Genomic DNA, 268746 nt, shown 5'->3' with positions numbered 1-268746 from the left:
AAGGAAATAAAAAATTCCAAATGGGAATTGGGGACACCTGACCCCAGGCGTGACCCCCCCCCCCAAATCATCACTGGGACCACCCCAGTGTCCCCCATGAGGTCCCCAAGGACACCCAGTGCCCCCCAAGGAACAGCAGAGGGGAGACCCCACCTGCCAGGACCCCCCCAAAGGTAAGGGGGGCCCTAAGAGCCCCTACAGCCCCCCCAAATCCCCTATAGGGACCCCAAATCCCCTAGAGGACCCCCAAATCCCCTATAGGGCCCCATACCCTACAGCCCCCCCCAAATCCCCTACAGCCCCCCCCAAATCCCCTACAGCCCCCCCAAATCCCCTACAGCCCCCCCCAAATCCCCTAGAGGACCCCCAAATCCCTTATAGGGCCCCATATCCTACAGCCCCCCCAAATCCCCTACAGCCCCCCCCAAATCCCCTACAGGACCCCATCCCCTATAGCCCCCCCCAAATCCCCTATAGGGCCCCATCCCCTATAGCCCCCCCAAATCCCCAATAGGGCCCCATCCCCCACAGCTCCCCCAAATCCCCTAGAGGACCCCACCCCCTATAGCCCCCCCCAAATCCCCCATAGGGACCCCAAATCCCCTATAGGGACCCCCCAAATCCCCTATAGACCCCCCCAAATCCCCCATAGGGACCCCAAATCCCCTATAGACCCCCCCAAATCCCCTATAGGACCCCATCCCCTATAGCCCCCCAATCCCCTATATGTTCTCCTAGATGTTCCTGTATTTCACACAGCCCCCCCATTTCCTATGGGTTCACAGTTATGGGGATCTCCCATTTCCTATAGATTCAGTTATAGGGACCCTTCCACCCCCTACAGCCCCCCATATCCTATAGATTCAGTTATAGGGATCCCCCATTTCCTATGGGTTCACAGTTATGGGGACCCCTACTATCATCCCCTCATCCCCTACATCCTCCTCATTTCCTACAGATTCAGAGTTATAGGGAACCCCCATTTCCCATGGATTTACAGTTATAGGGATCCCCCATTTCCTACAGATTCACAGTTATAGGGAACCCCCATTTCCCATGGATTCACAGTTATAGGGATCCCCCATTTCCTACAGATTCACAGTTATAGAGACCCCCTATTTCCTATGGATTTACAGTTATAGGGACCCCCTATTTCCTACAGATTCACAGTTATAGGGATCCCCATTTCCTATGGATTCACAATTATAGGGACCCCCCCATTTCCTATGGATTCACAGTTATAGGGACCCCCCATCTCCTACAGATTCAGTTATAGAGACTCCCATTTCCTATGGATTCACAATTATAGAGACCCCATTTTCATGGATTCACAGTTATAGAGACCCCCATTTCCTACAGATTCACAATTATAGGGATCCCCCATTTTCTATAGATTCACAGTTATAGGGACCCCCCCCCATTTCCTACAGATTCACAGTTATAGGGACCCCCCATTTCCTATGGATTCACAGTTATAGAGACCCCCATTTCCTATGGATTCACAATTATAGGGACCCCCCATTTCCTACAGATTCACAATTATAGGGACCCCCCATTTCCTATGGATTCACAATTATAGGGACCCCCCTCATCCCCTAGAGCCCCTCCACATCCCCTATATGCTACATCCCCTACAGCCCCCCAGCCATAGCGCACCCCTTTTCCTATAACTCAACCTCCTTTTTTTCCATCCCCTCCGCCCCCGCCCGCCGGGAGAGCTCTGAGCTCTAAGGGACCCCCTCCCCAATAACCCCCCCGCTATGATGTGCTGCCATCCACAGCCCCCCGAACCCCCTGCCGCTCTCGGGGGGGTTCCCCAAACCCCCCCAGGCCCTTTCACCCCCATCTCCGCCTGGAACGCCCCCACCCCTTACAGGCCGCCCCTCCGCCCTCCTTCCAGCCCCGAGCACACCGAGGTCTGACCCCCCCCCCCCCCGCCTTCCCCGCCACTCACCGGTGCCCGGGGGGGTTTGGGGGTGCGGGCCCGGCCGGGGAGGGCGGGGGGCGTTGGGGGGGGGAGCCCCAGGGCCGCTCCCGCCCCGCCGAGCGCGCCGACAACAATGGGGCCGCGGCCGCAGTGCCGCCGCTTTTATAGCGGCCCGCGTCACGTGAGCTCCGCGCGAGGCACTATGGGAAAGCGAGTCCCCTGGGGGCGGAGGGCGGCGCTGGCGCGGGGTGTGATGGGAGATGTAGTCCGAAAATGAGGAATATGGAGGGAGATCGTGGAACACTGGGAATGGGGACAATGGGATGGGGACACTGGGATGGACACTGGGAATGGGGACACTGGGATGGGGACACTGGGAATGGGACACTGGGAATGGGGACACTGGGATGGGACACTGGGAATGGGGACACTGGGAATGGGGACACTGGGATGGGGCACTGGGATGGGGCACTGGGATGGACACTGGGAATGGGAACACTGGGATGGACACTGGGATGGGGCACTGGGATGGACACTGGGAATGGGGACACTGGGAATGGGGACACTGGGATGGACACTGGGAATGGGGACACTGGGATGGACACTGGAATGGGGCACTGGGATGGACACTGGGAATGGGGACACTGGGATGGACACTGGGAATGGGGACACTGCGGTGGGACACTGGGGTGGAACATAAAATGAGGACATTCCACTGGCCCAGCTGGATGTGACACGGGGAGGGGACACAGGTGATGTCCCAGGGCAGGTTTGGGCGGGGTGACAGTGACATCACCTTGGCAGTGCCATGGGGACCCTCAGGAGCAGCTGCAGAGCAGCCCCAGGTGCCACCCGAGGGTGTCACAGGGCACTGGGTGTCACCCAAGGTGTCACATGGCACTGGGATTCTGTGTGGGGTCCCCAGGGTGGGCACCCCGGGCTGGAGCCACCAGGGCTGGGACAGGGACCTCAGGGGACATGGGGTGGCACCAGCTGCCGTTTGTCCCCCCAGGGTGGGGTTTGTCCTGCCAAGGAGCTGGGGGACCCCAACAGCAGCCCTGCCATGGCCTTGGCCCCCCAGACTCGGTGTCCTTGTCCCCGTGTGTCCCTGTGTCCCCCTGTCCCTGCTGTCCTTGTCCTTGTGTGTCCCTGTCCGTGTTCCCACCACGCCCTTGTCCCCAGGGTGTCCATGGAGTGTCCCTGTCACAGGTGTGAGCCACTGGCCACACCCACCGACCGCACCCACTGACCACACCCACCGACCACACCCACCGACCACACCCACAGCCCCTCTGGAGATCCCACAGCCCCTCCTATCCCCAGAGCCCCTCCCCCCAATAGCCACCCAGGGGGCGGGGCCTCCCCCCACCCCACCCCCCTCTTTCCCCTCCCCCCCAGTTTTTGGAAGAAAGAGGCCGATTTCGGGCTGGTTAAAATCTCGCCATTCATTGGGTAGAAAAGGGGGTGGGGGGGAGGGCAGCCCCTCCCCCAGCCCCTCCCCCACCCACCCCGGGGGTTCCGGGGGTCCTGGGGGGGGAGGGGCCGAGACTTGGCACAAAAATCCTGGCGGCAGCGCGGTGGGGGGAGGGGCTGGACAATAGAAAACGGGGATGGGGAGGGGGACAATGGGAGGGGGGACCCAACGCCCGGGGGGACCCCGCCACCACCCCACCCCCAAAGTACAAAAGAGCTAAAAACACCGCGGGGGGAGGGGCGGGGCGGCTCCGGGGACCCCGTGGTGGCCCTGGGTGGTGGCACCGGGTGGTGGCCCATGGCAGTGGCCCTGGGGGTGGCACAGAGAGGGGCGGCCACGGTGACAATGACCCTGCAGCCGGCCCGTAGCGGCAGTGGTCACACCAGCGTCACACTGGGGACAGCCGGGGGTGGTGGCCCGCAGGAGATGTCCCGCTGGAACCAGTGGCCCTGGGGGTGCCCCAGCTGGCCCATGGAGCTGCGGCGGCTCTGGGGGACACACAGGGGTGGCCTCGAGGTGGCCCTGTCAGTGACGCCCATGGGGCGTCCCGCGTCACCTCTGTGTCACCTCTGTGTCACCGCCCCGGGGCTGGTGGCCACGCTTAGTCGCCGGCCATGCACTTGAAGCGGTTCTTGAAGAAGAAGAGGCGCTGCTTGAGGCGCAGGCTGTCGTCCCGCGCCGCCGGGTACCGGTACCGGTTGTACTGGCGCTCGCCCTCCGAGCGCCGCCACGGCAGCGCCAGCTTGGACGCGTGGTCCACGACCACGTCCTCGCACGAGCCCACGTGCAGCACCCCCAGCCCGTCTATGAAGAATTCTGGGGGGAGAGGGGCGCCCCAAAAACGGCTCAGAGGTGCCCTGGGGTCGCTCATCCTCACTAAGATCCCGTGGGCTTGCAGTGGGGGGGACTCCGGTATCCCCCCTTATCTCTGACCACTGAATTGGGGGACCCCAGCATCCCCCCCCTTATCTCTGACCCTTCAATTGTGGGGGCTCCTGGCATCCCCTCTATCTCTGACCATCTGAATTGGGGGGAACCCAATTCAGCAGCACCCCCAGGCGTCTATGAAGAATTCTGGGGGGGGGAGAGGCGCCCCAAAAACGGCTCAGAGGTGCCCAGGGGTCGCTCATCCTCACTGTGATCCCGTGGGCTCGCAGTGAGGGGGACTCCGGTATCCCCCCTTATCTCTGACCCTTCAATTGTGGGCGGATCCTGGCAACCCCCTTATCTCTGACCCCATTATGGGGGATCCCAGCATTCCCCCCTTATCTCTGACCCCCTGAATTGGGGGACCCTAGCATTCCCTCCTTATCTCTGACCACTGAATTGGGGGAGCTCAGCATGCCCCCCTTACCTCTGACCCCATTATGGGGGATCCCAGCATCCCTCCTTATCTCTGACCCCCTGAATTTTGGGGGACCTCAGCATCCCCCCCTTATCTCTGACCCTTCAATTGTGGGGGGATCCTGGCATCCCCTCTATCTCTGACCATCTGAATTGGGGGGAACCCAATTCAGCGGCACCCCCAGCCCGTCTATGAAGAATTCTGGGGGGAGAGGGGCGCCCCAAAAACGGCTCAGAGGTGCCCAGGGGTCGCTCATCCTCACTGTGATCCCGTGGGCTCGCAGTGAGGGGGACTCCGGTATCCCCCCTTATCTCTGACCCTTCAATTGTGGGGGGATCCTGGTATCCCCCTTATCTCTGACCCTTGAATTGGGGGTCCCCAGCATTCCCCCCTTATCTCTGACCCCTGAATTGGGGGACCCCAGCATTCCCCCCTTATCTCTGACCCCAATATGGGGGACCCCAGCATCCCCCTTATCCCGTCCCTGCCCCCCAGACTCCTCAAGTCCCCCAGGGGGACCTGGGGACCCCAAAGACTCTCACCCACCCCTTACCCCTGGGATCCCCCCACACCCGTGAGCACCTTAGGCACGCCCAGGACCCTCCCACATGTTCCAGCCCTCCCATCCCTGACCCCCAGACCCCTCAAGACCCCCAGGGGGACCTGTGGACCCCCAGGACTCTCATCCATCCCTCACCCCCACGATCCCTCCAGATGCCTCAAGACACTGGAAGCCCCAGGACCCTCCTCCTCTGGGACCCCCTTAGACTGACCCCCAGACCCCCCAGACCCCTCAGCACTCCAGGACCCTCCCATCCCATCCAGCCCTCCCTTCCCTGCCCCCCAGATCCCCCCAAGACCTCCAGGGGGACCTGCAGACCCCAAAAACTCAAACCCTTCAGGACCCTCCTCCGGGACCCCCCACGCGTCCCAGCCCCCTCCCCGAGCCCCCAGCCCCTCACCGAGATGAGCCACGCGGCGCAGGCGGGGGTCGAAGCCCACCTGGCGCACCTTGTCGGTGCGGGCCAGGAAGAAGTTGACCACCCCGTCGGTGACGACGCAGGCGGGGAACCCGGCGAGGCGGTGGTGGAAACCGGGCCGGGTCCGCAGGCAGTCGCCCCCCGCGCCCCCGCCCCGCACGCTCAGCCGCTGCCGGTACGTGGTGGTGTAACCCGTGATCTCCCGCACCGCGCCGCCCACCTGCGGGGGCAGCAGGGCGGTGGGGGGCGGCACGGGACCCCCGGGCCCCCGGCATCGCCCACCCGTGGGGAGGGATGGGATGGGGCTGCTGGTGTGGGGCTGTGCCAGCAGCTGGGCACCGGGACCCCCTGGATCCCCAACTCGGGACCCCCTGGACCCCCACATGGGCACTGGGACCCCCTGAACTCACACCTGAGCACCGGGACCCCCACCTGGGCACCGGGACCCCCTGGACCCCCACCTCGGGACCCCCTGGACCCCCACCCGGGCACCGGGACCCCCTGAACACCCACCTCGGGACCCCCTGGATCTCCACCCGGGCACCTGGACCCCCTGAATCCTGACCCAGGCACCGGCATCACCTGAACTCCCACCTGAGCACTGGGCCCCCCACCTGGGCATCGAGATCCCCTGGACCCCCACCCGGGCACCTTTCCCTGGACCCCCACGTGACCACTGGGACCCCATGAACGCCCCCCTGGGCACCGGGACCCCCTGAATCCCCTCCAGGGCATCGAGACCCTCTGAACCCCCCCATCCCCCCCATCGCCGGTCTGTGTCACCAGGACCCTCAGGACCCTGCACCGCCCACCCGGGCACAGGAGCTGCCGCGGGGGGGCTGCGCCGAGAGCGGCAACATCCCCAGGGAACCCCGGTGTCACCCCCTGCGACCCCCGGGACCCCCAGCACCGCCCACCGGGGGGACACTGCAGGGCACGGGGGGCACGGGGACAGGAGACACCGGGAGCGCCACGCTCAGAGCACGGGAACCAGGACCACCCCCAGACCACCTGGCTGTGCCCACAGCCCCCCACAGCCCCCCGAGCCCCCCCAGCCCCGCACCAGGTCCAGGCTGGTTCTCTCCAGCACATCCACCAGCTTCTCCAGCCGCGTGCGGGGTGTGAAGATGAAATCATCGTCCACCCACAGCACGTACTTGGTTGTCACCTGCGACACCGCCAGGTTCCTGCCGGCGAACCAGCCCTGCGGGGGCAGCGTGGGACCCTCGGGCAGCGCCCGACACCCCTCGGGTGCCTCCCCCTGACAGAGCCCCTGCCCCCCGTGCCCCCCGTCCCCGGGGTCCCGCAGCTCTTCCCTCGTGTTCCCCTTCTCTGGGATCCCACAGTTCTGACACACCCCCCGTGTCCCCCCATCGCCCCGAGACCTCAAGCGCTGCCAACCCCTCCCCCGAGCCCCCCGGGTCCCTGTCGCTTCGTCAGACCCTCACGTGTACCCTCTCTCGGGGGTCCCACTGCTCTGATAGAGTTCCCATGCCCCCCTTCCCCATTGTACCCCATCCCCAGGGACCCCCACCCATGGTCCCCATCCCCAGGGACCCCCACCCTGCCAACCCCCCTCCCTTGGGAACCACACCCTCATCAGAACCCCGGTGTCCCCTTCTCTGGGGTCCCACCACGCTGCCAGACCTCCATGTCCCCCGTTTTTGGGGACCAATCCCACAAGTCCCAGCCCCGCCATGTCACCTGTCAGGGGTCCCACAGCCCCGACACCCCCCGTGCTCCCCCCCAGGAGCCCCACCTTGCCGAAGGGCATGAGGTAGTGCTCCAGGTGGGGCCCGGAGAGGGGCTCGGGGCGCTGGCTGTCGTCGGCCACCACGATGGTGACAGAGGGGTAGAAGCGGCGGATGCTGGCGATCAGCCCGCGCAGTTTGTCATAGCGCAGGAACGTCTTGGTGGCCACTGTCACCAGCGCCGAGATGTTGTACCCTGGGGGTGGGGAGGGCACTGGGAACCTGCACTGGGAGTGCTGGGAGCGCTGGGAACTTGCACTGGGAATGCTGAGCAGCCATCCTTACTGGGAGCACTGCGAACTTGCATTGGGAGCACTGGGAGTGCTGGGCACCCATCCTTACTGGGAGCACTGGGAACCTGCATTGGGAGCACTGGGAGCACTGGGAACACTGGGAACACTGGGACAGTCACTGGGAGCATTGGGCACCCACATTGGGAGGATTGGGCTCCCACACTGGAAGGACTGGGACTCTGGCACTGGGAGCACTGGGACGACTGGGGTCACTGGTACTGCCAGAACCAGCTGTCTCCAGCACTGGGGGCACTGGGAGCACTGGGAGCACTGGGATTCTGCCATTGGGAGCACTGGGGCCACTGGGAGTCTGGCACTGGAGGTACTGGGGGCACTGGCAGTTTGGCATTGGGGGCACTGGGATCACTGCGATTCTGGCACTGGGGGTACTGGCAGTATGGCACTGGGGGCACTGGAATTCTGGCACTGGGGACACTGAGGGCACTGGCAGTTTGGCACTGGGGGCACTGGGGGCACTGGGATCCTGGCACTGGGATCACTGGGATTCTGGCACTGGGGACACTGGCAGTTTGGCACTGGAGGCACTGGGATCCTGGCACTGCGATTCTGGCACTGGGGGCACTGGGAGTCTGGCACTGGGAGCATTGGGGGAACTGGGAGCACTGGGGGCATTGGGATCACTGCGATTCCGGCACTGGGGGCAGGGCAGGTTTCGGCTGCAGGGCCCCGCGCTCACCCCCGTCCCCGCTGCTGTCGCTGTCGCTGTCGCTGTCGCCGTCGCTGGCCGTGCCCGGGCCGTACAGGCGCGGCGTGGGCGGGTGCCGGATGCGGATGGCGAAGGCGGCGGAGTGGCCGTCGGTGGAGAACTGCACTGCAGGGCGAGGAGGGGCTGGGGGCGCGGGGGGACACGGGGGGACACGGGGGGACACGGGGGGCGCGGGGACAGGCCGGAATTCCCGGGGGATGGGGGTCACTGGGGGACACGGGAACAATGGGGACAGTGGGGACACCACGAGTGTTCCTACGGGCATTAGGGATCCCGGGGGGGCTGGAGCTTCCATGGGTCAACCACGGTCCCGGGGGGCACCGGGGGTCCCAGAAACGCGGGGGTCCCGGGGGTTGCCGGGGGTTCCAGGGCTCAGGGGGTGCGGGGGGTCCCGGGGGTTGCCGGGGGTTCCAGGGCTCAGGGGATGCCGGGGGTCCCGGAATCAGCTCCCCCCGTACCCACCGATGTCGGCGGTGTCGGGGTGGAACTGGGTGTTGGTGTAGGTGACGAACTGCAGCTGCCGGTTCAGGTGGTCCAGGTGGGCGGCGGCCAAGGACAGGTGCGGCTGCCCCTCCCCCCGCAGCGCCACGCCCTCCACCTCGGCCGCCACCGCCAGCGTTCCCAGCGAGGCCGTCAGGTTCACCTGCGGGCGGCACGTCACGGGGGGCCCGGGGGGGGGCACGGCAGGGACCCCCCAAAACGGGGGGGCTGCACACGGGGGTGGGGGGAACGCGCCGAGCCCACCCCGGTCACTCCGCTGCCCCGCCCACCCCCACACGCCCCGCCCACAAACCGGACAGGTCTCGCCCATGCCCATCACGCCCCGCCCAGACCACTCGAACCACGCCCCTCGACCACGCCCCCCCTCCCCAGCCCCTCCCCCGTGCCCCGCCCTCGCCCTCACCTGGTACCTGTTCCTGGCCGGCGCCTGCAGGCTGAGCCCTGGGGGCCGCGACACGGGGGTGAGGCCCAGAGACCCCCAGAGGGACCCCCTGCCTCCCCCCCCTGCCCTTCCCCCCGGGGGTACCCCCTGCCCATACATCCCCCACCCCCAGGCGCCCCCCTCGATGCTGTGCCTCCCCCTGGTGCCCCCCACCCCCAGGTCTCCCCCATTCTGTGCCCCCCCCATGCCCCCCATATGTGTTCCACCCCGTGCCCCCCACCCCGTGCCCCCCGACCCCCCGCGCCCCCTCACCGGGCACCAGCACCGTCTGCAGCGGCCGCACCTCCACCCCCTGCGCCGGGTACTCCAGAGGGGAGTTGGCCGGGACGATGAGCAGGCGGTCGGCGGGGGTCTGCACCCTGCGGGGGGGGCACGGGGGGTTCAGCCGGGGGGGTCCCTGGGGCTGCTCAGTGCGGGGAACACACCCCGCACCCAGCACCCAGTGCCAAGCCTGGGGGTCCCACGCTGCCCCGGGGTACCCCAGGGGTCCCAAGCTGCTCCGAGGGTCCCACCCTACCCCGGGGGTCTCCCCGCGCTGATCCCGGGGGTCCCCCCGCTCTCACCGGTTGCGATAGTTGCGATACTCGCGCTCCCGCAGCCGCAGCTGCCGCTGCCGCTCCCCGGGAGCGAAGGCGCTGGCGAAGTCGAGCCCCCCCGGGCCGGGCCCGAAGAGCCGCCGCCGCAGCGGCAGCGCCAGCCCCGCCTCCGCCTCCGCCTCGCACGAGCACCCGTTCCTGGGCAGCAGCCTGTCGCGACAGGGCGGCTGTCACCGACAGCCCGCAGCTGCGCAGGGACAGGGGACCCGCGGGCGGCACCGCCCTGACACGCCCGTTCCTGCCTGACCCCGAGTGCCACCGCCCTGACACCTCCTGTCACTGCCTGTCCCCACCTGTCACCACCCTGGCACCGCCCTGACACCTCCTGTCCCTGCCTGTCCCCGAGTGCCACCGCCCTGACACCTCCTGTCCCCAAGTGTCACCACCCTGTCACCACCCTGACACCTCCTGTCACTGCCTGACCCCGAGTGTCACCACCCTGGCACCGCCCTGACATTCCTGTCACTGCCTGACCCCCCATGTCACAGCCCTGCCACCATCCTGTCACCTCCCAGGCACCACAGCCCTGAGCCCACCCTGGCATCACCTTTGTCACCCTCTATCCCAACACCCCAACCTGGGGTGCCCCCACTCCTGGCCGCCCCAACCTTTGGGAGCCACATTCCCACCCTGGGGACCCCCCAGCCCTGAGTGACCCCATTCCCGGGTACCCCCACCCTTGGGTGCCCCCACCCCTGGGTACCCCCACCCCCCGTGTCCCGTGTCCCGTCCTTACTCCATGATCTCCTCCTTGAGGCGGAATGGCACGTGCGGGTAGGCGCGGGCGGGGGGCGGCAGGGGGGGCGGCAGCCGCTCGGGGGGGGGGCGGCGCAGGTCCACGCTGGGGGGGCCCTTGGGCGCCCACAGGTGCAGGTAGAGCGCGGCCAGCGAGGCCGAGGCCACCAGCAGCAGGCACAGCGCCCGCTGCGCCCCCCGCATCCTGCCTGGGGGGGACACTGTCACCCGGGTGCCACCAGTGGCCCCCAGTGCCCCCCAGTGCCACCAGTGCCACCAGCAGCAGGCACAGCGCCCGCTGCGCCCCCCGCATCCTGCCTGGGGGGGGACACTGTCACCTGGGTGCCACCAGTGTCCCCCGGCACATCCCAATGCCCCCAGTGACTCCCAGTGCAACCCAGTGCAACCCAGTGGAACCCGGAGCCCCCAGTGACACCCAGTACAAATCAGTAACCACAGCGCCCCCCAGTGCCCGGCCAGGCCAATGGCAGCAGTGCCCAGGGGCTCCCAGTGGCTCCCAGTACAAACCAGAGTCCCCAGTGTCCACAACACCTCCCAGGGACACCCAGTACAAACCAGTAACCACAGAACAACCCGGGGACACCCAGTACAAACCAGTAACCACAGCACCTCCCAGTGACACCCAGTACAAACCAGTAACCACAGTACAACCCAGTGACACGCAGTGCAAAGCAGTGTCCACACCACCCAGGGACACCCAATACAAACCAGTAACCATAGAACCACCCAGGGACACCCAGTACAAACCAGTAACCACAGCAGAACCCAGGGACACCCAGTACAAACCAGTAACCACAGCACCTCCCAGTGACACGCAGTGCAAAGCAGTGCCCACAGCAGAACCCAGGGATACCCAGTGCAAACCAGTGTCTACAGCATCCCCCAGTGACAACCAGTACAAACCAGTAACCACAGAACCACCCAGGAATACCCAGTGCAAACCAGTGCCCACAGAACAACCCAGTGACACCCAGTACAAACCAGTGCCCACAGCACCTCCCAGTGCCTTCAGTGCAAACCAGTGCCCACATCAGAAGCCAGTGACACCCAGTACAAACCAGTGTCTACAGCATCCCCCAGTGACAACCAGTACAAACCAGTAACCACAGAACCACCCAGGAATACCCAGTGCAAACCAGTGCCCACAGAACAACCCAGTGACACCCAGTACAAACCAGTGCCCACAGCACCTCCCAGTGCCTTCAGTGCAAACCAGTGCCCACATCAGAAGCCAGTGACACCCAGTACAAACCAGTGCCCGCAGCACCTCCCAGTGCCCCCAGTACAAACCAGTAACCACAGAACCACCCAGGAATACCCAGTGCAAACCAGTGCCCACAGAACAACCCAGTGACACCCAGTACAAACCAGTGCCCACAGCACCTCCCAGTGCCCCCAGTGCAAACCAGTGCCGCCAGTGCAGTGCACCATCCCTTCATCCCTGCGCCGCCTCCCAGTGTTTCCCAGTTCAACCCAGTGCCCTGGTGCCCCCCCCTCCCCAGTTCCCACGTTCTGCTCGTGTGGCACCCCCTCCATCCCGCCCCCCCAGTGCTCCCAGTGCCCCCAGTGCCCTCACCTTGGGGTGGGCGCCTGTCCCAGCGAGGGGGGCTCAGCCCACGCTCATGGCTCTGCCCCCCACAGCAGCGGCCTGGGGACACGGGGACAGTGTCAGGGGCGGAGGGACCCCCCCCCCCCGATATCCTGCTGCCCCCCAATATCCTCCTGCCCCCCGATATCCTCCTGCCCCCCGATATCCTGCTGCCCCCCGTTATCCTGCTGCCCCCCGATATCCTGCCCCCCCGATATCCTGCTCCCCCCAATATCCTCCTGCCCCCCAATATCCTCCTGCCCCCCGATATCCTGCTGCCCCCCCCCGTTATCCTCCTGCCCCCCTTTATCCTCCTGCCCCCCGTTATCCTGCTGCCCCCCGGGCTCCCCCAGACCCCCGAGATGCGGCTGCAGCCGGGGGATGCCCCAGACCCCCCCCGAGGACTCCCCCTGAGGATGAGGGACTGAGGGGGACACGTCGGGAGGGGCTGGGAGTGTTTGGGGACACGAGGGGGGGCAGGGAAGGGCCTGGGAGATGTTGGGGGGAGGGCGGGAGGCCCGGGGGATGCGGAGGGATGGGGGCTGGGAGTGTCCGGGCGGGGGGGAGGGGGGGCAACGGGGAGGGGGGATGCGGGGGATGCTGGGGGGGGCCGGAGGGTTTCGGGGGGGCCCGGGGGGTGCCGCGGGATGCGGGGATTTGGGGGTGTCTGCGGGGAGAGACGGCGATGTCGCATCGGCGGGGCAGTGGCAGGTGCCATCCCTCATCGCGACACGCCGCGACAAGAGCGGCCTCGGCCCTACCTGGCTCCGCTGGCGGCTCCGGGCGCTCGGCGGCCGCAAGCGGCACCGGTACCGGCACCGGAGCGGGCGGCGAGGGCGCCCCCGGCGGCCCCGGTGCGGAACGGCACCGCCGCAGCCCCGGGAGGGGCGGGGCGAGGCTGCGGGGGGAGAGGCGGAGGGAAGGGGGCGCAAAAAGAGGGGAGGGGCGGGCTGGGACTGGGGGGGGGCGGGGATCAGCCCCCGCGGCGCGGCTGCCACAGGCCGCGCTTTGTGCCCACGCGTGGGGCGCACAAGGGCCCCATTGAGCGGGGGGGGCGCGGGGGGGTCGGTCTGGGCTCTGAGGGGCGGGGGCTGCGGAGCCGGGGGGTTTCAAGGGGGGGAATCGCGGTGTTGAAGGAGCGCTGAGGGGTCCGGGGGGGCTGAGGGGTCCCGGTGGGGCTGAGGGATCCCGGGGAACTGAGGGGTCCCGGAGAGGTCTGAGGGGTCCCGGGGGGGTGAATGAGGGGTCCCGGGGGGGCTGAGGGGTCCCGGAGGAGCTGAGGGGTCCCGGAGGACCTGAGGGGTCCCGGGAGGGACTGAGGGGTCCCGGGGGGGCTGTGAGGAGGTTTGGGCGGGGTCGGAGGGGTCGGGGCAGCAGGGTGGGAGCGGGCGGGATGCTGGCGACGGCCGCGCTCTCGGGGTCCCACGCTCGCCCCTCCCCCAGCAGCGGTGCCCGGTGCCCCCTCCCGGCTCCGGTAATCACGTGACCCCCCCGGGATGCTCTGAGCCCTGCGCCAATCAGCGCGCGCGGATCGCCTGCATCCCGCTCGGCCAATGGGGAATCTCCGTGCGTTACGTCATCGCGGCCGGCCGCGCCCCGCCTCCCCATTGGCTGCCGCCCGCGCGCGCTCCGGCCAATCGCCGCGGCCGCTGCCTCGCAACCGCCTCGCCCCCGCGGCCTCACGGCCGGAGGCGTCACCGCCTCCCGCCGACCAATCAGAGCCGCGCTCCTCGTTGACAGGCAGGCGTTCGGACCAATCGCAGCGCGAAGCGGCGCGGCCGGGGCGGGCGCGAGGAGGTGCGGGCGGAAGCGGAAGCGGCGGCGCGGGGCGAAGATGGCGGCGCGGCGGGGCCCGGGGCCGGTGGCGGTGCTGGCACTGCTGGCGCTGCTCGGCCCGGGGCGGCCCCTCCGCGGGGCCCGAGCCGCGCTCAACCTGCAGGAGCTCAGCGAGCTCAAGTACGGCCTCGAGATCCTGGCCGAGCCCGTGCTGGCCGGGCAGGTGCGCCGGGACACCGGGGACAACGGCTGGGGGGGGGGGCGGCAGCGACCTGGAGGCTCCACCGGGACTGCCGGGGGAGCGGCACCGGCTGCGGGTGGGGGATGCTCCCCCGGGGGCTGGGGGCACTGAGGACGGGGCTGTACCGGGCTCGGGGCACCGGGCTCGTTCCGGGGGTCCGTACGGGGGGAACGGGACTGACCCAGGGCTGGGGGTCCCGGGGGGTCCCGGGGCACACGGGGATGGGGGAGGAGCGGCCGGTCCGTACCTCCCTCGCCGAGCAGCTCCGCGGACACAGCCGGGGGTCCCCGGGGTGACAGTGACCCCTCGCCCCCCGGAGCTCGGGGGTCGCTCCAGATGTTGCCGGGGGGTCGCTCCAGATGTTGCCGGGGGCCGCTCCGGATGTGGGTGTGGATGTGGCGGTCCCGGACGGGATCGTCCTCTCGGTTCATGTTTCGGTTTCCCGAATTTGGGGGGGGGGGAGGGGAGGGGACACCCCGCGGGGGGTTTTGTCCCTGGGGCTCCCCTGGGACCCCCCAGCAGCCCGGGGGGGTTTGAGGGGTGTCCGGAGCCCCCCAGGGCTGGGGGAAGGGGCAGGGCCTGGGTGAGGCTGAGCGGGGAAACTGCGGTTCGGCCCGGGGGGGGGATGGGCTGCGGCGGCTGTACCTCCCACCGGGGGGGCTCTGGGGTCACTGGGGGGGCTTTGGGGTCACAGGGGGACTGGGGGAGGCTGTGGGGTCACTGGGGAGGCTGTGGGGTCACTGGGGGGGCTCTGGGGTCACTGGGAGGCTCTGGGGTCACAGGGGGACCCCAGGCTGCTGGAGGACACTGAGGGGGGGTGTCCCCAATGGGGTCAGACCCAAGTGTCCCGAGGGGTCTGGGGTGCCCTGGCAGGGTCTGGGAGGGGGATCTGTGGGGTCACAGGGTCTGGGGGGGGGTCACAGGGTCTGTGGCGGGGTCTCTGTGGGGTCACCGGGTGGCTGTGTGCTCCCGGGTGGGGGTCCCAGGGCAGTGACAGCCCCGTGCCCCCCCCAGCAGGCCGAGGACGTGGTGACAGTGGCCTCGCGGTTCAAGCAGCGCTACGAGTGCCGCCTGCCCCCCGCGGCCGTGGGGCCGCCCCCCGGCCCCGCCCCCCACCCCCGCCTCTACAACGGCTCGGGCGTGGCCGAGCTGCTGCGGCCCATGGGCAGCGCGCCCTGCCTGCTCAAGGTGGGACAGGGGACAGGGGGGACACGGGGGGGTGGCAGGGGACACCCCCAGCCTCACCCGGGGCTCCCCGCGCTCTCCCCAGACCAAGGACTGGTGGACGTACGAGTTCTGCTACGGGAGGCACATCCAGCAGTACCACCTGGAAGGTGACACTGGGGACAGGGGAGGTGACAGTGGCCCTGGTGACACCTCCCCAGCTCAATATCTGTGCCCTCTGTCCCCACAGAGTCTGAGATCAAGGGTGACATCCTCGTGCTGGGTTATTACCAGTCTGCCTTTGACTGGGATGATGAGACGGCCAAGGTCTGTGTGCTGTCCCCACCGTGGGGACAGCAGGTGGGTGGCAGGGACAGGGCTGTCCCCATGCCCACCCTGCTCCTCCCCTGTCCCTCCAGGCCTCCAAGCAGCACCAGCTGAGGCGCTACCACAGCCAGAGCTACGTGAACGGCTCCCGCTGCGACCTGACCGGGCGCGCCCGCGAGGCCGAGGTCAGGGTAAGGACTGGGGACACTGCAGGGGACAGGGACACTGCAGGGGATGGGGACACTGCAGGGGTGTGGGGACACTGCAGGGGTGTGGGGAGACTGCAGGGGACAGGGACAGTGTGGGACATGGGGACACTGCAGGAGACAGGGACACTGCAGGGGTATGGGGACACTGCAGGGGTATGGGGACACTGCAGGGGTATGGGGACACTGCAGGATGTGGGGTCACCGCAGGTTACAGGGGCACCTGGGGGAGAGCAGGGCACAGGGACATGGCAGGGCATGGGGACAAAACAGGACATGGGGATACTACAGGACATGGGGACACCGTGCAGAGCAAGACACGGGGACACTGCAGGACACAGGGACACTGCAGGACATGGGGACACTGCAGGACACGGGGACACGCGGCAGAGCAGCCATGGGGACACTGCAGGACACGGGGACACTGCAGGACATGGGGACACTGCAGGACATGGGGACACGTGGCAGAGCAGGACACAGGGACACAAGGCAGAGCAGCCATGGGGACACTGCAGGACATGGGGACACTGCAGGGCATGGGGACACGTGGCAGAGCAGGACAAGGGGACACGCGGCAGAGCAGCCATGGGGACACTACAGGACACAGGGACACGTGGCAGAGCAGCCATCCCCGCTGTCCCGCAGTTCCTGTGCGAGGAGGGCGCGGGCGATTACATCGCGCGCGTGGACGAGCCGCAGTCGTGCCGCTACGTGCTGACCGTGCACACCACGCGCATCTGCCACCACCCGTTCCTGCGGCCCGCGCCGGGGCTGGCGCCGCAGCCCATCCGCTGCCAGCCCGCGCTCTCACCCGCGCAGTACGTGCAGTACGTGCGGGCACAAGTCTGTGAGTACGGGGGGCATGAGTCTGTGGGTATGGGGGGCATGAGTCTGTGAGTATGGGGGGCACGAGTCTGTGAGTATGGGGGGCATGAGTCTGTGAGTATGGGGGCAAAAGTCTGTGAGTATGGGGGGGACAAGTCTGTGAGTACGGGAACGGCTGGCGTGTGCTGCAGGGTGGCATTGTCCCCTCCAGGCTGGCATTGTCCCCTGAAGGCTGGGGCTGTGCCCTGCAGGCTGGCGCTGTCCCCTTCAGGGTGGCATTGTCCCCTTCAGGGTGGCATTGTCCCCTCCAGGCTGGCATTGTCCCCTGAAGGCTGGGGCTGTGCCCTGCAGGCTGGGGAATTGTCCCCTGCAGGCTGGGGCTGTCCCATGCTGGCTGGCACCATCCCCTTAGCTGCCACTGTCCCCTTCAGGCTGCCATTATCCCCTGCTGGCTGGTGCTGTCCCCTGCTGGCTGGCATTGTCGCTTGCAGCCACTGTCCCCTTCAGGCTGCCATTGTCCCCTGCTGGCTGGTGCTGTCCCCTGCTGGCTGGCATTGTCCCGTGCAGCCACTGTCCCCTGCAGGCTGCCACTGTCCCCTGCTGGCTGCCATTGTCCCCTGCAGGCTGGTGCTGTCCCCTCCAGACTGCCACTGTCCCCTCTTATCTTGAGGCTGGCACTGTCTTCTCCCAGCTGGCCCTGTCCCCTCCATCCTGAGGCTGGCACTCTCCCTCCATCCTGGCACTGTTCTCTCCACCCTGCCCTTGTCCTCTCCATCCTGAGGCTGGCCCTGTCACCTTCCTGTGCCTGTCCCCTCTCTCCTGTGGCTGGCCCTGTCACCTTTGTCCTGGGGCTGGCACTGGGACTGGCACTGTTCCCTCTGTGCCAGGGCTGGCCTTATCCCCTCCAACTCAGGATTGCCATGGTCCCCTGCAGTGTGGAACTGAGCCTGTCCCCCCCCAGCTGTGCTGTCACTGTCCCCTGTGTCCCCAGCTGTGCTGTCACTGTCCCCTGTGTCCCCAGCTGTGCTGTCATGTCCCTGTCCCCTGTGTCCCCAGCTGACACCAAGAGGAAGGTGGAGGAGATCTCGGAGGAGCTGCGCACGCTGGACACGCGCCTGTGGAGTGACAGGGACAGTGACCCCCCCTCCCAGAGCCCTGAGGGCAGCCAGCAGGGTATGGCCCTGTCCCCAGCTCATGGTGACAGCACAACCTGTGTCCCCTCTCCTTCTGGCACCCCTGGCCTGGCCCCTTGTGGCAGCTGTGTCCCCTCCTGTGCCAGGGAACCAGGCAGACCCAGCCAAGGATGTGACAGCTGGGGACCAGGAGGTGACAGCCACAGCCAGTGACCAGAGGGATGGCACCAGGGTGAGTCCCAGTGGCCCTGGGGACATTTTGGGGGTCCTGGGGTCACTCTGGGGGGGTTTAGAGTCCTGCTCCATCCCCTGTTTCCTCCCTGCAGGAGCCGTCCCCGAGGGCAACTGGGGCTCGGGCAGCTGGTGAGTCCTGGAGTGTCCCCCCCATGCCACCTCCATGCCCACCCCGTGTCCCCCCATGTCCCCCCATGCCCCCCCTGCCACTCCCAGCCCCCTGTTCTGGGTTCTCTCCTAGATCCACGGAAGAAAATCCACTTCAAGGTGATCCGGAGCCCCGGGGACCTGCTGCAGTTCATCGAGGAGCTGAAGGAGAGCACCAGGAAGGTGGGGGCTCCCCTCCCTCATGCCCCTCCTCCATGCCCCTCGGGCCTCTCCGTGCCTCAGTTTCCCCCTGAGCCTCTCCCCACTGCCTCAGGCCAAGGAGAAGGCGAGTGAGGAGGAGGAGGCAGCAGCCAAAGCTCCCCCAGCCCCCCCCAGCCCTGCAGAGCCCCCCAGCCCCGAGAGCCTGCCTGGCCCCAAGGCCCCCCCTGCAGGGGAGGAGGAGGAGGAGGAGGAGGATGAGGAGGAAGAGGAGGAGGCAGGGCCACTGCTGGCAGGGCTGGAGCTGCTGCCACGGGAGCAGGTGGCGAGGCTGAAGGAGGAGGTGAAGAGCCAGATGGAGCAGGAGTTCGACAGCATCATCAGTGAGGTGGGACCCCTGGGGGGGCTGGGACCCCCCTGGCAGGGCTGGGCTGGGGTCCCCACAGTGGCACTGGGACCCCCCTGGCAGAGCTGGGACCCCCCTGGCAGGGCTGGGGTCCCCACAGTGGCACTGGGAACCCCCTGGCTGGGCTGGGGAGACCCTGGCAGGTTTGGGGTGCCCTGGCTGTGCTGGGGAGACCCGGTGGCTGAGAGAGTTGGGGACAGTCTGGGGACAACCTCTGTGGGCCAGCTGCTGTGGGTGGGTGCTGGCCAGTCCAGGGAAGCCCCTTTAACCCTTTATAACCCGTGCTGCAGGTGGAGGATGAGCTGGAGACCGAGGGGCTCAAGGGGGAGTTTGACCGGAGCCGCGCCAGCCGCACCCTGGCGTCCACCCTGACCCGGCTGATGGACAGGCTGGACAGGGCCGAGCCCCGCCGCGACCCCCCCGAGCCCCACCGCGACCCCCCCGAGCCCCGCCGCGACCCCCCCGAGCCCCGCCACGACCCCCCCGCTGCCGGGGGGCACAGGGGGGAGGAGGAGGAGGAGGAGGAGGAGGAGGGAGGAGCCGCGAGGAAGGGCGGCCGCCAGCTCCCCGGCGAGGGGCGGGCACGGGTGCGGATGGGCAAGGTCAGGAACCCGCCCCCGGAGCGGGAGCCCCCCCAGGGCAAGCAGGAGCCCCCCCGGGAGGATCAGGAGCCCCCCAGGGAGGATCAGGAGCCCCCCAGGGAGAAGCAGAGCCCCCCGCAGCTGCCGCAGGTGGAGAACGAGGTGCGGGCGCTGCTGGCCAAGGAGGGGCTGCGGGCTGAAGGTAGGGAGGGGTCCAGGCAGGGGGGGGGGCGCAGCGAGGGGGAAGCCCTCCCTGCCCCAAAAATCAACACCCCAAATTCTCCCCTCCCCAGGGAAAATCGAGATCAAGATCGTGACAGCGTCGTCGGGCGGTGAGGAGGAGGAGGCGGCGCAGTGGCTGTCGGAGGAAGATTCCCGGAGCCTGAAGGAGATTTTCCTCAGCATCCTGGTGAGGAGGGCGGGGGAGGGGCACGGAGGGGTGGGGGAGGGGCATCAAGGGGCGGGGGAGGGGTACAAAGGGGTGGAGGCACAACCGAGGTTCGGGAGGAGGGGAATTTGTGATTTTAGGGGAAAGCTGAGGTGGGGGAAACTGAGGCACGGCAGGGCTGAGGGATTGGGGGTGTCACTGATGGATGTGGGGGAAACTGAGGCACGGGGAGGCAGTGAGGTGAGGGGGGCCACAGGTGAGGGGGGCTGAGGTGAGGGGGGCACAGGTTAGGGAGGCTGAGGTGACAAGGGACAGTGAGGTGAGGGTGGCTCTGAGGTGAGGTGAGGGGACACAGGTGAGTGGGACACTGAGGTGAGGAGGGGACACTGAGGTGACAGTGGCCCTGAGGCAGGTGACAGTGGCACTGCTTGGCTCCCCCCAGGTGAGGAGGGGACAGTGAGGTGAGGAGGGGACAGTGAGGTGAGGAGGGGACAGTGAGGTGCCATGGCCCCGAGGCAGGTGGCAGTGACCCCGAGGCAGGTGACAGTGGCCCCGAGGCAGGTGACAGTGGCCCGAGGCAGTGCCATGGCCCCGAGGCAGGTGACAGTGGCCCGAGGCAGTGCCATGGCCCCGGGCAGGTGACAGTGGCCCGAGGCAGATGACAGTGGCCCCGAGGCAGGTGGCAGTGACCCTGAGGCAGGTGACAGTGGCCCAAGGCAGGTGCCATGGCCCCGGGCAGGTGACAGTGGCCCGAGGCAGTGCCATGGCCCCAGGCAGGTGACAGTGGCCCGAGGCAGTGCCATGGCCCCGGGCAGGTGACATGGCCCCGGGCAGGTGACAGTGGCCCAAGGCAGGTGCCATGGCCCCGGGCAGGTGACAGTGGCCCGAGGCAGTGCCATGGCCCCGCTTTGTCCCCAGGTGCAGGGCTCGGAGGAGGCGCAGAAGGAGCGCCGCCGGCAGCAGGCACTGGAGGACAATTATCGCTTCGTCTGGGGGGGTCGGGACGAGCCCCCCCTGCCCCCCGACTCTGAGGACCAAGACTTCTGATCCCCCAAATTGTCACCCCTCAAATGCTGAATGTCCCTCCCGAATTGTGGCTGTGTCCCTGCTGTGGGGGGGCCCTGCCCTCTTTGGGGGGAGTCGCTGTGTTCCCCCCCGGGGGGACCCTGCCCTGACATTGGGCAATTTGTGACATGGATGAACTGGGGGGGGGGGGGGGGGGGGTGGGGAGGGTGGGGAATGGCTGTGATTTAGGGGTTGGGGGGTTTGGGGGGGTGGGGGTGATTGGGTGGGGGGTCGTGTTGCCGTTGGAGCCATTCGTGCTCCCCCCGGGCTGGGGGGTTCACTCTCTCATAATGAGATGGAACGAAATCGTTCGGCCTCTTTGCCCCCTCCCCTTTTAATCAATAAACCGAGGTCACCCCGGGCTGTGTCTGTGTCCCCCCCTCCCCCCACGCTGTGTCCCCCCTGTCCCGGGGTCTACACACCCCGACCCCCCCACAAAAACTGTGGGAGGGGCGCGGTCAGAGCCGCGGCAGCCAATCAGAATCAGGGCGGGGCAGGGGCTCGGCCAATGGGAGCGCGGGGGGCGGGGAACGCGGAGTGCTCGGGACCCCCGAGGGGACGGGGACCACCGGGACCAGACCATCAGAGCCCCGGGGACCACCGGGACCGCCACAGCCCCGGGGACAGCGGTGACACCGGGACCGCCAGAGCCTCGGGGATAGCGGTGACACCGGGACCGCCACAGCCCCGGGGACAGCGGTGACACCGAGACCGCCACAGCCCAGGGGACAGCGGTGACACCGGGACCACCACAGCCCAGGGGACATCGGTGACACCGGGACCGCCAGAGCCCAGGGGACAGCGGTGACACCGGGACCGCCACAGCCCCGGGGATAGCGGTGACACTGGGACCGCCAGAGCCTCGGGGACACCGGAACCACCGGGAGCGCAACAGCCCCGGGGACAGCGGTGACACCGGGACCGCCACAGCCCAGGGGACAGCGGTGACACCGGGACCGCCAAAGCCTCGGGGATAGCGGTGACACCGGGACCGCCAAAGCCTCGGGGACACCGGGACCACCGGGAGCGCAACAGCCTTGGGGACAGCGGTGACACCGGGACCGGGACCACCAAAGCCTCGGGGACAGCGGTGACACCGGCACCGCCAGAGCCCCGCGGACAGCGGTGACACCGGTGCTCCGGACACCGACGGGACTCACAGGAGCCCGTGGAGCCACCGGGAGCCCCAGATCCGCTGGTACCCACCGGAACCCCCCAGACCAACCAGGGACCGACAGAGCCCGTGGGACTCCCGGACTGAACCGGGACCCCCAGCCTTGGTGAGGCCGCTGCCGGCGCCCCCCGCACCACAACCTCCCCCGCGGTGTGCTCCCCCTTCCCCACCCCCACTGCCCCCAACCCCCCCCACGGTGTACTCCCCCTTCCCCACCCCCACTGCCCCCGCCCACCGCAAGGGGCTGAGGATAATCCAGGGGTCCCGGGGAGCGGGGAAGTCACCCCTGTGCCCCCTTAACTAAAAACAGAGGTTCTACGTCCCCCCCCATGACCCCCCGGACACCCTTCGGGTCTGGGGGGCCCAGCCTGGGGTGCCATTGCTGTCCCGTGGGTGTCACCCTCTGTGTGTGTGTCACTCCCCGCTCCGTGACTCGTGTCCCGCACCGTCCATGGGCTGTACCGCAGCTGGTGGCAGCAGCCGAGGGGTGACAGGGGGGAGTCCCCGCTGACCCCCCCACACACACCAGGTGTCCCCATGCTGCTGCTGGGCCTGCAGAGCTCCTGGCTGCCCTTCCACGGGGGTGTCTTGGTGGGCTTCATCACCACCTTCCTCCTCCTCCACGTCCTCCTGCTGCCCCAGCCTGTGCCTGTCCCCAGCCGGGACCACCAGGTGGGCAATGCCCCCCCCGGGACCCCCTCATCCCTCGCGCTCTACGGCGTGGCCCCGTCGGACGCTGCAGGTGGGCACTGCTGCCATGGGGGGAGGGGGGGACACTGGGTGGGGACTGGGGGACTCTGCTGGGATGGGGCTGGCAGGAGAATGGAGGGAGCCTCACTCCCTCTGTCTGCTCCGTTTGCGGGGGACAGTGAGCACAGCCTGACGGGCAGCTGGGGACATCGGGGTCTCTCCTCCATTTATTGGGGGACAGTGACCACACCCCGATAGTGGCAGCGTGGGGACATCGGGGTCTCTGCTCCATTTATTGGGGGACAGTGACCACACCCCGATAGTGGCAGTGTGGGGACATCGGGGTCTCTGCTCCGCGCTCAGCGTGTCCCCTTCTCCCCCAGGCGAGGACGCGGGGGTGGCGCGGGCGCTGTTCCAGCGGGTGCGGGTGCTGTGCTGGGTGATGACCGCACCCCAAAACCTGGAGCCCAAGGCCCGGCACGTGCGGGACACTTGGGCACGGCACTGCAACGTGGCGCTGTTCGTGAGCTCCGAGCCCGCCCCCCACTTCCCGGCCGTGGGGCTGGGGGTGCCCGAGGGCCGGGAGCAGCTTTACCGAAAAACCACCCGCGCCCTGCAGTACGTGCAGCGGCACCACCGCGCCCACGCCGACTGGTTCCTCAAGGCCGACGACGACACCTTCGTGCTGCTGGACAACCTGCGCTGGCTGCTGGCCACGCACTCGCCACAGCGGCCCCTTTATTTCGGGAAGCGCTTCCGACCCTTCGCCCGCCAGGGCTACATGAGCGGCGGGGCGGGCTACGTGCTCAGCCGGGCAGCTCTGACACGCGTGGCCGCCGCCCTCGCCCGCGGCAGCTGCGCCCACGGCGGCCCCGAGGAGGACGTGGCGCTGGGACAGTGCCTGGAGCGCCTGGGGGTGGCGGTGGGGGATTCACGGGACACCTGGGGCCGGGAGACATTCCACCCCTTCCCGCCCGAGATCCACCTCACGCATCGCTTCGCACGGGACTTCTGGTACCAGCGCTACTGCTGGTACCCCGTGGTGGAGGTGGGTGACAGCCCGGGGCCACCAACCGAGGGGTCACTGTGCAGCCGGGGGAGGAGCAGCTGCTGGGGGGGTTGTGGACCCCCACAAGTGGCCAGAACCCCCCCATGTGCATCCTCAGCGCCCTGTGAATGACCACAGGTCTCCTTGGGTGTCACCTTGGGTGTCACCTTCTTCCACACAGCCATGGACCAGTTGTGTCCCCGCCGTGCGTGGCCGTGACCCCCCTCACATGTCCCTGGCCACCTCCCACGGCCGTGACCCCCTGGAGGTGCAGCCACGTGTCACCCCCGTGCCTGGCTGCCATGTCTTGCCAGCAGGGCCATGGCACCACCCCCAAATCCCCGTGAGGTGCCCAGCCAGGGCCAGGACGCTCCTACACTGAGTGGCTACTCACCCTCAGTGTGTGGCCACCGTGTCCCCCCTCATAGGTGGCCGCAGGTCCCCATGTGTGACCATGGTGGCTTCAGCTGTGATCCCACCCCCATGGCCCCCAGCGTGTGGCTGTGGTCCCTCTGCCCAAAATCCAGCCATGGTGACCCCTCCCTGTCACCAGGGTCCCCTCTCTGTCCCCGCGGTGTCTACCTGCCGTGCCCAGTGCCACCCCCCCGCGTGCCCCTCTGTCCCCGCAGGGTCCCCAGTGCTGCTCGGACCTGGCCGTGTCCTTCCACTACGTGCCGGGGGAGGAGATGTACACGCTGGAGTACCTGAGCCAGCGCCTGCGCCCCTACGGCTACAGACCCCGCTACCGGCCCCCCCTGGGCCCCCCCGCGCCCCCCAACGCCACCGGCACCCCCGCGCCCCCCAACGCCACCCTGAGCCACTTGGGCCCCCAAATACCCAAAGCCCCCAAGCCCAGCCCCTCCCCGGACCCCCCTGCGGTGAAGGTGGCCCCGAATTTGGGGGTTTCCTACAGTGGGGTACCCCCATAGCCCCACTCCTGCCCTGGGACCCCAAATGCCCTGAGCCCTCCCCGTGTCCTGCGCCCACCCCAACCCCCCTTCCCCGGTGGACCCGCGTGGCCCTAATTAGCGGCTGTTAATGAGCTTTGCAGGGGCTGGATGGCCCTGATCCGGGGGCGGGGCAGCGCGGAACGGGGGCGTCACGGCTTTGGGGGAACGTGGGGGGGGATGGGAGGGGTCTAAACAGGAGACGGAGCTGGGGGAGGGTCCCATGGAGGCGGCGCTCGTGGGGGGCTGTGGGTGATGGGGCACGGACAGGCTCCCTGTGGGGACGGTCCCCTCCTGTCCCCTCCTGTCCCCTCCTGTCCCCTCCTGTGTCTCAGCTGGCCCTGACCCCTGTGGCCCGGCTGGCCCCCATTTGTGGCCATGCTCCCCCTCAGGGTGTCCCCCCATGGTGACAATGCCCCCTCATGTCCCTGTTGTCCCTCCCGATCACATCGCGTTCCCCGCGTGGCCGTGACCCTGAGGCACCCCCACCCTCCACGAGCCCTGCCCCCCTGAGTCACGTCCCCCTCTGGTTCCCTGGAGCCCCCCAAGGCATCGCCCCAATTCCTGGGGGCGGTCACTGGCCACAGAGGGGCAATTTTGGGGGACGGTGCCCCCCGAGCTGGGAGGTGAAGGAGGCTCCGTATTTGCGGGTCCTTCCCGGGGGTGCACACGGGAGGTGGGGGCAGGGCACCCGCCCCTCATTCCTGCCCCGGGGACCCCAAATGCCCTGAGACTCCCCCACGCCCCCCGGGCGGACCCTCGTGGCCCTAATTAGCCGCTATTAATGAGCTTTGCTGGATATGGTGGCCTTGATCCGAGGGGGCAAAGCGGGGCTGAGGCTTGGGGGGGGCTGGGGGTCTCAGCAGGACACGGAGCTGGATGGGGGAGGGGTCTGTGGGTGGTGGGACCCCACGGTGGGGGAAGGGCCAGGGGGACAAGGGGACAGTGTCTGAGCTGGCTGGGGACACCTCTGGGGACGAGGAGGAGACAGTGAGGGCGGGGGGCTCGGGGCTGGGGACAGGGACAGACGGGAGGGGCGGTTTTGGTGCCCCCGTGTCCCTGACCCGCCTCTTGTCCTCCTCCGGACACCGGACATCGCTGTCCAGCGTTGTTGGCTCCACCCACTCACATAGGCCACGCCCACTCACAACACACCCAACTAAGCCCCGCCCACACAACCAACGATCCTTGCTCGCTAAGCCACGCCCATCTTATTTGCATATCAATCTCGCCTACCAATCAAACCTCGCCCTTTCCCAGCCTGTTTGATTGGACACGCCTTATTTACACACGACCTCATCGCTATCCGACCACGCTCAACTCATTAATATTCAAATCAAATCCTCCAAACCACACCCACTCCGGTGCTGCCCCGCCCCGCCGGTCAGTTCCGGTCAGTGCAGGGCAGGCGGTGACCGGCCGGGCACGGGGGGGGCAGCAGCACGTGCCCAGCACCCCCCGGTGTCCCCGGGTGTCCCCAAGTGCCCCCTAGTGCCCTCCAGCCGTGCACGAAGGCCGGACCCCCATCTCCTCCCCTGCCCTGTGACACCCCGCCTGTCACTCACTGTCACCCGCCCATGTCCTTGTGTGACCCATCCCCCCGTGCTGCCCCCACCCCGTGTGTCACCCCGTGTCACCCACCCCGTGTCCCCACCGCTCCGTGTTTGTGTCACTCACCCCGCCCTGCCCCTGCTCCCCATGCCACCCCCGTGTCCCCCGTGCCACCCCCGTGTCCCCCTGTGCTCTCCATGTCCCCCGTGTCCCCCGCGGGAAGAACGAACCGGGTCACAGCACCAGTGTCCGACATTGTCACGTACTTACAGTTACACCCGAGAGATGAAAACACTGTACACGGCCCGGACCCCCGGACCCCGCACCCCCCGCCCCGGGCCACCCCCGGCCCCCCCCGCCCCCTCCCCAGCCCCGCCCGGGGGTCCCTGGCTCAGCCCCGCCGGAGCGAGTCGGGGGCGTCACAGCTGGGGAGCCCCTACATTCATGGGGGGTCCCGGGAGGGGGACGCGGCGACCCCCCCAGGCCGGCGGGAGGGGGTCGGGGGTCCCGCCGGCGGTGCCCCCCCCCCAGGGGGGAGGGGCTGGCTCTATCCTATCGCTGAACAAAGCAATAAATTAACGGGGATCCCGAGGGGGGGCCGAGAAACGGGGGGCGAGGGGAGATCGGGCCACGGGGAGGGGAGGGGTCAGGGCACGGAAAAGGGGGGAGGGGGCGTACAAAAGGTTGTTGTAGAAAAGGAGGGGGGTCGGGGTCTGCTCTGCTCCTGCCACCGAGGCGGGGCTGTGCCAGGGCGGGGGGACACGGGGACGGGGACACGGCCGGGGGGGACACGGGGACTGAGTGGCGTGGAAGGGGGAGGGCGACTTGGGGAGAGGGGCGCGGGCGGGGAGGTGACATGGGGAGGGGGACACAGCACAGGGGAACTGGGGTAGGACACGGTGATGTGACAGGGGCAATGGAGAGGGGACAGAGTGACGTGGGCAGGGGTGACAGGGACAGGGTGAGGTGGGCAGGGTGACAGAATGACATGAGCAGGGGTGACAGGGACAGGGTGAGGTGGGCAGGGGTGACAGGGACAGGGGATGGCACGGGCAGGGGTGACAGGGACAGGGTGACATGAGCAGAGGTGACAGGGACAGGGGATGGCATTACCCTGCCCTCAGTACCCCGACCCCAGCCGTGCCCACCCCACGCTGGGGCACAAAACCCCGGGAGAGGGGACAGCCAGGGACACCCGGGTGGCAGTGGCATCGCCCTGGCACGGGAGAGGGGGGCAGGACCAGCGGAGACCCCGACACGGAAAGGATAATAAATAGAGCATCAAAAGTACAAACCGTGGGCGAGGGGTGACCCCGGGGCGGCACCGGGGGTGGCACCGGGGGTGACACCGGGGGTGACACCGGGCGCCCCGGGGCTCCGGGACCTCGCGGCTATACCAGGGCGGAGCGGGGCTCGCAGGGCCCCACGCTGGCGCAGCTGCTGCGGCGGCGGGGCCCGGGGGTCGGGGGGCCGCCGGGGGTGGGCGGCCCGGGGGTCGGGGGGCTGCCGGGGGTCGGGGGGCTGCCGGGCCCCTCCCCGGGGCAGCCGTGCTGCAGCAGGATGTCGGCGCACTCGCGGCTGCCGGCGCGGCGGGCGTAGAACAGCGCGGTGCGGCCGTGCCCGTCCCGCGCCCGCACATCGGCCCCGTACTGCGGGCACGGCCGCGTGTCACCGCCTGTCCCCCGGCCTGGGGACACCCCCCGGGCTGCCGGCGTGTCCCCCCCGCTGTGCTCCCCCCCACGGCCATCCAGTGTCCCCAAGCTCCTCCAGTGACCCCCCCATGTCCTCCAGCGCCCCCCAGTGCCTCCAATGTCCCCCCACGGCCATCCAGTGTCCCCAAGCTCCTCTAGTGTCCCCAGTGCCCCCCAGTGCCTCCAGTGTCCCCCCACAGCCATCCAGTGTCCCCAAGCTCCTCCAGTGCCCCCAGTGTCCCCCAGTGCCTCCAGTGTCCCCCCCATCCATCCAGTGTCCCCAGCTCCTCCAGTGCCCCCAGTGCCCCCCAGTGCCTCCAGTGTCCCCCCCAAGCTCCTCCAGTGACCCCCCCCATGTCCTCCAGTGCCCCCCAGTGCCTCCAGTGTCCCCCCACGGCCATCCAGTGTCCCCAAGCTCCTCCAGTGTCCCCCCATGTCCTCCAGTGCCCCCCAGTGCCTCCAATGTCCCCCCACGGCCATCCAGTGCCCACAAACTCCTCCAGTGTCCCCAGTGCCCCCCCATGTCCTCCAGTGTCCCCCCAGTGCCCCCCAGTGCCTTTGTTACTCCTCAGTGGCCTCTCAGTGTTCCCCCAGTGCCCCCCTCCATGTCCTCCAGGGACCTCCAGTGCCCCCCAGTTCCTCCAGTGTCCTCCAGTGCCCCCCATGTCCTCCAGTGTCCCCCAGTGCCCCCCCCCAGTGCCTCCAGTGTCCCCAAGCACCTCCAGTATCCCCCTAGTGTCCCCTCAGTGCCTCCAGTGTCCCCCTAGTACCCCCCCAGTGCCCCCCTAATGCCCCCCTAGTGCCCCCCAGTGCTCTCCCAAGTTCCCCAGTGTCCCCAGTGCCCCCCAGTGTCTTGGTTACTCCTCAGTGCCCCCCTCCATGTTCCCCAGTGTCCCCCAGTGCTCCTCCCACGGCCATCCCAGGATTCCAGACACTTTACACCCCCCATGGCCATGCCGTTGTCCCCCAGATCACACCACGCCCCCCGTGACGGTGTCATCTGTCCTCTGGCCACCCCACACCCCCCGTGGCAGCACCACATCCCCCAAAGCCACGTCACAACCCCCTGATCTTTCCCCGGCTGTGCCATGATCCCCAAGCCCTCTCTGGGCGCCCCATTAACACCCCACAGCCCCCAGAGCACCCCTTGACTACACTAGGACCCCCAAAGCCACCCCACGGTCCCCATGGCCATGTCACTTGCCTCCTGGCCACGCCAAGGTCCCCAAAACCACACCCCGTCCCCCCAAACCATCCCATTGTCCCCAAAACCACACCCCGCCCCCAAAACCATACCATATCTCCCAAATTCATACCACACCCCCCAAAACCATACAAGATCCCCATGACCACCCCACTGTCCCCATGACCACACCCCATCCCTCAAGACCATAGCACACCACCCATGACCATCCCATTGTCCCCAAGACCACACCCCATCCCCCAAAACCATACCACACACCTAAAACCATACCACAGCCCCCAAAACCACCCCATTGTCCCCAAAACGTCCCTCAAGACCATACCACACCCCCAAAACCACTCTATTGTCCCCATGACCACACCCCATCCCCCAAAACCATACCAGATCGCCTAAAACCACCCCATTGTCCCCAAAACCATACCACACCCTCCATGACCACCCCATTGTCCCCAAAACCATACCACACCCCCCAAAACCACCCCATGATCCCCATGACCACACCCCATCCCCCAAAACCATACCAGATCGCCTAAAACCACCCCATTGTCCCCAAAACCATACCACACCCTCCATGACCACCCCATTGTCCCCAAAACCATACCACACCCCCCAAAACCATACCACGCCCCCCAAAACCATCCCATGGTCCCCATGACCACACCCCATCCTCCAAAACCATACCACACCCCCCAAAACCATATAAGATCGCCTAAACCCACGACATTGTCCCCAAAATCATACCACACCACCCAAACCATACCACACCCCCCAAAACCACCCCATTGTCTCCATGACCACACCCCATCACCCACAACCTCCCCCCCCAAGACCCCTCTACCCGCTCCCCCGGGCACACAACACCCTCCACACCCCCCCTCTGCCCCACCTACCCACACCAGCAGCTGGGTGACCACCACCTGGGCGGTGTCGCAGGCCAGGTGCAGCGCCGTGCGCCGCTCCGAGTCGGCCATGGCCACGTTGAGCTGCTCCTTGTGGCTGTGCGCCAGCAGCAGCAGCACCGCGGGCAGGTCCTGCTCCCGCACCGCCCCCAGCAGCCGCTCGGCCAGCGGCGCCTCGGCCGCGGGCAGCGGAGCCAGGAACAGCCGCTGCTCGTACTTGGCACGGATCCACGACTCCCGCTCCTCCCTGGGCGCGGGGGACACGGGACACAGCGGTGAGAGGGTCGGTCTGAAGTTTCTCTGAGACCCCAGACCCACCACTCGCTCTGGAGCTGAGTTCTGGCTGACCCAGGTGATGCTGGCCCAGGGCTGTTTGTACCTGGTGCTTGCCCAGGGCTGTTTGTGCTGCTCTCAGCAGGTGCTGGTTACAGCTCCCTGTTCCTGCTCCTGTTCCTTGGAGCAATGATCTCCACATACAACAGCCCAGAAATCTCCCCAACTTTTGGCCACAGGCCACTCCCTTTGGAAAAGGACTATAAAAAGTGACTTTCCTAAAGAGACTCTGAGATCTCTTTCTCCCCAATGGATTGAAGATGTGCCCATTGTGGGACGACCACGAGGATGCTTCCCTTATGTTGGCGGCTACATCCCATCCTCTCTCTCTCTCTCCAATTTACTTAATTTTCTCTCTCTCTCTCCCCTTTTACTTTGTTTCCTTTACCTGTCTCTTTCTCTCTCTGTCTCTTCTATCACAAAACTGAATTGTTTCCACCCAATAAACTGCACTGCTGCTTTCTCCTGAACAAAACCTGAGTCTCTTGCTTTTTGTCTTTTGCACCCTGGGGTTGAACGAACCATCACGACTCCCACTGGGGGTGAGAGGATGGTGACACAGGGACAGCAGGGTGGCACCATGGGGACACAGATCCACAGTTCCTGCTCCTCCCTGAGCGTGGGGTGCTGCCACGATGGGAGGACACAGCTGGTGGTGTGGCAGGCGTCAGGAGTGTCACAGGGACAGGGACAACAGGGGGACACACGGGGGTGAGGGACAGGGCAATATGGGGGCACGGGGACGACTGTGACATTGCTGGATCACGGGGTCACAAGGGGCAGGGACACAGCAGCCATTGGGACACGAGGGGACATCAGAGCCTGCGGGATGGCACAGCATCAACACCTGGGGTGACAGCAGGGGACAGGGGGGGTGACGCACCGGGAGGACTCGTGGGTGGGCTTGCAGCGGCCGCGAGGGTTCTGCTCCCAGATGCTGTTGGCCGTGGCGTTGCCGATGGCCGTGAGCACCAGCGTCAGCTCCCGCGGCCAATCGTCCAGCGCCAGCGAGCGCACGCGCGACACGTGCGTGCCCAGGTTGCGGTGGATGCCCGAGCACTCGATGCAGATCAGGGCGCCCAGGTTCAGGCTGGCCCACGTGGGGTCTGGGGGGAGCAGGGAGGGTCGCTGGGGGGCTGTGGGACGCCTGGGGGGGCTGTGGAACCCCTGGGTGGGCTGTGGCACCCAGGGTAAGCCCGGTGTGGCTGTGATCTGTGGCACAGTGTGTGGCACCCACGGCACCACGTGGCCTGTGCTGTTCATTGGGTGGCCCGTGGCAGCGTGTGGCACATGGCAGGACATGGGTCAGGACATCCTGTGTCCCATGGCATCGTGTGGCACATGGTGACACGTGGCACAGGACATCGTGTGTCCCATGGCATTGTGTGACTCTGTGTCACCCATGGTATCACATGGCTTGTGTCATCCACTGTGTGTCCCATGGCTCCATGTGGTCTGTGCCCCCCGTGCCCCCATGCCCCTGTGACCCCCCATGTCCCCCGTGTCCCCCGTGCCCCCCGTGCCCCCTGCACCCCCCGTGCCCACCATGTCCCCCATACCGCCCGTGCCCCCCATACCCCCTGTGCCCCCCGCGCCCCCAGTGCCCCCCCTGCCCTCTGTGCACCCCCTGCCCCCCGTGCCCTCCATGTTCCCTATGCCCCCCGTGGCCCCTGCATCCCCCGTGCCCCCCGTGTCCCCCATGCCCTCCATGCCCTCCATGCCCTCCCGTGCCCCCTGTGCCCCCCGTGCCCCGGGACTCACTGGGCGCCCCGCAGTCCACGCAGAGCGAGTTGCCGCGGGCGTTGCGGATGGCCTGGATGGCCACGGCCTCACTCTGGCTGTCCATGCGCGCCTGCAGGGACACACGGGGGTGACAGGGCAGGGCGGGGGGTGGTGACACGGGGACCCTGCCACGCCCCCTGCCACGGCCCCACCTTGTTCTTGCTGCTCTCGCAGCACTGCAGGCTGGCCAGGATCTGGCTCTCGATGGCCTGCACCCACGCGTCGCGCTCCTCGAAGCTGCCCGCCTCGAAGTGCCACGTCTGCCCCGTGCTCGACACGATCAGAAACTCAAAGTTCTCCTCCTCTGCGGGACCAGAGACCCCCCAGGGGGGCGGTGGGATGGGGGGGTCCTGCACCCACAGGTGCCCCAGCACCCTCTCCGGCCCCCCCACATCCACCCCTGGCATCCAAATTCCGCCCAGTCCCCCTCCCCGGTGTCCCCACCCCTGCTGGGGTGCGTGCTAGCAGCAGGCAAGGGGGGCACAGCCACATGCACGGGAGGCACCGCTCACGCCACGTTACCTGTTTTATAAATATTTCTTAAACTACCAAAACTTTTTAATTTCCACATTTTGCGCTTGGCTGCGGAGGGTCCGGGCAGCAGGAGTGGAGAGAGGAAACGGGGACAGAGTCAGGGGGGCCCTGGGGACGGTGCAGAAGGTGGCAGGCAGTGGCAGAGCGAGAGGGGTGCGTGGGCAGCGGGGCTGAGCGTGGGCGGGGGGTGAGGGGCAGCATCACCCCAGATCCCCCCGAATTCTGGGGTGTCGTTGTTGAGAGGACGGTGGCCTTGTCCCCACGGCGCCATGGGTGACGGGGCTGGGGACACGTTGTGGTGGCACCCACCTTCTGCCTGCCCGCCCGAGCCCTCGGTCTTGGATGGTGTCGTCAGCTTCTTCCTCCTGTGCTTCTTCCTGTCCACCAGCGGGGACGGGGGAGGGTCCCTGCCCGCGCTGCCAGGGCTGGGCACGGCCTCGAAGGACAGCGGGGACTCTGCCAAGACACCGCACGTGGCACCGGGGCCACCAGGATCACCGGGCAGCTCACTGAGCCCACTGGGTCACCAAGTCCATCAGAACCACTCGGGTCAGAAAGGGCTCACTGGGACCACTGGGGTCACCAGGGTCACAAGTCCACCAGAGGCTCTGGGCACTCTGGGGTCATCAGCACTCGCCAGGGTGGCTGATCTCACTGGGATCACCAGGACTGACCATCAAGGCCACTAAATTCATTGGTCTAGCCAAAATCCCTGGGGCCAGCAGGGTCACCAGAGCCTCTTGGCTCACCAGAGTGACGGGGGTCACCATGGCCACCAGGCTCATTGGGGCTCCCAGATCCACATACTCAGCACAGCACAGCAGTTTCACTGTGGCCACCAGCACCACCAAAGGGCCACCTGGTCCCTGGGCTCACCAGGACCACCAGGGCCACCAAGGGTGCTCAGTGTGGCCATGGGAGGTGGCCTGGTGGCACTCACCTGAGGTGAGCTTGGCGCTGGAGGCGGAGGCGCAGCGCTGCAGGGACCCCTTGCCCACCACCTTCAGCCCCGGCTCGGGGGGCAGGCTCAGCCCCACCGAGGGCACACCGGCTGCAGGGGGGGAGGGGCAGCGTCACAGCGTGTCACCCGCGGTGTCCCCAGCCCCGGGGGCCCCTGGCACTCACCGGCAGGCTCGGGGTCCCGCAGCAGCCCGTTGATGCTGGCCGAGGGGCCGCAGGCGGAGATGGCGCGGGGCGGCCGCTTGCCCGGCACCTTGACCGTGGTGCGCAGCAGATCCATCTCCTTGCCGTGCGTGCTGTGGATGTAATCCTGGGGGGACAGCGGGGGTGACACCGGGCCCCCCACAGCTTGGGGACAGCAGGGGAATGGGGACACTCACGTTGATGCTGGGGTGGTAGAACAGGAGGCCGTTGCTGGACAGGGTGACGTATTTCTTCTTCCACTCCTTGTTCAGGGAGTTGCCGCTGCGCTTCAGCAGGAAGCTCTGGGGACAGGGAGCAGTGAGGGGACAGAGGGGACACCGGGACACAGCCGTGTCCTCCTGCCACCGCCACCACACACCTGCTTGATGGGGATGGCGCGGCCACTGCCGGCCACCTCGCCACGGCTGTCCAGGCTGCGCTTCTCAGAGTCACTGCCACGGCGTGTCTGAGGGACAGGGACAGGGACAGGGACAGACAGGGGCAGGGATGGGGACAGGGACAGGGACAGGAACAAGACAGGGGCAGGGACAGGGACAGACAGGGACAGGGACAGGGACAGGGACAGGGACAGGGACAGGGGACAGGGACAGGGACAGGGACAGGGGCAGGGACATCAGGGACAGGGACAGTCAGGGACAGGGACAGGGACAGGGAAAGAGACAGGACTCGTGACACAGCTGGGGACATTGGGGTGCCCACAGGTTCCCCCCTGTGGCCCCACAGTGGGTGCCCACGTGTCCCTCGGTGCCACCACCACCATGTCAGGGGACACTATGGCTGCCATGTGTCCCCACCACCCTGCTAGAGCCCCACACATCAGAAGCCCCATGGTGGGGACATCCTGCATGCCCCGCATGTCCCCCATCCCCACCCTAGATGCCCACATATCCCTCAGTGCCACCACCACCACTCCACGGGGACAACTGAGAAGCCACATGCCCCTCAACGCCACCACCCCGCCAAGGGGGACACCTCAAGTGCCCCAAGTCCCTTGCTGCCACCACCCTCTGACGATGCCATGCCGGATAACACCAGCAAGGTGACGCGCTGGTGACACCTCCCCTGTCCGGGCACTCACGGCGAAGAGGCTGGTGCGGCGCTTGGCCCCGCGGTGCAGCGAGCTGGGCGTGCCCAGCGGGGCCGGGGGCTCGCTGCGCAGCTCCCGGTGGCTCACGTTGGGCGTGGACGGCAGCGAGGACGAGTAGTCGCTGGTGTGGCCACCGTTGCTGGTCTGGGAGGGGACAGGGGGTCAGCCTGAGCTGTGGCCGGGGGGCTGGGGGAGGGCGCCGGGGGTTACCTGGCCGGGGTGGGCACCCCCCACCGGGGTGGAGGCGGCGGAGTGGCTCGGGGAGCTGGGGAGGGACTTGCAGGACGCCATCAGCTGCTGCTGCTTCTTGAGCGCCACGGCCTTGTGGGCCACTGCGGGGAGCCTGAGTCAGGAGGGGCGGACCCCCAGCCTGGCCTGGGCACCCACACCTGGATACGGCCCCAGCCCCATCCCACCTGGACACTGCCCTCACCCCACCTGGACACTGTCCCCATTCCACCTGGACACTGTCCCCATTCCACCTGGGCAAAATCTCCATCCCCATCCTACCTGGACACTCCCTCCATCCCACCGGGACACTGTCCCCATCCCACCTGAACACTGTCCCCATCCCACCTGAACACTGTCCCCACCCACCTGGATGTGGCCCCCATCCCACATGGGGTGGACACGGTCCCTGACCTGCCCAGCCATGGGTCTGGCACACCTGGCCACTGTCCCTTGCACTGCCCTTCCCACTGTCCCCATCCCACCTGGGCACAGTCCCTGTCTCGCCTAGACCTGTCCCTGCGCCTCTGGCCACCATTCTCCTCCACCCAGCTGTGACCCCACTGACCACCATCCCTGCCTGACCAGGTCACAGCCCCTCCCACCGCGCCCATCCCACCCTGGCCACTGTCCCCATCTCACCACGTCACCAACCCCCTCCCCACCCCCCAGGGCGGGGTCACCCACCCTCGGTGAAGACCCTGTCCACGTTGAGGCCGTAGGTGGCGCAGGTCTCGTAGTAGAGGCAGCGCCGCATGTCCCCGCAGAGCGCACGGGCGCGCGCGTCCTCCACCGCCCGCGGGCTGGCCGAGCTGATCTTATCTGGGGGAGTCCTGGGCTGAGCTGGGGGTGCCTCACCCTGCTCCCAGCCCCCCGGCTCCCCCCCGTGTCCCTGGCTCACCCTGGGTGCCCACCAGCGCCAGGGCCAGGTCGCCGGCGCCGCGCAGGTCGCTGAGCAGAGCGTGGAGCTGCGCCGCCTCCTCGAAGCTGCTCTCGCTCTCCAGGCTAAAGACCAAGATGACGGCGTCCGCCCAGCTGGCAAACTGGGGGGGGGGGCCACGGGGGGGGTCAGGGCTCGGCTGCGGCCAGCGTGGCCCCCCCGGGCCCCCGTCCCCTCGTACCTGCTCGTCCGGGGCGCCCGCCTCCTCCCGGATCAGCAGGAGGTGGCTCTGGCCATCCACGGTCACCTCGCGTTTGAACTGACCACCTGTGGGGGAGGGGAAGGGGAAGGGAGGGGGGACCCTGCAGGTGTGCTCTGCACACGTGGATGGGGTGTCCCATGGCTAGCATGGTGTGTGACCAGCACTTGGACCCCAAATGTCCCCCAGCCATCACCAGTACCATGACCTTGCCCATTCTTTGGCCATGTCCATCCCCTTCACCATCTCCACCATGTCCGTGCCCAGCATCCTGACCATGTCCATCCCATGCCCATGGTTGTGTCCATCCCATTCCCGTGTCCATCCCATTCCTGTGTCCATCCCATTCCCGTGTCCATCCCATTCCCATGTCCATCCCGTGTCCATCCCATGTCCGTGTCCATCCCATGTCCATCCCATGTCCCCCCTGGGGTCACTCACTCTCGGTGGGCTCCAGCCCCACGTAGGAGCCGGTGAGGAACCGATGGACGAGCGCCGACTTCCCGCTCTTGCTGCTGCCCAGGACCCCCTGGGAGGGCAGAGGGGAGGTCAGGATGGCTGAGGACACGGGGACACGGGGACAGGGGAACACGGGGACAGGGGGACATGGGGAAAGGGGGATATAGGGACACGGAGACACGGGGACATGGGGACAGGGAGACAGTGGGACATGGAGATATGGGGACATGGGGACAGGGGGGACATGGGGACAGGGGGATATAGGGACATGGGGACAGGGAGACATGGGGACAGGGGGACATGGGGGACATGGGGACATGGGGATATGGGGGCAGAAGGGCAGGGGGATGTGGATACACGGGGACACGGGGACACAGAGACATGGGGGCATGAGGACATAGGGACAGGGGGATATGGGAACACAGACACGGACATGGGGACATGGGGACACAGGGACATGGGGAAACGGGGACACAGGGACATGGGGACACAGGGACATTGTGGACACAGGGACATGGGGACACGAGGTCACGGGGACACAGGGACATTAGGACATTGGGACACGGAGACACAGGGACATTGGGGACACAGGGACACGGGGACACTGGGACACTGGGACATTGGGGACACTGGGAACACAGGGACACAGGGACACGGGGACACGGGGACACTAGGACACTGGGACACTGGGACATTGGGGACATTGGGAACACAGGGACACGGGGACACAGGGACACAGGGACACGGGGACACGGGGACACGGGGACACAGCACCCACCAGGCGGATCTCAGGGACAGAGCGGCTCAGAGTCCACTCCTGGCTGTTCACCAAGGCCTCTGCGGAGGGACACGGGTGAGACAGAGCCCGGGACCCCCCAGCACCCCCCAGCACCCCAATCCCCGGGGGGCTCCGCCCCACCCCCGGCGCAGCAGCAGCTCCCCGCGTGGGCGGCCACCAGCTGTCACCCAGCAACGGCAGCGGGCGCGGGGGCGGCGCCAGGACGCCGGGATGCCACGTGGCAGCGACGGGGACACGGCTGCACGAGGCGGCGTGTGCCAAGGCACGAGGACACGGAGGGCACGGGGACGGGGTGGGCACAGGGACATGGTGGGTACAGGGATATGGAGGGCTCGGGGACATGGTGGGCATGGGGACGTGGTGGGCATGGTGACACGGTGGGCATGGGGATGTGGTGGGCACAGGGATATGGAGGGCATGGGGATGGAGCATGGTGGGAGAAGGGCGTGGCACAGGATCGGAACCATGATGGGCACCAGGACACCCTGTGGCACAAGGGCCATGGCGTGAGGACACCAAGGACTCCAGGATATGCCAGCCCTGAAGGCACAGGTGGCACCAGAACGTGTGTGGCGCAGGGACACAGTGGGAGCCAGGCCACAGTGGGAGCCATCAGGAGTGCCACACATGAGGACACAGCATGGCACCAGGACATGATGGGCACGAGGACACAGAGTGACACAAACATGTGGGTTGAGGACACAGAGTGGCAGCAGGACACAATGGGCACGAGGACACAGCATGGCAGCAGGATGGGGGTGGCACGAGGACACCACGGAATCCAGCACGTGATGGACACGAGGACACGATGGCAGTGGTGCATGACAACCTCAGGCCTGAGGATGCAGCACAGTGTGAGCACCAGGTGTGGCACAGGGACACGATGGACACCAGGACACAGCGTGGCACAAGCTGAACAAGATGTGGCACAAGGACAGGATGTGACACAAGGACACAGCATGGCACAAGGACATGGTGTGGCACAGGGACACAGTGTGGCATGAGGATGTGGTGTGGCACAAGGATAGGACATGGCTCGAGGACAGGACATGACACGAGGACAGGACAGGACATGAGGACACGGCGCAGCACACGATGGGTGCGAGGCTGTGATGGCACCAGAACACAGCGAGCAGCAGCGTGTGGCACCGAGGGACATGGTGTGTGACACCCAGGGACATGGTGTGTGGCACTGAGGGACACGGTGTGTGGCACTGAGAGACACGGCATGTGGCACACAGGTACACAACTTGTGGCACACAGGCACACAGCATGTGGCACACAGGGACACGCCATATGGCACAGAGGGACACCGTGTGGCCCACAGTGACATGGTGTGGCACGCAGGTACACAACTTGTGGCACACAGGTACACAGCATGTGGCACCCAGGGACATGCCGTGTGGCACAGAGGGACACAGCATGTGGCACTGAGGGACACGGTGTGTGGCACTGAGGGACACAGTGTGTGGCACACAGTGACATGGTGTGGCACAGAGGGACACAGTGTGTGGCACACAGTGACATGGTGTGGCACACAGGTACACAACTTGTGGCACACAGGGATACAGTGTGTGGCACACTGTGACATGGTGTGGCACAGAGGGACACAACTTGTGGCACACTGTGACATGGTGTGGCACACAGGGACACAGCATGGCACAAGCACCTGGAGTGGCACAAGGACGTGCCCTGTGCCCCCACATCTCCTACCTGGCATCCCCTGGGCACTGGTGGCACCCCAAAGGGGGACCCTGAGGCAGGACACAGCCACAGGGTGCCCCCCTTCCTGTGCCTCAGTTTCTGCCACCCACACATAGCGGGGTCGGTGCCACGCGTGCCACCCGGGGGGAGGGTTAACGCTGTGCCTGTCACCCCTCACTGTCACCCAGCTGCCACCCCCGGGCCCTGCCGGCGCTGCCCACGCGCCCCGCGGTGCCAGGGTGCGGGCAGACAGACAGACAGACAGACAGAGGGACACCGGGGGGCAGCAGGACACGGGGGACCGGGCGGCTGCCGCACAGATGGGGGACAGGATGCAGGGGTGTGACGCACAGATGGAGGCGAGGACAGACGGACGGATGTCGGGACAGAACGACGGAGGTGGGAGTCGTGCCTGACTCCCGCGGAGCTCCCCCAACGGGGAAACCGAGGCACGGGATCCCCGCCACGGCCGCCAAATCAGACACCCCACACGGCCCGGGGGTCGCAGCCCCCCCTGTTCCCCAGCACCCCAAAAATCGCGGGGAGCAGATGGACCCTCCTGCCCCGCACGGGACCCGGGGGTCAGCGCGCCTCCTCCCCCCTCCAGGGAAACTGAGGCACAGCACCGCGGCCACAGTGTGCCCGGGTCACCGAGGGGCGCAGGGACACCGAGCCACGGCCGGGGCGACCCCCGGCTCCCCCCGGGCCCGTACTCACTGTGCGGGGTGCCCCTGGCCGGGTCGGCGCCGGGGGGAGACCAGGGGGGCGCGGGGTGGGTGGGGGTCGCCGCGGGGCTCTTGGTGAAGATGCCGCTGATGAACTTGAGCATCTTTCGGTCGCGGGTGGAGGCGCGACCCCCCTCGCGCCCCCGCTTCAGCCCCGTCTCGGGGGCGGGGGCGGGGACCAGAGCCCCCGGCCCCGGCTGCAGGTCGCTGTAGTCCAGGGTCTTGCTCTTGCCCTTGCTGGGGGACAGCCGGGCCCGGGGGGGCCCTTCGCTCTTGCCCCCCGCCTTGGGGCGCCCCTTCCCCTCTCCCTCGGGCCACGAGAGGCGGCTGCCGGCAGGTTTGGTGGGGGTCTTGCCCGCTCGGGGGTCGGGGGTCCCGCGGGTCCCCGCGCCGCTCCCCGTTTTGGGGGGTTTGGGACCGGCCAGGCGGAGGCGGCGGGCGCCGGCGGAGGGGTGCGGGGAGGCTGTGGGGGGGTCCAGGGGCGGCGGGGGGGCTCTGCTGCCTTCCGGGGGGCCCTCGGGGCCCCCCCAAGTGGCCTGGCTGAGCAGCGGGCGGCGGGGGGTCGCGGCGGGCTGGGGGATGTCCAGGGCGGCCAGACCCCGCTCCCCCGACCCCTCCAAGGTGCCCTTGGCCCCACGGGGGTCGGGTTTGGGGGGCAAGGCCGGGAGCGGGGGGGGCAACAGCGCCGGGTCGGGTTTGGGGGGCACGGCGGGGGGCGGGGGGGGCAGCAACGCCGGGTCGGGTTTGGGGGGCACCGCCGGGGGCGGGGGAGGGGGCAAGAGCGCCGGGTCCGGTTTGGGGGGCACCGCCGGGGGCGGCGGGGGGGGCAGCAGCGCCGGGTCGGGTTTGGGGGGCACGGCGGGGGGCTCGGCGGGCGAGCGGGGGCGGGGGGCGTCGGGGCCGGGGGGGCCGGGAGCGGCCGTACTTATCCGGAGCGCGTCCTGCCGCTGGAAGAGCCGCTCGGGCCGCCGGGCTCGGCCGGGCTCGGGGGTGCGGGGGGCAGCCGCGGCCCCCCCGGGGCCAGGGGCTCCATCGCCACCCCCCCCCGCCTCCTCCGCCTCCCCCGCGGCGCCCACCGACTCGAGCTTGACCAGCGTCAGCGAGATGAGGTAGGTGGTCCTGCGCTGGAGGCCGGTGGTCCTGCTCATGGGTGCGGGCAGGGCCCCCCCGGGGCGCCCCCCCGGCCCCCCCGGTTCCCCGCGCGGCGCCGCGGCCGCCGGTGCCGGTGATGCTCCGGTCCCACCCCCGGCCCTGCCTCCCCGAAGCCTTCGCCGCTCGCCCGCCCCCGGAGGGGTTGGAACCGCCGCCGCCCCCCCCACGAAATACAACCACCCCCCCCCGCCAGCCGCCGGCAGCGGGGCCGCCCCCCCGCCTCACCCCCACCCCCGGTTAGCGGCCGGGGGGCATCGTGGGGGGACCCCCGACCCTGCGCTGGGGGGGGAGGGAGGGGTGGAGGGAGGGGTCGGGAGCTTTGGGGGGTGGGGGAGGATCTGAGGGGTGTCAGGGCGGGAGGGGGGGGGGCGGTTTTTGGGATCTGGGGGTCCGGGGGGTGAGAGGCAATGGGGGATTCCAGGTGCGGGGGGGTCCGTGCGGGGGAAGATGGGGCGTGAGGGACACGGGGGTGTGGGAGCGGGGGCGGTGATGGGGAGGGGGCTGCGGGGAAGGGAGAAATGGAGGGAGGGGGGTTATGGGGAGAAGGGGGGTTATGGGGCGGGGGGGGTCATGCCCGGGACCCCCCGGGATCGGGGCTCACGGCAGCGCCCCGACGGGCTCGTCCTTGGCGGCTGCGGCGGCGGCGGCGCGGGGGGGGCCCGGGGCCCGGCGGGGGGGGCCCTGAGCGGCCGGGGGGGCCCGGGGCCCGGCGGGGGGGGCCCTGAGCGGCCGGGGGCGGCCGGGGCCGCCGCTCTCCGCCATGCGCCGCTCCCAGGGCCGGGCTGGGGCGGGGGCGGGCGGCGGCCCCGCCGCTACCGGGCAGGCGCGAGCGCTCCCGGGCGCCCCCCCCGAGCCCCCGGCACCTGCTGGGCTGCCGGTACCCCCCCACCCCGATGGTCCATCCATCCATCCATCCATCCATCCATCCATCCATCCATCCATCCATCCATCCATCCATCCATCCATCCATCCATCCCTCCCTCCATCCCCCCCGCTGTTCCCCGCGCTCCCAAATCCCCTCCCTCCCTCCCCTTCCCGGGGCAGCAACGCCGGCTCGGGAGGGGCCCGCGGGGGGGGCGTGGGGGAGGTTTTGGGAGTTTTCGGGAGGCCTTGGGGGGCTCGGGACTCGGGGCAGGCTCATCCACCCCTTTTCTGGCATTTTTAGCAGCGGCGCAGCATCCCTGCGCATCCCGTTACCACGGCAACGGCGGGGATGGCGCTGGGACCGGCCGCGGACCCCCGGTGTCACCGCCCGTCGCTGCCGTGTCCCCCTGGTGGAACCCGCGTGGACTCGGGGAGGTATCACGGCCACTGGTGTCCCCCTCCCCGTCAGCGGGACCCCCCCGGCTCCGAGCGACATGGGGCTGGGGGCGCAGCCCCTGTGCCCCCCGGGGGTCGGCGACAGCGCCGGGAGCGCGCAAAGCCCCCCCCGGGGAGGGGCCACCTGCAGAGGTGTCGCTGCTGTCACCCCAGGGCTGTGCCCATGGCGGGGGTCTGGGGACTCTGCTGCCCCCCCAGTGCCCCCCAGTGCCCCCCAGCTCCCCCATCGCTCTGATGCCCCACGCTGCGAGGAGGGGGAGGGCACGGCGGGTCCGACCCCCCCACCAGAACATCCCATCCCTGCCCCCATCCCTGTCCCCATCCCTGTCCCCAAAGCTGCGGCGCCCCCAGGGTGCTTGGAAAGCTCAAAGGGGGGGCAGAGCACTCAGCACCCCCGGGGGTGGGGGCGGGCTCTGGGGCACGATTTGGGGGGGCTGTGCCCCCCCCCCCGAGCTCTGTGGGTACCACAGCGGGCGCTTGGCAACGCGGCATCCCCCGGCTTCCCGTTGCCATGGCAACCGCGCGGGAGATGCCGGAGTTGGGGGGGGGGGCACAAAGATGTGGGGGCTCGGCACGGGAGGGGGGCGGCAGTGGAACCCCTCCCCGAGTGACGTCACCGGACACCCCCGCGTGGGTTGGAGGAGGTGGGGGGAGGAGACCCCAAAATTCCGCATGGGCCCCCCCAGCGAGGCCCCCCCCCCTCGCGGGACCCCCTCCAGCAACAAGTGCCCCCCCCCGGCCCAGCCACCATCGGAGCCCCTCACGCAGTAGGACCCCCCCATTCTCATAGAGTCCCCAATTCCCACAGCCCCCCCATGCCCACAGCCCCCCAATTCCCACAGCCCCCCCATCCCCACAGACCCCCCCCCAATCCCCACAGCCCCCCTCATCCCCACAGCCCCCCCAATCCCCACAGCCCCCCCATCCCCACAGCCCCCCCAATCCCCACAGCTCCCCCTATCCCCACAGCCCCCCCCAATCCCCACAGCTCCCCCTATCCCCACAGCCCCCCCAGTACCCACAGCCCCCCCATCCCCTCAGCCCCCCCCACCCCCGGCAGACACAGAGGAAGTGGCCCCATTTCCCACAGCAGGAGCCGGAAACCACCCCAGAGTTCTGTGGCGGAAACGGGGCGGCCCCATCCCCCCCCCCGCGCAGGTCCTGCACCCCCCGTGCCCCCCCGACGGGTCCCCATGGGGGGCTGGCACTGCCAAGCCCCCCTGCAGCACCTGGGGGGGCACAGACTAGGGGTCCTGCTGGAAGGGGGGGCGGGGACCCCCTGAGCTGGGGCAGGTCCCCAGTGCGGCCGTGGGCACCAGCAAAGGCTGTGGGACACCTGTCACACCTGTCTGTCTGTCTGTCCGTCCATCCATCCATCCATCCATCCATCCATCCATCCATCCATCCATCCATTATCCATCCATCTGTCCGTCCATCCATCCATCCATCTGTCCATCCATCATCCATCCATCCATCCATCCATCCGTCCATCCATCCATCTGTCCGTCCGTCCGTCCATCCATCCATCCATCCATCCATCCATCCATCCATCCATCCATCCATCCATTCATCCATCTGTCCGTCCGTCCATCCATCTGTGTGTCTGTCCATCACTACACTCTCCTGTCTGTCCATCCCTTGAGCCGCTGCCTGTCCCTCCGTCCACCTGCCCTCTGTCCATTCATCTGTCCAGCCAGCCAGCAGCTGCTCATCTGTGTGTCCGTCCATCCATCCATCCATCCATCTATCCACCCATCTGTCCATCATCCATCCGTCTGTCCTCCATCCCTCCATCCATCCATCCGTCCATCCATCTGTCCATCCACCTGGCCATCCATCCATCTGTCTGTCCATCCATTATCCATCATCCATCCACCTGTCGGTCCATCCTCCATCCATCCATCCATCATCCATCCATCCATCATCCATCCATCCACCCCCCATCCCTGCCCCCATCCATTTTCCATTCCTCCACCCGCAGTTTGTCCATCCCCGCATTCCCTGTCCATGTCTGTCTGTCTGTCCGTGCCCCCCCCGGCGCCCCCCGGTGCCCCCCAGCCCCGGTACCTCGGAGGGCGCTCAGAGCGCTGCCCAGGCTCCCGCGCAGCCGGGGCTCGGCCACGCTCTCCACGAGCCGCACCAGCCGGTTCAGGTGGCCCTTGGCCCCCTCGTGCCGGGCCACCTCGGCGCGGATGGCGGCCAGCACCTCGCGCCGCTCGCGGGGGGCCCCCATGGCACCCCCGGACCGGGACCCCCCCGCTCTGCGCTGCCCCGGTCGCTTCCTGCCCGAGCCGCGGCGTCACCCGCGGGGAGGGGACACGGCCGGGGAGAGGGAGAGGCGGCGGGGCCGGGCCAGGGCTGCGGGACGGGCTGGGACAGGCCGGGACAGGCTGGGACACGGGACAGGCTGGGACATGAGACACGCCGGGACAGGCTGGGACACGGGACACGGGGCACGGGACACGCTGGGACAGGCTGGGACAAGGGGCACAGCCCAGCACAGCCCGGCACAGCCCGGCACGCCCCAACGCGCCGCGGCCACGCCAGAGACGCGGCAGGGACACGGCAGGGACACGCGTGGGGGACGGGACACAGGGGGACAGGGACGTGAGTGAGGGATGGGCACACAGGGACAGGGACACACGGGGACAGGGACATGGGCGGAGGATGGTGGCACAGGGGTACAAGGACGTGAGTGAGGGATGGGCACACAGGGACAGGGACACATGGGGACAGGGACATGGGTGGAGGATGGTGGCACAGGGGACAGGGACACGGGGACAGGGACACGGGTGGGGCACAATGGCACAGGGACACACGGACTCAAGGACGCAGGGACACACACACACACACGGGGGTCTTGTGCAGACGCTGGGGACAAGTGTGCAGTGACACAGACACAGCAGTGACATGCTAGGGACATGTATGGGCACACTGACATGCAGTGACACACGGTCATGTGCAGTGACACAAGGGACACATGCAGTGACACACAGACACGCTATGGACACATACAGTGGCACAAGGACACATGCAGTGACACACAGACATGTGCAGTGACACATGGACACGCTGGGGACCTGCAGCGACACACAGAGGTGCAGTGACACAAGGGACGCATGCAGTGACACACGGACATGTGCAGTGACACACTGACATGCTATGGACACATACAGTGGCACAAGGACACATGCAGTGACACACGGACACGTGCAGTGACAGACACGCTAAGGACACGTGTGCCATCCCACGCACACACAGCCCACCCCCACCCCCACACTCACCTGTCCCCCCAGGTGTCCCCATGTCACCCCAGGGAGGGGCTGAAGCTGCCAGGGGCCCTTGGAGATGTCCCTGTGGCCCCCCCCGGAGACATGGACTCCCACCCCCCCCAAAGTGCCCACAGGGGATCCCAGAACCTGTGGGGGGGTCTCAGTGCCCGGGGTGGTGCCAACACCTGAGGAGGGTCCCTGAGCTCACTGGGGGGGTCACTGCAGTCACTGGGGGGTCCCAGCACTCATTGGGGGGGTCTCTGCACTCACTGGGGGGTCCCAAAACTCACTGGGGGGTCCCAGCACTCACTGGGGGGTCCCAAAACTCACTGGGGGGTCCCAGCACCCCCGGGGAGGGAGCCCCCAGTGTCCCTACCCCCTGCACCCTCCCAGACAGAGACAGGAACAGGGGATCCCGTGAGGGGTTTATTGAGGGGTGAGGGGTGGTCCCGGGGGGGTCGCGGGGGTGTTTTTGGGGGAGTCAGGGGGTCAGGGGGTAGGCGGAGGCCACCAGGCGCTGCTTGTCCCACGTGTAGGTCTGGATGGTGGCGGCTTCTCCCCCCAGGCTGATGTGGCACCTGCGAGGACAGGTGAGGCTGACCCCGGCTCTGGGACCCCCGGGTGGTCGCCACAAGCCCCGGGTGGTCGCCGGCCCCCCTCCCCTCGGTGCCCCGCACTCACTGGCCGTCGGGGCGCGTCAGGAAGCAGACGGTGAACAGCGCCAGGTCGAACTCGGGGCTGGAGCCCACCAGCAGCGACCCCCGCGGTTTGGGGTGCCCGTCCCAGCGGAACTGCAGCGACAGCACGTCCGGGAAGGATGTCCACTGCGGGGGGACACGGGGGGGACACGGGGGGGTCACGGGGGACACACACAGGGGACATCCCAGCGGGGAGCTCTGTGCGCTGAGAGGGGTCTCACGGGGGGGGACAGGCGTGGGGTACCCCAGGAATGGCCCCGTAGGACCGGAAATGGTCACGGGGGGCACGGACACCACGGGCAGGGACATGGGGTACCCCGGGTGTGGCCTCGGGGGGATGGGGACACGGGGGTGCTGCGGGTGAGAGGGAAAGGGACGGGGGACAGTCAGTGGGACACAGGGGGACACGGGATCCTCGGAAATATGGGGGGTGGGATCTCAGGAACAATGACACGCGAAGGGACAGAGATCTTGGCTGGGGACACTGTGGGGGGGCGGCTGCTGCAGTGAGGGGCTCTGGGGGTGTCCCTGTGACCCCATGTCCCCCATTGTCGCCCCCACCCCGCACTCGGGGGGTCCTCCCGTGTTCCCACCCTCGGCACATCCCCATCCTCTCCATGCTGCTTTAGCGCCCCTGGTGCCCCCTGTGTCCCCCCCGTATCCCCTGTCCCCCCATGTCCCCGTGTCCCCCCGTGTCCCCTGTCCCCACTCACGGGACCGTCCCAGCTGTAGCCCAGGTACTGCAGCCTCCCCTGTCCCCCCGTGTCCCCCCGTGTCCCCCCGTGTCCCCTGTCCCCACTCACGGGCCCGTCCCAGCTGTAGCCTAGGTACTGCAGCCTCCCCTGTGTCCCCATGTCCCCGTGTCCCCCCGTGTCCTCCCGTGTCCCCCCGTGTCCCCTGTCCCCACTCACGGGCCCGTCCCAGCTGTAGCCCAGGTACTGCAGCCTCCCCTGTCCCCCCGTGTCCCCCCGTGTCCCCTGTCCCCACTCACGGGCCCGTCCCAGCTGTAGCCCAGGTACTGCAGCCTCCCCGCGCGCTCCAGCGCCTGCAGCTGCACCCAGTTGTGACACCCGGACACCGAGCCCTTCTTCACCTCCCCTGGGGACACAGAGAGGGTGACAACAGCTCCCGCATCACTGACCCCCCATGGACACCCCCACATGACCCCCAACCCCCGGCATTGCCCCCCAGGCCTCCCCATCTTCGCCCCCACAGTGTCCCCCTCATGCCCTCGGTGTCCCCCTGTTCCCTCCCCTTCCCCACAGTGACCCTCCCATCTGCAGTGTCCCCACGTGTCCCTGATGTCCCCTCACCATGGAACACGTGCTCAAAGCCAGAGGAGTCCAGAGCTTTGCCGCTGGAGCGCGAGTAGAGCCCAAACCACATGGAGTGGAGATCGGCCTGGAACGCCTCGGAGGAGGGGTACAGCCCTGGGGACACCGTGGGGACATTGAGGGGACACCGTGGGGACATGGGGTACAGCCCTGGGGACACTGTGAGCCATGTGGACAGGGAGGTTCAGCCCTAAGGACAGGGCAGGGGGACAGGAGGGACACTGGGGGGACACGGTGAGGACACTGGGGGGATACTGGGGAGACACTGGGGAACACTGGAGGGTTACTGAGGGGACACTGGGTAAACACTGGGGAACACTGAGGGGACACTTGGGAACACTGTGGGGACACTGTGGGGACATGGTGAGGCTCCTGGGGGACACGGTGGGGACACTGGGGGACACTGGGTAAACATTGGGGGACCCTGTAAGGACAGAGGGGACACTGAGGGAACACTGTGGGGACACTGTGGGGACACTGAGGGGACACTGGGTGGATACTGGGAGGACACTGGGTAAACACTGGAGGACACTGAGGGGACACTGAGGGGGCACTGTGGGGACAGAGGGAACACCATGGGGACACTTGGGAACACTGGGAGGCACTGAAGGGACCCTGGGAAAACACTGTGGGGACGCTGTGAGGTTACTGGGGGGACACTGGGTAAACACTGGAGGACACTGAGGGGACACTGGGGGGACACTGGGGGACACTGGGTAAACACTGGGGGGTACTGAGGGGGTACTGCGGGGACAGAGGGGACACCGAGGAGCCACCGTGGGGACACCGAGGGGACACTGTGGGGACAGTGGGGAGACACTGAGGAACATTGTGAGGATACTGGAGGGACACTGTGGGGACACTGCGGGGACAGAGGGGACACTGAGAGAACACTGGGGGACACTGCGGGGACACCGAGGGGACACCGCGGGGACACGAGCGCGGCCCCACCCTTGCTGAGCACGAAGCGCTCCAGCAGCGCCCCGACCGGCGTGTCCAGCGCCGCCGCCAGGAACCGGTGCTGCTCCCGCCGCTCCGCCGCCGTCTCCGCTTCGTCCTGGCCCGTGAGCGGCTCGTAGTTGTCCAGCAGCGCCAGCAGCCCCGAGAAGGTGGGACGGGCCAGCAGCTCCGGGGACACGTAGGAAAACAGCCTGGAACGGGCGGGGATGGGATTGGGATTTGGGATTTGGGATGGGGAAATGTGGGTGGGAAATGCGCGGGGGGGAAGGATGGGGAAGGGGAGTGAGGGATGGGGGTGGGTGGATACAGGAGGGGGTGTAGGGTCGAGAGAGGGATGGGGGAAATGGGTTTGGGGTGGAGGAAGGAGGGTGGGAATGTTTGGGATGGGAAAAGGTGGGATTGGGATGGGATATATGGGATATATGGGATATATGGGATATATGGGATGGGATGGGATGGGATGGGATGGGATGGGATGGGATGGGATGGGATGGGATGGGATGGGATGGGATATATGGGATATATGGGATATATGGGATATATGGGATATATGGGATATATGGGATGTATGGGATATATGGGATATATGGGATATATGGGATATATGGGATATATGGGATATATGGGATATATGGGATGGGATACAGGGATGGGGACAGGTGGGGTGAAGGGCCGAGAATGGAGCCCAGTGGGTTTGGGACAGAGGGATGGAGCCGCGTGGGATGGAGAGCGAGAGGGGCAGAGGGGAGAACACGGAGGGCGCTGAGTCCCCTGAGCCCCCCAGCCCTGTCCCCACCTCGAGGTCCCGTTGTCGCCGCCCGAACCCTCCAGGTTCAGCTCGAGCTGCCCCGGCCCAGCGCGGTTCGAATCTGCGGCGAGGAGCTGCTCCGAGAACTCCCGGAGCTCCGCGTCCGACACGGCCCGGGGGGACCCCGGCACCGCCCGGGGGGGCTCCGGTACAGCCTGGGGGGATTCTGGTACCGCTCTGGGCTCCGGTACCACCCTGGGCTCCGGTACTGCCCGGAGGGGCTCCGGTACTGCCCCGGGGGTCTCCGGTACCGCTCTGGGCTCCGGTACCTCCCGGGGCACACGGGGAACAGGGGGGACCCCCCCGCTGTCCCCCCCGGTCACCAGCAGCAGCCACAGCAGCCACGGAGCCATCGCGACCCCCCCGCCCCGAGCCCGCTGTCGCTTATAGCTGCTGCTATCGTCGCGATAACGCCGCAAGGTCGCGACGTGACCTCGACAGAGGGGAACACTCCGGTGGGGGGACACCCCGAGCCCCCCCGGGCTGGCTGAGGGGCGGCTGCACCCGCGATTCCCCCCCATTTCTGTCCCTGAGGGGTGATGGGGGGGACGAGTCCCCCAAAATTTGGCGCCTCCCGGGGTGGTGACACCTCCAAATCTGCTCCCCCCCCCCCCCCCCCCCCGGAGCTGTTTAATGTTTAAGAGACCAAATGTGGCCCCTCAAGGACTTCCCAGGGGGGGTCACGGCCCCTCCAAGCACTCCCCCCTCACCTCGGGGGGGCAGGGGGGTGTTTGGGGTACGGGGGGGCCGCAGGTGCGGGGGGGGACCCTGGGGGGCTATGGAGGGGGGGTCTGTGCACCCCTGAGGAGGTTTGGGGGGCCCGGAAGCAGCTGAGGGGGATCTGGGGGTGTCATGGGGAAGCGAGGGGGGATCACCGGGGGCTCTGGGGCGGGGGGAGCGCTCAGGCCTGGAAGGGTCGAGTCTCTTGGGGGGCATGGGGTGATCCTGGGGGGCTAGGGGGAGGACCCTGGGGGGCTCTAGTGGGATCCTGGGGGACTCCAGGGGTCCCCTGGGGTCAGTAGGTCTGGGGGGCTCTAGGGGGACTATGGAGGGCTATGGGGGTCCCTTGAGGTCAGACCCTGGGGGGATCCTGGGGGGCTCTGGGGGGACCCTGGGGGGCTTTAGGGGGATCCTGGGGGGCTCTTGGGGTCCCTTGGGGTCTGTAGGTCTGGGGGAGCTCTGGGAGGACCCTGGGGGGACCTAGAGAGACCCTGGGGGGCTCTGGGGGAAACCTGGGGGGCTTTAGGGGGCTCGGGGGTTTGGCGGAGCAGGGATTTTGTGGTCGGGGGGCTCTGGGGGCGGGGCAGGCGTTCAAGGAAGCCACGCCCCTTTCCCAGGGGGCTCCGCCCCGTCCTAGCTGTGCCGTGCGCGTGCGCAGTACGGAGAGTGCTTGTAGGCGTGATCATGCCCATATAAGGATAATGGGCGTGGCATATAGCGAGGGAATGGGCGGATCTTAAGGGCGGGGACGCGCAGAGGAATGGGCGGGGCTGAGGGGCCGCGCACGCGCAGTGCGGGCGGGCGCGCGGGGCGCGGGGCCGCGGTTTAAAGGGGCCGCAGCGCGGGGACCCCGCAACCCCCCGATTGCCCCCGGGACCCCCCGGGACCCTCCGGGACCCCCCGCGACACCTTCCGGGACCCTCCGCGACACCCCCGGCCCCAACATGGTCTGCGGAGGCTTCGCCTGCTCGCGCAACGCGCTCTGCGCCCTCAACGTGGTTTATGTGGTGAGCGGGGGGGGCGTGAGGGGATTGGGGACCCCTCTGGGGGAGAGGGGCGGGCACGCCCGGTGTGGGGGTGGGGAGGGGCTGAGGGTTCCCACGGGAAGGGCAGGGAGGGGTTTGGGGGGGTCTGCAGGGCGAGGGGACCCCTCCCCATTTGGGGGTGTGGGATGCTGGGGGGGTCTCTCGCTGTGGGGAATTTGGGGGTTCCCAAAAATGGGGGAGGGTCTGGGACCCCCGGTCTGGGCGTGGCACTGTGGGACAGGGAGGGGAGGGGCCGGGGGGAGTCACCCCAAAACCACAGGAAGGGTCAAAGGCCACATCCCCCTCCCCAAACCCCAAAGCACCGGGAGGGGCGAAATTCCTGAGGGGGGTCCCTGAGGACCCCCCAAAACCTTCCTGGGCTCATGAGGGGGTGGTAGAGCCCCGGTGCTGGGAGGGGTTCGGGGGTCCCGGGGGGGTTCGGTGATTCTGGGGTGATCCCGGGGGGTCCCGGGGGTGTTCGGGGGTCCCGGTGCTGGCGGGGTTTCGGGGGTCCCACGGGGGTTCCGGCGGGGTTCGGTGGTTTTGGGGGAGTTCGGGGGTCCCGGTGCTGGCGGGGTTTCGGGGGTCCTGGTGGTTCTGGAGGGGTCCCGGTCCTTGGGGGGGGTTCGGGGGTCCCAGGGGGTTCCCGGTGGGTTTCGGGGGTCCCTGACCCCGTGCCCCCCAGCCGGTGGGCGTGCTGCTGGTGGGGGGTCCCGGTGGTTCTGTGGGGGGGGTCCCGGTGGTCCTGAGTGGGTTCGGGGGTCCTGGTGGGTTTCGGGGGGTCCCGGTGGGTTTCGGTGCCCCTGACCCCGTGCCCCCCAGCTGCTGGGCGTGCTGCTGGTGAGGGATTCGGTGTGTTTCGGGGGTCCCGGTGGGTCCTGGTGGTCCCGGTGCCCCTGACGCCCCCTCCCCCAGCTGGTGGGCGTGTTGCTGGTTGGGGGTTCGGTGGGTTTCGGGGGTCCCGGTGGTTCTGGGTGGGGGGGCTCCCGGTGGTCCCGGTGCCCCTGACGCCCCCTCCCCCAGCTGGTGGGGGTGCTGCTGCTGGGGGGTTCCGGGGGGTCCCGGGTGGTCCCGGTGCCTCTGACGCCCCCTCCCCAGCTGCTGGGCGTTCTGCTGGTTGGGGGTTCGGTGGGTTTCGGGGGTCCCGGGTGTGTTTCGGGGGTCCCGGTGGGTTTCGGGGGTCCCGATGTGTTTCGGGGGTCCCGGTGGGTTTCGGGGGTCCTGACCCCGTGCCCCCCAGCTGGTGGGCGTGCTGCTGCTGGGGGATCCCGGTGTGTTTCGGGGGTGCCGGTGGTCCCGGTGCTCCAGACGCCCCCTCCCCAGCTGGTGGGCGTGCTGCTGCTGGGGGGTCCCGGTGGTTCTGGGGGGGGGTGCCGGTGGTCCCGGTGCCCCTGACGCCCCCTCCCCAGCTGGTGGGCGTGCTGCTGGTGGCGGTGGCGGGCTGGGCCCGCGGGCTGGCTCTGGGCTCCAGCCGGCCGCTGCTGGGCGGCGCGCTGGCCGTGGGGCTGCTGCTGCTGCTGATCGCCGCGCTCGGGCTGCTCGGCGCCCTGCGACACCACCAGGTGCTGCTCTTCTTCGTATCCTTCCGCGGGGGGCGCGGGACCCCCCCCCGGGGACCCCAAAACCACCGCAGGGCCCCTGGGGGTGTCCCCAAGCTGCTCCCGGGGTCCCCAAAACCTACTGGGTGTCCCATATATCCCATCCCTGTATCCCATCCCTGTATCCCATCCCCCCATATATCCCATATATCCCATCCCATCCCTGTGTCCCCAAGCTGCTCCTGGGGTCCCCAAAACCCACTGGGTGTCCTATATATCCCATCCCTGTATCCCATCCCATCCCATCCAATCTCATCCGTGTATTCCATCCCATCCCTGTATCCCATCCCATATATCCCATCCCATCCCTGTGTCCCCAAGCTGCTCCTGGGGTCACTGTGGTACCCCTGGGAGTGTCCCCAAGCTACTCCCGGGGACTCCAAAACTACCACAGTGCCCCTGGGGGTGTCCCCAAGCTGCTCCTGGGGTCCCCAAAACCCCCTGGGAGTGTCCCCAAGCCCCTTCTGGGGTCCCCAAAATCCCTTGGTACCCTTGGGAGTGTCCCCAAGCTCCTTCTGGGGTCCCCAAAATTCCTTGGTACCCTTGGGAGTGTCTCCAATCCCTTCTCAGGGTCCCCAAAACCCCCTGGGTGTCCCTAACCCCCCTCCCCTGTATCTCCAAATCCCCCCCTGCAATACCCCAACCCTTCAGACCCTCCAGGGGGGCTCCCCCCCTGCCCAGGGTGCCCAAAACCTACATGGGTCTGGCTGTGGGGAGGTCCTGCAGGGGATTTTTCGGGGGTCCCAGGGGTGTTTTGGGGGTCTTGGGTGTATTTTGGGGTGTCCCAGGTGTATTGTGGGGGGTCCCGGGTGTATTTTGGGTGGTCCTGGATGTATTTTAGGGGATCCTGGGTGTATTTTGGTGATCCTGGGTATATTTTAGGGGTTCCTGGGTATATTTTGGGGGTTCCTGGGTGTATTTTAGGGAGTTCTGGGTGTATTTTGTGTGGTGCTGGGTGTATTTTAGGGGGGGCTGGGTGTATTTTAGGGGATCCTGGGTGTATTTTGGAGTTCCTGGGTATATTTTGGGGGTTCCTGGGGGTATTTTGGGGATTCCTGGGGGTATTTTGGGGGGTCCTGGGTGTATTTTGGAGTTCCTGGGTATATTTTGGGGGGTCCTCGGGGTATTTTGGGGGGGTCTCTGTGTGTGTGTGGCCCCCCTTGACCCCCCCAGTACGTGCTGATCCTGGGCCTGCTGTTCCTGTGCCAGCTGGGCGTGTCCTGTGCCTGCCTGGCCCTGGGCAGGGGGGCTCAGGTGGGTACCCCAAAACCCCCCAGGGACACCCCCAATTCCCTGAGGGGCTCAGGTGGGTACCCCAAAACCCCCAGGGACACCCCCAATTCCCTGAGGGGCTCTTGCCCCCCCAAAACCCCCCCCAGGGACATCCCCAATTCCCTGAGGGGCTCAGGTGGGTACCCCAAAACCCCCCAGGGACACCCCCAATTCCCTGAGGGGCTCTTGCCCCCCCAAAATCCCCCCCAGGGACACCCCCAATTCCCTGAGGGGCTCTTGGCCCCCTCCCCCTCCAGGTGGGTCACACCCCCTGGAAACCCCCCCAGAACACCCCAAAGTCCATCCCACAATCTGGGGGTGCACAGGGAACCCCCAAAATCCTTGGGAGGGGGGTCTGGGATCCCCCAGCCCCAGGAGGGGCACTGAGGGGTTTGGGGGGGTCCTGTGGTGTTGGGGGGATCCTGGGGGTCACTGACAGGTTTGGGGGGGTCACAGAGGTGTTTGGGGGAGTCCTGGGGGGCACAGAGGGGTTTGGGGGGTACAGAGGGATTTGGGGGGGGTCCTGGGGGCACTGAAGAATTTGGGGGGGGCCCTGTGGTGGTGGGTGGGGTTTTGGGGGCACTAACAGGTTTTGGGGGGCACTGAGGGGTTTTGGGGGGTCCTGGGGGTCACTAAGAGGTTTGGGGGGTCCTGGGGGTCGCTAACAGGTTTGGGGGGTCACTGATGGGTTTGGGGGGGTCCTGGGGGCACAGAGGGGTTTGGGGGTGTCCTGGGGGTCACAGAGGGGTTTGGGGGTCCCTGAGCCGATTTTGGGGTCCCCCAGGAGCGGCTGCTGCAGTCGGCCTGGCCCCTGCTGAGCGGGGGGGCGCGGGGGGAGCTGCAGCTCAGGCTGGGCTGCTGCGGTTTGGGGGAGCCCCCCGGGACCCCCCCTCCTGCCAGAGCCCCCACAACGAGCCAGCCCGGGATGGAGCCCCCCCAGGAACCCCAAAACTGCCCGGCTGTGAGTCTGGGGGGGGGGGAGGGGAATTGGGTGGGGGGGTTTATGGTAATTGGGGGTCTGGGGGGGTTTAGGGGTGTCTGGGGAGGGGGTTAGGGGTGATTTAGAACTGGGGGGGGTTTGGAGATTCCTTCTGGGGGGATTTGGGGGTCCCAGGGGGATTTGGGGACACCCCTGGGGGGGCTGGAGGAGACCCTTGGGGTGAGATTTTGGGGGGGGAAATGGAATTTGGGGACCCCCTGGATGTGCTGGGGGTGTGAGGGCTGTTGGGGACCCCCCCTGACCCCCCCATTTCCCCCCAGAGGTGCCAGATCCCCCCGGGGGGAGCCCCCCCGTGCCCCCCCTGCGCCCCCCAGCTCCTGCAGCACTCGGACCAGGCCCTCAAGATTTTGGGGGGGGTCGGGCTGTTCTTCAGCTTCACTGAGGTACAAGGGGGGGTGGGGGGAGCAAGGGGGGGGTCTCAAGGTTTGGGGGGGGTCCAGCAGCCCCCCCCAACCCCCCGTTTGTTGCAGGTTTTGGGGGTCTGGCTCGCCCTGCGCTTCCGGAACCAGCGGGACCCCCGGGCCAACCCCGGCGCCTTCCTATAGGGGGGGGGTCCTGGGGGGGCTCAGCTCCTCTGGGGGGGGGGCTCAGCTCCTCTGGGGGGGGGTCCCAGCCGTGGGGGAGGGTCCAGAACCCCCCTAATGCTGATCAGCTGCCGCCCACAGCCGCATGAAGCACTGGGGGTGAACCCCGAAATCATGGGGTGACCCCCCCCCAAAATCATGGGGTGACCCCTCCCCTACCCCCACTCATCTCAGTCTGAGCTGGCCCAAACTGGTTTGTACTGGTCATTCACCCCCACACAGGGCAGGACCCCCCCCGTGGGCATTGGGGCCCCCCCTCCCAGCACCCCTAAACTGGTTTGTACTGGTTTACACCATGACTGGCACCAGTGACCCCCACACACACACCTGCTGCCACCACGGGGGGGTCACCGTGTCCCCCCAATAAACACACAACACTGAGCAAGGCTCAGGCTCATTCTGGGGTGCCCCCCCAAATTTGGGAGGGGGGGGCTCTGCTCACACCCCTTTATTGGCAGAGAAATGGGGGGGGGGGGCCCAAATCCAGTCCTAGTGGGGGGGTTCAGGTGTGTTCAGTACCAGTGGGGGTGTTTTGGGTGGTTTTGGGGGTGTTTTTGGGGTGTTTTTGGGGTGTTTTTGGGGGTCCCATCCTGTCCCCCCCCCCGTGTCCCCAAGTGTCACAGCATCCCTGTGCCCCCCCTGATTGTCCCCCCGTGTGCCCCCCACTGTTCCCATTCCCTGGGGGGGCACAGCAGCTCAGGGGGGGCTGGGACTGAACCCCCAAACAGGCCCCCAAATGTGTGTCCCTCCCTCCATGGGATCCCCCAGGGAATCTCTGCTCCCCAAAACAACCCCGGGACCCCCAAATCCTGGGGGGCAGAGATTCAGGGACACCCCCAAATCCTGGGGGGCAGAGGAGCCTCAGGGACACCCCCAAATCACCCTCGGGACCCCAAATCCTGGGGGCAGAGCCTCAGGGACACCCCAAAACACCCCCAACCCCAAATCCTGGGGGCAGAGATTCAGGGACACCCCCAAATCCTGGGGGGCAGAGGAGCCTCAGGGACACCCCCAAATCACCCTCGGGACCCCCACATCCAGCGGTGACATCCTGGGGTGTCCAAAACCAGCAGGGACACCTCAAATCATGCCCGGGACCCCCAAATCCTGGGGGGCAGAGCCTTAGGGACACCCCAAAACACCCCCGGGACCCCCAAATCCTGGGGGGCAGGGACAATCCTGGGGACCTGTCCCGTCCCAGGTTCCTCACCTGAGCTGATCCCTGTCCCACCGCCCCCCCCAGGGCCCCACCCTCACCTGGACCCCCAGCCCAGGGTGACCCCACCCCTCCCCCCCCATTTCGGGTCTGTCATTGCCGCCACCACCTCGGCCAGGTGTCCCCAGGTGTCCCCAGGTGAGCCCCGTCCCAAACCGCCCCCTCCTCCTGCTCACCTGGTCCCGCTGTCACCTGGGGGAGGGGTGGGTGTCCCGGGCAGAGGGGGGGGGGTCACCGCGCTCGTGTCACCGCGCTCGTGTCACCGCGCCCGTGTCACCGCGCCCGTGTCACCGCGCTCGGCTGCCTCAGGGTCCCCGCGAGGGTCCAGAGTCCCCCGTGCTGACGTCAGCCCCTCCCCCACCTGGGACATTGCCCCCCTCCCCACCATGGGTGGCACCGACCGGGTTAAACCCCACCCCCATCACCCCCCCCCCCCCCCCGTGGGCATGGTGGGGTGTCCGGGGGTCCCTTGGAGGCTCTCAGGGCCCCCCCAGCCATGGGGAGGGGGCTGTGCCTCCCCCCGCCCCACCCCCCCCGCGGGGCCACGTCACCCCCGGGCGCACCTGGGCAGGTCGGGGCGGGTCCCCTCCCCCACCCCCAGCCCGGGGGGAGGGGGTGAGTCACGGTGGGGGGAGGGGGGAGGTGAGAGCGGAGCTCGGGCAGCACCAAAATCCCAAAATCTCTTTATTGGCCAATAAATAAACGCAGATCCCCGGGCGGGGGGGGTTGGGGACACCATGGGGTCACCATGGGGGAGGGGACACTGGGGTCAAGGCCAGCACGGGGCTGGGGCTGCCACCACCTCCAGTGTCACTGTGGGGTCACAGTGACACAGGGACAGTTTTGGGGCTGGGGTCACCACAAGGGCCAGGTGATGACACTGGGGACACTGTGGTGTCAATGCCACCACTGGGGTCAAGGTCTCTTCAGTGTCCCTGGTGTCCCCAGGTCTCCAGAGTCTCCAGTGTCCCGAGTGTCCCCATGTCTTCAAAGTCTCTGGTGTCCCCACTGTCCCCATTGTCCCTGGTGTCCACACTGTCCCCAGTGTCCCCATGTCCCCGATGTCCCTATGTCTCCAGTGTCCCTGGTGTCCCCAGAGTCCCCACTGTCTCCAGAGTCTCTGGTGTCCCCACTGTCCCCAGTGTCTCTGGTGTCCCCCCCGTCCCCGTGTCCCCGGTGTCACCGCCGCAGGAAGCGCAGGCTGATGGGGGCTCCAGGGGCCAGCAGCGTGCGGGTCATGGGGCGCACCCGGCCCCCCCCGGGCTCTGGGTGCACCTCGAAGCGCAGCAGGATCTGGGGGAGCAGGGACAGGTGAATGACACGCTGGGGACACAGGGGTGACACGGGGACAGGGTGACACTCACCTGTGCCAGCGCCATGTGCAGCTGCAGCTCGGCCAAGCGGCGCCCGACGCAGCTGCGCGGGCCGAGGCCGAAGGGCAGAGAGGCAAAGGGGTGCCTGGGGCCAGGGGTGTCCCCAGGGGTGTCCCCAGCAATGTCCCCAGCTGTGTCCCCAGCAGTTTCCCCAGCTGTGTCCCCGCTGTCCCTGTGGCGCAGCCAGCGCTCCGGGCGGAAGGCGTCGGGCGCCGGGAAGAAGCGACTGTCACGGGATGTGGCGTAGTGGCACAGGGTGATGAGGGTCTGCAAGGACACGGGGCTCAGTGGGGACACCCTGGGGACAGCCTGGGGACAATGGCAGCCCCGGGGTGTGGGGCTCACCTGGCGTGGCAGCAGGTAATCACCGACACGGATGTCGGAGTTGGAGACAACGCGAGCGTTGGCCGGGATGACAGGATACAGCCTGCAGGGGACACGGGATGTCACCTCCTGTCCTCACCCTGTCCCTGTCCTCATCCTGTCCCTTCCTTCATCCTTGTCCTCATGGCCATCCTCATCCTTGTCCCCATCCTCATCCTCATCCTCATCCTCCTTCCCATCTTCCTCCTTGTCCCCATCCCTGTCCCATCCCTGTTCCCCCCTTCATCCACATCTTCATTCCCATCCCTGACCCCTGGCTTCATCCCCATCCTCGTCTTCTTCCCTTCCTTGTCCCCATCCTCATCCTCCTTCCCATCTTCTTGATTGTCCCCATCCTTGTCCTGTCTCTGTCCCCGTTTTATCCCCAACCTTATCCTATCTCCATCCCTGTCCCCGTCCCTGTCCTGTCCCTGTCCCTGTCCCCATCTTTATCCACATCCCTGTTCCTGTTCCCATTCCCGTGTCCTTCACCCTGTCCCCATGTCCCCACCCCATGTCCCTGTCTGTGTCCCCATATCCCAATCCCTCTCCCCCATGTCCCACATTCCCCATTCCGTCCTTTCCGTGTCCCCTCCTTGTCCCTGTGTCCCCACCCCCTGTCCCTGTCACCTGAGGGTCTCTTTCACCACCGCTCGCAGCAGCGGCAGCCGTGCCAGCGCCGTGGCGGTGGCAGCAGCGGTGGCGCTGTCGGTGGTGGCGCTGTCACCGCTGTTGTCCCTGTTGGTGGCAGCGGCGGCCGCCAGCTCTCGGTGCAGGGCCGCCTGTGCCCCCGGGTTCCGTGCCAGCTCGTACAGGCTCCAGGCCAGCGTGCTGGCCACCTGGGGACACGGGGACATCAGCGGGACCCGCAGTGACAGCGGGGACATCCCAGTGTCACCCCCCTCACCGTGTCCACCCCGGCCAGCAGCAGCTCGGTGACGTTCCCGTAGATGCTGCTGGCGGGGACGCGCTCCCGGGCCAGCAGGTCGGTGACACACGTGTCCCCCTCGGGCCCCCGCGCAGCCACCTCGGCCACGCGCCGGTCCACGTGTCCCTTGGCTGGGGACAACAACACCCCATCAGTGCCACCGCGGCCAGGCATTGTCACTTGACTGGGGACAACGCCCTGTCAGTGTCACCATCAATGTGTCCCGATGGTGTGGGACGGTCACCATGGGTGTGGGACATCCTTGTGACCCCACGGGATGTCTCTGTGTCCCTTGAATGTCCCCATATCCCTGTGTTCCCTCACCACGTGCATCCCCGTGGCCTCGGGATGTCCCTGTGTCCCCTCAGCAGAAGGTGAGCAGGAGTGTCCCTATTGCCATGGGACATCCCCATATCCCTCTGGGATGTCCCCGTGTCCCCGTGGGATGGCCCCTTGTTCCCACGGGATGTCCTCATGGTGTCCCCCATGTCCCCGTGTCCCCTCACCGAAGGCGAAGAGCTGGTCCCAGGCGTGGCAGAAGGAGTCCCAGGGCGCAGGGAAGAGGCGCAGGAGGGGACGGGGCAGTGCCATTGTCACCAGCGTCAGTGCCAGCACCGCCCCCACGCAGCGGATCACACCCTCAGTGGCCGCGGTGGCTTCGCCCGCGTCCCCCAGGCAGCCCAGGCGGGAGGAGAACAGCACCCAGGAGATGGCTGCGGGACAGGGGGGGACATTGGGGACATTGGGGACACGGGAGAGAGACAGAGGGGATGGTGGGACATGGGGACACAGGAGAGAGACAGAGGGGATGGTGGGACATGGAGACATTGGGACAATTGGGACATGGGGACACGGGAGAGAGACAGAGGGGATGGTGGGACATGGGGACACGGGAGAGAGACAGAGGGGATGGTGGGACATGGGGACATTGGGACACGGGGACACTGAGGGGAGATCCAGGAGTCCCTCAGGACTCTGGGGTCACAAGGGGCGCTGGAGATGGGGGGACACAGGGAGTCCTGACGGGGGACCTGGATGCCCCATGGGGGTCCCGGGGGTCCTCTCGGGTGTCCCAGCCCCTCGGGGGTCCCCCCTCACCCTCGAGGCCGAAGCGGTTGAACTCGGTGCCGATGTCGGGGACGATCCCCCGCGGGTGCTGCCGCTGCAGCCGCTGCAGCCGCGCCACCAGCTCGGCCACCGCCGTGGCCACCGGGCCAGCGAAGGTCTCGGCCGCCCCCGGGCGCAGCAGCCCCCGGGCCAGAACCCGCCGGGACCCGCGCCACGCCTCGCCCTCCCTGGGGACAGCGACACGCGTCACGGGGGACAGGGGACACGGCACAGGGCGGGGACACGGGGCGACATGAGGATGTGTGAGGGGGACACAGAGGACAGAGGGACAGAGAGGAGTGAGGACAGAGGACATGGGTGAGGGATGGGGACACAGGTGACATGGGAGGGACATGGGAACCCGCGGGAAAAGGGACACAGGGATGGGGACATGGGCGACATGTAGGGACACAGAGGGACAGGGGACATGGGTGAAGGACAGGGACATGGGACACAGGGCATGTGGGGACACACGGGAATGGGGTGACAAGGACACAGAGAGGGACAAGGACATGGGAGGACACGGGTGGGGGATGGGGACATGGGGGATGACAGGACGTGGGATGGGGTCAGGGACAGGGTGAGGGACAGGGACATGGGGACACGGGAGACTTCGGTGGGGGGTGGTCACAGGGGAAATGAGGGGCAGGAAATGGGGACACCGGGGACACGGGGGGACACAGGGGACACAGGGGACATAGGGGACATGGTCCCCCCACGAGGTAGTGCCAGGGCCCCCCAGGTGTGATTGGGGTCACCTGTGAGAGCCGCCGGGTCCCGTGCCCGGGGTGGGGGCTGCGCTGGGGTTCGGGGTCCCTCCCCCTGCCCACGCGGGGCCGGGCCCCCCCCGGGCAGTTACTCACATCCTGCGTGGGGGTGCGGGGGGCAGGAGGAGGGGGAGGGGGGCTGAATCACGCCTGAGTCACCCCGGGCCCCCCCGCACCCCACGGGCCCTTCCCGGAACGGGTGTGGGGGAGGCCCTGGGGGGACAGACACCCCCAGATCACGGGGAGCCCCGGGGGTCCCTGTGCGAGCCCCCCCTCCTCAGTGTGAACCCCCCCAAATCCCACAAGCAGCCCCCAACCCCCCGTGCAGCCCCCGGCCTCAGCCCAAAGACCCCCCTGGGTAACTCCCAGCCCCCCGAGTGGGGTCCCCCCCAGGCTCAGCCCCCCCCAGATTCGCCCCCCGCGCGCACTCACAGCGTGAGGAGCCCCCCCGGGACCCCCCGCAGGCTCCGGTGCTCCTTCCAGGGGCAGCTGAGGGCGCGGCTGGGCTCGGGCCCCTCCTGGCGCAGCACCTGCGCCACCAGCGCGGGCTCGGCCACGTGCACCGTGAGCACCGGGCCGAACCGGGCCTTCCAGAGCGGGCCGAACCGGGCCCGGCCGTGCACCTGCGGGACACGGGGGGGGCACAGTGATCCCAACTGGGAATGGACCGGGGGGGGTCACACTGACCCGAACCGGGACTGGGAATGGACCGGGGGGGGTCACACTGACCCGAACCGGGACTGGGAATGGACCGGGGGGGGTAACAGTGATCCGAACCGGGACTGGGAATGGACCTGGGGGGGTCACACTGACCCGAACCGGGACTGGGAGTGAACCGGGGGGGGGGGGGGGTCACACTGAACCCGAACCGGGACTGGGAATGGACCTGGGGGGGTAACAGTGATCCGAACTGGGAATGGACCTGGGGGGTCACACTGACCCTAATGGAGACCGGGGGTACACGGAGGGGTCACACCGACCCGAACCGGGACCGGGGTCACACCGACCCGAACAGGGGGAGCACAGGAGGTCACACCAGCACGAACAGCCTCCCCCACTGCCCTGGACTGGGACCAGCACCCAGGCTGGGGGTGGGGATGATCGGGGTCACCGGGGGTCACAGCGGGGAACTCGGGCTGGGGCAGGAGCGGCTGCAGCACCGCGGGAGGTCCTGGCGTCCCTGCGGTCCCGGAGCTGCTGTGGGGTGACCTGGTCACCTGGGGGTGGCCCTGTCCCTGTCCCTCTGTGCCCCCTCGGGGGTGACCCCGTCCCAGGTGCCGCTGTCCCCCCCCGCCAGCACCCCCCGAGCCCAGCCCGGGGATCAGAGCGGGGTCCCAGCACCATCCCCACCATCCTGGGGACAGTTTGGGGTCTCCCGACCCCACCCAGCCCCGGGGACAGAGATCGGTGTCCTTCCCCCCTCCCCTCCGCACCCCAGTAGGAGCATCCCGGTCCCTCCTGTCCCCTCGGGGACTCGGAGCGGTGACACTGAGGTGGCACTGTCCCCTCCCAGCCCGGACTGTGACACCCCAGGACAGTGGGAGCAGCAGCAATGGGGTCCCGCTGCCTCCCCCGAGCCCCAGCTCACGCCCCCGAGGTTCGGGGTGCCCCCTCCCCATTTACCTGCATCTCATGCAGCCTCCGCACCCCCCCTCGGCACAGCAGCTCGAAGATGAAGGCGGCGGAGCTCGGCCCCGGCATCTCGGCCAAACCCCGGAGGCGCGAGGGTTCCGGGGCGCCCCGGGGCGGGTGCGGGGCGGGGGTCGGGGCAGAGGCAGCAGCGGGGACTGGGGGAGCCCGGGGGAGCCCCGGCCCGGGCAGGGAGGGGGGCAGCAGCGCGGGCAGGCGCGGGCGGGGGGACATGGCGAGACGCGGGGGGCGCGAGTGGCAGCGGGGGGACACGGGGGGGAGCGCGGGGAGATGGCAGCGGTGACACCGGGGGGTGCGGGAGGGTGGGGGCAGCGCCAGGGGGACTCGGGGGGGGAACGGGACCGAGCCTCGACTGCGGGGGGGGCACCGGGCCGGGGCTTTATAGCGCCCACGTGCAGCCGGGCAGGCCCCGCCCCCTTGGCGGGAACCACGCCCCTACGAGCATTAGCTCCGCCCCACAACACCAAACTGGGAAATAAGCCCCGCCCACAACACCAAACTGGGAAAACTAGCCCCGCCCGCAACACCAAACTGGTGTTGCCCCAATTGTCTAGTCACGCCCCCTCAATTTGCATATCGGGGGCCTCGGGCCAATCAGCGCGCGGCGAAGGGGGGGTCGGTGCCGCGGCCACGCCCCCAGGGCGCGCACACGCCAGGGCAGAACCGGGGGCGCGCACGGCCCCGAACCCCAAACTGCCCCGGTAACACCCTCGACACCCCAAACTCCCGGTGACCTCCCGGTACCCCCAATCCCCGGGGACACCCCCAAAACCCCGGTGACACCCCCAGCACCCCAAACCCTCTGATGACACCCCCAAATTCCCGGTGACAGCCCCGGCACCCCAAAACTCCCCGGTAGCACACGGACCCCGGCACCCCCAAACCGGCCGTGGGCTCACGGGGGAATATTTTGGGAGGAACTGGGGGGCGCGTGTCCCCACGGTGGCATCCCAGTGATCCCAGTTCCACCAGTGGCCCCAGTCCCGCGGGCAGCCCGGGTCCCTCTGGGGGGGCACGGGGGGGACACACGGCTGCCCCCCGCCCCCCCTAGTACCGGAGTCCCGGGAATTTCCGCCTTGCGCCACCGGGCGGGGCCGCTGGAAAGCCCCGGTGTGCCGGGGGTGTCACTGTCCCCGTCCCCCCCCCCCCCCCCCCCCCGGGGGTTTCTGCAATGGGGAAACTGAGGCAGGAACCGGCTCCAGCCTCCCGGTTTTGGGGGGAAGGGTCTGGGGGAGGCTGAGCAGAGCAGGCTTGGGGACATTTGGTGACTTTATTAAAAACGGGGCAGTGTGGGGGAGGGGTCCGGCCCCTCCCCCGCCGGGGGGTCGGGGCGGCGGCGGAACACGGCGCTGCAGGGGGGGCGCCCCGCGCGCTGCGCCCGCTGCCCCTCCTCGGTCACCGACGGCAGCAGCGGCACCAGCGGGTCCGCGGCCTGCGGGTGGCACCGGGACACCCTCGGTGACATCAGGGCCACCCCGGGGACACCGCGGAGCTCCTCGGTGAGCCCCACACTGCCCCTCCAGGGAACGGCCCAGTGTGCCCCAGTGCCACCCCATAACCCCCAGTGCCCCCCAGTATCCCCCACCAACCCCAGTGCCACCCCATAACCCCGAGTGGGTCACCCAGTATCCCCCATTAATCCCAGTGGGTCCCCCACCAACCCCAGTGCCACCCCATAACACTGAGTGGGTCACCCAGTATCCCCCATTAATCCCAGTGCCCCCCATCAACCCCAGTGGGTCACCCAGTATCCCCCATCAACCCCAGTTCCCCCAGTATCCCCATTAACCTCAGTGCCCCCTAGTTCTCCCAGTATCCCTCACCAACCTCAGTGCCCCCCTGTTCCCTCAGTATCCCCCATCAATCCCAGTGCCCCCCAGTATCCCAAATTAATCCCAGTGCCCCCCTGTTCCCCCACCAACGCCAGTGCCCCCCAGTATTCCCCATTAATCCCAGTGCCCACCAATTCCCCCATCCATTCCTGAGCCCCCAGTTGACCCTCAGTGCTCCCCCACACTCCCAGTGCCCCCCCAGTTTCCCCCATTCAATCCCAGTGTCCTGCCGTGCTCCTCAGCACCTCCCAGTGCCCCCCAGCTCCCCCAGTTGCTCTCACCAGCTGGGCAGGGGGCAGGGGCTCAAACAGGGGGTGCTCCCCAAAATGCTGCAGCATCCACTGGTGCAGCTCAGGCACGTCTGTCACTGTGTACACCAGGCCCTGGGCACCCCAAAAACACCGTGACACCCCAAAAACACTGTGACACCCCAAAAACACCCTGACACCCCAAAAACACTGTGTGCACCAGGCACCCGAAAACACCATGATACCCCAAAAACACTGTGACACCCCAAAAACACCCTGACACCCCAAAAACACTGTGTGCACCAGGCACCTGAAAACACCATGATACCCCAAAAGCACTGTGACACCCCAAAAACACCGTGAGACTCCAAAAACACTGTGACACCCCCAAAAACACTGTGTGCACCAGGCACCCTAAAAACACCGTGATACCCCAAAAACACTGTGACACCCCAAAAACACCGTGACACTCCAAAAACACTGTGACACCCCAAAAACACCCTGACACCCCAACCCCCCTGTGTGCACCAGTCCCAGGGTGACTTCAAAATCGGGGACACCCCAAAACCTGCCACTCCCAGGAAGGTTGGACCCCTCTCCCCACAACAACCCTGAGGAATTCTGAGATCCCTGGGGGTCTTGGGGAGGGTTGGGGGAATTGGGGACCCCTGGGGGGTACAGGGGCCTCTCCCATGGGCACAACACGGGGGTGTGGGGGCAGCCCCGGGGGTGTGGGGGGCTCTGGGGGGCTCAGCAGGTTTTGGGGACTCACCCCAGGGCGCAGCACGTAGCCGTACTCTGCCAGCATGGCCGGGCTGATGATTCTCCACTTGTGCTTGGTGCGTTTGAAATGGGGATCAGGGAACAGGAAAAACAGCTTGGAGAGCTGGGGGGGGGGTCAGGGGGTCAGCACCCCATGGAAACCAGACCCCCCCAGACACTGCTGAGCACAGGGGGGTCCCGGGGGGGAGGGGCGGGTGACTCATTTTAGGGGGACAGAATGTGCTCCATCAGCTCCCAAGGGTTTGGGGAGGGGTCTGGGGTGGGGGTCTCACCTGCCCTCGGCGGAAGAAGTGCGGCAGGTGTTTCATGGCGTTGCCCCGAACGCAAGCCACGTTGCCGAAACGCCCGGGCTGCGCCGCCCGCAGCGCCCGGATCCGCGCCCGGGTGAAAGCGGCCACCTTGCCCCGCAGCTCCAGCCCCAGCGCCAGCGTCTGCGGGAAGCGCTCGGCCAGCGCCACTGCGGGAAGCGGCGGTCAGAGCCCCCGCCCCGCCGCCGCCCCGCCCGCCCCGCGACCCCCGTGCTCACCCAGCAGACCCCCGTAACCGCAGCCAAGGTCGGCGAACTCCACGCGCGCCGAGGGGGTCCCGGGGGGAGCGTCCGGTGGGAAGAAAGTCGGGAAAAGAGAGGCCCAGTCCATGTCCTGAGGGCGGGGAGGGCTGAGGGAAGCGGGGTGTGAGTGCGGGAACCGGAGCGGTACCGGGAGCTGCCCGGGAACCGAGAGGTACCGGGGGATGCCCAGAATCCGAGCGGAACCCGGGCTGTGACTGCCCAGAACCCGAGCGGTACCGGGGGATGTGAGTGCCGGGAACCGGAGCGGAACCCGGGCTGTGAGTGCCCAGAACCGGAGCGGTACCGGGAGCTGCCCGGGAACGCGAGCGATACCGGGGGATGCCCAGAATCCGAGCGGAACCCGGGCTGTGACTGCCCGGGAACACCGGGGAATATGAGTGCCGGGAACCCGAGCGGTACCGGGAGATGTGACTGCACTGAACCTGATCGGTACCGGGGGATGTGAGTGCCCAGAACTCGAGCGGTACCGGGGGATGTGAGTGCCGGGAACCGGAGCGGAACCCGGGCTGTGACTGCCCGGGAACCGGAGCGTCACCGGGAGCTGCCCAGAACCGGAGCGGTACCGGGGGATGTGAGTGCCCTGAACCCGAGCGGTACCGGGAGATGTGAGTGCCCTGAACCCGAGCGGAACCGGGGGATGTGAGTGCCCTGAATCCGAGCGGTACCGGGGGATGTGAGTGCCCTGAACCCGAGCGGTACCGGGGGATGTGACTGCACTGAACCTGATCGGTACCGGGGGATGTGAGTGCCCAGAACTCGAGCGGTACCGGGGGATGTGAGTGCCGGGAACCGGAGCGGAACCCGGGCTGTGACTGCCCGGGAACCGGAGCGTCACCGGGAGCTGCCCGGGAACATGAGCGGTACCGGGAGCTGCCCAGAACCGGAGCGGTACCGGGGGATGTGACTGCTCAGAACCTGAGCAGCACCGGGGCTGTGACTGCCCTGAACCCGAGCGGTACCGGGGGATGTGAGTGCCCAGAACCCGAGCGGTACCGGGGGATGTGAGTGCCCTGAACCCGAGCGGTACCGGGGGATGTGACTGCCCTGAACCCGAGCGGTACCGGGGGTGTGAGTGCCCAAAACCCGAGCGGTACCGGGAGATGTGACTGCCCTGAACCCGAGCGGTACCGGGGGATGTGAGTGCCCTGAACCCGAGCGGTACCGGGGGATGTGACTGCCCTGAACCCGAGCGGTACCGGGGGATGTGAGTGCCCTGAATCCGAGCGGTACCGGGAGCTGCCCTGAACCCGAGCGGTACCGGGGGATGTGAGTGCCGAGAATCCCAGCGGTACCGGGGCTGGTGCCGCCCCACCGGAGGGGGGGGGGTGAAATGGGGAGAGACAGAGGCGGGGGGCGGTCGGTGAGACCCGGAGGAGACGGGGACAGACCGGGACCCAGCCCGGCTGCTCCACGTTACCGGCGGTGCCACGCGGGGCCACGCCGCGGTCCCGGCCCGGGTGCTCCCGGGGGTTCCGAGCGGTTCCCGGGATTTCCCGCACTCACTAGCGCAGGGTGTGATCGGCCAGCGGGTTCGAGTGCGCGCGCTGTCGGTAGAAACGTTTCTGGGGCGGCAGAGCCGCCTCCTCCTCCTCCGCCGCCATGGCAGCACCGCGCGGCGCGGGATAGTGACGTCACAGTGCGGCGCGGTGTTGTGACGTCACATGCAACCTGCAAGCAGCGCGAGCCTTGGCTGCCCCTCCCCCCGGGTTCACAGCGCCCCCTGCAGGCCGAGAGCAGACAGTGCCTCCCAGTGCATCCCAATGCCCCCCAGTGCCCCCAGTGCCCCCCAGTGCCCCCAGTGCTCCCAGTGCCCCCCAGTGCCTCCAGTGCCCCCAGTGCTCCCAGTGCCCGCAGTGCTCCAAGTGCTCCCAGTGCCCCCCAGTGCCCCCCAGTGCCCCCAGTGCTCCCAGTGTCCCCAGTGCCCCCCAGTGTCCCCCAGTGCTCCCAGTGCCCCCAGTGCTCCCAGTGTCCCCAGTGCCCCCCAGTGCTCCCAGTGCCCCCCAGTGCCCCCCAGTGCTCCCAGTGCCCCCCAGTGCTCCCAGTGCCCCCAGTGCCCCCAGTGCCCGCCCCCCAGTGCTCCCAGTGCCCCCCAGTGCTCCCAGTGCCCCCAGTGCTCCCAGTGCCCCCAGTGCCCCCCAGTGCCCGCCCCCCAGTGCTCCCAGTGCCCCCCAGTGCTCCCAGTGCCCCCAGTGCCCCCCAGTGTCCCCCAGTGCTCCCAGTGCATCCCAGTGTCCCCAGTGCATCCCAGTGCCCCCAGTGCCCCCCAGTGCTCCCCAGTGCTCCCAGTGCCCCCCAGTGTCCCCCAGTGCTCCCAGTGCATCCCAGTGTCCCCAGTGCATCCCAGTGCCCCCAGTGCCCCCCAGTGCTCCCCAGTGCTCCCAGTGCCCCCCAGTGCCCCCCAGTGTCCCCCAGTGCCCCCAGTGCTCCCAGTGTCCCCAGTGTCCCCCAGTGTCCCCCAGTGCTCCCAGTGCCCCCAGTGCTCCCAGTGTCCCCAGTGCCCCCCAGTGCTCCCAGTGCCCCCCAGTGCTCCCAGTGCCCCCAGTGCCCCCAGTGCCCGCCCCCCAGTGCTCCCAGTGCCCCCCAGTGCTCCCAGTGCCCCCAGTGCTCCCAGTGCCCCCAGTGCCCCCAGTGTCCCCCAGTGCTCCCAGTGCATCCCAGTGTCCCCAGTGCATCCCATTGCCCCCAGTGCCCCCCAGCGCCCCCCAGTGCCCCCCAGTGCTCCCCAGTGCTCCCAGTGCCCCCCAGTGCCCCCCAGTGCTCCCCAGTGCTCCCAGTGCCCCCCAGTGCCCCCCAGTGTCCCCCAGTGCTCCCAGTGCTCCCAGTGTCCCCCAGTGCTCCCAGTGCTCCCAGTGTCCCCCAGTGCCCCCAGTGTCCCCCAGTGCTCCCAGTGTCCCCCAGTGCCCCCCAGTGCCCCCCAGTGCTCCCAGTGCTCCCAGTGTCCCCCAGTGCCCCCAGTGTCCCCCAGTGCCCTCAGTGCCCCCAGTGCCCCCCAGTGTGCCCAGTGCTCCCAGTGCCCCCCAGTGCTCCCAGTGCCCCCCAGTGCCCCCCAGTGTCCCCAGTGCTCCCAGAGCTCCCAGTGCTCCCAGTGCCCCCAGTACCCCTCAGTGCCTTCAGTGCCTCCTGTGCTCCCCAGTGCTCCCCAGTGTCCAGAGTGCCCCCCCAGTGCTCCCAGTGCCCCCCAGTGCTCCCAGAGCCCCTCAGTGCCCCCAGTGGCCTCCAGTGCTCCCAGTGCATCCCAGTGCTCCCAGTGCATTCCAGTGCCCCCCAGTGCCCCCAGTGCCCCCCAGTGCCCGCAGTGCCCCCCAGTGCTCCCAGTGCTCCCAGTGCATCCCAGTGTCCCCAGTGCATCCCAGTGCCCCCAGTGCCCCCCAGCGCCCCCCAGTGCCCCCCAGTGCTCACCAGTGCTCCCAGTACCCCCCAGTGCCCCCCAGTGTCCCCCAGTGCTCCCGGTGCCCCCCAGTGCCCCCTCAGTGTTCCCAATTCCCCCAGTCCCCCCAGTCCCCCCAGCACCCCCAGCGTTCCCAGTTCCGTCCCCCCCTCCGCGGGCTCTTCCCGCTCGGGGCCGTTTGGGGAATTCGGCTGCGGCCAAGCCGGAGGCGAGTTCTGGGAAGCCCCGGGGGTGCCGGGAGGGCCGGGGGGGGTTGAGCAATGTGGGGCCAGACCCGCCCGTCCCGTCCGGTCCCTCCGGGGCTTCCAGGAACATAAATGAGAAACAAAATGTATAAATTATAAATGAGAAACAAATGTCTCGATATTCAGCATAATTTTGGTTGATTTTATATAGACGGAGCAAGCAGCGCTGGGGAAAACGTGGGGGGTCACAGGCTGAACTCGGTTTGCAGTTTCCTTTTTATAGGATGGTTTTCCTTGTAGGGATCAATAATTGTTATTGTTTTGTTGGAGTAATTTTGCAATGGTGGTCAAAGAAACTCCCAAACTTCGTGGAACAGCTCTTGGGACAATTGGTCACGGAACCATCTGGTCTTGGTGGAGATAAAGCAGAATAAATGGGAAGGTTGATTTTTAGCAGATAGTTTGGGATTGATCACACCAAGGCAGGAAATCTGATTCTGAAAAAAAAAAAAAACCTTTTAGGCTGTGGAAAATCCCTTTTTTTTTCTTCTTTTACAAACTGGTATAGACAATGTAACAGGGGGATTTCAACAGAGTGGGTTTAATCAAATATTTCCCTTTACCCAGGTCCACCTTCTTTTCTTATTTTAAGTATTCTGCTTTATACAAACCCCAACACTTTTATGATTAACGCGAATCGTTTGTCAATTATCACAGGACCGACCCCCCCAGGGCGCCCCGCCCCAGTGTGACCCCGGGGGACAGCAGGGCCACCATTAACCCGGTGACGCAGGCGGTGACGCAGCTGCGCGGGGGGTCCCGAGGGGACCGGGGGACCCGGGGGAGCCGGGGCGGGTTGTTCATTACCGGGGTTCATTAGCGGTTGTTCATTATCCCGCGGAACCCCCCGGGTCACCCCGGGTCACGGTCTGTGACACTCCGCACGGGTGGCACTTGTGGGGACACGAGGGGGTGACACCGGGAGAGGTGGCACGGGGGTGGCGTTTGGAACTGGGGGAAGGTTGGCACTGTGTCCCCTCCCTGGCCGGGGACAGTGGGACAGGGGGACACAGGGCTTGGGGACAGAGAGGACAAGGAGGGCAGAAGGAACACGGGGGAAAGGGACAGCAGGGACAGGGATGGGGGAGCAGGGACATCAGGATAAGGGACATGGGGACAGATACACCATGGCCAAGGCCACCAGGGCTGGGGACACGGGGATTAGGGAACAGCAGGGGTCAGGGAGACTGGGATTGGGGACAGGGACACTGGGACTGAGGACAGGGACACAGGGATTGGGGATAGGGACACTGGGACTGGGGACAGGAACAATGGGATTGGGGACAGGGACACTGGGACTGAGGACAGGGACATTGGGACTGGGGACAGGGACACTGGGACTGGGGATAGAGACACTGTGATTGAGGACAGGGACACTGGGATTGGGGACAGGAGTGTGACAGGGACATGGACAGCAGGGACCAAGGACAAGTGACGGAGGCAGCCAGGACACTAGGATCAGGGATGTCAGGGCCCCAGGGCTGTGGTGGCACTGGTGGCACTGGTGGCACTGGTGGCACTGGTGTTGATGGGACAGTGACAGGAGCAGGAAGGGACAGGTGGTGGCACTGGGAGGAGCCCCTGGAGGGACTGCTGGGGTGACATGGGGACAGGGCTGGGAGTGGGGTGACATTGGGGGTGGGGAGACAGGGGACACCAGGGACAGGGAAGGGTGTGGGACCGGGGGTGACCAGGATGGCCTGGGGACATTTGGGACAGGGAAGGGGACATTGGGGACAGGGCAGGGGACACCGGGATGGAAGAGGGGACATTGGGATGGGACAGGGGACACCAGGACTGGGCTCTGCTGCGCTGGGAAAGAGAAAGGGGACACGGGAATGGGCTGGGGACTGGCTTGGGGACACCAGAGGTGGCGCAGGGGACATTAGAACCCACCCGCTGACACCGGCATGGGGCAGGCGACACTGGGGAAACCGGGGGACATTGGGATGGAGGAGGGGAGAGGGTAGCACGGCAGGGGACACCAAGGGACGTGAGGGGACACTGGGATGGGGAGGGGACAGGTGAAGGGACGACAGGGACCCACCAGGAGACACTGGGATAGAGGGTGGGACACGGGGATGGGGCAGGGGACACCGGAGGACACCGGGGGACACTAGGGGACAACGGGGGACATTGGGGGACAGCAGGATGGGGAAGGGGATATCGGGGGACATCGAGAGGCACCGGGGGACACGGGGGAACATTGGGGGTCATTGGGGGACAATGAGGGACATTGGCGGACACCAGGGGACACCGGGAGACATCGGGGGACAGCGGGGGACATTGAGGGACACTGGGGGACACCGGGAGACATCGGGGGACACCGGGGGACACTGGGGGACATTGAGGGACACTGGTGGACACCGAAGGACATTGAGGGACACCGGGGGACATTGAGTGACACCGGACCCTACCCGGGACCGCGGGCGGGGACCGAACTCGCGCCGTGGGCGGAGCCCCATCAACTGCCGAGGGGGCGTGGCTTAACCGTCACCGACCAATCAGGTTCGGGGGCTCGTCCCCAGGCCCCGCCTCTTCCACGATGGCAGCGCCGGGGAGCCACGTGGGGACCGGGGGGGGCTGCGAGACGGAGGAGAACGGGGAAGAGGAAGAGGAAGAGGAAGAGGAAGAGGAAGAGGAAGAGGAAGAGGAAGAGGAAGAGGAAGAGGAAGAGGAAGAGGAAGAGGAAGAGGAAGAGGAAGAGGAAGAGGAGCGAGGAGAAGCGGCGCTGCGGGCCGTGTTCCCCCGCGACCCCGCGCTCTTCGCCGAGCTGTTCCCGGAGCGGCGCCGGTTCCGGCTGTGCGGGCGCGTCCTGCGCATCGCCGAGCACCACGGGCCGCGGCTCGGGCCCGCCGGGGCCGTCTGGGAGGCGGTGAGCGGCACCGGGGGGACACCGAGCTCTGGGGAGGTCCCGGGAAATTCCGGGTGATGGGGAAAGCCGGGGGATCACCGGGATATGGGGGACACCGGCAGGGGGGTGGTGACATCTCCGGTGTACCGGGAGCGATGGCGAGGGGGGTATGGGGTGATGGGGTGGGGGACACACAGGACATCCCGGGGGGGGGGGGGGGGGGGGAGGAGGGATGGCCCGAGAGAACGGGGAACACCGGAGGGGGTGGGGGCACCGGGAATGGGCACTCTGAGAAGATGGGGCTGTTGTGGGGGGGGATCCTGGGCATCCTGGGGCGGTGGTGGCAATTCCAGGGGGCACGGGTGGGGATGACCCTGGGGGGCACAGGAAGAAGCGGTGGAGTCCCTCCCCCCCCAGTGCCGTACCCCAGCCCCCCCTTTGTGCCCCCCAGGCCCTGTCCCTGTGCCGGTTCCTGGGCGAGCAGAACCTGGAGCTGGCGGGGCGGCGGGTTCTGGAGCTGGGGGCCGGTACCGGCATCGTGGGAATCTTCGCTGCCATGCTGGGTGCGGGACGGGGGGGGGGGGGCTGGGGCGGGGGGCACTGGGGGATTTTTTGAGGGAGACACTTATGGGGCTGGGGGGGCACCCCTGGATTGGGGGGATCCCCATTCCTCTGCCCAGCACAGAACTGGAAACTGGTGTGAGCAGCCCTGCGGTTTATTGGGGTCTGGGGGGGGGGGTTCCACGGGTGGTTAACCCCCTTTTTGAGTCGAGGTTTAGGGGGGTCGGGGAGGGTTTGGGGAAGTCCAGTTAGGGTGACCCTTACTCTGCCTCGGGGTTTTTTGGGATGTGGGGGGTTTACTGGGATTTGGGGGTGGTGGGTTAGAGAGAGTGACCCTCACTCTGACTTGGGGTTATTCAGGATGTGGAGGGGGGTTACTGGGATTTTGGGGTGGGGGGTCTGAAGCAGTGACCCTCATTCTGACTCGGATTTCTTCGGGATGTTGGGGGGGTTTTATGGGGAGTTTGTGGTGGGGGTTCCGAGACAGTGACCCCCACTCTGCCTCGGGGTTATTCGGGATGTAGGGGGGGTTACTGGGGTTTTGGGGTGGTGGGTTAGAGACAGTGACCCCCACTCTCCTTCGGGGCTTTACTGGGATTTTGGGGTGATGGCTTAGAGGGAGTGACCCCCACTCTGCCTCGGGGTTATTCAGGATGTAGGGGGGGGGTTACTGGAATTTTGGGGTGGTGGTTTAGAGGGAGTAACCCCCACTCTGCCTCGGGGTTTTATTGGGATTTTGGGTGATGGTTTAGAGGGAGTAACCCCCACTCTGCCTCGGGGTTATTCGGGATGTAGGGGGGGGGGTTACTGGAATTTTGGGGTGGTGGTTTAGAGGGAGTAACCCCCACTCTCACTCGGGGTTTTACTGGGATTTTGGGGTGATGGTTTAGAGGGAGTGACCCCCACTCTGCCTCGGGGTTATTCAGGATGTAGGGGGGGGGTTACTGGAATTTTGGGGTGGTAGTTTAGAGGGAGTGACCCCCCACTCTGCCTCGGTGTTTTATTGGGATTTTGGGTGATGGTTTAGAGGGAGTAACCCCCACTCTCACTCGGGGTTTTACTGGGATTTTGGGGTGATGGTTTAGAGGGAGTAACCCCCACTCTCACTCGGGGTTTTACTGGGATTTTGGGGTGATGGTTTAGAGGGAGTAACCCCCACTCTGCCTCGGGGTTTTATTGGGATTTTGGGTGATGGTTTAGAGGGAGTAACCCCCACTCTCACTCGGGGTTTTATTGGGATTTTGGGTGATCGTTTAGAGGGAGTAACCCCCACTCTCACTCGGGGTTTTACTGGAATTTTTGGGGTGATGGTTTAGAGGGAGTGACCCCCCACTCTTCCTCGGGGTTTTACTGGTATTTCGGGCTGACGCGTCACACTGGGGTGACCCCCACTGTGACCCACACTACGCTGGTCTCTGGTGGGGTTCCCTGGGGGTCTGCACCCGCTGACTGCCGCGCTGCCGGTGCCGCAGGGGCGGAGGTGACGCTCACGGACCGGCCGCCGGCGCTGCCGCAGCTGCGGGAGAACGCGCGGCGCAATTTCCCCGGCGGCGCGGGCGAGCCGCGGGTGCGGGCGCTGCGCTGGGGGCGCGACCAGCGCCGCTTCCCCCCCAAATTCCACCTCATCCTGGGCTCCGACATCGTCTACGACCCCCGAGCCTTCGCCCCTCTGCTGGGCACCCTCCGGCACCTGCTGGTGCCCCCGGCCCGGGCGCTGCTCAGCGCTCGCCTGCGCGGCGGCGACAGCGGCGCCTCCCGTTTCTTCCGCCAGATGTTGCCGCCGTTTTTTGGGGTGCAGCTGCTGCGGAGGGAGCCGGAGGGGGACATCGAGATCTACGCGGTGACCCCGCTGGAGCAGGGGTCTCTTACGGGGGGCTGGGGGGATTAAATGCTCCCGGGCTCGGTTCAGCCGGTGTTTGTGATTTTGGGGGGAGTTGGGGTCCCGGCTGGTGATGGGTGGGGGAGGCGGTGGGACATGGTGGGAGGGGGGCTCTGGGGGGGTTGTGAGGGGTTTAGGGGGGTCGGGGAGGGTTTGGGAAGTCCGGAGGCGGCGACCCTCACTCACTCTGGCCCGGCGTTATTCGGGATGTTGGGGGGGGTTTACTGGGATTTTGGGGTGGGCTCTGTGAGGGTCGGGGGTGGGGGGGGTCTGTTAGGGTCGGGGGGGGCTCTGAGGGTCAGGGGGGGTCTGTGAGGGTCAGGGGGGGTCTATGAGGGTCGGGGGTCTCTCTGCGGCCGTGCAGTGCCGGGTCAGCGCTGCGGGCGCTGAGGGCCCAGGGAGGGGGGTCCGTAATTCTGGGGGTCTCTCAGGTGTGGGGGATTCGAGCCGGGCACTTCCAGCTCCCCCCGCCCCCAAAAATTTCCCCCCAGCCAATCCCTTGGCTCCGTCGCGCCCGCGCTGACGTCACATACGCGCGGCCAATCGCATGCCCGCGTTCTGACCCTTCCCGGCGCCCGTAGCCGTGACGTCAGGCGGGATCCTGACGTCAGTGCGGCGCGCCGCGGGCAGGCCGGGATGCAGCGCGCGGCGCTGGGCGCGCTCGGGGGGGCGGCGCGGGTGAGCGGGACCCCCGGGAAACCCCCGGGACCCCCCAGCCCCGGGCACCCCCGGAAACCCCCGGGAATTCCCCGGGACCCCCCCAGCCCCGGGCACCCCCAGGAACCTCCCCCAACCCCAGGGACCCCCTGGGACACCCCCAGCCCCAAGAACCCCTAAAAACCCCTTGGAACCCCCCCACCCTCGGGACCCCCCAGCCCGGGGGACCCCCGGCATCCCCCGAGACCCCCCCAGCCCCGGGGACCCCCCCCCTCCCAGTCCCGGCATGCCCCGAGACCCCCCCAGCCCCGGGACCCCCTGGGAACACCCCGGGAACCCCTAAAAACCCCTTGGAACCCCCTCCCACCCTCGGGACCCCCCAGCCCCGGGACCCCCCGCCACCGCTCCGCGCTTCCCCTCTCCGGTACCACCCCGTGACCCCCCCATGGCGGGACACTCCCCGGCCTCCCCATTCCCATTCCCCGTCCCGGGATCCCCCATTCCCGACACCCCCGTTCCCTGCAGGCCCCCCCGGGGCGCTGGTTCAGCGCGGCGGCGCCGCCGGCGCTGCGGGAGCTGCGGGAGCTGCGGGCGCGCACCGGGCAGCCGGTGATGCGCTGCCGGGAGGCGCTGGAGCGGGCGGGGGGCGACCTGCGCCAGGTGCGGGACCGGGGGGGGTCACTGGCGGTGGGGTGGGATAGAGGGGGGCAGTGGTGGGAACTGGGGGGGCACAAAACCCGCGGGGAAATGAGGAGCTGGGGGTGTGGAGTTGGTGGGGGAGGGGGGGGCGCAGCGGGTTTTTGGGGCAGCTGGAGCGGAGCAGGTGGGTGGGGGGGCTGCGGGGTGGGGTGTCCTCCCCGTGGGGCAGTGATGGGGACACTGGGATGACTCTGTCCCCCCTGACAGGGACATTGGGATGACCCTGCCCCCATTTGCCCCCCCTGACAGGGACACTGGGATGACTGTCCCCCACTGACAGGGACACTGGGATGACCCTGCCCCCCTTACAGGGGACACTGGGATGACTGTCCCCCCTTTACAGGGGACACTGGGATGACTGTCCCCCCTGACAGGGGACACTGGGATGACTGTCCCCCACTGACAGGGACACTGGGATGACTGTCCCCCCTGACAGGGACACTGGGATGACCCTGCCCCCCTGACAGGGGACACTGGGATGACTGTCCCCCCCTTACAGGGGACACTGGGATGAGTGTCCCCCCTGACAGGGACACTGGGATGACCCTGCCCCCCTTACAGGGGACACTGGGATGACTGTCCCCACTGACAGGGACACTGGGATGACTCTGTCCCCCCTGACAGGGGACACTGGGATGACTGTCCCCCACTGACAGGGACACTGGGATGACCCTGCCCCCCTTACAGGGGACACTGGGATGACTGTCCCCCCTTACAGGGGACACTGGATGAGTGTCCCCCCACTGACAGGGACACTGGGATGACTGTCCCCCACTGACAGGGACACTGGGATGACTGTCCCCTCCCATTTGCCCCCAGGCTGAGGCGTGGCTCGAGGCTGAGTCCCGCCGCCGGGGCTGGGCTCGAGCTGCCGCCGCCGGGGCTCAGCGGGCACGGGAGGGGCTCGTGGGGGGTCCTGAGCGAGGGTTCAGCTGCTGTCATGGTGGAGGTGAGTGATGACCCCCAGATTCCCCAGGGGGAGGGATCTGTGTGTCCCCAGGGTCACTGTGTGTGTCCCCTCCCCCCCCCAGGTGAACTGTGAGACAGATTTCGTGGCACGGACCCCTGACTTCCAGCAGCTGGTGGAGATGGCGGCCAGAGGGGTCCTGGGGCACTGCCAGGGGGCCTCAGGCACCAAGGTGGGGGCTGGAGGGGTGGGGTGTCAGGGGGTGTCAGAACTCAGGGATGCTTTGGGGTTCTGGGGTGTTGGGGTGGCACAGAGGGTGTGGGGTTGTTGGGGTGCCTTAGGATGCCAGGGGTGGTGGGGGAGGTTTTGGGGGTGCCAGGGGTGTTGGGGGAGGGTTTGGGGGTGCCAGGGGTGTTGGGGGTGCTGGGGCAGGGTTTGGGGGTGCCAAGGGTGCTGGGGCAGCGTTTGGGGGTGCTGGGGCAGGGTTTGGGGGTGCTGGGGTGCTGGGGGAGGGTTTGGGGGTGCTAGGGGTGCTGGGGCAGGGTTTGGGGGTGCTGGGGCAGGGTTTGGGGGTGCCAAGGGTGCTGGGGCAGGGTTTGGGGGTGCTGGGGCAGGGTTTGAGGGTGCTGGGGTTCCTGTCTGACCTCTCCCCCCCAGCACCTGCTGCGAGAGGATGAACTGGCCCAGCTGCGTGCAGGGGACGGGGGGGAACTGCTGAGTGACCACTTGGCGCTGGCCATGGGTGAGTGGGGACCCCTGAGCCTCTCCCAGTACATCCCAGTATGCCCAGTGCTCCTCTGAGTCTATTCAATGCCCCATCTTGTGCCTGTATCACCACTCCCAGTCTGCCCAGTGCCCTTTCTAAGCACATCCCAGTTTGCCACTATGTCCCAAGTCCCCAAATAACCATCCCAGTGCCCCAAAAACCTGACACTCCCAGTGCCCCCCAGTGTCCTGGGTGGGGCAGAACCCCGGGGGGAACTCTGAGCTGGGGTGGAGAGTGATCCAGAACCCTTTCTGGGGAGTTCTGCTCTCTGTCAGGGCTCTGTGGTCGCCCCCCACCCCATTTCTGGCGCTGCTGGTTGTGACCCCACCCCTCTGTGCCCCCCAGGCCGCCTGGGCGAGCGCCTGGCGCTGCGCCGAGCCGCGTGGCTCCGGGCCCCCGGTGGCTTCGTGGCCACCTACGCCCACGGCTGGGTGCCCCCGGGGCCACCCGTGGCCATGGGCACCTACGGGGCTCTGGTGGCCTGTGGGGGGCCAGCCCCGGGGCCCCCCCCACCCGAACTGCAGGAGTTGGGGCGCAGGGTGGCGCAGCACGTGGTGGGAATGGCGCCCACCAGCCTGGGGACCCCCGAGGATGAGCTGGGGGGGGACACGGAGACCCGACTGCTGGCACAGGGGTCCCTCCTGGAGCCGGGGGTGCCCCTGGGCCGGTACCTGCGGGAACGGGGGGGGCTGCAGGTCTGGGACTTCCTGCGCTTCCAGTGCGGGGAGGAGCCCCCCCAGGAGCCCCCCCGGGAGCCCCCAGCCCCCCCAGCCTGAGGGATGTGGCTCAGGGGGTTCAGCCTTTGCTGTCTCACACACTGCAGCATGAGCCTCCCCTCATTTGGGGGGGTGAGGCTGAATAAAGGTGCAGAAGAACCAGCCCAGGTGTTTTGTTGGGAAGAGAAGGGGGAGCCCAAAATCTTTTACCCTGCCCCGCCCCCAAGGAATGTTCCCCAACCCCCCCCCCCCCCCCCCCACTGCACCCCCAACTTTCTCTGAGCTCCCCTGGGAGCCCCCTCTCTCCTGCAGGTTTTTAATGGCAAATCCATAGAGAGAGGGGCTCATCTGACCCCAAAGATGTGGGGGGACAGGAATGGGGGGGGGGGGGGGCACGGCTGGGCCCGGGGTTGGGATTGTGGGAGCACCCCCATCCCATTCCTGACACCCCCGGGGTGGGTGCTGGGGGGTCACAGGGGACAGGGGGGGTGTGACAGAGGGACGAGGGACATGGGGAGGGTGGGGACAGGAACAGGTGGGGACAGGAACAGGTGGCTGAGGGGGGTGGCAGGAGTTGGGGTGAAAAGCTGGGGGGGGGCCAACACCCACCGAGAGACGCCATCTGCTCCGGTCCCCTCGCGTGTCCCCCCCTCCGTGACGTCACTAGCCGCCTCCCGGGACAAGTAACCGGGAACAGGCCGGGCTGGAACAGCCTATCCTGGATTACTTGAACCGGGCTGCGGCCGCCCAAGCGACTCCCGGTCCCCCCCGGGTCCCTCCATCCCCCGGCAGGTCGCGCTGTCACCGCCCGTTCACGGAGTCCCCGGGGAGGGACATCAACAGGAGGGTGACAGCGACCGGGGGGGGGACACGGGAGGGGGTGTGTGTGGGGGGGAACACATGCGCCAGCCCCTCCCGGTGCCCGCCCCTCCCCCCCCCCCCCCCTACCTGCCGCTCCCGCCGCCGTCGGGCCCGGGGGGGGGGGAGGGGACGGGCGGGGGAGGGGCGGGGGGGCCGCGCGCGCCCACCGGAGGGAACGGGGCCGCGGCGGTTTCCAGGCGCCCCCGCACCGGGGGAGGGGCGTGGCCGCGGTTCAGGGTTCGGTGCCGACGAACGGGGGGGCGGGGCCGGGGTGGCCTTGAAACGGGCGGCGCGCGCTGATTGGCTGGGATGGGAAAGGGGCGGGGGCAGACCGTGTTTACATCGCGCGGATCGCGGGGAGGGGCGGGGGTTAACCAAGCCACGCCCCCTTCGCGGAAGGGACGGGGTTTCCCAACCACGCCCACATGAGGGGAAGGGGCGGGGCTCTCCCCAACCTCCGCTGCGCTAAATATTGTGAAATTAATTTTATCAAATAAAACGGAAAATCCCTTTCTCCCTAGATAAATAAATCCTCTAAGATTTATTCGAGGGAACCCCAAATTCCTCCTGTTTCAATCCCCAATTCCTTTTTTCATCCCAGTTTCACCTAGTTCACCTCAAATTCCTCATTTCAACCCCAAATTCTTTTTTCATCCCAGTTTCACCTAGTTCACCTCAAATTCCTCATTTTAACCTCAAATTCTTTTTTCATCCCAGTTCTACCTAACTCACCTCAAATTCCTCCTATTTAAACTCCTATTTCCTTCTTTTTCCATCCCAGTTCCACCTAATTCACCTCAAATTCCTCATTTTAACCCCAAATTCTTTTTCCATCCCAGTTCCACCTAATTCACCTCAAATTCCTCCCGCTTCATACAAATTCCTTTGTTCTCCCCAAAATTCCTAGTTCCCCCCAAAATAAATCCTTCCTATTTCAAACTCCTCGCCTTTCACCCCAATTTCCTCTTACTTCACCCAAATTCCTCCGGTTTTTCCTCAGTTTCCCACAAAGGAAATTGTTTCCTTGGGTTTTGGGGTTGTTTTCTTGGTTTTTGGGGTTATTTTTAAAGGGAAATCCGTAGGTGTCCCCGGGCATCCGCAGCCGAATTCCAGCGTTTCATTCCTCGCCGATGAGCGAACGAAACTCGTTCCTGGGCGGTGCCAGACCCAGTTCGGGGATAACTGGGACAAACTGGGAATTGGCGGAACTGGGGGCGGACTGGGAGAGGACTGGGAGTGAACTGGGATAGGACTGGGAGCGGACTGGGAGTGAACTGGGATAGGACTGGGAGCGGACTGGGGCGGACTGGGAGTGAACTGGGAGCGGACTGGGGCGGACTGGGAGTGAACTGGGATAGGACTGGGAGCGGACTGGGAGCAGACTGGGAGTGCTGGGCTGGGAGCGGACTGGACAGGACTGGGGGTGGACTGAGACTGGACAGGACTGGACTGGGAGCGGTCTGGGAGCGGACTGGGACTGGACGGAACTGGGACTAGACTGGGGGCGGACTGGGAGAGAACAGGACTGGACAAGACCGGACTGGGAGTGGACTAGAGATGGATCAGGACCGGACTGGGACAGGACCGGGAGTGGACTGGGAGTGGACAGGACTGGACTGGGACCGGGACCGGACCAGGGGAGGACTGAGACTGGACAGGACTGGACTGGGAGCGGACTGGGACTGGACGGAACTGGGACTAGACTGGGAGCAGTCTGGGAGCGGACTGGGACTGGACAAGACCGGACTGGGACTGGACTGGGACTGGACTGGGGACGGATCGGGACCGGACTGAGACAGAACCGGGAGTGGATTGGAACTGGACTGGGACCGGACGGCGAGCGGACTAGGACTGAACTGGGAGCGAACTGGAACTGTACTGGGACCAGACTAGGACCGGACTGGAACTGGACAGGACCGGACTGGAAGCTGTCTGGAGCTGGGAGTGGATCGGACCTGGACTGGAACTGCACTGGGAGAGAACTAGAACTGGACAGGAGCGGACTGGGAGCGGACCTGAACTATACTGGGGGTGGATTGGAAATGTACTGGGAGCGGACCGGAACTGTACTGGGAGCGGACTGAAACTGTACTGGGAGCGGACTGGAACTGTACTGGGAGCGGACTGGGACTGGACTGGGATCACACCGGGACCGCCCCGAGCTCCCGCCCCGCCAACATCCGGGTGCCTCGAGCCGCAGCCCCGCCCGCCCTCTCTGCCTCCCCATTGGCTGATGGTGTATGACGTCACTGTTGGGCGGGGCAGTGCCGCGTTTGGGGCGGGGCGCAGCCTCTACTCAGGGAATCCCAAAAATCCCCAGTTCGGGTGTGTCCCTCACCTGCCACCGGAGCGGGACCCCCGGCAGAGACACCGTCGGACTGGGACTGGACGGGACTGGGACTGGGACTGGGACTGGATAGGACTGGACAAGACAGGACTGGGAGTGTACTGGGAGAGGACTGGGGACAGACTGGAACGAGACAGGACTGGACTGGTGGCAGACTGAGACCGGACTGGGACTGGACCCGCTGGGGGTAGACTGGTGGTGGACTGGGAGAGGAATGGGGATGGACTGGAACTGGACAGGACTGGACTGGGAGCAGACTGTGGTCCCACAGCCACCCTGCCCCCCCCAGACCCCCCAATCCCGCCACCACCTCCCCCAAATGCAGCAGCTTTGGGGCTGCACCAAAAACTACCCAAAATCAATCAAAAATCAATTTAAAAATCAATCAAAAATCTATCCTGCAGCTTCAGCTCCCCAGCGAACCCCAGATGGATTCAGCACCTCTGTCACCATCCTGGACCTGGCCAGTGCCATCAGTGCGTGTGGGGTGGGAAACTGGGAAGAGATGGAGTTCCCAGGGGAAAGGTTAGCAAAATTTTTATTTCTAAAACAGGTTAAAAACTGCAGAGAAGGAAATTCCTGACGCTCCATCACATTTTTCGGGAACTGCTGCCCTCAAACCCTTCTGAGGGTGGATTTGGAGCTCTGGAAGCACCAAAACCCCTGGAAATGCTTGGAAATGCCTCTGACCCTTGTGTCAGCCCTGGCCCAAGGCCAGAGCCTGGCAGCACATCTGGCTTTTACTGGGAATTCTGCAATATCCCCAAATTAGGGAAATCAAAGTCGTACTGGAGTGATCAGAATGGAAATCCAGGAAACATCAATGGACTCTTCCCAGAGCTGCCTTTTGAGGAGAGGGGGAAAAGCTTTGAGGGGTCCTGGCTCTGTCCCCAAGGTCTGGTGGCTCCTCCTGGTCCTGCTGTGCTGGGGGGTCTCTGCTCTGCTCCTGCCACGTGCCCGGGGCTCGGGGTCCCGGGGCAGGGAGGGGTCCCGGGGGTCCATCCCATAACCGGGGGGGGTCCTGGAGGTCCGGTCCGGTCCTGGTGCTGCGATCACCTGGGCACGGGCGGGTCGGAATCCACGTGGCCGAGGAGGAAGAGCTCGGGGCGGGCGGAGAAGCCAAGGGGGCCCTGGGGGGATGAAGGCAACAGTTAGTGCCAAGGGGCTTTGATGGGCCCGAGCTGAGCCTGGCTTAAGGAAACCTGAGCCAGAAGAGAGCCCGAGATGGTTTAAGGAGGGTTTGAAGAAGTCTGAGCTCAGCCTGGTTTAATGAAGCTCAGGTAAAGATGAATTGTTTAACAAAGCCACGGTTTAATGAAGCCCAAACTGAGTCTGGTTTAACAAAGTCACCGTTTAATGAAGTCAGACTGAGTCTGGTTTAACAAAACTACATTTAATGAAGCCCTAACTGAGTCTGGTTTAACAAAACTACATTTAATGAAGCCAAATCTGAGTATGGTTTAACAAAACTACATTTAATGAAGCCTAAACTGAGTCTGGTTTAACAAAACTACATTTAATGAAGTCAGACTGAGTCTGGTTTAACAATAGATCAAACTGAGTCTGGTTTAACAAAACTACAATTAATGAAGCCAAATCTGAGTATGGTTTAACAAAACTACATTTAATGAAGCCTAAACTGAGTCTGGTTTAACAAAACTATCATTTAATAAAGCCCAAACTGAGTCTGGTTTAACAAAGACCAAGCCGAGCTGGGTTCAATGAAGCTCAAATTGAGGCCAGTTTATCAAAGCCTGAATTAAGCCAGGTTTAATGAACCCGATGTTGAGCCCAATTTAATGAGCCTGAGCAGGGCAGGCTTTTAATGAAATCAGAGCTGATCCTGGTTTAAGGAAACCCCAGCTGAGCCCAGTTTAACAAAGCCTGGGTGGGCTCCAGAATGACCCATTGCCCCATTAATTAGCACTGACCAGCAGGAATGGTGTTAATTGGCAGCGGATCCCGCTGTTAATTGGGGCAGATCCCAGCCCAGCCCCACCCAGGGCTCCCAAAGCCCCTCCCCCTCCAGCCCCAATTAACTGCTCCAGCTCAATTAAATTCAGGGTGTGGATTGGCCTTAATTAGCAATGACTGCACAGGCTGCTTAATTACAGGACGCTGCAAACCCTGCAGCTGGTGCTAAACAGGACTGAGCCTGTGCCAGGGAAAAAGCAGGAAAAAATCAGAATTGGGTTTTTTTTTTGGCTGGAGCAGGGCAGGAGGGATGTGCTGATCCCTCAGGAGAATTCCAAGGGTGAGGGACCCTGGGACAGAATCCCAAAGGATGGGGACATGCCCCAGCTCACCCTGATCCCCTTTTGAGCTTTGCCTTTTTTTTTTTTTTTTTTTTTTAATTTTATATGTTCTCTGTGTTCTCTGCACTTGTATTTATTTGTAGCTCTGTAGCTTATTGCATTAATAACTCCCAGTACTTTTCCATGGCCTTTCCCTAGGCAGAGAGACAAAACAAATTCCAGAGCTCCAAGCCCTGGGAACAGCTCCTGGAGATTTCCATGCACAGAGCACAGCTGAGGACTCCAGAGAAGGGAAATTGCATCACCACTTCTCCTCCCAACTGCTGCTTTCACCAATTATGTCATTTCCTAAAACCTATAAAAATGTCCTCACCCCTGTGGGGGTGGATTTTGTGCACATCTTTCCATAACTGTCCCTGAAGGCCTTCAAATAAAAATCCCCTTTCATATGAACTCTGTGCTAAAATGATCTCGAGTTCCATTTCCAGGTTAGGAAAAAGGGAACAGCCCCAGCAGCTCCAGTTCCAGTGTGTTGGGGGCTCTGTCTCAGCCCCAAAAAATGACCCAGGAAGCCAAGTTGGAAAAGTCTCCATGTTTTAATGGGAATGGGGGGTTTGTACAGCCAAAGGAAAAACCCCCAAATTAGTGCAGCAGGGAGCAGAGCCCACGGATGGCTCCATGCACAGTCAGTGTTTCACCCCTCTCAAGCCACAATTCCCAGCCCAGGAAAGCTGGAATTCCAAAGAATCCACCTCTGGTCCAGCCCCTCACCCCCCACCCCACAAATCCCACAGCTGTGTTGTGGGAATGGCTGTAAAAGCTCCAAATGTTAAATTACAGGGTTAAATCCTGCTGGAGTTCTGGGATAATGACAGGAAAATTAGGAATCTGTTGTGGTCAGGGGGTGCAGCTGGTTTGGGAAAGGGTGGGAAGAAGGATCTGATCCTGCCTCAGATTAAAGGGGAGTTTTCCTGGGTTTTGTTTTCACCTTCATCCCTGCAGAGTGTCCTGGGCACAGGGAACAGCCCCAAACCTCGGGCAGTGAAGGATAAAACTCTACAGAAACTCAGAGCAGCAGGGGCTGCCCTGAACCTGCTCTGATCCTGGGACAGCACACTGGGATTGCTCATAGAAGGGAAGAAATCCCTGTGAAATCCCAGAAACACTCCCAGGATACTGCAGGATTTTATTTCAGAGAGAATTCCCTGCCTGGGACTGGGAAATGCCAGTGGGCAGTGAGGGATGGACCCCACCAGGTATCCCAAATAAACCAGGACTGGGCTGGAACAGTCAGGCTTGGCCCCAGGAGAGTTTTGGGGGCCCCCCCTGCTCCATCCTGCAGCTCCATGAACATTTTGGGATCTAAACCCATGGAGCTGTGCCTCTACTGCAGCTGGACAGAGAAGGGAATTTCCCTCAATAAGCCAAATCTGAGCTTTCAAAGCTCAACTTCCGTGATTCAGAGATCCAAATGCTCCCCAACAGGTGAGATGGAGCCCCAAAATGCCTCTGGGAGATCCAAAGGACACCGTGTTCCCTCCATCCCAACCCACTCTGTTGCACTCCTGGCCAAGTTTCTTCCAAAATTCATTGAACAAAAAGGGGAGGGTAAGAGGGAGTTACATCCAGGACAAGTCAGAGCAGCAATAAAACCCCTGGAAAAGGCTCTTGAATCCTCCACAGCCCGATTTTGAGACATAATCCAGGGATTTCTGAGAACTCCAAGAGTATTTCCATGGATCACAGGGAATAAACTCATAAAATCATAAATAACCATGAACCCGTTTCATTTGCTGACCCCAAAATCCCACAGTGGGCCATTAAAAACCAGTAGTGTCAAGATTAATGCTCAAATTTCCCATCCTCATGGGAATGGGAAGAATTTTCCAGTGTAAAAATACCAAATCTGCTCAGCCTGGGGAACTGGAGGTAAATCCAACCGTGGTGTCACCCCATGGCCAGCAACAGCAGCACCCCCAAATGTCACCCAAAATGGGATTTGGGGATTTTTTTAGCTTATTAACCTATTTTCTCCAGAGCAGCACTGCTGGAGGTCAGTGTTTATGCTACAGGGGGGGGTTAAACACTCCAGGATGAGGAATTTGGGGGGATTTAAAGGAAAACAAGGAAGGCTGAGTCTGCTCCTGCACCCCCCCCCCCCCAGCCGTATCTCCCACGCAGGGACGATTTGGGGGTGCAGCAAAGGAACTGAAACCCCCCGAGGATCCGGGTGTGTCGCTGTCCAGGGCAGCTCTGGTGGCACAGCTGGGCTGCTCCCCGTTTATTTGGGGGGGTGGCAGGGAGGCTCCTCCAGGTGCAGGGTCCGGGTGACGCTTACCGTGTTCCCGCAGGCCAGGAAGGAGACACCCAGGGCAATGAGGCACAGCCACGTCTGTGGGGACAGGAGGGCACGGTCAGGGTGGCACTGAGGTTATGTGTTGGAAGTACATGTTATATTGTTGGGTGTTTTTTTGTAAATATTTAAGTGGATGTGTCTTAGGTTGCAGTGAAGGGTGGGAGGAAAAGTATGGAGTCTATCACCAGCTGTTCAAGTAGGTGGGGCAGTGATCCTTAAATCCATGGGAGGTATCTCCTATTAATGGGCCATGTGTTAAAACCAGATGGGATAATGGTCTTTATCTCTGTAGGAGGTATCTTCTGTTAATGGGCCATGTGCAAAAACCAGGTGGAACAATTTTCTTTGTCTTCATGGGAGATATCTCCTGTTAATGGGCCATGTGTTAAAACCAGATGGGATAATGGTCTTTACCTCTGTGGGAGATATCTTCTGTTAATGGGCCATGTGTTAAAAACAGATGGGATAATGTTCTTTATCCCTGTGGGAGCTATCACCTGTTAATGGGCCATATATAAAAAACCAGGTGGGGTAGTGATCCTCATTCTGCAGGAGATATCTTTTGTTAATGGGCAAGTTGTTAAAACCCAGCTGGGGCAGTGCCCTTGATCTCCTGGCACACATTATCTGCTAATGGGCCATCTTTAAAACAGCTGGGCAATCATCTTTATCTTTACCATGACCCACCCTTCATCCAGGAGATATCTCCTGTTCATGGGCAGTGAGTCCCAATGCATGACTGATAAAATTCCATCATCCCACTGGGAGATGCTCCAGCCAGGGCAGGAGCCAAGCCTTTCCTACCCAGAGAAAAACTGAGATTTTGGACAGCAAGTTATCCATCTTCCCACTGGATTCCAGAGGAAAGCCAGACCTTTCCACATCATCCCTGCACCTTCAGAGGAAACTGCACCTTCTCCAGGAGCACTGCTCCAGCTGAACCACATCTGCCCCTGCAGGAGGATGCAGCCACCATTGAATGGGACTGTGCCACCACCCTGACTGACTGACGGGTGTCAGCTTGAATTCTGACTCTGGCAGGGTTGGGATTGTTCTTTGTAATACTGTATTTCTATTTTAATTTTCCTAGTAAAGAACTGTTATTCCTAATTCCCATATCTTTGACTGAGAGCCCCTTAATTTCAAAATTATAATAATTTGGAGGGAGGGGTTTATATTCTCCATTTCAAAAAGAAGCTCCCTCCTTTCTCAGCAGATACCTGTCTTACAAACCAGAACAGAATGCTGTGTGTATAATGTTGAAAAACTTGAATGAATAGAGTTTCTTTTAGTTCTGTTATTAACAAAAATTAGCAATAGCAGTGGGATAAATATATTTTTCTTGGATTGTAACATAGTGATATAAAAAGCTTTTGTTCATGTAACTAACTCAGAGAATGGTAAAAAGTTAGTCAGAAAATTCTTCACATTTATGGATTATCCTATCTGGATGAAGACAGGGGTGATAAACACCAGAACTCCAGGGAAAGGTTTTATTGATCTCCATTATCAAGGAGTGCACTGGAGCCACAAGGAAAAAAAATAAAAATCATAAAAATGTTGATTTACAGGTTGGGAGGGTGATTTTGAATAAAGCATGAAGGTCTGTGAATGTGCAACAGGTTGATGCATTTAAAGAAGAGTTCTCTGAGTTAAGATGTGCTCATGGTTGAAGGCCAAGCACTCAGCCATTGTAACCTTTTGCTTTATTGTCTCTTATTGCCTTTTTAAACTTTTTAAAATCTAGCAGGAAAGAGAACTTTGTTTTTCACACATGGAATCATGGCATGGGTTGGGCAGAAAAGCCTCTGGGATCTCTGGGTCCAGCACTGGCAAGGCCACCATGGACCATGTCCCACGTGCCACATCCAGGGGACCCCACCCTGCCCTGGGACGTTGTGTCAGGTTGGACAATCCTTTCCAGGAAGGAATTCTCCCCAATATCCAAGGAGGTTTCCCCATGTCCTGTCACCTGGGAGCAGAGCCTGACCCTCACCTGGCTGTCCCCTCCTGTTGGGCAGGTGTGGGGAGCCACAAGGTCCCTCCTGAGCCTCCTTTTCTCCAGGATGAGCCCCCCCCAGCTCCCTCAGCCTCTCCTGGGCTCCAGACTCTTCCCCAGCTCCCCTCCTGGCTCTGGAAGTGCTCCAGCCCCTCTTTGTCCTGCACTCAGGATCCCAAGCCTGAGCCTGGGTGGGGTAAACCCCACTGATGGCCTCACAGGGGATCACTCATGGGATCAGGAATGACCCAGAACGTGCCACTCGAGGGGCTGTGGCCAATTCCCAGGTTCTGTGTGGGGTCCCTGTACCTGGGACAGCCTCACTGGGGACAGCAGGGTCACAGCAGGTGACACAGAGCAGGGTGGGGAGGGGACAGTCCAGAGGGGTGGGATCTGCCCAGGGGGACAGCCCAGGCTGATCCCCAGCGTGGGGAGCAGCTGAGGGGAGTTCCTGCCCCTCTGCCCCACTCAGGTGAGACCCCACCTGCAGAGCAGCTCCAGGGCACCAAGGCAGGGAGGACCTGGAGCTGCAAGGCCAGAGGAGGAATTTTGGAATTCCTCTCTCTGAGGAGGCACTGCCATGGATTTCCCAGATGATGCCCCACCCCTGGAAGTGTTCAAGGCCAGGTTGGACAGGCTGGGAGCCACCTGGACAGGTGAGAGGTGCCCCTGCCCCCCACAGGGGTTGGATAATTTTGCCTTTGAATCCCTCCCAGCCCAACCCCTCTGTATTTCCATGGGCATCCCACGATTTCCAGCTCTGTGACACACAGACAGGTACAGAGGAGCCGTGTGCTGTTCCAAAGTCTTCTCCCACCTGGAAGGAAGCCCAGGTGGAGCCAGACTCACCAGGTACGCCACGAAGGACAGGTAGATGACGCTGAGCACAGCAGCCCCAATGTAGAGCCCCAGGTTGTGCAGGGACTTCACATAAGCCACCACGAAGTACATGTTGATGCAACAGATGAGGAGGATCAGGAGGCCCCCAGCCACCTTCCAGAACCTGGGAGCAAGGTGAGACACAGCAGGGTGAGGTGGGGGCATGCTGCAGGTGAGGAGAGGACACAGTCTCAAGCTGTGTCAAGGGAAAAGGAGGTTGGATTATTAGGAAAAAGTTTTTCACTGAAAGTGATAAAGGTGTGGAATTGTCTGCCCCGGGGAGGAGGTGGAGTCACCATCCCAGGATGGGTTTAAAAAAGGATTGGATGTGACACTATGGTTTGTAGTTGTATGGGTTGGACTTGATGATCTCAAAGGTCTCTCCCAGCCCAAAATTCTGTGAATTCTTTGAGATGTACCAGGTGTGCCCAGGTGAGGAGCAGGTGTGCCCAGGTAATGTGCAGATGTGCCCCAGGAGTGCCCAGGTGTGCCCAGGTGAGGTTCAGGTGTGCTCAGGTGTACCCAGGTGTGCCCAGGTGAGGTTCAGATGTGCCCAAGTGAGGTTCAGGTGTGCCCAGGTGTACCCAGGTGTGCCCAGGTGAGGTTCAGGCATGCCCAGGTGTGCCCAGGTGAGGTTCAGGTGTGCCCAGGTGTACCCAGGTGTGGTTCAGGCATGCCCAGGTGTGCCCAGGTGAGGTTCAGGTGTGCCCAGGTGAGGTTCAGGTATGCCCAGGTGTACCAAGGTGTGCCCAGGTGAGGTTCAGGTGTGCCCAGGTGTGCCCAGGTGTACCCAGGTGTGCCCAAGTGAGGTTCAGGTGTGCCCAGGTGTGCCCAGGTGAGGTTCAGGTGTGCTCAGGTGTGCCCAGGTGAGGTTCAGGCATGCCCAGGTGTGGTTCAGGTGTCCCCAGGTGTCCCCAGGCGTGCCCAGGTGAGCCCAGGTACTCACAGGCCGTTGGCAAAGTCGCGCATGACGCTGGGCAGGCTGGTGAAGGTGAGCACCGGGATCAGCGCGAACGGGAGCTGCACAGGCAGGAAAACAGAGAATGAAGGGTGGGAATTGCTCTGATCCTCACAAAATCCTGGGATGGTCTGGGTGGGAAGGACCTTAACACTCATCCTTCCACCATGGCAGGGACTCCTTCCCCTGAGCAGGTGCTCCAACCTGGCCTGGGACACCTGGGGGCTGGGAGAGGCCGGTCACACCTGGCCAGGTGTCTTGGGTTGCAATATAGGATGTGAACAAAAGTATGAATTCTGTCACCAGCTGTTAAAACCAGGTTGGGCAGTGATCCTGATCTCTGTGGGAGTTATCTCCTGTTAATGGGCCAGGTGTTAAAAATTTATCTTCCCCCAGCCCATCCTCCCTCCAGGAGATATCTCCTGTTCATGGCCACTGAGTCCCAGTGCATGACTGATAAAATTCCATCATCCCACTGGGAGATGCTCCAGCCAGGGCAGGAGCCAAGCCTTTCCTACCCAGAGAAAAACTCAGATTTTGGACAGCAAGTTATCCATCTTCCCACTGGATTCCAGAGGAAAGCCAGACCTTTCCACATCATCCCTGCACCTTCAGAGGAAACTGCACCTTCTCCAGGAGCACTGCTCCAGCTGAACCACATCTGCCACTGCAGGAGGATGCAGCCACCATTGAATGGGACTGCTGCCACCACCCTGACTGACTGACGGGTGTCAGCTTGGATTCTGACTCTGGCAGGATTGGGATTGTTCTTTGTAATACTCTATTTCTATTTTAATTTTCCTAGTAAAAAACTGTTATTCCTAATTCCCCTATCTTTGCCTGAGAGCCCCTTAATTTCATAATTATAATAATTTGGAGGGAGGGGGTTTATATTCTCCATTTCAAAGAGAAGCTCCTGCCTTTCTTGGCACACACCTGTCCTCCAAACCAGGACACCAGGATCGCTCACCTGAAGGCTCATGAGGACGTTGAGGAAGTCGTTCATGCCCGTCAGGTGCTCCACGTCCTGGAAAATGGCCACGAAGAGCGTGGGGGTGACGGCGATGGAGCGAGTGAGCAGCACCCGGGCAAAGCGGGACCAGCGCAGGTTCAGGAAGCCCTGGGGGGCACAGGGAGGCCGTGAGTAAGGTGTGAGTAAGGCGAGAGTAAGGCGAGAGTAAGGCGAGAGTAAGGCGAGAGTAAGGCGAGAGTAAGGCGAGAGTAAGGCGAGAGTAAGGCGAGAGTAAGGTGTAAGGAGTGAGTAAGATGTGAGTAAGGTGTGAGTAAGGCGAGAGTAAGGTGTAAGGAGTGAGTAGTGAGTAAGGTGTGAGTGAGGTGAGAGTGAGGTGAGAGTGAGGTGAGAGTGAGGTGAGAGTGAGGAGTGAATAAGGCGTGAGTATGGTGTGAGTAAGGTGTAAGGAGTGAGTAGTGAGTAAGGTGTGAGTAAGGTGAGAGTCAGGAGTGAGTAAGGCAAGAGTAAGGCGAGAGTAAGGTGCAAGGAGTGAGTAAGGTGAGAGTGAGGAGTGAGTAAGGTGAGAGTCAGGAGTGAGTAAGGCGTAAGGTAAGAGTGAGGAGTAAGGAGTGAGTAAGGTGAGAGTCAGGAGTGAGTAAGGTGAGAGTAAGGTGAGAGTGAGGAGTTAGTAAGGTGTGAGTAAGGTGCAAGGAGTAAGGTGAGAGTGAGGAGTAAGGTGTGAGTAAGGTGTGAGTAAAGAGCGAGTAAGGTGTAAGGTGAGAATGAGGAGTGAGTAAGGCATGAGTAAGGTGAGAGTGAGGAGTAAGGAGTGAGTAAGGTGAGAGTCAGGAGTAAGGCATGACTAAGGTGAGAGTGAGAAGTGAGTAAAGTGTGAGTAAGGAGCGAGTAGTACAGGGCAGTTGGATATCAGAAATCTGGAATTTTTTTTTGAGCTTTCTGTGCTTTCTGACTCTGCTTTTGACCTGAGGCCTTGGAAAAAGCTTCCAAATTTAAGTGATGGAGTTAAAATCATGAGCGTGTAGTTAAATAAAAGGTTCCCAAAAAAAGCTTCCAAATTTAAGTGATAAAGTTAAAATCACAGTAAAAATGAAAGTGTGGGATTTCACATGGTGAAGGGTTTTAAATTTCAGGTTTTTATAATGTAGTAATAGAGAAGATGGAGAATTTTGGGTGCTGTTTCTTTTCTGTGTTCTTCCTGCTGCTTCTTCATGATTTCAGGTAGCTGGTTTTGGTTGGGCAGTCAGTGCTGCACTGAGGGTCACAGGAATTTGGTTATTGGGTCAAAAGTATAAATAATATTGGTGTTAATTATTCTCTATTGGACTGTTTAGCTTTAAAAATCTTGTAGCTAGCTAGATTCAGCTCCACTTTGCTCACTTTTAGCTGGTTTTTTAAATCCTGGCTCTGAGTGAAGACAAAGAGGCTTTAGACAAGCCACGAATTAAAGCAAAAAGCCACCACACATTACACAGGACCAGCAGAGGTTCAGGAAGCCTTGGGTGGGGACACAGAGCAGGGGTGAGGAGGGAGTAAGGAGTGAGGAAGGAGTACAGGGGAGTGAGGAGGACAGAATAGAGCAAGGAGAATGCAGTGAGGAGTAGAGAGGGGGGAGTAATGAGTGAAAAGTGAGGAGTGGATGAGTGAGGAACATGGAGCAAGGAGTACAGAGTGAGGAGTAAAGAGTCAAGGAGTAAGGAATAAGAAATACAGGGAGTAAGGAATATGGAATAAGGACTGCAGGGAATAAGGAGCAAGGAGAATGTAGTGAGGAGTAGAGAGGGAGGAGTACAGAGAGAAGAGTGGAGTGGATGAGTGAGGAACATGGAGCAAGGAGTACTGAGTGAGGAGTGTGGAGTCAGGAGTAAAGGAGTAAGGAATATGGAGTAAGGAGTACTGAGTGAGCAGTAAAGAGTCAAGGAGTAAGGAGTATGGAGTAAGGAATAGAGGGAGTAAGGAGTATGGAATAAGGATGCAGGGAATAAGATGCAAGGAGAATGTAGTGAGGAGTAGAGAGGCAGAAGCATGGAGAGAAGAGTAAGGAGTAGGTGAATAAGGAATATGGAGCAAGGAGTACTGAGTGAGGAGTAAAGAGTCAAGGACTAAGGAACAGGGACTACAGGGAATAAGGAGCAAGGAGAACACAGTGAGGAGTAGAGAGAGAGGAGTGAGTGAAGAGTGAGGAGTGGATGAGTGGATGAGTGGATGAGTGAGGAACATGGAGCAAGGAGTACAGAGTGAGGAGTAGAGTCAAGGAGTATGGAGTAATGAATAAGGACTACAGGGAGTAAGGAGTATGGAACACAGAGGAAGGGAGGAATGAGGAGTGAGGATGAGGTGGAGGAGTGAGGATGAGCAGTGGGGAGTGAGGGTGAGGATGAGGGTGAGGATGAGCAGTAAGGACAAGCAGTGATAATGAGGATGAGCAGTGAGAGTGATGATGAGGATAAGCAGTGAGGATGATGAGCAGTGAGGATCAGCAGTGAGCAGTGAGGATGAGCAGTGAGGATCAGCAGTGATAATGAGGATGAGTAGTGAGAGTGATGATAAGGATGAGCAGTGAGCATGAGCAGTGAGCAGTGAGGATGAAGATGAGGATGAGCAGTGAGGATGAGGATTAGCAGTGTGGATGAGGATGAGCAGTGAGGATGATGATAAGGATGAGCAGTGAGCAGGAGCAGTGAGGATGAGCAGTGAGGAGGGAGAATGAGCAATGAGGATGAGCAGTGAGGATGAAGATGAGGATGAGCAGTGAGCAGTGAGGATGAAGATGAGCAGTGAGCAGTGAGGATGAGGATGAAGATGAGCAGTGAGGATGAGGATGAGCAGTGAGCAGTGAGGATGAGGATGAGCAGTGAGCAGTGAGGATGAGGATGAGCAGTGAGCAGTGAGGATGAGGATGAGCAGTGAGCAGTGAGGATGAGCAGTGAGCAGTGAGGATGAGGATGAGCAGTGAGGATGAAGATGAGCAGTGAGGATGAGGATGAGCAGTGAGCAGTGAGGATGAGCAGTGAGGATGAAGATGAGCAGTGAGCAGTGAGGATGAGGATGAGCAGTGATGATGAGGATGAGCAGTGATCAGTGAGGATGAGGATGAGCAGTGAGGATGAGGATGAGCAGTGAGCAGTGAGGATGAAGATGAGCAGTGAGCAGTGAGGATGAGGATGAGCAGTGATGATGAGGATGAGCAGTGAGCAGTGAGGATGAGGATGAGCAGCAGCACGGTACCTCCATGACGAACTGCCCCGAGTAGGTGCCGGTCATGGTGGAGCTCTGCCCGGCCGCCAGGATGCCGATGGCCCAGATGTAGAGCGCGGCGGGGCCGAAGTAGCAGCCCAGGACCACACCCTGAGGGGAGCAGCGTCAGCAGAGACCCCCAGGAGGGGAAAAAGGGGGGAGCAGAGACCCCCAGGAGGGGAAAAAGGGGCTCAAAGTCCCCTGGGGTCTCCCCACCCCCTCTCTGCTTTTGGGATCTCTTTATTGGTCCCGACCCCAGTGCTCCCAGTTTATCCAGGAGCAGCTGCCACCAGACAGGGTCACAGGGCTGTCCCAGATGTGGCTGTCACCCCCCATGGACACCAGACAGGGCCACTGGGCTGCCCCAGATGTGGCTGTCACCCCCATGGACACCAGACAGGGCCACAGGGCTGTCCCCAAGCTGTCCTCCCCAGGGACACCAGACAGGGTCACTGGGATACCCCAGACATGGCTGTCACCCCCCATGGACACCAGACAGGGCCACAGGACTGTCCCAGACATGGCTGTCACCCCCCATGGACACCAGACAGGGCCACAGGGCTGTCCCCAAGCTGTTCCCCCAGGGACACTCACCCCCTTGTAGATGTCCACCTCCAGTGTCCCGTTGTTGTTGGGGAACAGAGAGGAGTGGGGGCTGCTGGAGTTGGCACAGACTTGGTGCTGCAAGGGCACAGAAGGGTGACAATAAGGGAATGGGCTGGGATGGATCAGTGACCTCAGCACTGCCAGGGCCACCCCAACCATGTCCCCAAGTGCCACACCCACAGAGCTGTGAAATCCCGCAAAGAATGGGGACTCCACCCCTCACTGAGCAGCTTTTCCATTATTTTTCCCCAAAATTCAACCTTAAACCTTCTCTGGACACCCTTTTGCTTAATCCTGTCACCAGAGAGCAGAGCCTGACCCTCACCTGGCTGTCCCCTCCTGTTGGGCAGCTGTGGGGAGTCTGAGCCCCCTCACACCCCTCCTGATGCTCCAGCCCCTCAAGGAACCCAAAACTGAGCCCAGGACTCAGGGTTGGACCTTGATTCAAAGGGATGGGCCCTGCCCTCATCCCTCCATCCCTGTGCAGCTCCCAGTCTGCTGGAGCCAGTTCTGGGGTCTCTCTGAATTCTTCACAGAGAAATCAGAGAGCAGAGGTTGAATAAGGTTTAGTAACAGCTGCAGTGCTTTTGGTAAGTGAAAGGTCTCAAATACCACAGTAGCAAGTTGTAAATACATTGAAATCTTCAGTAGAGGCTCCAGGTCTGTAGTTGTAGACAGGACTTAGACATAATAGTTATAGTAAAAATATTGCTTATATTTTTTAGATGGAACAAGATAGATTCAATGTTTAGTTCTATATGTAACCTGGTGAGCTAAAAAACTGGAATCCTAACAGGTTAAAGAGTGATGACCTGAGTTTGCATCTTGTTGGAAAAATCCAATCTAACAGTATTGGGAGAGTTGTTGCTTTTAGGCCATTCTGGCTTTTAGGCATTGCTTATTGCTATTGCCTGTTGAGACTGATGTGCTTTGAAATAAATAAAATGTGCTCTGAAATAAGATGTGCTCTGCAATAACCTTTTTAACTATTACCTGCTTTGCTTATTTAGAAATTACCCAACAAGTAAGAGCTCAGGGGCTCCAGATTGGTGCCTTAGAGCACCAGGGGGGGTCAGAAAAACCCCCACCAGTAATCCCACACCAGCCCACCCAGTGCTCCCAGTGCCACCCACCACGTCTGCATTGGTTTTGTTGAAGAAAGCCTCAGCAAACACGGTGACCACGAAGATGTTGATGATGAAGGAGACAAAGAGGGCGATGCAGGACTCGATGAAGAAATATTTGTTGGCTTCTCTCACCTCCCTCTTGTCTGCTCGGTTCACCTGGCGGGACTGGGGGGGCAGGAGAGTGTTAGAAACATTTTATTGTTATAAATAAATATTTATATTATATATTATATAATTATAAATATTATATATTTATAAATATTATTGGCTTTTCACAGGTATTCAAATCATTGCTGTATGTGTATAATGCTGGAAAACTTGTCTCTATGAAGAGAGTTTCTGCTATTAACAAAAATTAGCAACAGTAGTGGGATATTTTTTATTTTTTTCCTTGGATTGTAATATTGTGATGTAAAAAGCTTTTGTTAGTGTAATTAACTCAGAGAATGGTAAAAAGTTAATCAGGAAATTTTTCACATTTTTGGGTTATCCTATCTGGATGAAGGTACAGGGGATGAACACCAGAACTCCAGGGAAAGGATTTATTGATCTCTGTTGTCAGTGAGTGCACCAAGGAAAAAAAAAAAAAAAAAACAAAAAATTGATTTACAGGTTGGGAGGGTGATTTTGAATAATGAATGAAGGTCTTTGAATGTGCAACAGGTTGATGCATTTAAGGAAGTGTTTTCTGGGTTAAGCTGTGCTAGTGGCTGAAGGCCAAGCACCCACCATTGTGACCTTTTGCTTTATTGTCTCTTATTAAACTTTTTAAAATCTACCAGGAAACTGAACAATTTCCTTTATCTCCGTGGGAGATATCTTCTGTTAATGGGCAAGTTGTTAAAAACCAGCTGGGGCAGTGCCCCTGATCTCCTGGCACACATTCTCTGCTAATGGGCCATCTTTAAACCAGCTGGGCAATCATCTTTATCTTCCCCCAGCCCATCCTCCCTCCAGGAGATATCTCCTGTTCATGGCCACTGAGTCCCAGTGCATGGCTGATAAAATTCCATCATCCCACTGGGAGATGCTCCAGCCAGGGCAGGAGCCAAGCCTTTCCTACCCAGAGAAAAACTGAGATTTTGGACAGCAAGTTATCCATCTTCCCACTGGATTCCAGAGGAAAGCCAGACCTTTCCACATCATCCCTGCACCTTCAGAGGAAACTGCACCTTCTGCAGGAGCACTGCTCCAGCTGAACCACATCTGCCCCTGCAGGAGGATGCAGCCACCATTGAATGGGACTGTGCCACCACCCTGACTGACTGACGGGTGTCAGCTTGGATTCTGACTCTGGCAGGGTTGGGACTGTTCTTTGTAATCCTGTATTTCTATTTCTATTTTCCTAGTAAAGAACTGTTATTCCTAATTCCCCTATCTTTGCCTGAGAGCCCCTTAATTTCAAAATTACAATAATTTGCAGGGAGGGGGTTTCCATTCTCCAATTCAAAGAGAAGCTCCTGCCTTTATTGGCAGACACCTGTCCTCCAAACCAGTAATAAATAACTTTTTTTGCAACTATGAGCTGCTTTGCTTATTTAAGATAACACAACGAAGTCGGAGCCTTCAGGGGAGGTTCAGGGCCCTCCCAGCCCTGCTCACCTTGACCAGGGCTGAGTGCAAGTACATGTTGTGGGGCATGATGACGGCGCCCACGATGCCCACAGCCTGCTCCAGCTGGGGAGTGCCACAGTCCTTGCAGTAGGGGATGAACAACCCCTGCAGCAGCTTCTGCTGGTTGGGCTTCACCGTCACATACTGGGCACAGGGAGAGGGAAACAAGGGGTTTTGGGGTGCTTCAGAGAGAAACCACAACACAGACTCAAATTTCCTTAATTTTAGGTGTCCATCCCTGTGTTTGGTGCTGTTTGGGCACAGGAGTGGGATCACAGCACTGGATCGTGGAATTAAGGTTGGAAGATTCTGGGGATCAATGGGTTCAGCACTGACCAAGCACCCAAGTGCCAGACCCACATGGTTTTTAAATCCCCAGGCACTGGGAGTCCCTCCTTGCACCCTGTACCAGTGTGACAGCCCTGCCCAGGCAGCAATTCTCCCCAAAATCCAACCAAAACCTCCCCATGGATTACATTTCCTCTCACCTGGGAGCAGAGTCTGACCCCACCTGGCTGCTTCCCCTCCTGTCAGGGAGCTGGAGACCACAGAGGTCCCTCCTGAGCCTCATTTTCTCCAGGTTGAGCCCCTTCCCCATCTCCCTCAGCCCCTTCCCCATCTCCACTCTGCCTCTGGACCCTCCCCAGCCCCTCGGTGTCTCCAGCAGGTTCTACCTCATATCCAAAGGTCACGGCCATGATGGTGATGAGGAGCCCAAAAAACGCCTCCAGCTTCCTCAAGCCTGCCAGGAGGAAAATCCCCACGGTCAGCAAGGTGAGAAATATTGGATCCCAATCTCAAAACCCCCCAAAAAAGCAATTTGGAATATGGAATTACCATATTTATCCAGGAAGAGGAAAACGAAGGTGTCAGCGATGGTGATGAGCACTCCCCCCCAGAGAGGGATCCTGCAGGCAAGAGTGGGGTCAGTGCCCAAATCCCTTTCCTTTTTTGGGGTTTTTCTGCTTTTTTGGGGTGCAGCTGTCACAGTGTGAGCAGGAGCACAGGAACACCTGAAATGGGGCACCCCCTTTGTGGGTTCACTTTCTGCCTTCCCTGTGACCACCCTGAAATTCCTTTAAACTCTGAAATATTCTTGGGGAGGTTAAAGTGCTTGAGAAGAGGGAAATGGGGCTCTCTGTTTTGGGACTGGAAATATGGACAGAGACATTTAATAGAAAAATAAATGAAGAGAATTTTGTTTTTCAGCAGCTTTCCTTTAACACCCCAAGTGTGCAGCATAACCCAAAACAGCTCTGCAGGGACTGTGGGGATGGGAGGAAATCATAATTTGCAGGATTTTTTTTTGTGAAAGTGAGACACCCCTAAGCCTAAAGAAAAAAAAGGAACTTTTTCCCTCTGGAGTGAACGGAAATGATTATTTAAGCAAATAACTGACTCAAGTGTTCTCTGTATGTTGCTGTTAAGAAATGTGGAAGATGAGGGAAGGGGGAGGAGGGAATAATCTGGAAATCTTATTCTGAATTCCTTTTGGCTTTGTGCTATTAATAAATTTCTTCTTATACCCTTTTAACTTTTAAGCCTGCCTTGGTTTTCCTCTTAAATCCTATGTCTAAATAAACTAAATATATTAAAATCGACAAACCAAAGTCAAACCTTGACACCAACCCAAAGGATGCTTTCCCTTTATGGGATGGGAAGTTTGGCAGGGATTTTTTTAATCCCCAGAGGTAAAACCAGTTCCTGTGAGTGAATTTCTTTTATTTCTGTGTTATTAATAAATTTCTTCTTATACCCTTTTAAGCCTGCCTTGTTTTTGCTCCCAAATCCCACCTCTAAATAAACTAAATATATTAAAATTGGCAAACCCAAGTCAAACCTTAACACCAACCCAAAGGATGCTTTCCCTTTATGGGAACACCAACCCAAAGGATTCTTTCCCTTTATGGGATGGGGAGTTTGGCAGGGAACTGCACCCCAATTTTTTAACCCCCAGAGGTAAAACCAGCCCCATTCCTGTGAGTGCCCACAGTGGAAACTCAGCCCTGAGGCTGAGCTCAGCAAAGCAGGGTGAGTCACATCCTGGCTGCTGATTCAGGGCAATGCACAGGAACTCAGGGAGTTTTTTGGGGTTTTTCCCTCAGCCCCAGAGCAGCCCCAGGCTGACCTGCCCACGGAGAGCAGGTTGATGGCGATGGCAGAGCCGATGACCTCCTGCATGTCTGAGCCAATGATGGCCAGCTCCACCATGAGCCACAGGATGATCCGAGGGACCTGGGGACACAGGCACCAGGGGGGTGAGAGATGGGGGGAACGTGTCCCCCATGTGGGGCTGGGGTGATGCTGAGGGCAGGAATGGGAAATGGCAGCTGGGCAGGATCTGTGTCACCTGTGTCACCTGTGCCACCCCAGCTCCTGCCCTGGGGGACACAGACACCAGGGGGGTGAGAAAGGGGGGAAATGTGTCCCCATGTGGGGCTGGGGTGATGCTGAGGGCAGCAATGGGAAATGGCAGCTGGGGTGGGGGGCACCCAGGGGGGAAATGGCAGCTGGGCAGGATCTGTGTCACCTGTGCCACCCCAGCTCCTGCCCTGGGGGACACAGACACCAGGGGGGTGAGAAAGGGGGGAAATGTGTCCCCATGTGGGGCTGGGGTGATGCTGAGGGCAGCAATGGGAAATGGCAGCTGGGGTGGGGGGCACCCAGGGGGGAAATGGCAGCTGGGCAGGATCTGTGTCACCTGTGCCACCCCAGCTCCTGCCCTGGGGGACACAGACACCAGGGGGGTGAGAAACAGGGGAAATGTGTCCCCATGTGGGGCTGGGGTGATGCTGAGGGCAGCAATGGGAGCACCTGGGGTGGGGGGCACCCAGGGGGAAATCAGCTGGACAGGATCTGGGTCACCTGTGTCACCTGTGCCACCCCAGCTCCTGCCCTGGGGAAGGAGCAGCTGGGAGAGGGAAATGTGGGGTGGCCACGAGTGGAGAGACTGGGAGTGAGTGTGGGGAGATGCTGCAGGTGACAGCAGTGACAGGGGCTGGGAGATGGGTGGGGAACAGAGTGCAGGGATGGGACATCCCAAAATGTCCCCACAGCCCTTCCCAGGGCACAGGGATGGGACATCCCAAAATGTCCCCACAGCTCTTCCCAAATGTCCCATCCCAAAATGTCCCCACAGCCCTTCTGCTGCACAGGGGACATCCCAAATTTCCCCACAGCCCTTCCCAAATGTCCCATCCCAAAATGTCCCCACAGCCCTTCCTGGGGAACAGGGGACATCCCAAATTTCCCCACAGCCCTTCCAAGAGCACAGGGATGGGACATCCCAAAATGTCCCCACAGCTCATCCCAGTGCACAGGTGACATCTCAAATGGACACCCAGGAAATGCTTTGGACCAAAGGCTGTTTCTCACCCCAATAATTCCCAATAAATCCCAATAATTCCTTGGGATTGTCTGAGTCTTCCTGTGCTGGGATGCAGCTGGAATTCCAGATTTTATTCCTGGTAACATCCCCCTGCTCCCTCCTGGTGTTTCCCAAGCCAGGACACCCAGGGGAGTCCCCACTGCACCCCCAGGGACATTGGGGGGCTCCAATCCTCTGCCCCCCACCCTTCATCTTCCTCAACCCCACAAGGGTGTCCCCAGCCCCCCTGGAACCCCTGAGAGTGTCACCCACCCATCTCAATCCCCCTGGGAGTGTCACCCACCCACCCCAGCCCCTCTGTGAGTGTCACCCCCCCCATCCCAACCCCCTGGGAATGTCACCCACCGTCCCAATCCCCAGTGAGGACCTTGGGGAGTGTCACCCACCCATCCCAAACCCCCTGAGAGTGTCACCCACCCATCCCAATCCCTCTGTGAGTGTCACCCACCCACCTCAACCTCCTGGGAGTGTCACTTACCCATCCCAAACCCCCTGGGAATGTCACCCACTCTCCCCAACTCCCTCTGAGGACCTTGGGGAGTGTCACCCACCCACCTCAATCCCCCTGTGAGTGTCACCCACCCTCCCCAACACTCCTTTTGAGTGTCCCCCACCCACTTCAGCCCCTCTGAGAGGGTCACCCACCCTCCCCACCCCCCCCAGAGCATCACCCACCTTCTGGTACTGTCGGTTGCACACCTCAGCCAGGTGCAGCCCCGTCACCACGCCCAGCCTGGCAGCCAGCCTCTGCAGCAGCAGCCCAATGATGGTGGCCAGCAGCAGCACCCACAGCAGCTGAGGGACACCCACCAGTGAGGGGGGACACCCACCAGCTCCCCCAGACCCCATTGAACACCCCACACCATGGATATTCTGGGGGCAGTCACACACCCAGAGCTGCACCCCCAGGCACACAGAGGCAGCATCTGAGAGCCCCCTCCCCTCTGGGTGCTGTGACGCCCCCCTGGGTCCCTGCACCCACCTTGAAGCCTGCCACAGCCCCAGACTGCAGGTCAGACTCGATGTTGCCAGGGTCCAGGTAGGCAATGCTCATCAGGAACCCTGGCCCTGTGAACGCCCACAGTTTGCGGAAGCTGAAGCAGGAATGCTGCAGGAATGGGGAATAAAGGGTTAAACCCCTCCCTGAGCACAGCCAGGGGCTCAGCCTGAGCCTCAGCCCAGCCAGACTCTGCAGGGATGTAAAGCAAAACTGTTCCCAAACCTCATCCCAAAAATCCTGTCTGTCCCCTGATCCCACCCCAAACTCTGTGGGGATGTAAAACCAAGCTGTTCCCAAATCTCATCCTGGAAATCCTGCCTGGTCCTTGATCCCACCCCAAACTGAGGGTTGTAAATAGAAACTGCTCCCAAATCTCAGCCCAAACTGAGGGTTGTAAAACAAACCCTTCACAAATCTCATCCTGATAATTTTCCCTGAACCTCAACCCCACCCCAAACTCTGCAAGGCTGTAAATACAAACTGTTCCCAAATCCCATCCCAAAAATCCTGCCTGGTCCCTGATCCCATCCCAAACTCTGCAGGGTTGTAAAACAAAACCATTCACAAATCTCATCCAAAAAATCCTGCTGCTCCCAAATCTCATCCTGGAAATCCTGCCTGGTCCTTGATCCCACCCCAAACTCTGTGGGCATGTAAAACCAAACCATTCCCAAATCTCATCCTGATAATTTTCCCTGAGCCTCAACCCACCCAAAGTCTGCAGGGATGTAAAACCAAACCATTCCCAAATCTCATCCCAAAAATCCTGCCTGGTCCTTGATCCCATCCCAAACTGAGGGTTGTAAATAGAAACTGCTCCCAAATCTCATCCCAAACTCTGCGGGGCTGTAAAATCAAACCATTCACAAATCTCATCCTGATAATCTTCCCTGAGCCTCAACCCCACCCAAAGTCTACAGGGTTATAAAACCAAACTGTTCCCAAACCTCATCCCAAAAATCCTGCCTGGTCCCTGATCCCACCCCAAACTGAGGGTTGTAAATAGAAACTGCTCCCAAATCTCATCCCAAACTCTGAGGGGTTGTAAAACAAAACCATTCACAAATCTCATCCCAAAAATCCTGCTGCTCCCAAATCTCATCCTGGAAATCCTCCCTGGTCCTTGATCCCATCCCACACTGAGGGTTGTAAAACCAAACCCTTCCCAAATCCCATCCAAAAAATCCTGCTGCTCCCAAATCTCACCCCAAACTCTGGCAGGCTGTAAAACCAAATGTTCACAAATCTAATCCTGGAAATCCTGCCTGGTCCTTGATCCCACCCCAAACTCTGTGGGGATGTAACATCAAACTGCTCCCAAATCTCATCCCAAACTCTGCAGGGTTGTAAATCCAAACCATTCCCAAATCTCATCCTGATAATCTTCCCTGAGCTTCAACCCCACCCAAACTCTGCAGGGCTGTAAAACAAAACTGTTCACAAATCCCATCCCAAAAATCCTGTCTGGTCCCTGATCCCACCCCAAACTCTGCAGGGCTGAAAAACCAAACTGTTCCCAAAACTCATCCAGGAAATCCTGCCTGGTCCCTGATCCCATCCCACACTGAGGGTTGGAAAACCAAACTGCTCCCAAATCTCACCCCAAACTCTGCAGGGCTGAAAAACCAAATCCTTCCCAAATCCCACCCCAAAAATCCTGCCTGTCCTCGATCCCACCCCAAACTCTGCATCCCTGGTCCCAGCCCGGGGTTTGGGTTTGGCACAGGCAGGGTCAGGCCATGGAAGCCCAGGGGGAAGCAGAGCCTGCCCAGCTGGGACTGGGGGCTGCAGCCAGGGGCACGGGGGGCAGTGTGACAGTGTGACTGTCACAATGTGACACTGTGAGTGACAGTGCGACAGTGTGACTGTGACAGTGTGACTGTGTGACACTGTGACAGTGTGGCAGTGTATGTGACATTGTGGCACTGTGCCAGTGTGACACTGTGACTGTGACAGTGTGACACTGTGATAGTGTGTGTGACAGTGTGTCACTGTGACACTATGACTGTGAGAGTGAGGCAGTGTGTGTGACAGTGTGACACTGACTGTGGCAGTGTGTGTGACAGTGTGACTGTGACAGTGTGACACTGTGTGTGACAATGTGACACTATGACAGTGACAGTGTGGCAGTGTGTCACTGATAGTGTGGCTGTGTGTGTGAGTGTATGTGATAGTGTGACACTGTGACAGTGTGTGTGACAATGTGACACTATGACAGTGACAGTGTGGCAGTGTGTCACTGATAGTGTGGCTGTGTGTGTGACAGTGTATGTGACAGTGGCAGTGTGTGTGACAATGTGACACTATGACTGGCAGTGTGACAGTGTGTGACAGTGTGAGACAGTGTGTCACTGTGACAGTGTGTGTGATAGTGTGACAGTGTGACACTGACTGTGACAGTGTGTCACTGTGATAGTGTGGCAGTGTGAGTGACACTGTGGCAGTGCGTGTGACAATATGACACTATGACTGGCAGTGTGACAGTGTGTGACAGTGTGTCACTGTGACAGTGTGACCAGGGCAGAGCAGAGCTCCTGATAAGGGCACAAAGACTCTCAGGTGTGACCAGCCCTTTCCTTGCCTTGCCCAATCCGGGGTCAATCATTAACAGGGGCTCCCCTCCCCCAAACCTCCACAGCCCCTCTCCCCCCCAATCCTTCCCCAAATTTCCCCTCCAGCCCAGCCTGGGTGGATCTGCTGCCCCTGGGGCTGACTCAGGGGGGGTTGGGATTTTCCAGGGGTTTCCCCTCTCACCGTCTCATCCTCGGGGATTGGGATCTTGCTGTCGAAGTAGGTGGTGAAGGGCTCCCCATCCTCACCCTCGGGGGGCTGCAGGGGGCTCCTGCTGCTGGAGATGGTGCTGACCACCCCCCCCAGACCCCCGGATTCCCCAGAGACATCTTCTGCAGGGAGAGAGGAGAGGGAGGGGTGAGAATTCCTGGAAAGGCAGGAAATGCTGACAGGCAGCTGAGCCCCACAGGCACAACGAGCTAGCATTGATGCTAATTAAGTGATAAACAGGTAATTAAATTAAAATATCCCACGCTGCTGCACCCCTTGGAGCACAGTTGCTTTCTCAGAATCTCCTCTCCCACCCATTCCAGGCTGGGGCCAGGGATTTCTTTATCCCAATTAATTAAAAAACCCATCCTGGGAGCTGATGTGGAGCACCAGAGTCCCCAAAATTATTAACTGGGGCTGGATGAGGTGTCAGGAAACGTGGGGCTGCTCCTGCACCAGGATCCCAGGGGAATCCAACATCTGGAGAGAGCTCACAGCTGGAGAGAGCTCACAGCTCCATCTGCCCCAGAGAGAGCAGCACTGAGAGAGCCCCAGGAGTTCCCAAAACTGAGCAGGGTCCCCCCAGCATACCCCACAGCCCCTCCCCAACACCTGCAGCAAAATCTGCATCCCATAGTCACCCCCAATCCCACACAATCCCATAGAATCCCATATTCACCCCCAATCCCACACAATCCCATAGAATCCCATATTCACCCCCAATCCCACACAATCCCATAGAATCCCATATTCACCCCCAATCCCACACAATCCCATAGAATCCCATATTCACCCCCAATCCCACACAATCCCATATTCACCCCTAATCCCACACAATCCCATAGAATCCCATACTCACCCCAAATCCCACAGAATCCCATATTCACCCCCAATCCCACACAATCCCACAGAATCCCATACTCACCCCCAATCCCACACAATCCCATACTCATTCCCGATCCCACAGAATCCCACACTCACTCCCCATCCCGTATTCTCTCCCAACCCCACACAATCCCATACAAATCCAGTCTCTCCCAATCCCACACAGCCCCACACAATTTCACACAATCCCATACTCCCAATCCCACACAATCCTATACTGCTAACCCCACAGAATCCCATATTCCCAATCCCATAGTCCCAATCCCACACTCACCCCCAATCCCACACAATCCCATGCTCACAATCCCACACTCACCCCCAATTCCACACAACCCCACACAATCCTATGTTCCCAATGCCATACAATCCCACACTCCCAATCCCATACTCACCCCCAATTCCACACAATCCCACACAATCCTATCCTCGTTCCTAATCCCACATAATCCCATACTCATTCCCAATCCCACACAATCCTATGCTCCCAACCCTATACTCACCCCCAATCCCATATTTTCTCCCAATTTCCACACAATCCCACACTCGCCCCCAACCCCACACACCCCACACCCACTCCCAATCCCACACAATTTCACACAATCCCATATTTTCTCACAACCCCACACTCACTCCCAATCCCATATTCTCTCCTAATCCCACACAATCCCACATTCTCTCACAATCCCACACTCACCCCCAACCCCACACAATCCCATATTCTCTCACAATCCCACACAATCCCATATTCTCTCCCAATCCCACACAATCCCATATTCTCTCCCAACCCCACACTCACCCCCAACCCCACACAATCCCACATTCTCTCCCAACCCCACACAATCCCACATTCTCTCACAACCCCACACAATCCCATATTCTCTCCCAATCCCACACAATCCCATATTCTCTCCCAATCCCATATTCTCTCCCAATCCCACACTCACTCCCTTTTCCCCGGGCCATTCCCCCTGCAGCTCCCGCAGCTCTCGGGGCTCTCTCAGCTCTTTGCCCCGATCCTATTTCATCACCAGCCGGCTCCTCCCCCTCCTCCCGCCCCCCGAGCCCTGCCAGAGCCTCGTTTACACAATTTGGGATTCGGAGCTGCCCAGGTGCGCACAGATCCCTGCTCGGGAGATTTCTCCCAGGATTTTCCTGCCCGGGCTGGTTCGGCTGGTTCAGCCGGGCTCGGTGACCCCGGGGGTTCTCCCAGCACCCCAAACCAGCAAATTCCAGCTCAGGAAGGATGAAGGTGGTGAGGGCAGCCCCCCCCCGTGCCCCCAATCTCACCGTAGGACGCTTTTCGTTCCCTGTCCGAGTTCCCCATGGCTGAGCCCTTCTCCTGCTCTGGGAGCTGCTTCACACGGGAAACATTGGCTGTGGGAAAGGGAAAATCCTGTCAGGGTGGAAAATCAGAGCTGGGGCAGAGGCAGATCCACGTGCCCGGCTCTTTGCAGCTCTGGGAATTCTCACAGGGATGGATTCAGTCCTGAGCCCTTTTCCAGCTCTGGGAATTCTCACAGGGATGGATCCAATCCTGAACTCGGATGGATTCACACCCTGAGCCCTTTTCTAGCTCTGGGAATTTTCACAGGGATGGATTCACATCCTGAGCCCTTTTCCAGCTCTGGGAATTCTCACAGGGATGGATTCAGTCCTGAGCCCTTTTCCAGCTCTGGGAATTCTCACAGGGATGGATTCAATCCTGAACTCTGATGGATTCACACCCTGAGCCCTTCTGCTGCTCTGGGAGCTGCTTCACACTGGAAACATTGGCTGTGGGAAAGGGAAAATCCTGTCAGGGTGGAAAATCAGAGCTGGGGCAGAGACAGATCCACGTGCCCGGCTCTTTGCAGCTCTGGGAATTCTCACAGGGATGGATCCAATCCTGAAGTCGGATGGATCCAATCCTGAGCTCTTTTCCTGCTCTGGGAATTTTCATAGGGATGGATTCAATCCTGAACTTGGATGGATTAAATCCTGAGCTCTTTTCCAGCTCTGGGAATTCTCACAGGGATGGATTCAATCCTGAACTCAGATGGATTCAATCCTGAGCTCTTTTCCAGCTCTGGGAATTCTCACAGGGATATTTTCACACCCTGAACTCGGATGGATTCACACCCTGAGCTCGGATGGATCCAATCCTGAGCTCTTTTCCAGCTCTGGGAATTCTCACAGGGATATTTTCACACCCTGAACTCGGATGGATTCACACCCTGAGCTCGGATGATCCAATCCTGAGCCCTTTTCCTGCTCTGGGAATTTTCACGGGGATGGATTCGATCCTGAGCTCAGATGGATTCAATCCTGAACTCGGATGGAATCACACCCTGAGCCCTTTCCAGCTCTGGGAATCCTCACAGGGATGGATTCACACCCTGAGCCCTTTCCAGCTCTGGGAATTCTCACAGGGATGGATTCACACCCTGAGCTCAGATGGAATCACACCCTGAGCTCGGATGGATTCACACCCTGAGCCTTTTCCAGCTCTGGGAATCCTCACAGGGATGGATTCACACCCTGAGCTCGGATGGAATCACACCCTGAGCTCGGATGGAATCACACCCTGAGCCCTTTCCAGCTCTGGGAATCCTCACAGGGATGGATTCACACCCTGAGCCTTTTCCAGCTCTGGGAATCCTCACAGGGATGGATCCAACCCCGAGCCCTTTCCCAGCTCTGGGAATCCTCACAGGGATGGATTCACACCCTGAGCCCTTTCCAGCTCTGGGAATCCTCACAGGGATGGATCCAACCCCGAGCCCTTTCCAGCTCTGGGAATCCTCACAGGGATGGATCCAACCCCGAGCCCTTTCCCAGCTCCCAGCACAGGGAATTCCCTCTGGCAGCTGCTGAGGAAGTTCCCCTGCTCTGCTCTGCCCAGGGAGGCACCAACGTGGCAGGAACACAGAGCAGATTGTGAAACTCCAGCTGGGGACACAGCCGGGAATTCCCGCGGTGTGGAAACCTCCCCTCCCCCTCCCAGCCCCCCAAACCCCCCCAAACCGCCCAAAACCCCCAAAACCCCCCCAGGCTGTGGGTTTAGGGCAGGTTCAACTCCTCTGTCAGCCTGGGTTGGAATTCAGCCCAGACAGGAATGAGCTGGATGTGGAAAGGGAAAAGCAGGAACTCTCTGGGCTCCAGAAAAATCAAAATTCCTCCCCAGGATGAGCCAACACCCCCCAGTGACAATTTGTGGGCTGTAAAGCTCCTGATCCTCTGAAATTCCAGCAGATTTGAAGGGCAGAGCTCCATAAAAAAAGGGAATCATCAAAAGGATTCAGTTTAAGGGAATTCCAGCTCTGATCTCACACATATGATTTTCCTTCTTTTGTAAGCACCAAAACCTCACAGCTTCCATTTAAAAAAAAAATTTAAAATAAAATTAAATAAAAAAATAAAATATAATGGAATAAAATAAATTAATAGAATAAAATAGAATAAGAATAGAATAATATAAAATAGAGTAAAATAGAGTAAAATAGAATACAATTCAATACAATAAAATAACATACAATAGAATAAAATAAATTAAAATAGAATAAGAATAGAATTAAATTAAGTAAAGTATAATAAAATAGAACAAAATAAAATAGAATAAAATAAAATACAATTCAATAAAATAAAATAACATACAACAGAATAAAACACAATAATATAAAATAGAATAAGATAAATAAAAGAGAATAAAATAAAATACAATAGAATACAATACAATAAAACACAATAAAATAAAATACCACCATAAAACCCCACTGAAGTTTAACAAAAAGCCAAATTTCTGCCACTCCAGGAGCAATGACCTTACCCCAGAGCAGAGTCCCAGCAGGATGAGGGGGGCAGGGAGATTTTGGGGGGAATGTTCGTTCTCAGTATCTGAGCCCAGCCTGGGTGGGGCACCCAGAGCTCCTTATCTGGACCCCCCAGCTGAGGGAGCAAATCCCACCCACTGCAGGCACACAAAGCACTTCAGCCACGAGGATTCTCCCCAAAATCCAAATTAAACCTTCTCCCCAGGCAGAGCCTGACCCCCCCTGCTGAGCCCCCCCAGCCCCTTCCCCAAATCCATCCCTGGGTAACCCAACACTGACCCCAGCAGGCAGGAGAAATTGCCAAATTATCAATGAAATTTTTCATGAGCACAAATCAGGATCATTTCTAGGATCATGAATTGGAAAATTTAATTCCAGTCGAAATTTATTTTATATGTATATTAGAAAAAAAAAATAGTGTTTCTCCATAAGATTGATTTTTAAGGTTCAAATTGAATTTAATTTCAAAACCATTGAATTAAGAGTATGAATTCTGTATTACAGAATGATTTTGATCTCTGTTTTATTGTTTATCTTGATTTTTTTTTTCTACATTCCAAGTAAGTTTTGAAAAGCTTCCAGACACATCCCTGAATCAAATCTATTAAATTAACCAGTCAAGTTGTGAATTTAATATTCCTTTGTTTTCTGGTCAATCCTCACCCCCTCAGCCCCATCCCCTCCATCCCAGGGGATCTTTCCTCCAGCAGATCTGCATTTCCCACATCCCCTCTGAGCTGAGCTCACACATTAACTGAGGGTGGGATGGGCAGCAGAACTGCAAAATAACAGGAATTTTTATTTATTATTTATTTATAATTTTTTTTTTTTTTTTTTTTTAATTTTATTATTGTGTATCAGTATCTATATTGTGTATCCACCCCCACAGACCCACACAGACCTGGGGAGACCTTTCCTCCAGCAGACCTGCATTCCCCATAATAATATGTTATTATTATTATTATTATTAATATTATTATTATGTATCCACCCCCCAGACCCTTTCCTGCTGCTCTGTCCTGGTTTGGAGCAGGACCTGGCACCTGGTCTGGTCAATCCTCACCCCTTCAGCCCCACAGATCCAGACAGATCTGGGGGATCTTTCCTCCAGCAGATCTGCATTCCCCACAATATTATTATTATTATTATTATTATTATTATTATTATTATTATTATTATTATTATTATTATTATTATTTCCCCACAATAATATTGTTCCACACAATAATATATTATTTTTATTATAATTATTACTGTGTATCCACCCTCCAGCCCCTTCCCAGGACGAGCTCCCTGGAGCAGACCCAGCCCTGAGCACATCACGAGCTCGGGGCACACGGATGTGCTGTGCCCACAGCCAACAATGGACAATGGGATTCTTGTTCCACCCCCAGCAAACCCCACAGACCTGCTGGCAGCCCCGGGCTCACCCTCCTGCTGCTCCCTCAAGGACTCAGGAGCAGCCTGGCCCCGTGCTGGGAGCAGTTCCTGCCTTTGAGCTCCTGCCTTTGATGTGGGGCTGGGAGCTGGGCTGGTTCCTGTGGGGCTGGCGGGATCCTGAGAGTTCTTTGGGGTGGTTTTGGGGCTAACAGGATACTGAGAGTTCTTTGGGTGGTTTTGGGGCTGGCAGGATCCTGAGAGTTCTTTGGGGTGGTTTTGGGGCTGGCAGGATCCTGAGGGTTCTTTGGGGTGGTTTTGGGGCTGGCAGGATCCTGAGGGTTCTTTGGGGCTGGAAGGATCCTGAGAGTTCTTTGGGGTGGTTTTGGGGCTGGCAGGATCCTGAGAGTTCTTTGGGGCTGGAAGGATCCTGAGGGCTCTTTGGGGTGGTTTTTGGGGCTGGTATCTTGTTCTGCTCCACACACAGACACGCTGCAGGCTGGTGGCACTGGGAGCTCCTTACTGGTGATACTGGGAGCCCCACACTGGGGACACTGGGAGCCCCACACTGGGGACACTGGGAGCCCCTTCCAGGTGATGTCACACTGGGAGCCACAGGCACAATGCCCCAAACCAGCCAAGGTGGCCACCTGCCATCCCAGCACAGGTAACTGGTGAACTGGGAGCTGGCAGCTGCTGGTGTACTGGTTGGACTGGATGATCTCAGAGAGTTTTTCCAACTTCCCTCCCTGATTCCACCTCCCACATGGCCCAGCTCCTCTGCTGGCACTGGTACCGTGACCTGGAAAACTTTGTCCTCTGCAGGGACCTGGTGGGGTCACCCTGGGGCACAGCATGGCGGGTCCTTCCCTGGGGGATCATCCCTGGGGGATCCATCCTTATGGGATTCCTCCCTGTGGGTCCATCCCTGTGGGATCATCCTTGCAGGATCCCTCCCTTTGGGATCATTCCTGTAGATCAATCCCTGTGGGATCATCCTTGCAGGATCCCTCCCTTTGGGATCATTCCTGTAGGATCATCCCTGTGGGATCCATCCTTGCAGGATCCATCCCTGTCAGTCCTTCCCTGTAGGATCATTCCTGTAGGATCCATCCTTGCAGGATCCCTCCCCGTGGGTCCATTCTTATGGGATTCCTCCCTGCAGATCATCCCTGTGGGATCATCCCTCTGGGTCCATTCCTGTGGCATTCCTCTCTATGGGATCATCCTTGCAGGATCCCTCTCTATGGGATCATCCTTGCAGGATCCCTCCCTGTGGGATCCCTCCCCCCCTTGCTCTGCCCCACTCCTGCCAAGCACACAGAGGATAAAAACAGGGCTGAACTCGGCCCCACCCCTGTCACACCGGACCAGGGCCCCTGTCCCACCTGAGCAGGTGGGAGCAGCTCGGTCCCTGCCCGTCCCCCATCCCATTATCCCATCCCATCCCCTGCGGCTGGGAATGCCCTGAGCTCAGGAGGGCGAGCCGAGCCCGCCCTGCTCTCCGACAGAGAGTGACCTGGTTATCCCCACACCCAGAAACAGCCAGCACCCGGCAGGGAGGAGCAGCTCTCCTCCCAGAGATCCCAGATTTAGGAGCTGGCCCCATTATTCCCGGCGTGGGACGGGGCGGCTGCCGCACACCCGAAACTCCCTGCAATGAATCAAACCCAAGGCCAGGAATCCGGAGCTGTTATCGGGATCATCGCTGCCTGCCCGGAACCGGGACCGGAGCCCGCTCCGAGCCACGTGTGCACCTTGACCGGGGCCAGCCGGCAGCACGGAGCCGGTCGGGGCACAGCGACACCCCCGGAGCTGCTCCGGGGCCTCTGGGGACTCATCCTGCCCCCGGGAACCGGCGGGGAGGGAGCGGAACCGAGAGCGGGGACGGGGACACGGGACAGGGACACGGGACAGGGGCACCCGTGCGGGGACACGGAGACAGGGCAGGATGAGCTCCGGGGGGCTGCTGAACCCCCGGGGGTCCCCACACAGACCCCCAACCCGAGGGATGACACTGCAGGACCCCCAAACCCCGCGGGAGGGCACAGGGTCACACTCGGCACCGCCACCCCCCCTCCGGTGGGTGGCTGGGACACCCCAAGGTCACCGGGGGACCCCGATCCCCAGCAGGGGAGTGCGGGCAGTGCCGGGGGGCGAGCAGCGCCTCCACCCCCCCCTCCTGCCCCCCGCCCACCCCAGTGGTCCCGCAGCACATCCAGGGCATCCCCCACGGCCGGAGCCCCCCGCAAAACACCCGCGCACCCCCAGAGCTGGATCCCCCCCTCCGCCCCGACGCGGCACAGCCGGGAACACCCCGGAACAAGGGAGGGTCCCCCCAAACCCCCATCGCTCACCGGCCCCGGGCGCCCCCGGCCCCGCCGCCGCCGCCGCCGCATGCCCGGCCCGAGGCGCTGCCGGCGCACGGAGCCGCGTCACGGGGCGGGCTGGGGGCGGCACCGGGCAGCGCTCCGGGAACCGCCGGACCCGCTGCCGGGGCTGCCAGGGGCTCGCAAGGCACCGCTGCGAGGTGCCCGAGCCCAAATTGGGGGTGCTGGGGTTGGGGGCTGCGCGCCATCGTGGCTCATGGCCCCATCCCCCAGTGCACACCCCAGCAAAGGGGGGAATTGAGCCCCAGTGAGGCTCAGGAGGGTCCCCAGACCCCCGTGGTGGGTGGGGGCACACCCAAGGGAACAGCTGGAGCTGTGCCAGGGAGGTTTAGGGTGGATTTCAGGGCAAGGTTCTCCCTCAGAGGGTGCTGGGCGCTGCCCAGGGAATGGGCACAGTCCCGGGAGCGTTTGGGCAGCGCTGCCAGGGTGGGATTTTGGGGTGTCTGTGCCGGGACAGGAGCTGGGCTGGATCATCCTGGCGGGTCCCTTCCCGCTCAGGAGATTCTGTGACTCTGCTCCTTCCAAGCTTTTCCCCACAGCGTCTCATTCCACCCCCCAAAACACAAATCCGCTGGAGCCCTGCTGGGATTTTGCTGCCCTGGCACCACTTTTCATTCCAAAACTCCCAATTTCTCCCCGAGTTTCCTGACTCCTGCTGCAGGTGCCACGTTTGGTTTGTTACTGGTTTTTCCAGAGGGAAACGCTGCTCCCTCACTGAATTCTTCCTCCTCTGTGCATTCCCTTGAGATAATTTTTTCAACCACTCCCTTCCTGAGGCTCAGACCCAGGGATTTAAGTGGGAATGGGATGCAGCACTGGGCAGGTGCCTAAAGAACCCTTTAGTACTGCTAAATGACCAAGTCCTGGAAAAATGAGGAGATAGGACACTGCTCTCCTGAAACCGGGTGTGACTGACCCCGGAGGCAGCGTGGAGTTGGGAAACTGCCCCAATTCCCTAAATCTCCCAAATCCCAGATGTTTTGGGCTGGGACAATGTAATCTCCGGGGTGTTCGGGTGCTGACTGATCCTAGAGGCTGCGTGGAATTAGGAAACTGCCCAAATTCCCTAAACCCCCCAAATCCCAGATATTTTGGGCTAGAACAATGCCAGCTTAGGGAGTGTTCAGGTACTGAATGACCCCAGAAACAGCCTGGAGCTGGAAAACTGCCCTAATTCCCTAAATCCCCCAAATCCCAGATGTTTTGAGCTGGGGGCAATGCCATCTCAAGAGGTGTTCGGGTGTTGACTGACTGACTCCAGAGGCAGCGTGGAATTGGGAAACTGCCCAAATTCCCTAAATCCCCCAAATCCCAGATGTTTTGGGCTGGGGGCAATGCCAGTTTAGGGGGTGTTGGGTACTCACCCAGCTCGCAGCCACGGTCTGGTTTTGCGGGCATGGCTCCTGCAGCACGCTCCGCTCCTGGGGCAGCGTCTCACTCGCTCCCAAGGGTGTCCCCTCCCTATTTAAGCGCTGTCCCCTCCCTCCGCCCAAGAGCAGAGTTCCCCAAGGAGCTCCGCGGTTCTTCAGAGGTTTGCGGCATGTCCCGATAGCTAATTAACTCCCCGATCGCTAATTAACTCCCCGTTAAAGCGCTTTGATGCGGCCCCACGGGAGTTGTGGCGGTTCCGATCCGGACTCTGCTCGGGCAGCCCCGCTACGTGCGGTGGGGATCGTCCCGCGCTATCGCCGCGGCTTTGTCGGCGATAACCCCTCGGCGATAAATAAAAAGAGCTGAGCGAGCAACAGGTGAGCGCTGCGTGAGCCGCGCCACGAATCGGGGGGGCTGCGAGGAGGGCAGAGCAATTTTGGGGCTCCCCGAGATCTGGGAATGGCTGAGGTGCGCCCCATTGAGTTGTTATAAATGAGAAACTAAATGTATAAATTATAAATGAGAAATAAAGTCTCGATGTTCAGCAAAATTTGGATTGGTTGATTTTATATAGACGGAGCAAGCAGCGCTGGGGAAAACGTGAGGGGTCACAGGCTGAACTCGGTTTGCAGTTCCCATTTTATAGGATGGTTTTCCTTGTAGGAATCAATAATTGTTATTGTTTTGTTGTAATAATTTTGTAATGGTGGTCAAAGAAACTTCCAAACTTCGTGGAACAGCTCTTGGGACAATTGGTCACGGAACCAAGTGTGGATAAAAAGCAGAATAAATGGGAAGGTTGTTTTTTAGCAGATAGTTTGTGATTGATCACACCAAGGCAGGAAATCTGATTCTGAAAAAAAAAAACAACCTTTCAGACTATGGAAAACCCTTTTTTTTTTTTTTTTTTTTTTTTCTTCTTTTACAAACTGGTATGCACGATATAACAGGGAGATTTAAACAGAGTGGGTTTAATAATCTATTTCCCTTTATCCAGGTCCACGTTCTTCTCTTATTTTAAATATTCTGCTTTATACAAACGCCAACACTTTTATGATTAACTCGAATCTTTTATCCATTAGCGCAGAGCTCGGGGCAGGTGCTTCCCGAAAATCCTCGGACAATGTTTGTTCCGGCAGCACCTGGAATGAGGAAAACAAACACGGCCCACGCGGGGCTGCGGGAACAACCGGTTCGGCCGCCCGGGGGAGGGAAAAAGGGAAAAAGGGACAGACAGAGCGGCTGCCGGTACCGGGATGGGCTCGGGGGGCCCGGAGGGGCTGCCCGGTACCGGGATGGGCTCGGGGGTCCCGAACAGATGGAGGGTCCTGCCCGGTACCGGGATGGGCTCGGGGGTCCCGAACAGATGGAGGGTCCTGCCCGGTACCGGCATGGGCTCGGGGGCACCTGACTGACAGAAGAACCTGCCCGGTACCAGGATGGAGTTTGAGGGGTCCCGAGCAGATGGAGGGGGGGCTGCCCAGTAGCGGGATGGGCTCGGGGGTCTCGGACTGACAGAGGGTCCTGCCCGGTACCGGGATGGGGTTTGGGGGGTCCCGGACAGATGGAGGGGAGGCTGCCCGGTGCAGGCATGGGCTCGGGGGTCCCGGGATGGGCTCGGAAGTCCAGGACTGACAGAGGATCTGCCGGTACCAGGATGGGCTCGGGGGTCCGGGGATGAGCTCGGGGGTTCCGGACTGACAGAAGAACCCGCCCGGTCCCAGTATGGGCTCGGGGGTCCGGGAGGGGCTGCCCAGTACCTGGATGGGCTCGGGGGTCCGGGAATGAGCTCGGGAGTCCCGGACTGACAGAAGAACCTGCCCGGTACTGGGATGGGGTTTGGGGGGTTCCGAAGAGATGGAGGGTCCTGCCCGGTACCGGGATGGGTATCGGGAGCCCCTTGTGTGAGGATGGGGTTTGGGGGTCCCGGGATTGGCTCGGGGGTCCCGGACAGACAGAGGTGCTGCCCGGTACAGGGATGGGGATCGGGAGTCCCCGGTACTGGATGGGATTGGGGGTCCCGGCCCCTCCGTCGCGCTGTTTGGACTCCGGGGACACAGCGGGAGCAGCGGCAGCTCCTGCACGCCCCACCGAGGGCTGGGAAAGGGTTAAAGCAGGAGGAAGGTCCCGGTCACCGACAGAACCGAACCGGGCCCGGCCCCGTTGGGGGGAACGGAAAGCAGCGGGCTCGGGCCGCACCCGGAACCCTCAGCACAGCAGCACCTCCGGCACGGCAGCCAATCAGCGCTCAGAGCCCCACGTGATCGCCGCGCCAAGATGGCGCTGTCCAGGGCCGCGGCCCGCGGGGCGCTCTGGCGCCTCGGCCCCGCCGCCCTCAGCGCCCCGCGGGGGCCGATGGAGCCGCGGCTGCTGCTGGGCGCGGCCAGGTGAGCGCTGCCCCCCGCGGGGCTCTCGGCGAGAGCCGCTCCCCTCCCCGCGCAGCCCTGACCCGCCAGCGCCCAGCGCGGCCACACCGGGATCCCGCCCCGCGTCCCCCCCGCCCTCACTATTGCTGAAATCCCCAAAATCCCAAATGCTCCATCGCTGCCGCGCTGCCCTGACAGAGCCGCGCGCGGGAATTGCGCGCTCTGCGCCTCCATCCCCCCAAACGCGCGTTCCCCGCGCATTTCCCGCGCATTCCCCTCTCATCCCCGCGCATCCCCTGAGGATTCTCCGCGCATTTCCCGCGCATTCCCCTCTCATCCCCGCGCATCCCCCGCGCATCCCCTGAGGATTTCCCGCACATTTCCCGCGCATTTCCCGCGCATCCCCTGAGGATTTCCCGCGCACTCCCCGCGCATCCCCCTCTCATTCCCCGCTCATTTCCCTCACACTTCCCTGAGGATTCCCCGCGCAGTCCCCTGCGCATCCCCTCTCATTCCCTTCTCATTCCCCTCTCATCCCTCGCTCACTCTCCGCGCATCCCCTGAGTATTCCCCTCCCGTTTCCCCCTCCCGTTTCCCCCTCCCGTTTCCCCCTCCCGTTTCCCCCTCCCGTTTCCCCCCTCCCGTTTCCCCCCTCCCGTTTCCCCCCTCCCGTTTCCCCCCTCCCGTTTCCCCCCTCCCGTTTCCCCCTCCCGTTCCCCCCTCCCGTTCCCCCCTCCCGTTTCCCCCTCCCGTTTCCCCCCTCCCGTTTCCCCCCTCCCGTTTCCCCCTCCCGTTTCCCCCTCCCGTTCCCCCTCCCGTTCCCCCTCCCGTCTCCCCCTCCCGTCTCCCCCTCCCGTCTCCCCCCTCCCGTCTCCCCCCTCCCGTCTCCCCCCTCCCGTTCCCCCCTCCCGTTCCCCCCTCCCGTTTCCCCCTCCCGTTCCCCCCTCCCGTTCCCCCCTCCCGTTTCCCCCTCCCGTTCCCCCTCTCATCCCCTCTCATCCCCGCTCTCTCGGGGTTCCCTGACGCGGTTTTGGGGGCACAGCCCTGCGCTCTTTTCCCCGCTCTGTTCCCCGCTGCGCTCTCTCTCCTCCCGCGCCCTGGTGGCCGCCGTGGCCTCGGCGGCTCGGCGGCTGAACGCGCGCTACGAGCGCTGCCTGCGGAGGAGCTTCCCCGCCTTCTACCGGCTCTACAGCACCTTCAAAGCCGGTGAGTGCCGGGCCAGCCCCGAAAAAACACTCTGCGAGAGGGTGGGGTGTCCCAAAAAGGGATATCCCAAAAGGTGGGTCCTGAAAAGGGGAGTCCAAACGGCTGGGTCACAAATGGTTTTGGAATTTTTTACCGAAATAAGAGTATTGGTTTAGTGCTGATGTTCAACAAAAGAGGCTCTAAAAATTTAAGGTTACAAAGTTTGTGTTTATTTAGGTAATTCACACTGCAAAATCACAGGTGATCAGGAAATTTGTTTATTTATTAGCAAAGGATTCGAACAGAAACATACTGATAAAAACAGCCCCTCCCATCCCCCTTGCCTGTGGTAATTAGCTGTTAAGCATTGATTGAATTCTTAAATTAAGTCTGGGGTCTTTCTGGGGAAGGGGGTCTTACAAGGAGGAAGTGAGGGGAGTCTTCCTCACCCTGAACTCTTGACCTTTTCTGTCAGTGACAATACAAATAATTTTTAGGGACAGTCCAGTTCAGAAAATGGGATTTTGGTTGCAGTGTCTGTGTTTCTCACCAGTTTCATCTTTTCCCATAAACAAACATAAAATCAGATAATCAATTATTTAACTTTCAGATAATTACTCCCGTCTAACTTTGAATTATTTTCAGCCAGATAACTCAAATCCTGATTTTTTCAAGATGAGTGTTTCAGGTGGGGTGTCCCAAAAAGGGATATCCCAAGGAATGGGGGGAATACAAACACTGAATCCCAAACAGGAGGACAAATTTTGGGATGGGAGCAGAGTCTGCAGCCCCTGTGCTGCCTGGGGAGGGATCAGCAGCTGAGGGAGCTGTGTCCCTGCAGGAATCCTGGCACTTTTCCTGGATGTGAAGGAGATCAGGAAGATCAAATCCAAGATGTCCCAGCAGAGGCTGAGCACTCAGCAGCTGAGCTACAGGGAGATGGAGAGGCTGCGCCAGGTGAGAGCTGCAGGGGGCTGGGGGTGCCCTGGGGGGGTCCCTGCCAAAAAAAAAAAACAGGGACTGGGAGCTGCAGCCAGCACAGGGATGGGGATTTTGGGGAGTTTTGGGTGCCAGGTGCTCCCATACCAGGAGATGGAGCAGCTGTGCCAGGTGTGCTCTGCAGGGAGGGGCCCAAAATCCCCTGGGGGTGTTCCCTGCCCAAAATCCTCTGTGCCATTTCCCCTGCCCAAAATCCCCTAGGGGTGTTCCCTGCCCAAAATCCTCTGGGGGTGTTCCCTGCCCAAAATCCTCTCTGCCATTTCCCTGCCAAAAATCCCCTGGGGGTGTTTCTTGCCAAAAAAAAAAAAAAACAAAACAAACAAACAGGGACTGGGAGCTGCAGCCAGCATGGGGTAGGGGTTTGGGGGAGTTTTGGTTATCAGGTGCTCCCATACCTGTGCCAGGTGAGCCCTGTGCCAGGGAGGGGCTGGAAATCCTCCAAGGGTGTTCCCTGCCCAAAATCCCCTGGGGTTGTATCGTGTCCAAAATCCTCTGGGGGTGTTCCCTGCCTAAAATCCTCTGGGGGTGTTTCTTGCCCAAAATCCCCTGGGGGTGTTTCTTACAGAAAAAGCAGGGTCTGGGAGCTGCAGGCAGCAGGGGGCAGTGGGTTTTGGGGATTTGGGGGTTTTTGGGTGGCTCTGACTCTCTGTGCCCCCGGGGCAGTTCCGCAGGGACGTGCTCAAGGCCATTCCCATCGGCATCATCGCCATCCCCCCCTTTGCCAACTTCCTGCTCATTGTCCTGATGTGAGTACTGGGCTGGCATCACCCCTGGGGGGGGGCTGAGCCCCAAATTCTGGGGGTTCTGAGGGGCAGGAGTCTCTCACTGGGAGGAGAATCTGAGGGTTGGGTTGGCAATCTCAGCTCCTGGCACTGGTGTGCCACTCAGAGAAATCGTGGAGTCAGTTAAAATAATTTAATCAAGTAAATAATAATGTAAAGTATTGATACACAATAATAATACTAATACTGCCCCTGCTCTGAGTCCCCCCTGGAGCCCCTTGCCCTGAATTCCCCCTGCCCTCCCCTGGAGCCCCCCTGGAGCCCCCTGCCCTGCCCTGAGTCCCCCCAGGAACCTCCTGCCCTGAATCCACCCTGAATCCTCCCTGAATCCCCTCTGGAGCCCCCTGCCCTGCCCTGAGTCCCCTCAGGAATCTCCTGCCCTGAATCCACCCTGGATCCTCCCTGAATCCCCTCTGGAGCCCCCCAGGAACCTCCTGCCCTGGATCCTCCCTGAATCCCCTCTGGAGCCCCCTGCCCTGCCCTGAATCCTCCCTAAATCCCCTCTGGAGCCCCCCAGGAGCCCCCTGCCCTGCCCTGAATCCTCCCTGAATCCCCTCTGGAGCCCCCCTGGAGCCCCCTGCCCTGCCCTGAGTCCCCCCAGGAACCTCCTGCCCTGAATCCTCCCTGAATCCCCTCTGGAGCCCCCCAGGAGCCCCCTGCCCTGCCCTGAATCCCCTCCCACCTTTCCCCAGGTATTTTTTCCCCCGGCAGCTGCTGATCCGTCACTTCTGGACGCCGCAGCAGCAGCTGCAGTTCCAGGCTGCCGACGCCAGGGTGCGCTGTGGCCGCTACCCCGCGGTGCTGCGGGGGCTGGCGCTGGCAGCGGGGTCCCTGCCCCAGCCCTGGCAGCAGCAGCTGCAGCAGCTCTGTGCCCAGGTGTGTGCCCAGGTGTGTGCCCCAGACCAACCCCCCAGGTGTGTGCCCACGTGTGTGCCCCAGACCAACCCCCCAGCTCTGTGCCCAGGTGTGTGCCCCAGACCAATGCCCCCAGCTCTGTGCCCAGCTCTGTGCCCAGGTGTGTGTCCCAGACCAACCCCCCAGCTCTGTGCCCAGGTGTGTGCCCCAGGCCAAACCCCCAGGTGTGTGCCCAGGTGTGTGCCCCAGACCAACCCCCCAGCTCTGTGCCCAGCTCTGTGCCCAGGTGTGTGCCCCAGACCAACCCCCCAGGTGTGTGCCCCAGACCAACCCCCCAGGTGTGTGTCCCAGACCAGCCCCCCAGCTCTGTGCCCCTAGAACCAACCCCCCAGGTGTGTGCCCCTAAACCAGCCCTGCTGAGCTCTGTGCCCAGGTGTGTCCCCAGGTGTGTGCCCCAGACCAACCCCCTCATCTCTGTGCCCCTCCCCACCCCTGGGGGCAGTGGGAGCTGCTGTCCCCTGCCAGGGGTGTCACCTGCCCTGCTGGCTGTCCCCAGGTGCAGGGGGGTGCCCAGCCCCAGCTGGCCCAGCTCTTGGCTCTCAGGGCTTTGTTCTCTGGCTCTGTGCTGGCGCTCAACAGGCTCCGTGTGGATCACGTGGTGAGTTCAGCTCTGCCCAGGTGAGCCCCAAACCAGCCCAGGTGCAGGTAAAAAGCTGCAGAGAAGCCCTGGGCCCATCCCCACTCTGTGGCAGCAGCTGAGGGGGGCTCAGGTAAGACCCCACCTGCAGTGCTGCCTCCAGCTGTGCCCCCCCCAACACCTGGAGGGTGTGAATGACCCCAGGGAGGGTTTGGGGCAGCAATTTCCACCTGTGCAGGTGTGAAGGCAGCGGGTGTGGGGGGGAGGGATTTCCCCATCCCTGGAGCCCTTCAGGTGCTACCAGGCTTGGTGGAAGTACCTGAAGGGCTCCCAGGCTGTTTGGGAGGGGCTGGGCGTGTCCCAGGTGCTCTCTTGTCCCCACAGAGGGCCCTGAGCCAGGTGCTGTTCCTCACGCCCTACCTGCCGGCCGCCCTGCTGCGGCAGCGCCTGCACAGGCACCTGCTGGAGATCCAGCAGCTGGACAGAGCCCTGCTGCACCTGGGGCTGGGGCAGCTCTCTGGGGAGGAGCTGCAATCGGTGAGAGCACCCCCACCCCTGTGCAGGGCACCCCCACCCCTGTGCAGGGCAGCTGGCAGCTCACCTGGCACCTGCATGGCCTGGGGGCACCAGGCTGGCACCTGGAAAAGGGGTTTCTGCTCCTTGAGGGGGGTGTTGGGCTTCTGTGTGTTCCTGACTCTGTCTGTCTGTCTGTGTGTCTGTCTGGGGCTCCCCAGGCCTGTTACCTGCGTGGTCTCAACTCCACTCACCTGGGCCAGGCCAAGTGCAGGGCGTGGCTGGAGCAGTGGCTCAGCCTCTCCTGTCAGCTCCAAGGTACCAACACCCCAAAAAAAACCTTCTCTGCCCACGGGGAGTGTCACTGCTGGGGAATTTGGGGGGGAGGGGTTTGTCCCCATCTAGGGGACAGCTGTGCCCAGGTGTCCCCACCCTGCACACCTCTGGTGGCAGATTGTCCCAAGGGATGGAAACAGGAGTGGGATGGAAATGTGGGACCGGGATCCCAGTGCTCCCAGTGTGCCCAGAGCCCACCCCAGTGCCACTCTCATCCCATCCCAGCCCTCCCAGTGCCTCCCAGTCTCTCACATTGCTCCTGTGCCCTTGCAGCCTCTGAAGCCTCCCTGCTGGCCCACAGCATGGTCCTGCTGTCCCTCAACTACAGCCACCCCCCAGAGTGACACCCCGGGGTGCCCCCGCTGCATCAGGGGGTGGCAGCTGCCTGTCCCTCACCTGGCGCCCAACCTGGAGATTCCCAGCCCGGGGCTGCCAAAATCCCAACTGGGCTGAGCTGGGTTTAGCTGAGCTGGGTTTAGATGGGCTGTGCCGTTCCCTTCTTTGGAGTGGTGCAGCACAGCCAGGATCGGTGGTGGTTTCATGGTTGCAGTAATTAACTGCATTGGTTAATTAGGGCAGGCAGGAGCTCCCTGCCCCGGGGCTGTTGTGTGTTCTGTTCTCTGCATCCTCCTCGGTGCTTCCCGCGGCTTTGGGGATTCCTCGCTGGAGGTTTTTCCTTTTGTTTCCTTTCCTGGACAGTCTGAAATGTCACACCCTGCCCTGGGGGTGGAGGAGCAGCCTCGAGTTCCTCCCAAATCCTTCCTGAGAGTTTTGGGGGGGGATCTCTGGGGTTTGGGGGAGGCAAGAGGGGGTTAGGAAGGGTCAAATGGGGAAGGGGGGGTTCCAGCACTGCACCCCCCAAATTCAGCCTCGTTGTGGTTTTGTTTTTACTTTTTCCTCCCCTGCATTTCCCATTTTAAGGGTTAAAACCCCCCCCTTACCCCACGCTGCAGGAGGAATTCCTGCTGGCAAAGTGAATTTACCCCAAATTTGGGTGGTTTAAATCCCAAAGGAATTGGTGGCTCCAGTGGCTTTGGGGGGGCACAGGGTGTGGGGACACCTGGAAATTTCCCTTTTGAATCCTGTTTGGGATATAAAGGAGGAGCCACCCCCTTCCTCACCTTTTGTGGGGTTCAGAGACCCCCCCCCCTTGAGAAATTCAGCCACAACTCACATCCAATTGAACCATTTGATTCCTTTTTCCACTTACTTATTCCACTTAAACACAGCATTGTTCAGGAAAAGGGGGGAAAATTTGTATTCAGGAGAAGCTTTGGATTCACAAAATTTGGGAAAATAAAAATGAAAAAAAAAAAACCAGTGTGAGCTTGGAGGAATTTATGGGGACATTTGGATTTTGGGGGGCAGGGGGGCTCAACCACCAGGATCAACCAGAATCTGGTGTTAATGTGGATGAAATCTAATAAAAGTTGTATTAAAATGCAAAGATAGCAGAGTAATTTTGAAATGTGGGTAAAAGTAGAATAAATTCTGGTAGTTCTTGGGGAAGCACCCCAAAAACTGCTGGGGATGCACCTGGGGTCAGTCTGGAGTCACCCCCTGCAGGGGAGGGGGAGCAGGGGATCCCTGGGGTGAAAAATTGGGGAAAATGAGGATTGTGACCCTCAGTGCGTGTCACCCCTGGGCCCGGTGTCACCTCTGTGTCACCCCCTCAGCCCTGTGGGTTTTCTGGGGGTGTCTGTGGGTGGGGGCTGTTCCATCCTGGGGTCTCTGGGGGTTTTCTGGGGTGTGGGGGAGTCTGTGCCGGAGTGGGTGATGGGCTGCTGCCAATGCCGGGGGGGGCTCTGCTGGGGTGGGGGTTGGGCACCCGGGGTGAATAAAGTGAATTATGTGAATAAAGTGAATAATTCCAATAATGCCTTCCTGTCCTGGGCTCAATCCCAGAGCCCAGCTGAGCATTCCTGGTTGGGCTCTCCTGGAATTCCAGCAAATCCCCCTCTGTGGTGGCACATTTTGGAGATCAGGGATGCTGGATAAAAAATTATTCACCAGATACAACACACTCACCATGTAGTTCTTCTCTACTTTAGTTTTTAATCTATCTCTTAAAAACTGTCCATAAAATTAAAAAGTATAAAGTGGCCAAGAATCTGGGCAGTTCTTCAACATCCTCCCCCAAGCAAAAAAAAACAGAACAGAAAGTAGGAAAAGGAAACCTCATCCCTAAAACCATCTACGGCCACCCCAAAGCCCCTCCTAAACCCGTCTGATTGAATCTAATCTAGTCTAGTCTGCTCTAATCTAATCTCCATCTCTACTAGAGATTGAAGAGGGTCAGGGAGTCCCAATCCATCCCATCCCCGCCGGGCAGGGAGCTCGGGATGTTTGCAGCCCCTGCTCGGCGGGGATGCAGCTGGGGAGGGTCTCACTGCTCTCCCCGTGCCAGGCCGCCTCCAGGAAAGCCGTGGCCAGCACGGTTTCATCCAAAGCCGGCTTGGCGGGGCTGAGCTCAGGCAGGAGCGGCTCTTGTGGCCAGTCCAGGTGCTGCAGGTCGCCGAGAAAGGAGAATTCTCCTTGCTCCGGGCCGAGATGGAGCAGAGCTTCCCAGTCAGCGCTGTCCTTCAGCTCCGGCAGCTCGCCCGGCTCCTCCTGGGCGCTGCTGGGCAGCCAAGAGGCCTCGGCAGCTGCAGGGGGATTCCAGCTGTGGCCGCTTCCCAACTCCTCCAACTCGCGCAGCAGCTGCTGCAGCTCCGCGCCCACCTCGAGGCAGCGCCGGGCGGGACTGGGGCAGCGCCGGGCCCCGGGATGGGCTCCGGGATGGGCACTGGGATGGGCACCGGGATGGGCACTGGGATGGGCTCCGGGATTGGCACCGGGATGGGCTCCGGGATGGGCACTGGGATGGGCTCCGGGATGGGCACTGGGATGGGCACCGGGATGGGCACTGGGATGGGCACCGAGATGGGCTCCGGGATGGGCTCCGGGATGGGCCCCGGGATGGGCTCCGGGATGGGCCCCGGGATGGGCACCGGGATGGGCACCGGGATGGGCACCGGGATCTCCTCCAGGATGGGCTCCGGGATGGGAACCGAGATGGGAACCGGGATGGGCTCCGGGATGGGCCCCGGGATGGGCACCGGGATGGGCTCCGGGATGGGCACCGGGATGGGCACTGGGATGGGAACCGAGATGGGCTCCGGGATGGGCTCCAGGCTGGGCTCCGGGATGGGCTCCGGGATGGGCTCCAGGATGGGCACCGGGATTTCCTCTGGGATGGGCTCCAGGATGCGCTCCGGGCCGGGTACCGGGCCGGGCTCGTCTGCCCGACCCCGCCGGGATCTGCTCCGGACGCCTCCTGCGCCCTTTGCAGCTGCTGCTCCTCAGCCCCTCGGTGTCCTGGGGGCGAAGCTTCCAAAAGGCGCCTCTGCCCGGCTCGCCCTTCTCCCGTGGCACCTTGATGAAGCGCTTGTTGATGCACAGGTTGTGCCGGATGGAGCTCTGGGTGCAAAAGAGAGCAAAGCGCGGGGGTGAAGTGCTGCCGGTGGCATCAGCACGGCCACGGGAGCGCGGCGCTGTGCAAAGAGCCCCGGGCAGCCCAGCAGGGCTCCAAAGCTCCTCCTACCTGCCAGGTGGGATGGGCGCGGCGGAAATAGCAGAAGTTGTCACTGATCCACTTGCAGATGGCAGCCAGGCTGAGTTTGGGCTCCTTGCTGGCTCCCATGGCCATGAGGATGAGGGTGGCGTATGAGCAGGGTGGCTTGAGGTGCGCGTTGTTCTTGTAGTCCATGTCCCCGGGGAGGGGAGGGGACAGGGCCAGGGTGGCGGTCACCGCGCTGGCGCCGGAGGACGCGGGCGAGAGCGGAATGTCCATGTAGTGGCAGAGGTCCCCGGCGCTCAGCGGGAAGCCTGGGCACTGAAAATCCACCAGGCTCACCAGGTTCTCCCAGATGCTGCAGCGATCCTCGGGGTCCTGCGAGATCGGGGCCAGGCCCAGGTGCGCGCCCGTCAGGTTGGCGAGCCACAGCAGCTCTGGCTCGGCACCGGGGCGCTCGTCCTGGCTGCAGCTCGGCTGTTCCTGAGCTCCGAGCGCGGGGGCTGCAGCACAACATGGCTGCTGTTCCCGGGAACGGAGGCGATGGACGGGGCGGCTGCTGCAGGAAGAAGAGGCACCGAGAGGGTTGAGGTTCTGAGAGCGCAGAGTTAAAATGGGTCTAAAACGTGGGAATTGTATAGAATAGATTGCGGGGGTGGAAAGAAAAGTTGAGTCTGGTAGGCCTGGGAAAGGGAATTTTGAGTTTGGTCTGCACCTGCGTAATCATCATGTTATAAATAATAACTATATATAAATGTATATAATATATATTAATAAATATATAAAATTATAAATATATATAATATATAATATATAATATATTATATATTATATAAATATATTAAAATATAGATATAAATATCGTTTGGTAATTTAATAGAATTATTGTTTAACCGTAACAAGAATCATGAGAAAGGATATTTGGGGGTCCTAGTGAAAATTACAATACATACTCGGATAAGATCAATGTACACAATAGAACAATATGGGTTTAATAATTGATATACAGTAATGTAATGAAAAGGGTGTAAAAACAATTCCACCTCGAATCCATGTCATCGTCAGATTTGGGGTTGTGCCCCTGATTCCCAGAGCTCTTCAATACAAACCCCTGCATTTAATGCCCCTGTGCTGATGCGTTTCCACGCTCAGTTCAGTGCCCGGCACCGGCAGCGCCAGCCCCGGGTGTTCCCGGTGCCCCCGGGGGCTGCAGCAGCCCCGAGCCGCGGGGACATTCCCTCCAACCCCCGTGCCCCGTGCGGGGCTGGCACTGCCTGGGGCTGGCACTGCCCAGCGAGGGTTTAGCCACAGAGAGAATGAAAGAAATCAATCAGCATCCCCTCCCCGCGCTTAAACAACACAAATCCAGTCCTGCAGCCACCAAGCAAAGCTGTTTCTCGCACCTGCCCCGGGATTGAGGACGGCAACTCAGAGCCCATCACCCCTAAAGGCTCTAAAACACTCGTCCATCCCTATCCCATCCCTGCCACCAACTTCCTTCGCTTCGATGCTGTTTGTTGGCCAATCCTCCCTTCCCCCGGCCCCCAAAACCAACCTGCAGCAGCGGCGAGCGCCGGCAGCGCCCCAAGCGCGGCGCGTCTCCAGGCGAGCCGGCAGCTCCGGGCTCTGGGCAGCGCCGGGCGGGGGATGCGGGGCTGGCTCGGGTGCGGGCTGGTGGCTTTGGAGGCAGGAGAGAGAGAAGGAGAGACGCCAAGAGAGGGGCAGAGCGGGCGGAGAGCAGCCGCTGGCCCGGCGGTGGCGGCGAGAACTGCGGAACCCCGGGCGCGCGGGGGACGCCGCCGTTTGGGGCGGGGGGCGCGCGGGTCGCCAGTGCCACGAACGGGCATTTCCTCGAACGGGCGCCAAACGGGCTCCTTTGGAGCGGGGGGGTGTGCGGGGGGCAGCGCCCAGCCCCCGGCATCCCTCACTCCTCGGAGCCCCCAGCCCGTGCAGGTGTCGCAGCTTGTGCGGCTCAGGAGAGAGATGAGTGGATTTTGGAAGAGCAGGAGAACAGAAAAGATGAAAAACCAACGCGTGGAAAAGAAGAAGGAGTAAGAGCAGGGCGGAGATCACGGCTCGCCCCGTCCCGCCGCCCCCCGGGACCCCCAGAGCCGCGGATGGAGCCCCGGGGTGCGGGGGGACCCCCAGAGCCGCGGATGGAGCCCCGGGGTGCGGGGGGACCCCCAGAGCCCAGAGCTTGGTTCGCAGCCAGCACCAGCAGCCCCGAAGGCTCCATCCTGCCCCCCCTTCTGCTGCTCCTTGTGCCCCCACCCGATTTTGGCACCTGTGACCCCCCCTCCCCTCAGCCCTGAGGGTAAAGGTGAGGGAGAGGGGGGCTGGCAGAGCACGAATTAAAGGATTAAAGGGGTGTGTCCTTGCTGAAATCACGAAATCACAGCCAGAGGTTTGTAAGGGGAATCCCCCACCGCCCCTGAGCCCCCCTGCCCTCCCCAGGGGTCTCCCCGAGCCCGCTGCCCCCAGCTCCACCCCTGCTCTAGTGCCCTCCTATTGAGATGGGCTCAGAGTTCCTCTCTTTGGCAAAGAAACTTTGGGATCCACACGTTGGTGAATGTCGTGGCTTTTCCCGATCGGCAGCTCCATCAGCTGTGGAACTGCTGCAGTGGGAATTGGAAACCTGGGGCTGTTGAGCTTTTTCTCCTGGTCCCTTTAGTTGGGAGTGTCCCTGGTGCCGCTCGGTTCGGATCCTGGTTCCGTGTGACCGAAGGCTCGTGAGGGCGCACGGAGCTGAGGAGGAAATGCAGATCCCAGGGCGGGTGGGCGGCTCCACGGGACCTTTTCCTGCCCCTCCTGTGCCTTGCCTGGCCTTTCCCAACCCCCCTTGTGCTATTTTACCGACCCCCCTTCCTTCGACTCCATGCCCTGCATTGCCTTTCTCACCACCTTGGCTCCCCACTCAATTTCCCCCGGCTTTGCTTTGCCTTGCCTGCTCTTCCTCCGATTCTCCTTTCCTTGACCACCTGTCTCCAGCCTTGCCTCACCTTTCCCCACCTGATATTGCATTTCCTCACCTTTCCCTCCCCAATATTGCCTTTCCTCACCTTTCCCCACCTGATATTGCATTTCCTCACCTTTCCCTCCCCAATATTGCATTTCCTCACTTTTCCCCACCCAATATTGCATTTCCTCACCTTCCCCCACCCAATATTGCATTTCCTTGCCTTTCCCCACCTGACATTGCATTTCCTCACCTTTCCCTACTCAATATTGCATTTCTTCACCTTTCCCCACCCGACATTGCGTTTCCTCACCTTTCCTCACCTTTCCCCACCCGACATTGCGTTTCCTCACCTTTCCCCACCTGACATTGCATTTCCTCACCGGACATTGCATTTCCTGGCCATTCCCAATCATCCCTCGCCTTTCCTTGCCGTGCATGCTCCAACTTGGAGGCAGCCACAGCTCCCTCAGCCGCCTCTTTGGCGAGCTGTGACTTTGCCCGATGTTTTCAGGTTTGTAGCGAGAATGAAAAAACTCATTAGCGCCGAGAGGCCCCTGTGTCCTCTGGAATGTGGCACAGATAAGAGGTTGGAAGGGGAAAATCAGCCCGGTTTTTCTGTCCGGACCCTGTGGATTTGAGAGCAGGGACGTTTTTAATTTGGGTAATTCAGAGACGAGCGAGGTGTTTTTGCTTCCTTTGCAAATCCACAGCGGCATCGTGTGGTTGTTGTGATGAGCGGCGGCAGCGCCCAGGTAAACCCGAGCGCTTTTCCTGCCCGAATTCCTGTGGGAGCAGGAGCCCCTTTGTGGATAAACTGCTGAGATCGTGCCCATAGCTGGGGGAAAAGAAGAATTATCCCATTGTCGGCTGAGAAAGGGAATTTCTCTTTCTCCTGGATTTACCTGGGCGCTCATGGCAACAACCACACGATGCCGCTGTGGATTTGCACAGGAGGCAAACGCACCTCGCTGCTCTCCAAATCAAAGTTCAAAACTCAAATCTCAGCCCCACCTCCAAGCAATTTGCTCCTTGTCGTGCTGCTCCTCATTAGCGCGATAGGCTGAGCTGCGTGGTGAGCAGGGGGTTCTGCACTCAAATGTTTCAGAAAAAAAATTATTTTTGTCACTTTTGAGTGTCTTTAGTTGAGGGGGAGCCTGGCAAATAAGATACCTTTCCTTTGGTTTTAGGCATTGCCCCCTCACCAACAGAGAGAGGTGAACGTGAGAAGATAAATGTGGAAAAAAAATAGCAAATTAAAAAAAACCAAAAAAAACAAAAAAAACAAACCAAAACAGAGATTAATAATGAAACAGCAATAACCAAAAATACAAAGGCTCTAAGGAAAGAGATTCCCTTCCCCAGTAACTATGAAAACAAAGGAGCAGAGAGGTCCCTCCTGTGGCCCAGGAGATAAAGACAAGGTGGTGGAGAGGCCATTTCTCCTGGCCATGAGGTGGAGAGAGAAAAAACAAAGGAAAATCAGCACAACAATCCAACCTCTGCCATTACAGAGCTCCCTCCTCCCCAAATTACAACCAGCAGGAAACAAGGACAAGGCAAAAACCTGGAGGACAAAACCCTCCCTCCAAAAAGGGAAGAATCCTTTTTTTTTTTTGTCCAATATGCTGCTGGTTTTCTGCTCCATGCCCTGGGTTGTCCCAGCAGTGGCACTTCCATGGGCAGCAGCTGGAGCTTGTGGAGACAAGGGGCTCAGATTTTCCCGGCTTGGCTGTCCCAGGTAGAGACAGTGAAAAAGAGAGGGGAAGAAAATGTAGGAGAAATATCTTTCCCGGCTCCAAAACCATTAGTTACCACAGCAACAGTGGCCAAAAAGGTGTTGTGGGATTGTCCAACACAGTGAGAGGAATAAAAAGGGATTCTGCCTCAGGCTGACTGGTTTGGGGAACTTGCCCCAGGCAACTCTCCTGGCATCTGGGCAAGAACAAAAAACAGAGCTCTGTGTATCTGTTCCTGTCTCCTCAAGGGATGCTCCCATCTCCCAGAGGAAAAGACTCCAGTTCTGCTTTCAGCCCCAAAAGGACAGTGAGACAAACTGTGTGGGTTCAGACAGAGGGAATATGCAATACAATGTGCATTTCTGAGGCACCCAGGACAGGAAGTGAAAGCAGGGGATGTGTGAGAAAGGCAATTCAAAGTGAGAGAGGGGAAGCAGGGCAAGGAAAATCAAGGTCTGGTTGGCCTTGGACTCCTGGGAGCCTCATGGAGCCTCATCTGGCCCCAGGTCCTGGTTTGGAGGACAGGTGTCTGTCAATAAAGGCAGAAACTTCTCTTTGAAATGGAGAATGGAAACCCCCTCCCTCCAAATTATTATAATTATGAAATTAAGGGGCTCTCAGGCAAAGATATGGAAATTAGGAATAACAGATCTTTATTAGGAAAATTAAAATAGAAATACAGTATTACAAAGAACAATCCCAATCCTGCCAGAGTCAGAATCCAAGCTGACACCCGTCAGTCAGTCAGGGTGGTGGCAGCAGTCCCATTCAATGGTGGCTGCATCCTCCTGCAGTGGCAGATGTGGTTCAGCTGGAGCAGTGCTCCTGGAGAAGGTGCAGTTTCCTCTGAAGGTGCAGGGATGATGTGGAAAGGTCTGGCTTTCCTCTGGAATCCAGTGGGAAGATGAATAACTTGCTGTCCAAAATCTGAGTTTTTCTCTGGGTAGGAAAGGCTTGGCTCCTGCCCTGGCTGGAGCATCTCCCAGTGGGATGATGGAATTTTATCAGTCATGCACTGGGACTCAGTGGCCATGAACAGGAGATATCTCCTGGAAGGAGGATGGGCTGTGGGAAGATAAAGATGATTGCCCAGCTGGTTTAAAGATGGCCCATTAGCAGATAATGTGTGCCAGGAGATCAGGGTCACTGCCACACCCAGTTTTTAACAATGACCCATTAACAGGAGATATCTCCCACAGGGATAATAATCTCTGCCACGCCCAGTTTTTAACAATGGCCCATTAACAGGTGATAGCTCCTGGATGAAGGGTGGGTCATGGGAAAGATAAAGATGATTGCCCAGCTGGTTTAAAGATGGCCCATTAGCAGAGAATATGTGCCATGGAGATCAGGGGCACTGCCCCAGCTGGTTTAACAGATGGGGACAGAATTCACATTTCTGGTCACATCCTGCATTGTAACCCAAGGCACTGTGGAAAAGAGAAACGTTTGCTGCCAGCAACTGGGGCTGAATGTGGGATTCTGGCTCCTAAAATTGTGACTGTCCAAGGATTGCTGCCAGGACCAACAGTTCTGTATGACCTTGGCCTCCCATTGGTTTGGGTTTAGGGTTAGGGGTCAGTGTTAGCTTAGGGATTGGGTTTGCTCTTGATTTGGGCTTTTGTTTTAGTTTAATTGTTATTGCTTTGGGTTTGGATTAGGATTCAGGCTTAGGGTTATTGTTAGGATTATTGTTTGCATTGGCTTTAGGGTTTTTTTTAATTTTAGAGTTATGTTTTGGGGTTAGGTTCCTGCTCAAAGGTTAGTGTTTTAGGTTTCAGGTGTCAATGTTAGAGGATTAGGGTCCTCTTTGTCCTGTCAACTTTTATCTTGGAGCAATCCTTGAATGCACTGAATTTTGGAGCTGACATTTAAATTTTGGCCATGAGCTCCTATAGGATAATTACTGTTCTTTTCCACATAATGACAGCACATAGCCCCAGAGTCTCAGGTGCAGATTAGGGGGCTGCCCATGAAATGTAAAAACCAGCAAGACTTTTCTATGCTGCCACCAACCCTGGCACCCACCTGGGCACCCATCTCAGCACCCAGCCCTGTCTTTACATAACTGTCTCAGAGCCTCCTGATTTCTCCAGGCAGCAGATTATGGCACATGGCTCCCAGGATGACTCCTTAAGCCCTAAATCTTCTCCCTGTCCTTCCCTGAGGTGAGGCAGAGCAGGAGGTGTCACAGCAGGGTGACACCGTGGTGACCATGGGTCTGGACATTCAGCATCAGGATTCTGATGTTCAGCATTGGGATCCTCGTGTTCAGCATCAGAATTTGGTCCTTCAGCACCAGGATCTTTATGTTCAGCACTGGGATTTTCAGTTTGTGCTTCCCAGCACAGAGGAAACAGCTGGGATCCTTCATCTGATCCAAATTTTCATGTACAAGATGCAGCAAAGTGTCTTTTGAGACTCTGATGAAAATTGGAAGCACGGCCTCCCACGATTTGCCTTGGCACCAAATTCCTGCCTTTTTGGCAACAAAATAGCTGATCCAGGGAGTAGAAATGCCTTTTCACAGATCTCACAGTCCTGATGGCCCTTGAACTTCAGGAAACACATAAAAAACTATCAATAAAAAAACCACATGCAAACAACAACAGCAGCAAAAAAGAAATCTATAAAGCTGAAGATAAGAGAACAGTCGGGTAAATTGGGGAGCAATGTTTGCAACTCCTGGGCTAAGGCTGCCCTGAGAGCTTTGGAATTCACTCCCAGTGGAGCAGGAGGGATGGAAAATCCAAGGCACCTTCCAGGGGAAATCACAGAGCTTGTTGGAGGCACGTGTACAGTTCAGGTGTCCAAGCCCTCGACTGGAGCAGCAGCTTCCCAGAATTATCAGCTCAGCCAATTCACCTGGACAGAAAATCAGGTGGAAGGAGTTTCTGGGGTTTCAGCTGAGCCTGTGGGACTGCTCAGGCAGTGCTGTCACACTGATGTGAGACAGGTACAAAAATACAGCCCAGGGATCCCAGCAGCTCCTCGGCTCAAGACACTAAATCCTGTCCTGATCCTGCTCAGGGTGGATGCAGCCATTTAAAGCAACAGTTTAATTTAAGATCTCTTGGGGAGCTGAGCCCACGTCAACGTGCACGTTGTCACAGCTTTGGTGCCAAAAGCCACAGAGCACAAACCTCTTTTACCCTGCAGAGGGGACAGAGGGACATTCCATGGCTGCTTGCTGAGTTTTCCCTCCTGGTTGTGGCCAGGATGCTGCCCAGCTGAAGAGGGACCCACAGGGAAGATCTGAGCAGCCCCAGGGAAGATCAAGGTGAGAATCCTCCATCCCCAGAGCCTGCTTGGGAACATCCAAGGGGTGGGGAAGTTTAGTGGGATTCTGAAAGTTTTCCTTCTTCCTGGCACCCATTAATTAATGGCTTCAAAGTGAAGGGGTTGAAACCCTCCTGCCAGGCTCAGCCAGTGTGTCCCTGCCCACAGCTCCTGTCCCAGTCCTGTCCTGTGTCCTGGGGGAGCCAGAGCTGCTCCCAGCTGCTGTTCTGCTGGCAAAAATCTCGGCATCTGTTGAGATGTGCCCTGGATAAATGGGGAGGGGGCTTGGGAAGGGCTCAGCCCGGGTGTGGCACTGAGGGGGTGGCTGTGTCCTTCCTGTCCAGCCCAGCTGTTCACCCTGGAGCCATTCCCAGCCCCAGATTCCTGCCCAGGCTGGGGGACACTCACCCACCTCTCACACTCCCGAGGTGCCCCCCTGGTTTTTTCTCACTGCTGCTCCCCCTTGGGGTGCCACAGCTCGCAGACAGCTCCTGTCAGCGTTTGCAGGGGCAGGGATGGAGCCGGGGCTGCCGGGCTGTGCTGGGGGCTGGAGGGAGCCGGGGCTTCCCTGGGGGGGCAGGGGTGCTGTGTGTGACAGGGACAGGGACAAGTGACAGGGGCAGGGACAGTGCCCCCTCTGTGTGACAGTGACTGTGACAGTGACAGTGCCCCCTCTGTGTGTGACAGGGACGGGGACAGTGACAGTGCCCCCTCTGTGTGACAGTGACAGTGATGGGGCAGTGACAGTGACAGAGACAGTGCCCCCTCTGTGTGTGACAGTGACAGTGATAGTGACTGTGACAGTGACAGCGCCAGTGCCCCCTCTGTGTGACAGGGACAGTGATGAGGCAGTGACAGGGACAGTGACAGTGACAGTACCCCCTCTGTGTGACAGTGACAGTGATGGGGCAGTGACAGTGACAGTGCCCGTTCGGTGTGTGACATGGGCAGGGACAGTGACAGTGCCTCCTCTGTGTCCCACAGTGACAGGGGCAGTGACAGTGACTGTGACACTGACAGTGACAATGCCCATTCTGTGTGTGACAGTACCAGTGTCCCCTCTGTGTCTGCCAGTGCCAGTGCCAGTGTCCCTCCGTGTGTGACAGTGCCAGTGCCCCTCCGTGTGTGACAGTGCCAGTGTCCCCTCTGTGTGTGACAGTGCCAGTGCCCCTCCGTGTGTGACAGTGCCTGTGCCCCTCCGTGTGTGACAGTGCCTGTGTCCCTCCGTGTCCCACAGGCGCAGTGCCAGTGTCCCTCTGTGTGTCACAGTGCCAGTGCCAGTGTCCCCTCTGTGTCTGCCAGTGTCCCCTCCGTGTGTGACAGTGCCAGTGTCCCCTCCGTGTGTGACAGTGCCAGTGTCCCTCCGTGTCCCACAGGCGCAGTGTCCCCTCCGTGTGTCACAGTGCCAGTGCCCCTCTGTGTGTGCCAGTGCCAGTGCCAGTGTCCCCTCTGTGTGTGACAGTGTCAGTGTCCCTCCGTGTGTGACAGTGCCAGTGCCCGTCTGTGTGTCACAGTGCCAGTGTCCCTCCGTGTGTGACAGTGCCAGTGTCCCCTCTGTATGTCACAGTGCCAGCGTCCCCTCCGTGTGTGACAGTGCCAGTGTCCCCTCCGTGTGTGACAGTGCCAGAGTCCCCTCTGTGTGTCACAGTGCCTGTGCCCCTCCGTGTGTGACAGTGCCTGTGTCCCTCCGTGTCCCACAGGCGCAGTGCCAGTGTCCCTCTGTGTGTCACAGTGCCAGTGCCAGTGTCCCCTCTGTGTCTGCCAGTGTCCCCTCCGTGTGTCACAGTGCCAGTGTCCCCTCCGTGTGTGACAGTGCCAGTGTCCCTCCGTGTCCCACAGGCGCAGTGTCCCCTCCGTGTGTCACAGTGCCAGTGCCCCTCTGTGTGTGCCAGTGCCAGTGCCAGTGTCCCCTCTGTGTGTGACAGTGTCAGTGTCCCTCCGTGTGTGACAGTGCCAGTGCCCGTCTGTGTGTCACAGTGCCAGTGTCCCTCCGTGTGTGACAGTGCCAGTGTCCCCTCTGTATGTCACAGTGCCAGCGTCCCCTCCGTGTGTGACAGTGCCAGTGTCCCTCCGTGTCCCACAGGCGCACTGCCGGTCCCCTCGCCCCCTCGCCCCCGGGCGCGGCTCCCGGCGCCGGGCGGGGCGCGGGGCCGGGCTGGGCTCGCTGCCCCCGCCCCGGCCGGATGACCGATGCCTGCGGCGGAGCAGAACGCGCTGCAGCTCCCACCTCCAGCCTGGATGCCTCCGACCCGGAGCTGCACTATGAGGAGGAGGAGGAGGAGGAGGATTCATGGCCAGGATCCTCGGAGCCGTCGGACAGCAGCAGCATCTTCTCGGATGACTCTGTGTACCCCTGCTATGAGCTGTCCCCGGAGGGGGCTGACGATGCTGGGCTCCTCAGCCTCTACCAGTGCTGTGCCAGGAATGATGCCAAGCTGGTGTGGGAGAGGCTGGAGCGTGGGGTGACCCGCAGGGAGGCCACCGAGGTGGACATCAATGGGAGGGTGAGTGGCTGGGGTGAGCGCCCTGCAGAGCAGAAAGAGGATTTTCCAGGGATGGACAAATCCTGGAGGCTGGTGGCTGCTAAAGCAGGAGGGAGAGGGTGGAATGGATCTCCTGGGAGCAGAACCTTGCCTGCCCTCCCACCCTGTGGGTTGGAACCTTTGCTGAGTGTTGTTCCCTCTCCAGAACGCTCTGATGCTCGCCTGCTCCAAGGGCTTTGTGGACATCGTGCCACTGCTGCAGAAGTGTCCCTACATCAACATCAACCAGCAGGACAACGATGGGAACACAGCCCTCATGATGGCTGCCCAGGCAGGTCAGCACAGGCAGCACCCCCTAGAAGAGAAATGACCCCTTGTGCTTCTCCCAAAAACCCTAAAAGCACCTGTTGTGATAAGGGATGTGTGTGACATCAGCTACATTCGTGGTTCACCTCAGCACTGCTGTAAAACTGATGTGGAAAAGGAGATTCCTGCAGTGGTGTTGTCTCAAATGTGCCATGACCAGCAGCGGAGCTGGGCTGGAGCTGCTCCAGGAAAGCTCCAGGAGACACAGGGAGTCAAAAGGCTCTGAGTCCTGTGCAGGGCCCAAACCTCCAGTCTGGCTCTGATTTACCAGGAGGGAAGGAGGAGGGTCCCAAAGTGGGGATCACCCTTGATTCCCATTGTATCCTTGCTAGAATTCATGATTTTATGGGATTTTTTTTGCCTTTTTGGACTCTTTCCTGTGCTCTCCACTAGAACACCAGGTTCACCAGCACTGTTCCCTCCATGCCCAAAACCAAAACAAGCCCAAACCCTTTCAATCCCGACCCCTTCACGCTCCTACATCCTCATCCTTACAGATTGCAGCTGCTAAACCCTTCATCCCACAGCCCCCAGCCACGGTCCCTGCTGACTGTGGCAGCTCTAACACAGCTTCTCTCTGGCTGTTAAGGACACATCACCATTGTTAACTACCTCCTCAACTACTACCCTGCCCTGGAGCTGGACCAGCGGGACCCGCGGGGGCTGACGGCGCTGATGAAGGCGGCGGTGCAGGGGAAGCAGGACTGTGTCACTGCCCTGCTGCTGGCAGGTGAGAGGCACCCCAAAAACTCTCAGGGTTCCTGGGAAGGGGTGGCACTGCTGGGGTGGTGGTGATGCCTTGGAGTAATGCTTAGCAGCCCCATGTGCTGGTTTGGAGGACAGGTGTGTGCCTATAAAGACAGAAACTTCTCTTTGAAATGGAGAATGTAAAACTCCTCTCTCCAAATTATTATAGTTTTGAAATTAAGTGGCTCTCAGGCAAAGATATGAGAATTAGGAATAATAGTTCTTTACTAAGAAAATTAAAATAGAAATGCAGTATTACAAAGAACAATCCCAAACCCTGCCAGAGTCAGAATCCAAGCTGACACCCGTCAGTCAGTCAGGGTGGTGGCACAGTCCCATTCAATGGTGGCTGCATCCTCCTGCAGTGGCAGATGTGGTTCAGCTGGAGCAGTGCTCCTGGAGAAGGTGCAGTTTCCTCTGAAGGTGCAGGGATGATGTGGAAAGGTCTGGCTTTCCTCTGGAATCCAGTGGGAAGATGGATAACTTGCTGTCCAAAATCTGAGTTTTTCTCTGGGTAGGAAAGGCTTGGCTCCTGCCCTGGCTGGAGCATCTCCCAGTGGGATGAAGGAATTTTATCAGTCATGCCCTGGGACTCAGTGGCCATGAACAGGAGATATCTCCTGGAGGGAGGATGGGCTGTGGAAAGATAAAGATGATTGCCCAGCTGGTTTAAAGATGGCCCATTAGCAGATAATGTGTGCCAGGAGATCAGGAGCACTGCCCCACCCAGTTTTAACAGATGGTGACAGAATCCACATTGCTGACCACATCAACCCAACACACCCCACTAATATTTCCATGATAAACCTGCAGGATCTGGATTTCTCTGCAGTGAGACACAGCAGGCTTTACAAAACCCCAGCTTGCACTCCCAGGCTATGGGATATTTTTCCCACTGAACTGGAGAAGGGATATTGCACAGAGCAGCCTGGCACTGCCTTTGGCTTTGATGCTTTGGAATGGCTGCCTAGAACAGAGGCTGGACAAGGTTAAGAGAATAAAGTGGGGATTCATTAAAGGCTTTCAATACAAACACCTTGGGCTGTCAGAACCCTCCCAGAGGTTACACCCAAGATGGATGATGGTCATGAGTTTTTCAGACAGATATGAGTTTGGTCTATTTACATATCAAAGGTTAATCATCCAATTAGTTTCAGGTAATGAAGTCATATTCTCCTAGTTTACTCCCCCTCCATTCATTTTGTTTACACTTTTGGGGGCCTGAGGCTGGAGGCTGTCTTTGACAATTCCTAGAGGAATTATTTTGCCTGATCAAAACACGAAGACAGCTAACCAACACTCCATATGGAGTTTAGAGCTCGGCACTAACGCGGTGCAGCATTTCAAAAACATAAAAACTGAAATTCTGTGTCACGCTGCTCTCTGCTGCCTCAGGAGCTGACCTGCAGGCAGTGGATGCCGTGAAGGGGAAGACAGCCCGGGAATGGGCGACCTTCACCGGCCGCTTCGAGACCACCGTGCGCATCCGGACGCTGCTGCGGCGCCCGCGCGCCGAGCAGTTCGCAGCCCAGTACCAGCCCGAGTGGCCAGCGCTGGCCACGCTGGTGGCCAAAGCCCTGAGCCCCAAATCCAGGAGGGAGAGGCTGTCGGAGAAGATCCGCTCCATCTTCACCTTCAACATCCCCCGCGATCCCGCCGAGGACGGAGTGCTGGACCACATGGTGAGGATGACCACGTCCCTCGCCAGCCCCTTCGTGGCCACCGCTTGCCAAACCATCTGCCCCGACAGCCCGCCCGAGGTGGGCAAGCGCCGGCTCTCGGTGCCGGAGATCCTCGGGCAGCACGTGCCGGATGAAAGTGACCAGTGGGAAACGTCCAGCGCCGGGGGATCGTCCTGCAATGGCCACGCCGTGTCCGAGCTGCCGCCGCCGCCTCGGCCGCCGCCCCGCAGCCTCCTCAGCTTCCTGCCGCTGTGGCTGCGCCGTGCCAACAGCATCTTCCCCGGGGAGCCCGTCCCCAAAATCAAAGTGAGCAAAGCCTCTGGCTCGCCTGCCGGGGAGAAGAAGCCGCGTGTGAAGGACAAGCACCTGCTGCAGCCGCCGCAGTGGAGGTACAAGATGCTGAAGGAGGAGAGGAAAGCGGCCGAGGAGGCCAAGACGGGGGAGAAGAAGAAGAAGAAGAAGAAAAAGAAAAAGAAAGGTTAAGGAGGGAGGTGTTGGTGTGGGGCAAGGTTCTGGTTGTGCCCTTGGATCTGCCGGGTTTTCTGGCTCAGGGGTGGTTTTGTTCCCAGTGGATGGGAATGTCCAAGGGAGGAGGATGATGTTGGCACTCACACAGAGATGAAATATCCCCGAGGGTTCACAGGCCCCTGCCTGGCCTCTTGTCCTCTCCACCCCAAGGGTGGCCACCCTAGTGTGGTACATGCTGTGCTGGGCACTGATGTCCTGAGGCCCTGGACCAAGCTCCAGGAATGCCAGGGAGCGTGGCACAAGTCCTTCCTATGTTATTTCCTCTTTTTTTTTTTTTCTTTTTTTTTTTCCCTCTCCTATCTTCCCAAGCTCTCAGTTCCACGGCATGCATTGGAATGTGGCTGAGCAAATTAAAATGGAAGTGGTTGCCATGTTAACAGGATTGATTCCATGAATAAAGCTCAGGGTTGCTGTGGGGCTGGCAGGAATGTTCCCCCTTTGCTGCCAGTGTCCCCTGGCCACCCTGTCACATCCTCAGTGACATTCCCCTCTCCTGTGTTCTCCTGTGTGGTGGATGGACACACCAGGACTCAGCACAGGGAAGCAGCTCCATGCTGTGGAAGGAGCCCCAGCTCCAGGCACAAGCTGAAAATCAAGATTGGAACACTCTGGGCTCCATCCCCAGCTGCCCCCCAGAGCTCCAGCGTTGCCAGTGCTGCAGCAGCAGCAGCGTGCTGCTGTTCCCACATTCCAAAATCCCCTCTCATCCAGCTCCATCCCAGGGTGAAGCTGGGCTGGCTCCTGCACCATGGGCAGAGTTTGGCTCCAGGAGGGCAATGAACGCTCAGAGCAAAACTTACCCAGGTCATAAATAATTCTTGACCCCATCCCTGCACCACCCCCTTTCCAGGGGGGACAGGAATCCCCTCTGGCCGCTTTGAGGCTGCAGCTCTGCCCTTTGCGGGGCGCTGGGAGGGAAGGATTCATGTGGCTGCCCTCCTTGGCCAGCTCCCTGCGGCTCGCAGATGAGCCGGGGGCGGGCGGCACATGCAGCACAAGCGGCAGGAGCCGCGCCAGCCTGGCTGCTGGCACGCAGGGGGAAGGGAGGGACGAGCCCCCCATCCCTCCTGCCACCGCGGGGACGGCTCGGTGAGACCCCAAGGAACGGCTGGGTGCGCCTGGGTCCTGCTGCGCTCCGGGGATGCTCCTTCCCTTCTGCAGGATGAAATCACAGCCATGAGCAGAGATGATGAAGGGAAGTCTCATGGGAGGCTGACCCAGGGCTGGCTTGCCACTGACTGATTCACCCCGTGTGCCCCAGACGAGGGCTGGAACCGGGGAGGAGCCTGCGGTGGGTTTGATTTGCCCATCCCATATCCCTACAGTCAGTCCCACTCTGGAGGAATCCACTTTCCCACCGTGACAGCGCCAGACCCGCAGTTCCCACCCATTTCTGCTCAGGATTAGGATTTAGGAACTTTTAGAAAGTTTTAAGCAGCTTTTATCCCCTCAGTGATGATTATGATTATAGAAGGAGGGTGATCTGTTTGAAATATGGAGTTGCAGGGATCAAAGCAGCCAGCAGCAGCCCTTGCTGGAGAGCTGGCGTGCTCTCCTGCCCGAAATAACTCCAGCAGGATGCCCTGTGTCTGCTCCATGGAAAGGATGCAAGAACCATCCAGGAATAACCCCGGGAGGGCGGATCACTGATGGTCAGGCTGATAAAATATGTGCAGGCACCAGCTTCCTCCCGGGCAGCTCGTATCTGATGCAACCTACCCCTTTTCCCCCGGGTCCGCACGGGCAAATCACATGTGAAGGTCCTTCTTGTTTTATCCTGGTTTTGTGCTTTTGTTTGCTTCAGCTCCCTAGATGGCGGCTGATAGCGGGGCGAGACTCCGCGGTGCCCGGCTGGGAGGCTCCGGGTGGGATCAGGATGCGGCTGGTGATGCAAAGGCAGCGGGGATGTAAAGCAAGGAAAATGAGGAACAGGTCACCGTGCAGGGAAACAGCTGGCAGCAAGACAGGGATGGGGTTTTGGGATGGAAGTGGGGGACGGGAGGAGGGAGAAGCAGCTGGGATTGGGGTGAACAGCGCTGAAAGTGGAGAAAGGGAAGCGGCGCTTCCTCTGCCGGGGTCCCGAGCGCTCGGGGGCAGCGGGAAGTGCCCAGCCCGGCGTGGGAACGGCTCTGCCGGCGCTGTCCCAGCTCTGTCACCCTGTGGTGCTGTGGGGACAGCGGGGACGGGCCAGCACGAGGCTCTGAGAGAAGCCCCTTGGCCACCGTGCGCTGCTCCGTGGCCACTGCGAGGGTTCGGTGTCCCCATCACGGCTCCATCCAGGGGGAATCCCCTCCTGCCCTCCTGGTGCCTTTTGGGGCTGCCTAAAAACAATAAATACAATCAGTTCTATTCATTGAAGGGCTTTCAGGTACATTTTGGCACATTTTGGTACATTTTGGTACATTTGAGTCACGGATTTTGGTTACTGTATAAAGGTTACAGATCGGCAGAAGGGCACAGTAACATGGCACTGTCTTGCATGGGGCAAGAAAGAACAAGAAAAACAATTTATTGAAGGCTTTAAATAAGACACTTTGTGCATAACAAAATACAGACTCATTGGTCAGAGAAGGAGACACATCTTGTCCCAGCTTTCTTATGGATCCAGCAGGTATTTATTTTTTTGTTATAGTTCTTTCTTTAATGTTTAAAATAAAAAAAGTGCTCCTAGCTTGAGAAAAATCCTAGCTGAGCCTGAGAAAGCTAAACTAGAAAAAATCCTTTAAAATTCTCTCCTGAGCCTGTAATGGCCACAGATTTTCATACTTTTATAAGTTTGGTCAATTTTTGGGTGTAGCCCCAAGAGGGTTTTATCTGCCTGAAATGTACCTAAAAGCCCTTCAATAAATAAAACTGCTTTTCAATCCTTTCATTTTGCCTGGCCTCTGTTTTTTAGGTAGCCCAAGAAGGCACCACTTCAGCACAGCACCCTGGAACTGCTGGGTCCAGCATGGAATAACCAGGGCTCCATCCCCACGAGGGGTGGCCAAGCAGCTCGAGGTCATTCCCACAGCATCTCTCTAGAACATTCCCATCCCCATCCACGCTCCTTGGGATGCTCAGGGTGAAGTGGTGATGGCCACGGCCGCACCATGGGATGGATTTTTCCCATGAAAATTGAGAAACTGGGTGGGGAAAGTGCTGGGTGAAGGACGAGGGAAAGCAACCAGGATGGAGCTGGGGCCTGGTGAGCAGGAGGAAGGGAGGCTGGTCGTGGCTGTGTGCTCAGCAATAGGAAATGCTTTATTAGCTGGGAGTGGTGGAGAGAAGCCAGACAGGAAGAGGCAGTAATAAGAAACATTTTTTTGACTTCTCCCACATCCAGAGCACAGAGCAGCTGCCAAACGGCTGCGCTGGACAACAGGGTGGGCGAGCTGAGCCCCTGCAGCCAGGCCAGAGAGGGTGGCAACCCCACAGGGGGGACAGGCACAGCTGTGGGAGCCCCCAGGGGGGCAGGATGGGGGGTGGGAGGGGAGCAGATCCATGAAGATCCTCGGATTTGGGGCTCAGGGCACGGAGAGAAGCTGCCCCGGATCCAAGAGAGGGATTGCAGCTGGGAAAGACTCTCCAGGGCCGTGGGCTCCTGCAGGACCTGGATGCTGTAGGTGAGTGGGGAAGAGTTTGTGGGGTCTTGGGCTGCTCAGGGCTTCCTCCTGATTTACCCCCAAAATCAGGGTTTGGCCCCGTTTCCTTTGTGTTTGGTGGGAGGTTGGTGTTGACACCAGGGTTTGAGATGCTGGAATTTGCGCCCAAATCAGGGCTCACATCAGTGTGGTGCTAGCAGGGTCTGTCCCCAGTTCTGTGCTAAAGAGCTGAAATAATAAGGAATTGGAACAGAAAAGTTGGACTCGACATGGGAAATGGGGAATTTGGGTGTATTTTGAAAAGGGGAGGGGGAAAATGAGGGAAAGTTGGCAGGGCTGCAACAGGCAGTGGGGTCCAGCAGCACGGGATGTGCCACCTCAGTGCTCCCCCCTTTGCACTGCCAAATTCCCCCTCTGGCAGCAGGGTGGGCAAGGGAGACCCAAATGGTGCCCAAAGAGGTTCCATCTCCAAAACCAGGCTTGGGAGAGCCCCACCATGGAGCTCCTCTGGGGAGGTACAAGGACAGTCCCTGCTCTGCACCAGCACCAAGGTGATGCCATCCCCTCACCAAGGTGAACCTGAGCTGGTTTTGCTTCTCTCTCTTTGTGTGTGATGTTCATGGAGTGGAAATGCCCATCAGTGAGAGGCTGGAGGGTGAAGGATGCTGGATGTGTGACCCACCTGGAAAACCTCCACCTGTTTCTGATAGCAGGTTGGAGCCTGGGGGTCTGTGGCAAAGCTCCTGGTGTCCATCCACTCCTCCAGCCCTGAGCAGGTCTGGCTCACCTGGCTGGCATCAGGGGCTGGGCTGTGTGTGAAAAGGCAGCACAGGGAACTGAGCCCTGAGCCACATCCTGTGCCTGGAGCCCATGTGAGCAGCAGAAACCACAGGGGAAGGAGGAAGAGCTGGGATTGAGAGCAGGGATCCCTGAACATCCCACACATCCCCAGGGTTGTGCCCCCTGAGCTCCTGTGGTCTCCTGCTCCATTTTCCCTTTTCTCTCCATGGGGGTGATGAGGAAATTCCCTTCCCCAAGGTTTGTTCTTGCTCCAGACCCTGCAGCACAGCTGCTCTTGCTCCCAGCAACTCTTCCAGCACCATATCCCACCCCAGAGGTTTCCCTCGGGTTTTTTTTCCTTCTTCTGATGCTACAAATCCCAAAGGAGAGGACAGAGCACCCAGCCAGGCAGGGTGAGATGCTGTGGATGTGGGGAGGGCACGTGAGCTGCAGCTCCCGATGACAAAAGAGGAAGGAAGGGACAGGGATGGGTTTGCCAGGACTGGTTTGTGCCATTACTGAAGAACCTGGGATGTTTTTCCTGTGGGATGCCAGGAACAGCTTTGGGTTAAGTTTTGCTCTCTGTAACAACAACAATGAAACACACATTTTTCACACACAGCAGAGATTTGGGTGAGGCCTGCCTGCTTTTGTATTTCATGGCAAATATCCTGCAGCTGTCTAATGGTTCAGGATTTTGTGGAAATGGCTCCAAGGAGAGAATTCACAACCTTCCACGTGCATCCTGGAGCTCTCAGCATTTCAACAAGTGTGGTGCTTGGCAGCATCCCAGCAGTCAGGAACCAGCAGCCCCGCCCCAGAGGGGCTGAGTTTTAAAATAAAAAAATCCAAATGCAGCTCTGGGGGAGTTGGGATTTTAAAATAAAACTGATTCTGGCCCAGCTGGGGGTCCTCACACCAGCACCAAGCACCAGCCTCAGCACCCAGCATCTGACCACTGATTCCTCTCCTCCAGCAGCATCCCAGTGAGTTATTCTGGGGAGGAAAAGCCCGATTCACAGCAGGGCTGGAGCCTGCTGGGGTCAGCCACGTCCCTGTGCTCTCCTGAGGGCTGGGCTTGCGTGACTCTGCTTCCCCATCAAGGCCAGAATCTAAACAATCTTGATTCCTGTCCCAGCAGCCCTGGGCTGGGCTCTTCAATTGCAGGAAACGGAGCCTTTGGCATGTTTGTGTCGGGAACACGAAGAATGAGCTGAGGAGGGGCCGTGGAGAGAGGTGGGGGGCAGTGGGGGATCCGTGTTTGCCTTGGCAGAAATGTCTCTTTTACAAGGAAAAAAAAAAAAAAAAGGAAGATTAAAAATAGCCAAACTTCCCCCAAAGGCTCAGCAAGGAATTTTTGGCTGTCCCAGCCCCTCTGTTTGTGTCATTGATAAGCTCCACATGAAAGCACCCCCAGGATTGAGCCCCTGCCCGTGGCTCTGGTGCTGTTGGGGTTCGGTGTGGGGGTTTTGAGCTCCACCCCACAATCAGGGTCCTGCCAAACCTGGAATGTCCAGCAGGGCATCCTCAGGGCTGCCAGACCCTTGGGGGTCGTGATTTTAGGGAGCAGGAGCCATGGAACAGCAAGAAATGCTGGTGTGTGATCACTGGGAAGAAGGAAGGAGGTTGGGGCTGCAGGGACATGGCCAGGCCTGGTTCCAGCTCATTCCTGAGCTTTGTGGGGCCACAGTGGCACCCCAAGCCATGGGCAGGGAGGTCCCCCAAGCCTGGGAGGTGCTGGGATCTGTTCTCAGGAAGGGCTGTACCCAGGATGTCCGGAGTCAAACTGTGTTGGGAGCAGCACATCCTCACTCTGTGCCTGCCCCGAGCCCCCATGGGTGGGGGGAGCCCTGGGGGTGCAGGGGATGCTCTCACCCCTCTGCTGTCACCCCTCTGCTCTCTCTCACCCCTCTGCTCCCTGTAGGATGATGCCATCTGCAGCCTCTGGCCGGGTGCTGCTGCTGCTGGTGACTCTGTCCCTCGGCTTCGCCGCCGGTGAGTGCAGGTTAAAATAAACCTTTGGCTTTTTGGGAGCATCTCTACCCAAAATAAAACCCAGGGAGGAAGCTGGGATCCTCAGAGACTGTGCTGTGCCTCTGTGGGAGGGTGAGCCACCCCCCAGAGAGGATCTCAGCTTAATTAATTGTGGTTGATCAAAGCGCTTTGCTGTCACCGGAGGGGAGATGGGGAGAGGCTGGTAGCACATATTAAAAAATGTGAGTTTCCCAAGAGTGATGGTGGTGATGATGATGATGATGGGAGACAGGAAGAGCTGCTCAGCTTCCCAGAGGAGCCCCAGGTGGCCTGGGGACAGATCCAGGCTGTGCTTTGGCAGGGGGGTCCAGGATAACGTGGCTGTGCTGGGGAGCAGCAGAATTACTGGGGGGATGAGTCCCCACCGAGTCCCTGTCCTGCCCAGGGGGCCACCAACCCCAAACTGGCCCTGCCACCACCCCATGGCACTGGCACCAGGCAGCATTTGGGGCAGGGGGACAGGAAGTGCAGGATGGCCACCACAGCCACCCCCCTGCTGTCCCCTCACTGTCCCCCACACTGTCCCCTCACCACCGGATGTCTGGCTGCCCTCACACTGAACTCACTGATTCCAGGAGGGATATTTTCTGTGCAAAAGGGCAGAGCTAAATTAGGAATTTGGGAGCGTGGCTGCCATCTGAGCCACTCTGGCACCATGGCTTAGGAAAGTGTCTTCAGGGAAGTCAGGAGAAACTCCAGGAAAGACCCTGGGTTTGGCAGCCAGCTTCCAAAACACCCACAGGGGAGGCACTGCCTGAATTTGGGGCTTTTGGTCCACCCCAGCTCCCAAGATCAGGCTCCCATAAGCCCCAAGTCCCGTGGGATTCTGTGGGCAGGATGTGACTCTGTGTGCTGCAAACCAGTTCATCCCAGTTCATCCCAGTCCATCCCAGTTCATCCCACGGAGCCTCCTGGGGCTGTGGGAACAGGTGACACCCATGTTCAGGGCTGGGGCTTGGAGTCCAGTGATTTTCCAGGAGGTGTCAGGATGGGCTGAGCACTCACAGCAGCCTTCCCCTCCTTCTGGGATGGTCCCAGGCTGCTCAGACTCAAAATTTGGTTCAGGAGTCTTTGGGACAAAGTTCCTGTCCCCAAAGCCACCAAAGCTCCTGAGTGGGCAGTGGGGTGACCCCCATGGCACAATGAGCAGTGGGGTGACCCCGTGGGCAGTGGGGTGACCCCGTGGGCAGTGGGGTGACACCATGGGCAGTGGGGTGGCCCTGTGGCAGCAGAGTGACCCCATGGCACAATGGGCAGAGGTGTGACCCCATGGGCAGCAGGGTGACCCCGTGGGCAGTGGGGTGACCCCGTGGCACAATGGGCAGAGGTGTGACCCCATGGACAGTAGGGTGACCCCATGGGCAGTGGGATGACCCCATGGGCTGTGGGGTGACCCCGTGGGCAGTGGGGTGACCCCATGGCAGCAGGGTAACCCTGTGGGCAGCAGAGTGACCCCATGGCACAATGGGCAGTGCTGTGACCCCACAGCCAGTGGGATGACCCCATGGGCTGTGGGGTGACCCCATGGCAGCAGGGTGACCCCGTGGGCAGTGGGATGACGCCATGGGCTGTGGGGTGACCCCATGGCAGCAGGGCGACCCCGTGGGCAGTGGGATGACCCCATGGGCTGTGGGGTGACCCCATAGGCAGCGGGGTGACCCATGGCACAACGTCCCCTCCCCATGCCTGCAGAGGAGCTGCTGTGTGCCTGTGATGTGCCCCACTGCAGCCAGCCCAACTGCACGGGCAAGGTGTGCTTTGTCAGCAAGAGGAGGGAGGAGGGCACCATCATCCAGCACCGGGGCTGCTTCTCCCAGCACATCCTGGAGCACTGCCACACGCCCGTGACAGAGCAGTACGGCACGAGGTGCTGCCACTTCCACATGTGCAACGCCCAGCTGGAGATCTACCTGCAAGGTACAGGGGCAAACAGGGGTGGGATGAGCTGCCCACGTGGCTGGAGGTGTGGTTGAGGACACCCCTGAGCTCACTCAGCACTTACAGAGACACCAGCATGTCCTCAGGTGTCCCTTCTCAGGCTGTGCTGCCATCCATGGGGTTGATCCCAATGCAGGGATGCTTCCCCCCAGCTCCAAGCCCAACCCCAGGTCCACCCTCATGCTTCCATCCCTTGTTTCCCTCCCCCAGGAGAAGATGCCCTGGTAAAGACACCTTCCCTGCCCAACCTCCTGCTGATGATCTTCATCCCACTGCTCTCCCTCCTCGTCCTCATGGCGCTCACGGCGCTGTTCTGCTGGAAGCTGGCTCAGCACCGCCACAAGCACAGCGACTTTGGTGACACAGACCTCATGCTCAAGGCATCCATGATGGGAGACAGCACCTTAGAGGTGGGTGAGCTCAGTGAGGGACCCTAAACATCCCCAGGGTGTGTGTGGGGATGGTCTCCATGCTGAGCCCGTGGCTGCTGTGTTTGCACAGGACCTGCTGAGCGATGACTGCACCACAGGCAGCGGCTCTGGGCTGCCTTTCCTCGTGCAGAGGACGGTGGCTCGGCAGATCACCCTCATGGAATGTGTGGGTAAGGAGACTGGCTGAGGTGGGGAGGCTGCCCCAGTCACCCCCAGTGTGCAGGTTGGGCGGACAGCTGTCTGCCAATAAAAGGAAAAGATTCTCTTTGGAATGGAGGATATAAACCTCCTCCCTCCAAATTATTATAAATTTGAAATTAAGGGGCCTTTGGGAATTAGGAAAACAATTCTTTACTAGGAAAATTGAAATAGAAATACAGTATTATAAAGAACAATCCCAACCCTGCCAGAGTCAGAATCCAAGCTGACACCTGTCAGTCAGTCAGGGTGGTGGCAGCAGTCCCATTCAATGGTGGCTGCATCCTCCTGCAGTGGCAGATGTGGTTCAGCTGGAGCAGAGCTCCTGGAGAAGGTGCAGTTTCCTCTGAAGGTGCAGGGATGATGTGGAAAGGTCTGGCTTTCCTCTGGAATCCAGTGGGAAGATGGATAACTTGCTGTCCAAAATCTCAGTTTTTCTCTGGGTAGGAAAGGCTTGGCTCCTGCCCTGGCTGGAGCATCTCCCAGTGGGATGATGGAATTTTATCAGTCATGCACTGGGACTCAATGACCATGAACAGGAGATATCTCCTGGAGGGAGGATGGGCTGTGGGAAGATAAAGATGATTGCCCAGCTGGTTTAAAGATGGCCCATTAGTAGATAATATGTACCAGGAGATCAGTGTCACTGCCACACCCAGTTTTTAACAATGTCCCATTAACAGGTGATAGCTCCTGGAGGGAGGATGGGCTGTGGAAAGATAAAGATGATTGCCCCAGCTGGTTTAAAGATGGCCCATTAGCAGATAATACGTTCCAGGAGATCAGGTTTACTGCCACACCTGGTTTTAACAGATGGTGACAGAATCCACATTTCTGGCCACATCCTGTATTTCAACCCAAAACACCCACCTGGTGATTGAGTGATGGCACCACAACTTCAAACCCAGGAGGGGCTCAACCATGCCAGCTTAACCCAGCAGCAACCCCAAGTTCTACCCCTGTGCTGCTGCCTGGGGAGGGAGGGAGCAGCTGGGTGGGTCAGGGACCCCTGTGCTGTCCCACACGGGATCCAGGTGCATCACCTGCCTCCTGGAGCACTGCCTGACTCCGTGCCACGGCTGTGCCAGGTAAAGGGCGCTATGGAGAGGTGTGGAGAGGCGTGTGGCACGGGGAGAGCGTGGCTGTGAAGATTTTCTCCTCCCGGGATGAGCAGTCGTGGTTCCGCGAGACTGAGATCTACAACACGGTCCTGCTCCGGCACGACAACATCCTGGGTGAGTGGGGGGCCAGGAGGGCTGGGGGATGGGGGTCAGACACCCCTTGGAAACTTATCCCCTGAGATCAGAAATCCTTCATTCCTTAGAAAGACTCATGATAGACCCCCTGTTATCTTTTAGAGTTTTTATTGGTCTTTAGCTCTTCTAGGTAATTGGTCATTTTTTTTTTACCTAAAGTCTTAAGGTAATTGAGTAGCTTTCAATTTATAACTCTATTGGTCCACTTTCTAAGCCACCTCAACCTTATAAAATGGAGAATGTAAAACTCCCTTTTCTGAATTATTATTATGATTTTGAAATTAAGTGGTTCTCAGGTAAAGATAGGGGAATTAGGAACAACAATTCTTTACTAGAATAATTAAAATAGAAATACAGGATTACAAAGAACAATCCCAACCCTGCCAGAGTCAGAATCCAAGCTGACACCCGTCAGTCAGTCAGGGTGGTGGCACAGTCCCATTCAATGGTGGCTGCATCCTCCTGCAGGGGCAGATGTGGTTCAGCTGGAGCAGTGCTCCTGCAGAAGGTGCAGTTTCCTCTGAAGCTCCAGGGATGATGTGGAAAGGTCTGGCTTTCCTCTGGAATCCAGTGGGAAGATGGATAACTTGCTGTCCAAAATCTGAGTTTTTCTCTGGGTAGGAAAGTCTTGGCTCCTGCCCTGGCTGGAGCATCTCCCAGTGGGATGATGGAATTTTATCAGTCATGCACTGGGACTCAATGGCCATGAACAGGAGATATCTCCTGGAGGGAGGATGGGCTATAAAAAGATAAAGATGATTGCCCCAGCTGATTTTAACACCTGGCCCGTTAGCAGATAATATGTGCCAGTAGATCAGGGTCCCTGCCCCACCTGGTTGTAACAGATGGTGACAGAACATTTCTGGCCACACAACTCAACACAAGCAGCCAGGAGATCAGTTCCATCCTTGCTGTGCATCCTGGGCCAGTCCATGATCCCTGGTTTTGTTCCTTCCCAGGTTTCATCGCCTCTGACATGACATCCAGGAACTCCAGCACGCAGCTGTGGCTCATCACCCACTACCACGAGAACGGGTCTCTGTATGACTACCTGCAGAGGACAGCCCTGGACGTGGAGACCTGCCTGGGCTTGGCCTCCTCCATCATCTGTGGCCTCGTCCACCTTCACGTGGAGATTTTTGGCACGCAAGGCAAACCTGCCATCGCCCACCGCGACCTGAAAAGCAGGAACATCCTGGTGAAAAGCAACCGGCAGTGCTGCATCGCAGATCTGGGTGAGAGAGGGGTGGGAGGGGTACCCAGGGATGTGGCACTTGGGGATGTGGAGCCCCAGGGGTGCAGCTCTCAGGGATGTGGCACCCAAGGGATGAGGTACCCCAGGGATGTGGTACCCCAGGGGTGCAGCTCTCAGGGATGTGGCACCCAAGGGATGAGGTACCCCAGGGATGTGGTACCCCAGGAGTGCAGCTTTCAGTGATGTGGCACCCCAGGGAAGTGGCACTTGGGGGTGTGGAGCCCCAGGGGTGCAGCTCTCAGGGGTGTAGCACCCGAGGGATGAGGAAGCCCAATGATGTGGTACCCCAGGGATGTGGTACCCCAGGGATGTGGTACCCCAGGGATGAGATATCCCAGGGATGAGATATCCCAGGGATGGGGTACCCCAGGGATGTGGTACCCCAGTGACGAGGCATCCAGGCATGTGGTACCCCAGTGATGAGGCATCCAGGGATGTGTTACCCCAGTGATTTGGGGTATCCCAGTGATTGAGATATCCCAGGGATGTGGTACCCCAGGGATGTGGTACCCCAGGGGTGCAGCTTTCACTGATGAGGCACCCCAGGGAAGTGGCACCCCAATGATGTGGTACCCCAATGATGAAGTACCCCAGTGATGTGATATCCCAGGGATGAGGTACCCCAGCAATGTGGCACTCCAGGGATGTGATATCCCAATGATTTGGCACCCTAATGATATGGTACCCCAGTCATGAGGTACCCCATGGTGCACCAGGGTGGTGGAACTCCACAGATGTGATGCTCCAGGAATGTGATATCCTGAGGTTGTAATATTCCAGAGTGATGGTGCCACAAGGCCGTGGTGTCCTGGGGCTTTGGTACCTCAGGGACGTTGAGCCACATGGATCCAACACCAGCACAGCACGGACCACGACCGGTATCCCAGCATTTTATAGCCGAATTGATGACCTTAAAAATCATCCCAAATGACTCTGTGATCTGTCCCCCTAGGGCTGGCAGTCATGCACTCCCAGGGCAGCGACTACCTGGACATCGGCAACAACCCCCGGGTGGGCACCAAGCGCTACATGGCCCCGGAGGTGCTGAGCGAGCAGATCCGCACCGACTGCTTCGAGTCCTACAAGAAAACGGACATCTGGGCGTACGGGCTGGTGCTCTGGGAGATCACCCGGCGGACGGTGGTGAATGGTGAGCGGCTCCCGGCTCCCCGCCCGTTCCCTCCTTCCCTCCTTTTCTTGCTGCTACTTTATTTTTTTTTTTTTTCTTCCCTTTTCCTTCGCCCAGAAGATTAGCTGTAAATTATAAACACTGTAATCTAGTGTCAGCACCCGGCTCCCTGATTAAAGGGCCCATTAGACTCAATCAGTGCTTTGTTTGTTCAGCGCTGATTAGAAAACAAGCAGCTTCAAGCGCTGCCTGGAAAGCGGCCACGGCCGGGACCTCCGGCCGCCGGGTTTGGCTGGGGAGCTCGGGACTGGGACAAGGGTAGGGTCCCTTCACACTGGGGATAAACCCAACTGGGGCCGCCTGGTCAACGCTGCTCATCACGGCAAAGTCCATTAAAAATCATTAATTAAATGGTGGGCGCTGGCGGGTGGGGTGGAAAGTCCCCCCAGGCGCAGTCTGGCCGGAATAATCTCATTTACGGCCCCAGGGCTCCCTCAGATTACACATTTACTCCGAATTACTCCAGCCTTGCGCAGGAATGACCTTCAACCGGCTGGGTTTAACCCTTCCAGGACCCCTCGCTCTCCAGAACAGGTTCAGGGGATCAGGGATGGGGAACTCCAGGGGACCCCGAAGTTTTGGGGTGCAGGGAGCTGGTGGGGACTCGAGGCTTCTCAGAGACATTAAATCCCGCGGGGACACGGACACACACGAGCGTTAAGCAGAGATTAGCTGGGCCAGCTGGCAGGTTGACCACCAGGTGCTGAGTGGAGGTGGCCACAGTGCCAAGGGCTGGTACCGGAGCTGATATTGGTGCCGGGCTGGTGCCAGGGCTGCAGTTGGTGCCGGAGCCACCAGCGGTACCAGAGCCATGTGCCAGGTGAGGGACATCCCACTGGCCATTCCCCAAGTGCCACCAAAGGCAGGAGCAGCTCGGGGGTGCCGGGACCCTCCGCGCAGTCCCTGATGTGCAGGACCGGGGTGAACCCCCCGCTCTCCCCCGTCCTCACCCCGCCCCGTCCCGCAGGCATCGTGGAGGAGTATCGGCCGCCCTTCTTCGACGCCGTGCCCAGCGACCCCAGCTTCGAGGACATGAAGAAGGTGGTGTGCGTGGACCAGCAGACCCCCGTGATCCCCAATCGCCTCTTCTCCGACTCGGTGAGTCCCGGGGGGACCGACCCCTCCCAGCCAGAGCCGGACCTTTGCTACCCATTAAACCCTTTATTTTTGTGCCTCCCAGGTTCTGTCGGCACTGGCCAAGATCATGAAGGAGTGCTGGTACCAGAGCCCCTCGGCTCGTCTCACCGCCCTGCGCATTAAAAAGACCTTGAAGAAGCTGAACAACCCCGTAGAGAAGCCAAAACCGGAGCAGTGAGCGCCGGGAACCGGACACCGGAGCCACTGACGGGCAGCACCGGGGACGGGATGGCTCCGGTCACACAGGGGTTTCCTCACAGCTCCTGCCTCTCCCACCCCTCCTTCGAGCCGGTTGAATTTGCAAGCACGGGAAAAAATAGGAAAGAAAGAAAAAAAAAAAAAAGCCAGCAAAGGAGGAATCTTTCACCCGACCATAAAAATATCCCTCGAATCCGTCACCCGACACCGGCGCGTCTCGACGGCAGCTGGTCGCCCACCCGGAGTCTTGGATGCCACGGCGAAGGGCACCGATGGCAGAAACAGCCTGGCTGCACCCCCAACCCTCGGGGAACCGATGGCAGAATCAGCCTGGCTGCACCCCCAACCCAAGGGGCATCGATGGTAGAACCAGCCTGAGCTGCACCCCCAACCCAAGGGGCATCGATGGTAGAACCAGCCTGAGCTGCACCCCCAGCCCAAAGGGAACCGATGGCAAACCACCCTGTGCTGCACCCCCAGACCAAGGGGAACCGATGGCAGAACCAGCCTGGCTGCACCCCCAGCCCAAAGGACATCGATGGCAGAACCACCCTGTGCTGCACCCCCAGCCCAGGGGGGGCACCGATGGCAGAAACAGCCTGGCTGCACCCCCAATCCAAGGGGAACTGATGGCAGAACCACCCTGTGCTGCACCCCCAACCCAAGGGGCACCGATGGCAGAACCAGCCTGGCTGCACCCCCAGCCCAAGGGGCACCGATGGCAGAACCAGCCTGGCTGCACCCCCAGCCCAAAAGACATCGATGGCAGAACCACCCTGTGCTGCACCCCCAGCCCACGGGGCACCCACCCAGCGCCGGCACCATCGCCGGAGGAGCTGCCCAGACCCGCCCGCCCGGCGCTGGCAGGAATTCCCCGGCAGAGCTGCGATGCTCGGCGCATTTCTCGCTAAAGGAGGGATGGGTTTCGCTGGGAAAGGATGGTCCAAGGGCAGCATCCCTCCCCCGGCCAGCCCTGATCCACACCCAGCCCAAAAATGAGGAGCGTCCAGCGTGGCTGGAGTATTCCAGAATGAGGGTCCCGTGGTGATTCTTCCTTGCCAGCATTTTCCTTGCCAAAGAAGTGCCCGTTTTGGGTCTTTGCCAATATTTTGGTGTTTTCAGAGGTGTTCTGGCTCGGCTGGCTTCATCCCGTGCTGCTCCCCACCATCCCAAAATCCACCCCGTGCTTGGAGATGTTTGGACATGACCAGGATGGGACGTTCAGCAGAACCAGCTTTGCCACATAACTATTTAATTATTAAGATTTAATATATTTAATAAAGTGTAAAGCTATTTTATCACCTCAGAGCTGCCAAACCTCCCATGCTGGGCACTGGGCACCACGGCAGGATGGACCTGGGTGTTCCTAAATGGTTCAATTCATGGTTTCACCTCCATGTCTCCAGCAGCACCGTTGGATCCCATAATAAACCCAACTCCAGCCTCGTGCCAACCCTCTCCCTGTGCCTGTGAGAGGCTGTGGCTGCTCAAGGGGGCACCAGTCCTCCAGCTCTGAGGGTTTTGCACAGCCAAAGCTCCCAGCATTGAAGCAGAACTGGATAATGTTCAGGGGGTTCAGCTCCAAGGTGTTCTCAGCACATCTCAGCTGCTGCCTTGGTCTGCACCCAGTTAGACACTGGGAGGAACTGGGCAGCAAAGGGCAGCTGCTGCTTCTGGGCAGGGCATGAGGCCATGGAGGGTCTTGGGTGCCTTGATCTGGGCTTGGAGTGCTCAGCCTGGGGCTTGGGGTGTCCTATCTGAGGTTTGGGATGCTCATTCTGTGGTTTGGGGTGCCCTGCCTGGGGTTTGGGGTACTCAGCTCTGGGCTGGGGAGCCCTACCTGGGGTTTGGGATGTTTGTTGGAGGTTTAGGGTACTTACCCAGGGTTTGGGATGCTCAGCCTGTGATTTGGAGTGCTCTGCCTGGGGTTTGGGATGCTCAGCTCTGGGCTGGGGTGCCCTACCCAGGGATTGGGATTATTAGGTTGAGGCTTTGGGGTATCCCACCCAGAGCTGGATGCTCAGTCCTGGGCTGGAGTGCCCTATGCAGGGTTTGGGATGCTCAGTTTGTGGTTTAGGGTGCCTTACCTGGGGTTTGGGATGCTCAGCCTGGGGTTGAAAAGACACATCATGCACGTATTAGCATATGTGATGCACACAAATCACACAGGCTGAGGATGCACACATGAACACAACTCACACACGCCACATGTGACTGAAAACACAACAATCACACTGGAAAACAGGGAACAGGGAGGCTTGAACACACTCATCATGCCTGTGCACACAGAAATCATACACACATCACACATATCTCACATTTATGACACACCTATCACATACACATCACACACCTATCTCATATTTATGACACACCTATCTCTCACCCATATCACACACCTATCACACACACATCACGTGTATCACACACCTATCTCACATTTATTAGATACTTATCACACATCTATCACACACTTATCTCACGTTTATTGTGTATTTATCACACACTTATCTCACGTTTATCACACATTTATCCCACACTTATCTCACGTTTATCACATATTTATCCCACACTTATCTCACGTTTATCACATATTTATCACACACTTATCTCACGCTTATCACATATTTATCACACACTTATCTCACGTTTATCACATATTTATCACACACTTATCTCATGTTTATTATATATTTATCACACACATATCTCACGTTTATTATATATTTATCACACATCTATCTCACGTTTATTACATATTTATCACACACTTATCTCACGTTTATCACACATTTTTCCCACACCTATCTCACGTTTATCACATATTTATCACACATTTATCTCACGCTTATTATATATTTATCACACACATATCTCACGTTTATCACATATTTATCACACATCTATCTCACGTTTATCCCATATTTATCACACACTTATCTCACGTTTATCACATATTTATCACACACTTATCTCACGTTTATTATATATTTATCCCACACTTATCTCACGTTTATCCCATATTTATCCCACACTTATCTCACGTTTATCCCATATTTATCACACACTTATCTCACGTTTATCACATATTTATCACACACCCATCTCTCCCCTTATCTCACCATTAACTCCCCCAGCCCATCCCCGTCCCCTCCCCTCCCGTGTGCGCACGCGCGGCCCCGCCCCGCCCTTTGGCCCCGCCCATTCCCCATTGGCCCCGCCCCGGCCCCGCCCCCGCTCCCCCTCCCGCCGGCGCTGCGGCCGCTCCGCTCCGAGGCCGCGGCGCGTCCCCGCCATGGCCGCCCGGGCCCCCCGCTCCCCTCGGGCTCCTCCCGCCGCCGCCCGCCGCTCCCCGCCGCCCCCCGCCACCCTCCTGCTCGCCCTGCTCCTGCTTCTAGCCGGACCGCTCGGCGGGGCCCGCGGTGAGTGAGCGGCGGCGGAGCCGGACCCGGCCCGCACCGGGCATAACATGGCGGCGCCCCCGCCCCCGCCGTGAGGGGAACGGGGAGGGGTCGTGAGGGGGAGCGGGGGAGGCGATGCTGGGGGCTGAGGGCAGCGATGGGGAAGGGCCGGGGGCTGGCGGCGGCCGTGGGGAGGGATGTGGGCGGTGAGGCCGAGGGGAGATTTTCGCCAGGTTTGGGGGGGAGAGAGGGATGGCGGTGTGAGGAAACCCTGAGGGGTTCGGGGGCGGGGAGACACAGGGGTGGGTGGGGGGATCGCGGGGTGGGGATGGCGGCGGGGTTGGAGCACCCTGGAGGAGCCCCCGAGGCCGTGAGGAGCCCCCTGAGGGTTTTGGGGCGTGGACAGATGGATGTTTGAGGGTGAAGCGAAGGATTTGGGGGTGCCATCCATGGGGGTCCTGGAAGCAGCGGGGGCTCTGATTGATGCGTGTTGGAGGTTTGGGGGTTTCAAGCTTGGCCGGGGGTGGTTGGTTTGTGTGAACAGTCGCTTTTCCCCACAGAGGGATGGGGATGTGTCAGGGAGAGGCAGAAATTGGGGCTGGGGGTGCTGTGAAGAGCAGAACTCTCTGTCCTCACCTTGGGAGGAGACCTGCGAGCCTTCAGCCTGGCTTCAGGGTACAACGATGGAAATCGGGATTTATGGGCTTCTCACAGACTTGGTGTTCTCAGAGGTGTTTTCAGGGCTTGTCACAGAGGCGTGGATCAGCCCGTGGTGGGAAGTGCCACCGTGTTGTCACGGAATTTCTGGAGTTTGTGGCCTCTTCCCTCTGTCCTAGGGCTGAACTCGGCAGCCCCCCGTGCCCCAGAGCTGCCAGTGCGTGTCTGTAACATCCAGCCCTCTGCAATCTGCTCTCTGGGCTTTTAAGGAAACCTTTCCATACCCTGTGCTTCTGGAAACAACTGTAAATATTTGTTTGGAGGGAGGTGAGGGAGGAAAACCTCTTTGTGTGGGTTGTTTGTTCCGTGTTGATCCATTTCCTTCACCTGGTTCAGCTGCTCCTGGGGGGACACTGAGGGGTCCCAGCTCTGGGTTTGGGAGCAGCAGGAGGATTCTGCTCCAGGCTTGGGGCAAACAGCAGATCTCAGCTGCAGTTTTAGGAAGAAAATCGGTTTGGGATCATTTCCCCACAGGTCAGGTGTCTCAGAGGGACAGAGGGTGAGCTGGTGGATGTGCCTTTGGTGTCTGAGGATTCCCAGTGCAGTCCAGTCTGTGGCTATCAGGGTGATCATTCTTGTGTAACTTGGGTGCCTGTTCTGACAGGTTCCACTGTGGAATATTTTTCTCCTCCCCAACCGTTTGTGTTCTGCATTCCCACCTGACCATCAGAGGGTAATAACTCTGTGTGTGTGTGTGTGTGTGTGCAGATCTGGGCTTGTTAGAGCACAGAAAATGGCTTCAAACCTCACCTGGGCAGCAGGTGAGGATTTACCTGTGAATTCTGGGCATTTGGGAATAGAAATGTGTTTTTTGGGAAGGGAGTAGCTGTGTTTTGGTGTAACCTCAGGTAAAACCCAGCCTTACAAGGATGGTTCAGCTCCTCTGTGAGGAGGATCAGATGAGATTTGTAGCATGGCTGTTCTCAGGCTTTCACTTAGGTAAAAACTGGTGTTTATTAAAAAAAAATCATAATTAATAAACAGGAAAGGACCAATTGAGTGTACAAATCCCCTGGAAACTTGGCAACTGGCGGTGCCTTTGATTTTGGGCTCTATGAGTGACTATTGTTTCCGCTCAGTGTGTGCTGAACTCTTTTATTCAGTGCAAGGTGTGAGCTCAGCCTGGCTTGGGGGGAGTTGGAAGGAGGTGCAGGATGGTAGAGAATCACCCTGGGAATTGTTCTCTGCTCCAGCAGCCACCCTGCACGTTTGGTATGCAGGGGCTATTGTGCTTCCTACAGGTTTAACAGCTGCTTATTTCGGGAAAGGCTGCAAAAATATCTGAATTTCTGCAGTGCTGGAGAGCCAGGAAGCTCTGTCAGAAAATAGTGCAGACAACACTCCTCCAGCTCCTTCCTTTAAAAAAAAAAATTAATAATAATAATAATCAAAGCTCCTTTACAAAGGTATGTTACAGGTTTGCTTGAAACAAATCAAAAACCCACCCTGAGGAATCATTTTGGGACAGCACATTTTATTATTAACACCTGCTTCAAATATTTACCCAGTTAAATCAGGCGAATTCTCTAAGTTATATCCTACAACTTTCCAAGAAAGCCTTTCTCTAACTGGAAATTAAAAACAGTGTCCAACAAGCATTCTTGAACTCGTGCAGCTCCTTGGCCAGACAGCTTGGGTTGGTTTTTTTTTCTTTTTTTGGTTTTTTTTTTCCCTGGATTGGCTGCCAGGAGTGGATGCTCCGGAAATGGCTCTTGCGAAAGGAGTGGAGTCAAACGTCAGTTCTCTCAGCAGCAACCAAAGTTCACTGGGTGGTGACCAGGGGGAATGAGTCCTGCCCTGGCCAGACAGGCACTAATTGCTTCTCTGGGAAGGTTTCACAGGGATGAAATGCTGGGTGGGAGCTCCTCCTTTAAACCCCTGGTTCACACTTGCCTTGTGCTTCTCTTGTGCACCTCTATTTATTTATTTTCTGCAAAAAAAAAAAAAAACAAAAAAAAGAGTTTTCCCTGCGTTTTAAATCCCCTTTGATAGAATCCTGCCTTTTGTACTGGCTGTGGGAATGGAGACCACATGTTAAACAATGTATTTCCACTCTGGAAAAGTCAATTTGCCTGAGAGAAGCCAGGATGGGTCTGAAGTCTTGGAACCTTGGTAAAGCTGGGCATCAGGTGTGCAGGATGTTCTTCCCCAGCACCAGGGTATGTGGTCTGTTGCCTCCTAAACTGGTTTCCTGACAAGTTCAAACACAAAATAAGTGTCAGACCAGAGCCCAGAGAGGGAATGAGGAGCCCTGGGCTCATGTTCTGGGTGGAAGAGCAACAGCAGAAACATCAAGGCTTCTTCTAATTAACCTCTTAATGATGAAACTCCTGTCAATTCCTTATTTACAATTCATTTAGAAGCTCTTTTGTGTTTCTTGAGTAGATGCAGGGAAAGTTCTGCACTTTAAAGGCACATTTTTCCTGCCTCTTCCCCTTTTTTTTTTTTTTTTTTTTTTTTCCATTTCGTGTGTTTTCTAGTCAGCCGTGTTGCCTTCACGTCAGGTCCAGCCTGTGCCAGGGGACTGCAGCCAGCTCAGAGAAGTTGAAACTTTTACTTCCAACTTGAAATATCCCAGGATAATGTTTAGTTTCTGGATGACTTGCTTTAAAGTGCCTTGTTTTTCATAGTGCTTTGCAGCTAATTTTAACTCCATTCCATGGAGCAACAGTGGGTCAGTAGATATCTTAAGCACCAGCAAAAAAGCAAAAGAAAGATTTTGATTCTAAAATAGGAGGAGAAAATGAAGGGGAAGTGAGATGGAGGGAATATGCTGTGTGTGTGGAAGGGCAGATCCATGCTCATTTCTCCAGCTCCTTAGGAAGGAAATGGGCAGTGACAACATCCAGAACTGGCCCAACATTTGATTTTGGAGGCAGAGGGTGCAGGTGAGGTGGCTCTGGGGACACCAGAGGAGTCACTTTGGACTCTAATGTATCCCAGCAAGGGATGGAGGGATCCCAGGTGTGGACACTGAGCAGCACAACTGTGGAGGTACATGAGAATGCAGGACCATCAAGGATGGTCAGAGGGGTGGAGAACCTCTCCTGGAAGGAAAGGATGGGAGAATCAGGATGGATTGTCCAGCCTGGAGAACAGAAGCTTTGAGGTGACCTAGTTGTGGCCTTCCTGTGCTTGAAGGGAGTCTGCAAGAAAGATGGAAAGGGCCTGGAATGCCAGGACACAGGGAATGGCTTCCCACTGCCAGAGGACAGGGTTAGATATTGGGATGGAATTTCTCCCTGTGAGGATGGGGAGGCCCTGGGATGGATTTCCCAGAGAAGCTGAGGCTGCCCCTGGATCCCTGGAAATGTCCAAGGCCAGGTTGTGGGGACTTGGAGCAGCCTGGAATAGTGGAAGATGTCCCTGCCCATGGCAGTGGGGTGGAACAAAATGAGCTTTAAGGTCTCTCCCAACCCAAGGCATTCCAAGATTCCATGATAATATAATGGAAAATAAATGTTGTTTCTTTCAAGCCTTCATCAGATGGCTCAGTGTCCCCTCATCATTGCCTTTGGGAAAGGGAGCTGCTTGTTTCCTGGGAGCTCTCTGTTCTTTATGCAGCTGAACAAGGAGCACACACCTCTGCTCCTAACCCTGTGTGATACAGGTTGCTCTTTATTTTGGCACAGCACAGAGCCAGACACTGACAGGTATTTCTTTCTTCCAAGCATGTTTACACATGTCCCTCTTCATTAAAGCATCCAAAGAAGCAGCAGAGCTACAAAGCCAATTGTTCCCTATTTCTGTTGCTAACATTAAGCTGCTGCAGCATGAAACTGGTGCTCCCAGAGTGGGGCTCATTAAGTTTGGTGCTGCACAAAAACACAATCAACTGCAGCTCCTGCTCCAGAGCCTTGGAAAAGCTCAAAGTCAGGGGAATCATTCTTCCAGCCTCGATTCAAACTGTTGAAAAAGAACAGCAGCTACAATCCCTGCAAAAATCTGTTTATCTGGTAAATACGTGGGTGGTCATTGGCAATTTTACCAATGATCATCTTCAGGTTAATTATCCTCATACATATTGATCAGGTAGAGTTCAGCCCTGAAAAAAATGGCATCTTTCTTAGGCACAGCTTCAGGAGATGGTGGAAAATGTATTCCAAAAGGTGGTTAACACCATTGCATGAGATTCTGCTGTGAAACTTTTCCCCCTGTCTAGCTGCAGAGACATCTTGACACATGCAACTCCGTGTGAGAATAAATATGTGCAAAATGAGCTCGGGGAGTTGCTGGGAAAGGAGGAGAAATGTTCTGTGCCTGTCAGAGCTCAGTGTTTGAGTCTCCCTGGAGCACAGAGCTGGATCCTGTTTGTTTGGATCCATTTTGGTTGTTTTTAATGGGGGGATTTGGAGGGAGAGAGCCAGCCCTTGTTTTTCTTTATTTGTGGTAGATGCAGGGGGATGTGGGCTGTAACCCAGGAACATCTTGGGCAGCAAAAGCAGCACTTGGGCTTGAAGGAATCCAACCCTGGGATAGTCAAGGATGGAGAAGAGTTTATTTATTACCAGTGACCTCTCAGGTTTTGGGGAAGGCTTGGCTTGGATCAAATCACATCAAGCTTTGCTCCAACCTGCTCCATCTCCCCAGTGAGAACAAAGCTTGGTGCTCAGGATCTGCAGCTGAGCCCTGGGCCTGCCCAGGCAGTGTCTGTGCAGGGCTGGGCTGGGCTCTGCTGGGGGGAGCAGATCGAGCTGCAGCTCCACTCTCACCCTGCACAGCCTGGCCCAGCTCTGCCAGCTGCTCTTTGTTTCCCTTCACCCCATCTATTTCCTTCAGCCCAGGCAGTTTCTTTATTAAGTAGATTATATGTTTGGCTCAATAGGAGCTTTTCTTCCCCGAGGAAAAAAGAATGCTGTTGGCATGAGAAATCCTTTTATCCACTCCTGTCTCCTGCTTTGCCCTGGTTGCTCTCGAGGAGATACCAGTGGGGAGCTCAGATTCCTTGTCCACCTTCTGTCCCCCCACCCAAGGGCAAACAACAGCTGCTTTATCCTGCATTCTCATAAGTTTCTGCTAGAAGAATTTGCTTTTCTGGTTAACCAAACTGGAGTTACTGGACCCACATGAGTTGCTCTGTAATTTTCCTTTTTTGCCAGGAGCTTCCTAGTGAACCCTGGTGCAGACAGGCCTTTCCTCCCTGGCACACACAGAAAATTGGAGAGTTCCTGCCTGCAGCCTGCAGGTTCTGGAAAAATACCTGGAAATACCTGGAAAGCCCCTCAAGGGTCTCTGGTGAGAGCTGGAGAGAAGGACAGTCACGTGCTGAAGACTCCATTCTCTTTGTTCCAGCTGCTCTCCTAAAAGGGAATTTTTGAGGTGCAAACAAGGGGATTTTTGAGGTACAAACAGAAGAATTAAAGTTTAAAAAGAGCAGTTGTCTCAGAGGGGGAGCAGGGTGAGGTGAAGCCATGGGGCATCCCCCTCCTTAGCAGGAAATTTTGGCTTTTTGCACAGAACAGATAAGGATCTCACTCTGTCTCTGAGCTGGGGTTCTGGTATCATACCTTGCAGGTAAACTGATTTTTTTTTGTTGTTGTTATTGTTTTTTTAATCCTACAAATGAGACTGAGCAGACACGAACCTGCTTCTCTGCTTTCCCTCTCAAAGGCATGCTCAGTTTCAGGCCAGATACTTCACTCAGAAGTTTACAAAACCAGTTTTATTAGTGCATTGAAGTGCTTTGTTTGCTTTGTAGCTTCTGGAAGCAAAACTGCCACAGCCTAAATCTTGGGATTGAGACCTCAAAAAATGAGGCTAACAGGAACAAAGTTCAGTTTTGTTGTATCTAAATCAAACTGAAAAGAACCTACACAGTGAAATGTGTGTGGGTTAAATGTTTTTAATTTGTACCTCGAGCTTTTGATAAGTAATAAGGGAGATGCTTTAAAAGACCATTTCCTTTTAAGTAGACATGAAGGCAGGAATGTGCCCTGGGTGCTCTTTGCCATCTCAGATTTTCATAAAATCTCCTTTATCACCGACCTTTGTTCCCCCAAGTGTATGTATTTTTCAGAATTGTCTTTTCTGCACTCTGCTGACCATGGGAAAACGCTGATCTTGGGGCTGTTGGAAGGGTTTTTTTCCTTTCATTATAACATTTCCTCTCAAAATCTTCAGACTCTATGGATGTTCTCCACTTTTCTCAACACACATCGGTCTGTGAGTCTTCCCTGTCTGTTTTCTGTCCCGTGTCCCTTTTCACTGCTCTGTGCTCAGCACCTGCTAATGAGCTCCATTTGCTCCTGATGCTTTTTTAAACGTGTCTCACTCAACAGCTCTTCAGCTTTTAATCACACAGTTACAGCACCATGAAATATCCTGAGTTGGAAAGGGCCCACCAGGATCATCCAGGTGCTGTGCAGACACCCCAAAATCCCACCCTGGAGCAGTGTCCAAAGGCTGTGCCCGTTCCCTGGGGAGCCTGGGCAGTGCCCAGCACTTCTGGGGGAGAACTTTTCCCTGATCTCCATCCCAAACCTCTCCTGACACAACTCCCTTGGCTCTTGTCACTGCAGTTCTGAATCTGTTGATTCCAAACTAAGCAGCACCCACACTCTGCCCATCTGCAAGAGCTCACAACAACAGCTGGAAAAGGAGGAGCAGCGTCCAGAGAGAATTAAGTGAATAGTAATGCAATTACCCTGATTGATTTACCCAGGTCTCTGGGATAAGGGCTAATGGGTGTCTTCCTCCTAAATGAACCCTGAGTAAATCAGGAGCAGCTTGTTTTTCATTAAGCTTAGGGTAACATGGCCCCACACACAAGTGTTGAGGGTGACTTTGTGTGTGACTTTACACTCAGAGGATTTAGATCAGCCTGAGCAGAGTTAACTGTGGCACTTCTTCACACCCTCCCTACCTGAAAGCCCATTTCTGCAGCGGGTAAGGACATGTTTTGGATTCCCTCTGGGGAGGCTGGGAGAGCTGATGAAAGCTGCTGAAAACCCCGAGTGCTGCTAAACAAGCCCCACCCTTCTTCTTGACATTGTTGGATTCCTCTTTGTTCCCAAGGATGGCAAGGCCTGGGGATTTGCTTACAGTTTTCCAGGCAGCTTGAGAAAAGTACAGTGACAGCTGGGAGGTGGAAAAATGTGGGAATCTGCCTCAGAGTTTCTCCTTCTCTTTATCCAAATAATCTTCGTGGGGAGCAGGCAAAAAGCCAGGAATTTATTTGACCCAAGGTAGTGTCTGAGATCAGGAAAGCAGTTATTAAAGAAGTGGCTGATCTAGCTGGGTGTAGCACGCTTGGCTCGTGCAGTTTGCTGGCATCTCCCAGCTGCTCCTGCTCTCCCTGAGCTGGGGTGGTTGTCCCTGCAGCTCCAGGGACCTGGACACTCAGCCCAGGTGCAATCAGGTCAGTCACTTTGAGTCATTCTTAGGTTTGGGTTGAGTCTGACCCGAGGTTGGGCTGGATCTTGGTCAGATCTCAGTTTGCAGGGATGACTTGGGTCATGGCTGGTGGTGATTGCAACAGGGCCAGGCAAAGGGCTGCCTGGACAGGCACCTCCTGGAAAGGCTCCTCTGCCTCCACAGTCTGCTTCATGCCCAAATTGGATTCTTGCAGGTCTGGAATACTGAGTATGACTTGTGCTGTTGGCAGAGCCGGTTCTTCCAGAGCTTGAGAACGGCCCTTCTGAAATGGAGAATTTAAAGGAGGTTTCCTCTGATTTCAGCTTTTGCTCTGCATGGGTTTTAAGGAGTTGATGTTGTTTTGATTGCAGCTTTGACATGTCTGTGCTCTGACTGCAAACAAGCCAACTCCACGTGTGAGACAGACGGTGCCTGCATGGTCTCAGTCTTCAACCTGGATGGTGTCAAGCACCACGTTCGGACCTGCATTCCTGAGGCCAAGCTGATTCCTGCTGGGAAACCCTTCTACTGCCTGAGTTCAGAGGATCTGCGTAATACTCACTGCTGCTACTCTGATTTTTGCAACAAAATTGATTTAATGGTTCCCAGCGGTGAGTAGGGAGTCAGATAAATCATGTGTTTGAAGTGGGAGGAGAGGAGCTGTCTGTTTGGGACTGGGAGTTTGGAGTTCTCAGCACTGTTCTCACTTCATCCCTTCAGTTGCTGCATGAACTTGAGCTCTGGGTTTATTTCCTTCATCTGTAAAGTGGAAATAACAAACTACTTCAAATTCAGATAGGAATGCGTGTGTTGCCTTTGTCACTGAGCTGGCCCTGCCTTTATCAGCTGGTGTTGCTTCCCTTCCAAAACTCCAAATGTTTTCAGTGCTGAGCACAAGCAGAGGAACATTGCAGCAGCTTCAGAGCAAAGTGTGTGGGGAGGGAGGTGCCTGGGTTCAGAGCACATGCAGGGGAAGCAGCCCTGCCTCTGAGTGAGGCTGTGGGAAACCTGCTTCTCATCCCTGGGACAGAGAGGGCATGTGCTGCTTCCTCACACCTCCTACTTTCTGTTTTGGGCTGGTTTTTAGTGGGTGCTGTGAAGACTGCAGAGTCATTTTCTTTGGGAGCAGTGGGGAGGTCTCATCCTTGCTCAGAATAACAAATAATTGTCTTCAGGTGCAAGTTCACTGGTTGTTGCAGGGCAAATGGGCAAGAGGAAGCAGGCAGCCCTGGCCAGCTGGCTGAGTTCAAATGGAAGGTGAACTGCAGGCTGCTCTGGAAAATCAGCACAGGACTCACTCCTGTCCAGAGGAGTGAATGAGCAGCCCATATTCCCTGATCCCACAACTGCAGCTCCATCTTATTTTTGAGGTTTCATCTGCATTTTGCCTGCCTGATGATCAGCCCCACCTTAACACTGTTGTTTGATATGTTCCCAGGCTAAAATTACCCATCCCCTGAGAAAACAATAAAGCACAAATCCTCAAAGGAATGATAATTTTCTCCAAATGTTTTTTTTTTTTTTCTCCCAAGGACACCTGAAAGACAACGAGCCTCCATCCAGCTGGGGTCCTGTGGAGCTGGTGGCAGTGATTGCAGGGCCTGTGTTCCTTGTGTTTGTTGTGATGATCATTGTGGTGTTTGTGTTCCATCACCACCAACGAGTCTATCACAACCGTCAGCGCCTGGACATGGAGGACCCTTCTTGTGAAATGTGCCTTTCCAAGGACAAGACCTTGCAAGATCTGGTCTATGATCTCTCCACCTCTGGCTCTGGCTCAGGTATTGCAAGATGAGGGGATGAGCAATGAGAACTTGCAGTTGTCTCTTTGGGCCAGTGTTTGCCACAGCAGTGAGGTCACAGCCTCAGAGCCTGTTCAAGGGGTCTGTCATGAGTGTTCAGGGGGTCTCATGAGTCTGTTCAGGGATTTTGTCATGAGTGTTCAGGGGGTCTCATGAGTCTGTTCAGGGGGTCTCATGAGTCTGTTCAGGGATTTTGTCATGATTCTGTTCAGGGATGTTGTCATGAGCCTGTTCAGGGGGTCTTATGAGTCTGTTCAGGGATATTGTCATGAGTCTGTTCAGGGGGTCTCATGAGTCTGTTCAGGGGGTCTCATGATTCTGTTCAGGGATATTGTCATGAGCCTGTTCAGGGATATTGTCATGAGCCTGTTCAGGGATATTGTCATGAGCCTGTTCAGGGATATTGTCATGAGTCTGTTCAGGGATATTGTCATGATTCTGTTCAGGGATATTGTCATGAGTCTGTTCAGGGATTTTGTCATGATTCTGTTCAGGGATATTGTCATGAGTCTGTTCAGGGATATTGTCATGAGTCTGTTCAGGGGGTCTCATGAGTCTGTTCAGGGGGTCTCATGAGTCTGTTCAGGGATTTTGTCATGATTCTGTTCAGGGATGTTGTCATGAGCCTGTTCAGGGGGTCTTCAGAGTCTGTTCAGGGAATCTCTCATGGGTGTTCAAGGGGTCTCTCATGAGTCTGTCCAGGGGGTCCTCAGAGTCTGTTTAGAGTCTGTCATGTGTCTGTTTGTCTTGAGAGGATCTGTCATGAGTCTGTCTGTTCAGGGAGCCTGTTCAGGGGTCTGTCACAAGCCTGTTCAGGGGATCTGTCATGAGTAGCTTGAAGGGATGTTTAAATCCAGTCCTGCAGTGCTCTCATATCTGTTCAGCTAAGAGCAATAGTTAAACTCCTCCTTAACTACAAGAGGATACCTCAGACTGCTGCATCTGTTCCCAGTTTAGCCTTGGAAGAGGATTTGGGTTGGAAACAACCATTAACTGCTAACCTGTGTGTTGTTGGCTTTCAGAGGAGAATGCAGGATGTCACCTGTATCAAAGCTGCAGGAAAATGGGCAAGGTCCCAGCAGATCAGTATTTTACAGTGCACATAGTGCATTTGCACAGCCCATTTCACCCCAAAGAACCCTTGGGGGTCTTCTCAGGTGGATGATGTGCAGTGTTTGCTTCTGTAGCACTTGAAAGGAATCCCCAGAATAGATGGAAAGTCACTGTTCAGTGGTGGCTTTGAACTAGGAAGGTGGTTGGGTTAAAGAATAGAAGGAATTTTGCAGCAGATGGAAACTGTAGGAAAATCCACAGAGGCAGAGAATGTCACAACCTGATATTTGACCAGGGAATAAGCCTTCAGCAGCATATCTGCTACTATATATAAAATATTTGGGATCTGTTCTATGCATGCTGTGGGCAGGTGAGCTCCATGCTTTCTGTAAGCAATGGCAGTGATGGCAGGACTACTTTCTTAAGAGAAATTTAGGAAGTGGTTCTGCTTTTTAGCAGAAACTGACTTCACTGAGTTCCATTCTTTGCATATTAAGGCTGCAGTTCCTTTGATCTGTGGTGGAGCAGAAGTTCCCCAACTGCTCTGTGCTGGATCTCTGCTTCAAAGCAAAATACAGAAAAAAAAAAAAAAAAAATTATGCTGCCCAGGCAGTGGCACATCCCACACAGGAGCTGCCACCATTTCCTGATTTGAAGACATTCTTTATCCTCTGAGGTTTCAGGAGGGAATCCCTTTGATTCTTGCCCCCAGGTTTGCCTCTGTTTGTGCAGCGCACCGTGGCGCGGACCATCGTCCTTCAGGAGATCATTGGCAAGGGTCGCTTTGGGGAGGTGTGGAGGGGCAGGTGGCGTGGAGGGGACGTGGCTGTGAAGATCTTCTCCTCCCGTGAGGAACGTTCCTGGTTCAGGGAAGCTGAGATCTACCAGACGGTGATGCTGCGGCACGAGAACATCCTGGGCTTCATTGCTGCAGACAACAAAGGTGGGCAGAGCCCTCACCACTGCTCCAGGGCCTGACCACCCTTCCCAAGGGGGTTTCTCTAATATCCAATCTAAACCTTCAGCTCTAGGCCAGTTCCACTGCCTGACCACCTTTCCCAAGAGATTTCTCTAATATCCAATCTAAACCTTCAGCTCTAGGCCAGTTCCAGTGCCTCACCACCCTTTCCAAGGAGGTTTCTCTCACACTCAGCCTAAACTTTCAGTTTTAGGCCAGTTTCAATGCCTGACCACCCTTTCCAATGAGGTTTCTCTAATATCCCATCTAAACCTTCAGCTTTAGGCCAGTTCCAATGTATGACCACCCTTCCCAAGGAGGTTCCTCTAATACCAATCTAAGCCTTCAGCTTTAGGCCATTTCCTCTGGTCCTGTGGTTTGTTACTCCACCTGACTCCATCCCCCTTTCAAGGAGTTGAGCAGAGTGAAAAGGTCCCCCCTGAGCCTCCTTTCCTTCAGGTTGAGCTCTCCATGTCCCTCAGCCACTCTTCAGAAATTCTCAAGACCCTTCCCCAGCTCCATATCTGGTCACCCTCCAGCACCTCCACATCTTTCTTGTCATGGGAGACTAAAGTCAACTTCTCTGGGCCTCTACACTGCCCAAAACTGACTCCAGGATTTGAGCTGTTGTTTCACCAGTACCTGGCACAGGGGGAAAGTCACTGCTCTGGTCCTGCTGGCCACCCTGTGGCTGATTTGAGCCATTTCTTACTTGCCCCTGTTGAACTACAGCCTTATGCTGTATCCCAAACAAATGTGTGGGGTGCTCTGCATTGCATCTACCTGAGCTCCATGTTTTTCTCTTGCAGATAATGGGACATGGACTCAGCTGTGGCTTGTCTCTGACTACCATGAGCATGGCTCTCTCTTTGACTACCTGAATCGCTACACGGTGACTATCGAGGGCATGATCAAGCTGGCCCTGTCTGCTGCCAGTGGGCTGGCCCACCTGCACATGGAGATCGTGGGCACTCAGGGTAAAAAGCTCAACTAAAAAAAGGCATTGGGAATTCTTGAGGGGAGGATAAAGCAGGATTGCTGAAGGGAGCTGATGTGCTGTGCAGCAAACCCTGCCTGAGTCAGCCTGCTTTCATCTGGTGGTTATTGACCAGAAATAGAGAGATTGCTTTGGCTGGCTGTGAAGTGGGTTAACCTGGCGCTCGCTCCCAGGAGTTATATCACCATTTCACATCCCATCCTAAAATTGGCACTGCCTGGGTGGGATGTGAGCACAGGCAGAAGCAGAATCACCAACTCCTGACGTCGGTGCCTGTGCTGGGATGTGGATTTTACATCCCTCTTGAGGCCTCAGGGTGCCACTGCATCAGTGGCGCCTCCAGAACACGACTGAAGCATTTTCCTGCTCCATTCCTTGTGAATCTAAACAGGAAAAAATGTTGCAGCATTGAAATAAACCAGCCCTGCCTGGTTTAACCTGGCCCTGCAGCAGCGGGTTTAACACCCTGAAATCCACTGCTGCCTCAGCACCACTTCAACAAATGGATTTCCCCAGCTTGACCCTTGCTGCTTTTTATTTTGCTGTGCTAGGAAAACCTGGGATTGCTCACAGAGACCTGAAATCCAAGAACATCTTGGTGAAGAAGAATGGCACGTGTGCCATCGCTGACCTGGGCCTGGCCGTCCGGCACGACTCGGTCACTGACACCATTGACATCGCCCCAAACCAAAGGGTTGGCACCAAACGGTAGGAAAAGGCACCTGCAGGTGTTGGAGTCACCAGAAATGTCTGAGCTGTGGGTTCAGCACTGTGGCTACAAGAGTAGGAGTGGTGGATGATACAGCAACACACAGCTTCCTTCTGGGGCAGAAAAGAAGCACTTTATTACAAATCCATCTTAGATTTATAGACAGGATCATAGAACAAAGACAGAATTTCTCTTGGCTCGTTGGTCAAGAGAAAGCAGCACCCCTCCATCACATCTCTCACACACTGTTCTGTGATCAACACCAGGTGTCAGTCTCTGTTATTAATTCTTTCTCTTGTTTGTCTCTGAGAAAACTTCCAGCCTGGGAAAGTCCAAGCTGGAGTTTTCACTGAGGCTTCAGCAGTGTCCACAGAGCATTGGGGGAATTCTCTGAATTTGGCATTTCCCAGTGTCACAGGGTCAGTTTTGTGCCTGAGTTGGTGTTCCAGGTGTCACCAGGCTGGAATGGGTGGACCAGCCACATAAACCTGTCACCAGGAGCTCATGTAATACATGACAACAAGCTTGGCCTCACCAGAGCCTTTGGGACCTTCTGTTGGGAGCCTGATGTAGTTTTGGGACATTTCTATCTCTTTTCCCAGCTTGCTGTTGTTTTTGAGTTATTTTTTTCACTCTCCTAGATCACAGGGCCTGGTTCTGTTCTGATGGTGGCTTTGCCAAGCAGAGCTTTTTCTGCTGGGGACTGCTGTATGGAAAAACTGATCATTTACTGCCTTCCAGAGAATTCCCTCTCAGAATGAAAATGCTTTTCCTTTCTCTGTGCAGATACATGGCCCCAGAAGTCTTGGATGAAACCATCAACATGAAACATTTTGATTCATTTAAATGTGCTGATATCTATGCCTTGGGCTTGGTCTACTGGGAGATTGCCCGAAGGTGCAATGCAGGAGGTAACATCCTTTGTGTGCCTGTGGCTCCTCTTGCTCTGCCAACTTTGGGGTTCCATTGATCAGATTTTTGGGGGGTTGGAGGGAGAACAGAGGGAGAACAGAGAACACATGTCCCTGTGTGTTGTCACCAAGGGAGGTAACAGAAGTGAACCAAAACTTCTGCTAAGCCCAGCCCGAGTTGGGTCAAGGGTGTTGGTGCTCCCAGTGGTGGCTGATGTTGCTTTGGATGGATTTTCAGGAAGTGGTGGTGCTGATTGCTGGGGGAACTTCCCCAATTCAGTATGAATGTCTTGGCACGTGCAGCTGCAGCACCAGCCCACGTGTGACAGTCCCACTGCTGTGGAGGTTCAGTGACCTTGGTGCCTTGCTGGGAAGTGTTGATCCCAGCCTGCTGACTCTGTTCCAGTTTAGGCAGCTGCATTTTATTTCCCTGAATTTTTTTTCTTGTTAACTCCAATTCCAGATTCTTCATTTCTGTTCTAAATAACTGCAAAGTGTTGACGCATCTCAGCAGTGAGTCATGGAGCCCAAGCCTTTCTCCATCTGCCTTTAGCAAGCACAGTGGCCATGGTCCCTGTTCCCAGGAATTACATTTTCCCTGCTCTGCCTTTCAGGTATCCATGAGGAGTATCAGCTTCCCTACTACGACCTTGTCCCCTCTGATCCTTCCATTGAGGAGATGCGCAAGGTCGTGTGTGACCAGAAATTACGGCCAAACATCCCAAACTGGTGGCAGAGCTATGAGGTAAAGTCTGTTTTCATCTCTCCTCCTCAGTGAGGAAAGGCTGAGAGAATTAGGATTGTCCAGCCTGGAGAATAGAAGCTTTGGGGTGACTTGATTGTGGCCTTCCAGTACTTGAAGAGAGTCTGCAAGAGAGAGGGAGGGAGTACCAGGATGAGAGGGGATGGCTTTACACTGCCAGAGGGCAGGGTTAGGTTTTGGGAGGAAATTCTTCCCTGTGAGGGTTGGAAGGCCCTGGAATGGATTTCCCAGAGAAGCTAGGGCTGCTTCTTCCCTGGAAGTGTCCAAGGCCAGGCTGGACAGGGCTTGGAGCAACCTGGGCTAGTGGAAGGTGTCCCTGTCCATGGCAGGGCATGGAATGGAGATGGACTTCAGGATCTATTCCAACTCAAACCATTCCATGCTGAGGTCACTCCTGTGAGGTGCACTCTTACTTTGGGCATTGTGGAGGCTGTGTCAGTGCCTGGCACACCTGCTCAGGTGCAGAGCACTGACCTTTGCTGTTGTTTCTTGCCCAGGCACTACGGGTGATGGGCAAGATGATGCGAGAGTGCTGGTACGCCAACGGAGCGGCTCGGCTCACTGCCCTCCGCATTAAGAAAACCCTCTCCCAGCTCAGTGTCCAGGAAGATGTGAAAATTTAGGCTCTGAGCCTCAGCAGGAGGAAACTGCACAGGAGCTGCTGTGCTAGAGTAGACGTGTGATGGAGGCCTACCTCGTGTTTCAGCCCAACCTACTGCTACAACCAGACAGCGGGACCTGCAGGCTGCTAGGCAGGGGGACGGAGCCTACAGCTCTCTTCCCTGCTTGGGTATGAAACAATCCGAAACCTTTTGTGATCACCTCCTGAGAGCGTGGAGACTTGAGGGGGACTTCACCCAAGGGATCTCAGCCATGATCCTAACTCTTTGTTCCTTGAAAGGAAATCCCTGTAAAGTTCAGCGTGCGTTGAGCCCGGGTGCAGGAAGGGAAAGGGAAGGTTTTTCTTGCCGTACTCTCGAGGATTTTTTTTTTTCCCAGGGACTGGCACGTTCACGCAGGAAAAAAAAAAAAAAAAAGCAAAACAAAATGGTGCTCTCTTCCAAGAGGCTGAGCCGGAACAATTGATCAGCTTCACAAAAAAACAAAAAAACCCTTCTCCCTCCTTTTCTTAAGCTTGAAAAAAACAAAAATCCCAAGCGAGCGCCGGCGTCTGCATGCGCGAGGTGCGCGTGTCCCCGTGCCTGCTCCGTCTCCTCCGTAGCCGTGCGGTGTCTGCCCGTGGGTGGCTCATCTCTGTCCCTGCTTCCTGTGCATGTGCAAAATCTCCGGTGTCCCGTTCGTGAGCTGGTCGTGCTGCTGCTCTCCGTGCTGAGTCGTGAGCCTCGTGGAGCTTGGACAGGCTGCAGAGCGGATCCCTGGCTCTCCCCGATGGGCTGCAGAGTCCTCACTGCCAACCTTTCCCCTTTTTTTAAGGTGAAACAAATAAGGAACTGAGAATCGTTCCTGGAATCCAGGTTGTTTTCTTTTTTTTTTTTGTCTTGAGCCCCCTGGGGTTTGTAGTTGTGGGTATTGGGGAGGGAGCTGAGGTGTGACAGAGATGGGGCAGGCGCTGCAGCTGGCACCTGGGAAATGCAGGAATCAGCTGGGGAAATGCAGGATTCACCTGGGAGAATGCAGGATTCAGCTGAGGAAATGCATGATTCAGCTGGAGGAATATGCAGGAAACAGCTTGGGAAATGCAGGATTCAGCTGGGGACATGTAGAATTCAGCTGGGGAAATGCAGGATTCAGCTGAGGAAATATGCAGGATTCAGCTGAGGAAATATGCAGGATTCAGCTGAGGAAATGCAGGATTCAGCTGAGGAAATGCAGGATTCAGCTGGAGGAATGCAGGATTCAGCTGGGGAAATGCAGGATTCAGCTGGAGGAATATGCAGGATTCAGCTGGAGGAATATGCAGGATTCAGCTGGAGGAATATGCAGGATTCAGCTGGAGGAATATGCAGGAATCAGCTGGAGGAATATGCAGGATTCAGCTGGAGGAATATGCAGGATTCAGCTGGAGGAATATGCAGGAATCAGCTGGGGAAATGCAAGATTCAGCTGAGGAAATGCAGGATTCAGCTGAGGAAATATGCAGGATTCAGCTGGGGAAATGCAGGATTCAGCTGAGGAAATGCAGGATTCAGCTGGGGACATGTAGAATTCAGCTGGGGAAATGCAGGATTCAGCTGGAGGAATGCAGGATTCAGCTGGGGAAATGCAGGATTCAGCTGGAGGAATATGCAGGAATCAACTGAGGAAATGCAGGATTCAGCTGGAGGAATATGCAGGTTTCCACTGGGGGAAATTGCAGGATTCAACTGAGGAAATGCAGGATTCAGCTGGAGGAATGGAGGATTCAGCTGGGGAAAAGCAGGAATCAGCTGGAGGGATGTAGGATTCAGCTGGGGAAAATGCAGGATTCCATTGGGGAAATTGCAGAATCCCACTGGGGAAATACAGATTCAGTTCTGGAAATACAATTCCCAACTCCACCACCCAGGCACAGTTCTGGGGGCCTGATGATGCAGTGAGTGCTGCAGGCTGGGGACAGTGGCCAGGCAGAGAGAGGGACATGGAGGTCCTGGTTGGCAGCCAACTAAACACGAGCCAGCAGAGTGCCCAGGTGGCCAAGAAGGCCAGTGGCACCTGGCCTGGCTCAGGAATGGTGTGGCCAGGAGCAGGACACTGATTCTTCCCCTGTGCTCAACACTGATCACCACCTCAAGTGCTGTGTCCACTTCTGGTCCCCCAGTTTAGGAAGGACATGGAGGGGCTGGAGTGTGTCCAGAGAAAGGCAAGGAGGCTGGTGAGGGGTGTGGAACACAAATCCTGTGAGGAACAGGCAGCTGAGGGTTGTTTATCCTGGAAAAAGGAGACCCAGGGGAGATCTCTACAGTCCCCAGCCAGGTGGGGGTTGGGCTTTGCTCCCTGGAACCACTGACAACAAGAGGACACAGCCTTAAGCTGTGCCAGGGGAAGTTCAGGTTGGACATCAGGAAAAAATTCCTCACTGGAAGAGTGATTGGGCACTGGAATCATCTGCTCAGGGAGGTGGTGGAGTCACCATCTCTAGACATGGTTAAAAAAAGGCTGGACATGGTCTCAGTGCCATGGTTTGGTTGGATTTGATGATCTCAAAGGTCTTTTCCAACCTGGCTCATTCTCTGAGTTCTGGGGGTGCTGGGCAGGATCTGACAGCAGGTGTGGGTTGGGAAATCAACATCCATCTTTTTAATATAGGTGTATAAATATCTCCTAATGTGGAAGTGGCTGTGTGTCAGTGTGGGGTGGGGGGATCTGCATGGGTTTTCTTTTGATTCAGTGCCAGGTGAGGGAGAGGTGGGGTGACTACAGCAAATGTGGAAGTGAGGGCTGGGGCTGCCATGGTGACTTTGGCAGTCAGGAAGAGCCCTGGTGTGGAGGTCAGGTCATTGTCTGCAGTAGAGAACTCTGAAGCCATAACTTTTAACTGGAGTGGTTTTTGATTATTATTTTTTTTTAATTATTATTGTTATTATTATTATTGTTGTTGTTTTCTGGGAGGGTCTGGATTTTAACTTTTTTGAATATTGTTAATTCTTTCTAAGAGCAGAAAAACAATCTCTAATTATTACCTCTTGACCTGTTGGTTTGTAAAGAAATCACTGCAAAAAAAAAGAAAAAAAAAAAAAAAAAGAAAAAAAAAGAACCAAATGCACAGCTCGATTTACACTGGAACTGTTTCTACTCTGACCTTGCTCCTGCTCTCTAAGGTGAGGTTTCATCTCTGCTCTGGCTGCCAGGGTTAAGTCTTTCTTTCAATCCCTCTGTTCTTGCTGTCTGTGTCCCTGTGTCCTTCTCCCCCCCATTCCCTGTGTGTCCATGACCTTGTAGAAAGTGAGGAGTGTGGGTTTGGAATCCTGGTAGGAGCCTTTTTGCATCCCCCCCCCCAAGGAGTTTTTTGGCAGTGTGGGAGCAGAGATGGGGTTCCCAGCTTGTGATCAGACCCATCTCAGCCAGAGGTTCCCAGTTGTGTCCCTGGAATTGCATTTGGAAGCTGAGGGGGACATTGCAGGGCTGCCCTGGGGGAGGGACAGGGGACATCACCCAGCTGGAGGTGCTGCAGCTCCCCACGCTGCCCTCAGCTCCAGAACTTGCACTGAACTCACCCCCTCCAACTGTAGCCACACTGCACCTGCCTCAAAAAAAACCAAACAGCTGCCAGCCAGCAGGGCTGGGACGAGGGAAGGACAAAGTCCTGGCGAGCAGGGCTTGGGGAAAAACTCGTCCTGAGACAGAGGGGGAAGAGCAGCGAGCAGGCATGTAGCATTTACACAGCACTTTGAGTCAAACCCTGCCCGGGGGGCCAGTGCTTGCCCAGCTGATGGAGTGGGAATTGCTGCCTGGCTCCAGAATTTGCAGCAGCTCTGGGGTGAAAGCAGCACTGCAGGCAGTTGTGGGGGGAGCCGGGTGCAGGACAGGGAGGGGGGTCCATCAGCGGTACGTGGCTGCAGGACAGAACTCTTGGTACTTCTCTGCCCCTTTGATTTGTTTGGTTTTGTACATTTTTCTTAGCAAAGGACTGTAAGAAAATAGCCACTTAGCCACTTTACCTCTTCAGTATGCAAATGTACATACGGTGTAAGATAGGAAATCTTTTGTTTAATATAAAACCAGGCTGTCGATTTCTGCTGTACATTATTAAAAGTTTGTTTTATTCATGTGAGGTGTTGCAGTTTCACTTCACTGGGAGGGGTGGGGAATTGCAGGGCACAGCTCAGTGCCTCAGAAAAGGACCATGGGGAGAAGGGGGGCTAAAATAATCTCTTTAAGAATCCTGGTCAAAACATTTTAATGTTGAATATTCCCATTTTTAGTGAAGATGCAGCTTCCAACACCCTCCAAGCACTCAGGAGGTAGAGGTGGGACAGAGGTGGCAGGTTGGATTTTCCACCCATGCAGGGATGAGCAGCTGAACTTGGGGCTCCCACTCTGGGCACAGGCACAGAGCAGGAAGGGTTACAGAGAATAAATAAATAAAATAAATATTAATAATTAGTATAATAATAATAAAATAAATAAAACCCCTGGAGATCCCCTCAGAGCATCCCTTGGGGTGTGGTGGGTACAGCTGGAATCTCCCTGGAGCATCCCAAGTCTCCACATGGACCCAGAGCTTCAAGGAAAGATAAATCCCACAGCAAACTACCCTGTGCCTCTATAAAATCCAATTTTTTTGCTTTTGTTTGCTCTGAGGGTAAATGGGCTTCGTGAACTGCCCCTGCTAATTCCTTAATTAGAGCCTTCTGCAAACGAGCCTGTTGTGAGCGGATCAAGGGGAAAATCTGCCGAGGCCCGGGGTCCCCCCAGGCTCAGACGAGGTGGGGAGGGGGAGGCACCATCTGGGCTTGTCCTTCCTCATTCCCAGCTTTGTCTGAAGCTCCTGCTGTGGTCCCCAGGAAAATCCAGCCCCATCCTGGCAACGTGGGCAGCAGTGGGATGAGAATATGGGGAATTACTGAGCAAAACCTGTCTGCTCCTCTAGGGAATCAGCCTGGGGTGGCTGCAGCTGAGGGGCCAAGTCGTTACAGATTTTTGGGAGCACGATGGGGTGTTCCTCTTAATTCCCAGTGGTTTGGTGACTCAGGATCGGCGTTGGGTTCCATCCCATCCTTTCCCCAGCCCTTCCAGCTCTGCTCCTGGAGCAAACTTGGCCAGGCTGTGGGCGGGAGGTTTGGGTGGAACGCCAGCGGGATTGTTACGATCTTCATTTTTTTTGGCAAATTTTAAACAAACATTTGGGCAAAGCTCTCAACTCCGGCTGGAAAATTCCCGCTGCCTCCCGCCGGGGCGCAGCGAGGAGCTGCCGGAGCCGCGCGGTGTCCGCGGCTGCCTCCGGGAATTGTTCTTCCCTCCGTGTCCCGGCTCGGCGCAGCACAGACCGTGCAGGAGCAGCTAAAATCCCGCTGGGGGCTGTGACCACCCCTGCCCCAGCTCCTGCCTCCCATTAAATCCCAAATGAGATGGTGGCAGCTGTCGGGGGGCAGCAGAGCTCGGCATTGCTTCTGCTCCCCGAAAGCCGCCGCTTTGTCCCCAAATCATCCCTGGGAACCCGTCCGGGTGACATTCCCACAGCATCCCACCCTGACCGCTCAGGACACCGCCTCCCCCAGGGTCCTACTGCCCCGCAGAAGCGCCCAGAGCTCCACGCTGAACCCCGCGCTGTCCCTGAGGATGCGCCCACGCAGGACCCTGGGATGGACCCCCCTGATGGACCCCCCGAGGTCACCGAGCTGGACCGGAGGTGGAACCTCCCCATGGGATCCCTTAGCAGGAACCCACATTAGGACCCCCCCCTCAATGCACCCCCGCGCTGGATCCCCTCACCAAGCCCCCAAAGGGTCCCCGGACAGGATCCACACCCTGGACCCCCCACTGGATCTCCAAGGGGTCCCCGAGCCAGATCCTCACCCTGGATCCTCCCACACTGGATCTCCAAGGGGTCCTTGTGCAGAACCCTCACCCTGGAGCCCCCCACTGGATCTCCAAGGGGTCCTTGTGCAAAACCCTCACCCTGGAGCCCCCCACTGGATCTCCAAGGGGTCCTTGTGCAAAACCCTCACCCTGGAGCCCCCCACTGGATCTCCAAGGGGTCCTTGTGCAGAACCCTCACCCTGGATCCTCCCACACTGGATCTCCAAGGGGTCCTTGTGCAGGACCCTCACTCTGGACCCTCCCACTGGATCTCCACGTGTTCCGGACTCAGGGCCGGGGGCCGGAGCGATGCCTGACACGGGGCGTGGTCCATCTCCACCACGACCTCGCTTTAACGCCCAAGTGGGTGCGGTTTGGGTCCAAAAGGGGCGCGTCCCGCTCCATCCCCGCCCCCAGGGTCCATATAGCGGCTCCCGGGACGGCCCGGCCCGGCCATGACCCTGCGGCGGCGGCGGCGGCGGCGGCTCCGGCCGAAGGACGATGCGGCACCGGCGGCGGCCCCGGAAAGCCCCGGGCCCGCCGAGCTCTACCGAGCGCTGGCGGCGGCCGGCGGGACCCTGCCCCGCGTGCGCAAGGTAGGGCTGCGGGGGGAGCGCGGGAGCCGCCCCGGTGCTCCCGGTTGTGCACCGGGACCGGAGGGGGAACCGGCGAGCGGTAACGGGCTGGGGGGGGAGCGGGGCTGCGCCGTGTCCCCGTCCCGTCCCGCCGCTGCTGCCCGCGCCCTGCGGCTCTGCTCCGCCGGCTCCTCCTGCCCCGGGGTCCGCCCAAACTTTCCTCGTGTCCCCATCCCGTCCCGGTGTCCCGATCTTGCCCCGGTGGCCGCTCCTAGGCTCTTGTCCTGCCCCAGCATCTCTTCACCCCCATCCCATCCTTCCGCAGCATCTTCCCAGTGTCCCCGTCCCGCTCCATGTTGTCCCCTCCAGGCGTCACATCCTGTCCCGGATCCTGCCCGTGTCCTGCCCCGGTTTTACCCCTGTATCCCCACCCTAATTCTCCCCCCAAGCCCCATGTCCATGTTCAGATTCCTCCTTCCAGGTATCGCCCTTATTCCCTTTCCCAGTGTCCCCCCAAGCCCCCACATCCCATCTTGATCCCTCTCCATGTCCTGCCCTGCAGCTTTCAGGGCGCAGGGTCAGACCCCCACCCCACAGGACGCGGCTCTGTCACTGGGACCCCACAGCCTGTGAGAGGGGAGATCAGCCACAGGGTACCCCAGCACCCCGGCTCTGGCTTAGGGGAGGCAGGTCACAGAGTACCCCGGCTCTGCTTTGGTGGAATAACCCCTGGAAAAGCCCCTCTGTGGTGACGCTGGGACCGACACCGCCCTGCTGCTCCCCCCGGCCCCGCGGAGCTTCCTGAGCGCTGTGGGGAAGCGAGAGCGGAGCCGACATCCGGAGCAGAAGTGGCCTCCGGGCTGCACTGCCACAGCCAGCTATGCACCATGGCCTGGCTCCCCTCACCAGCCAAGGCCACCTCCAGACATGTCCCTGAGGGGTCTGGGACGTCACCTTCCCCTCACTGTGGTGACGTGGGACCCAGCGTGACAGGCACCAATTTTCCCTTTGGTGAACACACCCAGTTCTGGTGTTTTTGCACCAATGGGTGCGTTGGGGACCGTCAGTCACTGTCGGGGCTGGTGGCACCCATGTGGCAGAGCACAGAGGAAACCCTGCTGCCACCAGGATTTGCCATGTGCCACTCTCAAGGGACAGCTCATGGTGGCACTGCCTGCCCTGCACCAGGACTGCCAGAGCCCTGCAGCCTCAGAGGGGCATTTGGGGACAGCGCTGTCACCTCCTGCCCTGCGGTGAGGGTCCTGTCCTGCCCTGCCAATCCCTCCACCCGCCCACGCCTCTGCGCCTGCCACAACAGCCACATTGTCCGGCCGGGGGGGGGGTGGATTTTGCATGAAAAAACCCGACTTTGTGACCACAACAGGGCCCCTCTGTGCCGGGGCCCCTCGGAGCGCGGCGTGGGGCGGGCGCGGCGCGGGTGACGTCAGAGCGTGGGGCGAGCTGGGGGCAGCTCTGAGGGTGCCTTTGAGCACCCATCAAAGCCCCGTTATGCAGCCGGTGCTGGTTCAGTGCCGGCTTGGCACGCTGCTGCCCCCGGGGTTTGGTGCTGTCCTGGTGGGACACGGCGTTTTGGGATGTCCCCTCGGGTGTCCCCAGCTGATGGCTCTTCCTTTGCTGCAGGACACGGGGTTCAAGTGGGGATCCCCCAGCCAGTCCCCAGAGGAGCACAGGTAGGGACTGGGGACACTGGGTGGGGTTGGGTGTCTGTCCCAGAGGGTTGGAGTTTGGTACTGGGATGTTTTTCTACTCTGGATACTCCAGGAGAGCTGGAAATGAGGGGCATTTTATGGGAGAACCTACAGTAGGTGAGAGCAGTGATGGGGTCAGAGCTCCTGGTGGGCTCAGACACCCCCAGACCCTGTGGGGATCCTTCCTGGCACCCACAGGATCAACTGGCCAAGGCAAACTGGGGAGGTTCCCTGGGGGCAGGTGGGGAAATCCCATCTCAGGGAGAGGTGTCCTGTCCCTGAGGACCCTGAAGCAGCATTTTGAGAAGAGCCCAAGGTTTGCACAGGTGGTTTTGGGTGTGCCTGGGGCTCTGCCTTGTCCCTGACCCCCATGTCCCCCAGGAGGGTGGTGACTCTGGAGAAGAAGGCAGAGGAGTCTTTCGGCTTCGAGATCCAGGTGGGTGCTGAGCCGAGCTGAGCCTGGCCCTGCTCCCCACCCTTCCAACCCGCACCTTGCTTTGCATCGAGGGTATTTTTAAGTTGTCTCTGAGCTGGGGGTTATTTTTAGCCGTGACAGAGATGCCGTGTTACTGAACCACCCCCGGCTGTGCCACTGGGGGCAGCCAGGGAGGAACCCTGGGCTGCAGCCACCAGGGCAAGACCCCTCTCGGGGGTCTGCTGCCCCACCTCACCCAGCAGCATTTAAACACTGTGATTGCTGCCCCGTGGCCGCTGCTGGGGGGCTCCTGGGGTGTCCCTCACCAGACCCCCCCATTCCAGACCTACGGGCTGCACCACCAGGACAGGAACAGCGTGGAGATGTTCACCTTCGTGTGCCGCGTGCATGACGGGAGCCCGGCCGAGGCCGCGGGGCTCAAGGCAGGTGAGCACATCCTGGGGGAGCCAGGGGGGACCCCAGCAGTGGGGACAGCACCCCTGAACCCGTGCTCACCCCCTGGGCTCACCCCCTGTGCTCTAGGGGACACCATCACGGGCGTGAACGGGCTCAATGTGGAGGGCATCCGGCACCGGGAGATTGTGGAGATCATCAAGAGCTCGGGGAATGTGCTGAGGTGAGCTGGGGGGTGCAGGGGGGGCCCGGGAGGCTGCAGCCCCCCCAGTGCTGACAGCTGCTGACCCACAGGCTGGACACGCTCTATGGGACGTCCATCCGCAGGGCCGAGCTGGAGGCCCGGCTGCAGTACCTGAAGGTGAGCAGGGGCTGGAAGGGGGCACGGGAGGGGGCTGGGGACCCCTCACCAGGGTCCTCACCCCCTCATGAGGGTCCTCACCCTCCCCCTGCAGCAAACCCTCTATGAGAAGTGGGGGGAGTTTCGCTCGCTGATGGTGCAGGAGCAGCGGCTGGTGCGGGGTGAGTGGGGGCTGGGGGGGCTGGCAGGAGGGTTTTGGGGCCCCCGTGACACCCCCGTGTCTCCCTTCAGGTGTGGTGGCCAAGGACCCCAGCATCTACGACACGCTGGAGTCCATCCGCTGGTGCCTGCAGGGGGAGGGGCTGCCGGGGGGCTCCTCCCGTGCCAGCGGCAGCGATGATTCCCTGTACCAAACCTGCGTCTTCGCCTCTTCCAGCTCCTTGGATGGGGACAGGGATGGGGACAAGGACAAGGATGAGGACAGCGGGGGTCCCGCGCCCCCCCCACCGCGCCCCCGCCCCGCGCTGGCCCGCAGCGCCAGCCTCAAGTGTGCGGGGGGGCCGGGGGCTGCGGGGAGGCTTTGGGCTCGGGCCGGGGACCCTGGGGAGGGGGCGGCCGCCCCCCGCAAGAGCCGACACAGCAGCTTCCGCCGGCGGCTGCTCAAGTTCATCCCGGGTCTGAACCGGGCGCTGGAGGAGGAGGAGAGTCACCTTTAGCCGGCGGCCCCCCAGGACTATTTATTTATTTATTGCAAGGGGCTTCATTCCCCCGGCCCCCATCCCTGGGGGCTGCAGGAAGGAGGTTTGGGTTGGCCCCCCCCGGGCCGTGGGGATCGTGACGCTGTGAGGGACGGACACAACACCGAGGGACAGACGTGAGGACCCTCCTGAAGCGACTCACGGAGCTGCCGCTGCTCTCAGGAGGGGAGCAGTGGGGGGAGCCCCGCATTCCCCATGTTGGAGGGCTCTGGGGGTCCCGTCCCTGCTCCCCCCGGGCTGTTGTACCGGGTCAGCGCTCGCCAATACAGAGACGATTTGCAGCGATGTGTGGCTGTGAGTGAGGGGGGACAGAGCCCCAGGATGGGGGGGCTGGGGGCTGCAGCTCCCTCACAGCCCCCACGCTGCCCCTTCGGGCCTCCCCACTGGGCTCCGGGCAGGGGTGACCAACTGATGTCACCTTGGAGCCGAGTGAGCTCTCGGGGACCCCCCGTGCCCCCCGCCTGCTGCAGCCCCCGGGGCCATCGGCCACGTCCCGGCTCTGCAGGGCCCCGGCCAGGCCCTTCCTGCCCCGTTTCCTCCGGCAGCCGGCGGGAAGCGGGACCCACCCCGAGCCCTTCCGCCTGCGGGGGACACGGTGCCCACGCAGGACGGGCACTGAGGTCCCCGCACGACCCGCCGCAGTGTCCCCCAGAGCCACTGGGGCAGCATCCGGAGGAGTTGGGGGACACAAAGCCCCCCCAAGCGCTGGGGGGCTGCTGCAACACGGTGTGTGCGGGGATTCCCTTGCACAGGGGCTCCGTGGGGCACCGGGAGCCCCCAGCCCCTCTGCTCCGGGTCTCGGTCGCCCCTCTGGCAGGGCTGTCGCATGTTTGGGGACTCCAGCTCCTTCCTTCCCCTCCCTGTCCCCCCCAGGGGATCCTGCTGGAGATCCGGGGGTGAGAACTGAGAGGGTCTGTGTGTCCCTGGAAGGGGGCTCAGCTGGCTCCCCGCACTCTCGTGCCTTGTCTCCGTTCCAGGACGGCTCTGTGCTGGACATTTATGGTCTGGCTCCCGTAGCCCCGGCGGCTCTCGGCATCCTCCCGCGTGCTGCCAGGGTTGGAGCACCCCGTTCCTGTCAAAGCCATCACGGGACCCCCCCTTCGCAGCTGCCACCCCACGCTGAGCTTTTTATAGCCCCGACCTGGGGCTGCGTGTGCCCGGAAATGGGCAGGTGGCCGTGGGACAGCGGGGTCACGCGTGGCACCGGCTGAGCTGGGCAGGGCCGGGGGGCCGAGGCTGCGGGGTTCGGGCCGGGAACGCCCCGGAGCAGCCTGTCATTACCGATAAATATAGGCCCGGGGCACGGAGCCAGCGCCAGCCGTGGGCACCGGCTGATCACCGGTCACGGGAACCCTACGAGCCCCAACGCCCACCCTGGGGCTCGGCAAGGGCTGCCTGGTGCCCATCGCATCCCCTGGGTGGATCCCCGGGGTTTTGGTGAACAGGGGTCCCCCCCCCCGCACCCCCGTGGCCTTGCGGGGTGGCTGGGCTCGGGTTTCCTCCCCCGAATCCACCGCAGTCCCCACGACCTCTCCCGGGGTACAGCTAATCCCGGGTGCGGGGGCTGCCGGTGTCACCCTCCTGTCTCCGGTAACGCCGCCACCAAGCGAGGGACACGGGGGGCTGCAGCCACCACGCACCGCGGCCCCGGGGGCTTTGAGATCCCCGACAGCTCTGGGACCCCCCCGTCTGACTGTCCCGGGATCCCGCCCGTATCCCCGGGCTGGCACCGGCCGTGCCCCTCGTCGCGTGTTGCAGGGACCCCCGCAGGTCCCGCCGGGCCCGGGGGATCCCTTTGGGGGAGATCCCGGTGCTGCCGCGGGATCCCCAAGACGTCAGTGACCATGTGTGACATCAGCGGACATGTGTGATGTCACGGAACCCCGTCGGGGGCGGGGGAGAAGCGGGGCCGGAGTGAGGTAACGGGCCACGGGAGGAGACAGCGACGGTGCCTCCAGCACCTCCGGTACCCCCCGCGCCCTCCGGGCCCCTCCGGTGTCCGCCTGCCCCCGTTCCCTCTGATCCTCACGGGGCCGGGCGTTTCGTGAGGCCAGGCAGGGTCCCGGTACCGGAGGTGCCGGCAGCACCGGGGACCCAGGGTGGCTCCAGTCCCCGGTGGGACCGGGCCGGGGGTCTCTGCCGCTGCAGGGGACTGTCGAGGCAGCACTAACGGCGCTGCCAACCCCGGGCACAGCGGGACAGGTCCCCAAGACCCCCGGTTGTCCCCGGGAGTGGATATCGCCGGGTACCGCAAGGAACCGACCCGGTACCGAAGTCTGTTGGGTTGGTACCAGAAGATACCAAGGGACTACCGGGGTGGTACCGGCTGGGAAGCTGTGGGGCGCTATCGGAGGGTACCGCGGGAGGTACTGGGGTGCTACCGAAGGGCACCGGGATGGTACCGGAGGGCATTGAGGGGGTACCGGAGTGGCACCGAAGGGTCTTGCGGAGTTCTGGGTCCCTTCCGCTCACCCTTCGTTCTCCCGCGGGTCCGGGCCGGCCCCGCACGGACTGAGCTCATCTTTCCAGCCCGCGGGCGCTGTTCCCGGCGCCGGCGCCCGCCAGCAGCCGCCGCTCTTTCCATCACCCCGGCCAGGGGCTCCCCCGCGGGGACCGGGCGGGGGCGGGACCCCGCGTCACTGCCCCCGCACCCGGCACCGAGCGGGAGCAGACCGGGGATACCGGAGCCCCTGAGCACCGGAGATAGCCAGATGGGCACTGGGCATAGCGGCACCGGGGGTACGGGTGTACCGGGGAGAGCGGCAGCGGGGGGACACCGGGAATGGACACCGAGGGGGCTCCGGGGATGCCAGCACTGAGGGGACACCGGGGATAACGGTACCGGAGATACTGACACCGAGAGGGCACCGAGAATGGGGGCACCAGGGTACCGGCACCGAGGGGACACTGGGGATACCGACAACGAGGGGACACCGGGGATAGCGACTTAAGTGATGCCAGCACCGAGGGGGCATCAGGGGTGGGCGCACCGGAGTACCAGCAAGGAGGGGACACCGGAAATAGCGACAGCAAGAGCGCACCGGGGAGGGAGGCACCGGAGGACGCCGGGGTAGCAGCAGCGAGGAGACACCGCGGATACCGAAGGGGCACCGGCCCTGGGGACACCGGGGATACCCCTGACACCGGGACCTCCCTCCCCCTCGCCGGCGGCCCCCGGAGCCCCGGGGGGGATATGTGGGGAAGCGAGGGGCGCCCGCGCTATTTTTAGCCGGGGCCGCGGGGGTATTTTTAGCCGGGGCCGCGGGTGCGTCAATGGAACCCCGCGTGCGTCACGGCCGCGCCCCCGCCGGGGCCGCCCCCCCCGTGCGTCACCGGCCCCGCGCCGCCCCGCGCGTCACCGAGTGCTTAAGAGAAAGTAGTGGCGGGGCCGGAGCCCGGCGGAGCCCGCGGAGCGGCCGTGGCAGGAGCAGGAACCGGAGCGCCGCCGCGCCGGCACCCGGGTACGGGCGGCACCGGGATGCGGGGAGCAGGCGGGGGGCACCGGGGGCAGGGGGTGGCGATGGCAGCGGGGGCGGGATGCGCGCACCGGGAGGTGCAACGGCGTGGAGTGTCCCGGTGGCACCGGGGGAACGGGAGTCATTGTCCCGGGCTGCACAGGAGGGGTTGATGGGGTGTGTCAGATGTCGTCAAGGATTTCTGAATCGGGCATCCCGGTGGCACCGGTGCAGTGGGGATCCTGCAAGGTGGATGTGGTCGGGTGTTCCAGTAGCACCACGGGCAACAGGATCGCGCGTCCCGCTGGAGACGGGGCTCGCGTGTTTAAGGGGCGCTGTGGGAGGAACTCCCGGTGCCACCGGCGAGAGTCAGTGGTCCCAGTGGAAGGGACCGGGCGGTGTGCGCTGTGTCAGACTGTCCCTTGTGGGAATCCGTGGCACCGGGGGAAACCGAGTGGGGCGTTCCGCGTGGCTTTGGGAAGCGCACCGGATGGGGCGTCCCGGTGGCACCGGGAGGAACTGGATCAGGAGTCCCGGTAGCACCGGGAAGAGCCGGGGGTCGCGCACCCGGCAGGAGTTGGCAGAGCGAGAAGTCCCGGGAAGAGTCCGACACCACCCACTCCTCCGTGAGGAGCTGCGCAGCACCGGGAGCCGCTACTTGGGCCAGAGGGGACCGGGCTGGTTCCCCCATCGCGGCGCCCCAACCGGGGCCAGCTGCATGTGCAGGAAATCCCCATCCCTGGGGGTTGCGGGGGGCAGAGTCACCCCATCCCGAGATCCCGGGGCAGAGTGGTCGTGGAACTGGAATGGGCAGAGGGCTGGCAGGAGCATGCGGGCAGCGCCGGGAACCCGGCCTGGCGAGCAGGGACGCGCAGGCAGCAGCAGGACCGGGCAGTGGAGACAGCGATGTGCAGGACGCAGACAAACCCCCTCTGCCCACGTGGGGCTGGCAGCAGCCGCTGCGGCATTACCGGGCAGCAGGTGCCGGCAGGGATGTGGGCAGCGTTAGCCACCCCCGGTGCCACCGGCTGCTCTCGCCCGCCCGCGGCCCCGGGGCCCGGTGCCAGCGGCTGCCACCCGCCCGTGCAGGCGGCAGCCTCCGGGCTGGGCACAGGCAGCTGCCTGCGCTCCCAAAGGAGGAATCTGCAAAGAGAGCCCGGCCGTGGGGAGCGCGGGGGCTGCTGCGGGAATCTGTCCCTGGGGGGACAGAGCAGAGGGGACCCCAAGTGCTGTCAGCGAGTGGGTGGGAGAAAAAGGATTCAGACAAGTGGGACCGCAGGATGGGTCGAGACTTTGCATCTGCCAGGATTTTCACGTAGCCAAGAAAAACTCCCATTGGCAGAGACAGTCACCCCCGGGGCCGTGTCCCCAGCACAGCCTCAGGTCCCCTCGGCTTCATTCGGGGACAGGAGGCAGCTGAGGGGTCACTGTCCCCTCTGAACCCACTGGGACACCAGCAGGAGGGCTGAGGGCTGGTGCCCTCCCGTGGGTGCCAGAGCTGGACCCACGCTGGGTATTTTTAAACCCAGCTCCTGGCTGGTGTCGGCTTTCTTGGTGCCCGAGAGAGCTGCCCAGATTTGGCTGGGGGAATCCGGGGGCTCTGGCTGCAGGGCCGTGCCAGCACCGTGGCCGGGGGCCAGTGCAGCGTGACCTTTAAAGGTCTGCGAGATGAATTACATTATCATCTTGCCATTGGGGTCATTTCTGGCTTGGCTTTCAGCTGGATATGGGGCTCTTAGGTCTCACCAGATCCATGCACAGCCTTGGGGGGCTCCAGGGGCAGAGGGTGGGCTCCTCTCCCCCTCATCTGCCTGCACTGATGTTCCCAAAAAACCCCAAAATGGACTACGGGGGAAGTGGGATCCTCAAATCCTAGTTCAGCCCCGACTCTGGCTTCCCTTGGCCAGCCCTAGGGCTTGGGAATCTGCTGGCCACATTCCTCCCTCCTTCCCTTTCGGGGGCTTTTGCTAAGCCAGCGTTTTGGGGAATGTCCTTTGCACCCATTGGCTGCGCCGTGACCTTTCCCAGGGGCAGCGGTGGCCGCCACCGGGCAGCCAGTGGCTATGGGGGTCCCGTTCCAGCACAAAGGGAATCCTGGGGAATTTCCCATGGTTCCCACCCCGTCTCCATCCTCTGCCTGGATGAGGGGCGGTATCGGGGTCCCCACTGACGCCCCTCTCTCTCCGCAGAGATGCCCTGCATCCAGGCACAGTGCAGCACCACGGGCGCCGGCCCCTGCGAGCGCTGCCCGGCCGAACTGCTCAGCCCCGAGGGCGGCCGATTCCCCATGGAAGTGGCTGGAGCCGACCTGGCGGCCGCCCCCGCCCTGCCCAGCTTCAGCACCTTCATGGAGAGCTACGCCGGCGAGTTCGATGCCTTCCTCTACCAGCTGCCAGCAAGCGGCCAGACCAGCGCCGCCACCGCCTTCAAGCTGGAGGACTTCCAGGTGTACGGCTGCTACCCCAGCGCCTTCGGTGGGCAGCCGGACGAGACCCTCTCCTCCAGCGGCTCGGACTGCTACGGGAGCCCCTGCTCCATCCCCTCGCCCGCCACGCCGGGCTTCCAGCCCCCACAAGCCCCCGGCTGGGAGGGCTCCTTCGGGGCGTACTCACCGCTGCCGAACTACGAGGGTGGGCAGCCCTGGGCTGAGCCAGCCAAGGGCGGGGGGTCACAGCCCCCCTTCTTCGCCTTCGGCCCCCCAGCCCCCAGCCCTGGTGGGTCCCCTGCAAGCCTGAAGGGGCAGCCGGGCCCCTCTCCCCGCATGGACCCACGGCTGCTGGACACGGACGCCTTCCCCACGAGCCAAGCTCCTCCCAGGGGCTTCGCGGGGCTGCCCCTGGCCCCCAGCTCGCCGCTGCTGGAGGGGCCGGCGCTGGAGCCCAGCAAAGTGCGCGGCCCCGGGGCGGGCGAGGGTCGCTGCGCCGTCTGCGGGGACAACGCCTCCTGCCAGCACTACGGCGTGCGCACCTGCGAGGGCTGCAAGGGTTTCTTCAAGGTAAGGGGACCCCCCCAGGTCATCAGGTGTGCCGGGATGTTCCCACAGTGCTTTGCGGCGGCAGGAGGATGCTGCGGGGTGCCCCGGGGAGGGGCAGGGCAGGGAGCGCGGTGGCGGAGCCCTCCCCACGGACACGGAGCCGGATGCTGGGCTGGAGCGGGAGGCAGGGGAGGACAGAAGGGCTTTTGTTTGGAGCCCGGCGCCCCGGGCTGAGCTCGGCCGCTCCTTCCCCACCCGCAGCGCACAGTGCAGAAGAATGCCAAGTACATCTGCTTGGCCAACAAGGATTGCCCTGTGGACAAGCGGCGCAGGAACCGCTGCCAGTTCTGCCGCTTCCAGAAGTGCCTGGCCGTCGGCATGGTCAAAGAAGGTACCAGGGTCCTATCCCGGGTGGGGGGTACCCGACAGGAGTGGGGAGACCCCACTCTGCAGCCTGTCTGGCTGCACTGAGGACAGACACTCACTGCAAACCCCAATCACAGTGGTCCGGACTGACAGCCTGAAGGGGCGGCGGGGCCGTCTCCCCTCCAAGCCCAAACAGCCGCCAGATGCGTCCCCAGTCAGCCTCATCACCTCACTGGTGCGGGCACACATCGACTCCATCCCCAGCGCCACCAAGCTCGACTACTCCAAGGTAGGGCCTGCTGCCACTCCATGCCCTGCCCAGGGCTGTGCCAGGGCTGGGATTGGGTCCTGACCCATCCCTGTCCTAGTTCCTCTCCCATCCCATCCCATCCCATCCCGTCCCATCCCATTCCACATCCTGATCCTGTCCCCATCCCAGTTACTGATGCAACCTCGTCCCTGCTCCTGACCCAACATTTGTCAGTTCCTGACCTGTCCCCATCCCAGATCCTGATCCCATCCCAGCTCCTGATCCCATCCCCATCCCAGTTCCTCACCCATCTTCATCCCAGATCCTAATCCCATCCCAACCCCTGATCCACCCCTGTCCTTGTTCCTGGTCCATGCCCACCCCAATGCTGACCCATTGCTATCCCAGTTCCAGGAGTCAGCACCCTGCCCGTTTGAGAAGGAGGACTCAGTGGACGTGCAGCAGTTCTATGACCTGCTCACCGGCTCCATGGACGTCATCCGCAAGTGGGCTGAGAAGATCCAGGGCTTCACCGAGCTGCCCAAGGAGGACCAGGACCTTCTGCTGGAGTCAGCCTTCCTGGAGCTCTTTATCCTGCGCCTGGCCTACCGGTGAGCCCTGGGGCAGCGCGGGGTGGGGGGAGCCTGAGGTGTGCTGGGGGTCACACCTGGGTTGGTGACACCTGGGTTGGTGACATCTGGATTGGTGACACCTGGGTTGGTGATGCCTGGGTTGGTGACACCTGGGTTGTTGACGCCTCAATTTCTGCTGGCAGCTCTAAGCCAGAGGAAGGGAAGCTCATCTTCTGCAACGGGGTGGTGCTGCACCGGCAGCAGTGCGTGCGTGGCTTTGGGGAGTGGATTGACGCCATCCTCGAGTTCTCCCAGAGCCTGCACCGCATGAGCGTCGATGTCCCCTCCTTCTCCTGCCTTGCTGCCCTCGTCATCATCACAGGTGAGACCCCCCCCAGCTCCAGGCCCGTTGCTGTCCCCATCCCCTCCTTGTGTCTGTCACCACGTCCCACACCCTGTGTGTTTCCCAGACCGGCACGGGCTGAAGGAGCCCAAGCGGGTGGAGGAGCTGCAGAACCGCATCGTGGGCTGCCTCAAGGACCACGTGGCAGCTGCAGGGGCTGAGCCCGGGCGCTCCAGCTGCCTCTCCAAGCTGCTGGGGAAGCTGCCAGAGCTGCGCAGCCTCTGCACCCAGGGCCTCCAGCGCATCTTCTACCTCAAGCTGGAGGACCTGGTGCCGCCACCTCCCATTGTTGACAAGATCTTCATGGACACTCTGCCTTTCTGAGTCTCGGGCAAGGGGCTGCCATGAGGCCCTGACCTGCCTGGAGACATCTGGGACCCGCCCTGGGCAACCCTGGTTCAGTCCGAGGATGCCTGGGAACACCTGGGCACCCCTGGGTCACCTCTGGGATGCCTGAACATCCCTTGTGTACCCCAAGATCAACTTTGGGATGTTTGGGACCTCCCTGGGTGACCCCCAGAATGCCCAGAAACTACTTGGGTATCCCTGGATCACTCCCAGGATGCCTGGAACCCCTCTGGTCACTCCTGGATCAGTCCTGGGATGCCCAGGACCACCCTGTGGACTCCTGAATGACCTCTGGGACACCTGGGACCCCCCTGGGCCATCCCCAAGACTTTATGTACACCCCTGGATCATCCCCAAAATGCCTGGAATCCCCCCTCGAGTCACCCACAGGATGCCTGGGACCCACTGGGCACCTCTAGATCGCTCCTGGGATGCCTGGGACCACCCCTGCATCACTCCAGGGATGCCTGGGATCCCCTTTGGATCACTCCCAGGGTATCTGGATCCCCCCTCAGATGCCTGAGTCTTCTTGGGGGCACCTTGCAGGTGCCCCATGTGCCTTCACGGCCCAGGGCACAGCCACACAGCAGCCTCGGTGCCGTCTGCCCCGGGGGCATCGCCAGCGCGGTGCCTCCTTCCCCTGTAAAAAAGTCCCTGATGTAAATAGCGCCGGCCGGGTCCTGTACAGAGTGGGGGGCGTGGCTGAGGGGTGGCTCCGGCCCCCTCAACCTCGGCCCCTTCCCCTTTATATATATTTTTCTGGGTTTCCCTCTTTTTGGCCATTTTCTGTATATAAACTTGTACGTACAGTGAGAGCTGCTGGGTGGGACCTTTGTCCCTTGTGCTCCCCTTTAGTTAATTAATATTCGGGGATTGGGAGGTGGGGACAGAGCAACGGGGCTGGGGACAGCTGGGAAGCTGGAGATGGGGAAAAACGGGATGTTGGAGCTGGGGGCAACAGAACTCCGGGGAAGGGGAGAGCCGGAGGGGTGGAGCTGGGAGCAAGTGGGACACTGGAGATGGGACAGCAGGAGCTGGGGACTGGAGCTGGTGACAGCCGGGACTCGGACAGTGTAGATGTCAGAGCTGGGGGCAGCTGGGACACTTGGGCTAGATAAAAACAGGATGCAGGAGCTGGGGAAAAAAACAGTCCCGGGGCGATGGAGCCGGGAACAGCTGGAGCTCCAGAGCCGGGATGCCAGAGCTGTGGACAGCCGGGCCGGTGGATCTGGGGACAGCTGGGGCACCGAAGTCAGCGACAGCCGGGATGCCAAAGCCGGGGACAGCCGGAGTTGGGGACAGCCGGGGCTCCAGAGCCGGGGACAGCCGGAGTCGGGGACAGCCGGGGCTCCAGAGCCGGGGACAGCCGGAGTTGGGGACAGCCGGAGCCGGGCTCAGCCGGGATGCCGGAGCCTCACGTTGCCCACGCCGCTGCCCTTGAACCGTCACTCACCCCCGCGGCGGCGGCTGCCGCGGCCCCGCACCTGTCGCCTGCCTGATTTATCCTCCCCAAAATAACCGGGAAGCGTGACCGTGTCCCCCGCTCGTGTTCCTGGGGAACGTGGCCATCGGCAGGGCCAGCCCTGGCGGGGGAGGGGGGATGATGGCGTTTGGGGTCCCGATCCCAGGAGCTGGGGACAGAGTTCCAAGGCACGGCGGGTGACACGCGCGGCTGATGTGTCCCCCGGCTTGTCCCCTTCCTCCTGCTGGGGACAGCCTGGCCCCGGAGCAAACATCAGCGGGGACACCCAGGGCCGATGAGGAACAAGGGCCACATTGAGGCGCGGGGCCGGGGGCGCCTCGCAGTGACACACAACAAGAGTCCCTCTGTCCCCCCCGCCGCCGCCCCCGCCTCGGGGACAGCGCTGACGCACGGCGGGGCCGCCAGCGGGAGTCGGGGTGGGCAACAGCGGAGCTGCACACGGGGGGACGGGGGGCACGGGGCTGGCACCCGGCATGGCACAGCTCGGCTCTGCTCCGGTCGTGTCGCAGATCTCTGTCCCCTCCTCACAGCTCAGGGCTGTCCTCTGCCCACCCTGTCCCCATCTCTGTCCCTGTTCCCTTGGCAGGGGCTCCTGCAGGAGGGGCGGGGACTCTCCCGAGTAAAAGCAGCTCCGGCCACGCCGGCGCTCCCGGGGCTGCACGGCACAGACACGGCTGTCTCGATGTGCGACACGCCATGGTCACACTCCCGCTGCTGCTTACACCAAGCCCCACGGCAGGGTGGCCCAAATCCTCATGTCCGCATATCCTGTGTCCTCCATGTCTGTCCATCCATGCATCCCTCTGTCCCCACGTCCATCCATCCCCCATTCCTGTGTCCTCCAAGTCCCCACGTCTCCACTTCCACTGCACCCTGTGTCCCCCTATCCACGTCTCCCATGTCCGTCCATATCCCCATATCCGGCCATCTCACTGTCCCTTTGTCTCTTAGTCTTCATGTCCCTTTATCCAGTATCCCCTGTGTCCCCATATCCCTGTGTCACGCTGTCCCTTGTGTCCATCTGTCCCTGCGTCCCCCCTTCCTTATTTCCCCATGGCCCCACCATCCCATATCCTTGTGTCCCTTCTGTCCCTCATCAGGTGTCCCCCGTGTCCCTGTGGTCCCCTCGGCCCCGTGGCCCGTGTCCCCAGGCGTGTCCCCGCCGTTGTCGCCTTGTCCCCGCGGGGGTCAGCGGGGGACACCGCCCCGCCCGCCCCGCTGCAGTACCGCCGCGGAGCCTCCTGCACAGGGGGCGCCATAGAGCCGCGAGCCGCTCTGGGCTGCGGCATTGCAGCTCTATGGCCCCTTGGGAACGAACCAGCCCGGGGAGAGGGGAATCCGCGGACTCGGAATGGCGATTCCACCCCCGAAGATGCCCCGCGGATGGGGACGGCACCGGAGGGACAAAATGAGAATGGAATCAAGTTCAGAGTGATGAAGCATGGTGGTCATGGCCGGAAAGGCCGCTATGATGGCCGGTGGTGTGTTCTGACCCCCCCCGCGCAGATGGGATGATCCACTTCCCTGCTCCGTGCCGTCAGATGGTCGGGCCCGGGCGGTGAGTGGGGTCCGGGGCCGGGGTGAGGGGACAGGGACCGAGGGGGATCCAGGGCCTCCAGCATGGAGGGAACCAGGGGCGCTCCGTGGGAGACTGAGGTGGGCTCGGACCGGGACGTCTGGACCTGTGGGGTGTGTTAGGGGCCCAACCGGGACGCCCCTGTGAGGCGGGGGTGGGCCCGTACCGGGACTCCTGTGGGCTAATGGATCCCTGAGGGGACCTGTCCAGGGCATTTGGGTCCCTCTGGGGTATTGCGGAGCCGAGCGGGACTCCTGTGTGCTGGCGGGGGAGCCAGGCTGGGACACCGGGGTGTGAGGGGACCAGGTCACGTCTGAGTTTCTCTGGGTTGTTAGAGACTCAAACCAGGACATCAGGGAGGGCCCTGTGGGGGTGTGCAACACCAGCAGCAACCAACACCCCCTGCCCACCCTGCTGTGCCCTCAGCAGCCGCTGCTGTGCCCCCTCCGGCGCCGCCCCCGCCATGAACTGCCGCGCCGAGGTGCTGGAGGTGTCGGTGGAGGGGCGGCAGGTGGAGGAGGCCATGCTGGCCGTGCTCCACACCATCCTGCTGCACCGCAGCACCGGCAAGTTCCACTACAAGAAGGAGGGCACCTACTCCATCGGCACCGTGGGCACGCAGGACGTGGATTGTGACTTCATCGACTTCGCCTACGTCCGTGTCTCCTCTGAGGAGCTCGACCGGGCGCTCCGCAAAGCTGTGGGGGAGTTCAAGGTAGGGGATGAAAATGGCAGCATAAAAAGCATTAAGGGGAAGCCGTGAGTAGCTGAGGGTGTTAGATCTGTTCAGCTGAAGACTGAGAGGAGATTCAGCAGCTTCATCCCTAGGGCAGCTGTGATCTCTGCTTCCTGGGACAGTGGCAGCACCCAAGGGAACAGAGTTGTGTAAGGGGAGGGTTAGGCTGGATTTTGGGAAAAGATTCTTCCCCCAGAGGGTGATTGGGCACTGGGACATCTCCCCAGGAGTTGGTCACAGCCCCAAGGCTGCCAGAGCATTTGGACAACGCTCTGAGGAACAGGTGGGGTTGTTGGTGTGTCCTGTGCAGGGCCAAGAGTTTGACTGGACGGTCCTTGGGGGGGGATCTCTTCCAACTCAGGGTGTTCAGTGATTCTGTAAGCCCAGTGGGATGTGCCCAGGAGGGGTCAGTCAGTCCCTGTTCCCCCATGAACCCCGCGGTGTCACGCAGGACGCGCTGCGCGGCTCCGGCTCCGACGGCATGGGGCAGATCTCCCTGGAGTTCTACCAGAAGAAGAAATCACGGTGGCCCTTCTCGGATGAGTGCATCCCCTGGGAGCTCTGGACCATCAAGGTGAACGTGGTGAACCTGGCAAACGAGCAGGAGCGGCAGATCTGCCGCGAGAAGGTGGGCGAGAAGCTCTGCGAGAAGATCATCAACATCGTGGAGGTGATGAACCGCCACGAGTACCTGCCCAAGATGCCCACCCAGTCCGAGGTGGACAACGTCTTTGACACCAGCCTGAAGGACGTGCAGCCCTACTTGTACAAGATCTCCTACCAGATCACGGACTCCCTGGGCACCTCAGTCACCACCACCATGCGCCGGCTCATCAAGGACACGCTGGCGCTGTAGGACTGGTGTCACCCAGGCAGGGCCACCACGGGCCGTGGTGCTTTTGGGACAGTAGCTCTGCTTGGATCCCTTCCTTCACCTCCAGAAAGCCTCTGGGAGGAGCTTGGCTTGGCCTGGCCTGTAATTTAGGGGTTGCTGCTCCTTGGTTTTTGCCGTGGGGTTTTGTCCATCCTGGAGAACTGGTTCAGTGGCTCCGGCCTGGCTGATGACTGGGGTGAGTCCTCAGGGCACGTGTGGCACCAGCTCCAGGCGGTGCTGGGGCCTGGCAGAGGGTGCTGGAAGTCAGGGTGACACCTGAACCCCACCCCTCTGCAGCACACTTGGTGCCACACAGCCAGTGCTGGCCGTGTCCCTTATCGCCACCTGTCCCCTGGTGTCACTTCTGTCCCTGGGGGGCCAGAGCTGCCCCAAAAATAAAGTTTCTTCTTTCACATGGAGCCTGGTTATGTCCTGGCTGTGAGGGCCAGGGGAGGGGGGAAGTGGATTCTGAGGCTGAGCTGGTGGTCCCCATCACATCCAAAACCAAGGGGCTGAACTGGGGATCCCCATCACATCCAAAACCAAGGGGCTGAACTGGGGATCCCCATTGCACCACTGTGTTGTGGAGCTGAGCTGGAGATCTCCATGGCACACTCATACCATGGGGGTGCTGTGGGTCTCCTGAGCCATGGGGCTGAGCTGGGGGTCCCCATTGCACCCCAGTGCCATGGGGCTGTGTGGCTGCAGTGGGGAGAGGCAGAATGGGCAGTTGGGCAGCCCCAGCTGCCCCCCAAGGCACCGAGGGAGGGAGCTGGGGTGACTCCCCCTTCCTTGCACCCCTCCAGGGGGTTCCAGGGTGGATCAAAGCTGCTGCCCCTTGCCGGGGGGGGGCACCCAGCACCAGCGAGTGTGAGGGGGGCCATGGGAGGGAGGGAGGGATAAGACTGTCCCTGACATCACTTAAACCCTCCCCGTCTGTCACCGACACACTCGGCTCCCGGGAGGAAGAGGAGGAGGAGGAGGGGGACATGAACACTACCCGTGAGGACACGGGGATGAGCGAGGCTGCCCAGATCGCCGTGGTCCTGGTGCTCTGCCTCACTGTCACCTCTGCCATCCTCTTCCTCGGCTGCAAGCTGCTGCTGAAGGCTGAGAGCCTGGCAGCCTCCTCAGCCCAGGGCGAGCGCCGCCTGTCCGAGCCTGACGGGGACACCGAGGGCACGTAGGGACCGGCCGGAGCCTCACGGATGGACAGATGGACGTGTGGATGGCCAGGCACAGCTGGAGGTGGATGGACAGCAGTGTCCTTGCCTGTAGCATCTCCAAGGACAGCGCTGGGGAGGGTTGTGTAGGTAGATGTCACTGAGTGCATGTAGAGATTGGGCAGGCAGAGCCCAAGGGGTGGACAGATGGACGGATGGATGGACGGACACGGCCGGGCAGCAGAGTCCTTGCCTGCAGCATCTCCAGTGACCCTCAGGAACGGAGCAGGATGTGCACTGGGATCCTGCCCTGAGCACTGGGGACTCGTGGCTGGATGTCACTGAGGGCAGGTGGGACCCGCCTCAGCCTGGCAGACAGACAGACAGACGGATGATGGATGGATGGACATGGCTGGTATGGATGGACACGGCCAGACAGCAGCATCTTTGCCCACAGCATCTTCGAGGGTCCCCCAGGACGGAGCAGGGGGCTCATGAGGGTGGATTAAAAGGTCCCAGGTCAGTGGCAGCACTGGGGGGGCTGAGGCCGGGCTGGATCCCACCCTGGGCGCGGCAGTGCTGGTAATCCCCCCAAGAGGATTAGGGGAAACTTTTATTCCGTGTTTCAGGGCTAATCCCTGGGCTGGTGGGGCTCAGTGAGGGAGGCCAGGCCCTTGTGCCACTGCTGGGGGTCTGGAGTTGCATCCTGCCCCTCCCAGCCCCTCACCCTCCCCCATAGCCACATTCCACCTCCACAAGCCCTTTCTGCCCTCCTGGCCCCATCTCATTCCCCTCCACTCCCTTTGGGACCTCATCCTGCTCTTCCTGCAGCCCCTCCCAGCCTCAAATCTGCTCCCAGTCCCCCACAGCCGCCAAAAGTGGGGTGAAGTGGGACCACCCCACACTGGAGAATGCAGGGGGCTCCCAATTCCTCCCCAGAGCAGGTCCCCCCACTCCTTAATCCCACAAAGCCCTGCCAAATGTCTGGTCCCTGCACATCTCTGTGCCCCCTCCCTGTCCCCTCAGACTCCTGAGCTGCCTCTGTGCCCCCACCACCCTCCCCCAAATCAGGCACTGGCCATGTAAAAGACTCCATATATTTCACATGTACAAAAAGTCACTGCAGGGGGATGGGCAGGGGGGTCCTGGGTTGGGGGGCACCATCCTGCCCCTCTCCCAGTGCCCCCCCAAGCCTGGCTTTGGTCCCTTTTTTTTTTTGGCACTTAGTGTTCACATCAGTGGTCAAAGTGTCGAGCGCGGGGTGGGGGGGTCCCCGTGGTCCCTGTAGTGGGGGTGGGGGCTCTGGGGCAGTGAGCCCCCCGGGGATAAGGGGACCCCGATGGGGAGGGGGCACCCCACAGATCAACTCCTGATACTGGGGCCCCACCACAGATGGATTTGGCCTCTGCCTTGGGTGGGCAGGGGGTGCTCTGGGTGCAGGGTCTCCCCAGGCACAGGGGTGTTACTCGTGAGCATGGTGGCACGAGGACATTTTGGCCCTGTTCCCACATGGTGTCAGGGCAGGACGGAGCCTCTCTGGGCACCTGGGGGGCAGAGGGGGCTGAGGAGGGGAAACTGAGGCAGCCCCAGTCCTCCCCTGCCCCCTGGTCGGGCTCCTCAGCCTTGCTGGGCTACAGGCGGATCCACCTTCGGGCTGTGGGATGGAAGGGACAGTCAGGGACAAACACAGGGACACCTGGCCTGGCCTCAGGGGGTGCCCCCCCCAGAGTGCAGGCTGCACAAAGTGAGGCCTCCAGGCACTGGCATCCCCAGTCTGGGCTCCAGTAGGGCACTGGGACCATATTATGGCATCCAGTTTTGCACTGGGATCCTGCCCAGAACCCAGTACTGTGCTGGACCTTGTACTGGGACCCAGTAGTGAACTGGGATACCAGCCTATGATCCAATATTGTGCTGGGATCCCATCTTGACACCCAATAGTGCACTGGGATCCTGCCCTGGGATCCAGTGATGCACTGAGACCCCACTCTGGGATCCAGTATTGCAGCAGGATCTGTGCTGGGATCCAGTGCAGGACTTTGTGCTGAGTACCAGCATCAAACTGGAATCCTGTGCCAGGGCCCAGTCTTACATGAGGATCCAGTGCTGGGATCTTGTGCTGGGATCCAGCCTTGAACTAGGACCCAGTGCTGAGACTCAGCCTGGCAGTAGGATCCTGTGCCAGGATCCAGCTTTGCAAGAGGATCCTGTGCTGGGATCCAGCCTTGTGCTGGGATCTTGTGCTGGGATCTCGTGCTGGGATCCAGCCTTGCAGTAGAATCCTGTGCTGAGATCCATCTCTGTTTTGGTATCTTGTGCTGGGACCTGCACTGGGATCCAGCCTTGCACTGGGATCTTGTGCTGGGTTCCAGCTCTGTGTTGAGATCCTGTGCTGGGATCCAGCTCTATGTTGGGAATCCTGTGCTGAGATCCTGCACTGAGATCCAGCCTTGCATTGGGATCCTGTGCTGGGATCCAGCCTTGCACTGGGATCCTGTACTGAGATCCAGCCTTGCACGGGGATCCTGTTCCAGGATTCTGTACTGGGATCCAGCTCTGTGTTGGGAATCCTGTGCTGAGATCCTGACTGAGACCCAGCCTTGCATTGGGATCCTGTGCTGGGATCCTGTGCAGGGATCCAGCCTTGCACTGGGATCATGTGCTGGGATCCTGTACTGGGATCCAGCCTTGCATTGGGATCCTGTGCTGGGATCCTGTGCTGGGATCCAGCCTTGCATTGGGATCCTGTGCTGGGATCCTGTGCTGGGATCCAGCCTTGCACTGGGATCCTGTACTGGGATCCAGCCTTGCACTGGGACCCTGTGCTGGGATCCTGTGCTGGGATCCTGTGCAGGGATCCAGCCTTGAACTGGGATCATGTGCTGGGATCCTGTACTGGGATCCAGCCTTGCATTGGGATCCTGTGCTGGGATCCTGTGCTGGGATCCAGCCTTGCATTGGGATCCTGTGCTGGGATCCTGTGCTGGGATCCAGTCTTGCACTGGGATCCTGTACTGGGATCCAGCCTTGCACTGGGACCCTGTGCTGGGATCCTGTGCTGGGATCCTGTGCTGGGATCCAGCCTTGCACTGGGACCCTGTGCTGGGATCCTGTGCTGGGATCCTGTGCTGGGATCCAGCCATGCACTGGGATCCTGTGCTGGGATCCAGCCTTGCACTGGGATCCAGCCTTGCACTGGGACCCTGTGCTGGGATCCTGTGCTGGGATCCTGTGCTGGGATCCAGCCATGCACTGGGATCCTGTACTGGGATCCAGCCTTGCACTGGGATCCTGTGCTGGGATCCAGCCTTACAATAAAATCCTGCCCCGATCCAAAGGACCGGGGCACACCGGACACCCTGGGATGACAACATGCAGGGAGGGGACGTGCAGAAGGGGACATGCAGGGTCAAGGGGAACCCAGGGGGATCCAGGTGGGATCCAGGGGGATCCAGGCATGCAGGTGGTACCTGGGATCTTAACAGCTGGACTCGTCGTGGTGGGACGGGTCGCAGAAGAAGCGGGAGCCCCGCTTGGCCGTGCGGGCAGTGAAGGGGACGCTCTTCAGCGCTGCAGGGGGACGGGCAGGGCACGGGGAGGGGACAGGGACACGTCAGCCCCCGTGGCTGGCAGGGCCAGGGCAGGGGCAGGGACTGAGGGGGCCGTACCAGTGATGATGTCCTCGATGGTGCCATCCTTGCCCTCGTACATGGGCCGGTGGTCCTTGGCCTGGCGCCGCCGCAGCTCAGCGATCAGCTCCTGCTGCTGCCACTTGTTCCGCTGTCAGGGAGGGTCCAGGTTGGGGACATGGGTTCTCTCCGTGTCCCCTGTCCCCAGCCCACCCTGTGCCTGCCTCCACTAACCTTCTCCTGCTTCTTAGCCTCCTGTGCCAGCAGCTTCTCCCGCATCACCTCCTCCTGCTTCTTCCGTGTCTCGTTCTCCTGCTCCGCATCCTGCCACACAGGTGGGAGGGTTTCAGGTTTCCCCCACCGTGGAGTGGCTCACCTGTCGTGTCTCCCCTCCCAGCCCCACCTCACCTTGTAAGAGTGGATGAATCGGACAAAGACCGGGAAGAAAACGGACGGGGGGGTCGTCTTGGGGCTCTCGCCAAAATACCGCACCACGGTGTTGTAGGCGTCCTGGCACAGGAGCAGGGGTCAGGGATGGGCAGTGACCAGCACAGGGGGAGTGCAAGGCATGGTGGGCATCACATATGGGCAAAGCAGGGCAGGAGTGTGCAAGGAGTGTGCAGAGCAAGGTGTGTGTGACAAGGAATGCACATGGAGAATGCAAAGGAAGGCAGGAGTGCAGGGCAAAGTGTGGGTGAGCAGATGTGCAGAAGTGTGCAGAGCCAGGAGTGGAACCAGATGTGCACAAGGAGCATGCAAGGCAAAGTGTGGGTGAGCAGATGTGCATGAAGAGTGTGCAAAGTGTGGATGTGTAGGTCTGCACAAAGACTCCATAGAGCAAGGTGTGGATGACAAGGAATAACATGGGGCATGTCATGGAAAGCAGGAGTGCAAGAGGAATATGCAGAGCAAGGTGTGAATGACCAGGTGTGCATGAGAAATATGCAGAGCAAGGTGTGAATGACCAGATGTGCATGAGGACCATGCAAGGCAAGTTTTGGATGACCAGGTGTGCATGAGGAGTGTACAGAGCAAGGTATGGATCACCAGGTGTGCATGAAGAGTGTACAGAGCAAGGTGTGGATGACCAGTTGTGCACAAGGAGCATGCAGGACAAGCTGTGGATGACCAGGTGTGCACGAGGAGTGTACAGAGCAAGGTATGGATCACCAGGTGTGCATGAAGAGTGTACAGAGCAAGGTGTGGATGACCAACTGTGCACCAGGAGTATGCAGAGCAAGGTGTGGATGACCAGTTGTGCACCAGGAGCACACAGAGCAAGGTGTGGATGATCAACTGTGCACAATGAGTGTACAGAACAAGCTGTGGATGATCAGCTGTGCACCAGGAGCACGCAGAGCAAGGTGTGGACACCAGGAGCACGCAGAGCAAGGTGTGGACACCAGGAGCCCACAGAGCAAGCTGTGGACACCAGGAGCCCACAGAGCATGCCGTGGCCGAGCAGGCGTGCCCGTGGTGGGTGCCAGGCAGGTGCCAGCCCCCCTCACCTCGGCCGTGCGCGCGTCGCGCTGCAGCCGCTCCAGCTGCCCCTCGCTGGCGCCCAGGAAGCCGCGCAGCACCGCGCTCTCGTGCTGCCCGCACTCCCGCCGCAGCAGCTCCATCCCCCGGCCCAGCTCCTTCACGTCCAGCAGCACGTTCTCCAGGGACACTGCAGGGACACGGGACGGGTCAGTGGCTGCGTGGGGCCGGGACAGGGAGGTGGGGCTGTGGGCACAGGTTGAGGGGCACCTGCTGCAGCTTTCTCCACAAAATGCAGCTCCTGCCAGAAGGTGGCCAGCTCTGGGTACTTCTCCCGCACCGTCAGCGCGATGAAGTGCAGCAGCGTCATCTTCCTGTCTGTTGATTTGGTGTCCAGGAGCTGGAGGAGGATTTGGGGATGGGGTCAGGGCTGTGGGATGGGAACCTCGGGGTCCCAGGGAGCCGGGGAGGGGCTGCCCACCAGGTCCAGACTCTGCAGTTTGAAGCCGTAGACTGCACCGCGTTTGCTGCTGTTCATGTAGTTGCCCAGCGCCAAGATGATCTGCAGGGGCCAAAGCAGCAGGATTGAAGGGTCAGGAGGGAGTGAGACCCCACAGGATCCCCCTCACCCAGCTACAGTGAGGCTGGAGTGAAGGACCCCCACCCAGCCTCTCCTCAATCCTCACCTCCAACATGTGCTTCAGCTTCTGGGACGACTTGACAGAGGCCGAGGCTGCGATGATGGCGTTGAGTTGCTGCAGGGGGGCAGAACAGGGGGGGCTCAGCCAGGGGTTCAGGGTGCAGGGACCCCCCCTGGCAGGTCTTTATCCCCCTCCCCAGCTCCGTACCGGCGTCAGCATCTGGATATTCTCGGCGAAGTTGCCCAGGAAGGCCATGATGGCCATGCGCTGTGGCAACCTCTCCACCTTGCTGAACTGCAGCATGAACCTGTCCTCGTCCGCCAGCTCCTCCAGCGGTTTCCTCTCGCGCTCGTACTGGCGCAGAGCCTTGGCCTCCGCCTCGGTCGGCAGGAACCGCATCAGGCACTCCACAAAATCCACCGGCAGCGTCGCCAGGTCAAACCTGCCCCACACCACAACCTCAGGAGCAGCTCCCAGCCTGGATCCCAGCCTGGCTCACTGCAACCTGCTTGGCCAGCCTGAATCACATCCAGAGCCCCTGCAGCCTGCCTGCACCTCCTGAACCCCAATCAGACCGTGTGGCCCCCAGTCCTCTGCACCCCTACAAGCCCTTCTGCATCTTGCCTGGCTCTCCTGTCCATCCCACTCCCCCTGGCGAGACCCCCTGCAGCCCAAAAAGCCCCTCTCCATTCTAGACAGTCTCTCTGCACCCTGCCTGGCACCCCTGAACCACAAACACCTCCTGCTGCACCTCTGGCAAAGACCCCCTGTACTCTTCCTAGGTCCCCTGAACCCCAAGCAGTCACCCTGCCCCCCAGCCAAACCATCTGCACCCCAGCCAGCCCTCTTGAACCCTGCTTGTCCTTCCTGCATCCCAGCCAGGCCTGCTGCACTGTGCCTGCACCCTCTGGACCCCAGGAAGTCCCCCTGCACCCCAAGCAGTGTCCCTGTACCATGTCTGGCCCCGCTGAACCCCAACCAGACCACCCCAGCCAAACCCTGCACAACCCTGCCAGGTCCCTCTGCACCCCAGCTGGGGTGCAATGTCCCAGCTGTTCCCACTGTACCCTGCCTGAAACCCCATCCACACTCCCTGAACTCTGAGCCACTAGAACCTCATCCAGACCCCCTGAACTCTGGGCCACTAGAACCTCAGCCAGACCCCCTGAACTCTTAAACACCAGAACCTCATCCAGACCCCCTGAACTCTGAGCCACTAGAACCTCATCCAGATCCCCAAACTCTGGGCCACTAGAACCTCATCCAGACCCCCTGAACTCTGGGCCACTAGAACCTCATCCAGACCCCCTGAACTCTGAGCCACTAGAACCTCATCCAGACCCCCTGAACTCTGGGCCACTAGAACCTCAGCCAGACCCCCTGAACTCTGGGCCACTAGAACCTCATCCAGACCCCCTGAACTCTGGGCCACTAGAACCTCAGCCAGACCCCCTGAACTCTTAAACACCAGAACCTCATCCAGACCCCCTGAACTCTGGGCCACTAGAACCTCAGCCAGACCCCCTGAACTCTGAGCCACTAAAACCTCAGCCACACCACCTCTCCTCTGTCCAAGCCCTCTGCACCCCAACCAGCCCCTCTACACCTTGTGTGACCCCTCTGCACCCCAACCAACCCCCCTACACCCCTACCAGCCCCCTTAAACCCCCTTTCTGACCCTCCCTGCCCCATTCCTGTCCCCCCCAGCCCCTGTGCCCCCCAGGCTGGGGCCGTACGTGTGGATGGCCCGGCAGATCTCGTCGGCGCTGCGCCCGGCCTTGCGCAGGGTGATGGCCAAGTTCTTGGCACGGTTGGCTTCCAGCAGCGTCACCTTGGTGGCCACTTTCTGCGCCGCCTTGCTCTTGGCACACACCAGGTCCAGCGCCGGGCCCTGCGCCTTGGTCTTGAACAGCTCCTCAAAACGCTCCAGGTCCAGGTCCTGGGGGAAATGAGGGGGGTCAGAAGTTGGGGTGGGGGTGCTGAGGTGGGGAGGGGTCCTGGGCTCACCTCCAGCACGCGCTCGTCGTCCAGCTCGCTGAACACGGTGCCGCTGATCTGGCTGGGCTTCAGCGCCGTCCAGTTGAACACGGGCAGCCGGAATTTGGTCTTGATGGGTTTCTTGATCCGGATGGCTGCCAGCGGGGTGGGAGCCAGCTCAGCACCCCCGGGGCGCAGGGATGTGTCCTGTGCCCACCCTGAGCCTGTCATCAAGCCCTGGGCTACCCCATCCCCTCAGTGGGTGTTTCTTGAGGATTGTAAGCCCAGCACTCTGGTGCCTGCAACCCTTCCCTGTCCCCACAGTTCCTATATCCTCTCTGTCCCCATGGTCCCCACATCCTTTCTGTCTCTGTCCCCACTGTCCCTGCACTGTCCCAGTCATCACGTTCTCCCTGTCTCTGTCCTTACAGTGCCTGCAACCTCCCTGTCCCCGTTCCGTGGTCCCTCCTCATCCCCACATACCTGAGAGCCCGACCGTGAGGGCGATGGAGGGTGAAGCCCCCGGAAGCGGCGGGGCCGGGGGACACTTCCCTGTGAAGCCATCAGAGGGTCACACCCCAATTCCGGGCACCACCGAGCCGCGGGAGTGGCCCAGCCCCAGGGACCTCCCTGTCCGGGTGCCCTGGGGACACCCAGCTCTGAGATTCCCCAGTTTGGGGTGTCCCCGGGGGCTTCCCCTCCTCACCTGGGAGCGGGGGCGCGGGAGGCGGCAGAGGGGGAGGCGGAGGGGGCGGGGGCGGCGCAGCCTCCACCGGGGGCAGCACCGGGAGCCGCAGGGGCTCCTCCGGGGGCTCTGCCGGTGGAGGCGGTGCTGGCTCGGCGCCGGGCAGCGCGGGCGGCTCGGAGCCGTAGTGCCGCCGGAAAGCTTCGTCCTTCTCCTTGATCATCCTGCGCAGCGTGTGCACCTGGTGGCTCGTGTGCTCGTAGGTTTCCTGGGGATAGCGAGTGTCAGCTCGGGGAGGGGGGGGAATCAGGACCCTTCCCCACTCCCTGCAGCCCCTACGCCCCCCCAGCACACCTTGACCACCTCTAGCTCCTTCTCTCGCTGCAGCAGCTGCTTCTCCAGCTCTGCCACCCGCATCATGTTCTCGTTCTCCAGGTCCAGCAGCTTCTCCGTTAGCTGGGGAGAGGGACACGGCTGTGACAGCAGCTCACAGACCCCCTGGTGTCACCACTGATCTCCTGGGACCCAGCAAGGAACATCCCTGCATCTCCCTGTGCTCACATACATGGGACAGGTGCTCCTCCAGCTCCTCCACCTTCTCCAGGGCCACGTTCTTGGTCTCAGCATCCTCCAGCAGCCCCCCCACATCGAAGACATTGTCCAGGTACGCCTGGATCTGCACCTGCAGCTTCTCGCTCTCCGTGTGCCTCGACTTCTGTGGGCACAAGGGCAGCATCAAGGATGGGGGGACCCCCAGTGCAGCTCCCCTGACCCTCGACCTCCCCCCCATACCTGCAGGAACTCCTCCAGCCCCAGTTTGGTGAACTCATACTGGAGATGGACACGGAAGTTCATGTCCTCCACCGAGTGCACCACGATGTTGATGAACTGCATGCAGGCCACCTGCAGGCAGGGCTGGCGTCACCAGGGGTTTTCCTGCCCCCCAGAGAGCCTCCCCCTCGCCCAGGACAGGGTGTCCCACCATGAAGTCAATGCTGCTGTCCTCGTTACGGAAATATTCCATCAGCCGCTCAAAGCGGTGCTTCTCCTTGCACACCTGAGCAGCAGAAACGGGGTTAACCTGGCATGGCCCCCCCAGCCACTGACCCTCCTTCCCAACCCCATCTCCTGGACTCCACTTTCCTAATCCCAGTCTGGTCCTGGTGCTCCCAGACCCCCTATTCCTCATCTTCCCCATTCCCTCCATCCCCTGCACTCCACACTCCCCATCCCAGCTTCTCTTGGGGTTCCTGGTGCCCCTATCCCATCTTCTCTAGGGGTTCCTGATGCCCCCATCCCAGTTTCTCCAGGGGTTCCTGGTGCCCCCATCCCAGCTTCTCTTGGGGTTCCTGGTGCCCCCATCCCAGTTTCTCCAGGGGTTCCTGGTGCCCCCATCCCAGCTTCTCTTGGGGTTCCTGGTGCCCCTATCCCAGCTTCTCTAGGGGTTCCTGATGCCCCCATCCCAGCTTCTCTTGGGGTTCCTGGTGCCCCCATCCCAGCTTCTCTAGGGGTTCCTGGTGCCCCCATCCCAGTTTCTCCAGGGGTTCCTGGTGCCCCCATCCCAGCTTCTCTTGGGGTTCCTGGTGCCCCTATCCCAGCTTCTCTAGGGGTTCCTGGTGCCCCCATCCCAGCTTCTCTTGGGGTTCCTGATGCCCCCATCCCAGCTTCTCTAGGGGTTCCTGATGCCCCCATCCCAGCTTCTCTTGGGCTTTCCCTCATCCCACATTGGTCCCAGTTCTTCCTTTCCCAGGGCCCTGCTCCCCAGACCCAGTCTAATTCTGGTGCCCCATTCCCCCCACCTAAGGCTGTTCCTGTCTCCCCCTGGTCAATCCCCATCCCAGCCTGGTCCTGTCTCCCCCCATTCCCCCCATCCCAGCCCAGACCTGCTGTTCCCACTCCCCTCATACCTCCTTGAAGTTGTCAAAGGCCGCAAGGATGATCTCATGGCCTCCCCTCACCAGGCAGACAGCTGCCAGCAGCTCCAGCACCAGCGCCTTCATCCTGGGCACAGCGTCACCATCATCATCAGTGTCACCCCCAGGCAGCTCCAGGACCCCTGTCCCACCCTGCCAGACCCTCCCTTACCTCGGGTTCTTGTTATTGAGGCTCAGGGCGATCTCATTGACAGCGTGTGGGTGAGACATGACCAGATTGAAGCCGTACTGTGGGGATGGGAATAAACAGTGTCAGCTGTGGTGGCAGTGGTGACAGCAGTGTCCCCACCGTGCGGTGACAGTACCTGGTAGTTCATGATGGCCCGAAGACACATGATGCAGAGGTGGACATCATCCTTCTGGCTCACCAGGCGTGAGTTCTTCAGTGCCCTGCGGCTGGGCAGCGTCCCATAGCTGCAGGACAGGGCACACAGTGAGCAGGACTGTCACTGGGGTGGGGAACCGAGGAACAGCATGGGGACAGCGCGGGGACAGCGTGGGGACAGCGTGGGGACAGCCAGGATTCCGGAGGGGCAAAGGCAGAAGTGGTCAGAGGGTGACAGGGACAGTGTGAGACGTGGAGCACTGGGCTGGCCCCGGACACCGGTACTTACCCAGCAGGAGGGCGAGCGGCGAGGTGGGCACGGAGGAGAGAGAGAGAGAGCACAGCCAGAGAGGGGGACCCCGGCCCTGGAAGCAGAGACGGGGTGCATTACCCCGGGGCACGGGGCAGAGCAGAGCAGGGGAGGAGCTGCAGAGGACAGGCAGGGTGATGGCAGTGCCAGGGCTGGCAGGGCACGCGAGGCAGGGCAGGGCACAGCACGCGTGGCACGTGCCATGGCACAGCCACAGTGAGGGTGAGGCACAGCCTGAGCTCCAGGCACTGCGTTTGTGCCATGCAGCTGATGTGCTGGCACAGGACACAGCGGTGAGTGGCACCGGGCACGATGGCACGATGGCAGGATAGTGCTTGGCACAGCACACCAGCACACAGCACTCAGCATGGCACACAGCACTCAGCATGACACTCAGCATGGCAAACAGCATGGCACACAGCACTCAGCATGGCACACAGCATGGCACACAGCATGGCACAGAGCAAACACCATGGCACACAGCATGGCACACAGGACACACCATGGCACAGAACACACAGCACACAGCATGGCACACAGCACACAGCATGGCACACAGCACACAGCACACAGCACACACTATGGCACACAGCACACAGCATGGCACACAGCATGGCACACAGCATGGCACACAGCACACACCATGGCACACAGCATGGCACTCAGCACACAGCATGGCACACAGCACACACCATGGCACACACCATGGCACAAAGGACACACCATGGCATAGAACACACAGCACACACTATGGCACACAGCACACAGCACACAGCATGACACACAGCATGGCACACAGCACACAGCACACAGCATGGCACACAGCACACAGCACACACTATGGCACACAGCACACAGCATGGCACACAGCACACAGCACACACCATGGCACTCAGCACACACCATGGCACACAGCACACACCATGGCACACAGCACGGCACACAGCACGGTACACAGCACACAGCACACGCCATGGCACACAGCACACAGCATGGCACACAGCATGGCACACAGCACACACCATGACACTCAGCACACAGCATGGTACACAGCATGGCACACAGCACGGCACACAGCACACACCATGGCACACAGCACACAGCATGGCACACAGCACACAGCATGGCACACAGCATGGCACACAGCACACAGCATGGCACACAGCACACACCACAGCACTCACCATGGCACACAGCACACAGCACTCACCATGGCACACAGCACAGCAGGCAGCAAGATGCAGCACCATGAGCAGCCAGAGCCCTGGAGCAGGACGTACCCCCATGGCAGGACGTCCCCCTGCAGCGGGACATCCCCCGGGCACGTACCGTAGGGCGGTCTGGCGGGCAGAGCGGGCCAGGCTGCTGGCAAAGGGGGCGGGCAGGGAGCTGGGGTGCTGCAGATCCTCGATGGACCTGCTCCAGGCACGCAGCTTCTCCAGTGCACCATCCTCGCCGCCTTCCAGGCCCTCAAAATCCAACCTGGTGGGGGGACACGCGCGCAGCAGGGGGCACACGGCTTTGGCAGGGGGCACAGGGCTTTGGCAGGGGGCACCGGGCTCTGGCAGGGGGCAAACGGCTTTGGCAGGGGGCACAGGGCTCTAGCAGAAGGCACACGGCTTTGGCAAGGGGCACAGGGCTCTGGCAAGGGGCACACGGCTTTGGCAGGGGCAAATAGCTTTGGCAGGGAGCACACAGCTCTGGCAGGGGGCAAACGGCTCTGGCAAGTGGAACAGGGCTTTGGCAGGGGGCACATGGCTCTAGCAGGGGGCACAGGACTCTGGCAAGGGGCAAACGGCTCTGGCAAGTGGAACAGGGCTTTGGCAGGGGGCACATGGCTCTAGCAGGGGGCACAGGACTCTGGCAAGGGGCACAGATCTCTGGCAGGGGGCACAGGGCTCTGGTAAGGGGCACACGGCTCTGGCAGGGGACACATGGCTTTGGCAGAGGACACACAGCTTTGGCAGGGGGCACCAGGCTCTGTCAGGGGGCACACAGCTCTGGCAGAGGGCACAGGGCTCTGGCAAGGGGCACAGGGCTCTGACAGGGGGCACACAGCTCTGGCAGAGGGCACAGGGCTTTGGCAAGGGGCACAGGGCTCTGACAGGGGGCACACAGCTCTGGCAGAGGGCACAGGGCTTTGGCAAGGGGCACAGGGCTCTAGCAGGGGGCACATGGCTTTGGCAGGGGGCACACAGCTCTGGCAGGGGGCACATGGCTCTGGCAGAGGGCACATGGCTCTGGCAGGGGCACAGATCTCTGGCAGGGGCACATGGCTCTGGCAAGGGGCACAGGGCTCTGGCAAGGGGCACACAGTTCCAGCACAGATGCAAGCACTGAGGCAGGTGGAGTGGGTGGTTGCAGGGTGGGGAGAGGCACGAGGGTGGCTCTCGAATCCCCAGAGCAGGCAGGAAGGGTTTGAAAATCCCGCGTCCCTCAGAACCCCGGCACAGACAGGACCCTGCCTTAGGGATGATAAGGACTGAGCAGTATCAGGTGTCACCAGCAGGGAGCTGCCACGACCACAGGAACCTCCACACTCCCCAAGGACTCCCTGGGTCCCCCCTCACCCCAGGGACCCCCGACCCCACTCACATGACGGCACACTGGGCGAAGGACAGGTAGTTCACCAGCACGTCCAGCCCTTTGTTCTCATCATTGAGGAACTCCCGCACCCACCTGCAGCACCAGGTACCCATCAGAGCCCGCAGGAGTCGGGGATCCCCCCAGCACAACCCCTTCCACCACGGAGACCCCTGTCCTGGCACAGGGAGGGTGAGGGGACAGTGGGGGCACCCCGGGGCTGCAGTGGTGGTTGCAGCCCCTCCGTTATCACCGGTGCCAGCGGCAGCGCGGGGTTATCAGAGGAGCGCAGGGCAGGGAGGGCTCGGTGCGGGCGGGAAACAGAGATGGGTGCTGCCAACCTCCACCCTGGGAACCTCGCGGGGAAAGGAGGGGATTCGGGATGCCCCGACCCTTGGGACGGTGTTGGGGTGCACTCGTGAGGGGCAAAGAGGGGGGCAAGTGAGGTGGGGGCGCACGGGGTGGGGGATTCACCCAGGAGCGTTGCGGGCACTGGGGGTCCCCGGGCCTGCCCACAGCCGTGCGTCAGGGAGCCGCGGGGGCCGCAGCCGCCCCTTTCCTGCCGCCGCCAGCCCCTCGCTCCAGCCCGTTTCCTGTCTCCGGCTGCTGCTATTTTGGGTCCGTGGGCAGGGACGAGCGGGGCCGGCGGCGGGGAACAGCCGGCACGTGCACGAGCCATCCCGGGTACGACCGAGCCACCCTGGGCACGACTGAGCCATCCCGGGCACGATTGTGCCACCGGGCACGACTGTGCCACCGAGCACCCGCCGCTGATGTCCCCAACACCCCCGGGACGGCCCCGTCCCGCCCGACGCCCCGCACGGCTCCGGGGCATCCCGGGTGTCACCGGCTCGGGGATGGTGCGGACCGAGCCCTCCGGTCGGTCGGGAGGAGCCGGCCAGGATCTGGCCACGCTGCCTCGTTCAGGGCGTCATCGCCGGCCCATCCGCCCCGGCATCCGCCCCCGGGAGCTGCCCGCGGCCCGGGGCAGGAACCGGCCCAGTTCCTGCAGCGCCTCCGGCTTCCCCTGCAGCTGTGTGGGGCTGGTGACGGGACCCTGCAGTCCTCCAGGGACCCCACACCCCATCCGGAACTCTGCGCCCCCAGCCTGGACTCCACAATCCCTTCCCCGGACCCCATAACCCCTCCCCGGGACCCCAAAACCCCTCCCCGAGACCCCACACTCACCCAATGTGGTTCGTCCTCAGGCTGATCTCCAGCTCACGCAGAACCTTGGTCGACTCCTGCACCCTCCTCCTGAACTTCTGGGGGCAGAGCAAGGCTGAGCCGTGCTCCCCCAGGCTCCCCAAACCCCCTAAGGCTCCCCCAACCCCCCCCAGCCCCTCACCTTCCGTGTGACACCCGGCTCCAGGAAGCTGCGCAGCTTCTGGATGTAGGCATGGGGTGGGCTCTTCACCTGGAACCGCTCCTGGGGGGGACAGAGGGGTGTTGATGACACTGGGACAGCAGCACAGTCCCCTCCCCAGAGCCCCCATGGACAACCCAGCCCCCACCTGGTCACAGATGAGGTCCCACTTCTTCTCGTTGTCGTACTGGCGCAGGAGCCGGGCTTTGTCTGGGGGCAGGTTCATGGAGCTCTGGGGATAGAGGAGTGTCACCCTGGGGGACATGGGGACAATGCCCTCCAAGGGGCTCCCAGACCCATGGTACAGCGTGAGTCCCCCCAGAAAGCTCCCAAAGCACAGCCAGGGTCTCCCCTAAGGGCACCCATGACATAGCCAGAGTCCCTGGCACCAGGATGCACCAGCAGGCACAGATGTGGCATGGGGACAGCAGTGCCACTGGCTCCACATGCCAGCCACAAAGCAGCACCAAATCTCCCCATCCCTGACGCATCCTTCCTGTCTGCACCCGCTTCCGTGGGACAGAACCGCAGCCTCCGCTCCAGACTGCAGCATGAGGCCAGCTCCAGTGCCAGCTCCCCAGGACACTGGACACGAGGCCAGCCCCAGTGCCAGCTCCCCAGGACACTGGACACAAAGCCAGCCCCGGTGCCAGATCCCCAGGACACTGGACACAAGGCCAGCCCCAGTGCCAGCTCCCCAGGACACTGGACATGAGGCCAGCCATGGTGCCAGCTCCCCAGGACACTGGACACAAAGCCAGCCCCGGTGCCAGATCCCCAGGACACTGGACACAAGGCCAGCCCCGGTGCCAGCTCCCCAGGATACTGGACATGAGGCCAGCCCTGGTGCCAGCTCCCCAGGACACTGGGCACTAGTCCCAGCACAGGTGGCTGCTCACTCGGACACTGGGCACAAGGCCAGGCTCTGGTGCTGGCCCATCGGGTCACTGGGAAGAGCCATGGGAGGACCCCAGGATCCTCAGTGAGGGATGTGGCACAGGACAAACAGGGTGCCACAGTGGGCACCAGGGATGCCAGAGGACCGTGGGACTGGGACTGCTCTGGTGGGCAGGGAGAGATGCCAGCCCGGGTGGGTGATGCCATCGTGCTGGGTGATGTGACCCTGGTGGGAGATGCCACCCCAGTGACGCAGCTCTGGGTAGCCCCATTATCAGGAGCCGTCACCACGGCTGCTCCACCCACCCCGTGTCAGCTAAAGTTAGACCTCCCCTGCTTATCCCGATCCCACGGAAACGCAGGAAACCAGGATAGAGCCTGGGCGAGGCCAAGCACCCCTGGGCAAGCGATCCCGTGGGACCCGCAGATTCCCACGAGCCTGACCACTAGCATGGAGCCGCCAGAACTGCCCCCCAAAGGGACACCATCCCCTACCCAGAGCACTCTGGTTATTACCCCATGCCCACCAGTAAAATCCCGGGCCTCCCTGGGAATGGAGGTGGAAAGGACGCACAGAGACCCCGGGTGGGGTCGAGGGGCACCCGCGGGGGGCTTTGAAGCGCAGCCGCCCGTCCCGGCGTTCCCGCCGCTTCGTTTCCTGCCTTTGTGGTGGGAGCGCGGCCGCTCCCGGCCGGCCGCTTCCTCCGCCGTCGGCCCCACCGGGAGCCCCCCATGGCTATCCCGGGGCTGAATCCCACCGGGAAACGGCAGTACCGGGACTGGAGCCCGCCCCGGGGCTGGGGGGCTCCGGGGCGGATCCTCGCCTCCGGGGGCCGCCGAGCTCTATCACATGATGGAATATTTTCCACCCCCGGCAGCAGCCGGGACGGCACCGGGCACCGCCGCGGGGACATTTTAAGGGGAGGGGGAGGCTGCAAACTGACCCCCCCGGCACCGGTGTCGCCCGGCAGGACGTGTCCTCCCCGGCACAGGCCCCGCGGAGAGCGGCGGCCGCATCCGCCCCGCGTGGGATGCGGGACGGGCAGCGCCGCCCCGGGCGGGAGCCGCTCGCCGGCGGCAGGACGCGCCCACGCCGGGGGTACCGGTGCCCCCCGTTGCCCCCGATTTCGGCTTCCAGAGCCCCGTGGGATCACACTCGGCATTTCCTGCCCGGCTGCGGCTTCCGCTGGCGGTGGCTCCCACCGGGATGGCGGGGACGGTTGCCGGCGGCTACCGGTGTCACCCAGCCGTGGTGTCCCCGCTGTGTCCCCCCACCAAAACAAAGGCGGCGCCGCGGAGGTGGCCACCGGGACAGCTCGTGGGCGACCCAAGCGCCGGTGGGACGTCTCCGCGATGTTGGTGGTCCCGGTGGTACCGGGCACTGACGAGCCACGTCCCGGGGCCGTGGGGTGGCCACCGCCCCGGCTGTGACAGCGGAGCGGGGATCGCGCAGGGCACCCGCGCCCACCGGGAAGCACGGCCTCCACCGGGAAACCGGGACCCCCCGCACTTAGCGGGGAATCCCAGCCCTGGGGTCCCCCGCAACCACGGAGAAACCCAACTCCAGCCCCGCGTGCTGCCCCGACGGGACTTTCCCGGCTCACGAAAGTCCCCGGGCCTCAGGGAGCCACCGGGAGCAGCGTCACCCCCGGGGCTGTCCCGGGTGGGGAGTTCCCCGCAGTCCCTCGGCCACTGCCCATCCCCGCGGGCACCGGCACCCCCGCCCGCCCCCGGCGGCTCCGGAGAGCGCATCGGGAGGAGTCCCGGGTAGGGATGAACCGGGGAGATCAGCGGGAACACCGACGGAGCGAACAGGCGAAGCGCACATCGGGAACGGAGGGCGAGCATCGGGAACCGGGAATGCGGCGGGGGTCGGCCTCTCACCAACACCAGGGCGAAGCGCTCCTCCAACTCGCAGGGCTCCGGCATCGGCATCTTGCCCGGGGCGAACAGTCCGGCTCCCCCCGGGGCCGCCGGAGATCCCGGGCCCCGGGGCAGCGCCTCCCCGTCCGCGCTCTCCACGTTCCCCATCCCCGGCCCAGGCACCGGGGGGCGGTGGGGGAGGTTCAGCCCGTCGTGTCCGGCGTTGCCACCTCCTCCCGGTCCCGCCCCGCCCGCCCCGCCCGGTCCCGCCCCAGCGCTGCACGTCCGCGGCGGCGCCACCAGAGGGCGCCCTCCAGAGCGGCGGAGCCACCGGAGGGCGCCCGACGGCCGGCGGCGGGCGGGGCGCTCTGATTGGCCGGGCAGAGACAACACTGACCAATCAGCGCGGCGCTCGCGCGCGGGGGCGGGCGCTGCTCGCCCAACGGCGGCGCTCGGGCGCGGCCCCGGCCGTGACGGCGGCTGGAGACAAGCCCCGCCCCGAGCGCTGACGCGAGCCAATGGCATGAGACGGAAGGCGGGACTGTGAGGGGGTTCAGCCAATGAGCGGCGGGGGCGTGGCGCAGAGCTCGCGGCCTGGCACGGACGGCGGACGCGGCGCAGGTGCGGGCGGGGGCCGCGGGCGGGGCGGGCCCGGGGCGGCCCCGGGGGAGCCGAGGGGGTCCCGGGGCGGCTGCGAACCCTGGACAATCCCCACAACATCCCCCAGAGCTCACCCCGAGCGGCCCGGGGGGTCCCGCCCCCACCAGGCCCCGTGGTGGTGGTGGGGGGGGGGGGGCTGCGCACGGGCTCGGCCCCAGCGGTCTGCGCTCGTTCCTAACGGGAGGAACGGGGGGGATCGGGGGAGATCGGGGCGGCGGAGGCGGGAGGAGCGGCGGGGCAGCGCCGGGGGGGGTGCAGGAAGCGGCGGGTAAAGGTCGCTTGGAGCTGAGCAGGGGCGGCAGCGGCGAAAGCGAAAGCGGCGCTGGGGGCGGGGAGGGCGGCTCGGGGTCCAGGCCCGGCCCCGGTTCTGCTGCCGGCCCGGGACCGGCACCCAGCGAGCTCTGCCGAATGGAGCCGGCTGTCACTAGGGCCCGAGCGGTGTCGCCCCCAGGCGCTGTCACACCCCTGTCACCCTGTCTGTCACACACACCCCCGCCGCCACACCCCGGCCGGGACTGTCCCCACGGCCGCACCTCCTCCCTTGCCTTGCCCGCTGACCTGGGGCTTCCCCTGCGCCTCGTGGCGCCAGCGATCCCGAACCAGCCCGTGTCCCTGTCCCAGTGCTGGGCTGTGACCTGTGCCCCCCTGGGCTCTGCTGGTGTGGCAGGATGGGGTCCCTCTCCTGCACCCTCCCCTTGATGCCCCCGTCCCGTGCCCCTGTCCCGTGCCCTCCATCCCTTGGGGACAGCTGGCTCGTGCCACTGGCTGGGCAGGTCGGGCTCCAGCAGGTGCCAGAGGGGACAGAGCCGGCCGAGCCGGCTGGACGAGGAGGAGGAGAGCGAGGAAGAGGAGAAGGAGAAGGAGGAGGCCCTGCTGGGAGCCTCCTGCTGCCAGAGCCACCTCTGGGGACGTCATTACGAGCACTAATAGTCACCTGGCACAAAGACGTTTCCAGCTGCCAGCAGCACTCCCAGGGCACCGGGTGCTCTTCAGGGGCTCCCCCGGCCTCACAACAACGCTGCTGCAGGATCCCTGAGGGCCCCCCTGGCCTTGCAACAGCCCTGCAACACCCCAGGGGCCCCCCTGGCCTTGCAACAGCCAGCAGTGCTTGCACCAGCTGGACAAAGGAGCCCCGGCAGCTCCCAGCTCCTGGGCTCACACTCACTCAGCTCCTGGGCTTGCACTCACTCAGCTCCTGGGGGAGGTTTGGGAGCTTTGGGTGGGCTCCAGATCCATCCTGACCCCCCTTCCCCTCGCAGCTTGCAGCCCTGTGGAGCGGCCTCGGGCCCATCCCAGCCTGGCACCATGAACGTCTTCGACCGCAGCATCAACTTTGATGCCCTCTTCAAGTTCTCCCACATGTGAGTGACACACAGGCAGGGCAGGGGGTTTGGGGGGGCTGTGTCAGCTCTTCCTGCCCCCCTCACCACCCCCTCCTCACCCACAGCTCGGCCTCCACCCAGGAGCACCTGAAGAGGGTCTATGGCAGCTTTGCCCTCTGCATGTTCGTGGCAGCTGCGGGTGCCTATGTCAACGTGGTGACCCACCTTTTCCAGGTGAGGAAAGGGCCACAGGTGGCACCACCCAGGTGAGGCAATGCCCAACCTTCATCTATCTCTCCCTCTCCCAGTTTGGGCTCCTGACTGGCCTGGGTGCACTGGGGCTGATGGTTTGGCTCACGGCCACCCCACACAGCCGTGAGACCGAGCAGAAGCGGCTGGGGATGCTGGTTGGCTTCGCCTTCCTCACAGGTAGGTGGGCATTGGGACTGCCCCACATCCCACACGACCCCAAATCCTGCAGAGGGGCCAGATGAAGCCCCCCAGAATAGCTCTGGTGACACCCAGTTCTGTCCTTGCAGGCATCAATCTGGGCCCCCTCCTGCAAATGTGCATCTCCATCAACCCCAGGTAAGAGACACCCCCACAGAGCCTGTACCTCACCTCCAGCTGGCACACAGATCCTGTTCCCCCCACTGATGCCCCCCCCAGCTGGCCCCAAAACCCTCTGACTCTCTTTGCCCCCAGCATCATCCCCACTGCCTTCCTGGGCACTGCCACCATCTTCGCCTGCTTCTCCCTGAGCGCCCTGTACGCCCGGCGCCGCAGCTACCTCTACCTAGGAGGTGAGAGGGGCTTTGGGGAGGATTCTTGGGGGGCTGGGGTCTCCCTGTGGGGGGTCAGGGGCTCCCCAGACCTGGCCCTGACTCCCTGCTCCTCACCCTGCAGGTTTCCTGCTCTCCGGCCTCACCCTGATTCTTCTCTCCTCCCTGATTAACGCCTTTGTGAGATCCACCTGGCTCTTCACGGTCAGTTCACTTCCACCCGCCCTCCCACCTGCTGAGGATGGACAGACAGACAGGTGACACCAGCAGGGGACTGTCCCCACCTCATGTCCCTCTTCCCCCCCTGCAGGCCAACCTGTACGTGGCTCTGATGATCATGTGTGGCTTCGTGCTCTTCGACACGCAGCTCATCATTGAGAAGGCGGAGAGCGGGGACAAGGATTACATCTGGTGGGTGCTGGGGACACAGGGGGGGTGACATAGGGGGAGGGTGGCCCCCTCTGAGCATCCATCCCTCCTTCCCTCCCCCAGGCACTGCGTTGATCTCTTCCTCGACTTTGTCAACATCTTCCGGGAGCTCCTGATGATCCTGGGCATGTCCGAGGTGGGTGAGGGTCCCTGGGCAGGGCAGGGGCACAGAGCTGCCCTGTGGCGTGGGGGACAGAGGGACAGAGCCCATGGTGACCGTGGCTACTTTGCTCTTGCAGAACAAGAAGAAGGAGAAGAAGTGAAGTGGCTCTGGGCCGAGGCAGAGCCACCCCTGTGTCCCCATGTCCCCTCCCGTCCCTCTCTGTCATTAAAGGGGCTGCGCTTTGCTGCCGAGGAAGCAGCCAGAAGCTTTCGCACCTCGTGGGTTTTTTCTCTTGTTCAGCTTTTTTTTTTGTTTTGTTTTTTTCGATTAAAAACCAGCCAATTTGTGGATCCTGCTGGAGTTTGGCTCCCCCTGGTTTTCCCCGGCCTGTGGCCCCTGGAGTGGTCACCCACGTGTCCTCTTTCCTTGGAGGTTTGTCCCCATCCCCACCTGGGGTGTTGCCCTTCCCCGGGAGGCCCCAAAACCAAAACCAGCCCCCGGGGGATTGTTGGTGGGAACCCTCCCCTCATCCAAATTCATTGGTGGAGCCTCCCCTCCAGCACCAGTGCCAAGAAACAAAAGTGTGCTGGGAGGGGGCCGTGGGGACATGGCATTCCCAAAACTCCCAGCCCCGCCATCTCCGCTCTTTGTACACCGGGATGATTCAATAAATCGCTCAGACTCCAAACTCTGGTCCCCCTTTTTCCATCCCCCGTGTCCGTCCGTCCATCTGTCCCTTCCCGGGGCGCGGGGACACAGCGGCTGCACCAGCACGTATATAAATAACCCAGGCTGGGGGGGCGGCTTTATTGAGTTAAAAACCCATCGGCAGGGGGGCTGTACAGGGCCATAGCACCATCGGAGAGAGCCGGGAGAGGGAGCGACAGCACGCGGGACACTCCCAATCCAGGCAGCACCCTCAGAGCAGGAGCGGGGAGCAGCGGGGAGGGGGTGGAAGACGCGGGAGCAGCGCCGGGGCGGCTCAGCCCTGGCTGCCGCAGGAGGAGAGGCTGTCGTAGAGCGAGTCACTGAGGGACTCGGAGTGCTCCAGCCCGGCGGGGCCGTGCCCCCCGTCCCGGGAACGAGCCTCCGTGCTGCCCTCGTCCCCCACGTCCGAGGCGCTGGGGGTCCGGCTGCTGCTGGTGCTCAGGGCAGGGGGCAGAGGTGGGGGGGCTTCTGGGGATGCCCCCCGATGCCCTGCTGGGCTGCACACGGGGGTCTGGGGAGGGACAGCGTGGGCAGGAGGGGGTTGTCTGTGCTGATGACACCCATATCTGTCACTCCCCCTGTGGCAGGGAGCCTCTGTGTCCCCCCCACCCACCAAAAGATTAGAGGGTCACTTTGAATCCCCCCCAGCGCACATGAGGATGTGGCAAATGATGACAGAACTCTGGTGAGTTCTCTCCCCATGGCTTCTCCATCCCCAGAGCATGGGCAGGAGGGTCTGGGATCCCTCAGCCGGGGTTTTGGAGTCCTGCTCCAGAGTTTCAGTGTCCTTACTCTGGAGCTTTGGGGAACCCACACCAATGTTTTGGGGTAGTCCAAGATTTGGGGGTGCCATATCCTGCCCTTACCTGCACAGGCCGATGCAGCCCCTCCAGCCCCCCGGGGGGGCACACGAAGGGGTCAGCAGCACCGCAGGCTTTGGCATTGGGGAAGGTCCAGTTCTTGCTCTGCTGGACACGCCGCGGCTTCCTGGCGTCATCCCCGGTGTCTGTGCGAACAACAGGGGCAGCGCTGACCTGCAGGGCGCCCACGCCCCCATCTCCCCACCGCGGGGCCGAGCCCCCGTTGCACTTTAAAGAGGGTGACACGGAGGGGGGACACCCACCTTGGGGGGCAGCGCGGTGGCCGTGCGAGCTGGGGGGCGCCGGGAGGCGGCAGCTCGGAGCGCTGCGGTGTTTTCCAGGCACCAGCAGCTCCTCGGCGCTGGGCACCTCCCGCTCCAGCGTGCGGGCCTTGCGCGGCACTTTGGTGACAGCGGCCGGCACGGCCCCGGGCAGCGGCTCGGGGCGGCCCCGCGGCTTGGGGGTGCTCTTGGCGGGGACCCCCCCATAGTCGGGGGGAGGGAAGGTCCCGATCCCGCTGTCCAGTGTCCGCGTCAGAGACCCGCAGGCTGCGGCACAAGGGGAAGGGTCAGTCCCTTCTGGTGCCCCCTCTCCGCCCTAACCTACCCATCACCTCCTCACCAGCGAAATGCTGCGCTGTCCCCGACTCGGACAAGCTCTCGTCGGACGGCAGCTCATCCCGGAGCGCCACGTCGGGCACCTGCGGGGATGAAATAAAGGCTGAACGGCTGCGGGTCCCTCTGCAGCGCGGGCCTGGGGGCTGCAGGGGGTCCTCACCTTGTCCGAGGGCTCCCGCAGGTGTCCCACGATGCCGTTGCGGGGCGGGCGGCAGAGCCGCGGTTCTTTGGCGTCGGGGGGGACCCTCCGGAGGTCACAAAGCTCCCGCTTGTGCTCCAGGCGGGTCTCGTAGGGGACGTCCTTCCCGTCCACCCTGGGGGGAGGCAGCGATCAGGGGGACACCCCCACCCTCACCCCTACCCCGAGGGGGACCCAGGTGGGAGCTGACCTGTCCAGCAGCTGCTGCATGAAGGTCTCGGCCGTCACCTCCTGGTACATGACGGGCAGGGGGCCGGGGCCTCGCGGGGGCCCACGGGGACGCCCCTTCTCCAGCGCCAGTCCCTGCAGGAACGCGTGCTCCTCCCGCAGCGCCTTCCGCAGATCCTCCGCCTTCTCCATCAGCTTCGAGATGTTGAGACTCTCGGCCTCCAGCTTGCGGGCGGCCAACTTGACCTCTCGGCGAAGGGGCGCGGGGGTCCCAGCCCACTCTCGCCCGCGCCCGCCGTCCCCGCGCCGGCTCAGCGCCGGCAATTTGCTGCGCCGCAGCCCGAACCAGCTCGCCAGCCCGGCCGCCTTGCCCTTGGCCTCGGCGCCCGGCGCCCGCTCCTGCCCCTGCAGCCGCAGCACGTTCTCCTCGATGCCTTTCATCACCTTCTCCTCGATGGCCGAGTGCCCCGCGGCGCTCGCCGCCGGCCCCGCGGGCTCGGGCTCTGCGGGGGTTTTGTGGGGACCCCCGCCCGCCTTGGCGCCCGCGGGCTCCTCGCCCCGCGGTGCCCCGGCTTTGCCCGCCTTGGTGGGCAGCTTGGTGGGGCTGCCGTGAGGGCTGCGGGAGGTTTTGGCAGGGGGCGTGGGGGGATTCCGCGAGGGGGTGCGGCCGGTGCCGGGGCGCCCCTTGCCCCCCGCCTTGCCGGGGTCGCCCATGGAGCCGGAGGAGTAGCAGCGGGCCAGGGGCTCGGCGCCGTGCGCTGGCTCGGGGTGCTTCAGGCTGCCCCCCAAGTTCCCCCGGGGCGGAGGGCGCAGCTCGGCCCCATGGCCCCGTTCGGGCCGCCCCGGGCCCGGCGGCTCGCGGCCCTCAGCCCCCCGCAGCTTGCCCAGGGCGGCCAGGCGCTCCTTGAAGGGCAGGTAGCCCGGCTCGGGGGGCTTCTTGCCAGGCCGGCGGCAGGGGGCCGAGCCCCCCGCGGCACGGCGAGAGCTGGGGGGGGGAAGCGGCCGCCCGCTCCCCGCCGGCCGCGGGCCCCGGTGGCGCAGGGGGCTGCTCGACCGCCTCGAAGGTGCGGGGGTGGGGGAAGGCGGGGGGCTCGGTGGAGCCGGGATCTGGGGGCGCATCGGGGGACGGGCGGCGGCTGAGCGCCGGCGAGGCCTCGGGGTGGGCGCCGCGACACGGGATCTTGGAGGGGTGGGAGAGCTGGGGGCTGAGGCGCAGCCCCCCGGGGGAGGGCGGCAGTTTGAGCACCTTGCTGGGGGAGGGCAGGGGGTTGGGGACCCCCCCAGGTGAGAGCGGGGTGAAGCCCCCCTCGGGGCTCTCCTCGCCCGGCGTGTAGAGTCCCAGGAAGGCGGGGTGCTCCCCGCGCCGCTGCCGGGGGGGTCCCCCGGGGGCTTCGCCATTGCGCCGGCAGCAGCCCCCCCCCTCACCTCGCAGCAGCCGCTCGGCCAAGGCGCTGAGCAGAGCCCCCCGCGGCGGCCCCCCCTCCTCTGGCGAGGAGCAGGGGCTGCCCTCGGTCCCCCGCCAGCCCCCCGCAGCCCCCGGCCCCCGCAGGGGACAAGGGGGCCACCCCAGGGCTGCACAGGGCTCGGGGGAGCCGGGGGAGGCCGGGGGGGGCCCCAACAGCGGGTCTGTCTCCTCCAGCTTGCGCAGCACCTCCAGGATTTGGGCTTTCTTTTTGAAGAAGGGGGACAGGGCATCCAGGGGTGGGGCGCCAGGGCTGAGGCCAGGGCTGCCCGATGGCACTGGTGGCAGCACCTGTGGGGACAGGGCACTGTCACCCTGTGAGCACCTGGCACTGAACCCCTGGTGCCAGAGGGGGACACGCTGGAAACACAGAAAAGGACACAATAGGATTTGGGATAGGGACACGATGGGGACACGGTCATCTGAGGCTTTTGGAGCTATCACAGATGGAGGGGCTCGGGGAGCTGGACACCATGGATCTGGAGAGGTGACACCACAGAGACCACAGGGACAGGGACCCTGTTGAAAGTATGAAGCCATAGGCACATGGATGAGGACACCATAGATCCAGGGAGGGGAAGAGGAGAGGACACCGTGGGCCTGGGAAACCACGTGTCACAAGCCTGGTGACACCACACACTGGGAAAAGACAGTGGGGAAGGGGGTGACACAGCCCATAGAGGGGACACTGGGACAGGAAGGGGCTGGGAACACCAGTACCCACCTCGGGCAGGGACAGACAGAGGCCAGGGAGCAGCGGGGGGGGCTGTTGCTCAGCTGAGCCTGGCTGGGGGGTGACTGGGACATCTGGGGGTACTGGCACCGAGTGCAGTGGCAGCTGGAGAGGAGAGATGCTGGGTTAAGCTTTGGGGGGACCCTGCCCCATGCCAGCCCCCAGCCCCGATGCACACCTGGGGGAGGGACCCAGTGGAGAGCTGCAGCTTCTGCTGGAACAGGTCGCTCAGCACCTGGTTCTGCCTCTCCAGCTCGAAGACACGTTTCTTCAGCTTGATGCACTCCTCACGCAGGTCCTGGCAGGGGTGTGGGGGGTCAGGTAGGACCCACAGAGCCCCTCAGCATCCTCCCAGCCCCCTGACACTCTGCTGCCCTCCTGATACCCACCTTCTGGTTGAGCAGTGCCTGCACCACATGGTTGGCAACCTGGGGAGGAGAGGGGAGGTCTGAGGTGGGACACGGGGCACCCACAGCCTCGTGGCCCAGCACACACATGTGCACACATGTACTCTATTGTGTGGCTGTTCTCCAGTACCTCATCCAGGCAGCGTTCATATGTCTCCCTCTGGTTCTCATTAGCCTGGGCCAGGGCTGAGTTCTCTGCCTAGAACAGAGCAGGGACAGCTCAGGGGACACAGTGGACATCCTCGAGGCACCAAACAGACCCTCTGTCTCCTGGTGGGACTCAGGGCCACACATGGCAGGATGGGGCTGCCACAGGAGCAGTGGCACACGAGGGCCACGGAAAGCTGGGAGTGCAACCCATCACCAGTGTCCAGACTGTGGCACTGGCTGCACAGTGGCACCAGCCACAGCTGCCCAGGGATTCTGTGTCCCATTCCCACATACCTCCAGCTCCCGCAGGCGCTGCAGCAGCTCATGGCTGGTGCCCGTCTCGCCCAGCGCTGCCGGCGCCTCGGCCACGCTCTCCGACATCACTGCTGCGGGGGACACGCGTCACCACGGGCTCCCTGCTGGCTTGAGGCACCCCCAGGCCCTGCACAGCCCGGCCCTCTCTTACCTGGCTTCGGATGTCCCCAGCCCCGTCCCTGTGCGGTGTCACCTGTCAGGGAGAGCTGCGCTGAGGGGGGGATGGAGCCTCCAAAAACCCCGAGGGCTGAGTCCTGACCCCACCAAGAGCCGCAAGGATCCCTCCTGCTGCCCACCTCCTTCCCGCTGGTACAGGGGAAGCTGATCGGCCCCGGGATGCACAGCACGGCCGGGACCGGGACCAGGACCAGCCCTGGGGCTCCGGGATGTGCAGCACCAGTGGGACTGGAACCGGCATCAGCCCCGGGGCACCGGTGTGCCCCAAGGACCGGGACCGTCACCAGCACAGGGTCACGAGGATGCGCAGGACCACTGGCACCGGAATCGGCACTAGCCCCGGGGCACCGGGCTGTGCAGCACCTCCGGGTACCGGACCGTGCAGCACCGCCGGGGCTGACCCCGGCCCCGGGACACCGGGGTGCGCAGCCCCGGTGCACAGGACCCTCAGCGTTCAAATGGGCCCCCCCAGTGCCGCACACCCCCCGCTCCACCCCGGGCGCCCCCCGCCGCCGGTGCCACTGCGTCCCTGCGCTGAGCCCCGGCCCCGGCCCGTACTCACGCCCGGGGTTCCCGGTGGCGCCGCCGGTGTCGGCTCAGAGCGGCCCTGGGGCCGGTCCCGGTGGCGGCGGCGCTTCCATCCCGGCCCGGCCCGGCCGCGCTATTGTTGGGAGGCGGCGGCGGCGGCTCCGCCTTCCCTCCGCGGCCGGGGAGGAGCCGGGACGGAGCCACCGCCTCCCCCGGTGCGCGGCTCCGCCAGCGGCAGCCCCGGGGAACCGGGAGCGGCGGCACCGGCACACCGGGAATCACCCCGGGAATCACCCCGGGACAGGAAGCACCGGGGATCCCCCCGCCCTCCGGCACCGGGCAGCGCCGGAGGGACCGGGCAGAACACCCAGGGATCCCCGCAGGGCATCCCGCGCCCTCCGCAGGGACTGCCCGGAGCCCGGGGACCCCTCGGGGAGCCCCCCGGGGCTGCAGACCCGGAGCTCAGCCGTGACTCCGGCCGTGGCCTCCACCCCCCGCCCCTCGAGGGTGAGGTTTGGAGTTTTGGGGTTCACACGGGGCCACGCGTCCCCGGTTCACCCGGACCCCACGGCAGCGCGGCGGGGAGAGGGGGGGCTCGGCAGAACGAGGGAGAGCGGAGGAGACATGAGGAAGGTCTGGGGGAGATGCGGGGGACAAGAAAAGGGTCTGGGGGTGATGAAGGGACAAGGGGAAGGTCTAGGGCGCAAGGGCAGACCTCGTACATGCTGTCCCCGTCCCCTGCAGCCCGTGGGGCGAACCCACGCGGGACCCCGTGGTCCCCATTGTCCCTGAGGTGCCCGTGGGCCCCTCGCCTGCCCCCCGTGCAGGAAGCGGCCCCGGGGCCGGCGGCTCCGGCTGCGTCACGGGGGGAAGTGAGGCTCTGTCTGGAGGGGAAGAGCAGCCCGCGGCCCCCCCAAGCCCCCGGCAGGGACAGCCGGGGGGGCCCCGACAGATGGACAGCGAGGCCATCCCCTCCCCCAGCGTGGGGCCCCGCGGGGGCAGCGAGAGGGTCCCTGTGGGGAGGGGGACACGGCTCTGACACAGCCAGGGCCACCCAGAGCCTGTGTCCCCTCCCCAGCACCCCCCAGTCACTTGGTCCCCGCTGCTGTGGGGACACGGCGTGGGGACACGGCACGTGCCCAAACCGCAGCCCAGGACATGCCAGCGTGGCTGTGACGGGCTGGCCCTGGCCTGCCCCACACCAGGGTCCCCCTGCCGAGCCCAGGAATAGGGGATGACAACCCCGAGTGTCCCCAGCCCTGCTGAGCTGATCTGGGGGCAGCCAGGACACACTGGGGACAGTCCAGGGACATGGGGTGACAGCCACCACTGTCCCCAGCCCTGCTGAGCTCATCTGGGGGCAGCCAGGACACACTGGGGACAGTCCAGGGACATGGGGTGACAATCCCGAGTGTCCCCAGCCCTGCTGAGCTGATCTGGGGGCAGCCAGGACACACTGGGGACAGTTCAGGGACAGCCCGGATGCAGCAGGGACAGCAAGGACACCCTGGGGACAGCCGGGATACACCGGGGACAAGTGGGATGTGCTAGAGAAACAGCCTCGGGGTGCAGGGACACATCGAGGACAGCTGGGACTTGCCAGGGACACACAGGGACAGCCAGGGATGCAGTGGGGACACTGGGAACAGTCAGGATGTGGTGAGGACACCAGAGCCAAACACGGGGAACAGCTGGGGTGTACTGGGGACACTGGGGACCAGCGGGTGGGAGGAAAGGCAGTGAGGGACACCCCAGGGACACCCAGGATGCAGTGGGGACACTGGGGACACCCCAGGGACACCCAGGATACAGTCACAACATGCCAGGAGCAGCCGGGATGCAATGGGGACACTGGGGGCACCCCATGGATAGTCGGGATGCAATGGGGACACTGGGGACACCCCAGGGATAGTCAGGATGCAATGGAGACATTGGGGACACCCCAGGGATAGCCGGCGACACTGGGGACACCCCAGGGACAGTCGGAATGCACTGGGGACACCCCAGGGACAGCCGGGGTGCAGTGGGGACACCCCAGGGACAGGCAGGATGCGGTGGGGACACTGGGGACACCTCAGGGACAGCCGGGGTGCAGTGGGGACACAGGGGACACCCCAGGGACAGGCAGGATGCTCCGGGGACACCTCAGAGACAGGCGGGATGCTCCGGGGACAGCGGTGACACCCCAGGATGCACCGGGGAGAGCCGAGGACACAACGGGGATGCACCGGGGGGCACCGGGGACATGCGGAACGCCACCGACCGGGCCGCCCCCGCCGTTCCCCCGGGCTCACCCCCCACCCTCCCGCGGCACCATCCGGTGCCCCCCCCCACCACCACCTCCCGAACCCCCGGTCCCCCCGCCTGCCCCTCGCCCAGGAGCGACCGGACTCACCGGGGGCTGTGGCGGGGCCAGGGCCGGGGCCGGGGCGGCATGGCCGGGGCTGGGACCGGGACCGGGGCGGGACCGGCGGCGGCGGTGACGTCATGGCTCCACCGGGCCGGCCCCGCCCTGCGCCCCCGCCGCCGCCAATCCGCGCCCCGGGCACCCCCCCTACCGAACCCCCCCTTCCCGTGATCCCCGGTGCCGCCCGGAACGGAGCCGGTACCGCCGCCCCTCCCTCGGTACCGAGCACCCAAGGGCGGCTGCCCCGGGATGGGACCGGCCCGACCCGGAGCCCCCCGGGCTCATTTGCTTCACCCCCCCCCCCCCCGAAATAAAGGGTGACCCCCAAACGGGATCCCCTAGCAGCACGGTCCCCCCATCCCCCCCCCCAGGGACCCCTCCCCAGTCCTTGGGCTCACCCACACGACACGGGGACACCGAGCACCATCTCCATCACTTTATTGTGGGGGACCCCGCGGGATGGAACCTCTGTCCCCCCAAAACACGGCAGGGCCACATCATCCACCCCCCCAGGGCACATCAGGGCGTGGTGAAGAATTCCACAACTCCAGTGATTCCCCTCCCCAGCCTCCATCCCCACAGAGGACACGAAGATCTGGAGATCCCATCTGGGGTTTCAGGGTCCAGGAATCAGTGGAGGAGCCAAAGCTGCAGCTCATCCCGGCACTGGAGCAGGATTGGAGTGTCCCCAAATCCCAGGCTGAGGGTCCCCGGGGTGTGGGGACCCCGGTGCTGCCGGGCTCAGCTCACAGCCCCCGGCTCCAGGCTCCCGTTGGCCGGGGTGGATGAGGCTGTTTCCTCGGGCTGCTGCTCATCCCGGGGCCCTGGCTGGAACGGGAGGTGACTCTGCAGGGGACAGACAGGACAGGGATGGGGTGTTGGCCATGATGGCACAGCCTGGGGCAGTGTTGCTCCCACACGAATTGGTCACTCCATGGGATGGGAGCACCAACAGACCGGGAGACAATTCCTCTGGGCTCCTGTTTGAAACCAACAGCTACAGCAAACTGGGGGTCTTCAGTCAGAGCCTGGGCTGTGTCCCCCACCCCAGAACCTGGAGAGGCAGGACACCCCAAAGAAGCTCCAGGCAGGACAACAGCAGCAAATTTCAGTTATTCCAGTGAAAAGTAAGACTCCAGGGAAGAAAGGAGAACTTCTGGCCTGGCAAACAACTCCCCTAAAAACCCCCAGCTGGGATTAAGAGGTTTCAAGAGCAGGCAACCCCCCTGCCCAGACACCCCCAGTGTCCCAGACATTCATCCCCAGGACAAGGGTGGCACTGAGCCACCCACAGAGCCACCTCTGGCTGCCACCCCACCCTGGCACTCCAAATGCCATCCAGACCATGGGCACACCCATCCTCTGGAGCAGATGTGGGGGGAGAGGGGAGGATTCCTGCTGGGAAAAGCCCATCCCAGAGTGGGAGGGGACAGTCCCAGGCAGCCCTACCTGTGCAGGACCCTCGGCCGGAGGGACAAGTGGGGTGGAGGAGGAGCTGCCCCTGTCGGGCTCCTCCAGTGCCAGGATGTCGATGGGAGCCTCAGCCATGTCCCTCAGGGATGGATCGAGGGTCACAGAAGGGTCAAAGAGCAGAGGGGAGGGGGGGCACTGCATCCCATCACCCACCACGTCCAGGTCCTGGCAGGGAAAACAGTGGTGGTGCATCAGGAGGGGTCTGAGGAGACTGCAATCCTCTGGAGCAGCAGGGAAGGGAGGAGGAGGAGGAGTGGGCACGGTGCCAGTGGGGCCCCCAGCCAGCACACACTCTAGGAACCCCCTCCTCCTTTCTCCTGGAATGCCATGAGCAGCTGGCACTGCTGAGGACAAGGTGCAGGACACACCACCTGGAGCCCAGCGTGACATGCTGTCCCCAAAGTGTCCCTCCAGCACCTGGAGTGGCTTTGACAGGGTCCAGCCACACATTTCTGGTGACCCCCAAAACAATCCTTGCTCTGCTGGATGTCACACACACTTCTTGGGATCCCCAAAGCAATACCTGCTCTCCTGGATGTCACACACATTCCAGGGGGTCCCCAAATCAATCCCAGCTCTCCTGAATGTTTTTTTCCTGGCGACCCCCAAATCAATCCCAGCTCTCCTGGATGTTTTTTTTCCTGGTGACCCCAAAGCCATCCCTGCTCTCCTGGATGTCACACACATTCCTGGGGATCCCCAAATCAATCCCAGCTCTCCTGGATGTTTTTTTTCCTGGCGACCCCCAAAACAATCCCTGCTCTCCTGGATGTCACACCCATTCCTGGGGACCCCCAAAGCCATCCCTGCTCTGCTGGATGTCACACACACTCCTGGGGACCCCCAAAGCAATCCCTGCTCTCCTGGATGTCACACCCATTCCTGGGGACCCCCAATGCAATCCCCGCTCTCCTGGATGTCAAACACATTCCTGGGGATCCCCAAATCAATCCCAGCTCTCCTGGATGTTTTTTTTCCTGGCGACCCCCAAAACAATCCCTGCTCTCCTGGATGTCACACACATTCCTGGTGACCCCCAAAACAATCCCTACTCTCCTGAATGTTTTTTTCCTGGGGACCCCCTGAATGTCACACACATTCCAGAGGACACCTGGAACATCCCCACCCTCTCCTGGGATGTCACACCTCCTTGGCTTGCCCTGACACCACAGATGGGGCTGGCCAGGCTCTGAGGACTCCTCCATCTGCCCTCCCTGACGAGAGGCTGGGATTCAGGAGAGGCTGGGGTTTGTTTTGGCTCCCGAGGGGGTTTGACACGAGGTGAGATTCCCGTGACTTCCCCAGCCTGGCACGAGGTGAGACACAACACAGATGCCCCCAGCAGCTTCCAGGGATCTGCAGTGCTCCAGAGGGAGCTCAAAACCCTCACAAAGGACAGGATGAGGGAAAACAGCTCTGTTTTTACTTTCTAACCCAAAAAATTCACCTCCAATTTGAACAAAGAGGGGCTGGGATCTGATCTCTGCACCCCTCCTGCTCTCCCAGCTCCTGCTGCTGCAATTCCTCCTCCATCACCAAATTCCAAAGCAGATCTGGGGTTTGTCTCCCAATACCAGTGCTCAGCAAGCTCAGGAACAAACACTGAGGGGACACCCTGCTCAACAGGAGCAGCTCCCATGGATTCTGGGGCTTGGCTTTTGCCTCAACACATTCCTGAGGCTCTCAAGTGTGTTGCCTGAAATGCACGATGATGCCACAATAATCTGGGGATTAAAATCCTTGTGTTTTTCTCATGCCAGAGAAAATGGGGCTGTGGGGGGAAAATCCTCTTTTGAAGAGGCCCCTAAAGGGATTTTAATGAGCACAGCAATCCCAAAGGAGAAGCCACCTGCTCTGGAATAGCTCCTAAACCTTCTGCATTCCTGCATTTGCACAGAATCCCAGCATGCTCTGGATTGGGAGGGGATGTAAAGATCACCCAGTTCCACCCCTGCTATGGGCAGGGACACCTTCCACTATCCCAGGCTGCTCCAAGTCCTGTCCAACCTGGCTTTGGAAATTTCCAAGGATGGGGCCTCCCCACCCTCACAGGAATTCCTTCCCAATATCCCATCTAACCCTGCCTCTGGCAGTAAAAGCCATTCCCCCTTGTCCTGACACTCCATTCTTTGTCCCAAGTCCCTCTCCAGGACTCTGGAAGGGGCTCTAAGGTGTCCTTGGATCCTTCTCCTCTCCAGGCTGGACATCCCCATCTCTCCCAGCCTGGCTCCAGAGCTGTTCCAGCCCTTGGATCATCTCCTTTGCCCTTCCTCCAGCAGCTTTTCCTGTGCTGAGCATCCCAGACCTGGATGCAGCATCCCAGGAGGGCTCTCAGGTGAGCAGAAGAGCAGCTTTTCCCACTTACATCACTGAATTCCAGGGGCAAACTCTCAGTGGGCTGGAGCTCAGCAGCACTCAGGTACAGATCTGTGGGAGCAGCTCCCAGCTCCTGGGGCACAGCCAGGACCTGCTCTGGGACATACATCTGGGGGGGCAGTCGGAGGTGCAGGGGGCAGCAGGGCTCCTCAGACAGGCTCACAGGCACAGGTTTGTTGCAGGGAACTTCCTCTGAGCCCTGGCATGGCTTGAACAGAGTTTGGTTTGTATCCTGGCAGATATCTGGGAAGAGGAAGTCAAGGAAAGCAGCAGAGGTACAGCCAGAGACACATCCAGAGGGATGAATGCTGAGAAATGCTCCCAATTCTCCCACAAATGGTGTTAAACCCACCCTCATTTCTTCCAGATCAGAGTCTAGAGCTGCACCCCAACTGCCCAGGGATGTGGGTGACATAATTTCCATGATGGAAAACTGGGACAACAGCCACAGCCCCCCCCACCACACACACCATGGGGGCTGGGAGATGTGGCTGGATCCCTGGAAACCACTCACAGATACTCAGCTGGATGTCACAAAGGCACAGGATTAACTTTTGTTTGCAGACATCCCTGGAAAACCATCAGCTCCAGCCCCACAGGCAGGGAGATCCCAGCACACACAATGCCTTTTCCAAAGCCAGCAGCTCAGTTATGGTATTTCTATCTTCCCACTGCATTTTCCTTCCCAGTGGAAAACCTGTTCCTGCCAGAGGTGTAAATGGGATTTCCTGCCTTTAATCCCAAACAGAAACTCAGCTTCAATTGCATCACACTTGTAGAGTGATCCAGAAGCAGAGGAGCTACAGATCAAAACTCAGCCTGCTCTGAACCCATCACCTCTCCTCCTCTTCCCACTCCTTCCTCCTCCTCTTCCTACACCTATTCTCTTCTTCCAAGCCCCATTCTGATCCCATCCTCCTCTGCCAACTCCTTCCTCCTCTTCCAACTCCACTCCTCCTCTTTCAATCTCTTTTTCTTCTTCCCACTCCTTCCTTTTTCAACCCTCATTCACTTTTTCCAGCCTCTTCTCCCAACCCCTTCCTCCTCCTCTTCCATCCCTTCCTCCTCCTCTGATCCCAATCCTTTTTTTCCAACCCCTCCTCCTCCCTTTCTCCTCTTCCATCCCCTTCCAACCAGGATCATCCCAACTGCAATTTTCTCACACACATCAGTGTGGGGGTGGGGGAAATCCCAAACCCACAGCAAATTGGGAAAATACACCAAGGTTAAGCCAGTTTCTTAAGCTGTCTAGGTTTAAGATTCACTCTTCCCTCCTCTCCTCCTTACTCCAAGGATTTCTCAGGAATCCAGTTCCCAACAAGCTGTGGAAAGCATAATCCAGGCTGGCAGCAGTGCCAGAGCCCAGCCCAAGACAGAAGGACCTGGGACACCCAAAGGAAGATGTGGTGAGTGAACAAGGGGTGGGGAAGGCAGATTTTCATCTCCTGGAGCAACTCCCAGCTCCAGCACTGACTTTACTGGTAGCCAAAAGCACAGATTGCCAAGAGGACAAAAATCCCAAGCTCCATCTGGAGCCTCCCAGCCTTTCCCCATCCCTTTAGTGCCCTGTCACAAACAATCCAGCTCCTGGAAGCAAACAGAGCCCAAGAGCCTCCAGAAAAGCCACAGATGTTATCAGATGTTATCAGCTGCCCAAGGAAAAGCTTGTTTGTGTCAGGGAGAGTCAGCTGAGAGCTGCTGCCAGACCCAGCTCTTCCCCTCCCTCCCGGGAGCACCAGCTGCCAACAGCAGCTCCCCCGGCTGTTTTATGGGATTTCTCCTGCCTTTATTTTGAGGTCTGTGGTGGTAAAAGAGAAACAAAGGCAGCTTCCAGCTCCTGCTCCCTGTGCAGGGCTGGGGGAGTCTGACAACTGCAGGGACAAAGCAAACCCACAGGCTCTCAAAAATTCAGAATCTCCCAGGAAATCTGAAAGCTCCTGCAGACCAAGGAACTCTGATTAACCCAAGAGCTCACACAAACTCAGCACATCCCATGAATCCAAGATCTCCCACGGATTCAGAAGCTCCTCCTCACCCAGCCCTGGGACTCAGCTCCAGAACTTTCCCTGACTCACCCCACTGCTCCCTCCTGCAGCTCCAGCCTGATCCAAATGTGGACACATCCACCCACTCACACTCCCACTTGAGTGGATGGAGCAGAAGCACCCAGGGCAATACTGGGGTCATGGATCCCATATTGGGGGTCATCCCTGAGCTGGGGGATCCTTGATCCCATATTGGGGGACATCCCTGAGCTGGGGGATCCTTGATCCCATATTGGGAGTCATCCCTGAGCTGGGGGATCCCAGTGGAACTTTCAGTGCTGGCTCTCCAACAGCTGAGGCTGATTTGGGAAGTGGAACTGGCAGTTCACACACACACAAAAGAACTTTTTGAAGGGTCACAGAGACTGAGGTGGGTCATAGCAGCTCCAAACAAGCTCAGAACAACCCTTCCAAAAATCCCCAAGGCTGTGCTCTGGTGTGTGTGTCCTCAGCTGAGGGGTAGGCTCTGCTCCCAGGGAACAAGAGACAGGACAAGAGGGAAGAGCCTTAAGCTTTGTCAGGGGAGGTTCTGGAATTGTTGCAATCATCAATAGGAATTTCTTCCATGGATAGGGTGGTCTGACACTGAAGGGCAGCTCAGGAAGGTGGTGGGATCCATGCACATCCCTCACAGCTCAGGCCTGCCTGGGTTCTCTGCTTCCAAATGAACTGCCCACCCTGTTTGGATGCTCTGGACCCAGCAGCCACAGCAGGAGCAGCCCTGAGCCCAGCCCTTTGTTGCTCCCACACGAATTGGCTGTTCCATGGGATGGGAGCACCAACAGACCGGGAGACGTTTCCTCTGGGCTCCTGTTTGAAACCAACGGCTACAGCAAACCGATGGCCTTGATTCAGGGCCAGAGAGGGAAAAGGGAGGCACAGGCAGGGGGCAAAGTGCTGGAAAATGCTCAGGAGGAGTGTCAGGATGAAAGGATACGTGTGAGGCAGTGCCGGGTCATGGGCAGGGACGGGTTGGAGCATCGCACGTCATCGACAAAGGCCAAGCAGCGCTGGCTGGAGCGGGTGGTGTGTGCCTGAAATCACAGAATGGTTTGGGTTGGGAGACACCCTAAAGCTCCCTCAGCTCCTGTTCCCATGGGAAAGGACACCTTCCACTATCCCAGGTTGCTCTAAGTCACATCTGACCTGGGCTTGGGCACTTCCAGGGATGGAGCAGCCACAGCTTCTCTGGGCACTCTGTGCCAGCACCTCACATGGAGGAATTTGTTCCAACTAAATATCCCAACTAAACCTCTCATTTCTTAGTTTAAAATAATCCCCCCTTTTGTCCTGTCTATTTTAAATTCTCTCTCCCTCTTTTTATTAAGCCTCCTTTAGGTACTGGAATGGACTCACTCAGACTCAGGAGCACCCACAGACCCAAGAACTCCCAAAAACCTGAAAGCCTTGACAAACTCATTTGCTTCCACAACCCATGAGCTCCCAAAAATCCTCAAGCCTCCAAACTCCCTGAGCCCCTTTTTCTCCAGGCTGGGTCCTCCCAGCTCCCTCATCTCCTCAGGAGTTTTCCAGACCCTTCTTGTGCTCTGGACTTGACCCTCAATGTCTTTATTGCTGCGAGGAGCCTAAAACTGACCCCAGCATTCAAACCATGGACACATATTGCTCCCACAGACTCCTGCAGACACAGAAGCTAACACAGAGACAGAAGATCCCACAGATACAAGAACTCCTAGAGATGCAGAAAATCCCACAAACCCAAGAGCTCCCAGAGATCCAAGAGCTCCCACAAACCCCAACAAACCCAGGAGAGCCAACTGTCCTTGCAGGAAGGCTGTTCCTTGGGACAATCTACATGGGTTTGGGATCAATCCCAGAAAGACCCAAGAGCAGAGAGCCCTGCAGGGTGTCCCCACGGACCTGCTGGGCGGCGCCGTCGGTGGCCAGGACCCTGCGCTCGCGGAGCTGCCGGTGCAGCAGAGCCTCCACCCCGTAGCGCTGCCGGTAACGCCGGAGGCACTTGAGCCTCTTGAGATTCTCCCTCTCCTTGGCCATCAGCCCCTCTGGCCCTGTCAGCAGGCTGCTCCCTGCAGGAAGAAAAGAAGAGTCAGGAATCTCCAACGACCTGCTATTGGTTTTTTGGTAGATTTGAGGGCTCCATCCGCAGGATCGACAGAAGCGCGGCTTTGGGTGGCGCCTGGCGGTGCAGGTTCCATCCCAAAATTCATCCTGACCTCTCCAGGAACACTTGGACCCACAGAGTATTTTTAAAATCTTCTTTAAAAATAATTCAGCCACTCCTGTCCATTGTGATTTCAGCAGCAGAATAGAAACTTGTCAAATTCCAGGTCACTCCTGTGTGAGTTCTGGAAGCTTCCCACCAGCATTCCTGGTGTAATTACAGGGCAGAGCTCAGGATCTGCTTTTCTCTGACTCCTTTGCTAAAAAGAGTTCTGCAAAATTGGTATGTACCAAACTCCTGGTTATTTTTACTTGAGCCTGAGCTGAATTATGGCGTTTTCCAGGATGAGCTATTAAGGGATGATGATGGAAAAAAGAGTCCTTTGCTCTGCAATACTTGGGATCAGTTACACAACTTGGTTTTGCCTCTGTTGAACTGGGAATTCCTGCTTCCAAGAGAATATTCTGCACAGGGAGAATGCCAGCAGAGGCAGAGGGAAAGCTGCAACACTTCTAAGGAGGAATATGCCAGTATAGCAGCACTGGTGTTACTGGAACCAACTCCTGTCCACACCAAGGGCCTTATGAACAAATATATTTTTTGTTCGTAAAAGGAAAAAACAGGAAATCCTCCTACAAAATAAGCACTTTTGTCTCAGAATTAACATTACAGCTCATTTCCTGCCAATGCTGCAAACTCTGAAGAGCAAAGAAATGCACAAGCTTTGTAACTCCAGTGATATGGATCTCTGGGCACAGGACCAGCACAGAATCATGGAATCACTCAGGCTGGAAGAGCTCTCCAGGATCAGAGTCCAACCTGTGACTGATCCCTACCCTGTCAACCAGACCAGAGAACTGAGTGCAATGTCCAGCTGCTCCCTAAATACCTCTGGGAACAGATTCCACTACCTTCCCATGTACTTCCAATGCCTGTCCACCTTTTCCATACAGAAATCCCCCTGATGTCCAACCCAAACCTTCCCTGGCACAGTTTGAGGCCATTTCCTCTTGTCTCATTGTTGCCTGGGAGTAGAGCCTGACCCCCACCTGGCTGCACCCTCCTGTCAGGGAGTTACAGAGAATGAGATGGTCCCACCTGAGCTCCCTTTTCTCCAGGATCAGCCCCTCCCCAGCTCCCTCAGTTCTCCAGACCCTTCTCCTTGTACTCCAGCCACTGACCTGCTCTCAGTGTGGAACCTTCCCCATACCCTACTCTGAAATCTACCTCCAGAAAAGCCCAAACCCCCATTTTTCAGCAGATTTCTGTGCCCACCCTCAGGCAGGAGGTGTGTGCTCACCAATGGCCTCGTGCTCTCCCTTCCTGCTGTGCAGGAACCGGCGTTTCTTCTCCTTCAGCAGGTGCTGGAGCCTCTTGAACTGGTCGATGTAGAGGGACTGGAGGCGGATCAGCTTCTCCCTCATGATCAGAGCCACCTCCTCAGCTGTGTACACACCAGCATGCCTGCAAAGCCACAACCAGGCTCTGCTCAGGAGGGTCACTGCAGAATGACCCCCAAAAAGGGTGTGGGGATCCCTCAAGGTTGATCCCCCTCAGGGTGTTGGGATCCCTCAGAGCTGATCCCTCTCAGAGTGTGGGGGTCCCATGGGGCTGCTGTCCCAAAGAGTGTGGGGGTCTCTTAAGGATGAACCCCCAAAGTGAGGGAAGTCTCTGAGGATTATTCTTCCAAAGGGTTTGGGGGTACCTCAGGGATGATCCCCCAAAGGATCTGGGAGACCCTCAAGGCTTTACTCTCTGAATTTGTGGATTTACTCTCAAGATTAGTGTTATGTGGGGGTCCCTCTCCCTGCACAAACAACACTGATGTGATTGGGAACACTCTGGGTTACACCATCAACAGAAATACTCAATTACAGGCTTTTTTTTAAGAGATGGGATCACTCAGAGATGCTGTCAAGGGATCCACTCCACTCTGGAAGAGGATGAGCAGCAAGTGCTTCCCAGAAAACCACAGCTCCAGGACCTGAGAGTATCCACAGCCAACAAACCAAACCACATGGGCACAAATCCATGAAAAATCAGTGATACCATCATGCTTTTAACACAATCACTGTCCCCTGGAGCCACAGTGGGCCCAGAACATAGAAGATGTGTGTAGCAGGCAGCAGCCACCATGGAATCCCAGAGGTTGGAAGAGCTCCAACCTGTGACTGACCCCCATGAGAGCCCTGAGTGCACATCCAGTCATTCCCTGGATACCTCCAGGGAAGGGGACTGCACCACCTTCCAGGGCAATTCCAATGTCTGACAACTCCTCCCATGCAGGAATTCCTCCTGATGTCCAACCTGAACCTCCCTGAGCACAGACTGAGGCATTTCCCCTTGTTTCCTGGGAGCAGAACCTGACCCCCCACTTGGCTGCACCCTCCTGTCAGGGAGTTGTGAAAAGCCAGAAGTTCCCCCCCTGAACCTTTTTTTTCCAGATTGAGTCCCACCCCAAAATGTGAATGGATTTATCTCCCCAGCCTACTTGAGGGGATCCTCCTGGTCGCTGTCGATGCTGTCGGCTTCGCTGTCGGGGTCCCCACGCCACGTCTGCTCCACGGTGACAGGCTCCTGCTCACAGTCACTCCAGCTGTCCTCATCTGCAGGACACAGCACAGCACTCACAGGACTGTCACACAGCCACTGGCACACATCAGAGACACCCTGAGCTTGGCTCCATGGAGCTGAGCTGGCTAAGAGGGAATTCTCCACCTCAAAATGCTGAGTGAGGGACATGGAGAATCAAACAACAGGAAACCTCCCAGCCTGGAACAGCCAGAACACACAGGGAATGATGCTGCAGCCCTCCCATGAACAACCAGGAATTCCAGTGGAACTATTTAGCAGCCCCACTAATATTTCCATGATAAACCTACAGGATCTGGATTTCTTTGCAGTGAGACACAGCAGGCTTTAAAAAACCCCAGTTTGCACTCCCAGGCTATGGGATATTTTTCCCACTGGACTGGAGAAGGGATATTGCACAGAGCAGCCTGGCACTGCCTTTGGCTTTGATGCTTTGGAATGGCTGCCTAGAACAGAGGCTGGACAAGGTTAAGAGAATAAAGTGGGGATTCATTAAAGGCTTTCAATACAAACACCTTGGCCTGTCAGAACCCTCCCAGAGGTTACACCCAAGATGGATGATGGTCATGAGTTTTTCAGACAGACATGAGTTTGGTCTATTTACATATCAGTTTCAGGTAGTGAAGTCATATTCCCCCAGTTTCCTCCCCCTCCATTCACTTTTGTTTACACTTTTCAGGGCCTGAGGCTGCAGGGTGTATTTGAGTTCCAGGCCTAGAGGAATTATTTTGTCTGATCAAAACACAAAAACAACTAACCAACACTCCATATGGAGTTTAGAGCTATGCACTAATGCAGGATTTGAAAACATAAAGACTAAAATCCTAATTAATGCATGAGGTTGAGTCCTTACCCAGCATGCAGCTGGCCTATGCACTAATTGATCTTAAGTACAGGATTTGAAAACATAAAAATTAAAACCCTACAGCAGGAGGCTGGGTCCTTACCCAGCATGCAGCTGGCCTATGCACTAATTGATTTGAATACAGGATTTGAAAATATAAAAACTAAAACCCTACAGTGTGAGGCTGAGTCCCTACCCAGCATGCAGCTGCCCTATGGACCAATTGATTTGAATACAGGATGGGAAAATATAAAAGTTAAAACTTTACAGTGTAAGGCTGAGTCCTTCCTTACCCAGCAAGCAGATGGCTTATGCACTAACTGATTTGAATACAGGATTGGAAAATATAAAAGTTAAAACCTTACAGTGTGAGGCTGAGTCCTTACCCAGGATGCAGCTGCCCTATGCACTAAGTGATTTGAGAATATAAAAGTTAAAACCCCACAGTGTGGGGCTGGCTCCTTACCCAGGATACAGCTGCCCTATGGACCAATTGATTTGAGTACAGGATTGGAAAATATAAAAGTTAAAACTTTACAGTGTAAGGCTGAGTCCTTCCTTATCCAGGATGCTGCTGCTCTATGGACTAAGTCATTTGAGAATATAAAAGCCAAAACCCCAAAGTGTGAGGCTGGGTCCTTACCCAGGATACAGCTGCCCTATGCACTAAGTGATTTGAGAATATAAAAGTTAAACCCCCACAATGTGGGGCTGGCTCCTTACCCAGGATACAGCTGCCCTATGCACTAACTGATTTGAGAATAGAAAAGTTAAACCCCACAGTGTGAGGCTGAGTCCTTACCCAGGATGCAGCTGCCCTATGCACTAACTGATTTGAGAATATAAAAGCCAAAACCCCCCAGTGTGGGGCTGGCTCCTTACCCAGGATACAGCTGCCCTATGCACTAACTGATTTGAGAATAGAAAAGTTAAACCCCACAGTGTGAGGCTGAGTCCTTACCCAGGATGCAGCTGCCCTATGCACTAACTGATTTGAGAATAGAAAAGCCAAAACCCCCCAGTGTGGGGCTGAGTCCTTACCCAAAATGCGGCTGGCCTCGCTGCGGCTGCTCTCGCTGCTCGGGCACCCCAGCTCTGCCCGGGCGTAGGAGCTCAGCTGGCACAGGAGGGTCTCACCCACGGGCCCGGGGTTGGATTTCTTCACCTGAGCCTGCAGCGCCAGCGCATTCCTCCGGGCGTGCTCGGCACAGAACGAGGTGCTGCAGGGCAAAGCAGGGCTCAGCACAGGCAAGGAACAGGGAATAACTCAGGGGAAGAGAAGCTACAAGCTGATCTGAGCACTCCCCACCCAGCCTGACCCTGCTCCTGCAATCCTTGGGTGGCCAGGCTGGAAGGGAATCTTTGCCAATCTGATTACCAAGGAGTGGGAGCATCTGTGTCTGCACAATCAGTTTGGGGAATATACAAAAGTGGGTTAGCTGGCCACAGCTATAGGCAGATGTAGTTTGAGTTGGAATATAAGATCCAGAGTCTGCTGGAGTAAAAGCAGGAAGCTGCTGGCTGTGCTGTGAGGAGTTGTGTGAAGGACAGGTAGGGTGAGAAGATGCTGTGTGAGGGACAGTCAGGGTAAGGTGGAAAGGGACAGGTTGGGGTTAGCCAGTCATGCAGAGTGCAAGAAGGAGTCACAGCCTGTATGTGCAGCTCCCTGTAAGAAATGGGATCAGTACTGTGTGAAGCTGCCTATGAGAAAAGGAGCCAGAGTTACCTGAGAGAGGCCTATGAAAGAAGGAGTGAGAATTGTAAGAAAAGAAAACAGGCAGAGTTTGCTACTAAAGGACTGGTGGTGATATCAGCTGTGTCTATCTTGACATAATAATTGCAACACAATCCCTCCTCCATCACCAAACTCCAAAGCACATCCAAGGTTTGCCTCCAACACCAGAGCTCAGGAACATCAAAACATCTGACAAACATCCAAACACTGAGGGGACACCCTGCTCAACAGGAGCAGCTCCCATGGATCCTGAGGCTTGGCTTTTGCCTCAACACATTCCTGAGGCTCTCAAGTGTGTTGCCTGAAATGCACGATGATGCCACAATAATCTGGGGATTAAAATCCTTGTGTTTTCCTCATGCCAGAGAAAATGGGGCTGTGGGGGGAAAATCCTCTTTTGAAGAGGCCCCTAAAGGGATTTTAATGAGCACAGCAATCCCAAAGGAGAAGCCACCTGCTCTGGAATAGCTCCTAAACCTTCTGCATTCCTGCATTTGCACAGAATCCCAGCATGCTCTGGATTGGGAGGGGATGTAAAGATCACCCAGTTCCACCCCTGCTATGGGCAGGGACACCTTCCACTATCCCAGGCTGCTCCAAGCCCTGTCCAGCCTGGCCTTGGAAATTTCCAGGGATGGGGCAGCCCCAGCTTCTCTGGGAAATCCATTCCAGGGTCTCCCCAACCTCACAGGGAGAAATTTATTCCCTGTGACACCCTGTCTCTGGCAGTGGAAGCCATTCCCCCTTGTCCTGGCACTCTACCCCCTGTAAACATTCCCTCCATCTTTCTTGCAGCTCCTTCAGGTCACAATTAGGTCACCTCTGAGCTTCTCTTCTCCAGAACAATCTCAATTCTCTCAGCCTTTCCTTCTAGGAGAGTTGCTCCATCTCTCTGTTCATATCAGTGCCTCTCTGGACTCACTCCAACTGCTCCATGTTTTTCCTGTGCTGGGGGCAGGGCTGGCTGCAGGGTTTTACCTGAGCAGGGCAGAAGGGCAGGGAACAACCCCTGGCAGCTGAAATCTTTCATAGGGAGCTGGCTGCAGAATGCTGAGAGCCCACCCACCAACAGCAGGGAGTACAAAGAGCTTTCAGTTAAAGCAGGGAGGTGGGTGAGTCTTTGAGCTCTTCTGATCCCAAACATTCTCACTGGACTCTGCCTTCCCCACATTTTATGGCACAGGGACCAGGGTGGAAATAAGCACTGTCTGCACCCCAGTAGATCTCTGGAAGCAATGCTCCTGTGAGGAATCTGTGCTCTGTCACACATAACTGTTCCATCCCCTTCACTCAAGCATTTTAAAGGCCTAAGGGAAGAGGCAGCACAACCAAGTCAAAGCTCCAAAGGGATCTGAGTGGCTGCTCTGGGGATTATGCCCTGGCACAGGCAGTGGGATGTGCTGGGATGAGGGAAGGAGAGCACACACAGATCCAGCCTGGGGCCTGGGGCACTGCAGCCACCTTCTGCTGGGCCAGAGCACAGCCCACAGTCCCAAAATAACTCCATGGAGTCTTTCTCCACTTTGGAAAAAGGGAGATACTTCTCAGAGATAACCCAAATTCAGCAGCTGAAAGAGAAGAGCAATGGAATATCCTGAAAGGGATCTACAAAGATCACCAAGTCCAACTCCTGGCCTTAAACAGGACATCCCAAAATCCCACCATGTGCATTATCCAAACACTCCTTAAGCTCTGGAAAGGTTGCCAATGTGACCACTTCCCTGAGGAGCTGCTCAAGTGCTCAACTGGGGGAAGAACCTTTTCCCAAAATCCAGTATAAACCTCCCCTGACACAGCTCCAGCTGCTCCTTCAATAAGAAAGACAAAGAGAAAAACCTCCCCTTGCCTGTCTGAATTCCATAGATTACAGAACTGGAAAACCAGGAGGCAGAGCCACTCACCCATCCTTCTTCTCAGGTTTGGGAGCAGCATTGGGACAACGTTTCCCATTCTTTGTGGACACATAGCTGCACTGTTTGAAGGGAGCATTCCTGTCCTCGAGGATGTGCTTGATGCAGAATTCCTGCCCTTCCAGGCGGGGCTGGGAGCAGGGCCGGGGGGCAAAGGCACAGGCCAGGGGCTCCTGTGGCCGTGGCACCGGGGTCAGGCGGCCTCGGCTCGTGGGCAACACGTGGATCCGGATCCTGTTCATGCTGATGCTGCAAGAGAGAGGCACAGCCAGGTAAGGGAGTGGAATAAAACGCTGATAAAATGAAAAGCAGCGGTGGGAAAGAGTTTGAGTAAAAGGCTGACCCCTTCTGCAGAAGATGAGGTTGTTTCTAAGGAGGTGATTGCCGATAATGTTTGAAGGAATTGTTAGCCCTGGAGAAATCTGTGGGGGATTCTCTTCTCCCAGTGCTCATCGTTGCCTCTATCCCGACATATCCCGGTGATTCGTCCTACCGGTGCTCACCCACGCCTCTGTACCGGTGCATCCCCGTTACCCATCCAGCCTCAACCACGGGCTATCCCGGTCTTTTCTGGGACTCATCCCCGTCTATTCCCGCCTCTATCCCGGTGTCCTCCAGTGCGTATCCCGGTTTATCCCCGTACCATCCTGATCTATCCCAGCCTCTCTCCCGGTGCCCATCCCGGTCTATCCCAGCCTCTCTCCCGGTGCCCATCCCGGTCTATCCCAGCCTGTCTCCCGGTGCCCATCCCGGTCCATATCCCAGCCTGTCTCCCGGTGCCCATCCCGGTCCATCCCAGCCTCTCTCCCGGTGCCCATCCCGGTCCATCCCAGCCTCTCTCCCGGTGCCCATCCCGGTCTATCCCAGCCCCTCTCCCGGTACCCATCCCGGTCTATCCCAGCCTCTCTCCCGGTGCACATCCCGGTCCATCCCAGCCTCTCTCCCGGTGCCCATCCCGGTCTATCCCAGCCTCTCTCCCGGTGCCCACCCTGGTCCATATCCCAGCCTCTCTCCCGGTGCCCATCCCGGTCCATCCCAGCCTCTCTCCCGGTGCCCATCTCGGTCCATCCCAGCCTGTCTCCCGGTGCCCATCCCGGTCCATCCCAGCCTCTCTCCCGGTGCCCATCTCGGTCCATCCCAGCCTCTCTCCCGGTGCCCATCCCGGTCCATATCCCAGCCTCTCTCCCGGTGCACATCCCGGTCCATCCCAGCCTCTCTCCCGGTGCCCATCTCGGTCTATCCCAGCCTCTCTCCCGGTGCATATCCCGGTCCATATCCCAGCCTCTCTCCCGGTGCCCATCCTGGTCTATCCCAGCCTCTCTCCCGGTGCCCATCCCGGTCCATATCCCAGCCTCTCTCCCGGTGCCCATCCCGGTCTATCCCAGCCCCTCTCCCGGTGCCCATCCCGGTCTATCCCAGCCTCTCTCCCGGTGCCCATCCCGGTCCATCCCAGCCTCTCTCCCGGTGCCCATCCCGGTCTATCCCAGCCTGTCTCCCGGTGCCCATCCCGGTCCATATCCCAGCCCCTCTCCCGGTGCCCATCCCGGTCTATCCCAGCCTCTCTCCCGGTGCCCATCCCGGTCCATCCCAGCCTCTCTCCCGGTGCCCATCCCGGTCTATCCCAGCCCCTCTCCCGGTGCCCATCCCGGTCTATCCCAGCCCCTCTCCCGGTGCCCATCCCGGTCTATCCCAGCCTCTCTCCCGGTGCCCATCTCGGTCCATCCCAGCCTCTCTCCCGGTGCCCATCCCGGTCTATCCCAGCCTGTCTCCCGGTGCCCATCCCGGTCTATCCCAGCCTCTCTCCCGGTGCCCATCCCGGTCCATCCCAGCCTCTCTCCCGGTGCCCATCCCGCTCTGTCCCGGGGCCCCTCCGCCCGCGCACGTGTTCTGCCGCCGCGCTCCCGCGCATGCGCGCTCACGCAGCCCCCGACGCCGCCATTTTGTCCGCGGGCGGCGGGCGTGAGGGGCAGCCGTGAGGGGCGCCCAGGCAGCGCCGCCGAAGCGGAGAGCGGAAGGAAACCCGCCCCCGGCACGGTTCAGGACGGAGAAGCCCTGGAGAAGCACTCGGGAGCCGCGCTGAGGGGCAGATCGGGCCCCATTGCGAGCAGGAGGCGCCGCCGCCATCTTACCTCTCTGCCGCCGCGGCCTCCGCGCTGCTGCGCCGTGCACCCGCCCCGCCGCCTCACTGGCCCGGCCGCCCGCCAATCAGCGCCAAGCACGAGGGCGTTCCCGTGTGGGATTGGCTGAGATCGCTGTCAATCATGCAGGGAGCGACCACGCCTTCCCATGGTCACGTGGGTGCGGCGCGGCGGGAACGCGACACGTGGGGGCGGCGGGAGCGGAGCGAATTCCAGGGGCAGACACCGGGGGAGGGGATATCCCGGGATAGACACCGGGGGGGATTCCCGGGCCAGGAACCGGGGGAGGGGATATCCCGGGATAGACACCGGGGGGGATTCCCGGGCCAGGAACCGGGGGAGGGGATATCCCGGGACAGACACCGGGGGGGATTCCCGGGCCAGGAACCGGGGGAGGGGATATCCCGGGACAGACACCGGGGGGGATTCCCGGGCCAGGAACCGGGGGAGGGGATATCCCGGGACAGACACCGGGGGGGATTCCCGGGCCAGGGCTGGAGGTGGGTGGGTGTCCCAGGACAGGGCGGGAGCCGGGACCGCGCGTGGGATTTGGTTCCTGGTCAGGACACACTCGCTGTAGGTCCAGCTTGGTCCCAGAGCACCACCAGGGCCACCCCGGTGTCATTCGGTCCCCTCCCAGTTTCCCCAGCCGGCCACAGCCTCGGCATCCCGGGAGGAGCCACCTCCAAGAGGGATTCTGAAAAAGGGAAGCAAGGGATGGGCCCTGGCCAGAGCTTGAAGTCTAAGAATTGGTCCCAAAACTGGATCAAATTGATCCTCAAATCCTTGGAGGGGGTTTGGCAGCAGCAATTCCTCCTAAAATCAAGTTCGACATGGAACAGGTTTCCCAAAATCATCAGAGACCATCCATTTATTGAAGGTCAGAAAAGTCAAGTCTAAAAAGAAAGGAAATAGGGCTTTCCCAAATATTCAACCCAAACCCTGGCAGGTCCCTTGACCCTAGGCTGAGGTTCCAGGAGAAGCTGCTTCCAGCTCAGCTGGGAACAGCCATGTGCCAATGTGATTCCCTGAAGAGCTGCCCTGGGCATGGTGCCTACTGGACCAGCCTGGCACTTTCTCATCCCACATCCCACTGGGAATGTGCCCCACTGAAACCCCCCTGTGCCCCAAGGGTTTCCAGTAGAAATCCTGGGATCTGCAGGAAGGGAGCAAGGGATAGAGACTGGATCCCAAACCAGAACAGGTACAGGGACAAGGAAACAAGATCCATGGAAGGGAGAACAGCTCCCATCACCTGGGATTCCCTCAGCCTCCCACATCCCTCCATCCCCCAAGAACTCAACACCAATGCCTCAAATGGAACCTCCCCAAAAGCCCCCCATGGCTCTGCCACAGCCCCTCAGAATTAAAAGGAACCAAACCACTAAGATATAAGTTAATGCTTAAATTATTTGTAAAACATCTTAAATTTTCTGTGACATATTTTTAAATATCCCCCATGTTCCCCAGAGGGGGGTCAAAGCCCAACACTAACTGGGAGCCTATGGGGGAAAGGGAGGAATAGAGAAAGGGTTCCTTATCCTTTCACAGCTTTAACAACTAAATATCAATAATAAAAGTTATATTATAATAAAATAAGTTCTTCATGAGGCAGTGGAGATCAAAAAGCCCTTAGAAAAGCCCTGCAGGTTTGGGCTTGGGCTCCAGACTCAGTAGTAAAAAGGGGGTTATTTGGGGAGGGGAGGCAGCGGGGGGGGCGGTTCCGAGGGCAGGGGGGGCGGTCGGGGCTTGTCCGTGTTGGTGGCAGCTCTGGAGCCGCTGGAAGCCCGGGGGTTCAGGAGCTCGTACGAGTGGAATTCGAAGGCGGGGGGCTGGGTGGGCTGCATGCCCTGCGCGCTCAGCAGCGAGTGCAGCATGTTCACCGTGTCCTGATAGTCACTGGCCTGGCTGACGTTGTGCCCGTTGGCCCCCGAAGGCCCCTTGTCCGATTTGTGAGCGCCCCGAGCTTTGCTGGGCTGGGATAAATCCGAGCTGTGCCCGGGGAGATGGGCAGCCCCGGGAAGGTGGGCGTAAGGAAACGGCACCCCGGGGCCCTTGGAGACTTTGCCCACCTTGGGCTGGTGCTCGTGGGGCACGGCCGGGGGCTCCTCGGGCACGGGTCTTTTACGGGTGGGGGCGAGAGGCCCGTAACCCTTGTGGGGGGCGGCGCTGGCACCAGGTTGGGCGCCGTGTTTGGAGTCCCCCGGGCGCTTGGCCGCGGTGCTGGGGCCGGCGCCGAGCTGGGCGTGCAAGTGTTTGTGCGAGTGGTGGTTGTGGTGGTGATGGTGGTGGTTGGATGAGTGGCCCTTGTGCTTCTCTTTGTACTCCCGGCTCTTCCCTCCGCTCTCATCTGCGGAGCTGTGTCTGTCTCCGGGACCTGGCACCTTAATCCTCATCTTGATCTCCTCCTGCTTGGAGGGGACCGGCCTCTCCCCGCCTCCCCCCACCGCCGGCATCCTCATCTTGAGAGCTTTGTCACCCTTGTCGGCGCCGGGCGGGCGCTCGGGGTTCTCCGGCCCCGCCATGGGGATTTTCAGGACGATTGGGGAGGGGTTGCTGTCCTGCTGCCCTTCCCTCTCCCGCTGCTGCTGCACCAGCAGGTTCTGTGCGGCGTAGGCGTACTGGGAGCGCACGTTTGCCTCCATGTTTTCCAGCTGCCGCTTCTGCGCCGCCAATTCCTCGGCGTGCTTAGCCCGGTATTCCTTGAGGGACACCTTGGCTGAGGGTGCGTTCTTGGTGCTCTGCTTGGGGTAGGCAGCACCATCCTGCTGTGGGTGCTCAGCAGCAGCAGAGGTGCTCTCGCTAGTCCTGTGGATGTCCAGCTTGGCCGGGGGATGCCAGTGATCGGCCTGGGATGGATCGGCAGCGCTCGGCTCCCCGGGGGAATCGGCCGAGGCTGGCGGCGCCGGCCCCGCCCCGGCCGTGGAGGATGTGGACATGCTCATGAGCCCAGCGATGTTCATGTCCGAGCTGTTGTTCCTGGAGATCATGTTGAGGATTGTCTGCTCTGACAGGCTCTCGTCATCGCCGTGGTCGTCGGTCTTGGATTTCCTGGCTGCTTGAGAGGCCTGGAATTAAAGAAATCAGTGGGTGTTTACTTGGGGTGTTGCTGGTTTCATCCAAGCAGCTCACCAGGATAGTGCAAGGTCTTCTTTAGAGACAGATCCACTTTGCTCCCATCCCTCCTTGTGGGAAAATTCCCAACCCTTGCAAGCAGGGCTGCTAATGCAGCTGGAAAACCAAAGTTCTGTACAAGTTAATTCACAACAGATGAACTCGAGCACCACAAACACCACACAACGTCCCAATTGCACAAACAACTCCCTCCCTTGCTGTGCTGCACTGTGATACTCCAAGGAATCACAGCCCACGCCCGAGGTTCTTACCCGCCAGTTCCGGATCCGCTTCAGTCGGCTGGGAGTTTTCTCAAGGATTTGCAGGAATTCATGAGTCAGTTCTGCAGAGACACAAAGCCAAGCGGGAGGGTCAGAGCAGCCCCAGTCCATCAAGACAACCCCCTCATCTGCCACATGGAGTTACTGGTGGGATGGAGCTGCACCAGGAGGGGAATTCTGACAACTGGAATCACTGACCCATTCAAACTCATTTCTCTGTGGTGCTACACAAGCTGCTGCTGCTGCCCTGGAAAACCTCAGCAAGCCCTGAACTCCTGGAGCCCATGAAGCGGTGTTGGAACATCAGACCCAGGACCAGCGATGCCAAAATAATTCAAGAGCCTTTTTGCAGGGTTAAAAAAAAACACCTCACTCCCAAACTTACCATCTAAGAGCTCCAGAGTTACAGTGCCATCAACGTATTCCCACCAGTGCTTCCCGTCCGTGGAGACTGGGATCTCCCAGTTGGACCACTTACAGGCCAGGTGGATACAGACGCAGGCCACAACGGGCGGGGTGTACTGCAGGCTGAAGGTGGTCAGGTGCAGGCTGACGTCACCGGGAGAGAAAACAAAAAGCCATCAACTCCCACGCCTGAGCTGCAGATCCACGGGGGAAATGGGGGCAATGTGGCCCTCTGGACCTCCCCAGAAGGAACCCTGGGCACAGGCAGCTCCATCCCGCTCCAGCACAGCGGGGAGTCGCCAGCGCGTCGTTTGTTCGGGTCTGTTTGGTTACAGGGAATTTGGTTTTTTTACTCCGTCTGTTTTTGTTAAGAGAGGTTAATTTGGGAGTTTCCAATTGGGGATCTGCCTGTGCTCTGAAGAAAAAGTCATCCTGGTTTTGTTACAGGAAATTTGGGATGTTTTCCAAAGGAGAAAAAGTAGTGCTGAGGTCACCTGCCTGCAATTCATCCTGGTTTTGCTACAGGAAATTTGGGATGTTGTCCCAAGGACGAAAAGTAGTGTTGAGGTCACCTGCCTGCCTTTGCTTGAGGAGAAATTCATCCTGGTTTTACTACAGGAAATTTGGGATGTTCTCCCAAGGACAAAAAGTAGTGTTGAGGTCACCTGCCTGCCTCTGCTCTGAGGAGAAACTCATCCTGGTTTTACTACAGGAAATTTGGGATGTTCTCCCAAGGACAAAAAGTAGTGTTGAGGTCACCTGCCTGCCTCTGCCTTGAGGAGAAACTCATCTGCTACAAGAAATTTGGGATGTTCTCCCAAGGAGAAAAAGCATTGCTGAGGTCACCTGCCTGCCTCTGCTCTGAGGAGAAATTCATCCTGGTTTTACTACAGGAAATTTGGGATGTTCTCCCAAGGATAAAAAGTAGTGTTGAGGTCACCTGCCTGCCTCTGCTCTGAGGAGAAACTCATCCTGGTTTTGCTACAGGAAATTTGGGATGTCCTCCACCCTTTCCCTGTTTATCCCTGTGTTGATACAGGAAATTCAGGATTCCCCTCCAAGGGGGAAAGTCACTGGGGACCAGCCCCACCTCTGCTCTTGTAAAAAAAAAATTGCACAGTTTTTTGCTCATCCCTATTTTGCTACAGCAAAGTTGGGATTTCCTCCATCTCTGTTCATTCTTGGTTTGCTACAGGAAATCTGGAATTTTCAAGGATGAAAGTCAGTGCTGGGGTCACCTGCCAGCCCCCACCTCTGCCCTGGGGAGAAGTTTCCAAGCACAACTCCTAGATGGCATTCAAGGAGCAAACCTGCCATTTTCAACTTTAGGAAGGGTCTGGAAGGTGTAAGAATCCTTTCTCAAAGGATTTTTAGAAATACACTTTATGCTGGAGTGACTCAGGAGAACATGAGCCAGGTGATCTATCAAATATTTTCATTAATAAATTGATTTTCCACGTGGCCATGAGTGTTGGGAGGTGTGGGCAGCACCAGGACCAGGAGAACTGAGGGACTATGAGGATCCTGCAGGAACACCAGAGCTTAAGGAAACACAGAAGCAAGTCTTGAGTGTGGGATTTGCCCACTCTTGAATGAAACCTTTGGGAATTCTGCAACCAAAGTCCCCACATGGCACCATCTCCTCACCACCCTGTTCAACATTTTCCCATCAGTGAAAAATGGAGAGGCTGAAGTTTGGCATCTATAGCAAAAAAACCTCAAGTTTCATGGTTTATCCAGGGAAGTCAAACCCAGAAAACTCAAAGCCTTGGCAGAGCAAACTCAAGGATAACAAAGAGCCTCAACTCTATTCCATAACAATGCCAGAACAAAACCAAAGGGAACACAAAGATAAATCCAGTTCATCCCAGAACTGGCTCTCCCAGGCAAAACTGAGGCTCCTCTTCACACTTTCTGCCTGCATTTCCCTCAATTACACCTTTAACTCCTAATCCCATGGCTTTGAAATTCTTGCTGCAGGGTTAAAACAGGTTGCAGGGCTGTGTTTACCCAAACATCACCAACACCACATTCCTGAGGCTGGAAATCCACAGGGAGCCCTTTGGAGCTCCAAACACCTTCAGCAAACAGTGAAGGTGAGCAGGGAACACCTCCCAGGTGGAAAAGGGAAACCACATGCCCAGGTATTCCCAGACAGAGCCTGGAGGCATCTCCAGCCCTGCAGCTTCACCTCTGTTGGCAGCTAAACCACTTTTCCCACCATCATTTCCTGAGAATTTGGTGTTTTCCATGCCCACGATTTTGTCTGTTCCAAAATATTAACTCCACGATTTGTCTGAAGTTGAGAATCCAGGAAATTAAATTTAGAAATAATCCCAACAAAAGTGATGGCATCAGGCTGGTAGTGAAAATTTTAGAGAAAGAATTCAGGGCTGATTTAATTTCCCAGGGAAAATTTAGGGACAAAACAACCCAAATGAAGAACTCAGGACTGATTTTAATTTTCAGGTAAAATTTAAGGGCAAAACAACCCATACAAAAAACTTGGGGTTGATTTTCCTCATTTATGCCCCAAATCAGCCTTTTCTGGCTGATCATATTCATAGACAATTTCCACAGCACCTTGTTGAGTGAAAACACTCCAACACCCAGGAATAGCCAAGGAAAAAACTATATATTCATTTTCCCATCCATCTTTTTGGTTTGCCTTTTTTTTTTTTTTAAACTTTCACAACTAAATTGCTATCAAATAAGCAGTGAAGCTCCTGAGTATCCAATTTGCCTTATTTTCCAGCTCATTTTACCCAGCAGCTGGCTGGAAAAATGGCTGGAACCCTTTGTTAAGGCTCTTCCTTTGGTATTTCCAGCTGCTCCCAAGTTCAGTGATGCCTCTTGAGACCACAGGCAGCAGATAAACCATCAATCAATTACAAAATTATAAAATTATAAAATAATAACCTGTTTGTAGCCATGAAATAGGAAGTTTGTGCCAAATCCTTGCTGGCTGCAAGACAAAAACAAAAAGAAAGGAAAAATCAGGATGTTATTTGCATATTTTCATGTTATCATATTTTAGTACAAGAACCATGGGTCACCCACAGATTGACCAGCAGGCCACAGCCACAAGGATTTTGGGAACTGCTGTTCACTGAGAGCTTTGTGTGGTTCAGAAGAGCCAGAACCATTTAAAACTGTCTCTATTTTCAGAATCAGAGGGATGGATCAGCTCTCCTGGGAGATTTGGGATTGTTCAGGCTGGAAAAGTCTCTGGGGTGACCCCACTGTGACCTTTCAGGTTCCAAGAGACCTGAAGTAGGACTGTGGATGGGAGGACAAGGGGGAATGGTTTGTCACTTGGAAAAGGTGAGATTTAGATGGGATATTGGGAAGAAATTCCTCCCTGTGAGGGTAGGGAGGCCCTGATTACCCAGAGAAGCCATGGCTGCCCCATCCCTAGAAATATCCAAGGCCAAGCTGGAACAATCTGGGCAAGTGGAAGTTGTCCCTGTCCTCCCAACCCAACCCAATCCAGTCCAGGGTTCTGGGAAGCTCTGGAGCAATCCCAGCTGGACACTGCCCCAAATTTTCCTCCCATCTTTTCCTCTCACCTCGGACAAGCTGAGTGCACTTCACCACATGGGTGTGAGGATGGTCAATAGTGATCTCAAAGCCTGGAAGGACACAGATAAAGAACCATCAGAACCAGCAGCACAGCCCTGGATCCACATTTCCTGCACCCCTTCCCTCCTACAGCCCTGCTTGGAGCCAGGCAGGAATAGAGGAGCCCTTTTTTCCTGTATCCAGAAGCCTCAAGTTCTCCAGCTACAAACCCAGAAGGTCTCTGGTGCTGCCAGACCTCCCAGCTTCTGAAAGGCCTCACTGGAAACAAAACAACTATTAAAGGATTTTAAAAATAGCATGACAAAGCCTCTTGAAGCAGCTGGGAGGAAGGCAAAGACAATGGCATGTGCTCCAAGGGATTTCTCTCACCCAAAAAGCTGAGAGGAAGCAGATTGTTTTCCCTTTGAATGGGTCTAAAGCATTGAGGACAACTGAGTTTAATCCTTGCTCCCACTTCCTCCTCAGTTTGGGAATTATGTTTGAAAGGGGGAAAAAAAGAATTCCAATTGGTCCATGTGCACAGCAGATCTGTAGAATGGTCTGGGAGAACTGGGGTGTTTAAAAATGTCTCTGGAGAACTGGGAGGTTGCAGAACTGGGCTTGGTTTAGCCACAGGCTTGTAGCCATGACACCTTTGCCCCTTCTGAAGGAGGGACATGGAGCATCTGCTCTGAATCCAGTTAGGAATATCAAATCCTGCTTTTTTGGAGGGAAAATCTACCTACAAACTGCCTCTGAAATAGAATATTTGTTAGTGAACACAACTTTTAACAAGACATTTGATAAAGAAACAGGCCACCAGCTCCACCAGCCACAGCCCTGTGTGGAGACTCCCACTTCCAAAAACACCCAGCAACTGATCCTGGTTTATTGTGTTATGGGGATTTTCCCCTCCATGTAATTATTTGATAAAATATTCACTTTTAACCCATTTTTAAAGACATCTCTCAGTACAAACTGCTTCCTGCAACAGAACTGGAGCATTATGGCCTGGAATTAGATGGTCTTTAAGGTCCTCTCAAATCCAAACCATGAATTCCATGATTCTACAACTGAGCCAGAAAGCACAATCCAGGAAAAGGACTGGTGTCCAAGTAGCACAAATCCAGCTTTGTAATTTTTTAGGGGAAAAAAAAAACCCCAAAAAACAAACAAACAAAAAAAAACCACCAAAAACACAAACCACACTTAAATCTCTCAGCATTGAGCCTGGCATAAATTACACCTGAAAAATTCATGTTAAAACAGGAATTGGGCTAAAAACCAGGGTTTGTTGTGTGAACTCTGTGGAAAGGGTGAGGCTCTGCAGCCTGTGGAATTCTCCTGGCTCTGGGACTGGTCCGGTCGCTTCGAGGAACTTACCCAGGGTCTGTAGGATTATGCTCTCTAGAATGACCAGGTCTTGGGCTTGTTGCAGGTAAGCCTGGGGTTGAGAGGACAGGCAGGTTACTCATGGAGAGGCACTTGGATCAAGCCTGCACATTCCTAACACCCTTCTCTGTCCAGGACAAAATTGGGAAGCTCCCTGCACGGGGGGGAGACTGGCATAGATTCCCTGGAAGTGTTCAAGGCCAGGCTGGATGGAGCTCAGAGCAAACTGGGCTGGTGCAAAATGTCCCTGCCCACAGCAGGGGGGTGGAATGGGATGGGGTTTAAGGTCCTTCCAACCCAAACCATCTGGAGATTCCAAGAAAGAGGGATCAGAGTGTTTTGGGGGGGCCTGGGTGCTGGTCCCCCCATATGAGCAATGCAGGAATCAGTTGCTTTTCCTGCCTTTTTATTTTTATTTTTTTATTTTCTTTGAGTTTCCCTGGAAAAAGCTGTCCCTTCCAGCAGTACCCACTGCTCAGCTCCAGGTACAAGGGGCTGTCTGGAGAAATGAGGGATCAGCAATGTTTTTAACCCACTGAGAGGTGTCAGGACAAACTTCTCCTCTGCTCCACACCCTCCTCAGCAGCACTCCAGGGACACTGGCACAGAGCACACCTGGATCCAGGTGTGCAGCAGAGGAGAAAAGACTTTGCACAGAGCAGAGAAGCCCAAATCTCTCTGCAGAAGGAGAGTTTGGATGAAAAGTTGCCCCTGAGCACCTCGGGAGGGTCAAAGAGCTGCTGAAGCCACACAATTCCAGAGGCCATTCCTGCTCCTGGGGCCTCCAGAGCTCACAGCACATCCCAAAGCTCCATCCCCACACTTACCTCACTCTTGGTGTCCAGCAGAGGCTCCTGGGGGTGCAGACAGGCATGTGCCACCTTGATGACATGCTCCAGCTTTCGGGGCTGCTCCTCCACCTTGGCTGCCAGGAAAAGTGCTGCTGGCACCACTGACTGTGGAGGAAAATGCTCTGTTTACTTAAAAAACCACTAAAATCAAGATTAAAGCAAATAAATCAGGCGGATTCTCAATATTCCATCAGGCAATGAAGGCTGTTCAGGTCTGGCCACCACCAGGAGAGAGAAAAGAGTCCCTCTACCCTCCCAAACTTGCTTCCAAGGAGGATCCCCTGCCCACACAGCAGCAGGAGTGGATTTGGGGGGTTCCCAGCACCCCCCACCCCCCCAGAGCCCAACACTTACATTCCTGTGGAACTGGGTGAAGGATTGCACCATGTAGAAACGATGCATGTACACAATGGCTGTGTTGATGGTGAGCTGGGAGCTGGGAACAGGGTTAAGGAAAAGCACAGAGAGCCCTGGGCAGGCCCAGGGGAGCCACTGGAACAGAGCCCACACAGCAACAGCAGCAGGATGGGACAGGCTCTCCTCATTCCTGCATCCCAGCACAGCTCTCCCTGCTCCTGAAACAGCCTCTCCTCAATCCCAGAACAGGCTCAGCGCTCCCCATTCCCAAGCCAAACTTTCCTGACACCCCAGGGGAGCTCTCCCTGCTCCCAAAATGGGGTCACCTCCACCCCAAACTGGTTCAGCTCTTCCTGCTCCCTGCACGGTCCTTTCTGACAACCTGGCACAGCTCTCCCAGCCTGTAAAATCCTTTTTGTGATTTTTTTGCTCCTAAAACAGGCTTGGCTTTCCTGAGCACTCACAACACCCCAGCACAGTTTTTTTCCACACCTCTAACCGGATTTCCTCAATCCCAAAATGCGCTCGGCTCTCGCCACACACCAGCACGGCTTTCCATGCTCGCGAAAAACGGGATTTCCGCCCTTTCCAAACGGGCTCGGCTCTCCCTGCTCCCGGTCTGGCCGTGTTTTCCCTTCCCTGCACCCCAGAACTGCCTTTTTCCCCCTCCCGGAATCTCCTCGAGCCCAAAACGGGCAGGGCGCTCCCGGCAGAGCTTTCCCGAGCCTTTCCAACAGGCGGGCAGAGCTTTCCCTCAGCCCGAACCGGCATTTCCCGAGGCAAAAACGGCCTCGGCTTCGGCCGCTCCCACAGCCGGCTGAGGCCTTCCCGATATCCCAGCCCTGATCGCCCCGTGCCGGGGCCGGGCTCTCCTCGCTCCCCACAAGACTCGGCTCTCCCCGAATCGCTCCCCGCAGCGGCTCCCGGCTCTCCCCTCAGCCGCTCCCCGTTCTCCCCCCTCCCCGCTCCGCCCGCTCCGCCCCACTCCCACCCGCGGCCTAGCGCGGCCTAGCGCGGCCGGATACACGTTGAGGCGCTGCCCCATGTCCTGCAGCAGGTTGGCCGCCTGCTGTCGGTACGAGAGCTCCTTGTCGGGGTCGAGGCCGGCGCGACGGGATGGGCTCCGCTCCAGCTGCTCGCGGCTGAAGTACCAGCGGCGCCCGGGCCCGGCGCCGCCGCCGCCCGCCGAGGCCTCCATGGCGGCTCTGCGCCCGCGCGGGGGACGCGGCGTGCGCACGCAGCGCGGCGGCGCGCTGACGTCAAGCGTCGGGTGGGCGGGCACGGGGGGAGCCGTTGGAGGCGCGAGCGTTCCAAAGCAGGGAGGGACCGTTAAGGGGGCGGGGCCTGAGCGAGGCCACGCCCAATCAGGGAAAGGCCACGCCCCGCGCGCTGAGGCGCCGCCCGCGCTTCCCCTCACGCCGTGAGGGGCGCGGATTTCAGGGGGTCCCGCAACAACCCCGCACCTTGGGGCGCTCCCTGTGGCCCCACCACCGGCTTCTCTGCTCCCCCTTACCGGCAATTCTACGCACTGACAGGCGGGGAGCGCCGGGATACCGGTGTGTCCCTCCACCCCGAGATCCCCTCCTCACCTCGGTGTGTAACTCCGGTATGTTTCCCCCCTCACCCCGGGGCAGCGGGATTCCCCCACCCCTCCACGATCCGGTTTTACCGGGGTCCTGCAGCCTCCCGCACCTCAAGATGTTGCCTGTACCCCCCCAACTGACTCCTCACCCCCTTTTTCTTACCGAGACCCCTCCTCACCAGGAGCGCCTCACACGCTGTGTCCCCCTCCGGGACCCCTCCTCACTGGGATCCCGGTGTTTTCCCCTACCTGGGACCCCGGGGCCGCTCCCAACCGCGATCCCCTTATGGCCCCCCCAGCCGCCCTCCGCCCCACAGGCCAGGCCACAGCTCGTATCCAAAGTGTTTTATATATAATTTATCTGTACACACGAAGGACAAAGTACCTCAGGTCTGCGCTGGGGTGAGGGAGCCAGTGCCCCCCACACTCCCCCCGGGCTCAGCCCCCCCGCCCAAAAACTGCTTCAAAAAAAAAAAAAAAAAAAGAAAAGAAAAAAAAAAAAAGTCACTTCATTAGGTTTTTTTTGCATTTAAAAGGGGGAGGGTCTGACCCCTCCCCCTCCCCACCACAGCCCCCCCGGAGGGAGCTGGGACCCCCCGGGGGGTGAGGGGGCTGCGGAGATGCTGGGCCTGCGCCTCCCCATCCCCCGCAGGCGGCACTTCAATTTGGCACATGGAGGGGGCTGGGCACCCCCCGCCCCCCAAAACCCCCTGCAGTCCCTTTCCTGGGAGGGCCCCATCTCCCCTCTTTGGCACATGGGGGGTTTCAGCAAAGGGATGGGGGTTACCATGACCCCCCCCCTAAAAAAACACCCCGGTGCAGGGCTGGGAAACACCCCCTAAAAAAACACCTGCGGAGGGGGGACACAGGGTTACCTTCCCCACACCCCCCAACCATCTCCCTTGTGTCCATTTCTCCCTTTTTTTTTTAAATATGTGGATTTGGGGATTTTTCCTTTTTTTTTTTTTTTTTTTTTTTGCGGAGTCCCCGGTGTGGGGGGACACCATGGGGAACCCCCTAACTGCCCCCAGGGCCCGCATTGAGGAAGTAGGTGGTCATCTCCCCCTTGCCCTTGACCTTGACCAGCCCCCGGCACTCCAACACGTAGCCCTTGGCAGCCAGCACCTGGTACAGGTCTGTTGTCACCTGGAGGGGGGACACTGGGGTGAGGGGGGGTCTTTGGGGGTCTCTGGGTGGGTGTCCTGTGCCCCTCCCACCCCTGACTGACCTGGATGCGGTCGGGGACCCCGGTGCTGTCCATGCGGCTCGAGACGTTGACGGTGTTGCCCCAAATGTCATATTGGGGTTTGCGAGCCCCAATGACCCCTGCGACCACTGGGCCCATGTTCAGGCCTGGGGGGACACGGGTAAAAGTCAGGGATGACCCCCCCATACTCGGGGAAATGGGGAGAGGGAAGGGGAAAGGGGAAAAGAGGAGTGAGGGGTGAGATTGGAAAAGGACAGAGTAAAAAGGGAAAGAGGAGTGTGAAGGGGGGAAAAAGGGGAGGTGAGAGGGGAAAGGGGGAAAGAGGGGTGAGGGGGAAAAGAAGGGATGGGGGTGAGATTGGAAAAGGAGGGAGTGATGGAGAAAAGAGAGGTATGAAGGGGGGAAAAGGTGGGGTGAGGGGAGAGGGGAAAAGGAAGAGGTGAGGGGGGAAAAAAGGGGGTGGAAAAGGGCAGGAGGGGAGAAGAGGGCGTGCAAAAGGAAAAAGGGGTGTGAGAGAAGAAAATAGAGTATGAAAGAGAAAAAGAGGTGATTGGGAAACGGGAGAATGAGACAGAAAAAAGGGCTGGAAGAGCCTCCAGGCACAAAGCTGTGATGGCTGGAGGTGCAGAGGGATGTGCAAGGGGTGTGCAAGGGCTCACCAATCTTCATCTGGAAGTTGTTGAAGGAGTGCTCATTGATGTACTTCATCTGCTCCATGAGGTGCATGGCGTAGTCGGCCAGCGCCGCGATGTGGCTGCGGCCCTCGCGGTCGTAGGTGGCCGCGTTGAGCCCTGAGGCTGCCATGTAGGTGCTGCCAATGGTCTTGATCTTCTCCAGCTGCCTGTACTTCTGCTCGCTGATGATCTGGGGGGATGGGGTGGGGTCACCCCCACAGCACTTCAACATCCTGCACCCCGCCCTGTGGCTCCACAAATGCTGTTCTATGGTCTCTCCAGCATCCCACAAGCACGTTCCCTGCAGCCCAACCTCCTCCACTGTGCTCCACAACCTCTCCTGCACCCTGTCCCCAATCATGGTGCTCTGCAGGCTCTCCATACCTTGTGCATCCCATCTTCTTGCACCTCATTCATGGTGCTCCACAGCCTCTTCCACAACCTGTGTCTGCATCCCCTGCATCCCATCCTCATCCATGGTGTTCCACAGCTTCTCCAGCACCTCATGCACACAAATTCCTGTACCTTCTCCCCAAACCTGGTGCTCCATAGCCTCTCCAGCACCCCATGCACACCATCTCCTGAACTCTGTCACCAAACCTGGTGTTCCACAGCTTCTCCAGTACTCCATGCACACAAATTCCTGCATCCTGTCCCCAAACCTGGTGTTCCACAGCCTCTCCAGCACCCCATCTTCATGCAAAACATCCTTGTGCACCCTATCCATGCTGCTCCAGCCTCTCCAGCATGCCCTGCACCCTTTCCTGTGCCTACATGAAAGCTGCTCCATGGCTTCTCTAAGGATGAAGTACATCCTGTACCTCACCCCCACTTTCCAGCACCCTCTGACCACACTCCCTGGACCACAACCTCATCCACGCTCCTCCACAGCCTCTCCAGCATCCCATGGACCCCATCCCTGTGCACTTCACCTTCCTGCACCCCCCTTCACCCCAGCACCTCATCAAAGTCAGCGATGATCTCGTTGAGCAGCCTCAGGCACTCCACACCCTCATTGTTGGCCTCCAGCTCCACGTAGAACTCAGAGAAGTTGCTGATGGAGGCGAACATGACGGCCACACACTCGCAGGACTGGTAGTAGAGCTCATCATTGCGCCTCTCCCGTGCCAGAAAATGTGCAGCCACATCTTTGGGCAGGATGTTGTGCAGCAGCCGCCGGTTGTAGGCCTGGAGCTCCTCCATCTCCTCTTTCTCACCTGTTGCCTGTGGGTACAGAGCCAGGTGGGAGCTGCCACAGTGCCCCACAGCCATGCCAGCATCAGGGTGTGGGGAGGGTGGTGGTCCCAGCCCCATGGTCACTCAGTGTTGGGGTGCAGGGAAAAGGTCAGTCCCAGCCCTGCAGCCACCCTCATGTCAGATTGTGGGGAGGGGGTTGATCCCAGCCCTGGATTGGTCCCTGTCCTGTGTCTGCCCCAGTTCTGGGCTGCAGGGAAGGGTCAGCCCTGATCCCAGAGTGCAAGGAGAGGTTTGTTCCAGCCCCACAGTCCTCCTAATCCCAGGGAGCAGAGGAAAGTCAATTCCTGCCCCATGGTCACCCCAATCCCAGGAAGCCCTGGTCCCACAACCCCCTCAGTTCTGGGGTGCAGGGAGGGGGTAGGTGCCAGTCTCAGGATGCAGGAGAAGGGTGGTTCCCAGCTCCCCACACCTTGGCTGTACCTGGAGCTTCCAGAGGAAGTCGAGGCGGGCAGTGGACTCGACCTGCTGCGCGTGCAGGTACAGGGCGAGCGCGAACACGGCCAGGACCACGGGGGTCACGTAGCGCAGGGCCACCTTCCCCTCTGCTGGGCTGCAGGACCCCCAGGAGCCCTGAGACAGGCTGAGGGACCAGCCCCTGCCCACAAAGGGATCCCAAACTGCACCCATACCCAAACATGCACCCAGACCCCAAAGTTCCACCCACCCAGGGACACCTAATCTGCACTCAGACCCCAAAGTTTCACTCGGTTACCCAGAGGAACCCCAAATGTGCACCCAACCCCAAAGATTCACCCACTCACCCAAGAGAATCAAAAACTGCACCCAGACCCCAAAAATTTCCATCCCAGGAACCCTAAAGCTGCACGGCAGACCCCAAAGATCCACTCACCCACCCAAAGAAGCCCCAAATTTACACCCAGACCCCAAAGCTAAACCCACACCAAAGACCCTGAGGCTTTACTTATCCCCTAATGCTGCAGAACCCAAGGCACCCTCCTGCTTCTGCCCACCCTCCACCCTCCACCCAGGTCCCCACTGGCTCCAGTTTCCCACTCACCACTCTCCCTGGGTCACATTGAAGGAGGAGGGCCTGTGGGGACAGCAGAGCAGGGGTCAGTGGGGTGGGGACACAGGTGCAAGGTGGGGACCCTGGGGCACTGGGGGCACTCACAGGGCATTAGCCAGGACCAGCAGGTCAGCGTTGTCGAAGAGAGCAGCGTGAGGCCCTTCCACCAGCAGCAGGAACATGGCCTCAATGGCCACCATGAGCAGCAGCTTCCCAATACTACTGATGTGCAGGAAGACGGAGCAGGCCAGCAGGCTCAGCACTACACTGTAGCTGAAGTACTGGGGAGGGACATTATGGGATGCAGCAGCACCCCAGGAACACTGGATGGCACCCTTGAGATCTTTGCAGCACCCTGAGAACCCCAGACGGCACCCCAGGAAGCAGGACTGGCATCCCAGGAACCCCTGTAACACCTTGGGAACCCTAAACAGCACACCTGGAATGCTGGATGGCACCCTGGGAACCCTGGATGGCACACCTGGAATGCTGGTGGACACTCCTGGAAATCCCTGATGGCACCCCAGTAACCTCTGCAGCACACTAAGAACCCCACATGGCACCCCAGAAGCTCTGGGAACACCAGCCAGCACCACAGGACTCCTGAAGCACTCCAGGAACCCAGATGGCACCCAGGAACCATGGATGGTACCCCAGAAATGCTGAATGGCACCTTGGGGAACCCTCTGCCACCTTGGAAACACCAGCTGGGACCCTAAGAAACCTCAGAGAGCATTCCAGGAACCCCTGCAGCACCTTGGGAACACTAGGTGGCACCCTTGGGAACCCTGCAGCACCCCTGGAACTCCTGCAGCACCTCCCCACGCCCACAAGGACCTTGCACCCCTGGGGACACTGTGCCAGCACCCAGGAACCTCAAGGGCTCAGTGCCAGCACCCGCTGAGGACCTTGGACCCGAGCGACCTGTGCCAGCACCCCGTGTGTGGGGGGACCCTGTGCTGCCACCCTGCACCCATGGGGACTCAGTGGCAGCACTCTGGGGGACACTGAACCCTCTGGGACCCTGTGCCAGCATCCTTAGGGACACAGTGTCTTCAGGGACCCCATTCCAGCACGCTGTGCCCTCAGGAACCCTGTGCCAGCATGTTTGGGGACACTGTGCCAGAACCCTGGGGGACACAATGCCAGCTCCCAGGGAGGACTTGGCAGCAGCAGGGACCCCTGTGGGAGCCTGACCCCACGCCCAGTGCTCACCTCGGGGAAGTCACAGGCCAGCCCATCACCGTGGCAGGAGCCCAGGGGGGCGCCCAGGGAGAAGTTGAGGGCGCGGAGCTGGCAGGGCCCCACGGAGCCGGGGGTGACATTGAGCTCACGGGCAGCACAGTCCCGCAGGGCCACACGGCTGCAGGAGAACTGGGGGTGCCAGAAGGGTGAGCCAGTGACCAGCGGCTCCCCACAGCCCCCCAAAAAACCCCCCCAATCCCCCACGACCCTACCATGTTGACGAAGGCAGCGATGAAGACGAGGAGGATGGTGAAGACAGCGATGGCGGTGCTGCGGGCGCGGGACTGGACGATGCCACGGGAGAGCTGCTGCAGCGCGCTGGGAAAGAGCTGGGGGGCACCAAGGAGACTGTCAGACATGACCAAACCCCCCAGAAACCCCCCCAGCCCTCAGGTACTCACAGTGACGCAGGAGTAGATGGCACAGATGAAGAGGATGGCAGCAAGGAGGATGAAGATGCTGACATAGACCCCGAGCATCAGCGAGGAGCTGGGGAGAGGTGGGAGGTGAGTCAAGGGGTTGGGGGATCAGAGCTGATATTTAGGGGGGCTGTGGCACTTACTGGGGGAACACCAGGATCTGGAGGCAGCAGATGAAGCAGAAGACAAGGAGGGTACAGGCCACGTAGCCACCAAAACGGTCATCAACCTTCTTGGAGTACTGAGGAGACAGGGAGAGGTTGGATGGATAGAGGGGGGACCCCAGGAACCCCAGAGGAAAAATGGAGGAAGGTGTGAGGGGACACCAGTGAATGGGGTAGAGAGGAATGGAGGGAACCTGGGGGACAGGATAGAGGGAAATGGGAGGACCCCAAAGGATGCAGGTGAAAGGGGACTGGGGACATCCCAGAGGATGCAAGGTATGGGATGGAGGTGTGGACCCCAGAGGGTGGGGAAAAAAGGGACAGGAGCACCCTGGTGCATGGGATGGAGGGGGATGGGGGGGCTCCAGGGATGCAGGAAATGGGATGCAGGGAAGGGCCCCCAGGGGATGAAATGGAGGGGATGAGGTTGAGAAGGTGGAGGGACCATGAAACCAGCACAGAGAAAACTCCAAGGGATGGAGGAAAGATGGGAGGACAAAGATGCTGATGGGGCCACGGCAGAGGGGACTTCAAGAGACAGTCAGAATGGTGGGTCCAGAACAAAGGCAACAGAGGGTTCCCCAACCTTCTTCTCCAGCTCAGGGGTCTGGAAGGTGAGCAGGAACTTCTTGACGTGGTCCTTGCGGAGCTGGTCGATGCTGCGGGCATCGATGGCCCGGCTCAGGAACTCATCCACCTCATCCTCGGGGTTCAGGGCCTCCTGAGCACCACGGCTGGGGAATGGGGGGGTCAGCACCCTCCCAGGCTCCCAGCTCTGTCCCAGGGAGGGGCTGGTCACAACCCCCCCAGCAGCATGGGAACACTTACTTGTTCTTACTGGAGTCATCGATGCCCTGGGAGACACAAGGGAGACGGAGGTGTCAGAGACACTGGCACAGATGGGGTGACCCTCATGAATGACAAGGACATGGGACATCCCCCAGGGTCACCCAGGATGGGGGACAGAGTTCCAGGGGTAAATGGGGCAGGGAGGGGTCCCCAAGGATTCTTGGCAAGGACAAGAGGATCTCAAGGGTGTGCAAAGGGAGGAGGGAGGGATGTCTAACACCAATGAGGATGGGAGACCCCTGAGGGTGCCCAGGACTGGTGAGAACAAGGAGCATCTCCAAGATCTGCTGAGCACCAGGGGCCACGCAGGAACTCCCTGAGGCCTGCGGGCAGCAGGAGGAAGCCACAAGGACTGTGTGCAAGGCTGGGGAAGCCACCCACAGCCACGGAAGGGTAGTGAGAGGCTGATAGCAGCGTGGTGAGGGCCCCCCATGCCCGATGCCCTCCCCAGACTCACCATCTGCCGGAAGGCCTTGGAGTCCTTGGTGCGGGAGAAGGAGCGCTCGGGCACCCAGCGCGGCACCAGCCCCTCGGTGGAGTTGGCCCGAGTGCGCTGCAGCTTGGCCAGGATGGCCTTCTCCTCCTTCTGCAGGGGGACACGGCCATGAGGGGGTGAGCCCAGCTTTCCCACACCCCTGCTGCCCCCCGGATGAGCCCCAACTCACGCGCTTCTGGCTGCAGCCCACGATGAGGAAGGTCTCGATGTTGTGCTCCTTGAGGTAGGCGTTGCGTTCGCCCCCGTGGCCTGGCTCCACCTCATAGTCCCCATTCAGGTACTGCAGCGTTGCCCAGGTGATGTGGATGCGCCTGGGGATGGGGGGATGAAGGTACTGAGCCCTCCCTGCCCAGTGCCCCCACCCCAGACCCCAGCCCCCCATCCCAGCTCACCCAGCTTTGCCACCCGCTTCCATGTGGTTGGCAAGGGTGACATCGTTGGACCAGACATCGAACTGCCACTTGCGCAGCCCCAGGACGCCGCAGTGAACACGCCCGCTGTGGATGCCCACACGCATGTTCACGTTCACCCCCGTCACCTCACGCACCAGCCTGCAGATGGGACCAGCACTGAGTCACCCCAGGTGCTCATGGCCCCCCCAGGTGCCTTGAGGTATCCCCAAGCAACCCTTGCAGCAAGCATCACAGCCCCCCATTGGCACCATGGCATCTCCAGACACCCCAAGGCACCCCACGGTCTTTCAGGATTCCCAGGCACCCCAAAGCTCCACTGGACTCACAGGCACCTGAGGCACCATGGCACCACCCATGGCACCCCTGTAACCCAGACTGGTGAGTACTGGGGATGTCCCAACCCCAGGAAAGGGAGCCATCTCCCAAGCTGCATCAGCACCTGGGACTTGCCAAAACTAGGGTAAATTGCAGCCCCCCCAAGCTGCAGTGGGGGACACACCAGTACCAGACACAGCTCCTCAGTGTTGTGGTAGCACTTGGGACATGCCAGCATGGACCCCCACACTGTGATGGCACTGGGGACACACCAGCACCAGGGTTGTGGTGGCACAGGAGATGCGCCAGCCCAAGGGGTGGGCTCAGGTGCAGTCCCCCAAGCTGTGGTGGCACTGGGGACAGGCCCAGCCCCTGGCTCTGCCCCACTCACGAGATGGCCTCGATCATGTCAACGCCCATCTCCACACAGCAGTGAGCGTGGTCCCCACGCGCCTCCGGCAGCCCCGACACACAGTAGTAGCAGTCCCCCAGGATCTTGATGCGCAGGCAGTGGTTCTCCTGGGGGGCACAAACAGGTTAGGAGGGTTCCAGGACCACCCCCCAAAAGTCCCCCAGCCCCTCCACTCACCGCAGCCAGCTTGTCAAAGCGGGCAAAGAGCTCGTTGAGTGTCATCACCAGCTCCTGGGCCGTGCACTGCGAGGCCAGGCTGGTGAAACCCTCAATGTCTGCGAAGAGGATGCTGCCAGGAGGAAGAGCACAGGCTGGGGATGGCCCACACACTGCCCCAGACACCCTCCCCTGGTGATGCCTCCCCCAAACCTCACCTTCACCCCTGTCCCCACAGTACCTGACATTGTCATGCTTCTGGATGTAGATCTTGTGGAACATCATGTCCTCCTTCTTGGTGTTGATGTCCTCCTTCATCTCCATGGCCACGTGCTGTGGCAGCACTGAGAGCAGCAGCCGCTCCTGCGGCCAGAGCAGTCCTGTCAGCAGGGCTGGGGTGCTGATGGACCCCCAGCCCAGCACAGGGACCCCCCCAGGATCCCCTGTCCCACCTGCTGACGGTTCTCCCGCTGCAGGTGCAGGCGAGCCTGGATGTAGCCACGGGTCTCCTGGAAGGCCTGGCGCTGCGACACCTCGGCAGGGTAGTGGGTGCAGACCCCCACCACGTTGGTGCAGAGGAAAATCAGGGCATTGGCGCTGAGCTGGAGGGGAGGTGGGCTCAGTGTGACCAACTGGGCACCCCCAGCCAGCTCTGCCACCCTCCTCTGCACCACAGAACCTTGGCTTTGGTATGGTGCTAAAAAGGGAGAAGAGGGGGGGGCTGCAAAGAGAGGGATGTGGGTATGGGAACATGGGGGCTCAAGGCAGGGGGACATGGGGGTTCTGGGACACAGGGTAGGGAGGATGCAGGGACATGGAGACGCAGGGGACAGGGTTGGGGGGACGTGGGGCACCAAAGGACATGGAAAAAAAGGCAAGGGGGCTGCAAGGACAAGGGGCTGTGGAAAAGCAGGGAACAGGGGATGCAGGGACCTGGGGACACAAGGTAGGGGGATCACAAGTGGCTAGGGACACAAGGTCGGGTGGCAGAAGGGACTTGGGGACACAGGGGACAGGCATAGGGTGAATATGGAGGACCTGGAGACCCAGGACATGGGATGTGGGGATGTAGAAAAGCAGAGCAGGGGGGATATGAGGATACAGGAGCCTGATGCCAGGGGTTACATGGGGGCCTGGAGCATGGGGTCATGGGGACGCCCTCGGGAAGCAGAGGAAGTCAGAAAGCGGAGATGACTGCGGAGGGAGCTGCGGTTTCCCCCCATTCCCATCCCCTGGGACCGGGGCCAGGGCTATTTATAGCACTCCAGCACACTGGGACACTGGGAGCAGAGGCCTCCCACCCCCTCCCCGGCCCCATGGCATCCCCCAGAGCCCCATTGCTCCTACCCTGAAGGGGTGAACCCGACCCAGGGGGGTGGCCCCTCCCGTGACCCTGCTGGCCTCAGATGTCATTGTGCTCCTCGCCCTGTGCCCCGAGGGGACGGCACGTGGCCCAGGCCCTGGCCAGGCAGGGCGAGGGTGACGGTGACAAACAGCTCTGCTCAAGGAGGGGGAGTGCTGGGGCTGGAAACACGCAGCCCTAGGGATGGGTGACCCCTGTGCAGCCCCTGTGCAAGCAGCACCCCGCTGGGAGCACCCACCACCTTGGAGGGGCTGGACAGGGGACACTGGCAGTGTCCCAGCCCCCTTGGGTGACAGCCACTCCCCTGCCCTGGTGCCCTTGACTTGCGTCCCTCCTCGGGGGTTTCCGCCAGCCCTACAACGGGGGCTTTGTGGGTGCCCCTTCCTCCTGGTGCAGCCCACAATGGTGGGTCTGTGCTGGGATGAGGGGCCCCATGTCCCCCCGGGGCTCTGGCACTGTAAAGACCCCCAGTCCCACCAGAGGACCCCAGCATGGGACCTCCCCTCCAGGCCTCCTATCTCCGGGTAGCCAAGAGGCCCCTCCTGCATCTAGAACTTTCCACCAGCAGAAACACCAAGTGCAAAAAAAAAATCCCAAATTTGCAGAGCAGGATTCAGGGACGGGAGATCCCACCTGCAGCTGAGCAGGAACCCTTGGGCTCAGGCCATCCCAGGTGTGTCCCTACCTGCTTCCAGAGGAAGGGGTCGGCAGCGTTGCGGTGCCAGGAGATGGCGAGGTGCAGGGCAGAGAGCAGGACCCCGGCCAGCACGGCCGCCCGCATCCGCACGGGCAGCAGCGTGTAGGTGATGTAGATGAAAAAGACGCTCCACCAAACGCCCTCGGCCGCGCTTCGGGGAGCCACGGCCACCGTGCCCAGCGCCTGTACCCCGGCCAGCAGCCCCAGCACCACGTAGCTCACCACCCACATGTAGTCCTGGGGGAAGGCGCTGCGACTGCACAGCACCATGAGGAGCAGGAACAGGGCCGTGGCACCGGCCAGCGCGGCGGCCGCTGGCACGTGGGGGGCACCGGGCAGGCAGAGAAAGAGCAGCATCACCCCACAAACCAGCACCAGCACTCCCATCAGCACCGTCAGGCTGCTCTGGTTCATCTGGAAGAAGTAGCGCTGGTAAAGCCGCTCCAGTTTGGCCGACTGGAAGCGTTTGGAGCGGAAAACCTGGAGCAGCCGCCGCCAGCACTCGCCGGCCGATGGCCGCCCCCCATGTCCCCCCGCTCCCTTGGGCGCCTTGGCCTCGCCGTCCTCCAAGCTCACATCCACCGATTTGAGTCCCAGGTCGCCCGCAGGCCCCTTCTTGCCGTAATGATCCTCCTGCCAAGAGCAGCGCAGCCCCCGGGGGGGTCCCGCGCCCCGCTCCATCTCAGGGTCCTGCAGGCAGCTCATGTAGCGGGGGCCACAGAGGCCAGCTCGGGGCCGGGGTCCCTTCTTGCCGTTGCGCTCCCCCCATGCCGTCTTCCGCTCGTCCACCTTGGGCACCAGGATGCCGCTGAACCACGACATGCTGTGGGCACCGAGGAGGGGTCAGCGCTTGGACCCCCACCCTGACACCCAAGGAGCGGCCCTGGTGTCCACGGGGGTGCAAGGCCGTGCAAGGATGTCCTGATGTCCCCACCACCAACCCGGGGGATGCAGAGCCAAAGTCCCAGCTCTCCCACAACCCCCATGGTCCCTGTGGGAACGGCCAGTGCTGGGTTCGCGGTGCCCCAGTGTCCCGGTGCTGGGTGCCCGGTGCCTGAATCCTGGTGCACAGCTCTGGGATCCCGGTGCTGGGTCCCCGGTGTTGGGTTCCCGTTGTCCCGGTGCCCAGTGTCCTGGTGCCCAGTGCGTGGCCCTGCCGAGGCCGCCCCGAGCCCGCCCTTCCCGGTGCAGCGACCTGCGACAAAGCTGGGACCGACCGGGGCGTCCCGGCCCTGTTTGTCTTGAACGGCGGCCAACGGGCTGTACCGGGCACGGCCGCCCCGGGGCACCGGGAACCAGCCGGGACGTGGCAGCCGGTCCCTGCCCCGGGCGAGCGGCGGTGGAAAACGGCCACCGGGGAGGGCCGGCCCCGGTGGCGGCCGC

At 60.4% G+C, this 268746-nt stretch overlaps 24 protein-coding genes, 2 long non-coding RNA genes and 1 pseudogene across 34 annotated transcripts in view; 15 read left to right on the top strand and 12 right to left on the bottom strand.

The window, feature by feature from the left end:
* Positions 1–2058, bottom strand: part of CSRNP2 (cysteine and serine rich nuclear protein 2) — an 11897-nt gene extending 9839 nt beyond the window's left edge. Inside the window, exon 1 of the mRNA XM_079329327.1 lies at positions 1955–2058. The gene's annotated coding sequence lies outside the window, so the exon portion shown is untranslated. The remainder of the gene's footprint in view (positions 1–1954) is intronic.
* Positions 2059–3349: 1291 nt separating this feature from the next.
* Positions 3350–10975, bottom strand: B4GALNT1 (beta-1,4-N-acetyl-galactosaminyltransferase 1; the record flags this gene model as incomplete). The annotated part of the gene is made up of 10 exons (XM_079329335.1): positions 3350–4217; positions 5709–5946; positions 6790–6930; positions 7486–7673; positions 8468–8602; positions 8960–9140; positions 9402–9439; positions 9693–9799; positions 10004–10186; positions 10773–10975. The coding sequence occupies 10 exons, from the start codon at positions 10973–10975 to the stop codon at positions 4003–4005; spliced, it is 1629 nt and encodes a 542-aa protein (XP_079185461.1). The 3' UTR covers positions 3350–4002.
* Positions 10976–14176: 3201 nt separating this feature from the next.
* OS9 (OS9 endoplasmic reticulum lectin) lies at positions 14177–21393 on the top strand. The gene is made up of 14 exons (XM_079329069.1): positions 14177–14379; positions 15415–15585; positions 15668–15731; positions 15812–15888; positions 15981–16079; positions 16740–16941; positions 17976–18092; positions 18199–18284; positions 18379–18415; positions 18528–18616; positions 18708–18980; positions 19289–19781; positions 19873–19988; positions 20886–21393. The coding sequence occupies exons 1-14, from the start codon at positions 14215–14217 to the stop codon at positions 21012–21014; spliced, it is 2118 nt and encodes a 705-aa protein (XP_079185195.1). The 5' UTR covers positions 14177–14214; the 3' UTR covers positions 21015–21393.
* An 890-nt stretch (positions 21394–22283) lies between these two features.
* On the top strand, positions 22284–24873 carry LOC306813688 (glycoprotein-N-acetylgalactosamine 3-beta-galactosyltransferase 1-B pseudogene; annotated as a pseudogene). The gene is made up of 4 exons (XR_013777866.1): positions 22284–22312; positions 22736–22948; positions 23280–23944; positions 24574–24873. The product of XR_013777866.1 is annotated as a glycoprotein-N-acetylgalactosamine 3-beta-galactosyltransferase 1-B pseudogene (transcript).
* Positions 24874–27816: 2943 nt separating this feature from the next.
* Positions 27817–44984, bottom strand: AGAP2 (ArfGAP with GTPase domain, ankyrin repeat and PH domain 2; the record flags this gene model as incomplete). Of its 2 annotated transcripts, XM_079329066.1 has the most annotated exons (19): positions 27817–28091; positions 30228–30483; positions 31453–31675; positions 32331–32421; positions 32504–32655; positions 32874–32933; positions 33195–33341; positions 33826–33936; positions 34011–34155; positions 34226–34330; positions 34408–34494; positions 35128–35280; positions 35347–35468; positions 36052–36186; positions 36266–36407; positions 36486–36571; positions 36945–37032; positions 37741–37799; positions 40183–41338. In XM_079329066.1, the coding sequence occupies 19 exons, from the start codon at positions 41336–41338 to the stop codon at positions 27834–27836; spliced, it is 3576 nt and encodes a 1191-aa protein (XP_079185192.1). In that variant the 3' UTR covers positions 27817–27833. The 2 variants fall into 2 exon arrangements, with proteins under 2 accessions (XP_079185192.1, XP_079185193.1); XM_079329067.1 differs by lacking the exons at positions 32874–32933; positions 40183–41338 and adding an exon at positions 44730–44984.
* Positions 44985–46415: 1431 nt separating this feature from the next.
* On the bottom strand, positions 46416–50087 carry LOC306813687 (uridylate-specific endoribonuclease A-like; the record flags this gene model as incomplete). The annotated part of the gene is made up of 7 exons (XM_079329253.1): positions 46416–46512; positions 46616–46758; positions 47624–47730; positions 47946–48062; positions 48918–49117; positions 49723–49889; positions 50004–50087. 7 exons carry the CDS (start codon positions 50085–50087, stop codon positions 46416–46418), a joined length of 915 nt encoding a protein of 304 aa, XP_079185379.1.
* Positions 50088–51226: 1139 nt separating this feature from the next.
* TSPAN31 (tetraspanin 31) lies at positions 51227–55915 on the top strand. 2 transcript variants are annotated; one of them, XM_079329295.1, is made up of 6 exons: positions 51227–51461; positions 52889–53041; positions 54287–54331; positions 55134–55310; positions 55610–55732; positions 55820–55915. In XM_079329295.1, the coding sequence occupies exons 1-6, from the start codon at positions 51399–51401 to the stop codon at positions 55892–55894; spliced, it is 636 nt and encodes a 211-aa protein (XP_079185421.1). In that variant the 5' UTR covers positions 51227–51398; the 3' UTR covers positions 55895–55915. The 2 variants fall into 2 exon arrangements, with proteins under 2 accessions (XP_079185421.1, XP_079185420.1); XM_079329294.1 differs by having other exon boundaries at positions 52889–53056; positions 54251–54331.
* A 2397-nt stretch (positions 55916–58312) lies between these two features.
* CYP27B1 (cytochrome P450 family 27 subfamily B member 1) lies at positions 58313–63490 on the bottom strand. Its single transcript, XM_079329272.1, has 9 exons — positions 63311–63490; positions 62120–62310; positions 60912–61108; positions 60320–60526; positions 59793–59944; positions 59516–59724; positions 58868–58949; positions 58514–58789; positions 58313–58442 (listed from the first exon to the last, which is right to left on the bottom strand). The coding sequence occupies exons 1-9, from the start codon at positions 63386–63388 to the stop codon at positions 58329–58331; spliced, it is 1506 nt and encodes a 501-aa protein (XP_079185398.1). The 5' UTR covers positions 63389–63490; the 3' UTR covers positions 58313–58328.
* A 1108-nt stretch (positions 63491–64598) lies between these two features.
* METTL1 (methyltransferase 1, tRNA methylguanosine) lies at positions 64599–68400 on the bottom strand. Of its 2 annotated transcripts, none has more exons than XM_079329269.1 (6): positions 68275–68400; positions 66727–66857; positions 66473–66657; positions 66190–66303; positions 65451–65552; positions 64599–64769 (listed from the first exon to the last, which is right to left on the bottom strand). In XM_079329269.1, exons 1-6 carry the CDS (start codon positions 68370–68372, stop codon positions 64611–64613), a joined length of 789 nt encoding a protein of 262 aa, XP_079185395.1. In that variant the 5' UTR covers positions 68373–68400; the 3' UTR covers positions 64599–64610. The 2 variants fall into 2 exon arrangements, with proteins under 2 accessions (XP_079185395.1, XP_079185396.1); XM_079329270.1 differs by having other exon boundaries at positions 68189–68315.
* A 4463-nt stretch (positions 68401–72863) lies between these two features.
* On the top strand, positions 72864–75707 carry EEF1AKMT3 (EEF1A lysine methyltransferase 3; the record flags this gene model as incomplete). The annotated part of the gene is made up of 3 exons (XM_079329252.1): positions 72864–73279; positions 73710–73821; positions 75292–75707. The coding sequence occupies exons 1-3, from the start codon at positions 72950–72952 to the stop codon at positions 75705–75707; spliced, it is 858 nt and encodes a 285-aa protein (XP_079185378.1). The 5' UTR covers positions 72864–72949.
* A 532-nt stretch (positions 75708–76239) lies between these two features.
* TSFM (Ts translation elongation factor, mitochondrial) lies at positions 76240–79522 on the top strand. The gene is given in 7 exon segments (XM_079329234.1): positions 76240–76376; positions 76881–77015; positions 77874–77963; positions 77965–78003; positions 78086–78193; positions 78619–78703; positions 79073–79522. Coding segments are annotated over 7 exon segments (930 nt in total). The 5' UTR covers positions 76240–76334; the 3' UTR covers positions 79504–79522.
* A 3653-nt stretch (positions 79523–83175) lies between these two features.
* Positions 83176–114317, bottom strand: SLC11A2 (solute carrier family 11 member 2). Its single transcript, XM_079329228.1, has 17 exons — positions 114250–114317; positions 107994–108080; positions 105795–105943; positions 103023–103148; positions 102716–102835; positions 100781–100887; positions 99490–99560; positions 99327–99394; positions 98641–98796; positions 97045–97203; positions 95900–95986; positions 95297–95416; positions 92069–92218; positions 91087–91160; positions 90111–90264; positions 87245–87298; positions 83176–83781 (listed from the first exon to the last, which is right to left on the bottom strand). The coding sequence occupies exons 2-17, from the start codon at positions 108028–108030 to the stop codon at positions 83704–83706; spliced, it is 1710 nt and encodes a 569-aa protein (XP_079185354.1). The 5' UTR covers positions 108031–108080; positions 114250–114317; the 3' UTR covers positions 83176–83703.
* On the top strand, positions 90621–91163 carry LOC306813664. The gene is made up of 4 exons (XR_013777017.1): positions 90621–90676; positions 90719–90852; positions 90905–91027; positions 91059–91163. It is a non-coding gene; the product is annotated as an uncharacterized lncRNA (long non-coding RNA).
* A 1616-nt stretch (positions 114318–115933) lies between the features above and the next one.
* LOC306813643 lies at positions 115934–116881 on the top strand. The gene is made up of 2 exons (XR_013777009.1): positions 115934–116030; positions 116736–116881. It is a non-coding gene; the product is annotated as an uncharacterized lncRNA (long non-coding RNA).
* A 1008-nt stretch (positions 116882–117889) lies between these two features.
* Positions 117890–123724, top strand: LETMD1 (LETM1 domain containing 1). Its single transcript, XM_079329251.1, has 9 exons — positions 117890–118040; positions 119062–119225; positions 120046–120161; positions 120867–120949; positions 121678–121861; positions 122397–122498; positions 122862–123014; positions 123212–123308; positions 123600–123724. Exons 1-9 carry the CDS (start codon positions 117931–117933, stop codon positions 123668–123670), a joined length of 1080 nt encoding a protein of 359 aa, XP_079185377.1. The 5' UTR covers positions 117890–117930; the 3' UTR covers positions 123671–123724.
* A 10837-nt stretch (positions 123725–134561) lies between these two features.
* Positions 134562–141140, top strand: ANKRD33 (ankyrin repeat domain 33). The gene is made up of 5 exons (XM_079329230.1): positions 134562–134854; positions 136937–137357; positions 137542–137671; positions 138292–138432; positions 139845–141140. The coding sequence occupies exons 2-5, from the start codon at positions 137037–137039 to the stop codon at positions 140612–140614; spliced, it is 1362 nt and encodes a 453-aa protein (XP_079185356.1). The 5' UTR covers positions 134562–134854; positions 136937–137036; the 3' UTR covers positions 140615–141140.
* A 2849-nt stretch (positions 141141–143989) lies between these two features.
* On the top strand, positions 143990–155714 carry ACVRL1 (activin A receptor like type 1). The gene is made up of 10 exons (XM_079329229.1): positions 143990–144264; positions 146948–147018; positions 148750–148974; positions 149206–149405; positions 149497–149596; positions 150713–150859; positions 151840–152115; positions 153088–153285; positions 154292–154422; positions 154505–155714. Exons 1-10 carry the CDS (start codon positions 144143–144145, stop codon positions 154637–154639), a joined length of 1605 nt encoding a protein of 534 aa, XP_079185355.1. The 5' UTR covers positions 143990–144142; the 3' UTR covers positions 154640–155714.
* Positions 155715–157893: 2179 nt separating this feature from the next.
* On the top strand, positions 157894–175250 carry ACVR1B (activin A receptor type 1B). The gene is made up of 9 exons (XM_079329091.1): positions 157894–158081; positions 166502–166741; positions 167663–167911; positions 169698–169928; positions 170753–170920; positions 171492–171648; positions 172436–172560; positions 173175–173305; positions 173821–175250. Exons 1-9 carry the CDS (start codon positions 157955–157957, stop codon positions 173944–173946), a joined length of 1554 nt encoding a protein of 517 aa, XP_079185217.1. The 5' UTR covers positions 157894–157954; the 3' UTR covers positions 173947–175250.
* A 4952-nt stretch (positions 175251–180202) lies between these two features.
* Positions 180203–184235, top strand: TAMALIN (trafficking regulator and scaffold protein tamalin). Of its 3 annotated transcripts, none has more exons than XM_079329227.1 (8): positions 180203–180378; positions 181996–182048; positions 182448–182502; positions 182826–182928; positions 183025–183118; positions 183190–183256; positions 183351–183417; positions 183633–184235. In XM_079329227.1, the coding sequence occupies exons 1-8, from the start codon at positions 180238–180240 to the stop codon at positions 183875–183877; spliced, it is 825 nt and encodes a 274-aa protein (XP_079185353.1). In that variant the 5' UTR covers positions 180203–180237; the 3' UTR covers positions 183878–184235. The 3 variants fall into 3 exon arrangements, with proteins under 3 accessions (XP_079185353.1, XP_079185351.1, XP_079185352.1); XM_079329225.1 differs by having other exon boundaries at positions 180206–180378; positions 183488–184235; XM_079329226.1 differs by having other exon boundaries at positions 180210–180378; positions 181999–182048; positions 183488–184235.
* Positions 184236–187155: 2920 nt separating this feature from the next.
* NR4A1 (nuclear receptor subfamily 4 group A member 1) lies at positions 187156–193137 on the top strand. The gene is made up of 7 exons (XM_079329224.1): positions 187156–187415; positions 189599–190404; positions 190645–190774; positions 190887–191038; positions 191408–191610; positions 191775–191953; positions 192042–193137. Exons 2-7 carry the CDS (start codon positions 189601–189603, stop codon positions 192296–192298), a joined length of 1725 nt encoding a protein of 574 aa, XP_079185350.1. The 5' UTR covers positions 187156–187415; positions 189599–189600; the 3' UTR covers positions 192299–193137.
* Positions 193138–195124: 1987 nt separating this feature from the next.
* Positions 195125–197404, top strand: ATG101 (autophagy related 101). 2 transcript variants are annotated; one of them, XM_079329231.1, is made up of 3 exons: positions 195125–195363; positions 195811–196096; positions 196569–197404. In XM_079329231.1, the coding sequence occupies exons 1-3, from the start codon at positions 195317–195319 to the stop codon at positions 196971–196973; spliced, it is 738 nt and encodes a 245-aa protein (XP_079185357.1). In that variant the 5' UTR covers positions 195125–195316; the 3' UTR covers positions 196974–197404. The 2 variants fall into 2 exon arrangements, with proteins under 2 accessions (XP_079185357.1, XP_079185358.1); XM_079329232.1 differs by having other exon boundaries at positions 195329–195363; positions 195808–196096.
* A 1831-nt stretch (positions 197405–199235) lies between these two features.
* On the bottom strand, positions 199236–216383 carry FMNL3 (formin like 3). The gene is made up of 27 exons (XM_079329192.1): positions 215865–216383; positions 213232–213315; positions 213066–213146; positions 212906–212982; positions 211730–211813; positions 210464–210616; positions 208805–208913; positions 208651–208727; positions 208473–208566; positions 207548–207622; positions 207358–207468; positions 207131–207280; positions 206920–207021; positions 206587–206833; positions 206364–206432; positions 205911–206035; positions 205640–205842; positions 204111–204345; positions 203949–204017; positions 203744–203824; positions 203533–203662; positions 203292–203452; positions 202192–202293; positions 202018–202107; positions 201823–201934; positions 201625–201724; positions 199236–199808 (listed from the first exon to the last, which is right to left on the bottom strand). Exons 1-26 carry the CDS (start codon positions 216366–216368, stop codon positions 201633–201635), a joined length of 3417 nt encoding a protein of 1138 aa, XP_079185318.1. The 5' UTR covers positions 216369–216383; the 3' UTR covers positions 199236–199808; positions 201625–201632.
* TMBIM6 (transmembrane BAX inhibitor motif containing 6) lies at positions 216326–219827 on the top strand. Its single transcript, XM_079329195.1, has 10 exons — positions 216326–216464; positions 217763–217864; positions 217951–218059; positions 218134–218254; positions 218365–218413; positions 218531–218628; positions 218732–218811; positions 218918–219018; positions 219100–219172; positions 219276–219827. The coding sequence occupies exons 2-10, from the start codon at positions 217809–217811 to the stop codon at positions 219297–219299; spliced, it is 711 nt and encodes a 236-aa protein (XP_079185321.1). The 5' UTR covers positions 216326–216464; positions 217763–217808; the 3' UTR covers positions 219300–219827.
* An 87-nt stretch (positions 219828–219914) lies between these two features.
* Positions 219915–227945, bottom strand: NCKAP5L (NCK associated protein 5 like). Its single transcript, XM_079329193.1, is given in 14 exon segments — positions 219915–220358; positions 220714–220853; positions 220971–221255; positions 221329–221407; positions 221485–221638; positions 221714–222684; positions 222686–223444; positions 223878–223991; positions 224065–224184; positions 224276–224314; positions 224424–224492; positions 224738–224829; positions 224910–224951; positions 227859–227945. Coding segments are annotated over 12 exon segments (3054 nt in total). The 5' UTR covers positions 224825–224829; positions 224910–224951; positions 227859–227945; the 3' UTR covers positions 219915–220121.
* A 354-nt stretch (positions 227946–228299) lies between these two features.
* KANSL2 (KAT8 regulatory NSL complex subunit 2) lies at positions 228300–245261 on the bottom strand. Its single transcript, XM_079329194.1, has 10 exons — positions 245118–245261; positions 242980–243237; positions 240385–240563; positions 238399–238513; positions 237208–237371; positions 235646–235812; positions 234702–234798; positions 231709–231962; positions 229320–229508; positions 228300–228716 (listed from the first exon to the last, which is right to left on the bottom strand). The coding sequence occupies exons 2-10, from the start codon at positions 243228–243230 to the stop codon at positions 228612–228614; spliced, it is 1521 nt and encodes a 506-aa protein (XP_079185320.1). The 5' UTR covers positions 243231–243237; positions 245118–245261; the 3' UTR covers positions 228300–228611.
* A 1255-nt stretch (positions 245262–246516) lies between these two features.
* Positions 246517–256394, bottom strand: CCNT1 (cyclin T1). Of its 2 annotated transcripts, XM_079329283.1 has the most exons (9): positions 256113–256381; positions 255085–255166; positions 254707–254835; positions 253871–253931; positions 252496–252558; positions 251846–251891; positions 248907–249070; positions 248513–248583; positions 246517–248194 (listed from the first exon to the last, which is right to left on the bottom strand). In XM_079329283.1, the coding sequence occupies exons 1-9, from the start codon at positions 256283–256285 to the stop codon at positions 246815–246817; spliced, it is 2169 nt and encodes a 722-aa protein (XP_079185409.1). In that variant the 5' UTR covers positions 256286–256381; the 3' UTR covers positions 246517–246814. The 2 variants fall into 2 exon arrangements, with proteins under 2 accessions (XP_079185409.1, XP_079185410.1); XM_079329284.1 differs by lacking the exons at positions 246517–248194; positions 248907–249070 and having other exon boundaries at positions 248536–248583; positions 256113–256394.
* A 617-nt stretch (positions 256395–257011) lies between these two features.
* ADCY6 (adenylate cyclase 6) overlaps positions 257012–268746 on the bottom strand; it is a 12256-nt gene continuing 521 nt past the window's right edge. Inside the window, exons 2-22 of the mRNA XM_079329281.1 lie at positions 267352–268186; positions 265756–265905; positions 265545–265666; positions 265325–265436; positions 265127–265254; positions 264400–264558; positions 264177–264318; positions 263969–264097; positions 263491–263516; positions 263249–263396; positions 262642–262739; positions 262481–262568; positions 262292–262408; positions 262050–262208; positions 260940–261115; positions 260826–260858; positions 260228–260357; positions 259511–259774; positions 258536–258740; positions 257898–258022; positions 257012–257815 (exon numbers count right to left, since the gene is read on the bottom strand). Coding sequence (XP_079185407.1) covers positions 257687–257815; positions 257898–258022; positions 258536–258740; positions 259511–259774; positions 260228–260357; positions 260826–260858; positions 260940–261115; positions 262050–262208; positions 262292–262408; positions 262481–262568; positions 262642–262739; positions 263249–263396; positions 263491–263516; positions 263969–264097; positions 264177–264318; positions 264400–264558; positions 265127–265254; positions 265325–265436; positions 265545–265666; positions 265756–265905; positions 267352–268185 — 3474 coding nt within the window. The 5' untranslated portion in view covers position 268186 and the 3' untranslated portion in view covers positions 257012–257686. The remainder of the gene's footprint in view (positions 257816–257897; positions 258023–258535; positions 258741–259510; positions 259775–260227; positions 260358–260825; positions 260859–260939; positions 261116–262049; positions 262209–262291; positions 262409–262480; positions 262569–262641; positions 262740–263248; positions 263397–263490; positions 263517–263968; positions 264098–264176; positions 264319–264399; positions 264559–265126; positions 265255–265324; positions 265437–265544; positions 265667–265755; positions 265906–267351; positions 268187–268746) is intronic.

Source organism: Erithacus rubecula (genome assembly GCF_903797595.1).
Source record: "Erithacus rubecula genome assembly, chromosome: 31".
Classification (NCBI taxonomy): Eukaryota; Metazoa; Chordata; class Aves; order Passeriformes; family Muscicapidae; genus Erithacus; species Erithacus rubecula.
This window is presented reverse-complemented; position numbering and strand designations above follow the sequence as displayed.

Coding starts and splice junctions, on each gene's coding strand:
- FMNL3 (XM_079329192.1), bottom strand. CDS start 216,368: ATGCCATTGGCTCGCGTCAGCGCTCGGGGCGGGGCTTGTCTCCAGCCG. Junction 213,147..213,231: donor GGGACCTCATCTGTGACCAG/GTGGGGGCTGGG, acceptor TGTCCCCCCCAG/GAGCGGTTCCAGGTGAAGAG. Junction 208,728..208,804: donor GGGCCATCATGAACTACCAG/GTACTGTCACCG, acceptor CCATCCCCACAG/TACGGCTTCAATCTGGTCAT.
- SLC11A2 (XM_079329228.1), bottom strand. CDS start 108,030: ATGGGGAACTCGGACAGGGAACGAAAAGCGTCCTACG. Junction 103,149..105,794: donor CAATCCCCGAGGATGAGACG/GTGAGAGGGGAA, acceptor CCATTCCTGCAG/CATTCCTGCTTCAGCTTCCG. Junction 98,797..99,326: donor CCGTGACCTTTGGATATGAG/GTAGAACCTGCT, acceptor CCCTGTGCCCAG/TATGTGACGGTGAAGCCCAA.
- ACVRL1 (XM_079329229.1), top strand. CDS start 144,143: ATGAAGATCCTCGGATTTGGGGCTCAGGGCACGGAGAGAAGCTGCCCC. Junction 144,265..146,947: donor GCAGGACCTGGATGCTGTAG/GTGAGTGGGGAA, acceptor TGCTCCCTGTAG/GATGATGCCATCTGCAGCCT. Junction 149,406..149,496: donor TGGGAGACAGCACCTTAGAG/GTGGGTGAGCTC, acceptor GTGTTTGCACAG/GACCTGCTGAGCGATGACTG.
- METTL1 (XM_079329269.1), bottom strand. CDS start 68,372: ATGGCGGCGGAGGAGGAGGAGGCGGCTCTGCCGCCCCAGAAACGTTTC. Junction 66,858..68,274: donor GCCGATCACACCCTGCGCTA/GTGAGTGCGGGA, acceptor CGCTTCCCTCAG/CCCTCCCCGCCCTCAGGACA. Junction 65,553..66,189: donor GCTACGTGCTGCGCCCTGGG/GTGAGTCCCCAA, acceptor TGGGGTGCCCAG/GGCCTGGTGTACACAGTGAC.
- NR4A1 (XM_079329224.1), top strand. CDS start 189,601: ATGCCCTGCATCCAGGCACAGTGCAGCACCACGGGCGCCGGCCCCTGC. Junction 190,775..190,886: donor CGTCGGCATGGTCAAAGAAG/GTACCAGGGTCC, acceptor CCCCAATCACAG/TGGTCCGGACTGACAGCCTG. Junction 191,954..192,041: donor TGCCCTCGTCATCATCACAG/GTGAGACCCCCC, acceptor TGTGTTTCCCAG/ACCGGCACGGGCTGAAGGAG.
- OS9 (XM_079329069.1), top strand. CDS start 14,215: ATGGCGGCGCGGCGGGGCCCGGGGCCGGTGGCGGTGCTGGCACTGCTG. Junction 15,889..15,980: donor GGGATGATGAGACGGCCAAG/GTCTGTGTGCTG, acceptor CTGTCCCTCCAG/GCCTCCAAGCAGCACCAGCT. Junction 18,093..18,198: donor CCCTGAGGGCAGCCAGCAGG/GTATGGCCCTGT, acceptor CTCCTGTGCCAG/GGAACCAGGCAGACCCAGCC.
- LETMD1 (XM_079329251.1), top strand. CDS start 117,931: ATGGCGCTGTCCAGGGCCGCGGCCCGCGGGGCGCTCTGGCGCCTCGGC. Junction 120,950..121,677: donor TTCCTGCTCATTGTCCTGAT/GTGAGTACTGGG, acceptor ACCTTTCCCCAG/GTATTTTTTCCCCCGGCAGC. Junction 123,015..123,211: donor CTGGGGAGGAGCTGCAATCG/GTGAGAGCACCC, acceptor GGGGCTCCCCAG/GCCTGTTACCTGCGTGGTCT.
- KANSL2 (XM_079329194.1), bottom strand. CDS start 243,230: ATGAACAGGATCCGGATCCACGTGTTGCCCACGAGCCGAGGCCGCCTG. Junction 238,514..240,384: donor CGAGGCCAGCCGCATTTTGG/GTAAGGACTCAG, acceptor TGTGTCCTGCAG/ATGAGGACAGCTGGAGTGAC. Junction 235,813..237,207: donor GGGAGAGCACGAGGCCATTG/GTGAGCACACAC, acceptor TTCTTCCTGCAG/GGAGCAGCCTGCTGACAGGG.
- CYP27B1 (XM_079329272.1), bottom strand. CDS start 63,388: ATGCCGGGGCCGAGCTCCGCCGCCTTCATCTTCGAGCTGCTGTGCCGA. Junction 58,790..58,867: donor ATTACCTGCTGCCACGCCAG/GTGAGCCCCACA, acceptor GTGTCCTTGCAG/ACCCTCATCACCCTGTGCCA. Junction 58,443..58,513: donor TGCACATGGCGCTGGCACAG/GTGAGTGTCACC, acceptor CTGCTCCCCCAG/ATCCTGCTGCGCTTCGAGGT.
- TAMALIN (XM_079329225.1), top strand. CDS start 180,238: ATGACCCTGCGGCGGCGGCGGCGGCGGCGGCTCCGGCCGAAGGACGAT. Junction 182,049..182,447: donor CAGTCCCCAGAGGAGCACAG/GTAGGGACTGGG, acceptor CATGTCCCCCAG/GAGGGTGGTGACTCTGGAGA. Junction 182,503..182,825: donor CTTTCGGCTTCGAGATCCAG/GTGGGTGCTGAG, acceptor CCCCCATTCCAG/ACCTACGGGCTGCACCACCA.
- CCNT1 (XM_079329283.1), bottom strand. CDS start 256,285: ATGGAGGCCTCGGCGGGCGGCGGCGGCGCCGGGCCCGGGCGCCGCTGG. Junction 254,836..255,084: donor TCACCCAGTTCCACAGGAAT/GTAAGTGTTGGG, acceptor TTTCCTCCACAG/TCAGTGGTGCCAGCAGCACT. Junction 251,892..252,495: donor GTGCACTCAGCTTGTCCGAG/GTGAGAGGAAAA, acceptor TTTGTCTTGCAG/CCAGCAAGGATTTGGCACAA.
- TMBIM6 (XM_079329195.1), top strand. CDS start 217,809: ATGAACGTCTTCGACCGCAGCATCAACTTTGATGCCCTCTTCAAGTTC. Junction 218,060..218,133: donor TGGTGACCCACCTTTTCCAG/GTGAGGAAAGGG, acceptor TCCCTCTCCCAG/TTTGGGCTCCTGACTGGCCT. Junction 218,629..218,731: donor CAGCTACCTCTACCTAGGAG/GTGAGAGGGGCT, acceptor CTCACCCTGCAG/GTTTCCTGCTCTCCGGCCTC.
- TSPAN31 (XM_079329294.1), top strand. CDS start 51,399: ATGGTCTGCGGAGGCTTCGCCTGCTCGCGCAACGCGCTCTGCGCCCTC. Junction 51,462..52,888: donor CCCTCAACGTGGTTTATGTG/GTGAGCGGGGGG, acceptor CCCCCTCCCCAG/CTGGTGGGCGTGCTGCTGGT. Junction 55,733..55,819: donor TGTTCTTCAGCTTCACTGAG/GTACAAGGGGGG, acceptor CGTTTGTTGCAG/GTTTTGGGGGTCTGGCTCGC.
- ATG101 (XM_079329231.1), top strand. CDS start 195,317: ATGATCCACTTCCCTGCTCCGTGCCGTCAGATGGTCGGGCCCGGGCG. Junction 195,364..195,810: donor CAGATGGTCGGGCCCGGGCG/GTGAGTGGGGTC, acceptor TGCCCTCAGCAG/CCGCTGCTGTGCCCCCTCCG. Junction 196,097..196,568: donor AAGCTGTGGGGGAGTTCAAG/GTAGGGGATGAA, acceptor GGTGTCACGCAG/GACGCGCTGCGCGGCTCCGG.
- ANKRD33 (XM_079329230.1), top strand. CDS start 137,037: ATGACCGATGCCTGCGGCGGAGCAGAACGCGCTGCAGCTCCCACCTCC. Junction 137,358..137,541: donor AGGTGGACATCAATGGGAGG/GTGAGTGGCTGG, acceptor TTCCCTCTCCAG/AACGCTCTGATGCTCGCCTG. Junction 138,433..139,844: donor CACTGCCCTGCTGCTGGCAG/GTGAGAGGCACC, acceptor CTGCTGCCTCAG/GAGCTGACCTGCAGGCAGTG.
- ACVR1B (XM_079329091.1), top strand. CDS start 157,955: ATGGCCGCCCGGGCCCCCCGCTCCCCTCGGGCTCCTCCCGCCGCCGCC. Junction 158,082..166,501: donor ACCGCTCGGCGGGGCCCGCG/GTGAGTGAGCGG, acceptor TTTTGATTGCAG/CTTTGACATGTCTGTGCTCT. Junction 166,742..167,662: donor TGATTTAATGGTTCCCAGCG/GTGAGTAGGGAG, acceptor TTTTCTCCCAAG/GACACCTGAAAGACAACGAG.